The sequence below is a fragment of the Erythrolamprus reginae genome, chromosome Z, assembly GCF_031021105.1.
Source record: "Erythrolamprus reginae isolate rEryReg1 chromosome Z, rEryReg1.hap1, whole genome shotgun sequence".
Taxonomy (NCBI): Eukaryota; Metazoa; Chordata; class Lepidosauria; order Squamata; family Dipsadidae; genus Erythrolamprus; species Erythrolamprus reginae.
In genome coordinates, this window is record NC_091963.1 from 88740788 (window position 1) to 88960499 (window position 219712).

Below are 219712 nucleotides of genomic sequence, written 5' to 3' on the forward strand. Positions count from 1 at the left end.
TTAACTTGATAAAATTAGTTTTCTCCTCATAGTAATTGGAGGATAATATGCAGATTTAGTTACCTTTTCAGATTCTACTGAATACCAATTACGTTCAAAATATTGGAAAACTTACAAAATTGTTAATTTTAAAGAGATTTTAAGGATTCTGTATGCTTACTAATATGCCACAAGTATTATGTCTTTATAATTAATTTCATTTATATAGAGATATAAAATACATTCTTTTGACTCCTACTGTTGTTGCATTGCTAGTCTAACTGCATACAGATATTTGATAAGGTGGTAATTTGCGCAGGTAGTGGCGCAGCAGGTACAGTGCTGTACTGCAGGCCACTGAAGCTGACTTGTAGATCTGAAGGTCAGCGGTTCAAATCTCATCACCACCTCAAGGTTGACTCAGCCTTCCATCCTTCCAAGGTGGGTAAAATGAGGACCCGGATTGTGGGGGCAATAGCCTAGCTCTGTTAAAAAGTGCTATTGCTAACATGTTGTAAGCCGCCCTGAGTCTAAGAAGAAGGGCGGCATAAACATTGAATAAATAAATAAATAAATAAATATGCTGTTTAGAAATATTTAAAATTTTAGAGATTCTGATCATATCAGATTATTATAAAATGATTTTAGGGACAAACCCCCATAATTAAAAAATAATAACTTAGCTTTAGATTTGGATTAAGTTCAACTCCTTATTCTTTATTTAATTTATTCAATCTTTCTAACGGCTCGCTAACGTTCTGCCTATCCAAATTCTCATTTTCACTGAAGAAGTTATATGGATAGTAACAAACATCTCAGTTTTAACAAGCTTTGGTCCAGTTGCCATGATTTAATCTTTTAAAATATTTTTGGCCTGGATGATTGAATCTTCATTTACATGATAATCTGGAGGAATAATCAAATACTTAAAAATTAAGAACTTTACTAAACACTTAAATTGCTGCCTATCTTTTAATTTTTCACAAACCTATGTAAAAATGGTTGTTCTAAAAAATGAATTGCAAGACAAGTTTTGTGAATTCACATGTAGCCTATTTGTATTGTACTATTAAAATAGCTTTTTAAAATACTACTTTAATCTTAAATTACCTCATGACCTCCCTATATAATTTTTAATATTTCTCAAAATATTATGAAGCTTGAGTATTTTGTTTCTCTTAATGTGTCTTAAAGTATGGTATTGTTCTGATCAATCTGCAACCATAGGGTTTTTTTGTTGAGTTTTTTATTGGAAGGCCACCTAATATATTCTGGAAAGAATCTACATACTTGCCTAATGCAAGTTTTCATGGGCATACGCAGATAGTAGTATCGGCATAATTAAACAGACTCTAGATTAGCGGGTTGATGGCTTTTTTGGTCTAAATTGCTTATTTTTTATTTTTTGATAGTTTTAGTAAATATATTTATTGTGCCTTTCAAGTCTTTTAAGGTAAAGACATTCTTAACATTGATGCATTTTGAGAATTTGTATAAATGTCAGTTTTAAGTCTTTATTTGTCTATACACTTTTGATTATGTATTTATTTATTTATTTATTTGATTTGTATGCCGCCCCTCTCCAGAGACTCGGGGCGGCTAACAGCGACAATAAAACAGTGTACAATAGTAATTTGGTATTGATGATTAAAAATCAATTAATATAAAAACCAAACATACATACATACATACATACATACCATGCATAGAATTGTAAAGGCCGAGGGGGAAAGAGGATCTCAATTCCCCCATGCCTGGCGGCAGAGGTGGGTTTTAAGTTGTTTACGAAAGGCAAGGAGGGTGGGGGCAGTTCTAATCTCTGGGGGGAGTTGGTTCCAGAGGGCTGGGGCCACCACAGAGAAGGCTCTTCCCCTGGGTCCTGCCAGGCGACATTGCTTAGTTGACGGGACCCGGAGAAGATCCACTCTGTGGGACCTAACTGGTCGCTGGGATTCATGCAGCAGAAGGCGGTCCCTGAGGTAATCTGGTCCGGTGCCATGAAGGGCTTTATAGGTCATAACCAACACTTTGAATTGTGACCGGAAACTGATCGGCAACCAATGCAGACTGCGGAGTGTTGGTGTAACATGGGCATATTTGGGAAAGCCCATGATTGCTCTCGCAGCTGCATTCTGCACGATCTGAAGTTTCCGAACATTTTTCAAAGGTAGCCCCATGTAGAGAGCGTTACAGTAGTCAAGCCTCGAGGTGATGAGGGCATGAGTGACTGTGAGCAGTGACTCCCGGTCCAAGTAGGGTCGCAACTGGTGCACAAGGCGAACCTGGGCAAACGTCCCCCTCGCCACAGCTGAAAGATGTTTCTCTAATGTCAGCTGTGGATCGAGGAGGACGCCCAAGTTGCGAACCTTCTCTGAGGGGGCCAGTGATTCTCCCCCCAGGGTAATGGATGGACAGATGGAGTTGTCCTTGGGAGGTAAGATCCACAGCCACTCCGTCTTGTCTGGGTTGAGTTTGAGCTTGTTGACACTCATCCAGGCCCTAACATCCTCCAGGCACCGGCCCATCACTTCCACTGCTTCGTTGGCTGGACATAGGGTGGAGATGTATAACTGGGTATCATCGGCGTATTGATGATACCTCACCCCATGCCCTTGGATGATCTCACCTAGCGGTTTCATGTAGATATTAAATAGCAGGGGGGAGAGGACCGACCCCTGAGGCACCCCACAAGGGAGAGACCTAGAGGTCGACCTCTGATCCCCTACTAACACCGACTGCGACCGACCAGAGAGGTATGAGGAGAACCACTGAAGAACAGTGCCTCCCACTCCCAACCCCTCTAGTCGGTGCAGAAGGATACCATGGTCGATGGTATCGAAAGCCGCTGAGAGGTCAAGAAGCACCAGGACAGAGGACAAGCCCCTGCCCTGGGCCCGCCAGAGATCATCCATCAATGCGACCAAAGCAGTTTTCGTGCTGTAGCCGGGCCTGAATCCAGACTGCTGAGGACCTAGATAATCGGCTTCTTCCAAGGACCGCTGGAGCTGAAGTGCCACCACCTTCTCAACAACCTTCCCCATAAAGGGAAGATTGGAGACTGGACGGTAGTTATTGAGTATAGCTGGGTCCAGGGAAGGCTTCTTGAGGAGGGGGCGCACAAGTGCCTCCTTATAAGGAGCCGGAAAGGACCCACTCCCCAAAGAGGCGTTGACAATCTCCAGGACCCAGCTCCGCGTCACCTCTCGACTGGCCGAAACCAACCAAGAGGGACACGGATCCAGTAGACAGGTGGCGGAACACACAGCTCCAATGGCCTTGTCCACTTCCTTAGGTGTCACCAAGTCAAACCTCTCCCAGACAGATGGACAAAGACGTTTAGCCCCAGTCACCTCGACTGACTCGTTGTCAGTTGACTCTGTTTTACAATTGGAGTCGAGGTCCGCTCGAATCCGAGCAATGTTATCAGCGAAAAATGTGTTAAAATCCTCGGCACTACTCTGCAAGGGCTCCCCAACTCCCCCCTGGTTAAGAAGGGAGCGGGTTACCCTGAACAGAGCGGCCGGGTGGGATTCCGCTGATGCAATCAAGGTGGCATGATACGCGCATCTTGCTGCCTTGAGTGCCACTTTGTAAGTCATAATATGAGCTCTTACAAGTGTTCGATCGGATTCGGACTTACTCTTCCTCCATCGCTTCTCTAGACGTCTCTTCTGGCGTTTCAACTCCCGGAGCTCCTCTTTGAACCATGGAGCTCTACGGGGTCTAGTGCCGCGGAGAGGTCGCAGCGGTGCAATTCGGTCAAGGGCCTCCGCTGCAGCCTTGTTCCAGGCCTCAGCCAGAGACTCTGCCGAACTGTGGATGAGTGCATCTGGAAGAGCCCCAAGCGCCTTCTGAAAGCCTTCTGGATCCATCAGGTGCCTGGGGCGGAACAACTTAATCGGTTCCGCCTCCCTGCGAGGGAGGATTGGAGCCAGGAAGTCAAGCCGCAGTAGAAAATGGTCTGACCATGACAAAGGCAATACTTCTAAGCCCCTTAATCTCAGACCATTACTCAGTTGCTCAGAGAGGAATACCATGTCGGGTGCGTGCCCCCCCTTATGAGTCGGACCCTGCACTACTTGAGTCAGGTCCATGGCTGCCATGGTGGCCATGAACTCCTGTGCCAGCCCAGAGGATCCGCCGAGCGACGGCAGGTTGAGGTCCCCCAAGACCATAAGCCTAGGGAACTTCACCGCCAACCCGGCCACCTCCTCCAGCAGCACAGGCAGGGCTGTTGACACGCAGCTGGGAGGCAGGTACGTGAGTAACAAGCCCACCTGAACCCCTAGGTCCAACTTCACCAGGAGGGACTCGCAACCCGCAATCTCTGGAGCAATGAGTCTACGCAGGCACAGGCTTTCCCTGGCTATAATAGCCACTCCTCCCCCCCTTCCCTGGGGTCGAGGCTGATGCCATATCCAAAACCCGGCTGGGCAGATTTCAGAGAGAGGAACTCCTCCCTCCGGGCCCAGCCAGGTTTCGGTCACAGAAGCCAGGTCGGCCTCCTCATCCAGGATCAAATCCCGGATTAGGAGAGCTTTATTTACTACCGACCTGGCATTGAGTAGCAACAGCTTGAGCCCAGGGCCAGACTTACACTCATCACCAGTGCCTTGAGTTAAGCTCATGGAGCCGGAACAAGGGATCGTTATTATTTGAAGAGTTTACGATTGGGAAATGTAAATTGTTTAAGTGCTAATATTAAGTAAAAAATTACAAAGCAGTGATATTTTTCTTTTTCCATCTTTTATTTTAGAGTTTTCTTTGAGAAAACTATTGTTTAAATATTAGTAAATGGATTAACATTGTACATTATCCCATTACATTTTCTGATTTTGTCCTCAAGTTACTGAAGATCCACCTATATCGCAAGGCATGGGGGAACTAAGATATCTTCCCCAGGCTTTTTATATTTCATGTTTGGTGTGTATGTGCTGCATGTTTTTTAATTATTGGGGTTTTTATATATTTTTATTATTAGATTTGTCCCATTGTTATACTGTTTTTATTACTGTTGTGAGCCGCCCTGAGTCTTCGGAGAGGGGTGGCATACAAATCTAATAAATTATTATTATTATCATTCTGAAAAATTAGGATAAAATATGAATTAATAGTTTGTTGAAGAATTTTTGCGGTTACCCCTTTAAAGCAATTTTATGATTCAAAGTATTTTAAAAGTAATGTGTTTTTTAAGTGAAACAGCAATGGATATAATGTGCTAAGGAACACTTGCTGTTTTTCCACTATAAAATAAAAAATAGCTGAAGTAGATATCATTCCAATTTTAATTATATTTTACATGAAATGTTCTGCAAAATATAGGTTGATTCAAATTTAAATTTAAAAAAGATTTATATGGAAATAAAATATTTTGAGCACAATCCTGTTTGTTTCTTCATCAGTCAACTTTGCACGTTTGTATTTTTTTCAGTTTTACTTATAAGACATTCCATTGTATGACTTTTTAGTGTAACCCAATGCTGAAATATTTTAAAATAAATTTAGATCAAATTTAAAATCAATTTTGATAATTTCTCATATTTATGTAAGATTTAATGGTTTCATGCAGAATTTTTCTTAACTTTTGCAAAAAGCTTCCCTTTGGGGAAAAGCAACAGAAAGCTTGAAGCATGAGGACTAGACCTCTTAAGGTTCTTTAAATTAAGCTCAGTGTAAGTTTCCATCCATCTTCTCCCTTATTTGTCCTTTTGCTTGTTTTTTCCATTGTTTTAATACCAAAATACACACAAGCTTCCTGTCCCTTCCTTTTGTATAAACTTCAAGGGATCTCTCTTAAATTCCTTCCATAATTTCATATGGTAATCCTATGTACACACATGTGGAGATATTCATTGAGTTTATCACAGGGATTTCTTGTAGATTTATAGGATTTGATGAATGACAATGCAACTACAACTTTATTGGGGAAAGGGTATTAAGCAGCATATCAAATCTAGAGAAATCGGTTAGTTTCATGTCTGCTGGTCTCATTGTTCAAGAAAATACAAGTACTAATTCTGTATCAATCTTTTCTTCAACTTTATCTTCCAACAATAGTGCCACTTGACTTTTTAAAATGGCTTCCAGAACTTTTCTTCTGAATTATTAAATATAAACTATTAATAAAACCTGCATGGTTCAGAAATATGGAAAATACTTTTAACTGCACATACAGGTGAAACTCGAAAAATTAGAATATTGTGCAAACGTTCATTTATTTCAGTAATACAACTTAAAAGATGAAACTTAATATATGCTATTGATAAAATGAAAGGCAAGATAGTTCAAGCTGTGATTTGTCATATTCTATGTACAATCCTTATTTTATTGATTGCATGTAATATTCTAATTTCCCCCGAAAATAAGTCACCCCCTGAAAGTAAGACATAGGAGTGGTTTCGTAGAATTACCTAATAGTGATACCTCATCTTATGAATGCCCCTTCATACGAACTTTTTGTGATATGAACCCAGGGTTTACGATTTGTTTGCCTTGTCTTAAGAACCATTTTTGTTCTATGAATCCGAGCCCAGGTGCGTGGGCCCTCTTACTGCGCATGTGCTCTTGTACTGTGCGTGCGCTCTCTGCAGCAGGGATTGCCTTGCCTTGATTGTCACCGCCAGGATTTCCCATTTAATTACAGCCCCTGCCGGATTCTGTGTGTGTGTGGGGGGGAGAGCTGCGCCTGAACCTGAGCCGACTTAGGAGCGACCGCCTGCTCGGAGAAGCTGCAGCTGCCACCACCGCTGCAGCCACAGCTGCAGGAGCCACACTGGGCTCTGAAGTTTGCAAAATTTTTCTGCACCTCCTCTGCAGCCAGGAGGCTCGGCGGAGAAGGCCATGTTCGGGCGGTGGAGTCAGGGCTCCCTCGTGCCCCTGGCCTCCTGCCGCTGCTCCCCAGCCACCCCTCTCCGGCTTTCTCCTCCTCCGTCTCCTGCTTTGGGGCGTGGCTCCTCCTGCAGCGGTGGCTGCAGCGGTGGCTTCTCCTCCTCCGTCCGCTAGTGAGGATCCTGGTGGGCAGTTTCAAGCGGCCCTCTCGCAGCCCCTTTGCTGACAGCGCTCCCAGTGAAGTGGCTGCGAGAGGGGCAGGGCAGGCGTTCCCGAAGTGCTCGGCGAAACCACTCCCAGCGAAGCAGCTGTGACAGCGCTTTCTCCAATTGCTTCAGGAACATCCGCCCCACCCCTCACGCAGGCCCTTTGCTGGGAGTGCTTTCATCCAGGGCTGTCAGCGAAAGGGCTGCAGGAGAGGCGGGGCAGGCGTTCCCAAAGTGCTCGGAGAAAGTGCTCTTGCAGCCGCTTCACTGGGAATATTTTTGCCGAGCGCTTCCGGAAGGCCTGCCCCACCCCTCTTGCAGCCCCCTTCGCTGGGAGCGCTTTCGTCCAGGGCTGTCAGCGAAGGGGCTGCAGGAGAGGTGGGGCAGGCATTCCCAAAGCGCTCGGAGAAAGCACTCTCGCAGCCGCTTCGCTAGGAGTGCTTTCTCTGAGCGCTTCCGGAATGCCTGCCCCCACCTCTCCTGCAGCCCCTTCGCTGACAGCCCTGGACGAAAGCACAGCCCAGAGAAGGGACTGCGAGAGGGACGGAGCAGACGTTCCCAAAGCGCTTGGAGAAAACCCTCTCAGAGCCCCCTCGCTGGGAGCAGTTTCGCCAAGCCAGCCCCTTCATAGCCGCCCCTGTGCTCTAGCCCCACCCTCCCAAAGGGTGGGGCTGCCACGTCCTGGCGGATTCCATCCCTTTGGCCAGGACAAGAGGGGTGAAAAATGGCCTACTGGGCCCACCGGAAGTTGGGAAATGGGGCAGCAAGAGGATGTCATGCGTATACACAAGGGGGCAGTGCAGGGGGCATTGAAGTATGGGTATGGGCACGTGTGTGATAGTACGTGCATATGTTGCTTTCAACACTCAAGGAAAAAAGGTTTGCTATCACTGACAAGTTCTAGAATTATAAATTTTATTTTTATGATTTACTGTTCCTTCAGTGTTCAATCCTCCTGAACTAAAAACTGTTCAATCCTCCTAAAATAAAAAGCATAATGTCCCAATAGCATTTTTACTTGCAGTTGTTAATGGATATCTTTAAAGCTTTATCATTCATACAATATACTTGAAACTTTAGCTCAGAAGTGCATCAGCTTCTAATTTGTATGTATTTGTTTGATTTTAGAGCATTGCCAATGATATTTAGTTAATGTATTAGTTTAAACTGCTTTTGCTTATTAGAAATGAATTAAACAAATACATATTAAATTGTAGGTAAAAAGGCAAATAACAGATACTATGAGATTGTTTCCTTTTCCAATTAGTCTGCATATATTATATAAAAAACATTTCTTCTTATTATTCTATTTACATGTAGCTTTCTTCTTTTCCCCCTCTTTTTTTCTTAGAATTTTTTTTATTGAAAATATATGCATTAAAAAAGACAGTACATAATCTTTAGTATCTATTTCATACTTATATTAATCTTGTATTGTACAATGTCTTACGTCGGACAGACAGATTACACAGACAATGTCTTCTCAGCCTTTTGGCTAAGTGTGGTATCTGTTCTTATCTGTTTAACATGTAGCTTTCTATGTGTTTTTAATTGGACAATAACCTTAATTAGCATATACCAAAGATCCTTTTTTCAAAAAGCAACTGAACTTCTTTGGTTTTTTTCTTTGAAAACTTTTCATTTTTCATCCAAGAAGTTTCTTCTGTACAGGAAAACAAACACACAAAGCAAAACAAACACACAAAGAAAAATGATTTTTATTTTTTATTAATGTTTGCCTAGTTAGTCTTAATGTACTCTAAGGTAAGATTTTTACTACACATTTTTATAAGAGATATAAAAGGTAGTCATCTGGTTCAGAGAGAACAATACAACGTGATATAAATAATGGGCATTCCAATTGAAGAGTCTGTCAAAATTATTGGGAATAATAACTTCTTGGAATTACTTTTAAATGACTTTCCCTAAAAATTCATGGCATCTTGACAACCCAAACAAAATTAAACTTTTGACTATACAGAAGTAATGTATTCTTTATTTATTATATATGCAGTAGTTGAAAAAAGAAAGTATGAACTGATCTTCAGGTTAAAAACACATGGTTCCCAATTAGCAATCTCAGTAGGTAGCTAGAAATATAAACTAAGAATATCTGTAAAGAAAGTTACCACAAAACATTGAGTAGGAATGAGAACATCAAACACAGTCCGAAAGCATTGCTCGTTCTTGAAATTGCTTGTCCACTGCAACTGATAAAGCTTGAAGGAAAGTTGTCATTATAACATTAGGAGACTAAAAGGAAAGATAAAAATGTTAAGCACCAGAATAAAAGCTTATAAATTCACTATGTAAAAAGAATTGAAGTTATTTAACACACTATATGAAATACTACAAGCATTACATAAATGTACAAATTCCATGGAAATAGAAACTTCCAATGGCATTTCTGCAGCATAATTTCTGCAGCATAATGAAGCAAGCAGAGTTATGCCTTGGGCCCAGTGCTTGTCAACAATGGCTAAGAAAACTAGATATATTTAGCCCAGGAGTCCCTGATGCCTGACCCATTACTGGGCTGCTGCCTGTTTGGAACTGGGCCGTGCAAGCAGTGGGAAAATGTGCCCATGCTAATTCACATATGTGAGCGGCAGGCACTTGCGCTCGCAAAGCTCCATTTGTGCAAGCAATGGGTACACCTACCTGCTACATATGCAAATAGAGCTGGGTGTGCTCACATGCCTGCCACTCACACAGAACCATTCCATCTCTTCCCTCCTGCACTGAGCCACCACCAAACTAGAAAGTTGGGGACCATTTGTTTAGCTTAACAAAGGGAAGACTTAAGGGTGACAAGATAGCTTCCAATATTTGAAGTGTGTCACAGGGAAGAGGGGGAGTTGATTTATTCTTCAAAGTACCTGAAGGCAGTAAAGAACCAATTGGTGGAAACTTATAACAGAGTAATCCTATCTGGAATTAAGAAGAAATTTCCTGACAAAAGCAATCAATTGGGAATGGTTTACCTCCCAGAGTTGTGGATGTCTATTGCTGGAGATTCTTGAGAAAATATGGAACAACCATTTGTCCTTGATAGAATAAGGACTTCTGCCAAAGGCAGGGGATTATATTAGATCTCCAAAGTCTCTTCCAGTCTTATGATTCTGTTACTAACCTAATTGAATTGGGTTTTTTGTTTGCTATTGCACATGAATTATGCTTGTTCTTTGTAACATGTACCAAAATTAAAAATGGGAAAATTATAGCTATCATTGAGTAAAAATCAAGCCCACATTCAGGGCTATTTATATATTTTATGATTTTTTATAAAATAACATCATCTTACTTGAATATACAGTGCATGGGCTAGAAAAGGAAGCTTTCTTAGGATACGGCCACTAAGTCCTTCACTTTTCCTATAATGAAAGATGTTATGCATTAGGTTTAATTTTTGTCAATATTAATATACAAAGAAATTGGAATAAATTTCACAACATTACATATTGAACCAATCTATTATTGGATGATGGGCCTTGTTCGCTCCATGGTAATATTTTTGGATTGTACGAAGTCACCCAGAAAGTAATGCACCAATTTTTTCCCCTCAACTTACAGTAATAGCATGTATGCGAAACTTTAGATATAATTATTTAAATTGTCAGGAGAGCGTGTGTAAATTTTGTGTTTCTTCAGACAGACAGCATAGGTGCAGCAGTGTTCTGAAATGGCATCTGTAAGTGTACATTACAAACAGCCTGTCATCACTGAATTTTTCACTGCAGAGAAAGAACCTGTTGGGAACGTTCACAAATGTTTGTGTAGTTTATGGAGAATCTGCAGTCGACAGAAATACGGTTAGTCTCTGGGTACAGCGGGTGAAGAACAGAACAGAAGAACGGGGGATGAGGCCATTAGAACAAGGAGTGATATTGACAGGGCATATATGCCCTTGCATCTCGCTGGAAGGCCATAGAATGGGATGGAGATTACATGGAAAAATAGGGAGTGTAGAAGAAACATCATTCATTCTTGTGTGTAAGTTTCATTGTGTTCAATAAATAATTGTTGAAGAAAAAAAATGTGGTGCATTACTTTCTGGGTGACCCTCGTATTATATACAATCCAAATTGGAAGTGGGATCTCATCTGACTGAATTCACTTTCTATCATATTACACATTATTTAAGTATATACATTCATAATATTACTCAAGACAAAATAATTAAAAGTTGTGGAAATTAATTTTGGGAACTAGGAATAAAAATTCCAAATTCAAAAGAAATTTTGAGGATATATTTTGTGATTTATAGGAATATTATCCCTTTTCTTTGTGTTATTTTAAGTGTCTGAGGTTTGGATGATTGTTTTTTTAACCTGCACTTAAAAAAAATATTAGCATCTGCCACATAAGTTGCAGGCCAAAACAAGTAATAAGAAACCTTTTAGGGACAGATTATACTATACAGTGATCCCTCGAGTTTCGCGATCTCGATCTTCGCGAAACGCTATATCGCGATTTTTCCACCGATGACGTCACTCTCTTCCTTCCTTTCTCATCTTTCTCTCTCTCTTTCTCTATCTTGCTTCTTCTTCTCTCACACTCTCTTCCTTCCTCCCTCTCTCATCTCTTTCTTTCCTTCTCTCTCTTTCCCTATCTCTCCCCTCTTGCTGGCGGGCGGCGGGCGGGGGCATCAGCGAGGAGCCGGGGTTTCCCCTTTGCGTGGGCGGCTGGGAAACCCCGATCTTCGTCTGCTCGCTGCTGCTGCGCCGAGCAGATCAGCTGCTGGGCGGCCGAAGGAACCTTCCCTGGGTCTTCCCCCTCTTGCTGGCGGGCGGGCGAGCGGCGGGCATCAGCGAGGAGCCGGGGTTTCCCCTTTGCGTGGGCGGCCGGGAAGACCCAGGGAAGGTTCCTTCGGCCGCCCAGCAGCTGATCTGCTCGGTAGCGCAGCAGCAGCGAGGAGCCGAATCGGGGTTTCCCCGCACGCAAAGGGGAAACCCCGATTCGGCTCCTCGCTGCTGCTGCGCTACCGAGCAGATCAGCTGCTGGGCGGCCGAAGGAACCTTCCCTGGGTCTTCCCGGCCGCCCACGCAAAGGGGAAACCCCGGCTCCTCGCTGATGCCCGCCGCTCGCCCGCCCGCCAGCAAGAGGGGGAAGACCCAGGGAAGGTTCCTTCGGCCGCCCAGCAGCTGATCTGCTTGGTAGCGCAGCAGCAGCGAGGAGCCGAATCGGGTTTCCCCTTTGTGTGGGTGGCGGGGAACGCAAACTCCACCATCTACGCATGTGCGGCCATAGAAAAAAAGGGCGCGCATGCGCAGATGGTGTTTTTACTTCCGCAACCCTACATCGCGAAAAATCGATTATCGCGAGGGGTCTTGGAACGGAACCCTCGCGATAATAGAGGGATCACTGTACAACAGTAATGATTTTGCTATTCCCAATACACTTGTATAATCTAGCTTTGTTCTGTTAAAGATATATAAAATATTTCAGACTTTTCCAAAGCATTCTTAATTTTGAAATATCCTGTTTCAATTACAAAATTTTCAGTATAACAACTTATAAACTAGCCCTTCAATTTCTCAGCTTTTAAAATAACTTATTTTAAATATCTTCTTCCATTTCTTAGCTTTTAAAATAAATACTTCTAGGTTGTGAACTCCTAAAATTTAAGAGGAGTTCAAACCAGTGGATGTTGTAAATAAATGTTCTAGAAATTAAATCTGTCCTTCAGAAATACCAGATGTTTTTTCTTATTGCAGAGGTATTGCCAATATTATCAGTGTGCATTCAGTTTTTAGCTTTCAAAGTACTGAATGTACAACAGTACCTCTACCTCATTCTGTGATCAGGTTCTTAAGTAGAAAAGTTTTTAAGAAGAAGTAATTTTTCCAATAGGAATCAAGGTAAAAGCAAATAATGCCTGCGATTGGGGAAACCACAGGGAGGGTGGAGGCCCTGTTTCCTCCCAGGAGATTTTTAGAAAGGCCCCACAGAGGCTTCTCCCTGCCTTTTCCGGTTACAATTTCGGACGCTCGGGTTTGTAAGTGGAAAATGGTTCTTGAGAAGAGGCAAAAAAATCTTGATCACCCGATTCTTATCTAGAAAAGTTCGAAAGTAGAAGTGTTCTTAGGTAGAGGTACCACTGTACTTAAATGTATTACTTTTTGGCATTCTTTCTAAGTTTTGCTGGGAAATTGACCTGTAAATGAAAAAAGGCAGCCAGAACAGAGTACTCCCCCCCCCCAAATAGTTTTATATATCTAGAGGAAAAAGTTATAAAGCATTAAGTTTTATTCTCACTGCCCTAAAGTAAAAAATTTAAACTATTTGCAATTTTGTTCCAAAATTGACTTCTTGTGGGATACTAGTGGGTTTTCTTTGGGAGGTAGTACCTGATGAGGATTGCTTATTAGCATAGCCTTTGGCCTAAGGTTCCATCTCATTTTATTATTTAATATCTACATAAAATTTATGAAAATGTCCATTTAGGGTATTAAAATTAAGTATAGTATTACAAACATAGAATTCTATTACTTCTTCTCTTTAAGACAAATGAAAACATTGATGCCTAAAAATCTTGTCCAAATTTGTTTATAATCTATATGAGATGGGCAATCTGAGATAAAACCTGAAAAATTGAATATGCTGTTGATCAGTAAAAAGTATTGCTCGTTCAAGCTGGACTAGAAAAGTTACATTCTAGGGGGAAAAGATGTGGTCATCCACTGCGGCGCCATGGCATTTTCCTGCTCCTGCTGTCTGGGGGTGCTGATTCATTTGAATCAGCCCAGAACCTCCCTGAAGGGAAGGGGAAGAAGGGGACCTGGTCTGCTGCCCGTTTTGGGGTCTGCACACCCCACAGGCGCTGTCCAAGAGCCTCTACCAGCAGCGGAGTGGAAGCAGCTTGCTGCCCTTAGCCGCAGCGACTACGATCAGGAAGACTGAAGTGAAAGTGATGGATGTCATCCAGAATGAAAAAGGAAAGTAAATTTTGTACTGGAGGAAGAGAAACAGAGAATTGTTGACTGAGATGTGCACTTTGGCCAGAAGAGAGATTTTGTTAAAGAACTGTTAAAGGAACTTTCTGTCTAATTGGGGTAAGCGACTAAATTGAAACCAGAACTTTCTAATTTGCAAAAAATTAAGCAGAATAAGGAAGCTGTTGAGTATGTATGACTCATTGTAAATAGTTGAATTTTGTTAGACGCCTCTGATTGGCTAAGACGCTAACAGTTGGGTTTCGGCGGGAAGCCTAAAAGTATAAAAGGAGCGTCTGGTGCTGTGTAAAAGCCAGACGCGTTCCTAGCTGAAGTCACTTGTCAAATAGAGCTGACAATAAAGGAACCGTTTAAACCCGAGCTGCCTCAGACTTTTCACTGGCGACGTCGGACAGTCGAACCTACGCTCTCCACCATGGACAACCTGCCTGTCGGAAGAGCTCCTGACTTCTTCGACCCGGAGAAATCCACATGGGACAACTACATATCAATATTCGACATCTTCCTAGAAGCTGCGGGCATGAAGGACGCCGACAGCGACAGAAAGAGAGCCATTTTCCTGAATTATTGCGGCTCAGAGATATACGATCTCGCCCAGACTCTGACAGATCCGCTGCCGGCAAACTCCGTGACTTGGGACGCCTTGAAAACCAAGCTCGCCGCCCACTTCAAACCTACCAAGCCGGCCATCGTCTTCCGGCATCAATTCTCCAGAATGAGCCAGCTCGACACCAAATCTATAAACCAATATGCCACCCGTCTTCGCACCGTGTTGTCAAAGTGCAAATTTGACAACCCAGAAGCCAGGCTCATCGATGCCTTGATTTTCGGCATGAGAAACGCAGCCGTAAGAAATAAGCTCCTAACTGAAGATGAGCCTTCCCTACAAACCATAATCAAGAGGGCTGAAACAGCTGAAATCTCCGAAGCTGCCGCCAAAGAACTCAAGCAAAATGACAAGAGGGAAGTCGTCGCAAAGATCGACTCTCAAGCTTCCCAAGCCGAGTCATCAGAAGACCACGGTCTACTGGCCACCACCGAAGACAACTTCTGCCTGCTCAAGCATGACACTTCACGGCCACCAAGACAACCTCGCCCTGTCTTCCCCTGCTCCGGCTGCCAAGGGAACCATCCGCGCCTGAAATGCCCTTTCCGGGATTCCATTTGCCGCCGTTGCGACCGAAGGGGGCACATCGCTGAAGCCTGCAGAGCCCCCATGCCAGAAGACTCCTTCTCTGCCCAGCGCCCTCCTCGTTTCCAGGGTCAACCAGGCCAACCGCGCGACAACCGAAATCATCGTTTTCCTGGCCGCAGAAACAACGCAAACACCAACCGAGACTACGCACGAGGTAACTTTGACCATTCAATTAATAGCACGGTAACAAAAAACGCGAGCAAAATTGTAATTTCACTGCTCCTTAACAAAAAACCGTGCCAGATGGAACTAGACACTGGGTCTAGATTTACCATAATGCCTTGGGAAAAACTAAAATTATACATGCCTCACCTTACCCAAGCTGCTCTAAAGCCAACTGCTCTGGTAATTAAGGATTTTCAAGGGGGAATTATTCCTGTGTTGGGAAAAATTGATGTACCTATACTGTTTAAGAATGTAAACTGTATGTTACCTTTAATTGTAGTGTCGGGAGCTAGGCACTCCCTTTTGGGGTTACAGTGGATGGCTCCCCTTGGGATTGTAATCACTGGTATTCACAATGTGGGGGAACAAGGAATTCCTAACTTTCTACAAGAATTTCCTGATGTATTTAGCTCCACCTTGGGGTCTTACAATGGCCCACCTATATCTTTTTCATTAGACCCTAAAGTTCCCCCTGTACGTCTTAAACCTCGTAGGGTTCCCCTACCTCTACTTCCCAAACTAGATCAACAACTTGATAAATTAATTGGACAGGGCATCTTGGTCCCCGTCAACCAGGCACCTTGGGAAACTCCCATAGTTACTCCTTTAAAACCTGATGGCTCACTAAGGATTTGCGCGGACTACAAGTCAACGCTTAATAAGGCCCTGCAACACCATCCTTACCCCATTCCAGTTGTACAACAATTGCTTCATTCCCTGGGGGAAGAGAAAGTATTTGCTAAAATTGATTTGGCCCAGGCTTATCAGCAGTTACCTGTCGATGAGCCAACCGCCCTCGCACAAACAATAGTCACACACAGAGGTACATTTAAATGCACAAGATTGCAGTTCGGGGTGAGCGTAGCCCCTGGAATCTTCCAGAGTCTAATGGAGAGGCTATTAGCAGGAATAAAAGGCGCAATTCCATACTTTGACGACATCTTAATTTCAGGGGAATGTCAGCTACAATTAAACCAGAGGATTAGGGAGGTCTTAAAACGACTACAGCAAAAGGGCCTTAGAATCAGGGCAGATAAATGTGTATGGGGTACCCACAGTGTGGAGTTTTTAGGATATAGAATTGATGGAGAAGGCATCCATCCAACACCAGACAAGATTAGGGCCATTAGAGAAGCCCCAGAGCCCCAGAGCAAAACTGAGTTACAGGCATTTTTGGGCCTTCTAAATTTCTATTCTGTTTTCTTAAAACAGAAAGCAACAGCAGCCGAGCCTCTCCACAAATTGCTACAGAAGGGAACACCTTGGACCTGGGGGAAAACTGAGTGCGAAGCTTTTGCACAAATAAAAAACCTTTTAACATCAAACAGTGTAGTGGTCCAATATAGCACCTTGCTACCAGTAAGGCTAACATGCGATGCCTCACCGTATGGGGTGGGAGCTGTTTTGGCACATGTAATGCCAAATGACATAGAAGCTCCGATAGCTTATTTTTCTAGAACATTGTCCAGCGCAGAACGAAATTATAGCCAATTAGACAAGGAGGCTTTAGCCCTAGTAGCTGGGGTTAAGAAATTCCACAATTATATTTTTGGTCGCAAATTCGAGCTAATAACAGACCATAAACCTTTATTAGGACTTTTAGCACCAAATAAACCCACACCTCCTTTTATGTCACCACGTTTAATTAGGTGGGCTATATTTTTAGCAGGTTATAATTATGAGCTTAAACATAAAGGAGGAAAAGAAATTAACCACACAGATGGTCTAAGTAGATGCCCCATGACTTTAGCAGTAGAAGATCCAGCCCCAGTTACAGATGTACTAATTTTAGAATTAGAAGAGAACCCAATAACGACCGCTAAAGAAATAGCTGAGCACACAAGACAAGATCCACTATTACAGAAAGTGGTTAACTGTGTATTAAGGGGATGGCCTAACGAGAACCTGGGAGATGATTTGAAAGAATTTAAGAAGAAACGACTAGAACTGTCTTATCTAAGAGGGTGCCTTTTGTGGGGAGACAGAGTCATAATTCCTTCTAGCTTAAAGAACAAAGTCTTAAAATTATTGCATATGGGGCACCCTGGTATTGTGAGAATGAAGAGCCTGGCCAGAGGACATTTATGGTGGCCAGGGCTTGATGCAGAAATTGAAAAATGGGTAGCCACTTGTGATCCATGTCAGGAGTCTAGGCCAAACCCCCCCAGAACCACACCAATGGAATGGGAACAACCAAAGGGACCATGGTCAAGAATTCATATTGATTTTGCAGGCCCAATCGGATCACAGTATTTTTTAGTAATTGTGGATGCGTATTCCAAATGGGTAGAAATTATTGCCATGAGCAACATCACCACTAGTGCCACCATTAAGGCCCTGCGCCGTCTTTTTGCCACACGTGGCTGCCCTGACATATTGGTGTCAGATAATGGTCCCCAATTAACAGCCAGCCGTTTTTGGATCAATTAGGTATTAGGCACGCCCTCATCTCACCTTACTCCCCTTGGGCTAATGGATTGGCAGAGAGGTACGTGCGCGTGGCCAAGGAAGCCTTACGCAGGTCAGGTCCAGGGGAGGTACAAGAACACCTTGACCAATTCTTATTGACTCAGCACATCACCCCAGATGCTACCACCCAAAAGAGTCCTGCTGAGCTTTTGATGGGGAGAAAACTGAGATCCCCAATAGATAGACTCCATCCTATGTATTGTGAAAACAAGAGTGATACTGTAAATCCAGAAAGAAATTTGTATTTAGGTCAAAATGTATTTGCAAAAAACTTTGATGGTGGACTTAATTGGCTAAAAGGGACAATTGTACAACAAACCGCGCCAAAGACTTACTATGTACGTTTAGACGATGGCCGAGTGTGGAAAAGGCACGTCGATCATCTACGAAGGCGCCAGGAGTCCACACCTGTACCAAACGCCACAACGGCCCGAGACACTAATTTGGATTATTCACCCTCGCTTCCTACAGACGACGCCAACGGACGGACTTTGCAACAAAATTTAATGGACATGCAAATCTACTCAACGATTCCACGATCTTCCTCCAGCGATGTCGAGCCAACATCCTCGGAGGTCGGCGTTGTGCCCGCAGACTCGACACTGGGGGCCTTTCCGCAATCACGGCCCTGGACTACCAGTGGAGACGCTAGCGAGCCGACCTCCTCTTCGGCCGATTGCCAAGACTCAAATGATCTGCGCAGGTCCGAAAGGATTGCACGCAGACCAAACCGATTGGATGATTTTGTCACCTGGCTTTCTGTGTAAAACTGTTTTTTCTAAACCAAGGAGGGAGGGGTGTTGAGTATGTATGACTCATTGTAAATAGTTGAATTTTGTTAGACGCCTCTGATTGGCTAAGACGCTGACAGTTGGGTTTCGGCGGGAAGCCTAAAAGTATAAAAGGAGCGTCTGGTGCTGTGTAAAAGCCAGACGTGTTCCTAGCTGAAGTCACTTGTCAAATAGAGCTGACAATAAAGGAACCGTTTAAACCCGAGCTGCCTCAGACTTTTCAGAAGCGATTCTAAAATCCATTTGGATAAAAATTGGATGGTTTGAGGCTTTGAAAGTGGATTTAAATGAAAAAAGAACTTCAAGAGTTTAAAAAATTAAAATGGAATCTTTTTGGTTTTAAATGATTTTAAGTGTTTTTTGAGAACAAATTGGTGGAGCCACCTGCTGGTCAAAGCTTTATTGTTATAAGAATCTTCTTTTACTTAGAAAATTTGATATCTCAGCACTGACCTTGGAAAAGAGAAACCAATTGGATTATTATATTTTGTCTGCAAAGGAAACTAAGGAGAGATGAAAGGGGGGTCTGCAAACCTTGTGTGAGCCTGAACTTTGAACTGTTTTGCAAAATATAACTGGGCTATTGGGAAGAGCTTGGAACAGCTGGAGATACAAGAGGGGCTCTTGCAGACCGTGATAAAATGGAAATAGAAATTCAAGAGATAAGAGAATTGTGTAAAGTCCTGGCTGGAGACCTTAAAGAGCTGAGAGAATTGATGAATGGATCTTTTCAAACTATTAAGGAGCTTACAATTGAAGCTAACTGAACTACGGCATAACATCAGGAATATACAGTAGATTAATTTAGCTCAAGTCAGCAATTTTTTCTGGTACCTTGGACTGGTTGAGGTGTTCCTGTTTTTGGAGAACCCTGACATAGCATTTGCCGTGATGGTTTGAGGGCTGTCCTAGTCGTAGATGTGGAGGGAGCAGATCAGCTGGGATGCGGAAGATGGCGGCCGCCTTCGAGGATGTTTTGAAGAACTAAGCCAAATTGAGCGAGATCAAGCTGAGCTGAAGTGAGCCAGTAGGTGTGAGCTACTGGCACCAGAGGCAGGCAAGACGTGGGACAGCCGAGTGGAGGTCAAAGTGGTCGAGGCGTCTCTGGCCCACCAAATGGACCCGGAACGCTGGACGGTGGGAGTGTTCGGCGTTGGAGGCCCTGTCGGATGAAGGGTTTGTGTAGAGTAGCTGGGACTGACCGCCACTGAGGAGGGCGAGAAGGCTGATGGGTAGAGTCGAAGCTGTGTGGAGCTGCAGAGAGCCGTAATGTTGCCCAATGAGAGTGTCCAACATTGGAGGGCGACCAGCAACCAGTGAGAGCCGAGGGTGCTGAGGGGATGGAGGAGGAGGCAGCCAAGGCGAATCAGGCATACAGAAAAGAACTGAGAATGCTGGCCGGTGGCAGCGGCCGGCACCAAAGAACTTGATGGGCAGAGTGACCAACATTGAGAAAAGAACAGTGAGACCAGAGACTAGGACATTCCCATTGAAAGACCTTATAACCCAGCCATTCTTTATGGATAACATTATTTTAATGCTGGCTTGATCTAATGAATTGATGAATTATGAATTGATGAAGTTTTAGGTTAATGAACTCAATTTTTAATTAATTCCCTATATTTATAGTATTAATAGTTTTTAATGTTTTATTTATAATGTTTTACTGTTGATTTTTTAATTAATTTATTGGTTTTTTAAAAAAGTGAGGGAAAGCTGGGATTGGATGGAAAATATGTATGATATGAATGGAAATTATGCTCTAAGTGGAAAGGTTAGCTTACCTGGTGACGTAGAGGTGAGAGGGATGGGAGAGCCTATCTCTGGGGTGATAGAGGGCCAGAATATTCCGGTGTTGTTGGGGAGAGGCAAATATGGTGGAAGCCATGGAGCAGGCCGCTCCTGGGGAAGGAGGGATTGTTGCTTGAAAGCGATCCCTTGTTCCGGCCCCATGAGCTCAGCCCAGGTACTGGTGATGAATGTAATACAGGTCCTGGGCTCAGGCTGCTGCTACTCAATGCCAGGTCGGTTGTAAATAAAGCTCTCCTCATCCGGGATTTGATCCGGCTGACCTGATATGTGTGACTGAAACCTGGCTGGGTCCGCAACTTGGGCATCCTCCTCGATCCATGGCTAACTTTAGAACACCAACTTTCGGCTGTGGGGGGGAGGGCTGTTGCCCAGGTTTGCCTGGTGCACCAATTGCCGCCCTATTTGGACAGGGAGTCTGCTCCCTGTCACTCATGCCCTCATCACCTCGAAGGTTCGACTACTGCAACGCTTTCTTCATGGGGCTACCTCTGAAGAGTGTTCAGAAACTTCAGATCGTGCAGAATGTGGCCGTGAGAGCAACCATGGGCCTCCCCAAATATGCCCATGTTTCGTCAACATTCCGCGGCCTGCACTGGTTTTTGATTAGTTTCCGGACACAATTCAAAGTGTTGGCATCAGGCCAGAATACCTTTGGGACCGTCTTCTGCCACACGAATCCCAGCGGCTGATCAGGGCCTACAGAGTTGGCCTTCTCCGGGTCCTGTTGACTAAACAATGTCGTTTAGTGGGACCTAGGGGAAGAGCCTTCTCTGTGGAGGCCCCATCCCTCTGGAATCAACTCCCTCCGGAGATTCGAACTGCCCCCACCCTCCTCGCCTTCTGCAAGACTCTGAAGACCTATCTATAAGGACCCTGATTGTGGGGGCAATAGGCTGGCTCTGATAAAAAGGGCTATTGCTAACATATTGTAAGCCGCCCTGAGTCTAAGGAGAAGGGCGGCATAAAAACCGAATAAATAAATAAATAAATAAATAAATAAATAAATAAATAAATAAATGTTGCCAGGCATGGGGTAATTGATATATCCACTTTGGCTAGTAAGATTTATGTGTGGTTATGATTGGGTAATATTGACTGTTTTTAATGATATTGGGTTTTTTAACTATAGTTTTAATTATTGGATTTGTATTGTACTGTTTATTGTTGTTGTGAGCTGCCCTGAGGGGCGGCATACAAATCTAATAATAAATTATTTTTATTATTATTATTATTATTATTATTATTATTATAGTAGAAAATTACAGGACATGACAGAATCAAAGGGGACATTTGAAGATGGAAATATTATAATAATGGATGTGCAGATGGAGGAAATAACAAGAGACTATGGAGAATTGAGCAATGATAAAAATGAAGATATACTAGTTAGTGGACATGATATTAAATACTTTGATTACCAAATTTTGAGTGATAATACTGTATAACAAAATTTTTAAAGAATTGCCTGGATATGGAAAGGGTTGATGACCACAGATTTTACTATGAGCACATTGAGATAAGCACAAATACAAAATGGGAAAGATGTGGTCAAAAGCACTGGAATTTCCAGAATAAAAGAGGAGTTTAAAATAAATTTGATCTGTTGGGATTTTTAAGGAAGCGAAGGAGACAGAATAAAAAATGAAAGGGAAGGAAATGAGGATATAAAATTACTAGAAAGAAGTTTAAATTTGGATTTACACAAGAGATTTGGGATTATGAGAAAGATTGGGATTATGAAAATGGTTGATTAAGTTTAGACTAATTTCTAATTATCAGCTTTTGTTAGATGTCTTATTTAGGATTTGATGTTCGGAATTTATGGAAATATTAGGTTTGATTATATATCCACACACCCCCCCCAAGTGGTTTCCCCAATCACACGCATTATTTGCTTTTACATTGATTCCTATGGGAAAAATTGCTTCTACTTACAAACCTTTCTACTAAAGAACCTGGTCACGGAATGAATTAAGTTCTTAAGTAGAGGTACCACTCTATCTCTCTCTCTCTTCCCCCTCCCTTCCTATCTCTTCTCCCTCCCATCTCTCCTTTCTCTTTCTCTTCCTTTCCTCCCCCCTGGGCATCTTGGAAGACACTTGGCAGGCAAAGAACAGTATAACTCCCACCTCATCACCAAGGCAGTGAATACTTGAAAAACTGGGCAAAGGTGGAGAGGGGAACAGAGTTGAATCAAGCCAAATCTACCTCTCTATTTCCCTGACTGCAGCAATAAACTTCAGGCAGCTATTTTCAGCTTTGGGCACATGACCTGCTCTCCAGTCCGAGAAAGAGAGCTGCCAGGAGTGAATGAGGCAGGGAATGGGCCCCACTGAGGAGAGGACCCAGTCTCCCCCGTTGTGAAGCGTGCTTTCTCTGTGCTGCACAAGGCTTTATGAGAATAGTGGGCAGGCCATGGAGACGGTATTGGTCCCATGGCAAAAGGAAATCCAGCCAGGCTTTTCCTCGTAGAAGCCCCCATATCCTCCCCTCAATCCCACTTCAGGATAGAAGTGCACGCTGGAAATGAGTATTGGGGCAGTGGCCTCCGTGCTCCTCCAAGCCCGACTTGCTGAGGAGGGGGAGAAGCAGCCCTAATGCCTCTGCTGGCCGCTGCACAGCCCCAGCCCTCACTGTCTGGCTACCTCAAAGATGCAGCATATTTCAAAGGTAGCAGCTCGCATTGGAGGTGCTGAACAGCAGGACAGCTGAGAGAGCCAGGCCAGGCATCTCCACTGATCTACTCAGTAATATGGGTGGTTTTGCTGAGCTAACTGTCTCCCTCCTGGGCTTTTGTGCTCGGTTGGGGAGGGAAGCTCTTCCCTAACCTGCCTCCTTCTTTCTCTTGGCCCTGCTGAGGGAGGAGGAAGGACGGGCCTGAGGGATGACCCCCACTCCACGAGATCCACTTCTGACATTCTCTTTCAGCCCTCTTGCTGACAGCCACAGCGAATGTACCAGGTAGAATCCTGTTGGCATGCAAAAGCATGTGCAGGGCGCTTTATTCCTGCACTAAGGCGACAGCTCTTTCACCTTTCTGCTGCGACAGGGCCAAAGGAAGCTGCAGCAGAAAGGTGAAAAAGTTGCACGTGGCTCTAGAACCACAGGTTGCCAACACCCGGTATAAGAAATCAGCTGTTTCATGAATTTGTTATTAATACCTGTAGGAAGGGAACTTTTCTTAACATTATCACAAACAAAGACCCATTTGTTTAGCAGAGGAAAAGTTATCCTGAATTGTTCTCAGTTTTTGGAAAATGTTGTTCCCAAGTACTACCAGACCTTAAGGTAGACACTGAAATACAGCTTTATATCTCTACTCCAGTGGAAGAGTTGATCCAGTCCTTGGGAGTTGTTATGGTCTGAATGAAATGAAGCTGAATTTAACCAAATAGAGGTGTTATTTGTTTCAGATAGTTCCCTGCCAGAATCAGATGGTGGTACACCCTCTGTCCTGGGCTTCTCCCAGACGTACATTTACCAACTCCTCTATCTTTGTAGCAAAGACAGATTGGTATGTCAGATTTGACATTATCTGGAATGTGAGATCTTGGCTATTCAATTCTGAAGATAGTGTTTGATCTTATGGAACAATAATCACAAATAAGCTTAAAACAAAACAAAACAAAACAAGAAGTCAGCAAAACTAAGCACTGATATGTACCTTGAAATATCTTTTAAGAGGAGGCTTAATTTTGACACGTCGTTTTCTAAGTAACCAATCACCTCTAACTCATGGAGTGTTAACAGTTGCTGACGGGGATATATTATTTGGCACTTCGGGGGGAAAAATATTTACAATATATATATATAAAGCTAAAATCAGTTATTTAAATAGTGCTAGCCATAAATTCAATAAATATAAAGACAATATTCAAAGCAAAGTAGTTATTAAAAATGAATAGGCATTGCTTCCTTGTGCAAGTTAAATAACAGAAAAAATACATTTACAAGAATACAAATTAAAATTATTTAAATATAATCTTTTCAAAGATAAGAATTATATGAATTTTAAGAATACTGAAATTACCTTCATTAGTTCTTCTATGCAAGAATGATAAATTTTGAATATAGCTGCAGAAGAAGGTGGCCCAATATATTGTTTAATATCAGCTCTATCTACAAAAGCAATATCAATTTTCTCTGTGATATTTGAAGTCGTCAGTATAACCACATTAGGATACCTTTAAAATCACAATTGCAAGAATGTCATTTTGGATTTTGGAATAAAAATCTATCTAAAATATTTTTTATTTAAGATACATTAATAATTTAGTTTATTTAGCATGAAATGGAACTTAGTGATGTAGCATGATAAATTAACACGTTTGGTAAAATCATGCAATGACTCCAAGCTCTGCAAACTGAGATAACATGCACTGCAATGATGCATTCACACAATTTCACAGTAACCATTAGATACATCATAAAACAAAGTTCAGAAATAATCCTTTATACCATTGTTTTGTAAATCTATCTATGTACACTACAAACTCCATGATTGTTTTAAGAGAAATGCATCTGCACTACCAGGCTCTAAGTGTGAGGAGGAAGCACAAATAGTATAAATAAAAGTGAAGCCTTCTAAGCAGTTTATAAATATAATATTAAAGAAGACATGTCATTTCAGGTCCATTATGGCAGCATCTGTTAACAGGCATCCACACACCTGTTGACTGCCACACCCCTCACATTGTTGCGTCATTGCCACATCACCAGCCATCTCATTAAAATGAATGGGATTGTCAGTGAGTCAACAGTGAGTCAGTGGGGCGGGACAATGGAAGCCACTGTGAGACAGTGACGATCATTGCTCTTTAAAAATTATGATTTAAATTGAGTTGATTTAAATCAAGTCTTTTTACTAGTGATTTAAATCATTATTTAAATCAACCTGCTTTATATAAAATCCACTCTGCTTTCATATAATAATATATAGTAGCCATTTCTATAACATATCTATCTAATCAGCAAAACCCAAAATCAAAGTATTCAAAGTCCAAAATTGTCCAAGTAGAAACAAAATTGTGTTCCCTTCTTTAACCAGAGCAGTCAATTTTGCCTTCTCTACTAACTCTATCAACTTTTGCAGCCATTCTAAACAGATTTTTTTTACATGAGACAAGTTTTCATTCCTCAAGAAACTGTTTGAGTATATTAGCGTTCTCACTATTTCTACACAACTGCTTAGTGACAGAGCAAATGAGGTTTGACAACTTTAAATCAACCCTGAAAATTAGTGCCTGTTTTATACTAATTAGAATAATTAATTATATAATTAGGTTTAGGTTTATTAGATTTATAGGTTGCCCTTCTCGTGGACTCAGGGCACCTTACAAGAGTAAAATAGAGAGAATTACAATAAATAGAATTTAAAACATTACAGATAATAAAATAATCAATCATCTTTCTTTCATGCAATGACCGGAGCGAACGATCGCTCATGGTTTCCAGGCCTGCTGGCACAGGTGTGTCTTCAAAGCCTTCTGAAAGGCAAGGAGAGTGGGAGTGGTGCAGATCTCGGGGGTGGTGGTGGTGGTAATTGATTCCAGAGGGTTGGGGCCGCAACAGAGAAGGCTCTCCCCCATTGTTTGGCTGATGGGGCCTGGAAGAGGCTGACTCTGCGACCTAACTGGTCGCTAGGATGTATATGGCAGAAGGTGGTCCCATAAATAATCTGGTCAAATGCCATATAGGGCTTTATAGGTAATAACTAATATCTTGAATTGTGTTCAGAGATCAATTGTTAGCCAGTGCAACGCACAGAGTGCTGTACTAATGTGGGAATACCTGGGTACGTTCAACATGGCTATTGTGGCTGCATGCTGAACTAGCTGAAGTCTCCGAACGTTCTTCAAGGGTAGCCCCAAGTAGAGCGCATTGCAGTAATCGAGCCTAGAGGTGATGAGGGCATGATTGATTGTGAAAAGTCACTCCATGTCCAAATAGGCCCGCAACTGGCGCACCAAGTGAACTTGTGCGAAAGTCCCTCTAGCCACAGTCAAGAGATGTTGTTCTAAATTCAGCTGTGGATCTAGGACCGTGATGGTGAACCTATGGCATGTGTGCCACAGGTGGCACACGGAGCCACATAGGAGGGCACGCAAAACTGTGCACGTTCTGGCCAGCTGATTTTTGGCCTTTGAAAAGGCAGTTTCATCATCGGACGCTTAAAGGAAATTTCCCTGAAGCCCCGAGGCAAAAAATCCCCCAACAGATAAACTGGAAGTTCAGGAAAATGCACTTCTGTTTGCCCGTTTGGGCATTTTTTTCACCTACCAGCAGTGATGGGTTCATACCGGACTGCCTCTTCCCTCATACCTCATTGTGACCCGTAAGGGCCCACAGAGTTGGCCTTCTCTAGGTTCTGTCCGCCAAACAATGTCGGTTGGCAGGACCTCAGTGAAGAGCCTTCTCTGTGGCCGCTCTGACTCTATGGAATCAACTGTCCACAAAGATTCGCAGTTTTCCGGAAAGTTGTTAAAACCTGCCTTTTGCAGCAGGCCTGGAATTAAGACTGATTGTTGCAAGTATGGCTTTATAATACATGTGATTTTAGTGATTTTTTAATTGTTTTTTTACTTATATTGTATTTATGCCTGTTGTTAGTCGCTCAGAGTCCATTTGGAGTGAGTGGTATATAAATGCAATAAATTAATAAAATAAATAAATAAAATACCAGTGTGGTCCAGAGAGTCGCACTGGTATGAACCTACTGATTTTGTGTGACTTTTTTCTTGGCGTCTTCGTGTGGAAGAAGCCCTCAGCTGTGCTTCGGAGGAAGAATAAAGGTCAGCATTAAGACAAGGGTGGGTGGGAGTTTTCTTCCACACTGAGACGCCATATTAAAAAAATTGCCAAAAATCAGTGGATTCATACTGGTGTGGATGTCTGGGCCACACCGGTAGGAACCCACCACTGCCTATCAGGCTTCAGAAAGGCCTGTGAGCATGCGTAGCACATGGGGTTGCACATGTGGGAGGGAGGGAAGGGATGTGGGCAAGTGCGTGCATGCTATCACACCCACATACCCCCTTTTGCACATGAACCAAAAAAGGTTCGCCATCACTGGTCTAAGAGGATTCCCAAGTTGCGGACCCTCTCTGAGGGGGTCAAAATTCCCCTCCCCGGATAGACTGGTGGGATTGTTCTTGGGAGGCAAGACCCACAGATACTCAGTCTTGTCAGGGTTGAGCTTGAGCCTGTTAACACCCATCCAAACCCTTACAGTCTCCAGACACCGGCAGATTCATTAAACATAATGTATAGGATAATTATATCAAAAAAACCATACATTTTCAGAGTTTATTACATAATTAAATAATAATTATATATAGTCTCTAAAATATACTTAATTTACTTTTTTAAAAAAAGTTTATCTGAAGGAATATTCTCTTGCTTCCAGATAGTCCTATTTTATTTTAAAACTTTTGTAATAAATGGTAATGATGAATGATTACCTTTTGATCTGATCAATTTGTGTAAGTACAGCATTTACAACACGGATAGCATCAGAAGGCTCAGTACCTGCTTGAAAAGCACTACGAGCAGCTGTGAGACTTTCCACCTGCAAAAGGAAAAAAGGTTGCTACCTTGTACACATTTTTAGGATAGCAATTTTAAAAAAGAAAGAGTTCTTTCTGCCTGAACTTTTAAATCAGGGTGTCAAACTCATGGCACCACGTGTCATTTTGTGACTTTTTTCTTTTTTACTAAACTGGAGGTGGGCAAGGCCCACGCACGATGCATCCGTCCCCTGGGGCAGAGCTTGATAGCCCTATTTTACACAATGTGTCATTTCTATTCTTTCTGCCTCAGAATAAGAAAAAAAACATTTATGATATTATATATTACTCTAATTAAAAGACAGTGAACATCTAAAACAGAGCTTTCTAGAAAAAAACCCTCAGCCTAAAAAATTAGCAGAGAAAATCTTGATCTCTAAGTGATTTTGCTGAGTTTATTTTTTATTTTTTGCCCAGACGTACTCTGATAGAGTTGGAAAACAATGTAATTGTTTAAAATAAAGTAAAAAAAAGAAAAAGAAAAAAACAAAATAGAAGAGAGATTTTGGGATCCTACAAATGTCAAAACTAAAAACATTCTCCCCCAAAGATTTTTAAATATGGGAAGCTTTGTAAAGAACAAAGCAAACTTTTCCTTGTACTGTATTTTTTGGAGTATAAAACACACTAGAGCAGTGTTTTTCAACCAGTGTGCCAGGGCACACTAGTGTGCCGTGAGACATGGTCAGGTGTGCCATGAAACTCAGAGAGAGAAAGAAAAAGAGAACAAGAGAGAGAAAGAAAGAAAGAAAGAAAGAAAGAGAGAGAGCGAGCAAGAGAGAGAACAAGAGAGCGAACAAGAGAGCAAGAGAGAGAAAGAAAGAAAGAGAAAGAGAGGGAGCTAAGGAGGGAGAGAGAGAGAGCAAAAAAGAGGAAGGAAGAGAAAAAGAGGGATGGAGAGAGAGAGAGAAAAGAGGAAGGGAGAGAAAGAGGGAGGGAGAGAGAAATAGAGCGAAAGGGAGGAAGAAAGAATTTTTTTGTCCAAACTTTTTTTAGCCGCCCCCCCCCCCCCAATGTGCCCCATGGTTTTGTAAATGTAAAACAATGTGCCGCGGCTCAAAAAAGGTTGAAAATCACTGCACTAGAGTATAAGGACCTTAGTTTTGGGGAAGGAAAATAGGGGGGAAAATCTAGCTACCAAGTATTCATCTGGCTAGCATCCTTAATCTGTTCAGCCTCAGCACATTATTTTATCCCCTGGTTAGGGCTGAAAAGGCCTTTTTCAGAAGAGTAGGAATGAAAGTAAGCCTGCAAAAACTGAGGCCAGCAAAAACTGCTTTGAAGGGAGTAGGAATTTTAAAAAATGCAGCAAGTCAGGAAGCATTGTATTAGAGCTAAAAAACAACATTTTTCAGGGGAATAGGAATGAAAACAAGCCTGCAAAGATTTAAGACTGGAAAAATCTTCAAAGGGAATAGGAAGCCGGGAAAATCATTAGCATCTAGTTAGGGCTGGAAATAAAAGCCTTGAAAAAGCTACATTTGAAGTATAAAATGCACCCAAATTTTCAACCACTTTTAGGGAGGAAAAAGGTGCATCTTATACTCCAAAAAATACGGTAATTAATTTATATCTTGACATTTATTAAACCCGGACCACAATTAACTAGTAGAACAGCTTGCCTTCTGAAATTAATCCATTACTGGAGGTTTTAAAGAATGGACTGGACAGTCACTTGTCTGAGATGGTATAGGCTCTCCTGTTGGAGGAAGGAGTTGGAATAGAAGACTTCCAAGGTTCCCTCCAGTTCTTTTCTATTCTAATTCTATAGTCCCTAACAAAGTCTAGTGCAGGTTTTATTAGAATTGTAATTGAAACCACAAAGTTGAAAGCTAGATGATATATTTCCAATATTTCTGTATGAAAACTATAATAAAAGTAATTATGAAGTTAATGGTTCTATACGAATACAAGTATCTTCAGAGAATGAAAAAAATAATCTCTTCAGAAGATAATAAAAGTGATTTGACCAAGGAAGGAAGTACTTAACTTCTATTTGGGGTTATTATCTTATTATGAAAGATAAAAGGCAGTACTGGAACTACAGACTAAATATCATTTTATTTTGAATTTAAATCTCCAGATTAAAGTCATTCAAGAATAAATCTTGCCAGGTCAACATTACAGTAGTTTTTGATAAGACAATTTCTTTATCTTTGTTACATGGATAATTTTTTTATTTTTATGTTAGTCAAGCATTCAACAATGACTTTTTTTTATTAAAAAGATAATTAAGTGTAAGTAGGATGACAGTATGATATACCATTTGAAAGGGGCGGAAGCTAAGCGCCACTTTGACTTGGCGCCAAGTCCGTAACCAGAGCAGGCGTCTAGAAGCTAGAGTTGTGGCCATTGCTCTGGAAGTGAATTTTGCTGCATTAAGTGTGGCGTCAGCTGAAAATTCGGAGGCAAGTATCAGCTTACTTATGTCTTGTCGTAGACGGCTGTCCTCAGGGCCTACCTGGGCTTACATGTCTTCAAGCCAAAGTATACATGCTCTATTTAGAAAGGATGCGGCAGAGGCCGCTCTCAGCGACCAGGAGGCCATCTGATGTGTTTTGCGGATCAGGTTCTCGGCCCTCCGATCGTCTGGCGTCAACCCTTCGGCCAGTTCTGATGGTACTACCGCATTTGAGACCAAACTGGCTACTGGTTGGTCGATGGTGGGAAACTGAAGCAGTTCCTCTACTTCTGGATTGAAGGTGTAGAACCGGTGGTCCATTGCAGAGGGTCCCAGTGCCGCTGCCGAGTGCTGCCAAGGATATTTCACGTTTTCAACGAAAATTTGAGAAGGACGGGATGTGTCTCGATTCTTTCTGAGGTTCTGAAAATAGTCGAGCCGCTGGCTGTAGACCTGCTGCCGCCTCTGATGCTTTGGAGGAAGTGTTGTCAGTGATTAGCTTGGCCTTCCTTAGAAGGATATCAAATGGAGCCGGTTTGAAAAGTGATGTGGATACTGGTTGTTCTGAGGGAGGGTTCTCGTCCTCAGACAGTTCACGATCTGGATCACTGTCCAGCTCCTCCTCATCCATCACTGATTTTTGCATTAAGGATGGTGTTGACCAGAGGTCTCTCCTGGGTGGTTTTGCAGGGATGGGCCTCTGGTATATTCCCACCGTCAAACCGTGGGAATATGCATTGGTTAACATATCCTGCAGCATAGGAGGCATGGTTTGCCAAACCTCATTGGAGCATATGAGAAGATTAATAGTAATCGTAATGTCCGGCGGAGCAGCGGGAAGGAAGGAGGGATGCCGCTGCTCCGCTGGACTACGGTGATAACATCAATAATATAGGTAATTTTGAATTAGTTTGAAGGCCAGTGTGCATGTTCAGTGAGCCGAAAGTTCCTGTCTCGGTGTTCGGTTCCTGTGCAGCGTCCTCTCCTTGGTTTTGCCGTGGGAGAGCTGAGAGCTGGGAGCCCCGATCAGCTGGGGCTCGGAAGATGGCGGCCGCCAGCGTGCATATTCGGTGAGCCGGTGTGCATATCCAGTGAGCTGGCGTGCATATTCAGTGAGCCGGTGTGCATACTCGGTGGGCCGAAGGCTCTTCATCTCGGTGTCCAGTTCCTGTGCAGCGTCCTCTCCTTGTTTTTGCCGTGGGAGAGCTGAGAGCCCCGATCAGCTGGGGCTCGGAAGATGGCGGCCGCTGTGGAGCGAGCGAACTGCCCCGCCTTCGAGTCCTCTTCCTGAGTTTCTCTTTCGCTCCGGTAACGTTCCACGCCGAGACTGAGGCTGGGGGGACGAATGAAGGAGTTTGGGGCGAGTTTCGTGATTGAGCAAGCCGGTGAGTCGGGTGAGCCGAATGAGTTGGACTGTGTTGGAGGAGGACGCTCTTGAGGGCAATGCGACCAGCCAGGCAGACCCGGGACGCCGAGCAGCTGTGTGGTGGGTGCACTCGGCGCTGGAGGAGACCTGGTGGACCATTGCGATAGGAGAGAGGAGACTGAAAGGAGACCAAGGGAGGAGGACTGGTAGATCAAGATCTGGTGGTGGGAGAGTCATACAGACATGGACACCCCCTCCCTATTCTGGGGGGGGGGAGAGATACTGAATGATCCTTGACTTTAATAACCTTTGCCCCGAGAACTTGGCACTTTGAGAAACTTGGCACTTCTGAGAAATTTGGGCACTTTGAAAAACTTGGCACTTTGGGAAACTTGGCACTTTTGAAAACTTTAGCACTTTTATTAGTTGCTGCTGACCGGATTTCCTAAATGAATTGAATTACTCACTATTACCTGTATTTGTATCTTCTGCTTTTTTATTTTTATTCAGTTTTAATGGTGTTTTAATATTAATATTTCTAATTTTCTAATATATTTTTATATTTTTATATTAACTTATTAAATGAATCAATCTATTTAATCAATGGGGGGGGGCTTAATTGATGCATAACTGGGGTGGGTGCAATAATGTGTATGGGATGAGTGATTGGTATGAGTGGGATGGCTGGAGTGGGTGGGGTTATGCCAGGGATGGGATGAATGGGAATAGTATGAATGATATATTTGGGCCACCTGACGCCGGAGAGGCGGGAGGGGAAGGGGCACCGATCTCTGGGGTGGCAGAGGGTCGGAATATCCCGGTGTTGCTGGGGAGAGGTAGATATGGCGGGAGCCACGGAGTTAGCCGTTCCAGGGGAACGAGGGATCGCTGTCTAATAACTATTCCTTGTTCCGGCTCCGTGAGCTCAACCCAGGGCACTGGTGATGAGTGTAACTCTGGCCCTGGGCTCAGGTTGCTGCTGCTCAATGCCAGGTCGGTGGTAAACAAAGCTCTCCTCATCCGGGATTTAATCCTGGATGAGGAGGCCGACCTGGCATGTGTAACTGAAACCTGGCTGGGCCCGGAGGGAGGAGTTCCTCTATCGGAAATCTGCCCAGCTGGGTTTCAGATATGGCATCAACCTCGACCCCAGGGAAGGGGGGGGGAGGAGTGGCTATTATAGCAAGGGAAAGCCTTTGCCTGCGTGGGCTCGTTGCTCCGGAGATTGCGGGTTGCGAGTCCCTTCTTGTGAAGTTGGACTTAGGGGTTCAGGTGGGCTTGTTTCTCACGTACCTGCCTCCCAGCTGCGTGTCAAAAGCCCTGCCTGTGCTGCTCGAGGAGGTAGCCGGGCTGGCGGTGGAGTTCCCCGGACTTATTGTCCTGGGGGACTTCAACCTGCCGTCGCTCGGCAAAACCTCTGGGTTGGCACAGGAGTTCATGGCCACCATGACAGCCATGGACCTGACTCAAGTAGTACAGGGTCCGACTCACAAGGGAGGGCACGCACCTGACATGGTATTCCTTTCCGAGCAACTGAGTAATGGTCTGAGACTAAGGGGCTTAGAAGCGTTGCCTTTGTCATGGTCAGACCATTTTCTGCTACGGCTTGACTTCCTGGCTCCAATCCTTCCCCGCAGGGAGGCGGAACCAATGAAGATGTTCCGCCCCAGACGCCTGATGGACCCAGAGGGCTTTCAGACGGCGCTTGGGGTTATTCCAGAGGCACTCGTCCACAGTTCGGCGGAGTCTCTTGCAGAGGCCTGGAACAAGGCTGCAGCGGAGGCTCTTGACCGGATTGCGCCTTTGCGACCTCTCCGTGGCGCTAGACCCCGTAGAGCTCCATGGTTCAACGAGGAGCTCCGGGAGTTGAAACGCCAGAAGAGACGTCTAGAGAAGCGATGGAGGAAGAGTAGGTCTGAATCTGATCGAACACTTGTAAGAGCTTTTATTAAGACTTGCAAAGTGGTGCTCAAGGCGGCAAGATGCGTGTACCATGCCGCCTTGATTGCATCAGAGGAATCCCACCCGGCCGCTCTGTTTAGGGTGACCCGCTCCCTTCTCAACCAGGGGGGAGTTGGGGAGCCCTTGTAGAGCAGTGCCGAGGATTTTAACACATTTTTCGCTGATAAAATGGCCCAGATCCAGGCCGACCTCGACTCCAATTGGAAAACAGAGTTGACTGACAACGAGTCAGTCGAGGTGACTGGGGCACGTACTTGTCCACCTGTCTGGGAAGAGTTTGATCTGGTGACATCTGATGAAGTGGACAAGGCCATTGGAGCTGTGAGTTCCGCCACCTGTTTACTGGATCCGTGTCCTTCCTGGCTGGTCTTGGCCAGCAGGGAGGTGACACGGAGCTGGGTCCAGGAGATTACCAACGCTTCCTTGGGGAGGGGAGTTTTTCCAACACTCTATAAAGAAGCGCTCGTGCGCCCCCTCCTCAAGAAGCCTTCCCTGGACCCAGCCGTACTTAACAACTATCGTCCAGTCTCCAACCTTCCCTTTATGGGGAAGGTTGTTGAGAAGGTGGTGGCACTCCAGCTCCAGCGGTCCTTGGAAGAAGCCGATTATCTAAGCCATCAGCAGTCAGGATTCAGGCCCGGTTACAGCACGGAAACTGCTTTGGTCGCGTTGATGGATGATCTCTGGTGGGCCCGGGACAGGGGTTTATCCTCTGTCCTGGTGCTTCTTGACCTCTCAGCGGCTTTCGATACCATCGACCATGGTATCCTTCTGCACCGGCTGGAGGGGTTGGGGGTGGGAGGCACTGTTCTCCAGTGGTTCTCCTCCTAACTCTCCGGTCGGTCGCAGTCGGTGTTAGTGGGGGGTCAGAGGTCGACTCCGAGGTCTCTCCCTTGTGGGGTGCCTCAGGGGTCGGTCCTCTCCCCCCTGCTATTCAATATCTACATGAAACTGCTGGGTGAGATCATCCAAGGGCATGGGGTGAGGTATCATCAGTACGCTGATGATACCCAGCTTTACATCTCCACCCCATGTCCAGTCAACGAAGCAGTGGAAGTGATGTGCCGGTGTCTGGAGGCTGTTGGGGCCTGGATGGGTGTCAACAGACTCAAACTCAACCCGGATAAGACGGAGTGGCTGTGGGTTTTGCCTCCCAAGGACAATCCCATCTGTCCGTCCATTACCCTGGGGGGGGGGGAATCATTGACCCCCTCGGAGAGGGTCCGCAACTTGGGCGTCCTCCTCGATCCACAGCTCACATTAGAGAACCATCTTTCAGCTGTGGTGAGGGGGGTGTTTGCCCAGTTCGCCTGGTGCACCAGTTGCGGCCCTATCTGTACCGGGACTCATTGCTCAGTCACTCATGCCCTCATCACCTCGAGGTTCGACTACTGTAATGCTCTCTACATGGGGCTACCTTTGAAAAGTGTTCGGAAACTTCAGATCGTGCAGAATGCAGCTGCGAGAACGGTCATGGGCTTACCTAGGTATGCCCATGTTTCACCATCACTCCGCAGCTTGCATTGGCTGCCGATCAATTTCCGGTCACAATTCAAAGTGTTGGTTATGACCTTTAAAGCCCTTCATGGCACTGGACCAGAATATCTCCGAGACCGCCTTCTGCCGCACGAATCCCAGCGACCGATTAGGTCCCACAGAGTGGGCCTTCTCCGGGTCCCGTCAACTAAACAATGTCGGTTGGCGGGCCCCAGGGGAAGAGCCTTCTCTGTGGCGGCCCCGACCCTCTGGAACCAACTCCCCCCAGAGATTAGAACTGCCCCTACTCTCCATGCCTTCCGTAAACTCCTTAAAACCCACCTTTGTCGTCAGGCATGGGGGAACTGAAACACCTGCCCCGGGCATGTACAATTTATGTACGGTACATTTGAGTGTGTGTTTGTTAGCAAAATGGGGTTTTAAAAATGTTTTAAAGTATATTTGGATTTGTTACAAATTGTTGTGTTGTGCTGTGAGCCGCCCCGAGTCTGCGGAGAGGGGCGGCATACAAATCTAAATAATAAATAATAAATAAATAATAAATAGTCCTGCTGCTGATGGCGTAAACGTGGCAGAAGGGTACTGAGGTTCAGGTTGGTACCATGGCTGAGCAGAAGGTGCTGTCAGCTCTGGGCCAGCTGGGTTTCTCTCTGTCCTCATCTCAGTGCACAGGTAAGGTGTTGCCTGGCGGTCTGGAGACAGTTCCACACTATGTACTGATGCCACCGATCCCGTATTTGCCCCTGGGGAGCTAGAGGGAAACCACGAAGGAAAGGCCTGGTGTGATGGGACCTGTGGTTGAAAAGTGGGAGGTGGATGCAGCGAGGTCTGCTTCTGAGCGGCCTCTAGCTGTGCCTCTAACGTCTTTATTTTCCTCTCTGCTTCCTTGAGGCTAGAGGAGGAAGACTTGGCCTTGGCCTTGGAGGAGTGCCCCTTGTCTTTGGGCTTTGAGGCCTCCTCTCTCACATTCCTGATCTCCGAGGGGACATGAGCCTCAGATGAAGGGTCAGCCATTACTGGGGTTCTCACAGAGTATGCTGTACACTGAGAAGCGAGCTGTGGCCTCCTCAGCGAAAGAAATGAGCTCTGTTGATCAAATTAGTCACCGAGAGGTTCAGAGAACTCACTCAAAATGGCTCCGGTCAGAGAGTGGGCGGGCCTGACCTTTCTGGATGCCCAAAATGGCAGCCGGGACTATCCGCCAGGTCCAATTAGTTTGGTGCCAAAAATGACTGGGCGCGACTGTTTCCTTGCTCAAAATGGCGGATGCGACTATTTCAGTGGCCAAAATGGCGGGCGTGACCGTCCTGACACCAAAGGACCCTCCCTGAATGTCTTGTCGTTTGCGCTTCTGAGGGGGCTCGCTGCGATGGTGGCGACTGCTTCAAAGAGCACCTATCAGCTGGGAGGCGGCTGATTCGCTGCTCACGGCAAATTCGCCGTGCGGCGCCGGTGGCTCCTCGGAAGCCAGGGAGGAGGTGCCCGTCAGCTGGGAAGTGTCTTGGCTCACTGCCCAACTCCTTCTTAACGGAGCTGCGCTCCAAAATGGTTTCTGCGGTAACGGACGCTCGACACGTCTATCAGCGGTTCTTCAAAGGAGCGCCCTCCAGCTGGGATGCGGCTGCGAGTTGCGTTTCCTTCAAGGATTTGGCTGTGCTCTCGGTCCCTCGGGAGGAAACGCGAAGTAGGGGGGGTTGCTGAGGCTAAAAACTACCCTCACTAGTCCTCTCCATAAGGTATAGCCGCAGAGGCTAGGGACCTTAGAGGGTGAGGGAGGCTCGATCCAGATCACTAGGCCTCCCGGGGTATGGCCACGGAGGCCAGGGGCCCGCCTAGGAACAGGCAGAGTACCTGTGGGCAGTGCTCACGGAGAGCAGGGACCCTGAGGAGGTAGACGTGATGCAGGCTATACCCTCAGAGGGCAGGGGCCTGTTCTTCTGTCTTCTCACTCAGGATCTGTAAAAGGAGAGAAAAAAGAAAGGAGAAAACATTATTTATTACAATTATTTACTCATACAAAAGATAGAGCAAGACAACTCTAGTCCCTATACTACGACTGAGTTTTTAAGACTGAGCTATTGGGGGTAGCGATGGGGTGGAGCTAATAATTATTCTAATTTAACTCAGTCCCTAGCCAATCAGGCTGAAGTATTACCCATGTTGGACTCTCTGCAGCAGTGCACTGGAGAATAGACAGCTTGGAGTTCTGAGAGAACCAATTACTGGAAGAAAGTGAGTACAACATCAGTGGAAGTAACAAGAAACAGAATACAGATAAAGGCTGACCTTGAAAAATAAGTTGACTAATATGAGAATTAGCATAATATGAAAAGAGCAGAGAGGGAAAAGGGGAAATGTTTTCCAAAAAAAGAAAGAGCTAAAAGGTAAAGAGGGAAACAAGAAGCAAAATTCTGGTGAAGATTATACAAACTATTTATCATAAGGTGATAGGAAAGATTCAGAAGATACAATGCATATAAAACTAAAAAAAAAGGAAAAAAGAAACTAAGACAAAGGGATAAAAACACATTCAGAAAATTGATACAAAATGGACCAAGCAATAATTTTATTTATTTATTTATTTATTTATTTATTTGAATAATGGTTTAAAAAGGGGAAAAAAATAGGTTTTGTATTGGTAGGTATAATAGGATACATCCTAGAATTGTACTAATACTATATATTTTTTTATTGTTAGTTATTGGAAAAAATGGATATTGGTTAGTTATTGGTTTTTTTTATGTATGCTAAACTGAAAGTAGATATAGAAATGGGATTAATATTAAATGTAAAGAGAAGTGAACTATTACTGAGAAATGGAAAATAGAGTAAGGATAGAGTAAGAAAGGATCTGGACAACACTTTGTCCATAAAAGAAATATACCGTATTTTTCGGAGTATAAGATGCACCTTAATTTTTGGGGAGGAAAATAGGGAAATATTCATCTGGCTAGCATCCTTTGACTGGTCAGTTTCAGCACATTATTTTATCCCATGGCTAGGGCTTTTAAAATAATAATAATAATAATAATAATAATAATAAAAAATTAGATTTGCATGCCGCCCCTCTTATCTGGAGAGAGTAACAATGAAAGAACTTGCAAGCTAGTACAAGCTGGGAACATTGTTAGATCCTGGTTAGGGCTGGAAAGAAAAATTCTGAGCAAGTAGAGCAATGAAAAAAAACCTGCAAAGATTTAGCGCTTGGAAAACATTATTCGCAGAATATAACAATGACAGAGCTTGCAAGCCGGTAAGAACTGGGAACATTGTTAGCATCTGGTTAGGGCTGGAAAGAAACATTTGGAGCAAGTTAGAGCAATGAAAAAAACCCTGCAAAGTCTTAGGGCTTGGAAAACATTCTTAGCAGAGAGTAACAATCAACTTGCAAGCCAGTAAGAGCTGGGAACATGGTGAGCACCTGGTTACAGCTGGAAAGAAACTTACTTGGAACAAGTTAGGGTAATGAAAAAAACTCTGAAAAGACTTAGAGCTTGGAAAACATTCTTTGCAGACAGTAACAATAAAAGAACCTGCAAGATAAGAGCTGGGAAGATCGTTAGCACTTAGTTAGGCCTGGGAAAAAAGCTTTGAAAAAAGCTGCAGAGTATAAGATGCACCTGAATTTTCAGCCTCTTTTAGGGAGGAAAAAGGTGCATCTTATACTCCCAAAAAATACTGTATGTTTTGTTATTTAAAATGAAAAAACTTATGTTATAAAAAAATCACAGGTGGATTTTGAACTACCCACAGTCCCTGCATGAATTAAAATCTGATTTCTTTTCCTTCATACAGCCTAGATTGAGCTTAGATTTTGATAGAAAAAAGACATAGAATTTTGTAATACTCATACTGGTAATTTAGTATAAACACTGTCTAGTACAAACAATATTGAAGTACTACTATAATCATACCTCATCAATAAGTACAAATACAAGGGCATCTTTGTCATCAATTAATTCTTGAATCTTCTGAAACATTTTTGTAACAAGTTTGCCGCTCTGAAAAAAATTATATAAAGATGAAAATATATATATAAAGATCCAAGTCCTCAGAGAGGGGCGATATAAATAAATGAATAAATACTTTTTATCCCTGTAGCTTAGGCCTGTCAAACTGGCACCCACCCTGCCTTTTTGCAAGGGCAAAAAATGTTGTGATACATCACAATCCAGGCTGCAACACGATCTAGTTTGACAGTCCTGCTAAGGCATAGGGTATTAATAAGGATTACAATTTTACTGTTTATTATTAACTTGATTATTGTTTATTCCTAAACCAGCATTGTTGCATACTTGTTGCTGACACATATTCTGCATGGCTGAAAAAATATATTTCGCATATACAGTCTTAACTATTACTGTTCCTCCAAAGAAGAGACAAGTGGAAATACTCTTAAAAGTAGAAGTAACATGCAGGAAACTGTATTTCAGCAATCACAATATTATAGCATGCAAAAGGAAAAACAAATCTTTCTTTCTTTTTTATTAACATAAATTATTGCAATTAAAGTCTAGGGTAGCAATATATTGATATTGACTAATAGGTGGGAGATAGATGCCTATGGTTATTTGGAACAGGATATTTAAAATCTTAGAGAAACAAGATCAAATCTCTGTTCTGTTCTATTCATTCTTCATTCTATTCTATTATTCTGTTCTACTCTATTCTAATCTCTATTCCAGTCTTTCTTTTGTTCAATTCATTCTTCATTCTATTGTATTATTTTATATACTCTATTCTTATTTCTATTCTATTCTATATTCTATTCTGTTCTATTATTGTATTCTATTCTGCTCTATGCTAATCTCTGTTCTGTTCTATTCATTCTTCATTCTATTCTATTCTGTTCTACTCTACTCTATTCTTTATTCTGTTCTATTCTATTCTACCCTACCTTACTCTATTCCAATCTATTCTATTCCAATCTATTCAATTCATTCTAATAATATGAATTTTGGCATTAATCATTAATAAATATCATCTTGTAGAAGAAAGCTTTTACAATTAATGATTGAGTAACCCTGAATTGTTATTTAGTGACCTATTGAGATAGTAATGATTTTAACTTATGGAATACAGTGATCCCCCGCTCGTTGCGAGGGTTCCGTTCCAGGACCCCCCGCAACGAGCGGGTTTTCGCGAAGTAGCGCTGCGGAAGTAAAAACACCATCTGCGCATGTGCAGATGGTGTTTTTACTCCCACAGCGCTAGCGAGGAACCGAAGATTGGGGGTGGCGCGGCTGTTTGCCGCCGGCATGGGGGGCTTCCTAGCAGCCCCCCAAACCTGGGTTGGGGGTCCGGGGGGTGCTGGCAAGCCCCCCATGCCGGCGGCGACATTTTAAAATAGCCGCGCCGCCCCCAATCTTTGGCTCCCCCGCGCTGGCTCTCGGCGCTTTCGAGCTGAGTCCGGGAGCGAATTCTCTTCCTGACTCAGCTCAAAAGCGCCGATAGCCAGCGCTAGCGAACGGCTCCTCCGCGCTGGCTCTCGGCGCTTTCGAGCTGAGTCCGGGAGCGAATTCTCTTCCGGACTCAGCTCAAAAGCGCCGATAGCCAGCGCTAGCGAACGGCTCCTCCGCGCTGGCTCTCGGCGCTTTCGAGCTGAGTCCGGGAGCGAATTCTCTTCCGGACTCAGCTCAAAAGCGCCGATAGCCAGCGCTAGCGAACGGCTCCTCCGCGCTGGCTATCGGCGCTTTCGAGCTGAGTCCGGGAGCGAATTCTCTTCCGGACTCAGCTCAAAAGCGCCGATAGCCAGCGCTAGCGAACGGCTCCTCCGCGCTGGCTATCGGCGCTTTTGAGCTGAGTCCGGGAGCGAATTCTCTTCCGGACTCAGCTCAAAAGCGCCGATAGCCAGCGCTAGCGAACGGCTCCTCTGCGCTGGCTATCGGCGCTTTCGAGCTGAGTCCGGGAGCGAATTCTCTTCCGGACTCAGCTCAAAAGCGCCGATAGCCACCGCTAGCGAACGGCTCCTCCGCGCTGGCTCTCGGCGCTTTCGAGCTGAGTCCGGGAGCAAATTCTCTTCCGGACTCAGCTCAAAAGCGCCGATAGCCAGCGCTAGCGAACGGCTCCTCCGCACTGGCTATCGGCGCTTTCGAGCTGAGTCCGGGAGCGAATTCTCTTCCGGACTCAGCTCAAAAGCGCCGATAGCCAGCGCTAGCGAACGGCTCCTCCGCGCTGGCTATCGGCGCTTTCGAGCTGAGTCCGGGAGCGAATTCTCTTCCGGACTCAGCTCAAAAGCGCCGATAGCCAGCGCTAGCGAACGGCTCCTCCGCGCTGGCTATCGGCGCTTTCGAGCTGAGTCCGGGAGCGAATTCTCTTCCGGACTCAGCTCAAAAGCGCCGATAGCCAGCGCTAGCGAACGGCTCCTCCGCGCTGGCTATCGGCGCTTTCGAGCTGAGTCCGGGAGCGAATTCTCTTCCGGACTCAGCTCAAAAGCGCCGATAGCCAGCGCTAGCGAACGGCTCCTCCGCGCTGGCTATCGGCGCTTTCGAGCTGAGTCCGGGAGCGAATTCTCTTCCGGACTCAGCTCAAAAGCGCCGATAGCCAGCGCTAGCGAACGGCTCCTCCGCGCTGGCTATCGGCGCTTTCGAGCTGAGTCCGGGAGCGAATTCTCTTCCGGACTCAGCTCAAAAGCGCCGATAGCCAGCGCTAGCGAACGGCTCCTCCGCGCTGGCTATCGGCGCTTTCGAGCTGAGTCCGGGAGCGAATTCTCTTCCGGACTCAGCTCAAAAGCGCCGATAGCCAGCGCTAGCGAACGGCTTGTCCACGCTGGCTCTCCGCGCTTTCGAGCTGAGTCCTGGAGCGAATTCGCTTCAGGACTCAGCTCGAAAGCGGCGAGAATGAACCGCGTGGGCGGGCGAAGGGCGGGCGGCAGCGAGGAGTTTGCGTGGGCGGTGGGGAAACTCCTCGCTGACGCCAGCAAGAGGGGGAAGACCCAGGGAAGCCGGTTGCCATCTACGCATGCGTGCCCATAGAAAAAACGGGCACGCATGCGTAGATGGTATTTTGACTTCCGGGTTGAAAAATAGCGAAGTACCCTGTTCGCAATGGTTGGGGACGCAATAAACGGGGGATCACTGTATGTTTTAAATGAAAAATCTGAATATTTATCATATGGAGGTTTGATTTAAGCAATTGTTTTGAAATAATGTATGAAATCTCAATTATTAAGAAAATTATAATATTGTAATGAAGATGAAGATAACAGGCTTGATAACATACCTAAAGACATTTTAGAGGTTTTTGGTTACGATAAAAGAAGGAATTTTAAAAAAGATATTGAGGAAGAGATTTAGGAAGGGGAGGAAATAATAGGCCCGAAAATGTTCCGTGAACATAATATACTAGTTGGGAGCAAATATATCTTATAAATCTATTATTTCCATTCATTATTTAGTTTGCTTAACAAATAAGATATAACATGGTTTCTTCCCTTGCACATTGGCTGATCTAGGTTTGCTTATTTATTTAGACAAGCTTCTGTACCCTCTGTTCTTTAAATTATTGATCATGCTAATTTCAGTTGGAATCTTTGTATGCCAGTGATGTCAATAATTAGGCAACCAGAACAACAGAATAACATAGTGGAAAGGGACCTCATTCTACCCCAAGCACCAAAGCTGCAAATAATTACGCAACAAGTCGTGATGGGTGAAAAAAAGTCAGGAGCTCTGCTTAGGCATGAAAATATGCCGCTCAGATACTATACTTTTCCGCCCACACTGAAAAAAAAATTAGAGGGAACATTGCTTTGGGACTGACTCAGTTTGCCTACTTTTCAAATGTGTGGTAGATTTTGGAATGGATAAGGCTTGTCCATTCATTACACAGGATGGATATCTAGCAGGATAGGAGTAAATTCCCTAGCAGTTGAACATATCACAGAAATCACAAATAGGATTTCAACATCTGCAAACATATATATGTACAAATACATACCTCCGAGAACCACTTAGAGAAAAGGCTGTGACTATTTATCTCTATCAATTGTCCAAAGCTGTACCTAAAAGTTCAATTAAAATAACCTCTTAAAACAAATATTATTCCTATCATGTTATGTAGAGAGCAATGATTAAAACGAAGTTGACTATCATTTTATTGTGAGAATTAACTAAAACAAATAAAGCTGAAACAGGGTTCATTTTGTCAACATGAAATATTGTTAAATAAGGAAAAATAACCAGTGTCAAAGTATTACCAATTTCAGAGTTATTATAGGTCATGACATTTCATTTATATTGCTCTGAAATACACAAATTCTTGTTTTCATTAAGATGTTTACATTGTTGTGGAAGCACCAGGTGCACAACAGGGATAGTATGATGTCCAAATGGGAAAACTCCAGATTAACAGAACTACATACGTACAATAATATTCAACCTTTGCAAATTAATGTTGAAATGAATGGTCATTTTCTTATGTAAGGAGACAGCAACCAGAAGTGGGTTGACTCATCCATCAGCCAATGAGGACTGAGCCTGTTTTTCCAATATTTTAAGGGATAAACTGTGAGAAGAGAGGATTAAGAGGGTTCCCAGTTGCTGTAGAAGGGGTGGCTATCCCTATATTGGCCACATTATACGCCTTATGCAATAGAGACCGAAATATTTTATTTATTTATTTAATTTATTAGATTTGTATGCTGCCCCTCTCTGCGAAGGGTGAAAGAGTGCTGCCGTTACTGGTGGTGCTGGGGGGATACTCTTATCGTCAGACAATTCTAAGTCTGGCCCTCCCTGCTCTTCAAGTTGAGCACCCCTGAATGCTGCACTGTAGGCTGGTTGAGGTGCAGACTGCCATGGCATATATTGGGATAGAATCACTGCTGAGAGAATTGGGAACCTGGCCAGGCAAGAATTGTCCCCTCATAGATTGCATGTACTCTGCAACCCCTTGCTTGATCCCGGCTGCTATCATTGCTTGAATGCCAGGATCCTGCATATACATTACAGGTGGGAAGGCCTGGGGGGGGGGGGGGGTGCCGGAAAGGCCATGGGCAGCTGGGGAGAGACAGAAGGAAGAGCAAGGGGATCTGGAGGGGACAGCTTTGGAGGGGCAGTTGGCACTGGAGGCCTCAAAGTAGATGAGTCAGGCAGAGGCTCATTTGAGGCCCGAAGAAGGATGTTATCAGCTGAGTCTAGTGACTGAGGTGGGGACAGCCCTGCACTGATAACCCTTTGAGAGGTAGAGGCTTTTTCAAACAATTCTGTTAGGGCCTTATGCCATCTAGATTCATTCCTCTTAGCTGCCTTAGTGGTTTTAGATCTGATAGTATTGGCGTTAGATTAGATTAGATTAGATTTATATGCCGCCCCTCTCTGCAGACTCGGGGTGGCTCACAACAATGGCAAAAACAGTACATAGTAACAAATCTAATATTTAACAATCTAATTTACACCTTTAAGTTAAAAAGTCCATAAAAGCAACCCCAATATATATAAAAAACAAGCACATAATCAATCATAGACCAAAACTACAAGGGCAAGGGGGAGATGTTTCAATTCCCCCATGCCTGACGGCAGAGGTGAGTTTTAAGGAGTTTACAAAAGCCAAGGAGGGTGGGGGCAATCCTAATCTCTGGGGGGAGCTGGTTCCAGAGGGTTGGAGCCACCACAGAGAAGGCTCTTCCCCTGGGTCCCGCCAGACGACATTGTTTAGTCGACGGAACCCGGAGAAGGCCAACTCTGTGGGACCTAACCGGTCGCTGGGATTCGTGCGCCAGAAAGCGGTCCCGGAGATATTCTGGTCCGGTGCCATGAAGGGCATGAGTGACTGTGAGCAATGACTCCTGATCCAAATAGGGGCGCAACTGGTGCACCAGGCGAACCTGGGCAAACGCCCCCCTCACCACAGCTAAAAGATGTTTCTCTAATGTGAGCTGTGGATCGAGGAGGACGCCTCCCCCAGGGTAATGGACGGACAGATGGAGTTGTCTTTGGGAGGCAACATCCACAGCCACTCCGTCTTATCTGGGTTGAGTTTGAGTCTGTTGACACCCATCCAGGCCCCAACAGCCTCCAGGCACCAGCACATCACTTCCACTGCTTCATTGACTGGACATGGGGTGGAGATGTACAGCTGGGTATCATCAGCGTACTGATGATACATCACCCCATGTCCTTGGATGATCTCTCCCAGCGGTTTCATGTAGATATTAAATAGCAGGGGGGAGAGGACCGACCCCTGAGGCACCCCACAAGGGAGAGACCTCGAGGTCGACCTCTGACCCCCCACTAACACCAACTGCAACCGGCCGGAGAGGTAGGAGGAGAACCACTGAAGAACAGTGCCTCCCACTCCCAACCCCTCCAGCCGGCGCAGGATACCATGTTCTGGGAGTGGGCATAATAAAAGCCCAGGGAGCTGGATGGTGAAGTTAATTGCTCCCCCACACCCCTGAACATTTGCTGATTGGGGAGGGTCTCCCTTGGGTCCTGATCCTGCACCGGTAGTGAAGCCATGAATGATAATCAAGAGTGCTTTATTTTTATTGATTTATTTCTTAGACCCCTTTTAAAATGGTGCTGAGCTGGCAGCTAAAAAGAGCAATTAAAATGGCCGCCGCTGAGAGGGCAAGGAAAAAAGGCGGGAAGAACCTACCAGCGCTTCACTACAAATATTCATCAGCAAGCTCTGGGCGGGAGCCCCCCTGGGCGAGCAAGCACCGTGGGAGATACACACTTAAATCGGCTCAAAACACACACACAGCCCAGCAGGAAAAAAACGATCCTTTTTAAATTGCGCGCCTGAGACGGGGTGATTGACAGTGTTGGCTCTACAGGGTGCGCGATCGCCTGCTGAATGAGAGGTGAGCGCTGAGGAGGAAAATTAGAGGCTGGGGGCTGAAAAAGCAGTTGGAAGCCTTTAAAGGTGCAGGGAAGTAACTCAATTGTGTCAACCCCTAACCCCCAACATTTCTCCCTTAGACTCTCCATGATTGACCTCTCCAGGTTCCTAAGAGGCCAGTAAGGGGTGTACATAAGTGCACTGGTGTGCCTTTCATCCCCTGTCCAATTGTCTTTCCTTTCTCTCACTTATCATATATATTCTCTTTCTTTCATATATCCTCTCCTCTAAGTTCACTTTTACCATTATACATGTCTATTTTTCTTCCTATGTATTTGTATATAGGACAAATGAATAAATGAATAAACAAATAAAATAAATAAGTAAAGGCTATGGCGGTGGGATAGCCCTGGTGACTGCGCCCCAAATAGCCTGGTCGTATTGATTGATTAGTCAGAGCAGGCAGGAGTGGCCTGGGGCCGGGTGGGGGGCAGGATCCCCTTGCTCTGTTTCTCCTGTGAGCTGCCTTTCTGAGCTGGTAACTGGGCTGTCAGGCCTCTTTTAAAAGGAACTTTTTTCTTTTTTTGAAAGGAATAAATGGAATGGAATGGAAACTTACAGATGGTAGAGAAAAAGAATGGAGGAGATAATATCCAGAGGAGTTGACTACACGTCCTAACTGAAGCGAGGACTGAGCCAAAAGCGGGAAAATGGCTGCCGGACAGAAAAAATATTGGAAAAACATGCTCAGTCCTCATTGGCTGACGGATGAATCAACTCATTTCTGGTTGCTGTCTCCTCCCAGTAAGGAAAATGCTACCTTGTGAATTAGATGCTATTTTGACTTTGGATATAGAAAACATTACTTAAAGTTACCTATGTGAAAGTCTAATGGTCAACTTCTGCGCCAGTGCTCTACAAAGGGACGTTTTACCAGTACCAGGAGGACCTACAATCAAAATATAGAATATTAAATAACTTAATTCCGCATGTTTCCTGCCACATCAGCTGACAGCATTGGCAGTCTCACAATAGTGACAAATCACACAAAATATTTAGTATATGAAAACAGAGCAAAGCAGTAATTGGGATTATATTTTGTTTCATCTTTCATTTTCTGTTGCAGTACTGTACAGGAGAAATAATATGGATTTTCTTACAGGATTATTCTACAAATAATTTAAGCCACTGAGGAGAAATATTCTCAATCTTGCAAAATGCTACAAGTTAAACATTACACTGAAATATTATAACTACATACTTTTTAATTAAAAAGATGATAATTACCATGTAGTAGAATAACTCTGTTCCATGATATCAAGTTGTTATCAACACTTCGATCAGAGAATAGTAATGCTGTGGTCACATAATTTAATAACTAATTAAAGAGTAAAGTAGAAAATAGTATATCAGAACAAAACTGAACATTTTATTAATTGTTTCCATCAATATGAAAAGCAAATCAGTCCAATGATATTAGGTTTGTTGTAGATTTAACAGACTTGAATAAAAACAAGATCAACTTGTAATTTTATCATCAAATCCTGAAAAAAACTATTTCAAAATTGTAGCTGCTGATACTATTTTATTTATTTATTTGGATTTCGAGCCTGACCTTCTCGGGTGGACTCAGGGCGACTTACAAGGTAAAAACAAATACAATACAGTAGTCCCTCACCTATCGCTGGTGTTACGTTCCAGACCTGGCCGTGATAGGTGAAATCCGCGATGGGGAATTTATCGATTGATAGTACTTATTTAAGTATTTATATTGTAATTGTTTGGTAAGTTTTCATTGTTTTAAGTGTTTATAAACCCTTCCCACACAGTATTTATTTTAGATACAGTATTTAAATACAGTATTTACAATTTTAGATTATTTTTTTTTAAAAAAACCTGCCGATCGAGTTCGGTGGGCTGTTTAAATCTGCCGATCGGCTTCCTCAAAAACCCGCGATGAAGTGAAGCCGCAGTAGGTGAAGCGCAGTATAGCGAGGGACTACTGTATACAAAATGTGAGAAATCCAGAGATAAAATCTAATCTAAATCCCCTAACAGTTAAAACCATATAACCCGATTCATTCAATCACAAACAAACTCTCCTCCAATCAGTCGGAGCAGAATGACGATGCTCAATGTCTCCAGGCCTGCTGGCAGAGGTGTGTTTTTAAAACCTTTCAGAAAGTCAGGAGGGTAGGGGTGGTACAGATCTTTGGGGGGAGTTGATTTCAAAGAACCGGAGCTGCCACATAGAAGGCCCTTCCCTTAGGGCTTGCCAGGCGACACTGCCTGGCTGATGGGATCTGAAGAAGGCCAACCCTGTGGGATCTAACTGGCTGCTGGGATGTGGCGAGGCAGAAGACGATCCCGTAAGTAGTCTTATTCAATATACTTAATTGTATTTTTTTCCTTTTTCTATTACATCTTAACTTTTTAAAAAGCAGGTTTTATGCAATGTCATTTCTTTGTATGCATTTATATTGTAATTATCTACAGTGATCCCCCGCTCGTTGCGAGGGTTCCGTTCCAGGACCCCCCGCAACGAGCGGGATTTCGCGAAGTAGCGCTGCGGAAGTAAAAACACCATCTGCGCATGTGCAGATGGTGTTTTTAACTTCCGCAGCGCTAGCGAGGAGCCGAAGATTGGGGGCGGTGCGGGTGTTTTAAAACGTCCCCGCCGACATGGGGGGCTCGCTAGCACCCCCCCAAACCCGGGTTGGGTTGGGGGTGCGAAATGACTTGGAGGAATGTGAAGCTGAAACCGGCTGATTTGGACTTCCCATTCCTCCAAGTCACTTCGCCGCTCGTGTCCTGGCTAAACCGGGCAGCAGGAGACAGGCTTTGAGTTTTGGCTGCGGGGCGAGGGAGTTAGGAAAGTCCTACTTCTCCCCCCGCAGCCAAAACTCAAAGCCTGTCTCCTGCTGCCCGGTTTAGCCAGGACACGAGCGGCGAAATGACTTGGAGGAATGTGAAGCTGAAACCGGCCGGTTTCAGCTTCACATTCCTCCAAGTCATTTCGCCGCTCGTGTCCTGGCTAAACCGGGCAGCAGGAGACAGGCTTTGAGTTTTGGCTGCGGGGCGAGGGAGTTAGGAAAGTCCTACTTCTCCCCCCGCAGCCAAAACTCAAAGCCTGTCTCCTGCTGCCCGGTTTAGCCAGGACACGAGCGGCGAAATGACTTGGAGGAATGTGAAGCTGAAACCGGCCGGTTTCAGCTTCACATTCCTCCAAGTCATTTCGCCGCTCGTGTCCTGGCTAAACCGGGCAGCAGGAGACAGGCGGTGGGCTGGGAGCCGCAGGCGAAAGGAGCTCGGGCATTGTTCTCCGGACCCCGCCCGCAGCCTGGAGAGGGAAAGGGCCGCCGCGGGGCTGAGCGGGCGGGGTCCGGAGAACAATGCCTGGCGCCGCGCTCCGATGCCCGAGCTCCTTTCGCCTGCGGCTCCCAGCCCACCGCCTCGCTGGTTGGCTTCTCCTCCTGCTCAGCCTCGCCTCGGCCTTTGTGCGCGGCTTGTCCCGACAGCCCCCCACCCCAGCACTTTGAATCCAGCAGCTTCTGCTGGATACGGGCGGTGGGTGGGACGAGCGGCGCGGAAGCCAGGGGCTGTGGCAGCTCGCCCCCCCATCGCCCGTATCCAGCAGAAGCAGCGGGATTCAAAGTGCTGGGGTGGGGGGTGTCCCGACAGCCCCCCACCCCAGCACTTTGAATCCAGCAGCTTCTGCTGGATACGGGCGGTGGGTGGGACGAGCGGCGCGGAAGCCAGGGGCTGTGGCAGCTTGCCCCGCCCATCGCCCGTATCCAGCAGAAGTGGCGGGATTCAAAGGGATTCAAGGCTAACTTCTGCGCTTGGCTTGAGGACTCAGCTGGGAAGCGGCACGGGTGTTTTAAAAGGTCTCCGCCGGCATGGGGGGCTTCCTACCACCCCCCAACCCGGGTTTGGGGGGGTGCTAAGAAGCCCCCCATGCCGGCGGAGACCTTTTAAAACACCCGTGCCGCTTCCCAACTGAGTCCCGAAGCCAAACGAACCCGGGTGGCCGGGCGAGCAGCGAGCAAATGGCGGGTGGCCGGGCGAAGGGCGGGCGAGCGGGTGCTGGGGGGGGGGGGCTTCTCGCCCTCCCGCCAGCAAGAGGGGAAAGACCCAGGGAAGCCGCCCAGCAGCTGATCTGCCCGGCGGGGAACACCATCTACGCATGCGTGGCCATAGGAAAAAAGGGCGCACATACGCAGATGGTGTTTTTACTTCCGGGTTGAAAAATCGCGATATAGCCCGTTCGCAATGGTCGGGGACGCAATAACCGGGGGATCATTGTATATGATTTTTCCTTTTCTATTTCTGGTATTTTAAAAGCAATGAATTAAGTAAAAATAAGAATAGGAAATTAGATTCTTTTGTTAGTAAATAATTATTTTTCCAAAACCCCTTTCCCACTTTGTACAATGGAAGTATGGTATTATACACACATTATAAATTAAGATTTGGGGAACTGATCAAGCTATATCAAAGCAAATGGAATTTGGGAATAAAATAGCATTCCCATTTCTGAATTATATCTTTCTTATAAATACCAAGACTTTCTCAATATCCTCATTTTTAATTGCCTGTATTTTCAGGATTCAAGAATGGAGAATTTATAATATGTAATCCTAAATTAGATAGTTTAGCTTTTTAAAATTGAATACTGTATTTGTACAAATGTTACATGAGATTTGCTTCAGAAAAGAAACATTTTTCACTCATTGGAAAATAATGTATGTACAAACATTTCCAAAATACAGCGATCCCTCGATTATCGCGAGGGTTACGTTCCAAGACCTCTCGCGATAATCGATTTTTCGCGATATAGCGGCGCGGAAGTAAAAACACCATTTTTGGCTGCCCCCCCCAGTGCCTCCGGCGCCCTCGCCGCTACCGCCCGCCCGCCCCCTCCTCTACCTGAGCTACCTGTTGCTGGGCAGCGCCGCATTCTGGGCGCTCGAGTCGCCCCTGGAACGCGACGTGACGGAGCGGCTCCTGAAGGAGAAATGGGAGCTCCTGGTGAACTTTCCAGTGGGAGCAGAAGCTCACGCCTCTTCTCCGCTGGAGCGGGCAGCTGTCCTCGCCCGCCTCTGCTCCCCTTCGTCCAGCTCCCACTCACCCGCTGAGCCCAGGAGCAGCCACATTGCCACCAGCGCAACAGCTGCTCTGCAAAACTTTGGGGGGGAGGAGGGTCAGGGGGAGGCTCCCTTCCAGCCAGCCGGACCCTCACGCCCAGCATGCCGCCTGCCTTTCTCCTTCGCTCCCTTGCGCCAAACCGAATGGCCACTGCGCTGCCCTTGCGACGTCCCAGAGCCCAGGCTGCTCCCACCTTGCCCGAAGGTAGGAGTGGTCGCGACGGCTCACGCCTTCTCCTTGGAGCCCCTTGGCACTTTATATACTGTACTGCAAAAGAGGGCGGTTAAAATAACCGTGGTATAGAAAAAAACCCGTGCACGTATTTTTAATGTATTATTTTTTGAAAAATCACGATATAGCGTTTCGCGAAGATTGAGATCGCGAAAATCGAGGGACCACTGTATATGAAATGAACCAATAAAAGAAATTTTTTTTCCCCTTAATGCCATATCACAAGTACAACTAAGATTCCTTCCTTCCCTTCCTTCTCTCTCTCTGTATTAAGTCTGATGAAAGGGACTAAGGGATGACATAATAGCAGTGTTCCAAAGCCACAAATCTATTCTTCAAAGCACCTGAGGGCAGGACAAGAAGCAATGGGTGGGAAATTAATGGAGAGTAGCAACCTAGAATTAAGGAAAAATTTCCTGACAGTTATAACAATTAATCAGTAGAAGAACTTGCCTCCAAAAGTTATAAATGCTACAACAATGGAAGCTTTTAAAAAAAGATATCGTATAACCATTTGTCTGAAATGGTATAGGGTCTCCTGTCTAAGAAGGTTTGGACTAGAAGACCTTCAAGGTCTCTTCCAACTGTTATTCTATTAAATTGATTTAAGATTCTAATGGATTGTGGATAGAAAATATATTGAAAATAGGAATATTGTGTTGTGAAATTAACACAATATTCTCCTGTCTAAGAAAGTTTGGACTAGAAGACCTTCAAGGTCCCTTCCAACTGTTATTCTATTAAATTGATTTAAGATTCTAATGGATTGTGGATAGAAAATGTATTGAAAATAGGAATATTGTGTTGTGAAATTAAGAGAAAAGGGGAGCATATAATAGATTTGAATGAAGGTGATTTTAAAACAATTTAAAAACTATATACAATTAATCTCAACTTCACACTTTCACATACTTGTTGCAGATCCTAATTAAAAGGAAAGGTTTTCCAAACTGTCTTGGAACTTTAGTATTGTAATATTAGTAATTTTCTCTGTGTTTGGACTTTGTTCGCCAGACTACAGAGTCGAAAGCACCAGCCTGAAGATGACGAGTGAGACCTCGTCAAAACATCACCAGGAATCTCTGAAACTTACATGGGAAGAAACCCGAATATGCCAAGACCTACACACACGCGTGCGCACACACACACTGGACTGCACTTCACAGAAAAGGTGTTGGCTTACCTGAATGCCTATTCTCACTTGGTTGCACAATAGTCCAGGAATGAGTTGCTACAATCTGACCTGACTAATTATTGAGTCTATGTTTTTCAGCCACTCCTTCTGGCCTCTCTGAGCATGTTCCAGTTTTCAACAAAGTGAAGGCTGAAGACTTGTACATAATGTTAGAGACAAGGTGGCTCCAGATCCCACAAATATTCTGTAAGGCAGGGCGAGAGTATTGTGCAACCAACTGAGAATAGGCATTCAGGTAAGCCAATGCTCTTTCTCCAGGATGATTGCAAAATAGTCCAGGAATGGGATATACCAAAGTCTAATATCCCTAAGGGTGGGTAGGTATTGGGACTGGATCCCCCAAGGCTAAGTGAACCTGTTACAAAAACCCTCCTCCCAAGAAAGCCTCTACTGAGGCAAGAATTTCAAATTTGTAATGTCTAATGAAAGGGGAAGAGGCCACCTTGCAGATTTATCCGAGAGGCTTGTGTGGTCCATGCAACAGTGGTAGCTGCACTTCTCGTGGAGTGTGCAGTATGCAACTGGGAGCCGGGAGAGACAGTGTTTGATATGTTTTAGCGAGGCACACTATAATCCAGTGACCAATAGTCAAGATGACCATTTAGTGCCCATTGAAAGGTGTTGAAGAGAGACAAAGCGCTGACCACTTGACATAAATTCTTAGGGCCCTGTTTGGCCTGCCCATGTCTGCACAGCTGGTCACAGATCCTGAGGATCGAGAGACATTTTTGGTGTGATACCATAGGCCCCTGAACCTGGCACCCGAATTTGATAGCGAGGAGGTCGGAGAGAATTTGCTGTCAGAGGCTGAATGCCAACCAGGGCCTTCTGCACTTCCCGAGGTGCACGTGACTGACTCAGGAGAAGAGCAGGAGCCTCTTCTTGATGCTAGAACATGCAGGGCTGCTAAAAGGCAAAAGTGGCTAAGCAGGAGGAGGTTTCTTTGTGAATAGATCTGTAGAATAACTGACCATGCCCTTGAACTATTTAAGGCTTAGCCACATGATGCTTCAGTGCGGAAGACAACTTTGTTTTGTTCCGGTTCAGCTCTCTCTCTCTCGGATATTCTTGCTTAGATTATGAATTACAAACCAGCAATTTTGGCTAATGCCAACCCAAGGTTCAGCAAAACACGGCTCGCAAGCCACATGTGGCTCTTTGGCACCTAGAGAGATCCTGCACTGGATACATGGTTGGGCGTGATTTTAAAAGTGAGAGAAAACCAGCGGGAAGGGAAGGGCCTGCAAACACACACGCTTTAAAAGTGAGAGAAACCTGTGCTGGATACATAGTCCGGTGTGACTTTAAAAGTGAGAGAAAACCAGCATGGGAGGTGGGAGGGAAGGGCATGCCTCTGATTGGTTTTCGGTGAAGTGTTCTGTGGGATGAATAGGCTTTTGGGCCCGTTCGGTGAAGGGGCTGGAACGGTAGGGGCTGGGACAGAAGAGCTAGGATGAAGAGCTGGGGCTGATTCAGCCAAGGAGAAAAGGCAACGCCCAATGTCTGGGGGCGGAACACAACCATACATGGCCAAGCGGAGGAAGTGGAAAGTCCTAGACCCTTTGGGGACAAGGCCTGTGAAGAAATTACTGGCTGCTCCTGCCTGAAGGGATTAGATACAGAACAATCACTGCAGAGGAGCCTATTCTCTCTAACTGCCTACTGGCCCATAGCTGGATGAGGCCTATCCTTTGACTTGGGAGAACCCCTTTCCCCCCCTTGTGTGATTTTTCTGAGGACTTTCTGGGAACAGAGGCCCCCGCCTGCTCTGATCATAGGAGCAATCGGCCATCATATGCAGAATCAAACACTGAGCTGGAGACAAGGCTGATATTACTGACCGAAGCCAAGTCAGGGGGCTGGTCAACCACCCAATAGGTTGATGGCTGAAGGCAAATACCCAGAAGGTGATGGTCTAGTAGGACTATCCCACCCCTAGCTATAGACTTGCTGTTGAAAGTTTAGGTTGTGGTAGGGCCTGAGAGATAGAGAGATGAGAAAATCTACTTAGGATTGAGGCCGCAGGCAAGGCATGAGCACAGGGCCAAGACAAAGCAGCTACAGGCATTCAAATGGCCACCACAACCTTGAGGTAAGGTGTGAGCAGAGGGTCAAGACAGAGGACACTTAAGGGTCTCAAAATGGCAGTCACAGCCTTGGAATAAGGCATGAGCACAGGCCAAGGCAAAGGCACTTAAGAAGGGTTCTTGAGATATCCCGATCAAGTGGCAACACTAGCTGTCAGCTGCGAGCCTCCGGAGGAAAGGAGGTGCCAAGAGAGAGCAACTGTCACTAAGCAGAACAGTACCTTGCTTAGTGCCAGGAGAGAGCAACATAGTGAACACAAGAACAAGGGGACATAATCTGAAGTTAGTTGGGGGAAAGATCAAAAGCAACAAGAGAAAATATTATTTTACTGAAAGAGTAGTAGATCCTTGGAACAAACTTCCAGCAGACGTGGTTGGTAAAGCCACAGTAACTGAATTTAAACATGCCTAAACATGAATTTAAACATATATCCATCCTAAGATAAAATACAGAAAATAGTATAAGGGCAGACTAGATGGATCATGAGGTCTTTTTCTGCCCTCAGTCTTCTATGTTTCTATGTTTCTTACCATCACCGAGTAGAACAGCGCCTCGCTTAGTGCCTACGCACGCCACACTCTGCCTGAGGAATGGACGGAGGGATCCAGCCAACAGTCTTTAAGAAGCTGAGGCAAAGGGTTGTGCGGTGGAAAAAATATCCTCTCTCAGTTTAAATGTCTCCAAAATGGCGTTTCAGACAAGCAAGCACTTGGAAATGGCAACTACAGCTACAGAGATAGCTTTCACCTGGGAGAGAGCTGAACAGACACTAATGGTCCGAGGCCAGAGTCAGCAGGGCGTGGTGGCAACAAGCCAAAACCTCAAAGGGCTTAGTGGCTTGTAAATGTCCTTTTAATTTAATTTAATTTATTTTAAAAATAGGATTAATTTGAAATGGCCAAATTGAAAGGAATAAACCTGAATCCAGAAATCCAGATGTCCAGGAATGGTTTTGCTAGAGATGAAACTGTCAAGACAACTGTTTCAGATCTGACTGGGGCAGAAACTGGGAAACTGGGGCATGCTCAGAGAGGCAAGGAGGAATGGCTGAAAAACATATACAGTAGTACCTCTAGATACGAGTTTAATTCATTCCAGAACGGAGCTGTATGTCGAACAACTCGTATCTGGAACAAATGGCTTTAGACCAGTGATGGGCAACCTTTTGAGCTTGGTGTGTCAAAATTCGCCAAAAAACTGAGCATAACTCGGGTGGTGTGTCACCTTGAGAAAAAAACTGGGCGGCATAGAAGTATATATATATATATATGTATGTATGTATGTATGTATGTATGTATGTATGTAGGTAGGTAGGTAGATATATAGGTAGGTAGGTAGGTAGGTAGACAGATAAACAAACAAAAAATAAATATAAATATAAATAAATAATAAATCCCTTCTTTTTTATTAAAAGAAATTAATAATAAAACAAAACCAAACTCTATTACTATTAAAACTAAAACAACCAGCAAATTCAAAAACATAACTATTAATAAAAACAGGTGAGGGTTGGGGGTTTTCTTTCTCTGTTATTATTTAAGTGCTTTTACCATATGCTTTAAATCAGTGATTTTCAACCTTTTTTGAGCCGCGGCACATTTTTTACATTTACAAAATCCTGGGGCACACCACCAACCAAAATGACACAAATCTAATAAATAAATAAATAAATAAATAAATAAATACATACATACATACATACATACATACATACATACATAACCCCCTCATATATACAATCCCATGTAACATCCCCTTATAAATACAGTCAATCATCAATCATCCCTCCTCAAATTTATACCACTGTCTCATTTCTGGGTATTTCTCCTGTCTTTCCCCCTTTTCTCTCATGTTTCTCATTTCTCTCTCTTCCTCCCTTTTCCCCTCATTCCTTCTCCCTCTCACTTCTCCTCTTTTTCCATCCCTGTCTCTTTCCCCCCCTTATGTGTGTGTGTGTATACATTCGAACCATTTCCAAAACCAGTTGAGGGCTGGGTTTTTTTTATCTTTTATTCTTTTCAAAAACAGGTGTGGGCTGGGGGTGGGTTCTTTTTATTTGGATGCTTTTTACCATATGCTTCAAAAATCACCTCTCTCTCTCTTTTGTTTCTCTCTCCTCTCATTCTCTGCCTCAATCATTTTCTCATTTCTCCTTTTTTCTCCCCTTTTTGTTCTCATTTCTCTCGCTCTCCTTTTCTCTCCCTATCTGTCTTGCTTTCTCTTGCTATCTTTTTTCTCTCTTGCCTTCCTTCTCTCTCTCTCTCATTCTCTTATTTTCTTTCTCTCTCTCTCTTGTTCTTTCTCTCTCATGCTTTCTCTTGTTCTTTTAAAATTTTTTAAAAAGTGTGGGCGCACGCTACTACGCATGCGTGAGTTCTGACATCCATAATTCGCTACCCCTCCTCTCTCTCTTTCTCTCTCCTCCTTCCTCTCTCATCTCTCTTCCCTTTCTCATTCCCTTTCTCTCTATCCTTTCTATCTCTCACTCTTTCCTTCTCTCCCTCCCTTTCTCTCATTCCCTCTTTCTCTCTCTCCTTTCTATCTCTCACTCTTTCCTTCTCTCCCTCCCTTTCTCTCTTTCCTTTCCCTCATTCCCTCTTTCTCTCTATCCTTTCTATCTCTCTTTCCTTCTCTCCCTCCCTTTCTCTCTCTTTCCTTTCTCTCATTCCCTTTCTCTCTATCCTTTCTATCTCTCACTCTTTCCTTCTCTCCCTCCCTTTCTCTCTTTCCTTTCCCTCATTCCCTCTTTCTCTCTATCCTTTCTATCTCTCTTTCCTTCTCTCCCTCCCTTTCTCTCTCTTTCCTTTCTCTCATTCCCTCTGTCTCCTGGGGCTGACTGCGCCTGCCCTGCACCCCCAACCGCGGAGGGAAAGCATTTGCCTTTCGGCACCGCCAACCCGCCCTCCACCAGCAGCAAAAGCCTGAACGACGGAGCCGAAAGCAGCAAAAGCCTAAGCGGCCTTTGGCGCCTTCCCCTCCACCAGCTGCAAAAGCCTGAACGACGGAGTGCCCCGCCGCTTAGGCTTTTGCTGCTTCTGGGGGGGTGCACCGTTTATTTGGCGCCTTCCCCTCCACCAGCAGCAAAAGCCTGAACGACGGAGCGCCCCGCCGCTTAGGCTTTTGCTGCTTCTGGGGGGGTGCACCGTTTGCCTTTGGCGCCTTCCCCTCCACCAGCAGCAAAAGCCTGAACGACGGAGCGCCCCGCCGCTTAGGCTTTTGCTGCTTCTGGGGGGGTGCACCGTTTGCTTTTCGGCTCCGTCGTTCAGGCTTTTGCTGCTGGTGGAGGGGAAGGCGCCAAAGGCAAACGGTGCACCCCCCCAGAAGCAGCAAAAGCCTAAGCGGCGGGGCACGCCGTTTGCCTTTGGCGCCTTCCCCTCCACTAACAGCAAAAGCCTGAACGACGGAGCGCCCCGCCGCTTAGCCTTTTGCTGCTTCTGGGGGGGGTGCACCGTTTGCTTTTCGGCTCCGTCGTTCAGGCTTTTGCTGCTGGTGGAGGGGGGTAGTTGGCGGTGCCGATGCCAAATGCTTTCTCTCCGCGGTGGGGGGTGCAAATGGCGCGACGTCTACGCAGGTTTTTTTTTTTAAAGACTCTTTTTTGCGAGCCCGGCATGATTTTTTTAAATTACAGATTAATAATAACCCCTCATCCTTCCCCTCTTCCCCTCCCTCTCTCCCTTTATATTTAACCCTTCCTTCCTCTCTCCCTCTCTCCCTCTCTTTCACTTTTCTCTTTGGTGAACCCCCCAAAGCCCAAACTGTTCAGACTCAAGAAAAAGCTTATCAAGGGGGGTGGGGGGGGGGGGTTGTGAAAATCTAGTTATGAGCCGCCAAAGACGTCCACGCAGGGTTTTTTTTTTTCCACTCTTTTTTGCGAGCCCGGCATGATTATTTTTAATTACAAATGAATAACCCGGTAAGGGTTTACCTGTAACAGCTATAAGAGAAACGGCAATTAAGTTATTCAGCCCTCCCCGATGCGATCGACCCAAGGTGAGAAGACACCATGCGCTGCTCGTGGAGGGAAAGAAGCGAAGGAGGGGAGGGGAGGTTGGAGTAGATTTCCTGGCGGAGCGATATGGGATGAGCAGTTTAATGTAAGCAAAGTAGGACCCCGGGTAAATAGCCCTGGGAGTGAAATTAAAATTGCAACCGGCGCAATTTTTTTAAAAATTGGTGCAAAACAAAATTAAGGGGAGAGGAAAAATAATAATAATAATTGCAGTTGCTGTACTTGCAGTCGGTGGGAAATTGGAAAGCGGGGAGATTTGCATCTTCACCACTCTAAGCTCCCTGTTTCTCCGGCGTGTCACCTAAAATGGCTCCGCGTGTCAGTGCTGACACGCGTGTCATAGGTTCGCCATCACTGCTTTAGACTTTGTTTTTCCCCTCCGAGATAACCAGAAGCAAGGATTCTTGCGCCACCTAGTGGAAGCTTGGCTCGTATTCCGAATTTGAGCTCGGGTCTCGAAAAGAAATTTCGCTCCCGTTGTGGCTCGTAACTTGGAATACTCGCATGTGGAGCAGCTCGTATCTAGAGGTACTACTGTACTCAGTAACTAGATAGATTAGACTGTAGCAACCCATTCCTGAACTATTTTGCAACCATATTGGAGTCTTATTTTCAGCTATCTTATCCTTACCAATAATTCCACTCTATTTTCAGTACTCCTGCAATTAGTATTGGGCGAACCGAACTTGCATAGTTCGGGTTCGTACCGAACTTTGCGGTGTTCGGCATGCCAAACCTGAACTTTTTAAAAAGTCCATGTTCAGGTTTGGCATTCGAACGAACTCCGCGATGCCCCAATCAACAGCCTTGTTGTAAGCAGGAAATGCAAGGACCGGCTGTGATTGGCCATGCGTCCGGCTGACCAGTGATTGGCCAGCCGGACGCATGGCTGAGGTTGATCCGGAGGGAAACCTGACCTGCCTGTATAAAAGGCAGGACCATGCGGTCCATCGCCATTAATAGAGCTATTAGTTAGTTAGGGACAGTGCTGTTGCTGCTGCTGACAAGGAGAGATAGGTTGGGGAGATTTCTAAGATCACCTAGGCTGCATCTGGTGGCTGCTGCCACTGAAAGGGAGATTTCTCCACTGTGCAATTGTCTTCAAAATGTCAGAGCAGCTAGGCATCCAAGGTAAAGAAAGAACAAAACTTGTGTGGGCAGAGGGCAGTTCTTCTGTACCCGAGGGGCATTTCTCAAGTGTGCCAATTTGTTCCTGTGGTCACATACAGCTGACCATCCAGCCAAGGCAAAGAAAGCTAAAGACCTGTGTGGTCAGGGGGCAGTTCTTCTGTGCCCAAGTTACAGTTCTCAAGTGTGCCAATTTGTTCCTGTGGGCACAGCCAACTAAGCCAAGGCAAAAAAAGAACAATACTTGTGTGGGCAGGGGGCAGTTCTTCTGTGCCCAAGTTGCAGTTCTTAGGTGTGCCAATTTGTTCTTGTGGGCACAGCCACCTAGCCATCAAGCCAAGGCAAAAAAAAGAACAATACTTGTGTGGGCAGTTCTTCTGTGCCCAAGTTGCAGTTTTCAAGTGTGCCAATTTGTTCCTGCAGGCACAGCCATCTAGCCATCAAGCCAAGGCAAAAAAAGAACAATACAAAAAAGACTTTTTGAGGGCCTGTCTCCCTGCATCTGCTGGCTGCCACTGAAAGGGGAACCAAACTTGCATAGTTGTGGTATGTGTGGATTTTTTTAAAAAAAAAATTGTGGGAAAGATTCACGTAGCAGTGATAGATCTAGGCAGTCCAGAGTTTAAAAGGGGCCTGTCAGTCTTGCATTGCTGCTACTGACCTCTGGGTCAACGATAGACTTGTCCTACGTGCAGATTGGGTTGAAAAAGTTACTGTAGACATGATAAATCAGGGTTTCCAGTAATTAAAACAGGGCGGTCAGTCTTGTATTGCTGCTACTGACCTCTGGCACTTGTAATTTTGGGTCAACCACAGGGCCAATTTCTTTCTCTTCATTTCCTTTTTCTATCTAATAAAAAGCCACTAGTGCTCTCTGTCAGTTTAATTTTGGGTCAAACAGGGGCCACTTCCTTTCTCTGCATCTCATTTTTCTATCTAATTAAAAGCCACTAGTGCTCTCTGTCAATTTAATTTTGGGTCAAACACGGGGCCACTTCCTGTATCTGTGAATTTACTGTTTTCCTGCCTAATACAAGGGCTCTGCTGCTGTCTGGGCATTTAATTTTTACAGGGCATTTAATTTTTCAATTCTAGGTCCACCTGAATGCCGCACCTTTTTGTGTTCCCAATTTTCTTGGGCCAGTGTCACTGCAGGGCTTCATCCATGAAGAAAGCCGTGAAAAAGGGCCGTGGCGGTGCTGCTGGTGGTGGTAATGGAGCTGGTGCTGCATGGGCAGGGAGAGGGCGTGTAACATCTGCGTCTCAAACCCCTATCTCTGGTGCAAGCGGGCACCTGGGTTTGGGGCCTATATTGGCAGGCCCCAAAACTGCTTCCAGACTGGTGAGCAAGAAGAAGTTGGAGATAATATGGCATGCAGCAGCTACTAGTTCTGTGGTATTGCCTTCTACACACGATACTTCAGCTGCGAGTTCAGAGCCCTCGTAATCATCCCCCTTCAAAGCAGCAAGGCCATCTTAGCCAGAAGCAGTGGAGTATTTAATGCTCTTCGATGACACTTCTAACTGGGATGCCATGGGCCGTCCACCTGCCCCATCCCCAGTTGCAGACCTTGGGCTTCTGGATAGCCAAGAGCTTCTGCTGGAGAATGAGGAAGTGTCCAGGGCATCATCAGGGAAGACCACGATGGAGGATGATGAGACCCAAATCCCCGCTCCTGCCGCTTACAGCAATGTTGAGGCTGAGAGGGAGGCTAGCGGGGAGGAGTGGGTGGAAGAAGATGCCAGGGGTGATGACGAGGTGCTAGATCCCACATGGACCGAAGGCTGGCAGAGTTCAGAGGAGGAAGACGCTGTAGTGGTCCCACAGTCCCAGGCAGTCAGCAGAAGAGGGAGAAGGGTGCAAACCCTCAGCGCTCAGTCTGCTGGTACTACTGCCCACCGTGGCCAGGGACCGAGGGCGCCACATGTGCCACAAAGAACCTCACCAGCATGGCATTTTTCAAGCAGTTTACAGATGACAAGACAAAGGTCATTTGCACACTCTGCCACCAGTCCCTGAAGCGAGGGAGAGGTGTTAACAATCTCAGCACCACCTGCCTGACCAGGTACCTGAATACAAAACATGAGCTTCGTTGGCAGCAATACCTTCAAAGTATTCAAACGCCTGGGTCTTCCTCTTCTGCCCAGGATGCCTCAGCCCCTGCCACTACCTCCCCAACAACAAGGCCACCTGTCTCTCCCCAAAGGGACAATGTAGGATCACCACCAACACCACCTCCACCACCACCACCATCACCAAGCCTATCTATACCGTCCCAGGGAAGCTTTCAGCTGTCCATCCCTCAAACTTTGGAGAGAAAGCGGATGTTCGGCCCATCTCACCCACGAGCCCAGGCCCTGAATGCCAGCATTTCAAAGCTGCTGGCATTTGAAATACTCCCCTACCGCTTGGTGGAGACAGGAATTTTCAAAAATTTTATGGAAGTGGCTGTCCCACAATACATCATTCCCAGCTGCTACTACTTTTCACTCCAGACCATCCCTGCCCTGCACCAACATGTAGTGGAGAAAGTTAGGTGTGCACTGCGCAAGGCTGTCAGTTCCCGCTTTCACATGACCACCGATACATGGACCAGTAAACATGGCCAGGGCCGGTACATCTCTCTCACTGCCCACTAGGTGAATGTAGTGGCGGCTGGGAATGAGGCTGGAAGCAATTTAGCGCATATCTTTCTACCACCCAGGATTGCTGGACATCAGTCGGTGCCTCCTGTTTCCTCCTCCTCCTACTTCACTCTCCACATCCAGTAAGCGCAGTGCAGCAACCTCCGACTTGGGCCGAGCGGGGTTGATGCACATCCCTTGCCTGGTGCATGTGCTCAACTTGGTGGTGCAGAAGTTCCTGGCCCATTATCCAGGCACATCGGCACTGCTGAATACAATGTATGTGGTGTGCGTGCACTTTTGCTGTTCCCACCCTGCTGCTGCTCGCCTATCTTCCCTGCAGAGGAACTTTGGCCTTCCCACCCACCACCTCATCTGCGTTTTGCTAACCATGCTGCATGTGCTTGAATGGGTGTGTGAGCAGCAGCAGGCAATAGTGTAGTTCCAGCTTCAAAACGCCTGGGTGAGTAGAAGTGCAGACCAACTTTACCACCAATGACTGGGCCTCCATGAGGGACATTTGTGCTATGCTGCAGTGCTTCCAGTATGCCACTGATTTGGTCAGCGCTGATAATGCCATCGTCAGTGCTACCATCCCCATCCTTTGCCTACTGGAAAAAACCCTTCAGGCCATAACGGAGGATGCGGCACAGGAGGAAGCAGAGGAGAAGGAGGGTCCATTTTCCCAGGAAGCAGGGGGGCGCATCCATGGCTCGCAGGGTGGGTGGCTGGGCGGACAGCAGCCAGGTACTCCGCTGTCCAGCCAGCGTAGTTTTGGGGGAGGAGGACTTGCAGCAGGGCGGCCCCCAGTGCAGCTCACGGGCATCAATGGAGCATGGCTGGAGGGAGGAGCAGGAGGAAGAGGAGGAGAGACCTGTTACTGATAACCTCTCCTTGACTCAGGGCAGCCTGGCTCACATGAGCCACTACAAGCTCCAGTGCCTGCGCAATGACACCAGGGTAGCCCGCATCATCATCTCTGCCAGTTACTGGGTGGCCACCTTGCTGGATTCCCATTATAAGGACAACATCACCTCCTTGATTCCAGCACTTGAGCGGGAGTGCAAAATGAGAGAGTACAAGCGTGCGTTCATGGACGCACTAGTGGCAGAGTTCCCACGGAAATTGGAGGGCTCAGTGGTGGCACATGGAGTAGGAGGAGGACGCAGTCGCCAACGCAGCAGGGGCACTGGCAGCACCTCACAGGGGAGGATGAACATGGCCACAATGTGGGAAAACCTATTCCATCGTCCCACATATCCCCCATCATCGGATGTGATGGCCCATAATACCAGAAAGCAGAATGTGACACGCATGGTGGACAACTACCTGTCCATGCATTTCATGGTACTTAGTGATGCCTTCACCCCCTTCAATTTTTGGGTAGGTAAATTGGACACGGGGCCCTTATGCCCTGGACATGGAGCTTGCCCTTATGCCCTGGAAGTGCTGGCCTGCCCTGCGGCAAGTGCCCTGTCCAAGCGTGTGTTTAGCACCGCAGGAGGGGTCATCACTGACAAAAGGATCCACCTATCCACAGACAACGTGGACATACTTACATTCATTAAAATGAACCAGGCTTGGATCCCACAGGACTTGGCTGTACCACCACCTGAGTGAGTGGTTAGAGTGTTTGCTACCACCACCACCTCTCATCCCCCAACAGCTGTAAAATTCATGTATGTATGTATGTATGTATGTATGTATGTATGTATGTATGTATATATTCAGGTTTATTTTTATGGAAATATTTGTGTATGTTCTGTGTTCAAATCCTGTCAATGGTATAACTGGAGGTGCCCATCAATAAAATTATTTTTGGCTCATATGGTTTCTGAGAGCCTAAATGCATGTTCCTTCCAAGGGGTGTCACCTTGGGAAAATCTGAGATATCCAGGTTTATTTTTATGGAAATATTTGTGCATGTTCTGTGTTTGAATCCTGTCAATTGTATAACTGCGCAGCTGGCCATATGGTTTCTGAGAGCTTAAATGCATGTTCCTTCCAAGGGGTGTCACCTTGGGAAAAGCTGAAATATTTTGCACTAGGCAAATTTGGTTCGGGTTCAGGTTCGGGGAACTTACCCGAACTCTGCCGCCAAGTTCGGCCGAACCCGCCGAACCCGAACTTTGTTGGGTTCGCCCAACACTACCTGTAATACCATTTTTATTTTACCGAGATCAGGAAGTACCAACTTCTTCAATGATACAAATAAATGCCAGGAAACACAATGAAGTAATTTAAGTAAACAGTCAATCATGGAATGGGAAATTCCTGTAATTAATAATGTAATTCTGATCCTGTAAAATCATTGCAAAAAAAGGCATCTTTTTGAATGAAGAAAATCTGACATAGTCAGATTGATGCAATCTGGATCAATTGAAATTAGAACTTGTTAAGGTGTGTGCAGATAATTATAAATAATTATCCAGTCACACACACAGATACATTAAGAGTGCATATAGTGTTTACTTTAAGAAATAGCACAGTCCAACTAAACATTCCAGGACACACATGTTCAAATCAGTCAATTATCTATAAATATAACAATCTTCTTACCAGTTTACAAACACATCAGAAAATCAGAGCATAACACACAGATTACTAGCAAGTCTAAAAGAATCAGAGAGAAATAAGCCATGATCTCTAGTTCCATCTTATGGCAACTTGCAGTATTACAGACAATCGGAACATAGCATATATTTTAGAGCTATATGAAGAAGAAACCGCTATGGTTTAGCAATGATGTAAGGGCTATAGTCAGTGAAAAAAAGGCTGCCTATAGGAGGTATAAAGAGTTTGGAAGTATAGCTGATAGAGAGGTGTATAAAATGAGACAGAAGGAGGTGAAACAGATAATATATGCTGCTAAAGCCTCAAAAGAGGAAGAAATTGCCAAATCTGTAAAGAAGGGGGATAAAACCTTCTTCAGATATACAGTCATACCTTGTCTTACGAACCTAATTGGTTCCAGGGGGAGGTTCGTAAGACGAAAGGTTCGTAAGACGAAACATTGTTTCCCATAGGAAACAATGTAAAGTCAATTAATCTGTGCAACCAAAAAACCCCCCCGCCAAAAAACGGCGTTCGGCGACTGCTGGGAAGCCGCGCGCCTATTTTAAAAGGTGACAGCCGGGCTGGGGGGCTTCCCAGCAACCTCCCGAACCCCGAACCCGGAAGTTCGGCAAAAGTTCGGGGTTTGGGAGGTTGCTGGGAAGCCCCCCAGGCCGGCTGTCACCTTTTAAAACAGCCGCGCGGCTTCCCAGCAGCTTCCCGAAGCCGAACGCCAAACCCGAACTTCCGCGTTCGGCGTTCGGCGACTGCTGGGAAGCCGCGCGGCTGTTTTAAAAGGTGACAGCCGGCCTGGGGGGCTTCCCAGCAACCTCCCGAACCCCGAACCCGGAAGTTCGGCAAAAGTTCGGGGTTCGGGAGGTTGCTGGGAAGCCCCCCAGCCCTGCTGTCACCTTTTAAAACAGCCGCGCGGCTTCCCAGCAGACGCGGAAGTTCGGGTTTGCCGTTCGGCTTCGGGAAGCTGCTGGGAAGCCGCGCGGCTGTTGTAAAAGGTGACAGCCGGCCTGGGGGGCTTCCCAGCAACCTCCCGAACCCCGAACCCGGAAGTTCGGCAAAAGTTCGGGGTTCGGGAGGTTGCTGGGAAGCCCCCCAGGCCGGCTGTCACCTTTTAAAACAGCCGCGCGGCTTCCCAGCAGCTTCCCGAAACCGAACGCCAAACCCGAACTTCCGCGTTCGGCGTCTGCTGGGAAGCCGCGCGGCTGTTTTAAAAGGTGACAGCAGGGCTGGGGGGCTTCCCAGCAACCTCCCGAACCGAACCCGGGGTTCAGAAAAATTTTGCCTCTTCTTACGAACTTTTTTCGAGTTACGAACCGGCATTTGGGAGGCTGCTGGGAAGCCCCGCCGCCCGGCTGTCACCTTTTAAAACAGCCGCGCGGCTTTCCAGCAGTCTCCGAACGCCGGTTCGTAACTCGAAAAAAGTTCGTAAGAAGAGGCAAAATTTTTCTGAACCCCGGGTTCGTATCACGAGTTGTTCATAAGACGAGGGGTTCGTATCTTGAGGTACCACTGTATTAGTGATAGAAAGAAGAAAAACTGCAGCATCACGAAGCTTAGTACCGGGAATAATACATTCATTAATGGGAATAAGGAGATCGCTGACCATTTCAATAGCTACTTCTGTTCAGTTTTCTCAAAAGACACCTTACAAAATAATACTATAGAGGGATATAGCATTGCTTCCAGCTGTATGGATTCATCTCCAGTGATCTTAGAAGCTGATGTCTTAGAAGAACTTAAACGATTAAAGATAAATAAGGCAATGGGTCCAGATGGCATCCACCCAGATCTGTCATTTGCTACCCCCCTGACTGATTTGTTTAACCAATCCCTGTTAACAGGAGATGTTCCTGAGGATTGGAGAATGGCCAGTGTTGTGCCTATCCACAAAAAGGGCAGTAGAGAAGAAGCTGGTAACTACAGGCCAGTTAGCTTGAGATCAGTTATAGTTAAAATGATGGAGACTCTACTCAAAAAGAGGATAAATCAGCACCTAAAAAACAATAACTTATTGGACCCAAATCAGCATGGCTTTACTGAAGGCAAATCATGTCAGACTAATCTCATTGATTTCTTTGACTATGTCACAAAGTGTTGGATCAAGGTGGTGCCATGGATATTGCCTATCTGGACTTCAGCAAAGCCTTTGATACGGTTCCACATAAAGAGCTGATAGATAAATTAGTGAAGATTGTACTTAATCCCTGGATAGTTCAATGGATTTGCACTGGCTGAAGCATAGACATCAGTCAGTTATTGTTAATGGCGAGTATTCTGAGCAGAGACAGGTTACAAGCGGTATGCCACAAGGGTCTGTTCTGGGTTCTATTCTTTTTAATATGTTTGTGAGTGACATAGGGGAAGGTTTGGTAGGGAAGGTTTGCCTATTTGCCAATGACTCTAAAGTGTGCAATAGGGTTGATATTCCTGGAGACGTCTGTAATATGGTAAATGATTTAGCTTTACTAGATAAATGGTCAAAGTAATGGAAACTGCAGTTTAATGTTTCCAAATGTAAAATAATGCCCTTGGGGAAAAGGAATCCTCAATCTGAGTGTTGTATTGGCAGTTCTGTTTTAGCAAAAACTTCAGAAGAAAAAGATTTAGGGGTAGTGGTTTCTGACAGTCTCAAAATGGGGGAAGAGTGCAGTCAGGCGGTAGGGAAAGCAAGTAGGATGATTGGCTGCATAGCTAGAGGTATAACAAGCAGGAAGAGGGAGATTGTGATCCCGCTTTATAGAGCGCTGGTGAGACCACATTTGGAATATTGTGTTCAGTTCTGGAGACCTCACCTACAAAAAGATATTGACAAAATTGAACGGGTCCAAAGACGGGCTACAAGAATGGTCGAAGGTCTTAAGCATAAAACGTATCAGGAAAGACTTAATGAACTCAATCTGTATAGTCTGGAGGACAGAAGGAAAAGGGGGGACATGATCGAAACATTTAAATATGTTAAAGGGTTAAATAAGGTCCCGGAGGGAAGTGTTTTTAATAGGAAAGTGAACATAAGAACAAGGGGACACAATCTGAAGTTAGTTGGGGGAAAGATCAAAAGCAACATGAGAAAATATTATTTTACTGAAAGAGTAGTAGATCCTTGAACAAACTTCCAGCAGATGTGGTAGATAAATCCACAGTAACTGAATTTAAACATGCCTGGGATAAACATAAAGATAAAATACAGGAAATAGTATGAGAGCAGACTAGATGGACCATGAGGTCTTTTTCTGCCGTCAGACTTCAATGTTTCTACGTTTCTATATCACATTAATCCATATAACCATAAATTATTGGCTTGTTTATATATTACCAACCCAGCTATTTGTCCAGAATACTAACAGAACTGAAGAAGATTCTTGGAAATCAAAATGTTTTCAAACAAAGAAAAACCCCCCAAGAGGATCCAGTTGCCTTTTGGTAAATTATATTTGGGACATGACCTGAGTGCTTGAAAATCTCCATAGACCTAGCCACATTGACTTTGTCAATCTGATAAATTATAAATTATGTTTCAAACATAATCAACCATTTATAAACTTGATAAAAATGCAACTTACATCTGATTTTATTTCAGCATCATAAATTAGGCTTTCCCATAGACGATGAAATTCAACTGTTAAAGACAAAAAAATGTATATTATTTTAAAGAGAAAAAAAGGCAAACTATTAAAAACAGTATAGTTGGCAATAGAAACCTTAGAATTTTTGAAGTAGTGACTATAGTAACTCTAATAATGAGGGGCTGAGTATTTTGCTCATGTTGCTATACTGGCTAGCAGAAAACTCTCAATTAGCTAAAAAGAAAGGTTTGAGAAAATGAAAAATGAAAACCACATGGTTTCAAAGTAAAAATAAAACAAAAAGTAGTGACTGTCTGTATCTTTATGGAGTATTAATTAGCTTCATTTAAAACCTAGAGCTAAGAACATGCATGTCTGAACAAATAAAATCCCTTTTGATATGAATAATGAGGTATAAGCCAAGGTTCCTTAATCCCCATGCCGTGGCCCACTACCAGCCTTTGAGCCTTACACATGTATCCTATTTGTGCAAGCAGTGGATGCATGTGCTCTTTTCACATGAGTGGCAGATGCACGTGCCTTCCACTCACACAAATGAAGCTGTGCGCATGCTTGTCTACCAGGCCCGCAGAACCATTCCCTTTCCCCACCCCATGCCAGTCTGCAAAGCCAAAAAAGTTGGTGAACTTCGGTATAAGGCAACTGTTAAAAAAACAACTTCCCAGGTTCTGGGAATTTTAGCATTTATTTATTATTTAGATTTGTATGCCGCCCCTCTCCGCAGACTCGGGGCGGCTCACAGCAAGACACAACAAATCGTAACAAATCCAAATAAATTTAAATATTTAAAAAGTTTAAAAAGAACCCCAATATACTAACACACACACACAAAAACATACCATGCATAAATTGTACATGCCCGGGGGAGGTGTTTTAGTTCCCCCATGCCTGGCGGCAAAGGTGGGTTTTAAGGAGTTTACGGAAGGCAGGGAGAGTAGGGGCAGTTCTAATCTCTGGGGGGAATTGGTTCCAGAGAGTCGGGGCCGCCACAGAGAAGGCTCTTCCCCTGGGGCCCGCCAACCGACATTGTTTAGTTGACGGGACCCGGAGAAGGCCCACTCTGTGGGACCTAATCGGTCGCTGGGATTCGTGCGGCAGGAGGCGGTCTCGGAGATATTCTGGTCCAGTGCCATGAAGGGCTTTAAAGGTCATAACCAACACTTTGAATTGTGACTGGAAATTGATCGGCAGCCAATGCAGACTGCGGAGTGATGGCGAAACATGGGCATACCTAGGTAAGCCCATGACTGCTCTCGCAGCTGCATTCTGCACAGTCTGAAGTTTCCGAACACTTTTCAAAGGTAGCCCCATGTAGAGAGCATTACAGTAGTCGAACCTCGAGGTGATGAGGGCATGAGTGACTGTGAGCAATGAGTCCCGGTCCAGATAGGGCCGCAACTGGTGCACCAGGCAAACGCCCCCCTCGCCACAGCTGAAAGATGGTTCTCTAATGTGAGCTGTGGATCGAGGAGGATGCCCAAGTTGCGGACCCTCTCCGAGGGGGTCAATAATTCCCCCACCAGGGTAATGGACGGACAGATGGAATTGTCCTTGGGAGGCAAAACCCACAGCCACTCCGTCTTATCCGGGTTGAGTTTGAGTCTGTTGACACCCATCCAGGCCCCAACAGCCTCCAGGCACTGGCACATCACTTCCGCTGCTTCGTTGACTGGACATGGGGTGGAGATGTAAAGCTGGGTATCATCAGCATGAACACTCTTCAATTCATGCTTCACTTTCCTACTGGAATTTGAAAAGTATTAAGATAATTATGTCTACTAGAATATATTTTGTTTACTCAGAAATATTTCCAATTTCAGGAAGCTGTATATTTCATTTCAAAATGATGTTCAGTTTGATTCTTGTTTTTTTTAATCCTCATGTAAATAATCTAATTGTATTCCTATGTTCTTTTGAAATACCTGTAGGTAATAACCAATGATTAGCTGCAACAATGTTCTCATCTTCTGCATCCAGGTTTTCTGTAGTAGATCCTTCTTCATTGAGGTGAAAAATATGGATTAAAAGTTTGCATTTATTCAAGCTGATAGGCTGCAGTGAAGAAGATGAAAACAAATTAGGTGCAATTAAACCCATGCTTATCTAAAAATATGGGTAGTTGTCACGGGCTGATTAGAGCCAAATTCAGAGGAGAAGTTGGAACAGGATTATCCAACAGGGAAGGCATGTCTCCTTTGGGCATGTTTGGAGAGGCCAGTGGCTCCCTCTCAGGCATTGGGGGAGATGGTCGACCAAAGAGAACTGCCAGTCTTGACAGAGAGTGGAGGATCTACTGTTGACAGGCAGTGATGCTGATAGGCAGATCCTTTCTGATGAGGAATAGCTGCCTCCTCCACTTAATTCAAGGGCATGGAATTAAGTGCAAGCTCAGGACTACAAAGCTATTGGAAGAAGGTCACTCCATCCCTCTTTACAAGGAACAACTCGATTGGAGTGATTTAAAGAGAAGCCATGATTAGTCTTTGACAGGAACAATTGTTTTGGCTTGCACACCCTCAGTTTTAACTTGGGCCTTTTGTCTTGAAGATTGCTTTTTTCTTTGTCTAGCTGTGAGAACTGCCTTTTGCAATGGACTTTGCCCTTGCCTTGTGGACTGCTGTTTGCCCTTTGCTTTGCCTTTTGAACTGCCTTTTGCCTTGTACCTTGCATTTGCCCTGAGGACTGCCATTTGTCTCAGGCCTAAACTTTGTTTTGTGGCTAGTTTGACTTGTGGACTCACTTAGTCGGTTGGAGTGGACTTGAAACCCTGAACCTTGCCCTGCGAGCATGCTTTTATTCTGTAGATTTTCTTTGAGTTATTATTTGCAGGACTGAGAGTGGCTGTCTTTGGGGTAGTGTGGGGTGGAGCCTTATAAGTTGTTGGAATGCTCTTTGTTTGAACATTTATTGAGAGCAATAAAGAATACTCTAGAGGCCTGCCTTGTCTTGATCACCTGGGTCATAATAATAAGGTATATTGATAGATATCACTAATAGTAAGTACTTCTTGATAGATATCAGTAGAAAATCACAATCACCATTGTCAATTATTTTAGAAATCTCTTAAATTCATGATTAAATGTTAGAAAAAATATTGTCAGTTTATTTATTTAATTAATTTTTATGTCGCCCCTCTCCGGGGACTTGGGGCAGCTCACAACATATACTAAAACAATGCATAATATTTAAATCCAATTAATTAAATATGAAATCTAAAAAAATCTTAAAAAACCCCATAAACCATAAAAAAATCCTTCCCATTTTGATCAACTTTCTCTTACACATTATAAAAAAAACCCAAAAACCATAAAAAAAAATCATTCCCATTTGATCAACTTTCTCTCACACATTATAAAAAACATTTAATATGATTTTCAAAAATTAATCTAACTGTGTCTTACTCAACACAAAGCAAGGATGCAATTATCTAAAAAATTACAATGAGATAGTATTATATCTTTGTTTATTCAGTTGGTAGTTAGAAAATAATATGTTTAAATATTTTCCAATAGAAAAAAATGCACATTCTCTGTAATACTTGTTTTCAATCTGCTCTGAGTTTTCCATCTAAAATGCACTTCGACAAGCAATCTATTATAGATAGTTGCATAGTTCATGGTTTTGCATTATTATTATTAAATCATGGCTTCTATAAATTATAGATTTGTCACTGCTAGGAATTACTAGAGTGCTTTGTGGGACCATGGAGGGCGAAAACATGACACAAGAGGGCCTGGGAGCCCCCACAAACCCATATTCGGTCTATAAGATGCATCTAAATTTTCACCCACGAGGGGGGGGGAAAGGTGCATCTTATACTCTGAAAAATCATATGTAATGAACTTTAAAAATATTGGGGGGGAAAGAAAATGTTTTTTATCACTTTTTTTCATAATTAATGCAAAGATAATTGTGTTAAGACTTCACTTTCACTTCAGCAAACTTGTACTATGTAAGAATGTTTTAACATTTTATCAAGTCTTCCAGGATTTTTTCTAACAATTTTTATTAAAAGGTTTCATGTTCTTTATTAGTCAGAAAAGTTGCTGTCAAAATTTTTAGTCACCACAAACTTACATGGCTTTCTTCCTACAATAGCATTTTAGTTGTACATAAATGTGTTAAAAATCACATTTATTAAAATAACAATTTAATGGTTGAATTTAATTTGAAATTAAATCTTCAACAATATATATTCTGCTGATTTTTGTAATTGGATGCCCAATTACAAAAAGTAACTGTGGTATAACTTACAAATAAACTTCTAAAATAGAATAAGAGCAACAGAACAACAAAAATAACAGAATTCATTGACACTAACAAAACATATCTGGTGCAACATCCTCTTTTAAATAGTGCCATTGTCTATCCTGATTTATCCTGCCCCGGGGAACACTCAGGTTTTTAGGAACATACAAAATACAGAATAACAAAAAGACCAGGACTATATTGTTCCACAGACCAGGCATTAAAATAGAGATAAGGCAGACTTTCTATCACCTGACATTATTTCAAAGAAAGAACCTGAAGCCTAACCACTTTGTGGGATCTCATGGGACAAGCAAATATAATTGGAGATTATTCCTCAAATAACTTGATCCTATGCCACTAAGAGGTTGATACTGATTATGTCAAGTTGGTGTCATCTCTTAGTAACTTACCATAAATTACAATTAGAAGCTTATATTGAGTCAATATTACATACAAATGATATATACTATATGGATCATGCTCTCATGAATACTCATAACACTACATAACTATTTTATTCATATTTTTAATAAATAAAATATGCAACATTTTGATAACAGCTAATTATGCTGTTTAATTATGCTAATTATGGAGAAGCAAATAAGAAAAGAAGAAGCATTAACTACCTGTCTTTCCTTCAGCTTTAGCTCTGTATCCACAACTGCAACTGATTCGACATTATTTGTTAGAAAGCAATCATCAAACTCAATCCATTTGTAATCACCAAAAATAACGTTGTGCCTGTTTAGTAGCTTCAAGACACTTAGTTTGATATCTTCTTTTTTTGCAGTACTGGTTAAAATAAGAGAGAGAAAAATAATCAGCTTCACCTATAATCAGTTACAGCCAGGAAATAATAGAATGCCAATTATTTCAACCAGCTGAGACACAAAAATCATCTATTATGTTAGGTACTTCAACTGATAAATGACATTCTTTTGGTTATAACACTATCAAACAATTGAAGACAATGTTCTAACTTGATACCAACACTAAAAGGAACTTCAAAAAAGTAAAATCTAAATAATTATGATTTGAACAACTAAATCTCATAGCACAAAGAATCTTCTGTCGGTACTCATGTACCTATTACCAAAATAAAAAGCATTATTCTCTCCTCCATCACCCAACTTTCTAGGATGTTTATCATTTTTGTATTTTTCTTTGGTACTCAACAGTTTTTAAAGAATGCTCAGAGAGCCATAGGCAAACCTCTAAATAAAAATTACTCTGGAGAGCAAAACTTGTAATTTCCTTTGTCAGATTTAAACTTTTTTTAGGCCATGGAATTATTAATTTTAAAAAATCCCAGTAAGATTTTAAATATAGCCGTTGTATTTTTTTTCACAGGAGAAAAAGGTTTCTACCGTATGTCTGAACAACAATATCATGACAAATAGTGTCTGTTGTCCCACATAGAACCCATTCATGAAATGTGGAGCCAGAAGATTCGTAGAACATTGTGTGAAAAAAACCCTGAGAAAGGCTTGGCAAACACTTAAAACGATCTTCAACTCTTATAACCTTTATCCTTGTAGAGGATAGCTTGATATGCTTAATGTACCTATTATAACTTGATTTGTCAGAATTACTTCTCTAAATATGTTATAGGTAAAATGAAGACTTACATCTTTTAGAAGTAATCATTAGTCCATTACAGCAGTAATGAATCTAAGGCTGTCGCTCCAGTTCAACTCTGCCACACATGTGTAAATGCCTTCCATCAGCCAGCTGGTCGTCGGGTGTTTGCCATGGATGTGCAGGGGCTGCATGTATGAGGGGCACATGTGTGCACACTTGCACATATGTGTGGGGCATGCATAGGGCTGTATGCATATTGAATTTTGGAGGTTTGGGTGCACGTGGATTCATGTATGCTTTGGGTATTGGGTCTAGAAAAGTTAGCCATCACTGATTTACACCATATTATTTATTTGATAAAAATAAGAGAACAAAATCTGCAATGGAAAACTAACCTGTTTGATTTCTGATGAACTTCCACATGTATCTGCAGGGATTCATAGTCATTTTGAAGAGGCAATTTTAAATCACCTGCTGCTTCATCCATTTTATAAAAATCTAATTAGAAAATAGTTATACAGTACATTTATAAAAACCCAGAAATAACTTATTTTATCTCTCAAACCATATCTTTTAGAATTTTATTACCCATTTTCTGTTTTTATTGTGTTTTCATTTCTGATTTGCTTATCAGACACATTAAAGCAAAAGTAGTTCTGACAACTATTTTATGGATACAACTTTGTCATTTTCCAGAATTTCCAATCTAGCTACTGTATTGGCTGAAAAAGATTTACGTCTCAAAAACAATTTAAACCAAGACTATTTGCATTTTAAATGTCTCTGGAGCAATAAAAACATATGGCTTCCAACCAAACACTGTCTTTATACAATTTAGAACAGTGATGGTGAACCTTTTTTTCCCGGGTGCCGAAAGAGCATGTGTGCGATCGCGCATGCGCAAGTGTCCACACCCATAATTCAATGCCTGGGGAGGGTGAAAACAGCTCCCACCTCTTGGACGCCCTCTGGAGGCCGGAAAGGGCCTGTTACCCAATTTCTGGTGGACCCAGTGGGCTGGTGTTTTGCCCTCCCCAGGCTCCAAACGCTTCCCTGGAGCAAGGGGAGGGTAAAAATGTCCTTCCCCATCCCTCCGGAGGCTCTTTGGAAGGTAGAAACACCCTCTCAGCCTCTGTGCAAGCCAAAAATCAGCTGGCAGGCACACACATGCACATTGGAGCTGAGCTAGGGCAACAGCTTGTGTGCCAGCAGATATGGCTCCACGTGCAGTTCATATTCCTTTTGCATTATGGTACTCTGTCAGGTTTCCATGTGACTGCTACTGTACATATACATAGTGGTCCTCGACTTAAAACCACATTTGACCACAAAATTTCTGTTGCTAAGTGAGATATTATTTATCTCACTTAAGTGGATTTTGCCCCATTTTACAACCTTTCTTGCCATAATTATGTGAATCAGTGTAATAGCTAAATAACATGTTAGCTAGACTTGACTTTATCAAAAGATTGCAAACGTTGACCTTGACCCACTGCATACCACAGTATTGTATCAAGTGTCTAAATTTTTGCCAAGTATCTGAATTTTGATCACATCACCATGGGAATGCTGTAATGATTGTAAATATGAAAAATATTCATAAGTCATTTTTTTCAGTGCTCTTATAACTTCAATATAATTATTTTCCATGCTAACCTACCCGGGTTTCATGCTCTGGGGAATCCAGAGCATGATATTATGGTCTTTCGAGACTGAAGGATGCCAATGCAAAAATAACTTTGAGTTGTTACTGTATCAACTGTTGTAAGGCTACAGATATTAGGATGAAATCACTTCCTAGTTTGGTAACAAATTACCTGTGTTTTCGATTTATTCAGAAAACTTCTCTTCTTGTCTTTTGCCATTATTAAAACATGGGAAATTGTGGAAGAATTAGTAATAGGCAAAGTCTAAATCCCAAATTCTTTCTTTTCCAGGACACATTCAACATTGGGAGCAGTTTCAGCTTCTTGTTGGCAGGCTAAGTGGACAGTTTTGAAAGCCATTGATAGAAGGTACCTGTATTCTTGAAAAGAAAGCTAGTTAGGGAGAGGGGTGTGGTCAGTGCCATGGCGAGACAACTTCTCCTTCGCTCCTACGGGGGGAAGCCAAAACCCCGCTGTTTGGGGGAGCTGATTTCTGTCAGATTGGCCCAGAACCTCCCTGAAGGGGAGCTGAAAAAGGAGTCTTGGTCTCATGCCATTTTGGGGGTTGGCACACCCCGTGATAGGTAGATTTGCAACCTCGACTGGCAGCAGGTTAAATGATCTCGGTTGCCATAGCTGCAGCAACTATGTGCTGGAAAGATAGGATTCAAAGCGTCGGAAGTTATCTGGAAGAAGAAGTAACATAGGCTCTTGTGCTGGAGGCTGAGAAGAATAAAAGTTTGCTGGAAAGGGTAAGCGATTATGCCAGAGGGGACCTGGATTAAGATTTTAAAAATTTTCTTGTTTCGGATTGGGGGGCAGGGTCTCATGGCTGCAGCACTGGGATATTTTCCTCTCTCCTGGGAAATGTCCCCAAGTCCCATTGACCGGGGGTTCTGGTCCTTTTGGACCAGACAAGATCTCTCCTGCAGGGAGAGTGACGCATGGGACACTGCCAGGGGCTTGGCAGGGGCCGGCATGCCCTGCTGGGCGCACTGGCTTGTCTCGCAACAGCTGTGGTGAAGCTGGATAGGCAGCCATGCCTGTTCTGACACAGCTGCGGAGACTACGCAAGCCAGGGTGGTAGCTGAATGATTCCATCTGGAAAGAGAATGGGAGTTGTTACCTGAAGAGGGAAAGAACGGATTTCCTGTCTATGGTGGTAAGTGGAGAGTGCCTGAATGGAATTTTAGACTTTTGTTTCTTGTTTGGTTGCTGGACGAAGTTAAAGTGGCCTGAGATTGAAGAAAGCAGCTATCTGTGTGGTATGGCATTTCAGCGGAAGCTTTGAAAGTAGTGAATTGCGGGGGGGGGGGGGGGGGGCGGAGCCAACCGAGGAAGTGAACGGACGGTGTGGAGCTGCGCTCCGTCAAACACCACCGTTTTTACAGGTTCTCTTCGGTCCTACGGGATCACAGACCCTGCGAAAAGGGTCTGGCGGAAAGGGGGTGCCGTTAGTTCGATTTGTCGGCGGCAGCCCGATCAACGGAACGGACAATCCCCTACACGACTGAGTGCCTGTAAGCTAGGAGCAACATGGCGGCCTAGAGCGTTCCCGGTTGGAGGTGGCTAAGCGGAGATTAGTAACGGCGACCGAGGCGGCGGAGCTGACCATTAACATACCGGAGCTGGATTGAACATGAGATTTACGAATTCTTTCTTCCTTTTTTCACGGGGGCAACGTCACTTGAGTTTAAAATTCAACTAGCTACGACCCGAGAAGGTGGTGGGAGGAGTCGCCATCTTCCTCCTTCCGGCTGGCGGCGAGCTTTCGTTAGAGTCATAACATTTATTGGAAAAATCTAACAACATCACCCAAAGCCTATAATACGCATTAAGAAGACCTGACATCCCCCGAGGAAACGTAAACCTCAAAAAGAGCTCCCTCTCTCTTTCTTTTTTAATTTTTGAAGCCTGTATAGAGGACCCGACGGGACAGCGTGACTCGTTTACTTCCTGTTTCTTCTCTGGCTTTCCGATTTGTTGCTGCGTCACACTCGGGTGAGCCTGGGTGGATACTCCGATACTCCGACCCTTCTGAACTTTGTTCATCCTACTTTGTCTACGGGGGAATAAGTGACTGGAGGTGGCGTTTTGGACCTTTACCGGGGAGGGTGAGCCGCCGGAGGAACTATTAGCCACAAGCGGCTGAAGACCATCTTAGAGACCCTACCTATATGACCAAAAGGCCGTCACCTCCGAGCTGACTAGGCTTTATCTACTGCCTTGACAGAACTGCGGGAAGGAGAGGAATCGATACATAAGATCCTTGCACAACCCGGACAGACACTGTGAAGCCACGCGAACTGAATAACCTTACACAACCCCCGGAGATAGATGATATTCGGAGCTGCTTCAAACAAACATAACTTCCAAGCTATTCATCACTCTAACTAATAGCTTGCTACAACATCGAAGCTTAACCGGAACTTTTTGATCTTGATTCGAAGAAACTAAGGAAGGGCCTGACACACTGACCTATATATATAATCTCATTGACTACGGAATTCGCTTCATTTATATTTACAATTGAAAATTCATGTATGTACAGTGGTACCTCATGATACGAACCCCTCGTCATACGAACTTTTCAAGATACGAACCCAGGGTTCGGAATTTTTTTGCTCTTCTTACGAACTTTTTTCACCTTACGAACCTGCCGCCGGCCGCTGGCATGCCCCACCTCCAGACTTGAGTTCCTCCCGTTTTTTCCCACCCTGTCCTGCCCCATTCTCCTCTCTGGATCTCTATGGGTTTCCTCCGTTTTTCTGCACTCTTTCCTGCCCCATTCTCCCCTCTGGATCTCCATGAGTTTCCTCCGTTTTTCTGCACTCTTTCCTGCCCCATTCTCCCCTCTGGATCTCCAAGGGTTTCCTCCGTTTTTCTGCACTCTTTCCTGCCCCATTCTCCCCTCTGGATCTCCATGGGTTTCCTCCATTTTTCTCCACTCTTTCCTGCCCCATTCTCCCCTCTGGATCTCCATGGGTTTCCTCCGTTTTTCTGCACTCTTTCCTGCCCCATTCTCCCCTCTGGATCTCCATGGGTTTCCTCCGTTTTTCTGCACTCTTTCCTGCCCCATTCTCCCCTCTGGATCTCCATGGGTTTCCTCCGTTTTTCTGCACTCTTTCCTGTCCCATTCTCCCCTCTGGATCTCCATGGGTTTCCTCCGTTTTTCTGCACTCTTTCCTGCCCCATTCTCCCCTCTGGATCTCCATGGGTTTCCTCCGTTTTTCTCCACTCTTTCCTGCCCCATTCTCCCCTCTGGATCTCCATGGGTTTCCTCCGTTTTTCTCCACTCTTTCCTGCCCCATTCTCCCCTCTGGATCTCCATGGGCTTCCTCCGTTTTTCTGCACTCTTTCCTGCCCCATTCTCCCCTCTGGATCTCCATGGGTTTCCTCCGTTTTTCTGCACTCTTTCCTGCCCCATTCTCCCCTCTGGATCTCCATGGGTTTCCTCCATTTTTCTGCACTCTTTCCTGCCCCATTCTCCCCTCTGGATCTCCATGGGTTTCCTCCGTTTTTCTGCACTCTTTCCTGCCCCATTCTCCCCTCTGGATCTCCATGGGTTTCCCTCCCCCCACTCCGTTAGCCTCAGTTTCGTCTGCCAGCAGCTTTTTTTTTTAAAGCCTTAATGTTTTGGATTTTCCTAATCGGCTTGCACGCATTATTGGCTTTTCCATTGATTCCTATGTGAAACATTGTTTCATCTTACGAACTTTTCACCTTATGAACCTCGTCCTGGAACCAATTAAGTTCGTAAAATGAGGTATTACTGTACCTCTAGTGATCATTAATTATACTATTTGACATCTACATAATTTTAATAATTTATATAATATACTAATTAATTATAAGACTACTAGAATAATTTATTACAATAAGATATTAATTGATATTTATACACTAATTATATATATTAACAAATACCTATTATATACTTATATATATTAACTTATGAGTAAATTATTAATTAATCAGTAGAATAACAGGAAATTACAATTAAAAATCTACGTATGTACCTCTACTGACTATTAATTATATTAACTGACATCTGTATAATTCATATAACGTATATAATATTCTAGTTATTTAAAGGGCTACTAGCATAATTTATTACAATAAGATACTAATTGATATTTATACATTAACTAATTATATATATTAACAGACATTTATTACTTACTTGCATATAATAACTTACTAGTAAACTATCAATTTTATTACTAGGATACTTTATTACATTGTTATTTATTACATTGTTACTATACTAAGAGATTTTCCCCTTTAATTATTTGTTATTAGGACTTTTTAGCTTATCGATACTACCTTTCAAAAATATTAGTCATTAGATTTACTATTGATTGTTAGAAATGAATTGTACCAATCTCGCTTAGCTTGTATATATAATTTTGCCTTTACTATTTATCTAATTTAGCATGTTTCAAAGCTCTTAAGATTTTAAGGAATTTTGATTGAAGTACAAATCCCTCTCTTTGACGGTTCACTATTTCTCAGAAAATATAAGGAAATATCCCCATTGATACATATATACTGTTATAAAATTTGAATGAATTTCTTAGCTGGGGAAAACTAACCACAAATCCCATAATTATCGAATGCAACCGAAGCTAAGTTATTGTACTCTCTTCTAATAACTTTACATATCTGTGTACAGTGCTATCTATATCTATTTGCTCTGCTTGATAAAAACTACACTCTCACCTTTCTTTCATCACTTACCCTTCTATTTTTAAAGGCCAATTGATTTGAGGATCTTCAATACTAATTATCTGAATTGCTATTTCCCCATTTGAGTACTTAACACACCAATTAAGCATTCTTTCTCTATCTAACTCTGGAATGGACTATTAGAGATTTATATAAGTGGGCTAGCGGGTGGAATACAGTGATCCCTCGATTTTCGCGATCTCGATTATCGCAACGCTATACCATGGTTTTTCAAAAAATATTAATTAAAAAATACTCCATGGTTTTTTTGCTATACCACGGTTTTTCCCACCCGATGACATCATACGTCATCACCAAGAGTCACTTCTCTGTCTCTTTCTCTTTCTTTCCTGTCATTCTCTGCTTCAATCATTTTCTCATTTCTCTTTTTTTCTCCCCTTTTTTCTATCATTTCTCTCTCTCTTCCTTCCACACTTCTCTCTCTCTCTTTCTTCCTCTCTCTCACTGTCTTCCTTCCTTTCTCATCTTTCTTTCTCTCTCTCTTTCTCTATCTTGCTTCTTCCTCTCTCACACTCTCTTCCTCCCTCTCTCATCTCTTTCTTTCCTTCTCTCTCTTTCTCTATCTCTCCCCCTCTTGCTCTCGAGCGGCAAACGGCGGCCGGGCAGGTGAAGGGGCGAGCGAGCGGCCGGGCAGGTGAACGGGCGAGCGGCGAGCGAGCAGCCGGGCGAGCGGCGAACGAGCGGGTGCTGGGGGGGCGGGGGCAGCCGGCATTCAAAGCAATCTGTCGGCTTCCGCACTCTCGTCGCTCCCCGCCTCCACCATCTGCGCATGCACGGCCATGAAAAAAAAGGTGCGCATGCGCAGATGGTGTTTTTACTTCCGCACCACTATACTGCGGAAAATCGATTATCGCGAGAGGTCTTGGAACGTAACCCTCGCGATAATCGAGGGATCACTGTATTGTTAAAATGACATGTCTATCTAACCTGACTAGATTGGGATCGGGGAAGAGGTCAATTAATCAATCCACCTCAGCTATACCCAGCCCCTCTTCCCAGAGATCATTGGACGATATGCTGCCCAGAGAAAGGTCTAATTCATACAAAGATCTTCAATCTATGTTGCTCCAAATGCAGGAGTTAATGCTTAAGAATCATGAGGATATCAAAAAAGAAATAGGTGAAGTGAGAAGCGATACATCTGAGTTAAAAGAAAGGATGCAAAATATGGATAAAAGGCATGAGGCTTTTCAACAACAGATGTTAAAACAAGAACAAAAAATTCAGGATTTGGAAGATAGGATTGACCAGGATCATAAACAAATGGAAGACCTAACTGAAAAATTAGTCCATGCCAATAAAGAACTAGAAAATACTGTAATCCAACTAGAGTGAAAAAGCTAACCACTTCCTTAGATTCCAAAACCTTAGGGAGGAGAAAAGTGAGGATTTACCAGACATTATGGCCGACATCCTTTCAAAGGCGTTGGGCATTGAAAAGGACACAATGCTAAACGAAATTGACAAAGTCTATAGAATTAACACTAATTACGCCAGACGCCATAACCTCCCCAAGGAAGTCCACATCAAACTAGTCAAAAAATCAGTCAGAGACGAAATTCTTCATAGAGCACGGGAAGACCCCATAGATTACAAAGGGAGACAATTGGTTATTCTAAAACAAGTCCCGAAGCACGTTAGAGACCTACATAGGCCATACACTTTCTTATCAGCTAAACTGACCAGGCACAACATTAACTTTAGATGGCTTGTCCCAGAGGGAATGCTTGTGACCTGGCAAGATAAAAAGATAAAAATAGATTCGGTCGATAAAGCCGAAGAATTTTTTGAAAAACATTTTACTAATGATCGGATGACCGAAACAATAAACAATAAAGAAACCAGGAATCCTACGCCAATTAGTGAACAACTAGTGGACCAGATTCCAAATAGATCGGAAGGAACACTGGCTACTGATAATTTAACTACTGGAAATAATGGCTACGCAGGCTTACCAAAAGAGACTAGAAGTACAGTACTAGGGCAACTAGACCAAAGTACAGATAACCTAAATTTGGCACAAAATACGCCTAACAGGGGAATTGAGCTATATTCAATTAACATAAATGGATTGAACGCGCCAAAAAAAAGAAATCAAATTCTAAACAAAATTGCTAAATTAAACTTAGATATCATTGCAATGCAAGAAGTACATATTAAAAACAAATTTGAACATCTTCTTAAAAGAAATAAACTTGGGAACCTGTTTTCAACTGTAGCCTCGGGAAAAAAGAGAGGTGTGATTTGTTATATTAATCCCAATATTCAAGCCAAATTGAAATACAAAGATAGAGAAGGTAGAGTCCTAATATTAGAATTACAAAAAGAATTGAAAACAATAACCTTAATTAATATCTACTCCCCGAATGAAGGCCAAGAAAGATTTTATAAAAAATTACTTAATATCATAAAAGAACATGCCACGGACAATATTTGCTTATTAGGGGATTTTAACGGAATTATCGACAAGGAACTGGACTATGTATGTATGTATGTTTGGTTTTTATATTAATTGATTTTTAATCATCAATACCAAATTACTATTGTACACTGTTTTATTGTCGCTGTTAGCCGCCCCGAGTCTCTGGAGAGGGGCGGCATACAAATCCAATAAATAAATAAATAAATAAATAAATAAATAAATAAATAATAACGATAGAAGGAATAATCATAAGAAAAGAATATTACCCAAAGCCTTTTTTGACTTAATTAAGGAATTAAAACTTAAAGACAGTTGGAGAGACAGAAATCCTAACCTTAAAAAATTCACTTTCTATTCAGATAGGCACCAATCTTGGTCAAGACTGGATATGGTCTGGACCACAATAGAACTTAACACCAAAATTCAATCGGTAGAGATAGAACCCAATTTTATCTCAGACCACAATGTGCTTAAAGTAATATGGAAAGGAACCAAACAATGTCCTAGATCAGTGTTTTTCAACCAGTGTTCCGGGGCACACTAGTGTGCCGCGAGACATGGTCAGGTGTGCCGCGAAGAAGGAAGCTCAGGTTCCAGTCTCGCAACTTTTTGCTGAGAGAGAGAGAAAGAAAGAGAGAAAGAAAGAGAGAGAGAGAAAGAAAAGAGAAAGAGAAAGCAAGAGAGAGAGAGAAAGAAAGCAACAGAGAGAGAAAGAGAAAAGGAGAGGGAGAGAGAGAGAAATGAGCAAAAAGGGGAGGAAAAAAGAGAAATGAGAAAATGATTGAGACAGAGAATGAGAGGAAAGAGAAACAAAAGAGAGAGGTGACTCTTGATTTAAATCATATGATAAAAAGCACCCAAAGAGAGAGAAAACCCCCCAGCCCTCACTTGTTTTTGGAAATGGTTCAAGAGTGTGTATACACACACACACACACACAAGGGGGGGAGGAGACAGGGATGGAAAAAGAGAGGAGAGTGTGTTAGGGTGTCATTTGGTGCCATTTTGGTTGGTGGTGTGCCCCGGGATTTTGTAAATATAAAAAATATGCCGCGGCTCAAAAAAGGTTGAAAACTACTGTCCTAGATGGACGCTTAAAAATCTATACTTAACCAGGAAAGTTTTAAACAGAAACTCCAAGTGGAAATGAAATTTTTCTTTCAAGAAAACATTAAAGAACACACCAGTCTTCAAAATGTATGGGACACAGCCAAAGCCGTAACTAGAGGAATAGCTATTTCGTATATGGCTAAAGAACATAAACTAAAAAAGCAGAAATCGATTAAACTAGAAGAAGAGTACAGATTTCTAGAAGAAAACTTACAAAAATATCCCCCCAAAAAAGAATTTAAACAAAAAATGTCACAAATAAAACATGAGTTAAACTTAATAGATCAACAAAACCTAGCACAACAAATTAAAAGTAGCAATCAATACAATTTTGAAAATGCCAACAAACCTAGCAAATGGTTAGCCAATAAACTAAAAAAAACAAAAAGAAAAGAAACTCATAAACTGTCTTAAGACAACAAACGGGGAAATATGCCATGACTTGGAAAGAAAAAAACAGATTACTAGTGACTTTTATAGTAAGCTTTATGATAATCCTGAAAATACACCTAATATCGAACATGACCAAAAAATACAAGAAATTTTAGAACAGGCTAATCTTCCTAAAGTACCTCTAGAAATGAAAGATATAATAAATAAGCCAATCACTGACATAGAATTAAAAGAAGCAATCACAGGGCAAAAAAATAACAAAGCCCCGGGCCCTGATGGTATCCCATCTGAATTCTACAAAGACCTCCCCAAAGAAATGGAAAAGGCCCTGCTTGAAACCTTAAACGAGGCCCTAGATAGAGGCATAATTCCAACATCCTGGACAGAAGCAAACCTAGCGCTAATATCGAAAAAAGACACGGACAGATATAGCTAATTACCGTCCTATCTCTCTTTTAAACGCCGACTACAAAATCTTTAGCTCCATTCTAGCTAGTAGAATTAAAGGATTTCTAAACCAATTCATACAGTCGGATTAAAACGGCTTCCTCCCTGGGAGACAGCTAAAGAATAATATTAGAATAGTATTGGACACCCTGGAATACTACGAAGCCCACAGTGAAAAACAAGTGGCATTGATATTTCTCGACGCCCAGAAGGCTTTTGACGTGTCCTGGAAATTTATATTCAAACAACTTGAATATATGGAATTTGGCCCTAAATTCATAAACGCAATAAAAGCCATATATACCGATCAATCAGCATATATCATCCTTAATGGAGATATATCGACAAAAATTTCCCTCCACAAAGGAACGAGACAAGGGTGTCCATTGTCCCCACTACTGTTTATCCTAACATTAGAAGTACTAACTAGAATTATTAGAAAAAAGGAAGATATAAAAGGGCTAAAGTGCAAAAATGAAATTTACAAGCTACAAGCTTTCGCGGACGACCTGGTATTTATTATAGAAGACCCTTTAGAATCAGGACCCAAACTACTGACCGTCCTAGAAGAATATGGCACAGTGGCAGGCCTTAAAATAAATAAAACTAAAACTCAAATCTTAACCAAAAATATGAGAGAACCGCAGAAAGCCATCTTAACAGCCAAACTTGATATCCAAATAGTTAAAAAAATCAAATACCTTGGCATTAATTTGACGAATAAAGTGTCTAGCCTAAAAGAAAACAATTACAATAAACTAATAGATAAAATACATTCTGACTTGTTGAAATGGAAAAATCTACAACTCTCCTTACTAGGGAGGATTGCGGCTATAAAACTTAACATCTTGCCCAAAATACTGTTCCTATTCCAAACAATCCCAATTCAATTGAAACAGGAATTCTTTATAAAATTGAACAAAATTACCAGTAACTTCATCTGGCAGAACAAGCGCCCTCGAATTCGCTTAAAATATCTACAAGATAGAAAAGAAGAAGGAGGTCTGGCACTCCCAATTTGGAAAGACTATTACATTGCCGCATCCCTAACTTGGATGAGAGAATGGATGAGCTTATCTAACATCAGATTACTTAGCTTAGAAGGTCACGACCTCCACTTAGGATGGCTCTACTATCTTTGGGATGAGAAGTCGAGGACCCATAAATATTTTACCAACCATCTGATTAGGAAATCTTTAATAAATACCTGGAAAAAAATTAAGTTTAAACTTTACAAAGGAATCCCCACATGGTATGCCCCATTAGAAGCATATGTGCATCCTAATTTTCATTTAAAAAAAATATAATAAGGTACAAGGATATATTAAATTCCAATGGTGAGATTAGATCAAGAATAGAATTAGAAAATTTTGGTCAAAAAATGGAATGGTGGAAATACTTACAGATACAAACTAAATTCAACAAGGATAAAAGTAATCCTGGAATAATTAAAAATGCCCCGCTAGACAAACTTTGTACAGATTCCCAGGAACAATTAATTAAAACATTCTATTGTTACTTAAACTATAACGAATTGGACAATATTAACAGAAAAATTAATGTAAAACAATGGAATCTGGACCTCAAAAAAGAGATCAAAGAAGAGGAATGGCAAATACTTTGGAGCAGAAATTATAAATTGACTATTGCCAATCCTACAAAGAGAATTTAGTTAAAATGTTTTACAGGTGGCATATTACCCCGATTAAATTAACAAAACTAAATAACAAACTTTCACCTTATTGTTGGAAGTGTCACCAAGAAATAGGCACCTATTTCCATTTATGGTGGCAATGCACAAAAGCTAAAATCTATTGGAATAAAATTGGAACCTGGATTGACGAAATACTTAATCTGACAGTAGAAAAACCCCCTGAATGTTTTCTTCTGGGCATAATTAGACAAAAACTACCTAAACCCCAAATACATCTAATTGTCCATTTAACAACAGCAGCCAGATTAACCTTTGCGCAGTGGTGGAAGAATGAGGAGATACCTCCGAATGACGCAATAATTAAAAAAATTACATACTGCGCAGAGATGACGAAATTAACTATATTAGTAAGAAACGAAACTATGGCTACATTCAATAACTGTTGGGATCCTTTCTACACCAGGTTAGGAAAAAAGAGTGAGAATAACACGTCATAAGATTGATACGTTGGATATAAACACGACCAGTTACAAATCTGGTATATAGCCATTTTATATTTTATATAGTATTAAGAGACTTTATATATACAGTGAACCCTCGAGTTTCGCGTGTTCAAGTATCGCGAAAGGGCTATTTCGCGAGTTTTCAACCAGGAAGTAAACTCCACCATCTGCGCATGCGTGCCCTTCCACGCATGCATAGATGGTGGAGTTTCCCCGCCGGGCAGAGGCTTCCCTGGGTCTTCCCCCTCTTGCCCCCGTAAGACCCCAGCGGCGGCGCGAGCAACGGCGTGGGCGGGCGGGCGGCACGCGCTTGGGGACATCCCAGCTCCGCTCCCCAGCTGGGGAAAGCGCGCGCGTTTGGGGACTCCCTAGATCCGCTCCCCAGCTGGGGAGCGGATATAGGGAGTCCCCAAACGCGCGCGCTTTCCCCAGCAACGCGCGCGCGTTTGGGGACTCCCTAGATCCGCTCCCCAGCTGGGGAGCGGATATAGGGAGTCCCCAAACGTGCGCGCTTTCCCCAGCAACGCGCGCGCGGTGGGGACTCCCTAGATCCGCTCCCCAGCTGGGGAGCGGATATAGGGAGTCCCCAAACGCGCGCGCTTTCCCCAGCAACGCGCGCGCGTTTGGGGACTCCCTAGATCCGCTCCCCAGCTGGGGAGCGGATCTAGGGAGTCCCCAAACGCGCGCGCTTTCCCCAGCAACGCGCGCGCGGTGGGGACTCCCTAGATCCGCTCCCCAGCTGGGGAGCGGATCTAGGGAGTCCCCAAACGCGTGCGCTTTCCCCAGCAACGCGCGCGCTTTCCCCAGCAACGCGCGCGCGGTGGGGACTCCCTAGATCCGCTCCCCAGCTGGGGAGCGGATCTAGGGAGTCCCCAAACGCGCGCGCTTTCCCCAGCAACGCGCGCGCTTTCCCCAGCAACGCGCGCGCGGTGGGGACTCCCTAGATCCGCTCCCCAGCTGGGGAGCGGATCTAGGGAGTCCCCAAACGCGCGCGCTTTCCCCAGCAACGCGCGCGCGGTGGGGACTCCCTAGATCCGCTCCCCAGCTGGGGAGCGGATCTAGGGAGTCCCCAAACGCGCGCGCTTTCCCCAGCAACGCGCGCGCGTTTGGGGACTCCCTAGATCCGCTCCCCAGCTGGGGAGCGGATCTAGGGAGTCCCCAAACGCGCGCGCTTTCCCCAGCAACGCGCGCGCGGTGGGGACTCCCTAGATCCGCTCCCCAGCTGGGGAGCGGATCTAGGGAGTCCCCAAACGCGCGCGCACCCCAGGCGCGAGCAACGGGGTGGGCGGGCGAAGGGCGGGCGGCAGTGGAAGCAAAAACACCATCTGCGCACGCGCAGATGGTGTTTTTACTTCCGCACCGCTACTTCGCTAAAAATCGATCATCGCGTGGGGTCCTGGAACGGAACCCTCGCGATGATCGAGGGTTCACTGTATACTGATAGTATCTTTACTACTACTCCCTAAAATCTCTATAATTTGATTAACTCAACACTTGCATCTACCAATCTAGATAAACAAACCGAACCATGGTAACGAGCTAATGAAATAGGAATCAGTTCTCGTTTTCAGTACAGCTCCCCCGGACATTCGCCAATCTTTTATCCTTTCTATCCTTTCTACGTTCTCTGTCCTTTCTATCTTTTTCCCTCCTCCTCTCTACCCTACCTACTTCTTTCCCTCCCTCTTTCTAGCTTTTAAGTTTGTACTTTGTTAATTGTTATGTTATTTGATTGCTCTCTATTGTTACGACCACTATTTCATGTTTTGTATACTAGGTTGTATTTTGTATTATTTGTATAATAAAAAATTTAAAAGAAAAAGAAAAAAAGAAAGTAGTGAATTGCCTTTTATTTGATTTTTTTCTAACTACATAATTGATTTTCTTCAAAATTCGCCTTTTGGAATTTGGAATTTCATAGAAGAAACTTTCTTTTCTTCTATAAACAAAGAGCATTGTAAGACCGGAAGTTCAAATCACTAAAACCGGAAGGAACTATAAAAGAGTTACAGTGATCCCTCGATTATCGCGGGGGTTACGTTCCAAGACCTCCCGCGATAATTGATTTCCGTGGTATAGTGGTGCGGAAGTAAAAACACCATCTGCGCATGCGCGCCCTTTTTCCATGGCCGCGCATGCGCAGATGGTGGAGCCGGGGAGCGACGAAAGTGCAACTAATATTAGATAAACATCTATCTAAATAAATAAAATAAACATCTCGCCGCTCATCCTTTTGCCCGCCCGCCGCTCGTCCTTTTGCCCGCCCGCCGCTCGTCCTTTTGCCCGCCCGCCGCTCGTCCTTTCGCCCGCCCGCCGCTCGTCCTTTCGCCCGCCCGCTCTTTCTCCTCTGCTGCAAGAGAGGCAAGACAGGCATTCTCCGGAGGCTGGTGGGTGCACGAGAGAGGGAAAGTGAGAAAAAGAGAGAGAGCAAGAGGGGGAGAGATAGAGAAAGAGAGAGAAGGAAAGAAAGAAATGAGAAAGGAAGGAAGAGAGTGAGAGAGAGGAAGAAAGAGAGAGAGAGAAGAGTGGAAGGAAGAGAGAGAGAAATGATAGAAAAAAGGGGAGAAAAAAAGAGAAATGAGAAAATGATTGAAGCAGAGAATGACAGGAAAGAAAGAGAAAGAGACAGAGAAGTGACTCTTGGTGATGACGTCATCGGGTGGGAAAAACCGTGGTATAGCAAAAAAAACCGTGGAGTATTTTTTAATTAATATTTTTTGAAAAACCGTGGTATAGCGTTTCGCGAAAATCGAGACCGCGAAAATCGAGGGATCACTGTATTCAGAGAATATTTGGAAAATTGATCCCCTAACGACATCTTGTGGCTGGAGGAAAAATAGCAGTTTGCTACAGGTTTAACCCTGCTGCCCTATTCAAAACCACTATACACTTGTACTGTTTTCGAGTCTGTGTGACTCAAACCAAAAATTGTTTATTTTAAGTGCTTATATTTGGTCAATTTGAAAACGTCTTTCCCTTGGAAACTAGGTTCAACATTTCAGCACACAATGAAATGAAAATTGAAATAAAAAAATAATGCTTATTGGTTTATTTTGCTCATAAAAGCCCCCCCCCTTGTGAATTTGTTCTTTCCCTTTCTCTTCTTTATTGGTCTATAATTTTCTTTTTTAATATCGTTTTTAGTGGATAGTCTTTTTCTCTTGTAAGAGTTTCGGAGAATACATAAGAAGGAGGAGTAGACATGATGGCATGCCTGAATTAGTAAAAGGATATTGATTAATATAATAAGGTTTAAATGAAATCAAGGTTGAATTCAATTAGAAGAAAATTAGATATCTAGATGACAAAATTAAAGATCAGGGTTTGGTGGGTTCAATGAATACAGGAAGTGATTAATTGGGAACTAATAATTTTGGGGGAGTATTATAATTGGCTTACTAACTCGATACTGTTTTTATTGTATTATGAAAGTATTGTGAAATGTATTGAAAAAGTTTGTATGGAGAAAATGAAAAAAAATTACCCAAAGAGAAAGCTAGCTAGTTAATTTACTTATTTTACATTTCTAGGTCTTTCATTAGGCAAGATTTGAGCTGTTAAAACCTGGGCAGCCACTAAAGGGCAAGAAAGAGTTCATTTTTATCTCTTAGCTCCATCTAATGATTGTTGGGAATTTTGCAGTTCATCTATGTACTGCAGGAGATAATACACTTATTTAATGCATTTAAAGTGCTTTTGCTATTTAAAGTTGATTTAAAGCTATTTAAAATCATTTGGTTAATTACATGTAAGCCTAATAGCATTATTTTGTTGCTTTTCATTGCAATTTTTATTTCAGATGCCAAGAAAATTAAACAATTATTGTGTCCTTCCCTCCTTCATTTGATCTTCTTTCGAATTCTTTATCTCCTTTGCCTGTTCAGGCTACTGGAAACGCTAGACTAATTACCTTTCATGTCTGTACTTTTGTGACTAGTCAAGTCTTCACATCAGCTACTGCATAACAGTACTGTATTCCCCTGCATCCCTGAAGCTCTAAATATCTTCTCAAGCTCTCAGAAGCTGCTCACCTCAAAATGAGTCTGCAATTTTGTGGCAAACATTCAGAAACAAATTCAGCTGAAATAAATATCGTTTCTTTCTCCAAAAATGGTTTAGCTAAACCATTTTTTAAAAGCCCAATAAGCGGCTGATTTTAGGCGCCCACTTCTCAGTTTTCCAAGTACAAAATCATTTTCATGTATTGTACGCAGCACTATTTTTGCCAATAATCTCAGTTCACTTAACGCAAGAAAACAAAAGTCACGTCCACAAAGCTTGGAATTATATAGATCCATGGAATCCCGCGGCCTTTTTGTTTTTATTTCCCAGGAATCCGCTCAGCCTATTCAGAAAAGGCGGATAAAAATCAAGTTTCCTTCGCTTCCCTCTTAGTTCTGATTCTCCAAAGCCCTAAATAAATATGGAACAATCTTAATTTTTACAATCTCATTCAATTCACACTTTCATAAAGAAGCGAAGGGTTTAAAAAAAAAAAAAAATCTACTGACCACGTATCCAATAGCCAAGACGTCTTCAATTGCTACTTAGAACATACGTTGGTTGATCACTGACGCCCATACAAATTTCCCGCGCATCTTTCTTCAGTAACCAGAATCCGATTTGATTCAGAAGTGTTTCCGTGTTAGCTTCTTACGTCATTTCCTCCCATTTCCGAGTTCCCTGGATTAGAGGGGGAAGTGGTTTCCAGGTTATCTGGGAAAAGTGAGCTTTAATAGTTAATTATAGTTATGGGGAAGAAACACAAGAAGCATAAGGCGGAATGGAGATCGACATCTGCTCCGAGTGTTACTGCTACTGGAACTGGCGCTACTCCTTACGATGGTAGGTTAAATGGGCAATCGTGGAAGAGGAGGGGTAAGTAGGGAGGGGAAAGTAAATCTACAATACGATCTAGAAAAGTGTATCGTTTTGCGCACTATTTGCGCGTCTTTGTCACTCAGACTTCATTCCATTTATCCCAAACTGCGATAGAACGTCGTGGTGGTGGTGGGGGGGGTAATTTTTATTTCCCAATAATCTACCATTATTCGGGAGGAACCCATTTCTTTCTGTACATCTGTGGATTTTGATCAGGTAACATTTTAAATATGTGATAGCAGGCGTGATTTGTTGCCTGAGCCTGTAAATGAGAACTATATTAAAATAAGACTGCCAATTCTGCAATTGTATATAAAACTTGAGAGGGTACTGACCTTATTAACTGCTTAGAGGAACTCATGCATTGGGTTTTTTTTAAAGCTGCTCTGGTTCTTTGATATTGTTTTCTTTCAGTCGGATCTGCATAAGGGGCGTGCATAAGTGCACTTTTGTGCCTAATGTCCCTGTCCTACTGTCTTATTATCCTTTCTATTACTACGTTATACTTATGTTATGTTATGTTTATATGTACTATAATACTTATACTTGTTTGATAAATAAATAAATAAATAAAATAAATCTTGATGTTGCATCTGAACTGAGATAAGGCGAGTGCCCCTTTACTGTTCATCTACAGTGGTCCCTCGACTTGCGCGTTCTCGATTAGCACGAAACGCTGCAACGCGGTTTTTCAAAAAATATTATTTAAAAAAATAAAATATTAAAAAATATTTTTTTTTTATTCTGTTCCCTGAATGGAGACCGCCGGCCGCTCAATCGGGCCGGCAGGGAACAGAATGGAGCCTTCCGCGGCGGGGCTGGTAAGGGGGGGAGCCGAGGGGGGAGCCGAGCCCAGCCCCGTGGCATTCGCTTTCCTCCCGCCGGCAGCCGACTGATCGTGGGCTCCTTCGCAACCTCGGAGAGCTTCCTGGTTTTCGTGAGCTTTCATGCCCCGGAAGCTCTCCGAGGTTGCGAAGGAGCCCACAATCAGTCTCGGCTGCGGGTGGGAGGAAGGCGAATCCCCCGTGGGCTCCGTTACATCTTCCGCTGCCAGCCAGGCCATGCTGGCGGCAGCGGAACAATCGCTGGCTGTCAACTTTTCTTTTTAAAACTGGGCAGGAGCTGACTTGCCTCCCCAGTGCTAAAAAGAAAAGTTGACAGCCAGCGCCACGCCTGGCTCGACTTCCCTGGCTGCTTGGCCGGGGAGGCTCGGCCGAAAGCGGCTGGAGCGGCAGAGCCGAGCACGCCTTCCGCCCGGGAAGTCCTGCCCCTTCATCCCCACCCCTCGCCCCTGTGGTCGGCGGGGATGAAAGGGCAGGACTCCCTGGGTGGAAGGCGTGCTCGGCTCTGCCGCTCCAGCCGCTTTCGGCCGAGCCTCCCCGGCCAAGCAGCCAGGGAAGTTGAGCCAGGCGTGGCGGCGGCAGCGCTGCTTCTCCGGTCGCCCGGTCCTCTCCTGCCTCCTGCGCCGATGTTCCCCGCTGCGACGGAAGGCAGTCGCTTGGCTAGGGAGGCTCGGCCGAAAGCGGCTGGAGCGGCAGAGCCGAGCACGCCTTCCACCCAGGGAGTCCTGCCCTTTCATCCCCGCCGACCACAGGGGCGAGGGGTGGGGATGAAGGGGCAGGACTTCCCGGGCGGAAGGCGTGCTCGGCTCTGCCGCTCCAGCCGCTTTCGGCCGAGCCTCCCTAGCCAAGCGACTGCCTTCCGTCGCAGCGGGGAACATCGGCGCAGGAGGCAGGAGAGGACCGGGCGACCGGAGAAGCAGCGCTGCCGCCGCCACGCCTGGCTCGACTTCCCTGGCTGCTTGGCCGGGGAGGCTCGGCCGAAAGCGGCTGGAGCGGCAGAGCCGAGCATGCCTTCCGCCCGGGAAGTCCTGCCCCTTCATCCCCACCCCTCGCCCCTGTGGCCGGCTCATCCAGGGGGGCGTGTGTGGACTGGCAAGTGGCAAGCGGGAAGACCAAGGGAAGGTTCCTTCAGCCGCCCAACACCTGATCCGCTCCGCAGCGCGGCAGCAGCGAGGAGCCGAAGATGGGGTTTCCCCTTTGCCTTTACCCCATCTTCGGCTCCTCGCTGCTTCCGCGCTGCGGAGCAGATCAGCTGTTGGGCGGCTGAAGGAATCTTCCCTTGGTCTTCCCCGCCGCCCACACGCAAACTCCACCATCTGCGCATGTGCGGCCATGAAAAAAATGGCGCACATGCGCAGATGGTAGTTTTACTTCCGCATCCAATATAACGCGGAAATCGGTTAGCGCGGGAGGTCTTGGAACGTAACCCCCACGCTAACCGAGAGATCACTGTATCTGTAATTTATATGATTGGCGCAGCTCTAAAATTAGATGGCATTGTAACATGAGACCATCTAATGTTATTTCAATATTAACAAATCCTGTCAGTGTGTGTACCTATCATAGCTTTCATTTGTGCAGGCACCTGTTACGTTGTATGAGGATAAAATGTATGAAGAGACTCAATTTATGAAGTAATAAGGTCAGAGTTTGCTATGATATAAATTAGAGAGCTTTAGGCTTAAATGAAGAAAAAATTACTAGGATCCATTTGATCCCCCAAGTTCACTGTCAACTTTGGACAACTTATTTATTTATTATTTATTTATTAATCAGATTTGTATGCCGCCCCTCTCTGCAGACTCGGGGCGGCTCACAGCAATAATAATACAATGTAAACAAATCTAATATTTAAGTTAATTTAAAACCCCAATTTAGAAACCAATCATACATACTAGCATACCATGCATAAATTTTTATAAGCCTAGGGGGAGGGAAAGTATCAATTCCCCCATGCCTGATGACAGAGGTGGGTTTTAAGGAGCTTACGAAAGGCTAGGAGGCTGGGGGCAACTCTGATATCTGGGGGGAGTTGGTTCCAAAGGGTCGGGGCCGCCACAGAGAAGGCGCTTCCCCTGGGTCCCGCCAAACGACATTGTTTAGTTGACGGGACCCGGAGAAGGCCAACTCTGTGGGACCTAACTGGTCGCTGGGATTCGTGCGGCAGAAGGCGGTCCCGGAGATATTCTGGTCCGGTGCCATGAAGGGCTTTATAGGTCATAACCAACACTTTGAATTGTGACCGGAAACTGATTGGCAACCAATGCAGACTGCGGAGTGTTGGTGTGACATAGGCATATTTAGGAAAGCCCATGATAGCTCTCGCAGCTGCATTCTGCACGATCTGAAGTTTCCGAATACTTTTCAAAGGTAGCCCCATGTAGAGAGCATTACAGTAGTCGAGCCTCGAGGTGATGAGGGCATGAGTGACTGTGAGCAGTGACTCCCGGTCCAAATAGGGCCGCAACTGGTGCACCAGACGAACCTGGGCAAACGCCCCCCTCGCCACAGCTGAAAGATGTTTCTCTAATGTGAGCTGTGGATCGAGGAGATATGCCCAAGTTGCGGACCCTCTCTGAGGGGGTTAGTGATTCCCCCCTCCCCCCCAGGGTAATGGACGGACAGATGGAATTGTCCTTGGGAGGCAAAACCCACAGCCACTCCGTCTTATCAGGGTTGAGTTTGAGTCTGTTGACACCCATCCAGACCCCAACAGCCTCCAGGCACCGGCACATCACTTCCACTGCTTCATTGACTGGACAAGGGGTGGAGATGTAAAGCTGGGTATCATCTGCATACTGATGATACCTCACCCCATGCCCTTGGATGATCTCACCCAGCGGTTTCGTGTAGATATTAAATAGTAGGGGGGAGAGGACCGACCCCTGAGGCACCCCACAAGGGAGTAACCTAGAGGTCGACCTCTGACCCCCCCACTAACACTGACTGTGACCGACCGGAGAGGTAGGAGGAGAACCACTGAAGAACAGTGCCTCCCACTCCCAACCCCTCCGGCTGGCGCAGAAGGATACCATGGTCGATGGTGTCGAAAGCCGCTGAGAGGTCAAGAAGCACCAGGACAGAGGATAAACCCCTGTCCCGGGCCCGCCAGAGATCATCCATCAGCGCGACCAAAGCAGTTTCCGTGCTGTAGCCGGGCCTGAATCCTGACTGCTGATGGCTTAGATAATCGGCTTCTTCCAAGGACCGCTGGAGCTGGAGCGCCACCACCTTCTCAACAACCTTCCCCATAAAGGGAAGATTGGAGACTGGTCGATAGTTGTTGAGAATGGCTGGGTCCAGGGAAGGCTTCTTGAGGAGGGGGCGCACAAGTGCCTCCTTGTAGGGATCCGGGAAGGACCCCCTCCCCAAAGAAGCATTGACAATCTCCTGGACCCAGCTCTGTGTCACCTCCCTGCTGGCCGAAACCAGCCAGGAGGGACACGGATCCAGTAAACAGGTGGCAGAACTCACAGCTCCAATGGCCTGTCCACTTCATCAGGTGTCACCAGATCAAACTCTTACAAATATGTTAGCTAATCCTACCTCAAAAATCATTTGTAAAGAAAAAGCACCACAATTCTGCCTTGACCTTGTATTGTGCACTTTGTGCATTTCAGCTCTTCAAACTTTTGAAGGCAGCTATTGTATCACCACACAATTTTCTCTGATCCAAGCTAAACATATCCAACTGTTTTTCCTTTGAAGCTCTTATCATCTTTGTTGCTCTCTTCTGCACATTGGGTTTGTGTTATTCCTAAAAATCAGTGTCCAGAATTAAGTGTAACATTCTAGATGCTGTCTGACCAATGTAAAATAGAAATTATCACATCTCTTGAACCTGATAGCATATTTGAGGTGCAGGAATGGATTTTATCCCCCCCCCTTTTTTTTTGCAGAGGCATTGCAGTGTTAGTTTCCCATGTTTGTATTATTTGCAAATTAGCAATTATATTTTTGATCAGGTTATTTAATGAATATGAAAATAGGAATTGAGATATTTATTTCCAACTTGATTTAATCAATTTTATTTGTATAGCCTTTCATATTTTGTCTAGTGCAGTTCCATTTTGAAGAAATCCATCAAAATTGGTATATGTTTTCTCTTCTTCTTTCTTATCTGATTAATATTTTTCCTGCAGTCAATATCCAACTGACTTTAATGGACTCTTCCCTATTTGATGGTACAAAGAAGAATTGTTCTCATCTAATTCTCTACGATTACTCAAAAATGTTTCATGAAACTTAATTCCTTCAGTATGTTGGGATGTACAATTCTTCTGGTCCTAGATATTTAAACTAAATTTAAACTAAATAAATATTTTCTGTTAATGTCTGATTTCTTAGTTCAATCTTGCACCTTAATCATACTTTTATAATTATTTGTGAAAACAATATAAATAGCACTACAGTCAGAGAAAAAAAAATACAGTTAAAAGATGGGGGGAGGGAGTGGGATACAGAGGTAGGGAGGCAGGATACTGAGCTCTTAATCTAACCATGAGCTGCCCCATTGGGGCCTCAAGCCAGCTGCCAGAGCCAGATCTTCAGGTCCTTGCAGAAGATCAGTGGGGTGGGAGCAGATCTCATTTGGGATCACAGAATGATAGTCTTAGAAGGAACCTTGGATGTCATCTACCCTCTTCCCAACAAGAGACTGTATACCATTTCGGAGAAATGAGTAAAATATTCCAAAGTCATGGAGTCACAGCAGAAAAGACTTTTCTGGACCCTGCCTTCCAGCTGACTGGCCACTAATAACCTCAATGACTTCATCAGGTCTAACAGGATCAAACTATTCCCACACTGTTTACCAGGTGGGATCTTTCCCCAGGAATCTTACATGAACTTGGAAATGAATCTGAGCATCTTTGTCTATCAGGTTATAATTATTCTCTATGATCCCAGGAGGGTTTGGTGTTCCAGAACAGGACTGCCGGGCAAGACTCTGGATGCAATAAGGGTGGAGAAATAATGTTGTTTCTCCATTCTTATTGCTATGGGGTAGACATTAACATCAGCTGTAAGTCATGACCAGTCAGAATCATCCTTCGTTTTACGCCACTGCTGTTCTAGATATGTCTTATCCTTCTCAGAACCTGCACCTCTGTCAACGGGGAATCATCATTTACTCTAAATTTAAAAAAAACCTAGCTTCATTTGTAACTCCAGTGAACAATCATGTGAAAAAGAAATTGCATCCTCTTTGAGCTCTGATTTTACATATCAGGGCACAATAAAATTCATTTGGTTCTTAGCAGTTTTTAAATGATGGTAAATGATTCCCCTTCATCAAATTTTTGATCTAGGCTTCATAATTATTTCCTAGGCTCTCTTGACTTTATTGTGGTCAACTACAAGTCTCTTGTCTTTTTCAGTGATCAAGTCATCATCTACTGTGTTTCCCCAAAAATAAATCCCAGTCTTATTTTCCTTTGGGCCCCAAAATAAATGCTAGGAATTATTTTTGGGGAAACACAATTTCAGGGTGATCAGCTCAGCTGGACATCCCACCACCCGGGAACATACAAAAGAGTCAGCAAGTACGAGGGAACCAATGGTGTCCTGCAGCAGCTGCAGCCTGATGGTCTCTTTGTCAGCGCACTCTGGGGCTGTGATGCTGACACATAGAAGATAGACGATCCTGATGTGCCACGCAGGCTGCAAGCAAACAAAGGGATGCGAAGATGAGCTCCTATGGCTGGCCGCCTCTCCAGCCCACCACCACTTGGCTTTCCTACACCCTGCATGGCACGGCTAGATTGCCTACTTCCCTCCATGTGTTGTTCTATCTGCTGCTTGCACAGGTACTCAACACACCTGTGCTATGCAGACTGCAACTGCTGCCAAGCACTATCAGCTTGTGCATGTTGGCTGCCTCATATGCTGCACACCCATCTTCAGGGTGGGTTTATTTTGTGAGTGGAGCATATATTAGGTGTATTTGTAAAAAAAACAGACTGGAACTTATTTTAAGGGCAGGCCATATTTTGGGGAAACTGTATAAATGAAATTCCAGATAGCAGTGTTCTATTCCCATTTTTTTTGTTTCTTACTCAGACTATTTAACTTACAAATATAAGTTATAACTAGACCCTATGCCATGCAGGCTTTTATATGTAGGCCATAACCAACAATTTAAATTTCACTTAGAAGCAGACCGGTAGTGCAGTTCATAGAACAGAGGTGTTACATGAGAGGCAACATCATCTCTGCCTGTCTCACTACATTTTGGATCAATTGAAGCTTCCAAATGCTCTTGAAGCAAAATACTGACTATGTTTTAGCAACTTCAGGAAAAGATGCCACTGACACAACAGAAGCCATATCAAGCTGTATTAAGGCCTTCTTGACCTAGTTACTATTACTTCATTGAGCAGAAGCTATGAGTCCAAGAAGACCCACAAATTGTACACCATTTTTGAGTTGAAAACTGTAGATCTAAGATCAGAGATAGAATCTCCCTGGATTCTAATGATGCCCAACAAACCATAGCCATTTAGTCTTCATAGATGGAGTTGAAGATGCCTTGTTTGGCTGGTTAAGAATTGAAAAATGGTGAGTGTGATTGAATATCATTGGCATGCTGATCATACTAAATTCTATTGGATCATTTTCCTCAACAAATATGTGAACAAATATAGAATATATATGCAAAAATATTGAAAATTCAAATGAGCTCACAGGATTTAAAACACTAATTCATAGGTGTTCATATTAGCTTCAAAAATAATATGATTAGACAAACATTTTGGAGAGATGCCTTTCAACAAACATCCTTGAGCATATTTCATATTCGCATACAAATCTAATAAATTCAGAAATTCAATTCAATTCCAAATCTGTTGCTCAGAATACCTATTTTTTGAAGGCTTGAGGCATCCACTTAATGGTGTTTTGAGTAAATTTGGGTATGCATGGAAAACCATAGTCCCACATCTAAGAAGACTGAGCTATCAAAATACGGAACCCAAAGATGAACCACCTGAACAATTTGAGTGAAAATGAAAATTAAAAATGAAAATTAGTGAATTATGAAACATCTTTAATAAAAGACACAATCAATTGAACCAATAGAATAAGAAATTCCATCTAATTTGACAACAAGCATTCTGTTCCTGTTTCCTAATAACACCATGTCAGTAGAACTAACAATCAAGGATTATAATATGACATGCTATAATAATGTGTTCCTTATTTGATTCCCATAAAAACTAGAAAGTGGCAGAAAAATTAATTGTAAAATAAAATGGTATATCGAAATTGGCAATATTGGTTTACATATAAAATCTGTTTCTAAAAATGTTTAACACAAAAATATTTTACACTTTGGATGAAGAGAGTTAGCCTAAAATATCCAATAAATTTCTATAGCTAAGAGGGAATTTGAATTTGGGTCTTCTTAGTCTTTGTCCAACATTTTAACTATTACATAGTATTGTGAGTTCTGGAAGTTTGATTGTGTTCTTCAAAAATTGTTAAGTTGAAATACAGTTTACGAAAAAAGTATTCTTTTTGTCTGTAGAGAGTTGGTCTTAGCACACAGCTTCTTGATATGCAATATTTCCTCAAACATTTGTATTATGATATGTATAATAATGGTTTCCATAATACAAATATTATCTGGGGAATCCAGAACGTTATACCATGATCTTTTGAGACTGAAAGATGCCAATGCAAAAAAAAAAATAATACAAATATATCACCTGAACTTAGTGGTGTCTCGATGCTTGATTAGTTAATGAAATATAGAACTGTTGCCTCATATCTATATATTATCTTTTTGCAAGGATTAGTTCAGACAGAAGTATCTACTCGAGATCTTTGGAGAAGATAGCAAGAATTCATTTAGATTTGCTGACATGCAAAAATATATAAATTTTATGTTGTTTTCTTACTGCTACTTGTTTTGATTAGATTATACAGACAAACCTTTGGAAAAGCCATTGAAACTGGTGCTGAAAGTTGGAGGTAGTGAAGTGACTGAACTTTCAGGATCAGGACATGATTCCAGTTATTATGATGACCGATCAGATCATGAGAGAGAGCGACATAAGGAAAAGAAAAAGAAAAAGAAAAAGAAGTCAGAGAAAGAGAAAGAAAAGCATCTTGATGATGAGGAAAGGCGGAAGAGAAAGGTAAACAGAGCAATTTCAAGTAATATATGTTGTGTTGCATTTTAAAATATGTTTAAACACTGTCATGAAACCATTCAACTTGAAGGATCTGTTTTGGTCTAAAGGAATATAACTTGTACAGTGGGGAAAATATTTAGTCAGACACCAATTGTGCAAGTTCTCCCACTTAAAAATATGAGAGAGACTTGTAATTGCCATATAGGTAGACTTCAACTATGAGATACAAAATGAGAAAACACATCTAGAAAATCACATTGCCAGATTTGGAACAAATCTTTTTGCAAATTATGGTGGAATAATCACCAATAATTTCCAGGGGGTTTCTCAAGGCTTCCAGGTTCTTATGTTTAGTCCAAATTTCAAATGTGTTTTCTCCACTTCTAGGAAATGCCTCCAAGTTAGGAACACCAAGCATGGGTTAGATTTTTCCTCCCCTTTTGTCTTTAGAAGGCAAATCCCAGGAAACTCTACAACTGCTTTCTAATATGGGAAGAAACCCACTTGCTTGCACTTTCTCTGAGTTAATTTTTATGCCGTCATGGGATATTCAGTATCCCAGATAGTCAATCTTATTCTGATGAAATTCACACTTGGTTTTACTTATAGCTGGGCAGCTTGTTTCTTAAGCACTGCCCTGACCAGTTTCACATGTTCTGCCATGGTCTTGAGGTAGATCAAAATATCAGCCAAATAGATTAAGATCTTTTTATACAAGTGCTTATGCAGCACCACATTTATTAGCTACATGAACACAGCAGGGCGCCCTACAGTCCAAAAGGCAGGACCCTCAATCAAACAGTCTAAGAAACAACTAAAGTATGTCTTCTATTCATTCCCTTTCTTAATTCTCACTTGGTAGTATGTCTCCTGCAAATACAAATTGGTGAAAATTTTCCCTTTTGCCAAATGAGCCAATACGTCCTTCATCCACTTCTTTTAGAACTATTGTGCAAGATTTTTGAGGCAGCTTTGCCTGCTTTTTGGCAGCTCCTAGGGTTGCCTTTTGAGTTGAGTGTGCAACTTGGCAGACAGCAATTCTCCAGAGAGGCAGAGACAGCAATTAACGGTTTGATCTCATCCGTCAATCAATCCAGGCTGAGCCCATAATATAAAAGCTTGTAGTCTGTCAATCCATCCACTTTTTCGCTGTCCTCAACAGTGCAGGACGTGTGGTTCATCCTACTTCTATTGCTCTCTGCTTCCTCTCTCCCTACCTTGCAAGTGCCAGTACCCAGGTATTCTTTTAAAAAAAGAAAAACCCGTTCTTTTTCCCCTTAACTGCTCTCTCAGGGAGGGCTATCCAGGGGCGAGGGGAGGTTCATCCCCCCCCATGCTCGCCCACCCCTCAGGCCAGCCAGTCACTCCTCCCTACTGCCTTGTCTAATAGAGCCGAAGCCGGGCAGAGGCTTCCTCATCCTCCGTACCTCTCAAGCCCCTCCCTGAGAGCCTCTCCTCCCGGCGAACGGAGTCGCTGAAGCAGGAATCCTCCTGATACCTCAGTTTGGTCTCTTTCAACCGCACTTGGCTTTAATTTATTGCTTTTACTTGCTGCTTGCCAGCTGATTGGCTCTGGCAGTAGCTCAGCTTTCAAGCAGTTTAATTGCCTCTAAGCATTGTTGGCTGTGGTTTCTGTGCTCTCGGCAGGGTTCTTGCTCGCCTTGGAAGGCTCTCACCGCTATTGGAGCTTGGGCCCTTATCTTTTCAATTAGCAGTTGCCGAACTTATTGCTGAACACACATTCTAATTCAGGGGTAGTTTTCTTTAAATTTTTCCTTTAGGCTTAGTCCTTGGTTTGTTTAATTTTTTTTAAAAAAGGAAAAGCAGCATGATAGGAGAGGGAGATATTATCTGATTAGAGTTAAGTACTCAGAAAGGCTCTCTCGCCATTTTCAATTCGTTAACTGCTGGTGGCCATTTTGTAATTAGAGCCTTCCTCAGCCAGGAATTTGGTCTGGGCCTTTATCTCAAGGGCTAACACCAGCTCAATGGATCAATGCCTAGAGGTTCCCTCTTTATCTCCCTCTGCTCCTGAAGGGGACACTCATTCTGTAGGGTGCAGTGCCTTAGGCTATTCATTTGCTCATTTCAGAAAGCGTGCATTAAAGGCAAAGGAGGGTAGGCCTAAAGCTGACAAGGCCTCAAAAAAATCTGGGACTTGATTGCATAAGACCTTAACTAAAATCTGTGACCAGGCCTCAAAATCTCATGCAGTCTCGAGTGAGGATACCCCCCTGCAACCTGCTGACCAAGCAGATAAAGCCCTGATGAGATCTAATAATTTAGGACTGACAGATACTGATAATTGGGGCTCCTCCCTAACTGTTTTACCTCCAGCCTCCTCCTCTTCCCTCTCTTCCTCCTTCTCTGCCTTCTGTCTTCTATCCAGGCTTTTCCCTTGAATGCTTTTTTTTTTCAGGATCCCAACAGTTTACAGATCACTATCTTAGCAGCCGTTAACCAAAGTGTAGCACAATGCATGTAACCGATGAGGGGAATCCAAGCTCCTGCTTCCTCTTATCTTCAAACCAATTTTCCATCTCTCCTGATAGGTCAATCTAAGAACCAAACTTGGCAAAATCAGCCTCAATCCACCTATGTGGCAGAATTCAGGAACCCTCCTGAGGAGGACGGTGGGGGTCCAGATATAGAGCTCTCCGATGATGAGGGCATTGTCCTGGAACCCCCGGCAATGGTGGGTCTGTTCCATCCGGCCCTATTTCGTTCCTTACTATTTAAAGCTCACAATGCTGCCAACATTGCTGTTGCAGCTTCTTCTGCCACCCCTGGGTCATATATCAATCCCCTTTTCTCCTTATCCAGAGGCTCAGGTGACCCCATGTCCGCCCCTCTTTGTCCAGGTGGTTCATGGGTAGTGGCAATCCCCTTCGGCAGGAGCTCTCTCCTCAGCCAACGATAGGAAATTCTTTAACGTTGATCCAGAACTAGCTCCCATGCTCAACCCTCCAGCAGTGGATGCTTCAATTATGGCTCTTCTATCCCCACCAACTTTCCTGGTGATGCTGCAGAGCTGTTACGACTGGAGGATCCTGGTCAAAAATCATCAAATGGGTGCCTGGGTGGTAAGAGCAGCCACTTCGGCTTCCTTCTTTTCCAGAGATAACTTAACCTGGTTATGGGACTTCCACAAAAGGATTCAAGCTGCAGATACCAGATCTAACCAGGATATAGCCAAGATGCTAGCAGCCAGTCGCTTCATGGCGGATGCCTCCCTGCAAGTGGCCAGGTTTACTTCCCGTACCATGGTTACATCAGTCGTAGCCCGCAGTCTACTTTGGCTGCGTTCTTGGAAGGCTGATGCCAAGCATAAATGGAAGTTCATCATGTCTCCATTTGACGCCCAACACCTATTAAGCGAAGCCCTAGAGCTGTTACTGATGGAGGACAAAGACAAACATAAGATACTAACTTATGGGTTGGTGTCAACAGACTCAAACTCAACCCTGATAAGATGGAATGGCTGTGGGTTTTGCCTCCCAAGGACAACCCCATTTGTCCGTCCATTATCCTGGGGGGGGGGAATCATTAACCCCCTCAGAGAGGGTCCGCAACTTGGGCATCCTCCTCGATCCACAGCTCACATTAGAGAAACATCTTTCAGCTGTGGTGAGGGGGGCGTTTGCCCAGGTCTGCCTGGTGCACCAGTTGCGGCCCTATTTGGACTGGGACTCACTGCTCACAGTCACTCATGCCCTCATCACCTCGAGGTTCGACTACTGTAATGCTCTCTACATGGGGCTACCTTTGAAAAGTGTTCGGAAATTTCAGATCGTGCAGAGTGCAGCTGCGAGAGCTATCATGGGCCTTCCTAAATATGCCATGTCACACCAACATTCCGCAGTCTGCATTGGTTGCTGATCGGTTTCCGGTCACAATTCAAAGTGTTGGTTATGACCTATAAAGCCCTTCATGGCATCGGACCAGAATATCTCCGGGACCACCTTCTGCCGCACGAATCCCAGCGACTAGTTAAGTCCCACAGAGTTGGCCTTCTCCGGGTCCCGTCGATGAAACAATGTTGTTTGGCGGAACCCAGAGGTAACACTCGGTCTGCCCCCCCTCCTAGGAGGCAGTTTCATCCCCCAGTCCAGTTACCTGTGCCTCCCAGACAACAAAATTACTACGGGGGGAGGCAGAGGCCATTTCAGGTCCGCTCCTTTCAAGGTAGAGGGTCCAAGCAGTCCTTTCAAGGAGGACGGGGTTGTTCATTTGCCACACTGAGTCATCGTTGGATGTGGATCCCATTGGTGGTCACTTGTCTCTTTTTGTGGACCAATGGGAGGACCTGTGGATCAGTGAGACGGTGAAATTTGGCTTTCCCTAGAATTTCTCTCCATTCCCCCGCCATTCTTTATCTGGTATCCTATGTCTAAAAACCTGACCAAGAAATGCCTCATTGATTGATTGATTGATTGATCGATTGATTGATTGATTGGATTTGTATGCCGCCCCTCTCCGTAGATTTGGGGCGGCTAACAACAGTAATAAAAACAGCATGTAACAATCCAATACTAAAACAATTAAAAAACCCTTATTGTAAAACCAAACATACATACAAACATACCATGCATAAATTGTAAAGGCCGAGGGGGAAAGAATATCTTATTTTCCCCATGCCTGATGGCAGAGGTGGGTTTTAAGGAGCTTACAAAAGGCGAGGAGGGTGGGGGCAATTCTAATCTCCGGGGGGAGTTGGTTCCAGAGGGCCGGGGCCGCCACAGAGAAGGCTCTTCCCCTGGGCCTGCCAAATGACATTGTTTAGTTGACAGGACCCGAAGAAGACCCACTCTGTGGGACCTAACTGGTCGCTGGGATTCATGCAGCAGAAGGCGGTCCAGAGATAATCTGGTCCAGTGCCATGAAGGGCTTTATAGGTCATAACCAACACTTTGAATTATCACCGGAAACTGATCGGCAACCAATGCAGACTGTGGAGTGTTGGTGTTAAATGGCCATATTTGGGAAAGCCCATGATTGCTCTCGCAGCTGCATTCTGCATGATATGAAGTTTCCAAATACTTTTCAAAGGTAGTCCCATGTAGAGAGCATTATAGTAGTCGAGCCTTGAGTTGATGAGGGCATTTGTGACTGTGTGTAGTGAGTCTCGATCCAGATAGGGCCGCAACTGGTGCACTAGGCGAACCTGGGCAAACGCCACCCTTGCCACAGCCGAAAGATGTTTCTCTAATGTGAGGTGTGGATTGAGGAGGACGCCCAAGTTGTGGACCCACTCTGAGGGGGGCAATGACTCCCCCCCCAGGGTGATGGACGGACAGATGGAATTGTCCTTGGGAGGCAAAACCCACAGCCACTCCGTCTTATCAGGGTTGAGTTTGAGTCTGTTGACACCCATCCAGACCGCAACAGCCTCCTGGCACCAGCACATCACTTCCACTGCTTCGCTAACTGGACATGGGGTGGAGATGTAAAGCTTGGTATCATCTGCATACTGATGATACCTCACCCCATGCCCTTGGATGATCTCACCCAGCGGTTTCATGTAGATATTAAATAGCAGGGGGGAGAAGACCGACCCCTGAGGTACCCCATAAGGGAGCAACCTAGAGGTCAACCTCTGACCCCCCCACTAACACCGACTGCGACCGAACGGAGAGGTAGGAGGAGAACCACTGAAGAACAGTGTCTCCCACTTCCAACCCCTCCAGCCAGTGTAGAAGGATACCATGGTCGATGGTATCGAAAGCCGCTGAGAGGTCAAGAAGCACCAGGACAGAGGATAAACCCCTGTCCCGGGCCCACCAGAGATCATCCATCAGCGCGACCAAAGCAGTTTTCATGCTGTAACTGGGCCTGAATTCTGACTGTTGAGGGCCTAGATAATCGTCTTCTTCCAAGGACCGCTGGAGCTGGAACGCCACCACCTTCTCAACAACCTTCCCCATAAAGGAGGCCATTGACCATTTATTACATCTTAGTGCTGTTCAGCCAGTGCTGGATCCGGAGGATGGATCAGGATTTTATTCCATCCTTTTCTTGGTCTCCAAGTCTTTGGGGGCGGGGATGAAGAGCCATTCTTGACCTTAAGAGATTGAACCATCATATTCAATACCGATGGTTCAAGATTCACTCACTTCAGTCCATCCTGGTGTGCATACGGGAGGGCGACCTCCTAGCTTCGATTGATTTAATGGAGGCCTATCTCTATATCCCCATTCACTCTGATTTCCAGCAGTACCTTCGTTTCTGCTATGGAGGCGTCCATCATAAGTATCGTGCCCTTCCCTTCGGACTATCTTCATCCCCCAGAGTGTTCACTAAGGTATTAGCAGCCTTGGTGGCAAACCTGCAGACATTCCCCATGCATGTTCACTGTTACCTGGATGATATATTAGTATTAGCTTCCTCCAGGACTCAAGCTGTCCATGATATCCAGGTAACAATACAGATCTTAGAAAGCCACGGGTTCTCTATCAATGAGGAAAAAGTCATCTTGTCCCTTCCTTCTCCATCACTCACCTGGCAGCTATTATTGACTTGGTGGAGTCTAGGGTGTTTCTTTCCCAGGAGCGTCAGGTTAGTATTTTGGATTTAAATTCATCTATCCTGAGTCAACACAGAGTCCCATTACACCTACTTTCTATGCTCCTGGGAAAATTCATTTCGGCCATCAATATTGTTCCATGGGCATGCCTACACTACAGGGATTTGCAGTGGTTCATCCTAACCTTCCAAAAGGGGGGTCGGGGGTTTTCTCCCCCCAAAAACTCTCTTGTCTGTTGGTCACCGGCAATCTTGAGTCAGGGCTCCTGTTTCCTCAACCCACCCCGCTTGGTCCTGACCATGGATGCCAGTCTCTTGGGTTGGGGAGCTTATATCCACTCTATAGTGGCCCAAGGTCTATAGTCAGAGCAGGAGGTCTCCCTTCACATCAACATACTGGAGTTGCGTGCAGTCTACCTGGCCCTCCAAGAGCTGAACCGGCTGACGGTGAGGAAGCATATCTTAGTCCCCATCGACAACACCACAGCCAAGGCTCATATCAATAGACAGGGTGGTACTCAATCACCTGCTCTTATGGAGGAGGCCAGGGCCCTTTGCACCTGGGCAGAGAAACACCTGCTCTCCATCTCAGCAGACTACATTGCCGGGGAGGACAACATGAAAGCGAACTGGCTAAGCTGATCCACAATAGACCAAAAGAAGTGGAAGTTGCACCCTAATATTTTCCGACAGATCTGTGGGTGCTTCAGCAAGCCTCAAGTGGATCTTTTCACCACCAATTGCCCCACTTCTTCATGAAGTTCTACTGTCAGGAGGCGGAGAGCACAGGTGTCCTTCGATGGCCAGAGGGGCTCCTATACACCTTCCCTCCTCTAGCTCTGATCCCCAGGGTGATTCGCAAGCTGATAGAGGAGTGGGTGGAGCTTGTCCTGGTGGCTCCGTATTGGCCACGCAGGGCCTTGTTTGCAGACCTTGCGGTTCTATCTGCCTCCCCTCCTTGGCATCTTCCCATATCACCCACTGCACTCAGCCAGAGGTCAGTCTCCCATCCAGACCCTCTCTGGATGAAACTGATCGCCTGGCACTTGAAAGGCTCACCTTGAAAAGTGCCAGGTGCCTCCAGGAGCAATGGAGTTGATCCTTGACAGCAGAAGACCTTCTACTTAGCGAATCTCCGCTTCTACATGGCACACCTTTTGTAAGTGGTGCAAGGGAGTTCGGACTTGACGGTGGATCAAATGCTGGGGTTTCTCACAGAGGGGTTTGACAAAGGTTTGGTTCCCAATACCCTCAAACATCAAGTAGCAGCCTTGTCTTTAGTATTGGCTTGTGCAGACCTTTCTCCCTTGTCCCAGCACCCCCTAATTAAGAGACTTTTGAGAGGTACCCCCCTACGCAGCCCTCCAGTAATCCACCATTTTCCAATGTGGAACTTGACCAAGGTCCTGGACTCCTTAACTAAGTCCCCTACAAGCCGCTCCAGGATTGTTCCACCCACCACTTTACTCAGAAGGTGGCCTTCCTGGTGGCCATTACCTCGGCCAGGAGGATCTTGGAAATTGTTAGTGTTCTCAACTCGCAAGGACCCATGCCTCTTCTTACCAGACAAAGTAGTACTCAGGCTTGATCCCTCCTTTCTTCCCAAGGTTAATTCCTGGTACCATAGATCTCTTCCCTCCTTTTGTTCCCGACCTGTCCATCCCTTGGAACGGAAGTGGCACAACTTGGATGTCAGGCATGCTCTATGCATTTACCTGAAGCACACGGAAGGGTGGAGGAGGTCTGAGGCACTTTTCATTTCCTGCCTCTATGGGTAAGAAGGTCTCTTCCATCATCACAGGCAGGTGGATCAGAGCTGTCATTGCAAAGGCCTATGATCTGTCCTTGTCCCCTCGTCCCTAGGGTATCACAGCTCATTCCACCAGAAGCACAGCTCCTTCGGCTGCCTGGTCGAAACAAGTTTCTCTAGAGGAAGTTTGCAGAGCAGCTAACTGGTCTTCACTGACCATCTTTATTAAACATTATAAGATAGATACCTTTGCCACTTCTGATGTTGCCTTTGGTAGGAAGGTCCTTCAGAAAGTAATTCCTGCTACTAACTCAATTACCTAGAGATCCCTCCCTGCGGGACATAGGCTTTGGCAGGTCTCACTGACTGCTGTCTCTGCCTCTTTGGAGAATTAACCATTGTTTTCTCCTTACCGGAATGGTAATTCTCAGATGGAGATGAAGACACCAGTCAGGCCTTCCCCTTAATTTGTTTCTCTCCATTAGGATGATTGTGTCTTTCTTGCCTTACCTTGTTTCTTCTTAATGAGGAGACGGTCATGTCTTTTCATGTACTATATGTTTTCGCTTTCTTAGCTGTTTATTGTCTGTCAATCATATACGACTGTTGACCACACTGTGAGCCCATGCATCGTCCTTCATGAAAAAGTGAATAGATTGACAGACCACAAGCTTTTATAGTATGGGCTCAGTCCTGATTGGTTGACAGACAAGGTCAACCCGCTGACTGGTGTCTCCGCCTCCATCTGAGAATTACCGTTCAGGTAAGTAGAAAACAACAGTTAATTCTGTGGCGTTCTTTTCCGCACCTGAAGCAGCCAGTGGACCAACAGTGTGAGCTCTGCTGAGGTTTTGGCACCTCATTTTTTGGGGTGGGTGGGGAGGGATCTCTGCCACCAATGAATTAGCCAATATTTAGATTGCACCAGGTGAAACTCCACTTTTCTGCTAGACTGTACCAATGATGAAGGGTGCAAGGATGCCCTTGGAGACACAGGTATTATAGACTTCGACACTCAGGCCAACTTGGAAACAGCTAATCATGATTTCTTTTGGCTAATCAGTTAACCAGCAGGTCAGGTAATGGAACTCTTGGGTGTACTTACCCATTCCTCTCTCTCTCTGGCTGATGGTTTTTATGCAATCTCTGGCTTTTCAGTTGGCTAAGGAATTCTTGAAGTGCTTTCTATGGATTATTATTATTATTATTACTATTATTATTATTATTGCTGCTGCTGCTACTACTACTACTATTAATTGGATTTGTATCCCGCCCCTCTCCAAGGACTCAGGGCAGCTTACAGCATAAAAATGGTCATGAAGCGGATGGTCATGAAGCGGTTGAAGTTTCTCAGCTCTGAGACATAGTTATTGTGGAGAGTTGACCATCGAATCAGCCGTGTGCCCCTCTAATGCCATAGTCATGCACCAGCCAGCCATTTCTGTACCATACTCCTGTATGTAGGTCCAGATGTACACCAAGAAGAACTTCATCTGTTTGGGGGGGGGGGGGGTCTCCATTGAATTTTATGCCAAGGGATATGTCTTGGGATCCCTCTGTCATTCAGGAACTGGTCTCAAAGTCTGGCCAGTTTGGACTGTGGAACCCAGTTCAGGAGTGGTTCTTTCTCTTCAATGTCTAAGTTAGCCTCTCTTCAGTCCACCACACAGCCTTCAACAGTCAGAAGATTTATTCAGCTACAACAATATATAAGGTACTATTGTACCTATAGCCAAGACAACTGGCCATCATTATTTCCATTGGCAGAATGTTCTTATAAAAACTCTCTCTAACACATTGATTTCAATGATACCCTTTCAAGATCACATGGAATATATCCAGGAATATTAGTAATAGCAATAGCACTTAGACTTATATGCCATTTCATTGTGTTTTACAGCACTTTCTAAGCGATTTACAGCATCACCATATTGCCCTGAACAATTTGGTCCTCATTTTACCAACTTTGGAAGATTGAAAAGCAGAGTCAACCTTAAGCCCATTAGATAGAGTTCCTGGCAATCAGCAGAATCAGCCTAAAATATTACACTCTTAACCACTGCCCCACCATGGGTCCTCTTACCCCCCCTAGAAGGTTTCCACTTCTGGCCTTCAACTCTCAGGCATGGGAGACTTTCTAATGCTATTTCTGTCCAGCAACTGCAACCTAGTTCACTAATTATTTCAGAAGTAGATAAGGAGATTTTCATGGGAACTATGCAGGAGGAAGAAGGGAGAGCATCATCAAAGAGTCCATAGAAAAGGAAGAAAGCCATGTTGGAGGAGGGAGTGCTGTAATAGAGGAGCAGACTGAACCTGAGGGTGAGGTCAAACAGATAATACGTTTACTGTCACTATACTCCACAAGAAACACAAGTCCATACAGACCCTCCCCTTGAACTCTGGATCCTTATCAATTGCCTATTGGTTTGGATTGTCAGTGGATCAGATTCTTGTGTATATGTTATATGTAATAAACTCTTAGGGAGGATAATGCCTTAGTGGTTAAAGACACAGGGCTTGTCAGCTAGAAACTTGACAGCCCAGGTTCAAGAATGCCATGTGACAGGAGAGCTTTCCTTACTTGTCCCAGCTGCTGCCCATTTGGCAGTTCAAATGAGGCAAATGTAAGTAGATAAATAGGTACCATTTTAATGAGAAGGTAATGGTGTTCAATGTGCCTCAGTGTATAGTCATGCTGGTCACATGACCAAAGAAATATCTTTGGACAATGCTAGTTCCCTCAGCAAAGAAATGGAGCACCACCTCCTACAGTCAAATACAACTGAACCGGAGAAACCTCTACCTTAATAACCTTTTTGTGTTTTAAACTCAACAAACACATTTCAGCAAGCCAGAATACCAGAAGAAATAAATATACAGCTAGATAACATCTTGTAACAAAATGGAAACTCACACAACTTTATCAAAAAGTTATGACTAATCAACCCATTAAAGCATAACCAATACAGTGGTACCTCAAGATACGAACCCCTCGTCTTACGAACAACTCGTGATACGAACCCGGGGTTTAGAAAATTTTTGCCTCTTCTTACGAACTTTTTTCGAGTTACAAACCGGCGTTCGGGAGACAGCTGGGAAGCCGCGCGGCTGTTTTAAAAGGTGACAGCCGGGCGGCGGGGCTTCCCAGCAGCCTCCCGAACGCTGGTTCGTAACTCGACAAAAGTTCGTAAGAAGAGGCAAAAATTTTCTGAATCCCGGGTTCGGTTCGGGAGATTGCTGGGAAGCCCCCCAGCCCGGCTGTGACCTTTTAAAACAGCCGTGCGGCTTCCCAGCTGTCGCTGAACGCGGATGTTCGGGTTTGGCGTTCGGCTTTGGGAGACAGCTGGGAAGCCGCACGGCTGTTTTAAAAGGTCACAGCCGGGCTGGGGGGCTTCCCAGCACCCCCCGAACCCCGAACCCGGAAGTTCGGCAAAAGTTCGGGGTTCGGGGGGGTGCTGGGAAGCCCCCCAGCCCGGCTGTGACCTTTTAAAACAGCCGCGCGGCTTCCCAGCTGTCTCCCGAAGCCGAACGCCAAACCCGAACTTTCGCGTTTGGTGTTCGGAGACAGCTGGGAAGCCGCGCGGCTGTTTTAAAAGGTGACAGCCGGCCTGGGGGGCTTCCCAGCAACCTCCCGAACGCTGAACTTTTGCCGAACTTCCGGGTTCGGGGTTCGGGAGGTTGCTGGGAAGCCCCCCAGCCCGGCTGTCACCTTTTAAAATAGCCGCGCGGCTTCCCAGCAGTCGCCGAACGCCGAACGCGGAAGTTCGGGTTTGGCGTTCGGCTTCGGGAAGCTGCTGGGAAGCCGCGCGGCTGTTTTAAAAGGTGACAGCCGGCCTGGGGGGCTTCCCAGCAACCTCCCGAACCCCGAACTTTTGCCAAACTTCCGGGTTCGGGGTTTGGGAGGTTGCTGGGAAGCCCCTCAGCCCGGCTGTCACCTTTTAAAATAGCCGCGCGGCTTCCCAGCAGTCGCCGAACGCCGGTTTTTTGCGGGGGGTTTTTTTGGTTGCACGGATTAATTGACTTTACATTGTTTCCTATGGGAAACAATGTTTAGTCTTACGAACCTTTCGTCTTACGAACCTCCCCCTGGAACCAATTAGGTTCGTAAGACGAGATATGACTGTACAAGCTATGAAAAGGATAACACGGATAACATTATCATATATAAAAACATCTCAGAAACAACCAATAAACTATTACCACCATAACAAACAAACGTATATACCCTCCAAAACAAATTAAAGTCCCATCAGACCAAGAAGAAAAATAGTAATTTGTAACTTCCTAAAGGACTTTACAACTAGTGTATGAAACAGGCAGACAAAACTAACAGTATATTAATAAATACCAACTAACAGTTAGAAGACACCATACAAATTTCTTTATTTCATAGCACATGAACAGACTCAACCATAGTTTCAACTGGGAAGCAGTGAGCATTCTAGACTAAGCTAAATCTAATAATGCTTGGAAGGTTGACATTCAGACAAATTGGTCATCAATAGACATATAAAGATAAACCACATTTGGACACTATTCAAAAGAGAATAAAAAGGTTAAAAAGGAAACAAAAGGACCAAAACTCAACCTCTCCAGCAACCTAAACATAGATAAGCAGCATTATAATGAGAAAGGAGAGCTAGTTTGGTTAAATGGTTAAAGCGCTGAAAGCAGAGACCATAACTTTAAGTTTTGCTTAGCCATGAAAACCTGATGGGTGACTTTGGGCCAGTCATTCTCTCTTAGTCCAGCCCACTAACTGAATTGTTTTCAGTGGGGGTGGGGGGAGGAAAGGAAGGTACATTGGATATGTTAGCTGCCATGATAGTTATTGTTTGTAAAAATAATAAAGGTGAGGAAGAAAGAAGGAGGGAGGAAAGGAGAATTATGTATGTATGTATGAATGAATGAATGAATGAATGAATGAAATTAAATTATTAGCACTAGATAAATCAAACAGAAAATAATATCCTCTTTTTCAAAGAGAAAACCACACCTCCTCTAATACTGTTAAAGCAATATTGCATATAAGAAACACATTCATTAGCATTGATGATGCTACTTACTACTAAATTGGGTAATGAAATGTTTGTGAGCAAACAACCAAACTCAACATCAAGGACTTCATAGTTAATTCTTTGGAAGGGCAAACTTTTATCTTGTTTCTTACTTTCCATCATTTTTCAGCTTATCTTAAGTTACATCTTGCCTTCCAGATAGGCAAACTCGGTTACTAAGCTACAGTGATCCCTCGATTTTCGCAGGGGTTACGTTCCAAGACCTGCGAAAATCGATTTTCCGCGATATAGCGGCGCGGAAGTAAAAACACCATTTTTGGCTGCCCCCACCCCCCCAGCGCCTCCGGCACCCTCGCCACTACTGCCCGCCCACCCGATCCACCCCGTTCCCCATAGGCGCCCGCCGGCCGCTCGCCCGCCCGCCCGCTGCCCACTCCCTTCTGTCCAACCTGCTGTTAAGGACGGCTAAGCAACTTTTCCCCGTGCGCACACACACACACGCACACAAAGCGAGAAGGGGGCGGGAAGGAGAAGAGGCGGCGGGAGGCAGTCCCGCGTCCCACTGCCCTAAGGCTTCCCTTCCCCCAGCATCTCCCCCTTGGCTCGCCCCTCAAGCTCACGCCTCTTCTCCGCTGGAGCGGGCAGCTGTCCTCACCCGCCTCTGCTCCCCTTCGTCCAGCTCCCACTCACCCGCCGAGCCCAGGAGCAGCCACATTGCCGCCAGCGCAACAGCCGCTCTGCAAAACTTTGGGGGGGCTCTCCCGAGAGCCTCCACCTCTCGGCCCGGCCCAGGCCCAGGCTGCTGCTGCTGTGGTGGTAGTGGAGAAGAAGAAGGAGGAGGGTCAGGGGGAGGCTTCCTTCCAGCCAGCCGGACCTTCACGCCCAGCCTGCCACCTGCCTTTCTCCTTCGCTCCCTTGCGCGCGCCCTCCCTCGCGCTTCTTGCCAAACGGAATGGCCACTGCGCCGCCCTCACGATGTCCCGGAGCCCAGGCTGCTCCCGCCTTGCCCGAAGGTAGGAGTGGTCGCGACGGCTCACGCCTTCTCCTTGGAGCCCCTTGGCACCAAGGGGAAAGTAAGTCCATTGGAGCGCAGCCGCTAAACTGCACCGGCGTCTTTACATGCTTTCAATCCCCATTTTAATTATTTTCTTCTTGTTGAGAGATTTCTAGCTGTCCTGGTATAGGTTTTTTAAAAAAATTATTTTCTGAGCCAGAACTGCAGAAAAAACAATTGCTGCCAGTCTGCCTTCCATTGAGGACTTTATATACTGCAAAAGAGGGCGGTCAAAATAACCGTGGTATAGAAAAAAAACCGTGGAGTATTTTTTAATTAATATTTTTTTAAAAACCGTGGTATAGCGTTTCGCGAAGTTTGAAGCCGCGAAAATCGAGGGATCACTGTAATTCCTTTTCGTTTTGAATTGGAAGTGGGAAGAATGTGAATGGACTTTCTAATGGACCTTCCCTGGGTCTTCCCCACCGCCCACACGCAAACTCCACCATCTGCGCATGTGCGGCCATGAAAAAAAGGGGCGTGCATGCGCAGATGGTGTTTTACTTCCGCACCGCTATATCGCGACAAATCGAGTTTCGCGAGGGGTCTTGGAACGGAACCCTCGCGATACTCGGGGGATCACTGTATTAGTGAACATACAGTGATCCCTCGATTTTCGCGAAACGCTATACCACGGTTTTTCAAAAAATAATAATTTAAAAATACTCCACGGTTTTTTCTCTATTCCACGGTTTTCCCCACCTGATGACGTCATACGTCATCACCAAGAGTCACTTCTCTGTCTCTTTCTTTCTTTCCTGTCATTCTCTACTTCAATCATTTTCTCATTTCTCTTTTTTTCTCCCCTTTTTTCTATCATTTCTCTCTCTCTTCCTTCTACTCTTCTCTCTCTCTCTTTCTTCCTCTCTCTCACTCTCTTCCTTCCTTTCTCATCTCTTTCTTTCCTTCTCTCTCTTTCTCTATCTCTCCCCCTCTTGCTCTCTCTCTTTTTCTCACTTTCCCTCTCTCGTGCACCCACCAGCCTCCGGAGAATACCTGTCCCGCCTCTCTTGCAGCAGAGGAGAAAGAGGTGGAGCGGGCGGACGGACGAGCGGCGGGCGGGCGAACGGACGAGCGGCGAGCGGGCGGACGAGCGGCGGGCGGGCGAACAAACAAGCGGCGAGCGGCGGGCGGGCGAACGGACGAGCGGCGAACGGACGAGCGGCGAGCGGTGGGCGGGCGAACGGACGAGTGGCGAGCGGGTGAACGGACAAGCGGCGAGCGGCGGGCGAACGGACGAGCGGCGAGATGTTTATTTTATTTATTTAGATACTGTAGATGTTTATCTAATATTAGTTGCACTTTCGTCGCTCCCCGGCTCCACCATCTGCGCATGCGCGGCCATGGAAAAAAGGGCGCGCATGCGCAGATGGTGTTTTTACTTCCGCACCACTATACCGCGGAAAATCGATTATCGCGGGAGGTCTTGGAACGTAACCCCCGCGATAATCGAGGGATCACTGTATACTGATTTTTAAACTCAGTCCTTTCCACATTTTTCATTATATGTGGCTCTTGATGAGAGGCAATAAAATATTTCCCAATACTTTATATCTTCTTTAAGTTCTATTTCAACAGCCATTGAACTGTTTCTCAGTTATTTTGTTTTGTTCTTTACAAAAACTGTCACCATCATATATCATCACTTCTACTAAAGGAGGATATCATTGCTGTAGTTTCCTTATCTTCAGTGTGTTTGGAGAAAGTATACCTAACAACATCTCGATGCCCGCTTGCCTAGAAGTCAGGAAAATGAGGATTGTTGGGAGCAATATAGTTGACTGTAAATTTGAGAGGGCTGTAAAGCACTGTTAAGTGGTATATAGGTCTGTAATTTTGCTATAAGCCCTTTTAAAACTTACAGTCATTCTCAGTTATTTTTGTTCTTAGTTTAATGTAATTAATGTATTTAATTAATGTAATTAAAGTGCTTGCTAATCTTTATATTACAGTAATAAATGTTTCCTATAAATATATATTTTTATATGAAAATATTGATCACATTTTTTTAATATCAGGAAGAAAAGAAAAGAAAAAGAGAGAAGGAACATTGCGATACTGAGGGTGAAATGGATGACTTTGATCCAGGAAAAAAAGTAGAAGTTGATCCACCCTCTGATCGTCCAGTCCGGGCCTGTAGAACTCAACCCAGTGAGTAATATAATATATCAGTAATATTAGTCATGATAACTCATTTACAAAAGTCATGGCAAAACTATAATATGTATGTTACAAGTGACATGCCATGATACAGTGGTACCTCGTGATACGAACCCCTCATCATACAAACTTTTTGAGGTACAAACCCAGGGTTCGGAATTTTTTTGCCTCTTCTTACGAACTTTTTTCACCTTACTGAGATGCCCCGCCTCCAAACTTTTGTTGCAAGCCAAGCGCAGGTTTTTGCGATCCTGAGATCCCTTGAGGCTCCCCTCCATGGGAACCCCCACTTCCTGACTTCCGCGTTTTTGCAATGCTGTAGGGAAATCCCAGGAGGGGAATCCCAGGATCGCAAAAACAGGCGCTCTGCTGGGCAGAGTAGGAGGGACAAAAACGGGAAGAAAAGACTCATGGAGCTCAAGGGAGGAGAAAGGTGTGGGGGAGATGAGCAGAGTGGGGTGGACAAAAACGGGAAGAAAAGACTCATGGAGCTCAAGAGAGTTGAAAGGTGTGTGGGAGATTGGGGTGGACAAAAACGGGAAGAAAAGACTCATGGAGCTCAAGGGAGGAGAAAGATGTGGGGGAGATGAGCAGAGTGGGGGGGGACAAAAACGGGAGGCAGGGACTCATGGAGCTCAAGAGACGCTCTTTTCACCTTGCTTCGTTGGGACTCCCTCCCCCCACTCTGTTCGCCTCAGCTTTGTCTGGCCTCTGCTTTTTTTTTTAAGCCTTAATATTTTGGATTCTCCTAATGGGCTTGCACGCATTATTGGCTTTTCCATTGATTCCTATGGGAAACATTGTTTCATCTTACGAACTTTTCACCTTACGAACCTTGTCCTGGAACCAATTAAGTTCGTAAGACGAGGTATTACTGTACTTTGAATGAAGCCAGTATTCACCAATACCCAACAACTATTCTGAAAAGCATGCCTAATTCTCATCTGATTTTTAGTAACTGTGAGAATGGAATATGCTCTGATGAGGCCTCCGGACCCTCCAAAAGCTGTGTGTGAGGGCTGTGTTAGCATCCAGAACTTCTGAAATCATGTGAGAGGGGAATATGTTTTCGTGCGCTTTTGGAGACTTCAGAGGCTGCAGAAGGATATTCTCCAAAACCATGTGAAGAGCAAAGGCATCATGCAACCAGTTGCAGTTTTAGGTAGGCTGGAGCCTCTCAATAAAAAGAGAAAGAGAACACCAGCAAAAGTAAGCAATGCATAATAGATCACAAGACTTTCTTTGAAGTGAAAGGTTCTTTTACTAAAGTCAATTGGTTACATCAAAAACACAGCTAGATCTGAGTAATCCTGTGCAATGGTTGCAATTTTCCCCTTCCTCTCTCCTAGACCCGTTTGTCAGTATTTATTTTATTTTATTATTTTATTTATTATTTTATTTATTTATATATATATATATATATATATATATATATATATATATATATATATATATATATATATATATATATATACACACACAGTGGAACCCCGTCTTACGAACTTAATTGGTTCTGGGACAAGGTTCGTAAGGTGAAAAGTTCGTAAGATGAAACAATGTTTCCCATAGGAATCAATGAAAAAGCGAATAATGCGTGCAAGTCCAAAACTCGCCCCTTTTGCCTTATGACAACCGGCATTCTGATCCTTGTTTGGGGACAGGGGGAGGAGGGAAGGGGGACACAGCAGAGGCTGCGTATGGAGCTTTGTGGGTGATTAACACACGTGGGAAGCTGCCTCGCAGCTTGTCAGCCGGCAGGGCTTACACCCTCCTTGAAAGTGTTTTCGGAGGTGGCAGCAAAGGGGAATCCGGAGCTTCGGCTTCAGACAAGGCTCCCTGGCTCTCACTCTGCTGTGTGTGTATGGGTCCCTGAATGCCGGTAGAGAACAGGGGGAGGTTCTTTTCCTTCCCCTTTGCTCAGGGGGACCAAGCCTCTGAGCTCCGGTCCTCAGCGAAGCGCAGGCAATGGAGACGCGGTGTAGACAGAGGTCAATCTGTCAACTAAAGGAGAGGAAAACTGGAGCGCTGGGGGCTCTGAGGATGGCAGGGGGGCACATTTCTTCCATCAGGTTTGGGGCTGCGTGGTTGTTTAGTGCCCTGAAAACTTCACAAGGAAGTTGAGATACGGGCACTCACAGCCTCCTAATCCCCCCGTTTCTTTAAGGCTGCCCCCATCTCTGGCAAGGGAGGGCAAGGGGTGGCTGGCTCTCCTACCCTCCTCTCATCTCTGCTACAATACATTTTCCCTGCAGTTGATCCAAGCGCTGGCAGGGAAGGAACAAATTTCAGGCGTCCTGGAAACCTAACAAAAAGGGGCTGGTAGAATAATCATTGGGAGTGGGCTGTCCTGTACAGGCTCTCACAGCCTCCTCATTTACACCCTCCCCCGTTTCTTTAAGCCTCCCCCTCTCTCGCAAGGGAGGGCAAGGGGTGGCTGGCTCTCCTACTCTCTCGGCTCTGCTACGTACATTTTCTCTGCAGTTGATCCAAGCGCTGGCAGGGAAGGAACGAACTGAAATGCGAGTCAGGAGTCCTGGAAACGTAACAAAAAGGGGGCTGGTGGAATAATCATTGGGAATGGGGTGTCCTGGAAGTTGGGATACAGGCTCTCCCAGCCTCTTAATCCCCCCCCCCCCGTTTCTTTAAGGCTGCCCCTCTCGTGCACAAGGGAAAGCAAGGGGTGGGAAATGCGAGTCAGGAGTCCTGGAAACGTAACAAAAAGGGGGCTGGTGGAATAATCATTGGGAATGGGGTGTCCTGGAAGTTGGGATTCAGGCTCTCCCAGCCTCCTCATCTCCCCCCCCCCCCCCGTTTCTTTAAGGCTTCCCCTCTCGTGTGCAAGGGAAAGCAAGGGGTGGGAAATGCGAGTCAGGAGTCCTGGAAACGTAACAAAAAGGGGGCTGGTGGAATAATCATTGGGAATGGGGTGTCCTGGAAGTTGGGATACAGGCTCTCCCAGCCTCCTCATCTCCCCCCCCCCCGTTTCTTTAAGGCTTCCCCTCTCGTGTGCAAGGGAAAGCAAGGGGTGGGAAATGCGAGTCAGGAGTCCTGGAAACGTAACAAAAAGGGGGCTGGTGGAATAATCATTGGGAATGGGGTGTCCTGGAAGTTGGGATGCAGGCTCTCCCAGCCTCCTCATCCCCCCCCCCGTTTCTTTAAGGCTTCTCATCTCGTGTGCAAGGGAAAGCAAGGGGTGGGAAATGCGAGTCAGGAGTCCTGGAAACGTAACAAAAAGGGGGCTGGTGGAATAATCATTGGGAATGGGGTGTCCTGGAAGTTGGGATACAGGCTCTCCCAGCCTCCTCATTCCCCCCCCTCCCTCGTTTCTTTAAGGAGTCTACGGAGAGGGGCGGCATACAAATCTAATAAAGAAAACTTAAAGAAACGGGGGGGGGGGGGGAATGAGGAGGCTGGGAGAGCCTGTATCCCAACTTCCAGGACACCCCATTCTCAATGATTATTCCACCAGCCCCCTTATTGTTACGTTTCCAGGACTCCTGACTCGCATTTCCCACCCCTTGCTTTCCCTTGCACACGAGAGGGGAAGCCTTAAAGAAACGAGGGGGGGGGGAGATTAGGAGGCTGGGAGAGCCTGCATCCCAACTTCCAGGACACCCCATTCTCAATGATTATTCCACCAGCCCCCTTATTGTTACGTTTCCAGGACTCCTGACTCGCATTTCCCACCCCTTGCTTTCCCTTGCACACGAGAGGGGAAGCCTTAAAGAAACGGGGGGGGGGGGAGATGAGGAGGCTGGGAGAGCCTGCATCCCAACTTCCAGGACACCCCATTCTCAATGATTATTCCACCAGCCCCCTTATTGTTACGTTTCCAGGACTCCTGACTCGCATTTCCCACCCCTTGCTTTCCCTTGCACACGAGAGGGGAAGCCTTAAAGAAACGGGGGGGGGGAGATGAGGAGGCTGGGAGAGCCTGTATCCCAACTTCCAGGACACCCCATTCCCAATGATTATTCCACCAGCCCCCTTATTGTTACGTTTCCAGGACTCCTGACTCGCATTTCCCACCCCTTGCTTTCCCTTGTGCACGAGAGGGGAAGCCTTAAAGAAATGGGGGGGGGGGAATGAAGAGGCTGGGAGAGCCTGTATCCCAACTTCCAGGACACCCCATTCCCAATGATTATTCCACCAACCCCCTTATTGTTACGTTTCCAGGACTCCTGACTCGCATTTCCCACCCCTTGCTTTCCCTTGCACACGAGAGGGGCAGCCTTAAAGAAACGGGGGGGGGGGGGAATGAAGAGGCTGGGAGAGCCTGTATCCCAACTTCCAGGACACCCCATTCTCAATGATTATTCCACCAGCCCCCTTATTGTTACGTTTCCAGGACTCCTGACTCGCATTTCCCACCCCTTGCTTTCCCTTGTGCACGAGAGGGGAAGCCTTAAAGAAACGGGGGGGGGGGAATTAAGAGGCTGGGAGAGCCTGTATCCCAACTTCCAGGACACCCCATTCCCAATGATTATTCCACCAACCCCCTTATTGTTACGTTTCCAGGACTCCTGACTCGCATTTCAGTTCGTTCCTTCCCTTGCAGTGCTTGGATCAACTGCAGGGAAAATGTACGTAGCAGAGCCGAGTTAAAGACATGGCTTTCCAGGAGCCTCCCGAAGCCGAACGCCAAACCCGAACTTCCGCTTTCGGCGTTCGGAGGCTCCTGGGAAGCCGCCCGGCTATTTTAAAATGTGACCGCCGGGCTGGGGGGCTTCCAAGCACCCCGCCCGAACCCCGAACTTTTGCCAAACTTCCGGGTTCGGGGTTGGGGGGGTGCTGGGAAGCCCCCCAGCCCGGCAGTCACCTTTTAAAACAGCCGGGCAACTTCCCAGGAGCCTCCGAACGCCGAACCCGGAAGTTCGGGTTTGGCGTTCGTAACTCGAAAAAAGATCGTAAGAAGAGGCAATTTTTTCCTGAACCCCGGGTTCGTATCACGAGTTGTTCGTAAGACGAGGGGTTCGTATCTTGAGGTACCACTGTATGTATATATATATATATATATATATATATATATATATATTTATTTATTTATTTATTTATTTATGCCGCCCTTCTGCTTAGACAGGGCGGCTTACAATGTGTTAGCACTTTTAAACAGAGCCAGCATATTGCCCCCACAATTCGGGTCCTCATTTTACCCACCTCTGAAGGATGGAAGGCTGAGTCAACTTTGAGCCAGTGATGAGATTTGAACCGCTGACTTACAGATTCACAGTCAGCTTCAGTGGCCTGCAGTACAGGACTCTATCTGCTGTGCCACCCCGGCTCTTAGTATAGTAATATACTATAGTATCCAGTAGTATTTCTTTTTGATGATTAGGGAACTGCTTTGAAGATTAGCACCTTCAAGTTTTGTATACAGTGATCCCCCGATTATCGCGAGGGTTCCGTTCCAAGACCCCTCGCGATAATCGATATTTTGGGATGTAGTGGTGCGGAAGTAAAAACACCATCTGCGCATGCGCGCCCCTTTTTCCATGGCCGCACATGCGCAGATGGTGGAGTTTGCGTGTGGGCGGCGGGGAAGACCCGGGGAAGACCCAGGGAAGGTTCCTTCGGCCGCCCAACAGCTGATCTGCTCCGCAGCGCGGTAGCAGCGAGGAGCCGAAGATGGGGTTTCCCCGTTGCCCAGGCAACGGGGAAACCCCATCTTCGGCTCCTCGCTGCTGCCACGCTGCGGAGCAGATCAGCTGTTGGGCGGCCGAAGGAACCTTCCCTGGGTCTTCCCGCCGCCCAGGCAAAGGGGAAACCCCAAGATCGCTTGCCGCTTGCCCGTCACCCGCTCGCCCGGCCGCTCGCTTGCCGCTTGCCCGTTCGCCCGCCCGCCTGGCTGCTCGCTTGCCGCTTGCCCGTTCGCCCGCCCACCTGGCTGCTCGCTTGCCGCTTGCCCGTTCGCCCGCCCGCCCGCCTGGCTGCTCGCTTGCTGCTTGCCCGTTCGCCCGCCCGCCCAGCTGCTCGCTTGCCCGTTCGCCCGCCCGCCCGGCTGCTCGCTTGCCGCTCGAGAGCAAGAGGGGGAGAGATAGAGAAAGAGAGAGAAGGAAAGAAAGAGATGAGAGAGGGAGGAAGAGAGTGTGAGAGAGGAAGAAGCAAGATAGAGAAAGAGAGAGAGAAAGAAAGATGAGAAAGGAAGGGAGTGACGTCATCGGGTGGGAAAATCGCGATATAGCCTTTCGCAATGATCGGGATTGCGAAACTCGGGGGATCACTGTACTATTCTTGGGCTTCATCCTTTATCAGCCATTTAGTCCAGCTCAATAATCCTGGTTCCTATCACCCTGGCATTTTATGCCATGCCATAAGATTCCCTACCCTTGCACATTCCCATGCCCAATTCTTACTTCCCCAGTTGCCTTCCCTTCCTTGCAATTTATGGTAGGGTTCCTGTGAAGGGAGATATGCTAAAGGTGGGAGATCTAACATTCTATTCCCCTTGAAAAAGACATTAGTCCTGTAGGAAAGGAGACAAAAATGAGAGTTAATTGAAGTTTAGTGAGGTTTATTTGGATATTTCTGGTGGAATTTACAAAGATGCTTTGGTTCTTGCATATGTTGGGCCTCTCTCCATTCTGTCTCTGAGGGAGAGAAATCCTTCCACCCATATTGGATTTTCCCTCTGTCTATAAGAATCCCAAATGTCTTTAACTTCAAAATGCTGTTCCACTTCAATTGGAATGATAGTATCCTCTTCCCTGCATTGGCTTTCTTTCTGGGCACTATGCCACTACCACTTCCTTGTCACTTTCCCTGCAGGGACTGACAGTTGTCTTAGCTAGAATGCTGACAAAGACAATTTTCCTCAAGATTAGACAGGCGGGGAAAGGGGCATGGCCACTGCCGCGGCGAGATGGCATTCCTTGCGCTCCTGCGGGAATGCCGAATCCCCGCTGTTTGGGGGTGGTGATTCCTGTCAGATCAGCTCGAACCTCCCTTTAGGAGAGGTGAAGAAGAGGTCCTGGTCACCCTCTGGTTTTTTTCGGTGTGTGTGTGAGTGTGTTATAATTTTTTTTCTCCACTCTTACAAATATACAGAAATCACATACCTTCAAATTTCTATACATTACAATATAACACTGACAACCAAATTCTTAATTAAAAATAAAATTCTTAATTTGTATCTATTTTGTTTCGGTGTATGTTAATTATCTTGTGCTATCTCATTTTCTAATTTTGTGATCAAAGATTGTTTTCTGTTCTCATTCAAGTTCAAAATGCTATTAGCTATCAAATTTTTTATTGGCTATTTGCTTTCCCCCCCTAGTAAATCCATGCCATAGTGCTTCAATCTATTCATTATATACTTACTTATCTCATTCATGTTTTCAAACCCTCATTTTAATAAAACTGCCCTTTAAGAGGGAAAAAAATTCAAAACTACTTCTCTTCAAAACAACATAAGGTATCATTTCATATCAGCTATTTCATATTTATAATCTAATTATGACAATGATACGGGGGGGGACACGACATAAATTATTATCAAGAATTCAAATTACTTTATCTTCTCTTTGTACTTATACATTATATCATTTCTTTTGTTTTAGAAATATATAATTTCAAATTTGACAAATCAAAATTATAATATAGCATATTTTTAATGATTATCTGTAATATATTTGTTTTCAATGTGATAAAATTCCCTGATCTATATATTTTTCAATGTCACTCCCATTGTAGTAATCTTCCTTAATCTATGTATCATCCCTAATTTATATATCTTCCTTAATCTATGTATCTTTCATTGTCAAACCCAGTGTAATAATCTTCCCTAGTCTACTTGTTCACTATCATTCCCAGTGTAATAATCTTCCCTAATCTAATTATCTGTTTTTAATTGTCAATCTCAGTGTAGTGATCTATTTATTTTTACTGTCATTCCGAATATGGTAAACTTCCCTAATCTATTTAGTTAAAATCATAGATAATTTGCAAAAATGTTAATTGTTATACTATTATTTTTCTCAAATTAATTACCCTTTAATAATCATACCATTTTGTTATATCCATTTTCCCTTACCACCTGCTTCTCTTTTCCATTATAATTCCCATTATAATATTCTTATAATTCAGATAATCAACAAATTCAAAGTTATCTCCATAAGTCCATTTAAAAACCTTATAATTTATAGTTTTATCAATGTCCAAATCTTCCACCCTCTCCTTCTTGTTTCCGCTCTTCTTTTATTTTCTTTCTTTTATTTTTGTAATGCTTACTGTCCTTTCTTAGTTCAGTTTCTCTGCTGCAAATAAAGTCGGTAGTGTCCACAAAGTTAGATGACAGTAACTTTATGTCTCTGTAATTCTGTAGAATAATCCTTCTAAGACAATATAAATCCTCCTCTTTGAAGTTTTGTAATCTCCACATGCAAATAATTAAAAATATTCACAGCCACAGTCACCATAGATAAGATGTTCCAAAAGCTTAAGGTCAGAAAAGTTTATATATCTAACAAGATCTTCTCCTGCAATAATTCCACCAACATATTTTCACTTGTTTATATGTTAACGGTTAATTTTCTGAGCTGATAAAAATCATTTCAGTAAAGTAAAAATTCATAAAGATAGTTCAATAATCAAAATTTTAAAAAATCCTCAATCATTGGGCTTTTAGTGTCCTTTCAGAACTTTCCGCTATTGTACTCATTGCCTATTCTTCTCCATTTTTTTTCAATCTTTTGTTCCCATTTGAAGGTGAAAAAGAAAAAAAAAACAATCCAAGCTCCAGTTGGCAAAATCACTCACCAGCACCACTCTTGGTTTTTTTCCTCCCGCTCCAGCACATTCCTTGGTTCCTCTCTCCAGATGACTCCAAGCTTACTTTTAAAATCCTTTTGTTGTGGTGTTGGCTCGGCTTCAACGGCTTAGGCATAGCAGCCTAGCCGATTTCACACCACCGCTGGTGCGAGACAAGCCAGTTTATCTAGTGGGGTATGCCGACTCCAAGCCAGACCCCTGGTAGCATACCCAGCATCACCTCCCCTTCAGGGAGGATCCGTCTTGATTCCATTAGAACCAAAGCCCCCTGAGTGTCGGGGATTTGGAGTTCCCCCATGGGCCAAGGGGAACTCTGTGCTGCCGGCCATTGACTCCGCTCTTCTCTCGCCCATCATTTTTGGGGTCAGCATACCCCACGGAGGCCTGACAACTGACCTTGACCGACAGCAAAGTGAAATGGCCTCGGTAGCTATGGTCGCAGTGACTACATGCTAGAATGTGATAGTAAAAGCATTGGAAGTCATCTGGAAAGAGAAGAAACATAAGTTTTTTGTGCTGGAGGTTGAGGAGAAGAAGAGCTTGGAAGAAAGGGTGAGCTATTATGCCGGAGGAAAACCTTGTTAAAGAGCTGATATTTTCTGTGGAAGTTAAACTAAAGGGAAGTGGGGAGCAGCTGTATTAATGTGGGAACTGTCTAATTAGCATTAAAAGTACATAATAAACTAACTAAAACTCAAGGACTATATAATGCCTCAAAATAATAATAATTTGCTCTGTTTTTAGAAATTCGGAGTTAAAATTTTACTGTTTTTGAGACTATTAGAACTTAAAAGAATTCAAAAGAATCGAAAAGCAACTGTGAGATTGTATAGTGTGGATATCTGCTGGTGAAGTTGAGATGGCATTTGGTTGGATTTATTATTCACTGAATGTGACCTTGATTTAATGGAACTAGGCAGATTGTTTTCATAGTAAACGATAAAGAAGAGCTGAGAACTTGAGGAAAATATTCTTGACTTGAACTTTATTTGAACCTGAAAGGGGGAGAAGGAAAAAAACCAAAAAAACCAAATTGATTGATTCTATTGAGGCATTTTGGCTTCTGGGCTGTATAAAGATAAATCGAACAGCTGGACAAAGTCTTTTGCATACTAAACTCGGATAAGATGAAAGAAATAAAAGATCTATATAGGGATATATTCAGATATATTAAAGAGTGGAGAGAAGAAAGATGAAACAACATTATTTTTCTTATTGAAAGTCTTAAAAAATCGCAAGGAATTTTAATACAAGAGGAATATGACAAGAGACAGGAATACAGAGAAAGCGGTGGAGAAAAAGAGTGGATTGCTGAACAGATTGATCAACATTAAAAAATTGAATTAAAAAAGTGCCACAAAATGGGCATTTTTAAAAGGGACAGACTAAAAGATATAAGATTGACAATTTAGATAATTTATTGTTTAATGAGGTAGAAGAAGATGGGAAGGAATGCAAAAAGATAAATGAATTAGAAAATTGTTTGATTGAAGAGGGGATTGATGGTCACATATTTAATGATGATTATAAGATAAGCACTAATAAAATTGGGAATAGATGTGATCTGATACTTTGGAGTTGACAGAGTAAGAAAGAAATTAAAATGGAACTTTAAAAATTGGGAAAGATTTCATATTCAAGGAGGAAAAGGGGAAAGAAGAAATTAAGGGATTATAAAAATATAAGAAAGAAAGCTTTTGGGGTTTGGCAAGAGGGATGACAACTTGAGGAGGGATGATTGATTATGGAATGATGGAAATAATAGTTATATTTATGTGTTGTTTTAAAATAGGATATATTAATTTGTAAAACTATTAGAATTACATAGATAAAATTAATGGAATATACATATGATAAGTGGTTTTTTATATGAATTATATTAGAACTATGGAAGGAATGATTTTATGACTTTGAATGATGAATTTAGAATATAATTGGAAATGTAGAAGATTGATGAAAGTTAATAATTAGTTAAATGCTAAATGCCTGAATATTAATTGAGTTTGGAAATATTGAATGAAATTATAGAAAAGTAAATATGAATATATTAATTGATGATAATATATGATATTAATTGATGAAGATTCAAAAGTATGGATTGATTAATAGGATTTAGAGATTTCTGGTGACGTTTCGACAAGGTCCCACTCGTCATCTTCAGGCTGGTGTTTCTGTCCTTGTTCTAGGGCGAACACAGTGAGACCTGAACTGCCTTCCCTCTATAAATACGGGTGGGTGGGTTTGGTTTGATGGCTCAGTACCTGCAAGCTGTGTGGGAGGAAGATTTTTCTTCTTTTCTTAATGCATTCTTATGTTTTGCAACACGTGCATTTACTCTCCTATTAGTTTGTCCAATATATGTGGCTGGGCAGATTTTACATGGTATAAGAATGCATTAAGAAAAGGAAAAAAAACTTCCTCCTTTTTCCAACACTTCAAAACAACAGGACATGAAATTGATTTTGAAAGAACTAAATTAATTTCTAAAACAGAACACTACAACAAAAGAATAATCATGGAAACCATTGAGATAGAAAAACATCACCACAATATGAACAAGCGGGATGATACCTCCCGCCTACCAGACATCTGGAAATCAGCCTTCATTAACAAACCTATCCCAGCCATACAAACTGAAACCAGACTCAGAACAACACAGGACACTACCACCAATCACCTCCACAAGACCCAAACCCACACTTACCCTACAGACCAAATACAACCACCACCCAGAAGCCAAACTATAGCAGTGCTCCCAACTGTTGCAGCCCCTTCTGACTTGCACACAAAGCAAACCGACAAACACCATAAACACATGACCAGACCACAAACTCGCAGCCAAACAAAAATTGTTACACCCCCGACACACATTACAAAACAGCTAAGTAGCCTGCAAGCTCCAACAACTCAGGATATCACCTCCAATCCACAAACATCAACTAATCAGCATAAATCAATTATATCAACGACCCCAGGTGTTACCCCACTCACTCACCAGGAAGTTTCAATACAGCTTGCAGCTGCTGAGCCATCAAACCACACCCACCCACCAGTATTTATAGAGGGAAGTCAGCTCAGGTCTCGCTGTGTTCGCCCTAGGACAAGGACAGAAACACCAGCCTGAAGATGACGAGTGGGACCTCGTCAAAACATTGCCAGAAATCTCTAAATCCTACACGGGAAGAAACCTGAATATGCCAAGACCTTCATACCTGTACCCGTGAAAATCTACGAAAACAAACATTTTATATATTTATATATATATATCTTAATGAATTCTATTTTTAACTTTTGCATATCTCATAAGCTCTTTTGATTAGTCCTTTTTCTGGAGTGGAAGGTAGAGTATGAACTTCTTAAATGAAGAATTAATTTGTTTTCTTTCTTGTGAAGAAACACGTTCAATAGTAGAAGACCTCTGTAAAAATAGCTTGTGTTATTAAAATTGTGAAAATGTAAGAATTACTATCAAAATCTATTTTTATGTTGTATTATAGCAGAAAATGAGAGCACTCCTATTCAGCAATTATTGGAACATTTCCTTCGTCAGTTACAAAGGTAAGAATATATCATTTATAAATATAATAAGATGTACAATTGCTGTTTTGAGTTTTGAAATTTAGATATTTAACAATTGCTTCCCTGATTAAGAGGTGTTTTAAAGCTTAAAATTTCTTTACCAGATTGATTCACTTTATACTTTGCTATAAGAAAAGGGCTCTGGAGACTCTGGAAATATTTATGGATCATATTACTTGGTACAGGTAGATGAGCTTTAATCATGGTTCTTAATTTACCTCCAGGTTTGAAAGATCCTTTCCCACTTACTGGACATTTTTGTTCATATATGTTACATTTATATTTATATTATATTTATGTAAAGTACCGTGGGGGTGCAGTGGTTAGAATGCAGTACTGCAGGCTACTTCTGACTGCCGTCTGACTGTAATTTGGCAGATCGAATTTCATCATATTCAAGGTTGACTCAGCCTTCCATCCTTCAGAGGTGGGTAAAATGAGGACCCAGATTGTTGGGGGCAGTATGGTAACTCTAAACCATTTAGAGAAGGCTATAAAAAGACTGAAGCGGTGTATAACACTAAGTGCTATTGCTATTTGTTCTCCTCTTGAGAACACAGATTGTTGGGAGAAATATGCTGACTTAAATATCCTTTAAAAAGGCTGTAAAGCACTGTGAAGTCTAATTGCTATTGCTATTTATTGTATGGAATCTAATAAGAGAGGAAAAGGTGACTACATTAAACAATATTTGTATTGAACTACTGTATATCTCTTATTCATAGGACAGCTATATTGAATCATTGTTTTTTGCAATAATTCGATATAGCAATTGATATGTCTCACTTTCAAGCAATTTATAATTAATCCTCCCACCACCACCAAGCTTCTTGTCCTGAGAGCACTTGTCTCAAATTTTCTCCAGGAAAATAGGCTGCCTATATCCTCTTAAAGAACCAATTAGATTCAGCTTAGGTCGTGTAGAAGCATGCGATAGGTGTAACTAGCAGTACCAAGATTGTAATGGATGATTTAGAGAAGTTTTTCACAACGTTTTTGCCTTCTTTCTACCTACCTAAGACAAAGTTTATAGGTCTTTTTCATAGTCACACATCAAATTAACCCAGTGGCTAATATCTGCAATTGTCTGCTTCAAAGAAGATTAATACAGGAAGTGTTCAGTTTAAAACAGTTCATTTAGCGACAATGGTGCTGAAAAAGACTACAGCTAGTCTTCACAGTTAACAACCTTTGCAGCATCTCCAGAGTTACATGATCAAAATTCAGGTGCTAGGCAACTAGCATATATTTTGATGGTTGTAGTGTTCCAGTGTTAGCTAGGTGCCATGTGTGATCTTCCAGATGGCTTCTGACATTCAGAATGAATGGGGAAAGCAAGATTTGCTTAATGACTAAGATTTACTTAACTGCAATAGTCACTTAACCATCATGGCAAAAAAGGTCATACAATTGGGTGCAACTCATTTAAAAACTACCTTATTTAACAGAATATTGGTTTTCAATCCAATTGTATAAAATGTGAAGGATGTGTGTTTGTGTTTTATTTTTATAATTATAATGTACATTGAAGATGGCATTTAATTTTTATTGTACAAGGTGCAATGACAATAAAGTAAACTAAAAAGGAAATTCTAGTACCTGATGAGATATGGATAGGTAAAGGACTATCCATATCTCATCAGTTGCTCTCTGAGAGGGGACCATTCTGCATCTCTTCCTCATACCATATTTCTAGCAGATATGAAAGAAGACTCAAGCGGATAAATTGACTGGAAGGATAACTTAATCAGAAAATTAGCGGAAAGAAATAAAGTCTAGTCATCACAATTTGTGTTGTGTTATCACAAATAACCTCACCAAATTTATTTGATGTAAGATGGGACAGAAAGAAAATCTGAGAGGTTTTCATGATTGTATTATAGTATCCTACAAAAACTAAGAACATTTCGGGAAATCTTTATTCTTTAATTTTATCTACATTGAAAACCTGTTAAAAATTCACTGGATTGCTTGGTAATGTGTCGAAGGCATCTACTGTAGCTCATAAAAAGGAAAAGTAGAAGAAGGGGCATCTTATTAGGAGCCTGCTGCAGACCCCCAAATGACTCAGAAAAACTTTAGGCAGATAAATAAAACCTTAAGAACGTATGAGGACATCTCTTTAAAGATGAATTGTGCCATAAACAAAATGCCTGATAATTTCTGGCTTCTCTTTGCCTTTTTTTCTTCCATTGCCCTTTTCAAAAGGTAGAACTTGCAACCTTGGATTGATTGATTGATTAAATTTATATGATATCCATTATATTGTCAAGCAACTCTGGGCTTTGATCTATACTACCAGAGATAGTAGAATTACAGAATAACAGAGTTGGAAGGGACCTTGAAAGTTTTCAAAACCAATCCTCTGCTTAGGCGGAAACCCTATCCATTTCAGACAAATGGTTATACAATCTCTTCTTTAAAACTTTCATTGTTGGAGCATTTACAACTTATGGAGACAAGCTGTTCCATGATTAATTGTTCTATCAGGAAATTTCTTCTTAGTTCTAGATTGCTTCTCTCCTTGATTAGTTTCCACCCATTTCTTAGTTAATTGATTGAAAATCTCAAAATGGTGGGAACTTTGAGAAAAAAATTATTATTGTTAGAATTCTTGATTTTAACAATTATGTAGATTTTTAAAAGAGCTTGGATTTTCAGAAGACCCTTTAATAACTCGGACCAATAATAGGATATTCTTGGGATAAAATTTTAAAATCAAAGAAGTTGTAATTGTTAGAGATTTCCAGGTACAGCAGTTGAAGATGCTGAGCTTGTCAGATGGAAAACTGACAGCCTGCGTTCAAGATCCTAGTGCCATGCAATGGCTGAGTGCCATTCTTACCCTACATCCTGCCCACCTAACAATTTGAAAGCATTCAAATGTAAGTAGATTAATAGACTCCACTTTTGTGGGAAAGTATAGTATTCTGTGTACCTTTGGCAGATAGACTCGCTGGCCACATGACCATGGAAAATGTCTTCAAACTGTGCTGAGTCCCTTGGCCAAGAATAGGAGACATCTAAAGGAGCCAATATGATTAAATAGGCAGATTACAAAGAAGTAAAATTAAATAAGACTCCTTATAGGAAATGGAAGAAGGGCTAACAGCCAGGGAAGTCTAAACTGAGCCCTCCAAGCTAGATCAGGTCATGAAATAGAACAGTTGTTTCAAGAATTCTACTTTACTATTTTAGGCTATAGTTAAAATAGGCTATTGAAAGTTTGATAGAGTATCCCTTTGTCCCCTCTTATACCAAACAGAATCATATCAGGTTAATTTAAGTTTATTTCTCATGCCTTTTTCTTTCCTAAGATTGAATTGTCATTTACCAATCCTTGTATTTGTTCATCATAATTGTACTGATACTCCACTATATCTACAGAACTATATGAAGTTTCAGCGCAGTAGGTATGAGGTCAGGAAAGTTAAGCTAGTAAAAGAGATGAAATTCATCAATAAAGACTTTAAAAATATGTGAATAGGAAGAAAATGATAACAGAGGCTCACTGTCTATTTCAACAGGAAAAAAATTAAGATGAGCAAAAATAATAGAGGAATTCAATTCTCATTTTGCTTTTGTTTTTACGTCTAAAGCAGTGTTTTTCAGCCAGTATGCCGCGGCACACTAGTGAGACATGGTCAGGTGTGCCGCGAAGAAGGAAGCTCAGCTTCTAGTCTCGCAACGTTTTGCTGTGGGAACAAAGAGCAAAATGTTGCGAGACCGGAAGCTGAGCTTCCTTCTTCGCAGCAGGTGAGCTTTGGGGGCCGGCAGGAGGGCGTCAGCAGCAGGAGTGCGCCGGCAGCAGCGGCACCGGACAGTAGCCACGGGGCACCAGCTGCAAGCGGGAGCTCCAGGGTGGAGGCACCGGCAGCTGCAGTGCCCCGCCCGGCTGGAGATCGCCTGGTGGCGGCAGGTGAGCTTTGGGACCCGGTGGGAGGGTGCCGGCAGCGGAAATGGGAGGGTGCCTGCAGCAGCAGCACCGGGCAGTAGCCGCAGGGTGGTGGCTGCAAGCGGGAGCTCCAAGGCGAAGGCACCGGCAGCTGCACTGCCTCACCCGGCTGGAGCTTCCCTAGCAGTGGTGGCAGGTGAGCTTTGGGGCCCGGTGGGAGGACGCCAGCAATGGGAGTGGGAGGGCGTTGGCAGCAGCAGCACCGGGCAGTAGCCGCAGGGTGGTGGCTGCAAGCGGGAGCTCCAAGGCGAAGGCACCGGCAGCTGCAGCGCTCCACCCAGCTGGAGTTTCCCTGGCGGTGGCAGGTGAGCTTTGCGGCCCAGCAGGAGGGTGCCGGCAGCAGCGGCATTGGGCAGTAGCCGCGGGGCTGCGGCTGCGAATGGGAGCTCCAGGATGGAGGCACCAGCAGCCGCAGTGCCCCGCCCGGTTGCAGCATCCCTGGCGGTGGCAGCGGCAGGTGAGCTTTGGGGCCCGGCGGGAGGGTGCTGGCAGCAGGAGCGGGAGGGCAGCAGCGGAGCGGCTCCGGGCAGTAGCTGTGGGGCAGCAGCTGCGAGCAGGAGCTCCAGGGCGGAGGCACTGACAGCGGTGGCTGGATGTGTTACTGGACGCCGTACATGCTGGTGCTGCACTGGGCATGGGCACAGAGCTGGCACTGGCTTGCTGGCTGGGCCGGGACGGAGGTTTCATCCCCGCGCTCATGCCCAGTGCAGCCCCAGCACGTACGGCGTCCAGCAACATGTCCAGCTGCCGCCATCTGTGCCTCCGCCCTGGAACTCCTGCTCGCAGCTGACCACCCTGCCGCCGCCCCGTGGTTACTGCCTGATGCCGTTGTTAGAATAGAAGATCCTAGGGTTTATTGAACAGTGTTTCTAGTGTCAAATATGTTAGAGCAGATAATAAAGCCAATTATTTGGAAGTTTGTTACAGACAATGTTGTGATTTGCTAAGAGTCAGCATAGCTTTCTCAAAAGTAGGCCATTTGAGACAAATGTTATTTTCTTTAACAAGGCACCATTTTAGTTGGAGATTTTTAACAACTTTTAACAAGGTTCCATATTTCATTAACAAAGAGCTAAAGTATGGTACGGTTCTACAGTGTAGTCAATCACAATTGACTACAGATATACTCAGAATCCACATGGGTCTCTCTTGTGGCCAAACTATTTAATATTTTCATTAATAATTTAGATAATCGAATTGGTAGACTGCTTGTCACAAAATGAAAGATCCGACCAACTTGGGAAGATAGATCAGGATTGCATTCTAATCTGTACAAGTTGAAAGATTTGGGTAAGAGCAACAGGGTATCCTTTGACAGGGATAAATCTAAGTTATAAAGTATAGTGAGAATATTTTAGTTTAGAAACATTCCTTTGAAGAAGATTTGATTATGGTCATTGCCAACAAGCTGCACATGAATAAACAATGTAAGTCAGACTTATGCAATTCTGGGTTATATTAGCGTCATTATATGAGAAATGTGTGAAATATTTATTTCCCTCTACTTCTCACTAATAAAATTGTATCTGCAGTTCTGTTATGATTCTGGGCATGGCCAAACAATATTGGTAGTTTAGAATAGGTTCAGAGCAGGATGACAAATACAATACGGAGACTCCAGAATATACTCTACTGAAACAATATGAAAGAACAGAAAATATCAGTCTGAAGAAAAGAGGAAAATATAATAATATTGTTTAGGTACATATGGAAGGATGTCAAAAGGTCAGGAGCTCTATAACATACAAGGTGGATCCAGAAATAGGTTGCAGCTATGTCAATTTCATTTTAACATAAAGACAATCTTCTATAAGATCAATACAACAATAGAACAGTTTCTCTAAGAAGGTTATACTGTATCCATTTTATGGGAAGGTTCTCAAGATTTTGATACATTAGGAAAGATTGGAGTTTATGATTCTTGTGGTTTCAACTCTATATATTTATGATTCTAGAATACTTTTCACACATGTAAACACTTTCTCTCAGGAAAGGGGAGTGGATTTGCTGGCAAAGGAATAGAAAGAGCTCATACATTGGAACCTCGACATACGAGCAGCTCTACTTACGAGCTACTCGAGATAAGAGCTGGGAGGGGAGCGACATTTTTGTTCGCCTCCCGAGCTCACATTCGGGATACGAGCGCCAAGGAGCTGTCTCCTGAAGCCGAACGCTAACTTCCGCGTTCGGCTTCAGGAGACAGCTCCTTGGCGCTCGTATCCCGCATGTTTTAAAAGGTTGCAGCCGGCCTGGGGGGCTCGGAGGGGTGCTGGCAAGCCCCCCAGGCCGGCTGCAACCTTTTAAAACACGCACGCCGCTTCGCAGCTGTCTCCTGAAGCCGAACGCTAACTTCCGCGTTCGGCTTCAGGAGACAGCTCCTTGGCGCTCGTATCCCGCGTGTTTTAAAAGGTTGCAGCCGGCCTGGGGGGCTCGGAGGGGTGCTGGCAAGCCCCCCAGGCCGGCTGCAACCTTTTAAAACACGCACGCCGCTTCGCAGCTGTCTCCTGAACCCGAACGCTAACTTCCGCGTTCGGCTTCAGGAGACAGCTGCGAAGCGGCGCGGGTGTTTTAAAACGTCGCAGCCGGCCTGGGGGGCTCGGGGGCTTCAGAAAGTATTTTTTCCATTTCCCATAAATAAGAAAAAAAAGTTATGCATTCGCCTTCCTCCGTTACCACCAGCATCCAGCTCTTCCTCCGCTTCTCGCTTCTCTACAAAATGACAGCCGGGCGGAGGCTGGCGGCGGCGGAGGAAGGCAAATGCGGCTTGGAAGCTGGGAGGGGGGCGGAATATGGGAGGAGAGAGGCAGCCTCCACGCTTTCCTTTCGGAGGAAGAGCTAAGTGGCCAAAGACGTTCCGCCGCCCCTCCCCCGCTTCCAAGCCGCATTCGCCTTCCTCCACCGCCGCCAGCCTCCGCCCGGCTGTCATTTTGTAGAGAAGCGAGAAGTGGAGGAAGAGCTGGATGCTGGCGGCGGTGGAGGAAGGCGCCACACGATTTAGCGGCGAAGTAACGTGAAGGATTGGAAAGCTGAAACCGCCCGGTTTCAGCTCCCCAATCCTCCACGTTACTTCGCTCCTGTCCTGGCTAAATCGTGTGGCAGCAAACATGCTTTGGGGGTTTGGCTGGGGGGGAGGGAGTTAGGAAGGTGCTACTTCTCCCCCCCAGCCAAACCCCCAAAGCATGTTTGCTGCCACACGATTTAGCGGCAAAGTAACGTGAAGGATTGGAAAGCTGAAACCGCCCGGTTTCAGCTTCCCAATCCTCCACGTTACTTCGCTCCTGTCCTGGCTAAATCGTGTGGCAGCAAACATGCTTTGGGGGTTTGGCTGGGGGGGAGGGAGTTAGGAAGGTGCTACTTCTCCCCCCCAGCCAAACCCCCAAAGCATGTTTGCTGCCACACGATTTAGCGGCGAAGTAACGTGAAGGATTGGAAAGCTGAAACCGCCCGGTTTCAGCTTCCCAATCCTCCACGTTACTTCGCTCCTGTCCTGGCTAAATCGTGTGGCAGCAAACATGCTTTGGGGGTTTGGCTGGGGGGGAGGGAGAAGCGAGCGATCCGGGAATCCAGGAGGGGTAGAGAAAGAGAAAGAGAGAGGGGGGAGAGAGAGAAAGAGAGGGATAGAAAGAGAGAGAGAGTGAGAGATGCTCAGTGAGCCTTTCTTTGAAGTTGCCTTTCTTTCTTTCTTTCTTTCTTTCTTTCTTTCTTTCTTTCTTGCTCTTTTTCTTGCTCTCTTTTACCTTCCCTTCCTCTATTTCTTCTTTTCTTTCTCCTTCCCACCTTCTTCCTTCCCTCCCTCCCTTCACTAATTCCTCTCTTGCTCTCCCCTTTCATAAGTTTCCTTGCTTCCTTCCTCTGTTCCTGTCCCTTCCCCCTTTCTTTCTTTCTTTCTTTCTTTCTTGCTTTCTTGCTTTCTTTCTTGCTCTTTTTCTTTCTCTCTTTTACCTTCCCTTCCTCTATTTCTTCTTTTCTTTCTCCTTCCCACCTTCTTCCCTCCCTCCCTCCCTTCACTCATTCCTCTCTTACTCTCTCCCCTTTCATAAGTTTCCTTGCTTCCTTCCTCTGTTCCTGTCCCTTCCCCCTTTTTTTCTTTCTTTCTTTCTTTCTTTCTTTCTTTCTTTCTTTCTTTCTTTCTTTCTTGCTCTTTTTCTTTCCCTCTTTTACCTTCCCTTCCTCTATTTCTTCTTTTCTTTCTCCTTGCCACCTTCTTCCCTCCCTCCCTCCCTTCACTCATTCCTCTCTTACTCTCCCCTTTCATAAGTTTCCTTGCTTCCTTCTTCTGTTCCTGTCCCTTCCCTCTTTCCTTCCTTCCTTCCCACCCTCCGTCCATTCATTCACCCATTCCTCTCTTGATCGCTTAAAGCCGGTCCCTGGTGCAAAAAGGGTTGGGGACCTCTGTCCTACAGGATTGGGTGGCAGAGAAGTTGAACATATGTAAATTTAAACGTTTAAGAAAGTTTACAAGTTAAGTGAAAGAAACTTCATTATTCATTTATATGTACATGTACATTTCTTCATTAAAAACATGTCTTTCTGCATAATTTAGACTAACTTTGTGAGTTTTTTGAGGGCTGGAACCAATTAAAATTATTTACATTAATTCCTATGGGGAAAAGTCGTTCGAGATAAGAGCTGCTCGACTTAAGAGCCCAGGTCCGGAACGAATTAAACTCGTATCTCGAGGTACCACTGTACTTTTAAAGAGAGGTTGAAGGAAGAAAGAAAATAATGATTACTGCTGACCTAAAATGGATTCTGAGCAGCATTGGCTACTGCAGCTTGTTTGTTCCAGGGGAACCCAAGACCATTACATCATTCCAAATGAAAATGGAATAAAAATAGAGCTGCATATGAATCAAAAATTATCAGAGAAGGAAGATGAAAGCATGTCTTTTTGGTGCAGGTGGTCCTGGGAAAGGAGGATTTATGTAGTTGAATATAATAGACTCCATCTTAGCTGTCTGAAAGAGATTTCCAGTCAGTTAATTTATGCCCTTAATCTGGATGGAGAAGATTGTAGAAATACTATACAAAGTTCTGCAAAGTTTGGACATCTCAGGTAGAAATAATGGTATATACTGAATATTTGTTATGCTAAAATATTTATTTGTAGTAGATGATCTTAAGATTTTTGATGTGTTAGGAATTATAATTCAGTTCTTTATGTTTTCCATTCCTTGACATTGCCTTTGGATATTGCATATTGCAGAAAGTTATTAATTGATACCATTAGCATAGTATATGGAAATATTATACCTAAACATAATGTTCTGTGGTGATTGTTTTTTTTTTTTTTAGGAAAGATCCTCATGGTTTTTTTGCTTTTCCAGTCACGGATGCTATTGCTCCTGGCTATTCCATGATAATAAAGCATCCTATGGATTTTGGTACCATGAAAGAAAAAATTGCAGCAAATGAATACAAATCAGTAACAGAATTCAAGGTAAATTAATGGAGATTTATTAACACAATATTAGTGTTCCTATGAATCTTTGTTTTCACTATAACAAAGATAAGGTTCCAGAGATAGACATAGAAATCTTTGTATTCTACAGGAATGTACTTCAACCTAGATCAAAAAAGTCAAAGCCATTCAGTGTGTTCAGTGTATTATATTGCTACTTGTCCTACATATATACAGTTGGGAGAGGGGAGTATTTAGTCAGCCACCCATGGTGCAAGTTCTCCCACTTAAAAAGATGAAAGAGACATGTAATTTACATCATAGGTAGACCTCAACTATGAGAAAACACATCCAGAAAATTACATTGTTTGATTTTTAACAAATCTATTTGCAAATTATGGTGGAAAATAAGTATTTGGTCACCTACAAACAAGCAAGATTTCTGGATTTCACAGACCTGTAACTTCTTCTTTAAGAAGTTCCTCTGTCCTCCACTCATTACCTGTATTAATGGGACCTGTTTGAACTTGTTATCAGATTTTCTGGATGTGCTTTCTCATGCTGTCCCTCATAGTTGAGGTCTGCCTATGAAGTCAATTACAGGCCTCTCTCATCTTTTTAAGTGGGAGAACTAGCACAATTGGTGCTGACTAAATGCTCCCCCCCCCACTTTATTTTAAGATTATAGCTGTCTTCTAATAACTCGGCAGCTTCATTTTTTTTAATTTCTCATATTTTCCCTATAAATTTCTTGGCAAATCGCTTAAGTTTTCTCCCTAAGTACCATATTTTTCAGTGTATAAGATGCACTGGTGTATAAGATGCATCTAGATTTTAGAGGAGAAAAACAAGGAAAAAAGTATTCTGAACCAAATGGTGTAGTATTATATTGTTTATTAAAATACCAGTGTAGCAGAATACCTTTTACAACCATGTATACTTTTTAAAACCATGAACACTTTTTACAAACTTCAAACTTGACAGCTTCAAGACTTGTGGACTTCAACTTCCAGAATTCCTCCTCCAGTCATGCTAGCTCAGAAATGGGAGTTGAGGTCCACAAGTCTTAAACTTTCCAGGATTGAAGACTCTTACACCCCTAACTCGGGGATCAGCTTGGAAAATAATAAAATTCTTAGATTGCCATAGGTTTTTTTCCCCTTCTTCCCTGCTGATTCCCCCCCCCCCTCTTATCCATAATCTAGCAAGGAAAACCAACTAAAGGCCAACAGAGCATCCACTTCATTCTCCTCCCCAACTGGGTGGTTTTCTCTATGTTTTCTGAGAGGAAACAGCCCATTTGGGGAGGAGAATGAAGTGGATGCTCTATTGGCCTTTAGTTGGTTTTCCTTGCTAGATTAGAGGGCCAAAAAATCAGCAGGGAAGAAGAAGAAAAACCATATGGCAATCTAAGAATTTTATTATTTTCCAAGCTGATCCCTGAAGTAAGAAACAAATGCAGCACAGACTACCGTGTTTCCCCGATAGTAAGACCCCCCCGATTGTAAGACATATGGGGAGTTTCAGGGGGGTCGGCTAATATAAGCCATACCCCGAAAGTAAGACATATGAGACAAGCGAGGGAGGCGTCGGAGCAGTTCGCGGCGCTGGCGAGGGAGCTTCGCGCCCAGGAGAGTCTCCCAAACCCGGCGCGGATAAGAAGGACTCCTCGGCCGGCGGAGGAAGCGCGGCGGCGGCGGCAGGCTCCGGAGGGAGCTCGGGCGGTGGCAAGAAGACGGGATTCCGGGTGCCGAGCGCCACCTGCCTGCCGTTCACGCCAAGGACAGGCAGCCCCAGTTCCAGCGCCTCGGCCTGCTCGCCTGGCCTCTTGCCCGGCAGGGAGAGCAAAGGCGGCGGTGGGAGTAGCGGAGGCGAGGCGGAGAAGAAAGAAGCAGCGGATAGCTGGCGAGGCGCCGGCTAGAGGGCTGGACCCTGCCGCTTTGCCGCCGCTCCCGCCGCCGGCTTTGCTGGGGTCGAGCGCCACACCCGGTGGCAGGAACTGCGGGGGGTAGCCGGCGTACGCTCCGGCTGACGAGCCCTTGCTGCAGCTATCCGCCGCTTCTTTCTTCTCCGCCTCGCCTCCGCTACTCCCGCCGCCGCCTTTGCTCTCCCCGCCGGGCAAGAGGCAAAGGCGGCGGCGGGCGAGCAGGCCGAGGCGCTGGAACTGGGGCTGCCTGTCCTTGGCGTGAACTGCGGGCAGGTGGCGCTCGGCACCCGGAATCCCGTCTTCTCGCCACCGCCCGAGCTCCCTCCGGAGCCTGCCGCCGCCGCCACGCTTCCTCCGCCGGCCGAGGAGTCCTTCTTATCCGCGCCGGATTTGGGAGACTCTCCTGGGCGCGAAGCTCCCTCGCTAGCGCCGCGAACTGCTCCGACGCCTCCAACACCAGCCGGTAGCGCGTCAGGAAGTCGCCGCCGGCTCCGGCGCCCGAAGAGGCCTCGCCCGGGCCGAAGCCCGAAGACGAGCCGGTCCCGGTGCCCGGGACAATATAAGACATACCCCCAAAGTAAGACACAGTGGGGCTTTTGGGGATAAAAAGAAAGTAAGACACTGCCTTACTTTCGGGGAAACACGGTAGCATTGCTTCTCTGTCATAAAACTCTCACAGTATCTCTATGTCAGGGGTAGGCAAAGTTGGCTCTTCTATGACTTGTGGACTTCAACTCCCAGAATTCCTGAGCCTATCATACTAGCTCAGTAATTCTGGGAGTTGAAGTCCACATGTCATAGAAGAGCCAACTTTGCCTACCCCTGCTCTATGTGAACCTAGCAGAGGAATGATTGAGCACAATTGAAACCACAAGCTCAGAATGGCAACTGACACACCAAAAAGCTGTCTGAAAAATAACAAAAACCATATACCCTAATATCAAGTTAAACCCAAAGGGGTAGATAAGAGGCCAGCAATGAAAAGCTATGGAAAAAAGTAGTAGAAGGATGAGAAGAGGGAGGGAAAGGAAGGTTGCTGAATAGAAAACCCAAGGGAGCGAGGAAAGCAAGGAGCCAGGGAGGAAGGGTGGGGGGAGAAGCTCAGATGCTCCCCCTACAGGCGTTGCTGCCTTGCCCACTCCCTCCAGGCAAAGAGCAAGCCCCAAGCATTCTAGAAAGCCCCTCTTCCCAAACAGAGGGAACGTTAACAACAGAGGGAGGGGTGAGGAGAGGAGGAAGTCAAGTTTGCAGCTGCAGCCACCGGGCTTCATTAACAGGAAAAAATGCCGGTAAAAGCCGGCTGACGAAGCATTTGCTTCTTTCTCCCCCCCCCCCCCCAATTGAGTCAGTCCTCGCTCTTTCCTTCTCCCACCCACCCACCCACCCCAAGAGATAGAAGCTGCTCCTTTTGTAGTTCGGAGAAACTGCAATTCATACTGTACCTGCTATTTGCAGTCCAATTTTTTTGTGAACACAGAAAAATAGTTTTTGATTCAGTATAACTTATTCCTACCCCAAAGTTACACTTTCCTGCCGTTTCACTACCTCTGTATTAGGGAAAAAAAGATGCCATTTGATGCCAAATACCCTGAAAGGACTTTTGTGAGTGGAACGAACGTCCTCAAAATGCATCAGACAAAATCCTCATGGCTCTGCCCCCTTTTCCCCCCAACTCCCCCTTTGCTCCTTCCTCCTGGCACGAAGCTTCCTCTTCTCCCAGCCGTCCCACTCCCGTGTTGCCCACCACTCAATAACACGGTGCTGGTGCGGACAACGGCCCCGCCTATTCAGGGGCTGTTTGCAGACCTCCTCAGCCTTGCAATTTGGCCTGGGGTGAGAATATGATATTCTTGGTGCTGCTGCTCCTCAAATGAAAGCCGCCGGAGCCACCTCAGCAGCTACCGCTGCTGCCTCGTCCAGGACTGCTTACTCGGGCGGCGCGCCCGTCTTGTCCCTGCCAGTTGGAAGCCTCAGCAGCCACCTGGAAAGAGGCTTTGCTGCTGATGCTATGCCCAGCACCCTGGCCATCCCCAGGGTTAAGGTGCCTGCCTCCTGCCGAGGGCTGCCGGGCAGTGGTGGTGTCAGCATTCAATGTATAAGATGCACCTAGTTTTTAAAGCACTTTTTTGCAGTAAAAAGGTGCGTCTTATACACCGAAAAATATGGTGTATTAAAAAATCGGACAAAATAGTAAAATGATATTCTTGTTCTTGGAAGCATCTTATTTCCAGCTCTTTTTCTGCTTTTGCCAAAATATCCTCTTTTATGCATCAAACACCAAAAGTATTAAATTAAATTACTTTGAATAAATATTGTTTCCCTCATTAATAATTTTTCATGCTGGCATATTTTTATCAAGCTCAGGAACCAATCTCTTTCTCTTATCATTAACACGTTCAAATGTTGAGAACATTCATATAACATAAGGGAATCTAAATTAGGTCCATAAATATTGAGCATAGCTATTATAGTCTCTGCTATATTAACACATAACATTTAATAAGCCTATTTACCTCAGTAATAAATTGTTGTTCATCAGTAATCAACTGCTGTACATCAATTTAGAATCTTTCAAACTAAAATACTACACCTTTAGCTTATGTCGAAGTATGTGTGAGGTAAACTATGTTATCCAATCTTTTATTAAGATTTATCAATTTCCATTAAATGAGTCTTCTGTAAATAAGCAATATATTGCTAATATATGCTAATATGTGTCTGGATTCTCACAAGTTTTTACATTAAGTCTAATTTAATTCATAAATTTTATTTTGGTCCACTTATCAATATTCTTTTGATCCAAATTCACTTGATGAACTGTATTACTTAACAAATTTCTAATAATTATCTTACGTTTAAACATTTAGTATATTTTCCAGTATTGCTCACAGACATAGAGTCTCAATTTAATATTCAAATATTACATATATAATTTATTTAAAAAAAAACATGATTCTGACATAAAAAATTAAAAGCAAGAAATTGAAAAAAGTGCTAAAATAGAATATAGAATATATATAAGTTAAAAGAAGGAACACTAATTCTTTTAACTATAGGAACAACAGTTGCTGCCATCTAAGTATCTGGTACTTCAGGATTTCTCAAATACTAAAGGTGTGACAGATTATCAATTACATTAACAGCATAGCATAGCATAGCATAGCATAGCATAGAACAAAACAGACCAACAGAACAGAACAGAAGATTCACAATATTCTAGTCCAGCACTCTGCTCAAGCAGAAGACTTTATATCAATGATGGCAAACCTTTGGCATGTGCGCTACAGGTGGTATATAGCACCCTTTCTGTGAGCATGTGCGCATACCTCCCACTGGCCAGCTGGTTGTCAGATCTCTGCCAAGCATACCCGGGGACAATCGCATGTACGGGATTGTGTGTGCATGCATGGGGGCAGGGTACATGCAATGGAACCACACACATGCATGGGGGGCATGGGGGAGGCCCGCATGGGCATTCAAGAGGTATGCGGGGGTGGGTGGGTACAAGCACAGGAATGGAGCACAAATACAGAGGCCATGGGCACATTGCATTTTAGGGGTTCTGGCATGCATGCACGCTTTGGCCACTGTCTCTGGAAAAGGTTAGCCACTACTGCCTTATATCATTCCAAACAAATGGCTGAATAGTCTTTTTGCCTTTCACAGTTTCTGATGGAATGAAATTTTGAGCAGACATGAAAATAGGAATTGAGTAGCAATCTTCTTTTTTTAACCATTAGCCTGTTGCCTTCTTATTTGAATAATTGATATATTGGTTGCTTTCTCTTAAACATATTTTTTAGAAATATTTTTGATTTGATTTCTTAATATCTAACTAACACCAGCTCATTTTGAGCTTTGTTTTCATGACATCCCTTACATTGTACAGATACAGTTTGTCCTGGACTTCCAACAGTTCATTTAGTGACCATTCAAAGTTATAATAGCACTGAAATTATATATATATATATATAAAGGCCGGCTGTCACCTTTTAAAATAGCCGCGGAAGTTCGGGTTTGGCGTTCGGCTTCGGGAAGCTGCTGGGAAGCCGCGCGGCTGTTTTAAAAGGTGACAACCGGCCTGGGGGGCTTCCCAGCAACCTCCCGAACCCGGAAGTTCGGCAAAAGTTCGGGGTTTGGGAGGTTGCTGGGAAGCCACCCAGGCCGGCTGTCACCTTTTAAAACAGCCGCGCGACTTTCCAGCAGCTTCCCGAAGCCGAACGCCAAGCCCGAACTTCCGCGTTCAGCATTCGGCGACTGCTGGGAAGCCGCGCGGCTGTTTCAAAAGGTGACAGCCGGCCTGGGGGGCTTCCCAGCAACCTCCCGAACCCCAAACCCGGAAGTTCGGCAAAAGTTCGGGGTTCGGGAGGTTGCTGGGAAGCCCCCCAGGCCGGCTGTCACCTTTTAAAACAGCCGCGCGGCTTCCCAGCAGCTTCCCGAAGCCGAACGCCAAACCCGAACTTCCACGTTCGGCGTTCGGAGACAGCTGGGAAGCCGCGCGGCTGTTTTAAAAGGTCACAGCCAGGCTGGGGGGCTTCCCAGCCCCCCCGAACCCTGAACCCGGACGTTCGGCAAAAGTTCGAGGTTCGGGGAGGGTGCTGGGAAGCCCCCCAGCCCGGCTGCGACCTTTTAAAACAGCCGCGCGGCTTCCCAGCTGTCTCCCGAAGCCGAACGCCAAACCCGAACTTTGGCGTTCGGAGACAGCTGGGAAGCCGCGCGGCTGTTTTAAAAGGTCACAGCCGGGCTGGGGGGCTTCCCAGCACCCCCCCGAACCCGGAAGTTCGGCAAAAGTTCGGGGTTCGGGGGGGTGCTGGGAAGCCCCCCAGCCCGGCTGCGACCTTTTAACCCTGCTGTTCTGTTCGGGTCCTATGTGACCCGAAACCAAGTTTGAGTCCCTGGTAAAACATTTTTCCTGCATATCTGAAACTTGAAATTTCATGACTTTTCATCATTTCAGGGGTTCTCTCTATGAGAATTTTTTTGGGGGTGTGGGGGGCTTAGTTTTTGCTGGGCAAAAAAACTTCCTAATGTTATGTTCGGGTCACATACTACCCGGACCGAAAACTCTTCATTTGAAGTGCTTATGTTTGGTCAATTTGAAAACTTTTTTCACTTGGAAAGTAGTCTGAACATTTCTGCACACAATGATATGAAAATTGAAATGAAAAAAGTAAATCTTATTGGTTTATTTTGCTGATATAATGCACCCCCCCCCCATTTTTGTGATTTTATTTCAATTTATGGATAGTTTTGCTTGCAAAATCCATTCTATTTTACTAAAGTTGGTGTGGGATTGGTAGCTTGAACATTTCTGAATATAAGAAAAATATAAAGGAACTGAAAAAAATGATTCTTATTGGTTTTTTAACATCAGAAATAAGCCCCCCCCCCTCGGCTGCTTGCAACCATTTTCACTTTTTATTTTTTTATGCTCCAAATCCGAAATATTCTTTAAAATCTTAGGCATTCATTTACTCAATTTAACAATGCTGATCATCAAAAAATATTTTTGGGGTGGTGGCTAATTGTTTTCTGGGCAAAAAAAAATCATCACTTCGAGTCTGTTTCTGTTCGTATGTGACCGGACCAAAAAGAATTTTTTTAGGTACTTGAATTTGAACTTTTTGAAAACTTTTTCAACTGGAAAACTAGTTTGAACATTTATGAACATAATGATATGAAAATTGAACTTGAAAAATTGAGACTTATATTTTTATTTTGATCAAAAAGCCCCTCCCCCCATCCTTTCTGAATTTCGTGTCAATTTCTATTTTTTAGGGCTACAAATCCCTAAGGAATTTCCCCCCAAAAGGTTTGATATACTAAAGTGAACATTTCTGAATATAAGAAAAATATAAATGAACTGGAAAAAATGGTTCTTATTGGTTTATTTTTGCCACAAAAGGGCCAACCCCCCCCCCCTCGGCCTTGCTGTGTGCCATTATTGTCACTTTTTATACATATTTGGCTAGAAATATTTGGAATATCCTTTTGAAACAATCCTGAACATAAGAAAAATAGAAATGAACTGAAAAAAATGATTCTTATTGGTTTATTTTTGAATATAAAACCATATTGTCTTGTACTCGAGTATAAGCCTACTCGAGTATTAGCCTATTTGAGTATAAGCATGGGGGGGCCATTTATGTGCAAAATAAACCAATATGCATCAATTTTTCCAGTTCAATTTTCATATCATTATGTTCAGAAATGTTCAAGCTACAAATCCCACACCAACTTTAGTAAAATAGAATGTATTTTGCTAGCAAAATTATCCATAAAGTGAAGACTATTTCAAAAAAATGGGGGGGGCATGCATTTCATCAACAAAATAAACCAATATGCATCAATTTTTCCAGTTCAATTTTCATATCATTATGTTCAGAAATGTTCAAGCTACCAATCCCACACCAACTTTAGTAAAATAGAATGGATTTTGCAAGCAAAACTATCCATAAATTGAAAAAAATTCACAAAAACGGGGGGGGGGCATGCAATATATCCGCAAAATAAACCAATAAGATTTACTTTTTTCATTTCAATTTTCATATCATTGTGTGCAGAAATGTTCAGACTACTTTCCAAGTGAAAAAAGTTTTCAAATTGACCAAACATAAGCACTTCAAATGAAGAGTTTTCGGTCTGGGTCGTATGTGACCCGAACATAACATTACGAAGTTTTATCGAACAGAACATGGGGGTTAAAACAGCCGCGCGGCTTCCCAGCTGTCTCCCGAAGCCGAACGCCAAACCCGAACTTCCGCATTCGGCGTTCGGAGACAGCTGGGAAGCCGCGCGGCTGTTGTAAAAGGTCACAGCCGGGCTGGGGGGCTTCCCAGCACCCACCCCCCCGAACTCCGAACCCGGAAGTTCGGCAAAAGTTCGGGGTTCGGGGGAATGCTGGGAAGCCCCCCAGCCCGGCTGCAACCTTTTAAAACAGCCGCGCGGCTTCCCAGCTGTCTCCGAACGCCGAACGCAGAAGTTCGGCTTCGGCTTCGGGAGACAGCTGGGAAGCCACGCGACTGTTTTAAAAGGTAACAGCCGGACTGGGGGGCTTCCCAGCAACCTCCCGAACCGAACCCGGGGTTCAGAAAAATTTTGCCTCTTCTTACGAACTTTTTTCGAGTTACGAACCGGCTTTTGGGAGGCTGCTGGGAAGCCCCGCCGCCCGGCTGTCACCTTTTAAAACAGCCGCGCGGCTTCCCAGCAGTCTCCGAACGCCGGTTCGTAACTCGGAAAAAGTTCGTAAAAAGAGGCAAAATTTTTCTGAACCCCGGGTTCGTATCACTCATATATTTTGTGATTTCAATAGCACTGAAATCATATAATCATATATATGATTACAGCGTCCCAGGGTCATGTGACCACTTTTTTCATCTGTCTGACAAGCAAAGTCAATCAGGAAGCCCAATTCATTTAAGAATCACACTGCTATAACAGCTGCAGTGATTCACTTAATGACTATAGCAAGAAAGGACGTAAAATGGGGTAGATGCCCATGATCATGTGATTGCAATCTTGGTGGTTGTCCACCTATTTGCACTTATAGGGGATTGTCAAGCACCATGCAAACATGTGATTACTATTTGCTATCTTCTCTGCCAGTTTCCTCAGAAAGTCATTGGAGAAGTTAGTAAAGAAAGTTTCATGCTGGTTACACCTGCTGAGAATGTCTTCTCATTCTATCTGAAAGAGCTGCTTGCTGAGGATGGAAGCTGAATTACTTTGGCAGGGAACTCTTTCAGTTAGCCACTAGAGATGAGACAGAGCTGAAATCCAAGTAGAAAGCAGGGAGGCAGCACAGTAAAGAGTATGGGATGCCTCAGATGGATGGGTGGGACCCTGGAAATATAGAAGTGCCTCTGTTTCTCAAGAGCTGCAAATCTTCCTGATATCCCTACAGGGAGGATTTTCAGCTCCTGTGTGGAGCCTGCCAAGGTCTTCCCTGCCTGTTTACATTGTAAGATTCTACTGAAATTGAATTTATTAGGATATAAACAGTTTTTGAAAATATAGCAGTGATAATGTTTATGTTTTCCAGGCAGATTTTAAACTGATGTGTGACAATGCAATGACTTACAACAGACCAGATACCGTGTATTACAAACTGGCTAAAAAGATTCTCCATGCTGGCTTTAAGATGATGAGCAAAGTAAGACAACTACAACAGAAAACATATTGGGACCAAAATATAGATTAACTTTTTTAGATGATTACAATACAACATTATTTTATACTTCCGATTTAGATTTAGTTTCAAAAAGGAGATTCAGGTGAATGGGTATGTGAATGCAGTATGTGTCTACCTGCCTTAATACAATAATTTCTGATTTGCTGCATTCATACTTCCACATGCTCTTAAACATTTAACTTTACTTTAAATAAAGTATTCTATTGTAGATTGAATATTTATAGCCCTAGGGGGCAGACTGTCTTTATAAAATAAAACTGGAAATTTAAGGAAATTGAAATTGCTCTTAGACTCGGTTTCTCAGACTGCTGGGTTTATTAAAGGTCTCATTGGCATTTCTATTATACATCTCTTTTCTTTTAAAGTGAATACAGTGGTACCTCAAGATATGAACCCCTCGTCTTACGAACAACTCGTGATACGAACCCGGGGTTCAGCAAAATTTTGCCTCTTCTTACGAACTTTTTTCGAGTTACGAACCTGCGTTCGTAGACAGCTGGGAAGCCGCGCGGCTGTTTTAAAAGGTAACAGCCGGGCGGCGGGGCTTCCCAGAAGCCTCCAGAACGCCGGTTCGTAACTCGAACAAAGTTCGTAAGAAGAGGCAAAATTTGGCTGAACCCCGGGTTCGGTTCGGGAGGTTCCTGGGAAGCCCCCCAGGCCGGCTGCGACCTTTTAAAACACCCGCGCGGCTTCACAGTTGTCTCGCGAAGCCGAACGCGGAAGTTCGGCTTTAGCGTTCGGCTTCGGGAGACACCTACGAAGCGGTGCGGGTGTTTTAAAAGGTCGCAGCCGGCCTGGGGGGCTTGCCAGCACCCCCCCGAACCCCGAACTTTTGCCGAACTTCCGGGTTCGGGGTTCGGGGGGGTGCTGGCAAGCCCCCCAGGCCGGCTGCGACCTTTTAAAACACCCGCGCCGCTTCGCAGCTGTCTCCCGAAGCCGAACGCGGAAGTTCGGCTTTAGCGCTCGGCTTCAGGAGACAGCTACGAAGCGGCGCGGGTGTTTTAAAAGGTCGCAGCCGCCCCCCAGGCCGGCTGCGACCTTTTAAAACACCCGCGCCGCTTCCCATCTGTCTCCTGAAGCCGAACACAGAAGTTCAGCTTTGCCATTCGGCTTCAGGAGACAGATGGGAAGCGGCGCGGGTGTTTTAAAAGGTCGCAGCCGGCCTGGGGGGCTTGCCAGCACCCCCCCGAACCCCGAACCCGGGTTCGGGGGGGTGCTGGGAAGCCCCCCAGGCCGGCTGTCACCTTTTAAAACAGCCGGAAAGCCGTTTTTTTGCGGGGGGGGGGTTTGGTTGTACGGATTAATTGACTTTACATTGTTTCCTATGGGAAACAATGCTTCGTCTTACGAACTTTTCGTCTTACGAACCTCCTCCTTGCACCAATTAAGTTCGTATCATGAGGTATTACTGTATTACTCTTTTAAGAATTGGTTTATTCAAGATAAAAATATTAAACTGAAGCTTTCACTGAAGAAATAAACATTGTCTTATTTACATAAATTCAGAATTATTTTAAATATTAAGTATTTTGCTATTTTTGCTTTTCTTTCCATAAAATATTGTTAGAAATGTATTCATATTCTTTATTTTAAAGCTGTTTGATTATGTATTTAATGAATTCCTACAATACCTATTCCTTCACTTACTAAATAGTATAATGGAAATGTTTATATAAAATGAGTGAAAGTGGATTTGTGTAACACATAATTATTATATAATATTATTTTTCAAAATTATAAAATTTTTGATTCAAACTGAACAGTTACCTTGTATGAAGATTGTGTACAGGTAGGTGGCCATTTATATGGTTTCCCTTCTGAAATAGGTTGCAGGTGTTCCGGTGTCATGCTGCTCATGATTGAATCACCTTGCATCCTCATTGAAGATATAGTTGTTAGGTGCAAAGCCATGGCCATTCCCATCCCATCCCATCATCATAGCATCTTCGCTATGAGGGAAAGGTATAAAGTCCCTGCTGCTCTGTCCTTTCTAATTCTAGGAACGGCTGTTAGCTTTGAAGCGCAGCATGTCGTTTATGCAGGACATGGATTTTTCTCAGCAGGCAGCTCTTTTGGGCGATGAAGATCCAGCTGTTGAAGATGCAGTGCCCGAAGTTGTTCCTGTGCATGTAGAGACTACCAAGAAATCCAAAAAGCCAAGTAAAGAAGTTATTAGGTAAATGTTGGAGGAAGTGTTTTGCTCTTTTGTGCCTTTATTCACATCCCTATTTTTGGAATGAATTAATTAGACCTTTAGTTAATAACTTTGAAATACTAGGCTCAATATATAATTATTTTTCAAGGAATTTAAGCACCTTATAGGCATCTTGAGCAAAATCATTATGCATCCCAGAAGTTCTTCCTAGAGTTTAGTCAGTATTTATTTATTTATTTATTTATTTCTTAGTTAGTTAGTTAATTAATTAATTAATTAATTAATTAATTAATTAATTAATTAATTAATTAGACTTTCATGCCAATGGGACCCAGGGCGGCTTACAACAATAAGATAGTATAGATAGTATTTGATAAATATTTTGAAAATGACCTGGAAGAATTGGCAGACATGAGCACAGAATATTACGGTATTTCCATTCATTGAAAGTTTTCTATATGCGCCAGAAAAAAAGATACAATTGTAAGGGGTGCTTTCATTTTAATGATCTCACTTCTTAAATCAGCCACATCTTTTTGGAGGATGGGATAGAAGTGAAAAAAAGAGAGATTGTTTTAATGAATAGCAGCATTACATGTGTTCATTCTCCATATTATCTGAACAGAGTCAGTAGCTATGTGGGTTAGCTCACTGTCCTAGCCAATCAGGACTGAGCCAGAAGTCTTTAAAACAAAGCTGGATCTGCCCCTTTGCTCAGTCCTCCTAGCAGTAGGACATGTTGTTGGTTTCTCCCACAAGCAGGCCAGCTTAAATGCCTTTCCCCTCTACTTTTCTTTCGGCTTCATTCTCCACCAGCTGGCACCATCAGACCTTCAGATCAAGACCTCGGCTAGATGCAAAAGGAATATCAAACATTAAGTCTTGTTTAAACCTACTTTCGTTTGCCCTTCCCTCTCTCCGCTGGGTAGTTTCCTTCCCTTCAGCCTTATTCACAGCCCTAGAGAAAGTTTAGTGCGGGGTGGGATGAATGCAGCATGAGAGTCAGCTGGCAAGCACTTTGCTTTGCCTCCAGCGGCTTTTATCTCTCGACTTTTGCCACCCGCCATGTTACGGACTCCTTCGACTAAAACATTCTCCTGATAGATCAGATCCAATTGACTCAACTACAGCCTTAGATGGGCCCAAATTGAATAGGCCTCAGCCTGATATTTGGGGTTCACGATAGGTTCAGATATAGAACAAGGACCTAGGGATGATGTTCCTCCTTCTGCTCAGTTCCTCCCTGATTTCCAAGCCATGATAAAGCAGCATTAAATCAGGCAATCGAGGCTAGGATGCAAACAATTGATTTTCAATCTAACTCATCAGCTCATGCTACTAAGACATCTAGGCTTCCTCCTCCTCTGGTTTCAAGGAAGTGCACCCCTCCTCCAGCCACTGAGGATTCCACTTTAGAGGATATGAATGAGGAGGACAAAGAAGATGATAACCTTTCTAGAGGAGACCCATTCCAGGGTCTTTCAGAAGGTGAAGATGCTCCTACTAAAGCTCCAGTATCTTCCACCATCTTCCCTCCTCACCTATTCAAATCTTTGCTCCACAAGGCACATATCACAACAGGACTAGACTCACAGGATCCTGCAACAACAACTACAACAACTAAGGAAATGGAAACAATTCTCTTCTTCACTGAGGATCAACAAGATACGGATGTGATTCCCATGCATCAACTTTTTTTAGATGCCCTCCTAAAACAGTGGATGGCTTCAATTGCGGATCTTGCCCTGTCTTCCAAGGACAAACATTTTTACAACTCCTTAGAGGAGTTGTTACTCATGCCAAAAATAGATGACTCTATTGCCATCCTGATAAAGTTGAAGAAGTCATGAAGATGGAAGACGATAGATTGGAACAAATCACAAATCACATAGCTGATTCCTGGGCAATTAAAGCTACATCCTCAGCGTCATGCTAATTTGCTACAGCAAATACAACATCACATCCTACCTGATAATCTTTGTGCCCAACAAGATCTCAATAAAATCTTTGCTTCAGCATAGTACGTGGCTAATGCCACTCTTCAAGCATCAGGTTTTTCAGCGAAGTCTATTGCAGCTTCAGTAGTAGCTAGAAGACTACACTAGCTTAAACCTTGGCAGGCAGGAGTCTGCCAGAAATGGCAACTGGCAATGGGATCCCTCAAACGCAAGAGTTTGTTTGGGGATCTCCCTGACCCCCTCTTCACAGAAATAGTAGATAAGAAGAAAGTTCTGGGTCCTACTGTAAAGAAGGTTACCACCAGGTACAACCCTGCTTATCGGCATTCCTTTTGTCAACCTGAACAGGATTATTCCTTTCAGAGACCAACAGGTCAGTATAACCCCCATCTTCGAACTCAATCAGACTGGGGCACTACAGGTAGAGGCACCAGGGGTCAGAGAAGGAACTCCTCTTCTAGGCCCTTCAAAAGAGCCCTGTGGTAACTAATTAGACATCCCTATAGGAGGGAGACTATCCTGGTTTCTCCCAACCTAGCAAGAATCCTCCCATGATCCGTGGGTGCTGTCCACGGCTCAATGGGGTCTCTCCCTGGAATTCCTTTCTATGCCCCCCAATGTATTCATCTGTCCGGTTCCTTGGAACCAAACCATTAACCATCTCCTCTCCATCAGAGCAAGTCAAAGAGTACCCAGAGCCCAAAGGAGCCTGGGATTTTACTCTATCCTTTTTGTTGTCCATAAGTCCTCGGGGGGCTGGAGAACCATCCTAGATTTAAAGAGACTAAATCTGTATATAAACTAGACATTTTAAAATGCACTCCCTTTCTTCCATCCTAGCGTCCCTCTATAGGGGAGACTTCATGGTTTCCCTGGACCTAACCGAGGCTTATTTACATATCCCTATTATTAAAGGCCATAGGCAATTGCTCTGTTTTTCCTTCAAAGGCCATCATTTCCAGTATAGAGCCATGCCTTTTGGCTTGTCCTCGGCCCCTAGAGTTTTTTATTAAATTACTAGGGCAGTGATGGCGAACCTTTTTTCCCTTGGGTGCCGAAAGTGCGTGCGCACATACTATTGTGCCTGTGTGAGTGCCTATACCTATCATTCAATGCCTGGGGAGGGCAAAAATTGCGACCTCCCCCCCCCCCCGAGGCCCTCTGGAAGCCAGGAACAGCCCATTTTCCAACTTCTGGTGGGCCTGGTAGGCCTGGTTTTCATCCTTCCCAGGCTCCAGAGACTTCCCTGGATCTTGTGGAGGGCAAAAATGCCCTCCCCCATCCCTCCGGAGGCCTCTGGAAGCAAACAATGCCCACCCAGAGCCTCTGTGCTTGCTGGTGTGCACATGTATGCTAGAGCTGAGCTAGAGTAATGGCTCACATGCCGGCAGATATGGCTCTGCATGCCACCTGTGGCACCCGTGCCATAGGCTCGCCATCACTGAACTAGGGGCTCTAGTAGTCCACATTAGGGTGTTCCTTATTTATTTATTTATTTATTTATTTATTTATTTACTTACTTACTTATTTATTTATTTATTCAATTTGTTTATGCTGCCCTTCTCCTTAGACTCAGAGTGGCTTACAACATGTTAGCAATAGCCCTTTTTTAGAGAGCCAGCATATTGCTTCCTATTCATATTCAATGTTATCTAGATGACATTCTAGTGCACGCATCCTCTAAGGAGTGCACTCTCTCCAACCTCCAAATAGCCATGGATATTTTACATTTTCCTAGACCGGTGATGGCTAACATATGGCATAGTTGCCACAGGTGGCACATGGAGCCATATCTACTGGAACGCAACCTGGTGCTGTAGCTCAGCTCCAACCTGCATATGTATGCCAGCTGATTTTTGGCTCACAGAGGCTCTGGGAGGGTATTTTTGGCTTCCAGAGAGCCTCCGGTGGTTGGGGGAGGGCATTTTTACTCTCCAGGGAAGCCTTTGCAGTCTGGAGAAGGTGAAACACGAGCTTACTGGGCCCACCATAAGTCGGGAGACAGGCTGTTTCTGGCCTCCAGAGGGCCTCCAGGAAACAGGAAAAGCTGTTTTCACCCTCCCCAGGCATTGAATTATGGGTGTGGGCACTTGCGCATTTGCGATAGTGCGCATGCACGTTCTTTCGGCACACTAGGAAAAAAGGTTTGCCATCATGTCCTAGGCTTAAGAATAAATTTCCTGACAATTATAATGGACATTAGACCTACCTGATACGTCCCTTCTCATAGGGTGGAGCTAGCCTTCAAGGATGGGAAGACACTATCCTTTAGCCAATCAGAGTCTAAAGTATAAAAACACCCCTCTAGTATCACTCCCCCTCTTTTGATGAGGGATGATGTTCAGACTTAATGTGTTTCTCCCAAGACATTCACAATAAGGTATGCTCTAATAATCACAATGTCCAACAGTCAGATCAAAAACCAAGCAAGGGACTTGGAAGCTACCTCCACCCTACGAGAAGAGGCATAATCAGGTCCAGCACCCATTCTCCATAGTGGGTGGAGCTACCCTTCAAGGATGGAACATACCAAAGCCTCTTGTCCCCTTGGATCGGCAATGTTAATCCTGGCTGGGATCCTCATTATCCTGAGTCCCCCGTTACAACACCCTTCATCCAAATGTGGCCTTCTCAAAGGCAAATATGTCCAGTTTATAATGACGGAAGAATGGCACTGGAGGTGGCCATGCAGCAAATTCCTCGATGGACGCCTGCGTCGACCAGGCGATGGTGGTTGCAGCACTGCATGTAGAATGTGCAGTCACATTAGGCAGCCGTGATAAAGAAAGACAATCATAAGACAATGCAATAACGGTACGAATCTAATAAACCACCTTTGAAGACGACACCTTATGATTGAGAGAAGCGGTTGGAACAAGGCGAAGAGGGTCTCTGTCATGCTAAAATAGGAGGTACATTTTACATAAGTATGTAAGACCCTACGCACATCCAGCTGATGCCAGCGTTATTTGGAGCAGTGGTTGGAACCAGGTAGAAACTAGATAGAACTATTCCTTGTGCCCTATGAAAGTAGGAGTTCACTTTTGGAACAAAGGTAGGGTCTAGCCTAAGGACTACTCTGTCTGAGAGGAAAACATACAGGTTCCCCCTTACCAATAAGGCAGTCAACTTGGAAATTCAGTGGGCTGAAGTCACCGCCATGAGAAAGACCATCTTGTAAGTCAGGAGTCTGAGAGATGTGGTTGCCAAAGGTTCAAATGGGTTCCCCAACAATGCCTGCAGCACCTTGGTCAGGTCCCAAGTCGGATATCGATAAACTGCAAGCAAGCCCAGGTTTGGTTGCTCCTTTAAGGAACCTGCAGATGAGCAGACAGAGAGGCCAGAAACCTGCAATACAAAACCATTGATAGAGCTTCAAGCTGGCAACGGATGGAGCGTGTTCGGGAAAAGATTCTTGGTCAAACCCTGGCGCAGGAATTGGAGAACAGTAACACTGGATAAGTTGATCGGGGAATACCCTACCTGCCCACACCAGTTGCAAAAGGCCCTCCATGTAGCCCAGTATATTCGTTCAATGGATGGCCAACATAATCTGTACAATATCCTCAGGGACTGTTGTGGTTCACTCGCATCCTGCACCAATAATCATGGACTCAGTGGAAGCAGAGACTGTGGAGGGGCAAGGCAGGCGTCCTATATTCCTGGCACATGAGAGTGAAAGTGATGAGGGGTCATGGTCAGAACAACAGCCATGGCCTGCTGCATTCCTGGCATGTCAGTCTGAATATCGTCCCTCATCATAAGAGGGAGAGTGATAGTAGAAGGCTGTTTTTATATTTCAGATTCTGATTGGCTAAAGGAGAGTGTTTTTCCATCGTTGAAGGTTAGCTCCACCTTATGAGAAAGTGCGTATCAGGTGCATCCAACATTCATTCTAATTGTCAGGAAATTTCTTCTTAGGTCTAGGTTGCTTTTCTCTTTGATTAGTTTCCATTCATTGCTTTTTGACCTGTTTGTCCAGCACACCAGAATTAGTCACTTAGGCGCCAGGCAGGCAGTTTTAACCAATGTGAATCTGGATGTCAAACTGATCCCTGGGCAAGTGACCACTCTCTTAGAGGGATCCTCCAAGTAGGGGAGACAGAGACAGAGAGGGATATAAGATCTGCGAACCAGGCTCTCCTTGGCCAGTGGTGGTGGTGGGGAGCAGGAGGACCATATCTGCCCTCTCCTGTAACACTTTCCTGATTACCTTGGGGATCAAGGGCAGGGGGGGGGATGCATAGAGCAGGGCTTGGAGCCAGGCACAACAAATATCATCTGCTCCCTCTGCCCCCCTGAATCTAGTACCTGGTCAGGAACCTGGGCAGTTGTGCGTTTTCTGGGATGGTGAAGAGGTCCATGACTGGCAATCCGAAGTGCTCCGCCAGCTGTTGGAAAAATTGGGTGGAGGCTCCACTCCACCTGGTCGAGCTCATGCCATCTCAGCCAGTCTGCTGTTGTGTTTTTTATGCTGGAAATGTGTTCTGCTATTAAGGATTGCAGATGGCTTTCTGCCCAGAGACTCAACCTCTTTGCTTCGGCCATCAGGCACTTGGACATAGTTCCACCTGCTGGTTTATGTGAGCTTTTATGGTAACATTGTCCATTAAAACCATCACATGTTGACCTGACAGAAGGGGGAGAAATTGCAGAAGGGCCAAGTACACAGCCCAAAGTTCCAGCAGATTGATGTTGAGACCGGTTTTTGCCAGCGTCCAGGTGCCCTGCACCACTTCCAACAATGTGTGGGGCCCCCAACCCAGAGGGCTTGCATCAGTGGTCACTGTCACCCCTTGGGGCTCCAGGAAATCAAATTCTTTGTCTATGGCAATCAATGCCCACCATTGTAGGGAGTCTCGAACAGGACCCGGGACTTGGACCTTTACCAAAGAGGTACTACGACCCAACCTCTTAAATGGGAGAAGAAATCATTGAAGGTCTCTGCAGTGCAGGTGAGCCCAAGGTGTAATGTGGATCATCTTTCCCAGGAGGGAGGACAATAGGTTCAGGGGAACCGTCCCCTTGGTCAGGACTTGGTGGACCATGTCTGAAAGGTTGTCATTCTGCTCATGGGACAGGTATACCCTGCATTCCAGAGAGTCAATGATGGCCCCAAATGTGTCAACCTGGTGGAAGGGAATAACTGGTTCTTATCCCTATTGACCAGGAACCCATGGTGGCAGAGAGTGTCAAGTATTACCAGGATAATCCATTCTGCCTGGGGTGGAAAGGATGATTGGATGAGGATGTCATCCAGGTAACACTGGACCTTAACAGGAATCGATCGCAAATGAGCTGATAAGGTGGCTAAAATTTTTGTAAACACTTGGGGTGCTGAAGGTAGGCCAAATTGTAGCACCAGGTACTGGTAATGTATGCCTGCGTAGCAGAATCTCAGGTATTGACAATGTGATCTGGAGATAGGCTCTCTGAAAAATCTATAGAGGAGAGCAGATCCTCTTGTCTAATACCTGCCAAAATGAATTGCAGGGTGTGCATTTTGAACTTTCTATCGAGAATGGCTCTCCACCATCCCGAGGACTTCAGTGCTACAAATAAAATGGAGTAAAACCCCTCCCATGTTGGTCTTTGGGAATCTGTTGAATAGCTTCAATATCCAGCAGTTGCTGGATGGCGTCTCTCATGAGGACCCTTTTGGTGGTATTTATGGGCAAGGGACAGCAGAGGAAGATCCTCGGAGTGGTGGAGAGGAACTCAAGCGAGAGACCAAATGTCACAGTTTTCCCCACCTAGATATCGTTGGTGATTGCCTCCCACCAACTGACAAAGAGTGCCAGCCGATTCCCAATGAGAGATTCCAGGTTTTCTTTACTTGTTCCAGCAGAAGGGGTGACTACCAGCTCCTTGAAAGAGCCATCTAAACTGGGAATCCCTGAATGGTTGATCAGGGGGTGGCCACTGTCTACCCCCAAATTGCCCCCGATAACTCCCATAGTAGGAATCCCCTACCCTTGGGGCCTGCCTAATAAAGGAAGAGGACCTGGCGGTAGATTTCTTGATGCAAGAGGGAAGCACCTTTTCTTATTTTTGAATTCAACAACTATGGGATCCAGTGAGGCCCCAAACAGGGACTGACCCGAGATGGGGGTGGAAACTGCCACTTGTGGCAAACATCAGCAGGCCAGCTCTGGAGCCAATGCATCCGACGGGCGACAACTGCTGATCCCATGGCTTGAGTGGCAAATTGAGCAGCAGTGAGCAGTTTATTCAGGTCTTGATGGGCCCGATTGTTCTCTACTGGGAGATGTTCTTGTAGTATATGCAGCCATTTAAGGGATGAACGACAGAAGAAGGATTTGTGGTGGTGGCTTTAACCACCTAGGCAGCTGCCTGGTGTGTCCTCTGCAGGGATGTTTCAGTTCTGCGGTCCTCTGGCCGGAGGAGCTCTACCTCGTCACCAGGACAATAGAACACAGGGCTAGAACAGGGCCATTCCACCGGTGGAACTGGTTGTGGGGCCACATTAAAAAATCATTTGTCCAGAGAAATGGGCAGAGGTCCAGCTGCAGGAGTTTGCCACTGCTTTACTAAGGCATCCACAAAAAGATTGGGTACAGGTATTACTTCAGTCTGGGAGGCAGTCTCCTCAAGTATAGAATCCACCTGTGAGGTGCCTGTGCTGGGGGGTGGGCGAGGACGAAGGCAAAATTGCCGTGGCCTTTGTTTTGGGGAAGAGGGGGCAGAATAGACCAGGGTGGAACAGGCCCATAGAAATCTGTGGTACCAGACCAACATCCTCATCATTTGACATCTAGAGGGCCCCTGGGTCCTGTTCCGCACTTCCTTCCACTAACTGGCCCTCTTCCAGATCCTTAAATGTCCCCAGGGATCCTTGGGGTGAATATGCCTCCTGCTCGTGATGGTAGATGGTACCCCTGTTGTACCATAGCTGAGGAGGAGGAGGGCTGGGCAAGCGGAGCTAGAGGGGGGCTCATCATGGCCTTGATGCCTGCCTCTATCCCCTTTCGAATGGCTGCTTTGATACTGTCTTGAAGGGGGTCCTGGTTGGGGGAACTTGACTCGGGCCTGGGCCCTGAGCTCTGTCTGGCATCTAAGGAGCCCCAAACATCCACTTTGGGCAAAAATAGATTTACATTGTCCAGGGACAGCACATTGCACAAGTGACCAGATGAGTGTTTGTGGCACTGTCCCATAGTTAGTAGGCCAATAAAGATAGGGGATCATCCTTGTCCCCTTTGATATAATATATTCTTTGAAATAAGAACATTGACTATAATTTTAGCTGCTTATTTTTTTTTAATACATGTTGTATGAATATAAGAGAAGTATCCCTAATCTATTTTTTTCAAAACTGCAAACAAAAGCCCATTTCATATTGTCAGTTTTGTTTAACAGCAAGAAATATCATGGGTAGTTTTTAATATAGTATTATTCCAGATATATTTCTTTGAGACAAATCCATCTAATCAAAATGTATCGTTTCAGCCACTTAGAGTCACTTTGGATAGTGAGACAAGTGTCATATAAATTTAATAAATAAATGATTATTTGGACTCAGAAAAATTGTTTAAATGTTTTATACAATCAGTAAAATAATAGGTCTATGGCAATGTTCCTTCTAATTTTTTTCGGTGTGGGCGGAAAAGTATAGTGTTTGAGCGGCACATTTTCACGTCTGAGCACCTGAATTTTTATTCACAGATATGATCCAAGACAATAAGGAAATAGGTTTTCATTGTGATCATCCTTATTTAATTTTGGATAAAGTGACAACATGATGGGATTTGAGACAAGAGATTAGATTAGATTAGATTTATTGGATTTATATGCCGCCCCTCTCCGAAAACTTTTCTATCATCACACCCATCCTTTGGAACATCATTCCATTCAATTCAGACTGAGGTGACGGGGTCAGGTCTTAGTTCCACCATTTGGGAAGAGATTGACCTTTTAATCCCTGAGGAAGTGGACAAGGCCATGGGAGCTGTGAGTACTTCCACCTGCTTACTGGACCCGTGCCCCTCCAGGCTGGTCTTCCACAACCATTGAAGGAGGTAGTGGTGCGACCCCTCCTCAAGAAACTCCCTGGATCCTAAAATGGTTACTCCTTTAAACCTTGCCTAAAATATACCGGTGCTCAAATATTAATGTGAAAAATTTAAAAAAATATGATAATTCTTTGGCCGTAATTCTACCACATGTAGTTGGAGAAAAAGCACCAATTGGGCGGCGGCGGGTGGGGGAGGGCGGAACATCCTTGCCTTTGGAAAGAGTGCAACGGCATGCAGTTTTTGCTCCAATTGAGGAAACAACCATTAAATGTGGCTCAGGTGTCTCAAGGAAGATGGATGTGGCAAAAGGGGGCTCTGTCAGGAGTTGGAGAAGAGTCCTCTTTGCAGAGCCTTGGGCTCTTGTTCTCTTATTTGCGCAGCAGTTAAAAATGCGCAGCTGTTCATTGTCGCGTGCACGGCCATGCAGCCGCACAGCTCAGAGGGAACAGTGATCCATGGTTCAAAATGAGTTAGATCTTTTCCTTCATTTATAAATCAAAGAGATGACAGCTTCTTTCCATGACATATGAGATTCATGACATAATTGTATCTCATTTATTATTTTAGTTTTAAGAATTTCTTGAAAAATTCTGCAGTAATTTGTAGAAAAATTGTCAGGTCCTAGAGCTTTATTCAATGTCATTTTTTGATTGACACTGTGTTCTACTGTAAATTTATTTAAGGATTTCTTTTTGTTGAGCCATACATTTTTAAAATAACATTTTATTCAAATTTTATTCAATTTCTACTGTATTAGATATCTATCTATCTATCTATCTATCTATCTATCTATCTATCTATCTATCTATCTATCTATCTATTTATTAGATTTGTATGCCGCCCCTCTCTGTAGACTCGGGGCGGCTCACAACATGTAATAAAACAATTCACAACAAATCTAATAAATTTAAAAAAAAATTTAAAAACCCCATTATTAAGACATACACACAGACATACCATACATAGAAACATAGAAGTCCGACAGCAGAAAAAGACCTCATGGTCCATCTAGTCTGCCCTTACACTATTTTCTGTATTTTATCTTAGGATGGATATATGTTTATCCCAGGCATGTTTAAATTCAGTTACTGTTGGTTTATCTACCACGTCTGCTGGAAGTTTGTTCCAAGGATCTACTACTCTTTCAGTAAAATAATATTTTCTCATGTTGCTTTTGATCTTTCCCCCAACTAACTTCAGATTGTGTCCCCTTGTTCTTGTGTTCACTTTCCTATTAAAAACACTTCCCTCTTGGACCTTATTTAACCCTTTAACATATTTAAATGTTTCGATCATGTCCCCCCTTTTCCTTCTGTCCTCCAGATTATACAGATTGAGTTCATTAAGTCTTTCCTGATACGTTTTATGCTTAAGACCTTCCACCATTCTTGTAGCCCGTCTGTGGACCCGTTCAATTTTGTCAATATCTTTTTGTAGGTGAGGTCTCCAGAACTGAACACAGTATTCCAAATGAGGTCTCACCAGCACTCTATATAGCGGGATCATAATCTCCCTATTCCTGCTTGTATACCTCTAGCTATGCAGCCAAGCATCCTACTTGCATAATTGTATAGGCCCGGGGGAGGGGGGAATGCTTCAATTCCCCCATGCCTGACGGCAGAGGTGAGTTTTAAGGAGTTTACGGAAGATAAGGAGGGTGGGGGCAGTTCTAATCTCCGGGGGAGCTGGTTCCAGAGAGTCGGGGTCGCCACAGAGAAGGCTCTTCCCCTGGGACCCGCCAGACAACATTGTTTAGTCGACGGGACCCGGAGAAGGCCAACTCTGCGGGACCTAATTGGTCGCTGGGATTCGTGCTGCAGAAGGCGGTCCCGGAGATATTCTGGTCCGATGCCATGAAGGGCTTTATAGGTCATAACCAACACTTTGAATTATGACCGGAAATTGATCGGCAGACTGCAGAGTGTTGGTGTAACATGGGCATAACTAGGGAAGCCCATGATTGCAGTAGTCGAATCTCAAGGTGATGAGGGCATGAGTGACTGTGAGCAGTGAGTCCCAGTCCAAATAGGGCCGCAACTAGTGCACCAGGCGAACCTGGGCAAACGTCCCCCTCGACACAGCTGAAAAATGGTTCTCTAATGTGAGCTGTACATCGAGGAGGACGCCCAAGTTATTTATTATATCACTTCAAATAAAGAATGAATTGCAATACTATATGCTTCATTGTAGAACATGTTAACTTTTATTTCAAATGTAAATGGCTTTTCTTGTTATTGATGTTGTTGTTTTTTTGTTTGGTGGGCTAACAGTTAACAAATATATTTATCCAGGTGAACTTATTTTTGGCTCACTGCCAGTCAGTTATACTGGTTTCTTAGTTGCTTGTATCTTTTGCTATAAATCTAAAATTGAATTGAGCTATTTCCCAATGAGGCTTAGTTCTAATTGTTCAAATTATTCAATAATTTTTATTTTGCATTGCTTTCTTTTCGATTCAGAGATAAATAACTCTCCCATAAATGCTTTACTTGCCTGTTATACTATGAGCAAAGAATATTTCAGAAGTTAGATTGCACTGTATTTCTAAACTTCAATTAAAATTATCGGGGGGGGGGGAGGACACAGAGAATAGACAGGTGAGTTTATTTTCCTTGGAGAATTATATATAAGTGAACTTTTTACATTATTATTACTTAATAGCTTTCTTTAATTTCTAATATAGTTGGTTATATAGTAATTGATCTGAGTTAATTTATATATGATGCTTGCTTGTTCTATTTCCTTTCTCTTTCTTGCTGTTACTCTTAATTATCAATATAGTCAGTGGATCGGTTGTGATTATTTCTTTTTGCATGTTTTCATATCAATTGTTTTTGTTCATTTGTTTTATATCAAACTTTATTGATATCTTTTTAATACTTAACTCTCAACAATAAAATTAATGAAATATCTATATCTAAACATAAGAATACATATATTTTTTTAACAAGCAAAAGAAAGAACACCTTTTCAGATTGGAGCTCCACAGTATGATTTCCCTGATTATTCTGCACAGACACAAGATTTTTTGTATGAGAGATATATGTAATAGAAGATAATCTCTCTAAATTAATCCAGCTAACACATCAGTAGGAAACGTTAACAAGTTGTTGGCTGTTTATAAGAAACCTTCATTCGGTATTATAACTTCAGCTTCTGAACGAGACTATTAAATGTTATTAAATGGGAGTCCTATAAAACAAAATTTTATATGAATTTTTTAAACTGTAAACTCTGGAGGGAAATATTTTAGTATGGGAATGTAATCAGGGTCTTAAATTTATTTTAATATACTCTACATATGGCTGTCTCTTAAATGTACTCAGAAGCTGCAGATAATCCAGACTACAACAGCATAGAAAGTTATGAGCATAACTTTCAAGAAAATCATGCAATTCTTCTGCTTCAGGTTTACTCCTAGGCTTTTGGGTACAATTCAGGGTGCTAATTACCTGCCATAAATCTTCTTGTATCATAAAGCCTAGATGTCTGAAGTTCCACCTCCTTAAATCCTCCAGAAACTTTAAAGTCTGGATCTTCCAGTAGGTTTTGGATTAAGTCAAGTGGTGGACTCTTGGTGGGAATGATATATGGTGAGAGGGTGCTTGGTTTTATTCCTCATAGATGGCTTTGTTGTTGCTGTTAATTTTGTTCTTAATATTGTCTGACACAATGGAGCTGCGATATTAAAATTAAAAAATATAGCAAGATGAAAAGAATGATGATTTACCCAGAATATTTATTATATTTATAAAGTGGTCATAAAACTCAATGACTTAGAGCCTATGTGTGGAGAAGGAGTATATTTGATTTGTTATTTATTTAATAATTTGTGCTTTATAGCTGTATATTTGAACCAGAAGGAAATGCATGCAGTCTGACAGACAGCACAGCTGAAGAGCATGTCCTGGCCTTGGTAGAGCATGCAGCAGATGAAGCACGGGATCGGATCAACCAGTGTCTCCCAAACAGCAAGGTCTTGTTAAATTAATTTACATTTTGTTTGGCTAATTTTCTCAGGAAATTTTGCTCAGTTGGTCAAGAAATTTTACATAGTATTTAGTACATAAATAAGGAGATTTATGTTAAATTTCTACAATACAGATTTAAAGTTACATCTTTTAGACTTTAATTTGAATATAAATAAAAATTAAATGACATGTTCTATCTCAATGAAGGTCTTAAAACTTCAGTTATTTAACCTACATGTTAATGTTATTAACGACAGTACTGTACATTAACAAGATTATATCAAAGAGTGTAAGCTAACTAGAAGAGTTGAAGTTAAAATTCGATTAACAATATCAGCTGATTGTGTTAATCTAAATGAATATATTGGATAATTCAATTTTTTCTTCTTTTATTTTGTAGAACAACATAGAAAATTGTGTTTCAGTAAATGTATGAATCTAGTTTCATTGTATGTTATATTTAAGAATGGACATATTCATATTCTATTCAAAAGGTTATTTATTAGATTGCATAGCACAGGTCTTCTTCCAGTGACACATTCAATTTGTTAGTATCTGCTAACACAGCAATCCCCAACCTTTGCATTTGCGGGGGAGAAGGGAACCAGCCAGGACATGCGAGTGGCAGGCCAGAGCACACGTATACAAGCAGCTCAATTTGCACAAACAGTGTGCAGGCACTTGCACATGCCTGCACAGCTTCATTAAAAGTTGAATTGTGCATGCACACCAGCTGGCCATTTGTGTAAGTGGAGCTGCATGTGCATTTGCGTTGGCTGGCCACTTGCACAATTGGAGCTGCACGCTTGTGTGTGCATCAGCCTATACCTCTTGTACAGCCCAGTTCCAAGTAGGATCATGGCCCAAGAATTGACCATTGCCTGGGAGATGGGGACCCCTGTGCTAACAGATCTGTTAGTATCTATTAATATTTACTGATTAAACAGGAAACATTAAAAAAATCTGATTTTCCTTTTGTTATACTTAAGTACAGATAGGTTATCTGAAAAAGAATACTGATGGATCTTTGATCTTCAGTGTACTCAATCCATCAGATCCTGAAGCAGAAGGTAATTTTCAGATAATTTTAATAATTTAGATTTTAAAACATGATTTTAATTATACATAACTAAGTTTGTGTTTGTACATTAATTACCAAAAGAGAATGTATAATGTTTTCAACTTTATTTAATAGACATAGGTAAATTCCATTTGAATATTAAATATGCTGCTGACAACAAAAAGAATTGCAAACTAAAATATATTTGGTGAGCTAACATTTGAAGGCTTTTGGCTAATATATTAGTAAAGTCAGAATTAAGTTGCATTTGTGATAAAATATAAATCCACAAGAAACCCTATATCAGTGATGGCTAACCTTTTTTCCCTTAGGTGTTGAAAGTGTGCATGCGCAATAGCGTGTGTGAGTGCTGACACCCATAATGCAATGCCTTCCCCACTCCCTTACACATGCACATGCAACCACCCCTCTCCTCCCACACATGTGCGCTCAACAACTCACCCACCCCATTTTTGTGCTAGCAGGCATCCCTGAAGCTTCCTGAGACCATAAATGTGGATGGGTTTGGCTCTCTCCTAATGGGAGAAGATTAGCACCCGACCTTGACTTGAAGTGGGAAGCCACTCCGGATGCTCATTCCCCAAACAAGTTCCCCCACTCTTTGGGAAGAGGCCAAAAACAGAAAGCCAAAGGCATCTCCAAGCAATTAAGCTAAGATATTTCAAGCACTATGAATTACAAGCCCCCTTCAGCTACTTGGAGAAAGGGATTGGGAGCTCTCCCTCCCATTCCATTAGATGAGAGGTAGCCAGATGGATGGGCTCTCTCAGCTGCTGCCAAATTAGAACAACTCCCTAAAAAGCTGGCTTGCATGTTGAAATCACCAAGAAAGAGACAGGAAGGTGGCAGTGTTTGGTCGCAGTGCATTTCTAAGCTGCCTGAAGTTGAGCCATCCATCTGGTGATGTAGGACCAGAGCAAGAAGTGGTAGGCTGTTTTTCAGAAAGAAGGGAGGGGGACAAAGGCCATCACTCCTTTGCCCCTTTCTCCATCCCACCTTTTACCTTCTAGGCTGCGTATGCGCCTCCTAAGCATCTTTTTAACAAGATCTCTCCAAGACGGTTAATTAACATTGTGCTCTACTGGCTGCTTCAGAGTGCTTTTTGCCTGCTCTGCTTGCCTCTTTGCAAAACCAGCGGCAGTTCCTCCCCCTGCCCGCTCCACTGATGGATAATAAACACCGGGCAACTAGTCTTCTGGTTACAGGTATACATTTGTGCGCAACGATCAGCTGGCTGGCTGTTCTTCCAATTTCTGGCATAGCTGCATGCTTGAAGGCCAGCTGATCTTTGTGTGCACATGCACACCAGTAACCAAAAGACTAGCTGGCCAGTGCACATGCATGCTCTGGAAATCCAGAAGAGGAATGGGTGCTGCCACATGTACCAGGTGAAATGTCTCTGTGTGCTACCTGTGGCACTCATGCCATAGATTCGTCATCAGGGCCCTATATGAACAAAGACTAGGCTCTAACTCAAATATATTAATGTTTATTTATTCATTCATTCATTCATTCATTCATTCATTCATTCATTCATTCATTCATTCATTTGTCCATTCATTTTTCACATTTTCAATGCCTATTTCCCTCTGATATTGCCTGTTATCCAACCATTTTTACCTAAGTCTAAAATCTATTCAGTTGCTCCTTAAGTTGAATTTGTGTAGAAGATTATTAAGCCTGGCAATAGTAGTAAATCTGTATTAGATTCAATCTGAGATAGATAATTAGTCTCCAATCCATTTTTCTTCTGCATCATCATGTTATTGTACTGGCTCCAGATATGGCTGTACATCTTTTTACCTATCGTAGCTCTTCGCTACTTTGAAAAGTTGTTGAGAAGATAGAAATTTAGTTGATGAACATGAAAAATACATTACCTCGATTTCCTATAGCTAAGATATAAACATAATAAAAATAAAGAAAATGACAAGCTCTTTCTATTCAAACAGCTCCATAACTAGGGATCTCCCAGAATATATACATGTAACATTCTCCCTCTGTGCAGGAAAAAAAGAAACATCTGTTTTCATTATTTTCATTCAAAAATAAAAGATGTTGAGCCAAAAGATCCATAGCATTTGCAATCTGTAACATTTGCAATGCATCTTCAAGACTAATGTCAATATTGGCTTTTGACAAGTAGACCATAATCTACTACTAAATAAAGTAGAAAAATGTGGGATGGATGGCAACACCACCAGATGGATTCAAAACTGGCTAACCAACCGCACTCAATGCAGAGTGCTCAATGTAACTACATCTACTTGGAGGGATATATGCAATGGAGTACCCCAAGGCTCTGTTTTAGGCCCAGTATCTTCAACATCTTCATCAATGACTTGGATGAGGGGATAGATGGGGAACTTATCAAATTTGCAGATAACAAAAGATTGGGAGGCAGTCAGCTGTGCTGTGGAAAATGGCAGCCACTGTTTAGTATTTGCTGACTCATTGACCCATGCTGCTTTAAGATTTAAGATTGATTGCTGCTGCTTTAAGATTGATTGAGCAGTGGGAGATCGAGTGAATAAGAAGCCCCAGGTTTGGTGGGTTGGACGGAAGGGACATTGCCGATGGTATTCAAGGCCCCCCCGTGGACCTAGACGCTGGAGCGCTGGTTGGTGGGGGCACTCGGTGTCGGAAGGTCTGCCGGATGATGGGCCTGCAAGAGAGACTGGGCCTGGCCGTGGCGGTGGAAGAGACGGTCGCGAGAGAGGGGAGAAAGGCCAGGGCAATGTCAAAGTTGCACTGAGGCCACGTGGGATTGCCCAGGAGCATTCGGAGGCGTTTTGAGCGCGATTGGAGGGTGATTGGAGGTGTTGGGAGCGTTTGGTGGGAGCATTTGGAGGTCGTGCCACGCCGCTGGGTGAGTGGGAATTGGAGGTGTTGCCCGAAAGCAGCGGTGTTACTGGGATCTAACTAGAGGCCAGCCAGTGAAGAACGGAGGTGCTACAAGTACCAGGATAGAAAGAAAGACCTGGGAGTGCCGACCGGTGGCAGCGGCCGGCACCAAAGAGCCTGGAGGACAGGGTAATTAACAACTGGCATACCCAGGACTCGGATATCTCCCCCCCTGGGCATCTCCCCCTCCCCACTTTTGGGGGGCATTGAATTAATTTTAGATCCTAAGCAACTCTTGACTTTACCATTGAGAACTTGGTACCATTTTTGCTACTTTGCTGTTGACCTTATTTAATCTAATGAACTGATGTATTGTATATGTATTATCAGAGAGGCTATGAGTGGTGGTTGAAATATAGAGAAAGATCTAGAAACCTGCCTCAGAGACTCTGGAGGACAGAATTTATATACCTAGGATTTTGCAACTCCCTTTTGAATTGTGCCAAATCGAACATTGAACATTTGGAGTCCACCTTGAGAACTGGTGCTATCTTTGACTGCTGACTAATGAACTTTAATTTATTTCCTATTTCCCCAAGTTTTAATTTTTATTATTAATTTTAGATTTTTTAAATATTAATATTAGTAGTAATTAATTAATTTTTTAATTTTAAATTATGGATAATTGGGATGGGTTTAATTATATGTATGGAATGAGTGAATGGTATGAATGGGATGGGTGAGGTGGGTGGGATTATGGTATGGATGGGGTAAATAGGAATGATATGAATGATTTAAATAGCCAACCTGACGAGAGAGAGGCAGGAGGGGAGGCGGCACCGATCTCTGGGGTGGCAGAGGGTCAGAATATTCCAGTGTTGCTGGGGAGAGGCAGATATGGCGGGAGTCACAGAACTAGCCGTTCCAGGGGAACGAGAGATCGTTGCTTAAAAACGATCCCTTGTTCCGGCTCTGTGAGCTCAACTCAGGATACTGGTAATGAGTGTAACGCTCGCCCTGGGCTCAGGCTGCTGCTGCTCAATGCCAGGTCGGTGGTAAATAAAGCTCTCCTCATCTGGGATTTGATCCTGGATGAGGAGGCCGACCTGGCATGTGTGACTGAAACCTGACTGGGCCCGGAGGGAGGAGTTCCTCTCTCTGAAATTTGCCCAGCCAGGTTTCAGATATGGCACCAGCCTCGACCTCAGGGACAGGGGGGGGGGGAGGAGTGACTATTATAGCCAGGGAGAGCCTTTGCCTACGTAGACTCATTGCTCCAGAGATTGCGGGTTGTGAGTCCCTCCTAGTGAAGTTAGACTTAGGGGTTCAGGTGGGCTAGTTGCTCACGTACCTGCCTCCCAGCTGCGTGTCAACAACCCTGCCTGTGCTGCTCGAGGAGGTGGCCGGGTTGGCGGTGGGATTCCCCAGACTCATTGTCTTGGGGGATTTTAACCTACTGTCACTCGGCAAAACCTCTGGATTAGCACAGGAGTTCATGGCCACCATGACAGCCATGGACCTGACTCAAGCAGTACAGGGTCCAACTCACGAAGGGGGGCACGCACCCGACATGGTATTCCTCTCTGAGCAATTGAGTAATGGTCTGACATTAAGCGGCTTATAAGTGTTGCCTTTGTCATGGTCAGACCATTTTCTACTGTGGCTTGACTTCCTGGCTCCAATCCTTCCCCGCAGGGAGGCGGAACCGATTAGGCAGTTCCGCCCCAGATGCCTGATGGACCCAGAGGGCTTTCAGAGGGCGCTTGGGGTTATTCCAGAGACACTCATCCACAGTTCGGCGGAGTCTCTTGCTGAGGCCTGGAACAAGGCTGCAGCGGAGGCTCTTGACCGGATTGCACCGTTGCGACCTCTCCGCGGCACTAGACCCCATTGAGCTCCATGGTTCAACGGGGAGCTCCAGGAGTTGAAATGCCAAAAGAGACGTCTAGAGAAGCGATGGGGGAAGACTAAGTCTGAATCTGATCGGATATTTGTAAGAGCTTTTATTAAGACTTACAAAGTGGCGCTCAAGGCGGCAAGATGCGCGTATCATGCCACCTTGATTGCATCAGCGGAATCCCGCCCGGCTGCTCTGTTTAGGGTAACCCGCTCCCTTCTTAACGAGGGGGGAGTTGGGGAGCCCTTGCAGAGTAGTGCCGAGGATTTTAACATGTTTTTCGCTGATAAAATCACTTGGATCTGGGTGGACTTCAATTCCAATTGGACAACAGAGTCGACTGACAATGAGTCAGTCGAGGTGACTGGGGCTCGTACTTGTCCACCTGTCTGGGAAGAGTTTGATCTGGTGACACCTGATGAAGTGAACAAGGCCATTGGAGCTGTGAGTTCCGCCACCTGTTTACTGGATCCGTGTCCCTCCTGGCTGGTTTCTGCCAGCAGGGAGGTAACACGGAGCTGAGTCCAGGAGATTGTCAACGCTTCTTTGGGGGGGGTCCTTCCTGGATCCCTACAAGGAGGCACTTGTGCGCCCCCTCCTCAAGAAGCCTTCCCTGGACCCAGCCATTCTTAATAACTATCGGCCAGTCTCCAACCTTCCCTTTATGGGGAAGGTTGTTGAGAAGGTGGTGGTGCTCCAACTCCAACAGTCTTTGGAAGAAGCGGATTATCTAGGCCCCCAACAGTCAGGATTCATGCCCGGCTTCAGCACAGAAACTGTTTTGGTCGCGTTGATGGATGATCTCTGGTGGGCCTGGGACAGGGGTTTATCCTCTGTCCTGGTGCTTCTTGACCTCTCAGCGGCTTTCGATAACATCGACCATGGTATCCTTCTGCACCGGCTGGAGGGGTTGGGAGTGAGAGGCACTGTTCTTCAGTGGTTCTCCTCCTACCTCTCCGGTCGGTCGCATTCGGTGTTAGTGGGGGGTCAGAGGTCAACCTCAAGGTCACTCCCTTGTGGGGTGCCTCAGGGGTCAGTCCTCTCCCCCCTGCTATTCAATATCTACATGAAACCACTGGGTGAGATCATCCAAGGGCATGGGGTGAGGTATCATCAATATGCAGATGATACCCAGCTGTACATCTCCACCCCATGTCCAGTCAACGAAGCAGTGGATGTGATGTGCCGGTGCCTGGAAGCTGTTGGGGTCTGGATGGGTGCCAACAAACCCAAACTCAACCCGGATAAGAGGGAGTGGCTGTGGGTTCTGCCTCCCAAGGACAATCCCATCTGTCCGTCCATAACCCTGGGGGGGGGAATTATTGATCCCCTCAGAGAGAGTCCGCAACTTGGGTGTCCTCTTTGATCCACAGTTCACAATAGGGAACCATCTTTCAGCTGTGGCGAGGGGGACGTTTACCCAGGTTCGCCTGGTACACCAGTTGCAACTCTATCTGGACTCACTGCTCACAGTCACTCATGCCCTCATCACCTCAAGATTCGATTACTGTAATGCTCTCTACATGGGGCTACCTTTGAAAAGTGTTCGGAAAATTCAGATCGTGCAGAATGCAGCTGCGAGAGCAATCATGGGCTTCCCCAGGTATGCCCATGTCACACCAACACTCCACAGTCTGCATTGGTTGCCGATCAATTTCCGGTCACAATTCAAAGTGTTGGCTATGACCTATAAAGCCCTTCATGGCATCGGACCAGAATATCTCCGGGACCACCTTCTGCCACACGAATCCCAGCGACCAATTAGGTCCCACAGAGTTGGCCTTCTCTGGGTCCCATCGACTAAATAATGTCGTTTGATGAGTCCCAGCGGAAGAGCCTTCTCTGTGGCAGCCCCGACTCTCTGTAACCAGCTCCCCCCGGAGATTGGAACTGCCCTCACCCTCCTTGCCTTCCGTAAATTCCTTAAATCTCAATTGCCGCCAAGCATGGGGCAATTGAGATATCTCCTCCAGGCCTATACAATTTATGTATGGTATGTTTGCATGTATGTCTGATTAATAATGGGGTTTTTAAAATGTTTTTAAATTATTTGATTTGTTATGAATTGTTCTATTGCTGTTGTCTAAGCGGTTTACATAATTAGCATATATTGCCTCCAACAATCTGGGGGCTCATTTTACCCACCTCGGAAGGATGGCAGGCTGAGTCAAACTTGAGCCAATGGTGAGATTTGAACTGCTGAACCACAGGTAGCAGATATTTGAAGTAGCCTGCAGTGCTGCACTCTAACCACTGTGCCACCCCTAGTCTAAAGCAAAAATGCATAGCATGCAAAGCAATATACCTCTAGTTCACGATGACTAAAATTGGAACAAATATTTCCATTGCTAAACAATGCAGTCATAAAGTAAGATGTCATGTTACCACATTAAAATTATGGGAGTATCAGTTGCTGTCATTAACCAAATATTATGAGTTGTTAAGTGAGTATCCACCCAAATCCAAGCCTTTCCAGATTTCATTCCTTCTAGCCGCAACCCTCAGTAAGATAAGGGACTGCTTTCAAGTCCTCCCATCTGCCTATTCTCTCCCCATTTCTTGTGGAACAGCAAACAACCCCTGAACTTGCATCTTTGATACAGTTTGCTATGCCCTAAGAAACTACATAAATCAACTAAATCATTCCCAGCCACACACCATCTTGCACTCCACTGCCTCAAATTATCTTCAACATTGCCTTGCTCCTTCTGTTGACCAGGTGTGCCTGGCTTTACTGCTGGTCGGGCCTGGTCTGGGCTTTGGCTGCAAAAAAAAAAAATGAAAGAAAGAAAGAAAGAAAAAAAGAAAAAGAGGTAGGAGGCTCAAAGTCACATTGCTCCAAAACACTCCCTTGTAAAACACTACTAAAATGCCACTTTGCAAAATCTCCCAGAAAGAAGAATTGCAAAAAGCCTAACTGTACCTGGGAACTCTTTTGTAAAGGGACTGATTCTGCCTCTTATCTTTTTCTTTTCTTTTTCCCTGCCCCATTTTGGAAGTAAAGCTAGTCCTCCCCAGGGGCTGGTGTTGGTTTGTTTTCGTTTTTTGTTTGGCAAAGGGACTGTTTTAGGCTTAGACTGCTTTAGGCTGTTTTTGCCATCCCTGGGCTTCAGGAAAATCTAAATAATAAATAAAATCTATGGATGGTGAAAAACGGCCCAATGGGCCTACCGGAAGTTCAGATCCTTCAATGAGGCCTGCGCACATGCATGGAGGGTGGGGTTGTCTGCACATGCTTGGGGGGAGGGTATTGCATTATGGGTGTGGCAAACATGCATGCACGCCCTTTTGGCACCTGAGCAAAAAAAAGGTTCGCTATTTCTGGTATATGCTTTTAGGAGGAGCAAGAATAAGGTGAAATAACTTCATTTGAAGTTATTATATAAATCTTTAATTCTAATTTTCATTTTCTTGGATAATCCTGAAATATGCCTTGTATTTCAACATTTATTGGTTAACCAAACAATTTCACCTATTATATGTCAAGCTCTTTCATGTTTATATTGCTAATTATATTTTATCTTCAATGAAATTTTGTATTTTACATGTTCAGTTTCCCATTTCATTTATTCAATAATGTAAAAATTAACTTATTCATTAATTTTCTTACATCAATTTCTCACAGTTAATGCAACGTACTTGACTCTTCCTTTTAATTAAAAAAATGAATTATTTAGAGAACAGTTTCTAAAGTTTATACCAGTCAATTCTGTAAAGGAGGAGGAAGTCAAAAATCAAATATTTATCTATATTACTTTTTGGAATGTTTTCTTTTTTTACATTTATAATTAATAGTATAGTGAAGATTTTAAACTAAAATGTATGCTTCTTTTCAATTCAGTGTATTCTGCTTGATATAAGTAATGTTTTATCAAGCATTAATTGTAAAATTTCAATCATTATAGGTCCATTTATAGATCTTTTTTGAAAATACACCTATTTTAATTTTATATAAACTCATTTATATAACCTAATGATATTATTTTATTTTGTTTTGTTTATTATCTAATTTGTGTAGTTCAGTTTTTTACTGATTTTAAAAAAATAAATTGCTGCTGTTTTAAAATATTAATACTTTCTGAATAACCTTTTTAATAATTTCAAGCAAAAGTTCTTAAAATCTATGATAGTGTTATAAGAATTATCGCCTTTATTAGTTTTGAAATACAGCTCCATTATAATTTTTAAAAAGGAATTCTGTTTGCATATTTAAATAACATAATAACATTTTAAAAATTTTTGTTCATTATCTAATTTATCTTTCTGCACTTCATTTATTTTTACTGATACTCTTTAAATTAAGAGTTTCTGGATAGCCTTTTTTGTAATTTCATGCAGTTCTTTCAAGATTCAAGTTCTTGAAATCCATAATAGCCTGATAAATATATACCGCTGTCTAATATTTTTGAAAACTTAATAAACATTTATTTATATGTTTAATCTTGAAAATAGAGGACGAAAGCCATCCTGTGGATTTGAGCTCTCTATCAAGCAAATTATTACCAGGTTTTACAGCATTAGGTTTTAAAGATGAAAGAAGGCACAAAGGTAAGTTCTATGATGCAAAGAATGTTTACATTTATAAAATTAAACAATTATTTTCATATTTGTAAGATGTTTTAATTTAATTTTGAATATTTTTATAATGCAATTACTGGATTACAGTGACTCAGGCAGTTTGGTCCTTTAGGTCTAATTGCCATGTAAATGATTAATTTCATTTGGATGTAGGTACTGTAATGCAAGTTTTTCTCAAGTATACAAGTTCTTTGTGGTGTCCATAACTGGCTTAAAAACCAAAGAAGGCTTATCTATAACTCCTTGCCTGAACTAGAGACATATTTTGTTGGCATAGTCAGGATTCTGTTCTTGGCTCAGAACCCTTCAATTTTAAAAAAATACATATATTTAAGTCATTTTTAAATATGTCTATATAATTTTTTCATATGTAATAGGAATACTGAACAATACTTATTAAAAAAATAAACAAGAAAAGTTCAAATACAATTAAAACATGCATCACAGTACAATTAAATGATTTTAAAACTTTATCAAATGTGGGGGGAAAAGAAAACTGGAAATTGGCTGAATCTATAAAGGTTGTGTGCTGATTACTTATTAATTTGCGTTTAGTTTTTCTAACTGTCCAAGATGAAGTTTGCAAGCTATAGTGCAGGGAGAGGAGAGAGAAAGTTAATATTTTTACCATCTGTAAAGGTTTTATTATTTTTAATAAATAATATTATTTATTATAAGTTGGAGGCCCTAGTGAACAGAAAATGAACTATTAAGAGAACAATCTCCAGAGAGATTGCTTTGTTGGAAAGTTGAGGCTATTGCTATAGGCATCACACAGTTGAACAGTTTATGATTCTGACTTCAGAATGTTGCTGGAAGGCTAGAAATGATGGTTAGAATTCTTTCTACAATATTGGTTAACTAGACCATTAGAGAGTAGAGATGAAGTTTCTAATCTCCTCTTGCAGTATGGGGTAAAAGGAGAGAGTTTGGCATTAAAATAAGAGAAAACATTTTGTAGAATGGTTATGCTTAGATAATAACTTCAAAAGACCCATTTATTTTCTGTCTTATTCTTTGACCACACTCTTTATTCTTTCTAAAGTTTGCACAAATTGATTTATAACTTTATCAGTCACATGACCACAGTGAAACCAAGGAATAACCAGTTTTTTACTGTAAAATATATGAAGCCCAAGAGTTATAGCTCTTTTTTTGCAGAATATTTCAATCACTCTTTATATATATTTTCAGTTACATTTCTTTCAAGTGCTAATACAGTGGTTTCAATGCAAAATCACTCTATCTTTCATGATCTGAAAATGGATGAAATGGAGCTGCTATATTCAGCATATGGAGATGAGACTGGGATGCAGTGTGCTTTAAGGTAAGACTGTTGAACTAAGTATTGAACCCCTGATCTTATAATATGGCAATATACATGGCCTTGGCATATGAAGAAGCCCAATTCATTTAGAAGCTAGTTTAAATAACAAAGAGAACAGCTTTAAAAATATCCAAGAAACATAGTCAAAAGCAAAATATGAATGCATTTGATATTTGTTTTACACTGGAATTTCTTTTAGTCTTCAAGAATTTGTGAAAGATTCTGGAAGCTATAGTAAAAAAATAGTAGATGATTTGCTGGATCAGATCACTGGTGGAGATCATTCAAAGTCTATTTATCAACTAAAACAGGTAAGTGTGCTCACCAGACTTTCCTATCAAAGCCTACTTTATAATATAGATTTGAAGTTGTTGAGGTCCAATTGTTTATTAGTTGAAATTATTCTTAAAATGAGCTTTTTATTGAAACAAAATATTCCACTTAATCTAAATGGACTATAGCTAAATTACAACTGAAACCTCTATAAAGACCTTTTAAAAACTCAGATATATTATATCTGACATAGTCATAAAATTTCCTTTTCATCAAAAAGCTAGTTGAAAGGTACTTCTTCATTTTTAAAAAAATAATGTGCATAGATAATTTTTTATATTGTACTATGCTGGACATAAAAGATATATACAGTGAATATAACAGCATCCTGGTTAAAATGTCAGGTTTTTAAGATTAAAGAAAAATCAGATCAAGATAAATCACTATCAGATGGGTGTGTAACTGGTTGACAAATCATACTCAGGTGTAGTCCTCAGCAGAGCTACATCTGCATGGAGGGAAGTAAGCAAAAGGGTATCCCAAGAGCCAATGAGTTGAAGTCCTTCCTTAGCCTTGAAAGCCAGCTGGGTTTCCTTGGGCAGTCACTCTCTTAATGCAACCCACCTCATAATATTATGGGGGAAAATAGGAGGAGTAAGGTGTACTGGATATATTTCCTGCCGAGTTATTTGTAAAAATGTGTATGTGTGTCTCTGTGTGAATAAATTAAATAAGGAGAATGTTCCAAGCCTTGTTTCATTCTTCTTCATTCTAACTAGTGCTAGAATAACGGGTACAATACCAAATCTGAAATTCAAAAGGATGAAAGCTCTCTTATTGACAAAATAAAATAGCCCTATCAGCCCAAAACAGCCTCAGTTTATTATAAAACCCAGTTCTCTTCCAGGAGCTGAAAAGAAAGATTAAAAATAAAATTTAAGCATACCAATGGATTATAGACATGTTGAAAGGCAATCTGTTTTAGAAATAAATGTCTACTTGCTTGCTGTAAATGTTTATAGATAATAATCATAGATAATAATGGAGATCACTGCTGCAAATTGAAATATATCTGAATAAAGGAAGAGACTATATAATTAACTCATCATGAAATGGTAAATTAAAAAATAATTCCTAAAATAATCAAATTTCCAGTTCATGGAAAAAAGCTTTGTATATATCTAAGATCACAGGTCTGTTGTAAATTTACATCTACAGTATGTACGGCTATAATTCTATGAAGATCTGAATTGAGAAAAACATAAAATAAAAATGAAATATAATTTTAATGTAATCCATGTATGTTGAAAATAATGATTGAAAATACATTGAAAATAAATTAATACAGTACTAAAATGCTGCAACTATTATCATACAATGAAGGCATGTCCAAGGGTAATGTTCTACTCTGGGTTGGTCACAAGGATTAGAGGTTTCGACTTCTGAGCTTTCAGGTTCATGCTGGTCCATCCTCCAGATGGGCTCCAGCATGAGCCTAGCATGAATCCAAATGTCTAATCCAGATTCGATTCTACAAGATATTTTCAATTTTAATATAATTCAAATACTGCTTCTAAGAAATTTAATTTTCTTATTGAATCAAATTATTGTAAATTGCAGGTAGTCCTTGTTTAGCCATTAACTCAGTGATCATTCAGAGTTATGACAGTGCTGCAATAATGGCAGTCAAAACCAGGTTTTAAAGGTTTGGCCATTCAATACCCCTGCAGGCATAAATAAAAATTTAGGTGCTTGGCAACTGACCTGCATTTATGACTGCAGGATGTTTTTCAGTTCCCCCTACCCATCTATCTCCTCCCATTTTTTCCTTTTGGCCACTCTGCACGCCACTGCCACCCCACCTCAACAGGTCTTGGAGCCCTGGGATTTGTGCACTGTGAGTGCAGCAGGACAGTGAAGCCTTGTCTGTCAAAAAGGGTCATTCATGCATGTATGGGAGGCATGGGAGCATGGAACTGTGCATGCATGGGGGCACATGGGGGTTGTGCATACATCACATTATGGGTGCTGGCACACATGCACAGTCTTGCATGTGCACTTTTGGCATGCAATGAGAAAAAAGTTAATCATCACTATCATAGAATCATGCCCTCACCTAACACCTGGATCCTGGGCCAGCAGAGGAGAGAGGAAGACAGTGCAGTTAAACGAGGATTGCAGGGTAGGTGTGCTGGGTGAACAAAAGGGTGGAAATTGGAAGAAATGGAGGAACGTTGAAGTGGAGCAAAGCATTGTAGTTGTTGTACTGTATAGCCTTGTTTGCTGAATGGAGCTTGTCAGGCCCAATTGGAGAGGAAAGCAGGTCCAAACCAGCTGTTCACACAGGGCAAGAAAAACATGAGATCTTTCCCTATTACAACCAAAATGATCACAATTATTGTCACTAAGTGCATTATGTTTCCCCTAATAACTGTTTTGCTTAGTGATGAAAATTCCAGCCCCAATTAGTTGTTCACTAATTATCAGAAAAACAGCAATATTATTTTTAAATTTATTGTTATTATTATAATTTTCAGAGAAGACACATTCCAATGAAGCCACCAGATGATCTCAAAGTAAGTTACATTGCATCTCTAAACCTCACCTTCTTGTAAAAAAACACAATTTCTTTACTATAAATGGTTCTGAAAATATAAAAGAAAGATTTCATTCATGTAATAAATGAAGATAATAATTGTAATATTGTAAAATTGCTTATTCGAGTATTCTTTATTTTTGTAACACTTTTAAATTATACCCTTATTTCAGGAGAAAAAATGTATGTACTTTTTTCCATGATTTTTCCTATTAAATTATTTGAAATTCCTTAAATAAAAGTCATACTATTTTCTTGCTATAATTCTAGTGATGCAAAAATGATGGTTCCATAAGGAAAATGATTATCAGGTATAAATTAGCTTTAAACATGATGTTTTTAGGTTCCGTCAGTCCTCATAAAGGAAGAACATAAGTTATGTAATACTTGCCCAGATGACTCCAAGCAAAATATGGTAATATTTCTTTTTAAGTTTAATTCTTTCTTAACCTATTATTTCAAATAGTTGGTTCTTAGCGTTTTCTATCTCTTTTTTAATTTTTGTTTTATTTTAAGATTACAAGCCTTATTTTTTGTCACTCTCCCTCTTTCTCTCCCTCTTCCCCCCCCCCTCTCTCTCACACACACACCACATGCAAGTCATAGATCAGCAGATGATACAGGTCAAGAATACAGGTAGTTCTTGACTTGCAACTGCTTATTTTATGACTGTCTGAGGTTATAATAGGACTGAAAAAGTGACTTATGACCATTTTTCACACTTATGACTGTTGCAGCATCCCCATGCTCATGTGATTTACATTCAGATTCTTGACAACTGATTCATATTTATAATGGTTGCAGTGTCCGTGGGTCATGTAATCACCTTTTGCAATCTTCTGACAAAATCAATGGGAAAGCCAGTTTCATTCAACAACCGTATTATTAATTTAACAACTACAGTGATTCATTTAGCAAATACAGCAAGAAAAGTGCGACAAAACGTACTTAACAAATTTCTCACTTAGTAACATAAATTAGCTTGCACATAATAGTTTAAAAAGACTTGGAGTAAAACTGAGCTTTTTTGCACCTTTTTTGCACCTACGTGCTCCACAAGCTCAAACTAATTATTTATACATACAAGGAATGTTACATGTGACAAGACCCAGCAAAGGTGATAATTATATCTATGTCTATTAAAATTTTGTGGATAGCTTGATTTACCCAAGCAAATATGGGTAAGGGTAATCAATTTATGGCCTATCATTGTTATCTATGATTTCTAAGGTAATATAAGAGAAAATGTAGATCTGAATGAAAGTAGTTTGATTTTGTGAACATGATGATTCAATCCTAATAGTTATGGTTAAGGAACAAAAAGGCAACAATGTATGACAAGTGTGAATTGTAACTAAATTGGTGTAATGTAGGTTGTATATATGAACGTACAGCTTTTGGTTTGGTGTTGTGTTGAATGTATGCTTCAAAACGATTCTGCAAACATATAGTTTGTATAAGAAAGTAGTTGCAAATAGCACTTTACTGAAATTTTAGCCCAAGATATGGAAACAAAAAATAATTGCATATTTGTATAGTAAATATTTTTTAACATTTGGCCGCTATGTAGAAATAATGAAACATTTTATATTGTTGAAACTTTATTTACATTTTACTGAATACTGAATTTATAGCAGCTTTCAGCACAATAAAGCTTCTTATAGCTAATTAATCTATTGCATAGATATAATTTTCTTTCTTTTTTTCTAGATTGGTGAAGCCATTGGAGATAATAATGGTTCTGTTTTGGACTTTTTATCAATGAAAACTTATTCAGATATGTCACTTGATATATCCATGTTGAGTTCATTAGGTAGGTAGTCTCATGCAGTATTTTAGCACTGAAGATAAAAATAAAGTGCTGTATATTATCTGTTCCATTAATCCATTCAAATGTTTGGGAATTGCTGGGTGTTGACATAAACTTTATATTATATTCGGTACTCTTTAATGCTTTGCTATGAAAATCATGGGTTCTACTCACGATGGCAGCACCTGGAGGGAGACAGAATTATAAAAATGTCATATGCTCTTTGTGGTTATAATATAATAATGTACGTGTGTGTGTGTGTGTGTGTGTGTGAATTAATGAAAGAGATGGAGCATTCTCAGAAAAATATCTTCTGTATAGATCAGACCTGGGCAAAGGGCGGCCTGTGGGCCGCATCCAGCCCACCCACTGTCTGTAACCAGCCCGCCAGCTATCTGTGAGTCTCAGTTTTACCTAGCAGCCAGCGGCTTGAACGCCGGCTGGAGATAGTTGGAGCTGCTAGAGAGAGAGAGGGAGGGAGGGAGGGAGACCTGCAGGCAGCTTGTTCTCCAAGGAGAAAGCCACACAGGAAAAAGAGTTGGGAGGTGCTTGGAACACCTGGTAAGTTTCCCTGCATGGTTTTGAGCAGCTTGTGTGTGTGTGTGTGTGTGTGTGTGTGTGTGTGTGTGTGTGTGAGAGAGAGAGAGAGAGAGAGAGAGAGAGAAAGAGAAAGAGAGAGAGAGACCTGCAGGCAGCTTGTTTTCCAAGGCAAAAGTCAGCAGGAAAAAAGTTCAGAGTTTGGAGTGGCTTGAAACACCCGTAAGTTTCCCTGCATGGGCTTGGGCAGAGTGTTCATACAGACGCAAGAGAAAAGAGCTGCAGCTTGCGAAAGCCAGTGGGGGGTGGGGAAGCTTGTTAAAAGCCACTCAGGAAAAAGCTTTGGAAAAGGGAAAGAGAGGGGGGGAAGAGGGAAGAGAAAGAGAGGGGGGAGGGAGGGAAAGATAAATGATACTACAAAAGTTTTTCTTTTTTATTAGAAGCTCTGTAACAGAAGTCTTCAAACTTGGCAACTTTAAGACTTGTGGACTTTAACTCCCAGAATTCTCCAGCCAGCATAGCTGGGAGTTGAATTCTGGGAGCTGAAGTCCACAAGTCTTAAAGTTGCCAAGTTTTGGGACCCCCACCTTTAGGTATGTTGGCAATATAACAGGACATTCCTTATTTATTAAAATAATTTATATTTCATTTTTCCACAATCAGAATGATTTGCAATAAAATATGAATCTTCCACTTAGAAAAGGAAAGGCGGGAAGGAATGGAACAGGAAAGGGATGGGAAGGAAGGAAAGGAAGGAAAGAAAATGAGAGGAAGGGAAGGAAGGGAGGAGAAAGGAAGAGAGGAAATTATACGGTATTGTATAGAAATGAGTTAATTATATTATACTCATCTATTCTGTTTAAATTGCTAATTTGAGCAGCCTATGACCAATGTTCCCTCTAACATGCGCAGCACGCTGGGGCGCAGGGAAAAACCAAGCTCAACCCAGAGTTTTCCATGCCAGCGCAATGGAGCCGGCGCCCCGTGGGCTCTAAGCCCCGCCTGACTTCTCTGGCTCTGTCGCTGCGTGCCGCTTCCCCGGGCGACCTTGATGTCAGCGGGCCCCTGTGCCGCGGGGGGGGGCATGCAAGCCCCTTGCCTCCACCGCCTCCTCTTCCACCAACCTGCTGCCTGAGCCCATTTACAAGGGGCTGATGGAAGATCTGATGTCGCTGTTACTCTTTTTTCCCCCTACCTTTAGCAAAAGCGACATTGGGTCTTCCACCAGAAAGAAAGGGGAAAGAGAGGGAGGGAAAGGGAGAAGTGGAGAGGAAGGAAGGAAGGAAGGAAGGAGAAATGGAGGGAGGAAGAATGAAATGAATGGAAAGAGGGCGGAAGGACATTTTTTGGGGGGGGTAATTTTTTTTCTCTCAACATACATTCAAACAATACAATGTACCATCTAATTTTCCATGAATAAAATGCAGTATTTTCTTAGTAACTAATATCAATCATTCCAAAAGTTGCAAGTTTTTTTTCCTAATTTTGTTATCCATTTACATACATTTTCTTTTAGTTAAATTCCCTCCTTAATGTTCCTTCAAAAAGTACAATACCAATTACATTTCTAACTTATTAATCAGTATGCCAAAGTGCTAAATTCAATTTCATTTATGCATTAATCCAAATCAGTATCACCTGCTGCATATCTTATTATAATCAATACTTCTAACTTTATTAAAACAGATCAGCAATTCCTAAATTCATATATCATATATCTAAATAGAAAAATAGAAGTTAAAAAAAGAGCAAACAAAACAATACTCCAGGCTTAATCAACCCTTCTCAAACTCCAATTTCTTCAATCTGAGCAGAACTTTGAACCAAACCCTTTTCTTTTTTTCTTTTTTTGTATCCCCTTTTAATCCCCTTTTCCATTTTATTCTTTCTATTCTTCCTTCTAGGAAGAAAGGATTTTGTTAGAAAAATAAAGGGGTTATTGGATCAAACTTTGGACACTTGACAAGTTAGTTATGATGGTGGCCACGTCCCAGGGCTATGTGAACATCTTTTGGGATGTTCAAGCAGCTGCAGGGATTCACTTAACGACTGTGGCAAGAAAGGTGGTAAAGTGAGGCAGAACTCATTTAATAACCGTCTTACTCAGGAGATAGAAACGTTGGCCTCATTGGTTCATTTACTGACCGTTCAAAGTTGCAATGGCCCTGAAAAAAGTGACTAATGCCCCCTTTTCACACTTAGGACCTTCGCAGCAGCCCGAGGATCGGAGGATCAAAACTTTGCTGCCGTTTCATATTTATGACCGTTGCTGGGTGTCCTGAGGTCACGTGACCTCCTTTTGTTTCTAATCGATCCACGCCCAGGCATGGAAATGTGCCGCTCAGACATTATACTTTTCTGCTCACACTGGAAAAAAATTAGAGGGAACACTGCCTATGACTATGCTCCCAGTGTTAATATATGCTTACTCAATTTATTCCATCTAAACTGCTGGGAAGAATGGTCAGCTATAAAGATCTTTCTTTTCAGAAAAGAATGTGTAAATCAAGTAATAAGATTAAAAAAAACATTTGCATTTTTAGTATCTGATAGGATTTCCTCTAGAAGCATCTTTGTGCAAAATGTTTGAAACGTTTAATTTTTTTTAAAAAAAATTGTTTTATTTGGGTTCTACTTATATCAGTGATGGTGAACCTTTTTCGGCTCGGGTACCTAAAGGGTGCATACGTGTATGTGCCCACACCCATAATGCAGTGCCCTCCCAACATGCATGCACACACACACCCTGCTGCCCCCCCCCCACAGGTGGCCTCACACTGAAGCTCCTGGACTTCCGGTAGGCCCGTTGTGCTAGTTTTTCACTCTTGTAGGGTTCAGGAAAGCCTCCTAAAGCCCGGGAATGACGAAAAATGGACCATCGGGCCAACCTGAAGTCAGGAAATGAAACAGAAGTGAAGCTGCCCTACGACTTATCTCCAGATGGTGGCAACTAGGTCTCATACCCATTGGCCCATTTCTTCTGCAGCCAGCAAGATTTTCCTGAAGGCCTCTGTAGCCGATAACAGAGCTCCAGATTGGTCCATAGCTTTGTTATCAGCTGCAAAGGCTTTTCCAGAAGGCTTCTGTAGTCCATAACAGAGTTCCGGATCGATCTATTTTTTTGTTGGATAATTTCATTAGTAGAATGTGGAACATAATATTATGTTGATCTCATTTGGACATTTGATAAATACTTTCTTATAGTCTCTGCTCTGTTTTTATAATTTAGTTAAATAAGTAGATACCATATTTTTCAGAGTATAAGACACATCTTTTTCCTCCCTGAAAGAGGTTGATAGTTTGGGTGCATCTTATACTCTGAATGTTCCTATTTTTTCCAGCCCTAACTAGCTGCTAACAATCTTCCCAGCTCTTATTTTGCGGGCTCTTTCATTGTTTCTCTCTGGAAAGAATGTTTTCCAAGCCCTAAGTCTTTGCAGGATTTTTTTCATTCGTCTAACTTGCTCCAAATAAGTTTCTTTCCAGCCTTAACCAGGTGCTAACGATGTTCCCAGCTCTTATCAGCTTGCAAGCTCTTCCATTATTACTCTCTGTGAAGAATGTTTTCCAAACCATGTTTTTGTAGGGGTTTTTTTCCCAACTCTACTTGCTCCAAATGTTTCTTTCTAGCCTTAATCAAGTGCTATCAATGACCCCAGCTCTTACTGGCTTGCAAGCTCTTTCATTGTTACTCTCCGCAAAGAAAGTTTTCCAAGCCCTTTGTCTTTATAGGGTTTTTTTTAATTGCTTTACTTGCTCCAAATGTTTATTTCAGCCCTAACCAGGTGCTAACAATGTGTCCAGCTCTTACCAGCTTGCAAGTTTTCATTGTTACTCTCTCCGAATAAAGTTTTTTAAAGCCCTAACCAGGGGATAAAATAATGTGCTGAAACTGACCCGACTAAGGATACTAGCCAGATGAATACCTAGTAAGCAGATTCTTTTCCCTATTTTCCTCTCCAAAAACTAAGCCTAGTGCATCATATACTTTGAAAAATATGGTAATTAAATGAATTATAACTATCTGAAAAATTGCATTCAAATTGTGTATAAATAAGGAAATCAGAAATGTCCGGTTTAAAATAATTTTTTTTTAAAAATCAGGAAGGATAAGAAGCTGGGTCAGTTCCAAGGGTATACAACTTAGCCCCTATTAGCTTCATGCTTACATTTTATTCAGCATATATTAGTGTTATCTAGCTTTATATAAGATTGCTGGAGTAACAAATCATTTTGACTTTAACTTCTTAAACCATCTCAAATTCATTTTGTAATTAATAATCTAATTTGTTGACAGGTAAAGTAAAGAAAGAAGTTGATCATGATGACAATCATTTACACTTGGATGAAACAACTAAATTATTACAGGACCTTCATGAAGTACAGACCGACAGAATAGGATCCAGACCTTCCTCCAACCTTAGTTCCCTCTCTAATGCTTCTGAAAGGGAACAACATCACCTAGGTAAATGTATTTAACAGAAAATTCCAAAGTCTTTATTTTCATAAAAAGTTGTTTGCCAGATTATGAGGGTGTCAAGCATATTCATGTTGTGTACGTAAAACTGGTTTCTTTGTCTTTTTAATATTTAGCATTTAGTAGATTAATTTTCCCTTATTCCCACCTTCCTTATTTCATATATTTTTTTTTATCATAAATGTATATTAGAAATATAGTGGTACCTCTACCTAAGTACGCCTCTACTTAAGAACTTTTCTAGATAAGAACCGAGTGTTCAAGATTTTTTTGCTTCTTTTTAAGAACCATTTTCTACTTAAGAACCCGAGCCAGGAAAAATTTCCCAGGAAATTTGAGAGCGGCACGAAGGCCCAGCCAGTTTCCTGCCATTCCCCCTTTAATCCCAGCCATCTCGGGCTTGTCTGGACTGCCAGAGGATCTTTTTGGTGGCGCTTAAGGAGGCTTTGGCAGTTCAGAGCGAAGGAAACATTTTCCTTTCTCTGGGCGCTTGGAGAGGGAATAAACCTCTGCCAGCGCCCAGAGAAAAGAAACGCTCCCTTCGCTCTGGGTAGTGATTGTCCTCCTCTTTTTCCTCCTCCTCCTCCTCCCACCCAAATTCCAAGCTTTTATTTCTTTCCTAATGGGTTTGCACACATTATTTGCTTTTACATTGATTACTATGGAAAAAATTGCTTCTACTTAAAAACTTTTCTTCTTAAGAACCTGGTCATGGAATGACTTAAGTTCTTAAGTAGACGTACCACTGTATTTCAGAAGGCAGAATATAAATACTGAGTTCTAAATAAATACAGATTGATAAATTTGACCAAATACATTATTATATATTCTTATTTAAAATATAGATTTAATATTATTTTACCAACTTAATTGAGATAGCCCTCTCATAGTTCCAAATAGAAAATTTAAATTTATCAACATTCTAATAAAATATGCTATAAAAGATATTTTACAGTAAAAGAGTTTATTAATCATGGAGTTTATTATTCACGGATAGTTTATTCCCTCATTCCAGAATGCTACTGAAAAGTTTCTGCTTCTAATGCTTTCTTAATAGGAGAAAGTAAACATATGTTAGATGAATGGAGTGGTAAATTTAATTATGAGGCAGAACTTTCAACAAAAGAAGTGCTGTAGTGATCTTAATGTGACCTGCCTGCTAAATCTCTGAGAGCATTTATTTATATAAAATTGAAATGGTAAACAAGGACTTCTCCAGTTACCTTTCAATCAGATCCATGTAGAAACAGCATAGTCATCAGCTAGTCAGGGCATTTATTGTTATATGTCTGACTGGATAAATCCTGGTCTGGCATTTTCTATAGCAATCATGTCATTTCAGACCAGCAGTGCAAACCAAAATGGCCATGAAGAAAGTTGAAATAAGGGACATACTTACAAGCATGTAAAAGCTAAAACTTGTCAGTAAAAACTGGCTTGATTTTAGCACTGCTTTTACAATTGCCACTGAAACCTTATGTCAAGAATAAAGAATAAAATACCAGATTAGAAACACCCAGTGTTAACTAGTCTCACTATTTTCTGAAGATGAGAGGAAAGCTGTAGCATGTAAACATATCCTTAAAAATATATTTGCTGATCCAAAGATTCAATCAATTATGAATGCATCTCAGAAATCATGTCTTGGTAAAACTGCATTGTGAATTAATTCTCTATTGCTACATATATTTAATTTGCTTCTTCCTCAAATAAACAGTTTAATATATAGTTAGACAAAAATAAATGCTTATGGTTTATTATATTAAAACTACTTACCTAATATTTAACCTTGTTTAAAGCCAATAATTCTAGATACAAGTGTTTATTTATTACTTCAATTACCAGAGTAACTCTAGGTGGATTACATATTAAGGTTAAAATAGCCATAAAATTCTAAAACAGGAAACAAAAATAATGCATAGTCATGCATTACAGAGGATAACCAACATTAAACAATTATAGCAATCAAGATTTAATTATCAAAGTCATATATCCTATTGCAAAGTCTTCTGGAACAACTACGTTTTCATAGCTTTATGAATGCCATGGAAAATGGCGTAGGAATACTGTATTCCACAGAGTAATGGAAAAGTTGCACTTCCTAGGTCCAACAGGATTATAATACTTTATAGCCAGACTTGGTGTTCATCAATTCTGGTTGGGCAGAGACAGCAGAAGAAATATAGCAATTGATACAGTAAAAGAAAGTAAAAGAAACAGGTAATTAAATCCTAAGCAATGTGAAGCTCTATAAGTGATAACCAATGCCTTGAATTGTATCAGATTATGACACAACTAATGCAATTTGAAGAGCAGAGATGTTACTTGGGGGAAAAAGGAAAAACCCAGAAAAATTCATGTGGCTGCATTCTGGACCAATCATACCTTTCACATAGTTGGTAGTTGACCATCTCTGTAATTGACCTTATATAAAGCACATTGCAATAATCCAACCACATCATGAGTAATTATAAGAATGCTCTCCCATTTAAAACAATAATGCAACTAGCACCTCAGATGGATTTATTTATTTGTTAAGTTTCTATGCTTCCCATCTCACAGTTCAAGATTACTCTGGACAGATTTATGCAAAAGCCCTTCTAGGCCATGGCTGCTACCTACTTGTTGAATCTAAGGAGGATTCCCAAATTGTATCAATTCTACTCAGAGAAATGTGATTCGGCCAAGAACTAAAGGGTTCAATATAAAGTTAAATGTTATTTGTATACTGATTATTCCTGATCCCATGCATATGGAAAGCCTTATCTAGTGGCCTCATGCTGGTGTTAAATAGGAGTAGGGAGAGTATGAAGTTAAGTGGGATTATATATAGTAAGTGTCTTGGATTAGATGTCTCTTCACCTACCAATAGTAAGGGAAATCAGCTCTAGAGGAAGGGCAAGAGACATAAATATAATAGCTATCATTCCCAATCCTTGGAGATTATCATATTGTCCAGAAGGGATGCTATGATTGATTTTATTGAATGCCATTGAAGCCAGGCAGAACCACTAGAGTCACAATGCCCCATCCTGTTCCCACGATGCACAAGCATAATCTTGGTGCTGACCCAGATGAGTTTGAAAAGGATCTTGATAAGTCACTTTCTTCAGAGCCCTCAAACATTGCCATATCATCACTTTCTCCCAAAAAGATATAATGCAGCAGTAAACAGGAGACATAGACTACCATTGTTTTCTTGAAGACTGGTGGGATAGCCCTCTAACTCAAGGATGAATTCACCATTTGCATCCAGCCAATAGTTAATTTCTGGGATTCATTGGCCAAGAAATGCCAGGAAGAGGTAGCACTAACATTACCACGAACCTTGTCCACTTTCTCAAAATTCATATGTCTAAACTCTTCTAGATGAATAGGACAAGCCCTCTCCCCAGACAATTCCACAGGATCTGTCCAGTGTTCAATTCTAAACAAATTGAGATGATTATATTCTCACAAAATGTGGTATTTCTTACAGCAGTACTTTAGATATTTTTTTAACAATCAATGCAATAAATTTGATAATTTTTTGTAGCTCTCAGAGCTTTCTTTAACTTTCAGCAGTAAGGTTACAAAAATCACTATTTTGGGATCTGAAATATAGAAAAGCTAGAATGTAATATGAATGGTAAGATTTACACAGCTTTAAAAAAACTTTCTTGGCATTCCCAAAGAGCAAACAATAAAAAATATTCCAGTCCATAGCCTTCTCTGCATTGTTAAACTTTTTTTGACCATTCATAAAATTGGTAGCATAATCTGGATCATGTTCATTTAAAAATTGTGATAAGACATTTGAAAAGTGAAACTTTAAATGTGTCTCATAATTAATATTAATTTAATTATTTTCTGTTCATGCTTTACACAGGAAGTCCATCTCACCTAAGTATAGGAGAACAGCAAGATATGGTTCATGACCCCTATGAATTTCTTCAATCTCCAGAATCTACAAATGCCAATAATTAATCTCAGATATAATGTACATATTAACTGTATAACAGTTAATGGAATCCCATGAAACAGTACATATTTCAACCCCAACCTTCAGATAAGAATTAATGTTTAGTAACATGTATGCATTTTATTTGGATAAAAAATTGTCATGGTATTTGTAACACCAGAAACTATATTTTAGCAGTTTGTGCAATGGACCTGAAGGAGTTACAAATTATGTGCTTTGGTAAAAAAGAAGCCTGTTTAATTTTATAAACAATGGCTAACCAGCTGTTTATCATGTTTTTGACATATTTGGTGTACAAGTGCAGCTATATAGAAAATTTGTTAGGACAAATTTATTTCATTTGTAATATAAGTTTTAAAAATAGGATAGTTTTCGTATTTTCCTTCCTATCAGTTTTTCATTGTCAAGATGGCCTGATGAAAAGGAAGTTATTGATTCTTCATTAGGAATAAAAAACAAAGTATTCTTTAGAACTTTTTAAAATTAAGTGTTTGAAATTTGATATTGAATGATTTTTAAACATTATGTGGAAACCAGAATAATACATTCATTAACAATATTCCAAATATTAATAAATGTGTACTTGTTTTCTGAAATTTTCATTTGATAATTTGTCATCTAGTGCATAATTTGTCATCTTGAATTAATTATGAAGTGCTATATAAGCATTAGTTTTAAGATTGTAATTTTAAGATTCCTATATGTTGTGATTCCGTCTGAGGCTCCTCAGGGAACGGCTGAACCTCTGCCGGCTCCCTGCTCAGAGGGGGAGGATGAGGAACAGGAGGAGGAGGAGGAGGCCCAGGCAGAAGGGGAGGAGGAATATCAGGCCGAGGGAGAGGGAGAACAGCCAGAATCCCCCGGGGTGGAGCTCTCCCCAGCAAGCAGCCTGGAGTCCTTAGATGAAAATGCTCAAGCCATCATCGATCACAGGCAGAGAAGAGCAGCACAACGAAGGGGACAATTAGCCAGGTACTTCCAGTCCTAAATAGGTAACAGCTGGGTTTGGGTGTGGTTCTCCCCAGAAAGGCTGAAAAGGCAGACCCACCCTTCCTGTATTGTGGAGTATTATCTTTGGGAGTCCTGGGACCTGGCTGTGATCTTTGGCGTCTCTGATTCTGGCTTGTGGCCTTGAAGGCTGAAACCTTGGGGAAAAAGGCGTGGGGGCTTATTCTCTACAGTGGTGTGTGTGCCAGCAAGAAGTCTGCTGTATTGTCTGGCCGTCAGGACTTTGCTGTGAAGCCTCATAGCCTGCCTGTTGGGAAGAACAGGTTTTTCTCTGTGTTTATTTTTCAAACTATAAAGTGCTTTTGCTTTTACCAGCGTGTCTGGCTGCTTTTTCCAGTTGGTGTTGAAGTCTGGGGGCACCCAGACAGAACACCTATAGCAGGGGTCACAAACATATGACCCAAGAGCTGCATGCAGGCTACTGAATTCTTTTGTATAGTCTTCATTAACTTATCATGAAGCACTGTTTGCTTCTCCACTCATTTTTTGTCCCGGAAGGCCTAAGCTTTCTCCACTTGCACTGCTTCGGAGAGTCCAACATGGGTTAATCTTCAGCCTTGCTGGAAAGGACTGAGTTAAAAATTAGCATAAATAACTGGTCCAACCCCCATGCTGCCCTTCCTGGGTCAGTCTAAAAAACTCAGTCATAGTGAAGGGACACATGAGTTTTTCCTCCTATGACTCTTATAGTCTAGTTTTATGATTCAGTGTTTCACAGGTTAATTAAATATTACTAACAATTTCTTTTTCTGTTTATTTTTCAGATTCATCGAGCAACTCACCTCGACGGATTGGGCCCCTGCTCTGCGGAGTATAGCCCACAACATTGTTTTCCCAGGTCGGAGCCTCTTCCCTGCGTGGGTACTGCTCCCAAGACCGGGTGTCGCCAAAGGAGGAGGTCCCCGGCCTGCGCGGCCATACGTCTGTCGGAGCGACTTGGAAATCTACCCATACCAGAGGATAGAAGGACGTCGCCAATTTGAATTTCCCGCCGAAATCGGCTCCTCGAGAGCGGAGGCGGAAGAGTGCAAGCCCCTGGCCGGGCAGCTGTACAGATTGCGGATCGCGGTCGGAGACGGCTAGAGCGACGGGCGCGGCCATTGGGAGCATGGCGAGCTAGATAGGAGGCCGCCATTTTGAAACGCTCCTTTACAGAGTCAACTTCCGCCCGCCAATTTAGGGGTTGATTGACGCCCCGATTTACCCGGGAATGCGCAGGAAGGACCGGATGTCCTGTGAAACACAGGAAGAGGCAGCGCTTACCCGAGGGCAGCCATTTTTTTGCTGAGTCAGATTGCAAACAACGCAGCAAAAGAACCCGGTATTGTTTACCTTAGCGGACAGCTTTAATCATCTGGAATGGCTGACCTTCCTCAACAGGGGACAACAGAACCCCCGACCGTTAAGGCCAAGGAGAAGACGCACTCCTCCAAGGCCAAGTCTAAGAGTTCCCAATCTTCCTCTGCTCTCAAGGAAGCCGAACGACGTATTAAAGCAGCAGAATTCTCTGCAGATGCCACTCTGTCGGCATCCCGGTTCTCCTCACGGGCCTTAGCAGCGAACCAGTCATCCCGCCGTTTACTCTGGCTCCGGACTTGGCAAGCTGACGCCAAATCCAAATGGCGATTGGCCTCAGCTCCTTTTGATGGGACAAAACTCTTTGGGGAATCTCTCGATAAGGTCCTCGTGGAGGACAAGGATAAGAAGAAAGTCTTGCCTAGAACCTACAGACGTCAAGAGAGACGCACTACCCCTTATTTCAGATGCCAGCCCTTTCGGGCGGAATCTTCCACCGCTGCGCCCCAGGCGGGAAGGTCGTATACCCAGGGGTCCTATTCCCAGCCCTTCTACAGGACGGACAGGGGTAATTTTGGAGAGAGGAACAGACAGTTCCAACAGACAAGGAAGGCCTTCAGAGGCTCTAACAGAGGAGGTTATCGAAGAAACAAATGACTCCATCAGAACCTTTCCCATAGGAGGACAGCTGCAGCATTTCACCGACTCCTGGGAGTCTATATCTACAGACACTTGGGCTCTAAATACAATAACCCAGGGTCTCACCCTGGACTTCATCCAGAGACCCCCAAACAGGTTCCTGCAGTGTCCAGTACTCTTCAACGACAAGTGCAACCTCCTCCACCAGGAGATCGATCATCTACTAGCCATTGGTGCCATTGAGAGGGTCCCTATTCATCAGGAGGGACAGGGGTACTACTCCATTGTGTTCATAGTACCCAAAACCTCGGGAGGTTGTCATCTCATACTCAATCTGAAACAATTGAACATATACATAAAATACCGCAGATTCAAAATGCATTCACTGAAGACAATATTAGCAGCAATCTGTCAGCGGGACTGGCTGACGTCAACAGATCTCAAGGAAGCATACCTTCATGTCCCTGTACATCCAGACTACAGGAAGTATCTCCGCTTTTGTTTCGAAAACCAGCACTTCCAGTACAGGGCCATGCCCTTTGGGCTATCATCGGCGCCCAGAACATTCACAAAATTACTGGACTTACTCACCGCAGAGCTCAGGACACGTCCATTACGCTTTATGGCGTATTTGGACGACATCATCATACTGTCCAGCAGCCCCAGCCGAGCACGACACGACCTAACAGAGACCATAAGGACATTGGAAACTATGGGTTTCTCAATCAATTACCAAAAAAGCCATCTCACACCAACCAGGTACTTACCTCACTTGGGTACCAACATAGACACCATAGCTGGCAGAGTTTTCCTATCACAGGAACATCAAGAAAAGGTCTGACACTTGGTCACAGAACTGCAGTGCAAGCGAACAACGACACTGGCGTTCCTTTCTCAGCTGCTGGGAGTATTCATCTCCTGCATAGGCATTGTGCCTTGGGCAAGACTCCATGCCAGACCATTACAATGGTTCCTCATTCCCTTTCAAAGGAATCGAACCAGTCACTCATCCAAGTTGGTAACAATCCCACTGGAAGTACGCCGATCACTTCCATGGTGGAAATCATCAGCCCTACTACAAGGATCTCCATTCCTGTCACAGCAGAAGATAACCATAACAACGGATGCGAGTCTCTCGGGCTGGGGCGCTTACTCCAACGTGGGAGTAGCCCAGGGACTGTGGAACCCAGAAGAGCTGACATGTCCAAACATCAATTACTTGGAGCTCAGGGCAGTACACCTGGCGCTCAGACAATTCACACCACAAGTAAGGGGACAGAATGTACTGATACTCACAGACAATGTAGCAACAAAGGCCCACATCAATCATCAGGGGGGCACGAGATCAGGCCGCCTGATGAGGGAATCTCAGTCCCTGTTCAAGTGGACAGAACACCATCTGGCATCCCTGAGAGCAGAACATATATCAGGCACGTCAAACATTCAGGCGGATTGGCTCAGCCGGACAACCATCGATCCGGGGGAGTGGAGTTTGGACATAAACCTGTTCTTGGAGATCACTCACAAATATGGGACACCGGAAGTGGATCTGTTTGCCACACAGTACAACAATCAGTTACCCAGGTTTTTCTCGAGGTTCCCAACACCAGGGGCAGAGCGAATCAATGCACTGACTTGCCCCTGGCCGGAAGGATTGCTTTACGCCTTTCCCCCAGTTTGCCTGATCCCGAGAGTAATAAACAAACTGCTGCAAGAACAAGCAGAGATACTTTTGGTGGCTCCATATTGGCCCAGACGCCCGTGGTTCGCGGACTTGATGGACCTATCAATTTCTCTCCCCTGGCGAATCCCATACCGCAAGGTGGTACTGAAGCAGGGGTCAATTTACCATCCAGAACCCCAGTGGTGGAGTCTTGCCGTGTGGCACTTGAGGGGGAGAGATTAAGGAAGGAACACGTACCTGACAGAGTAATCAGCACCATCCAAGTAGCACGTCGACCCTCCATGACTCGCATTTATCAGGCGACCTGGAGAGCATACTGCTCCTTTTGTAGGGCCCGGAATCAGGACCCACAGTCCCCCTCTGTGATTCAGATCCTGGAATTCTTACAAACAGGTTTGGACAAAGGATTGTCACCTAACACCCTGCGCAGACAAACAGCGGCGATCGCCACTATATTCAAGATGGACTTTTCTCGCCCGATCTCACAACACCCATGGATTCGGGATTTTATTAAAGGAGCAGCGAACATCAGACCTCCGCCGGTACATCGTTTTCCCACATGGGACTTACCCTTGGTGCTCCAAGCCCTCACGGAACCTCCCTTTGAACCTTTACGGGATATATCGCTGCGGCTGTTGTCGCTAAAAACAGCCTTCCTAACAGCTATCACATCAGCGAGAAGGGTCTCCGAACTCTCAGCCTTGTCAGTCAGACCTGACTTATGCATCTTTCACACAAACAGAGTAGTCTTGAGACCGGATCCTTCATTCCTACCTAAAATGAACACGGTTTTCCACAGATCACAAGACATTACCCTACCAGACTTTTGTACCTACGGGACACACCCTCTGGAACTGAAATGGCACAAGATAGACGTTAGGCGTGCCATCAAAATCTACATAAGACATACAAGTATCTTCAGGAAAACTGAAGCCCTGTTTGTTTCATATTTTCTGGCATCTATGGGAAATAAGGTATCATCTAAAACAATTAGCTGTTGGATCCGTTCCTGTATCGTCACAGCATATAAATCAGGGCCCACACCGATACCTAAGGGCATTACAGCCCACTCAACAAGGAGTGCAGCCACGTCAGCAGCCTGGGCAACGCAGGCCCCAATTGAAGATATTTGCCGTGCAGCGACCTGGGCTGCCCCTAATACATTCATCAAACATTATCGTTTGGACACTTTCACTTCAGCTGAAGCAGCCTTTGGACGCAGAGTACTGCAGAGAGTTTGCAACGATACTGCGTCCCTGGTCCAGCCTTCTCCCTCCCTAATTGGTTAAGCTTGGGTACATCCCATGTTGGACTCTCCGAAGCAGTGCAAGTGGAGAAGAACTGTTGCACTTACCTGAACGGTCTTCTCGCTGCACTGCAAGGAGAGTCCAAACCCATCCGGCTGTTTGGCCCAGGGACACAGGGTTACTTGAAAGTTTAGTTAAATTGGTTAAATAAAGTTTGGTTGGTTTACTATCACTATGACTTCGTTTTATTGTAAGACTGACCCAGGAAGGGCAGCATGGGGGTTGGACCAGTTATTTATGCTAATTTTTAACTCAGTCCCTTCCAGCAAGGCTGAAGATTAACCCATGTTGGACTCTCCTTGCAGTGCAGCGAGAAGACCGTTCAGGTAAGTGCAACGGTTGTTCTACCTGCTTTGTGGGATTTCTTTCTGAGGGTTGGAGAAGCATTTTTATAAGACTAAATCTCATATGTAGCTATGATGGCACTGGTGATGATTCTAGATATTAATTAGGGTAACCACATGGAGAACCATAGAGTACATGCTAATGCAGTCTGTTTGTACACAGAACAAAATTGGCTGCGGTATGCAACAATATGCAGATTAAAAGGGGAAATGCATCTGCTTCATTTTTTATTGCTACAAGAACTATAACTAAACAATCTTTTACTGCTTTACAATAAATACTGTTTTATCCAAAATAAGACATCCCCTGATAATAAGCTCAATTGAGATTTTGAGTGCATGGAAGACAGGGTCGCCCCGAGTCTACGGAGAGGGGCAGCATATAAATCTAATAAATGAAATGAAATGAAATGAGGGTCTTATTTTCAGGAAAACGAATTAGCAAATTTCTGCTTCTGTGAAGATGAGTAATATTTTAATTTAATTTTAATAATTACTGATATATTTCATTTGTTATTTAATAATGAATTTTAATATTTGTTGTCTTTTCCCTTTTTAAAAATATGGTCTAAACTCGGTGCATTTCATGTCAGGTACTTCTCATATTCATTTTGTTTGAGATCTTTCCCTTAGAATAGAGATAATTCTGACATCTTAGGACAAATATTCTGTTTGCTAATCAACACTGCATAAACACAATATCTTGTAACTGACAGTTCCAGCAATTCCATTTGCCCTTGTTAAGCAAATTCCATCACTACATTTCTTGGTCAAATCATTGCTTTTTACAACTTTGCTTCTGGCTTCCCATTGACTCTTTGTTCAATCAATCAGAATAGAGCTGAAAGGCATCTTGGAGATCTTCCAGTCCAATCCTCTGCTCAAATCGGTGACCCTATATAATTTCAGACAGGTGATGGTCCAGTCTTTCCTTAAAATCTCCAGTGATGAAGCATCTACAACTTTGGATGGCAAGCTGTCCCATTGGTTAATTATCCTCATGATTTCTCCTTAAGTCCAAGTTGCTTCTCTTAGTTTCCATCCATTGTTTCTTGTCTTGACTTCTGTGAAACTCAAAAAATTAGAATATCCTGCAAACATTCATTTATTCCAGTAATGTAACTTACAAGGTGAAACATAACATACGGCACTCATTACATACAAGGCAAGCTAGTTCAAGCTGTAATTTGTCATAATTGTGATGATTATGGGGTACAGCTCATGAAAACCCCAAATCCCCCATCTCAGAAATTAGAATATTACATGCGATCAATAAAAAAGGATTGTACATAGAACAATATCGGACCTTTGAAAAGTATAAGCATGTATATGTACTCAATACTCGGTTTGGGACACTTTTGTAGTAATTACCAACTCAATGTGGCATGGCATGGAAGCTATCAGCCTGTGGCACTGCTGAGGTGTTATGGAAGACCAGGATGCTTCAATAGCGGCCTTCAGCTCTTCTGCATTATTCGGTCTCACATTTCTCATCTTTCCTTGGCAATGCCCCATAGATTCTCTATGAGGTTCAGGTCAGGCGAGCTTGCTGGCCAATCAAGCACAGTAATCCCATGGTCATTGAACCAGTTTTTGGTGCTTTTGGTAGTGTGGTTAGGTGCCAAGTCCTGAGTCTCATATATTACATTTCACCTTATAAGTTGCATTACTGAAATAAATGAATGTTTGCACAATATTCTAATTTTTTGAGTTTCACCTTTGAAGCTGTCCTTCAAATATTGGGATATGCTCATATTCATGTCACCCCAGTCCTTCTTTTCTCTAGACTAGCCATACCCAATTCCTGCAACCATTATTTATAATTTTTGCTTAATCATCTTAGTTGATCTTCTTTGCACTTTTCCCCAAAGTCTCGACATCTTTTTTATATTGTGTTGATCAAAACTGAAGGCAATATTCCAGGTATGATCTTACTAATGATTTATAAAGTGGTACTAATACTTTATGTGATTTTGATTCTATCTCTCTGTTTATACAACCAAGGATTGTATTAGCTTTTTTGACTCCTGTGCATACTGCTGGCTGTTATGCAAGGGATTATTCACTAGGACTCCAAGATCCCTCTCACTGTCCTCCGTGGACACTTCCCCTGTAACTGACCGGCTCTCTGTGTTTAGGAGGGTCCATCCCTCCACGCAGTACAGCTCATTCTGAGGTAAGGATTTCAATGTGAGCCATTTCTTTGAAGCTGACAATTCATTTAGAAGCGCAGAGCACTCAGAGCAGCAACAATTAGGAGAGGAGACCTCATCTGCCTCTCCCCCTCTTAAAGCTAAAGAAAAAAGCCAATCTTCAAAATCCAAATCCAAGGCTCCTCAAGCAGTAACTCTTAAAGAAGCAGAGAGGAGAATCAGGGCCTTAGAAAAGCAAATGGAGCAAGCCCAAAAGCAGGCCCTCATTCCAAACCACGCTCATTTACAACTGCCTGGGCCTTTGGCCTCCCATTGGTTCCTGTCCTTTTTGCCCATGATGTCACCGGTAGCTGGGCAGATTATGGCTATGGTGGCTCTCTAGCAACAATTGAACGTGGCCTAGAAAGTAGAAGGAAACTTTAGGCAGTCTTACTGAGTCTGCTCTTGTCCATATTCTCACTAAAAATTATGACAAAGCCCTCAGAGTAGCAACAGGAGAGGACGCCTCATCTGCCTCAGCCCCTGTTAACCCTGGTATTATTTTCAAAACCACTATAGACATGTACTGTTCCCGGGTCTATTTGACCCGGACTGCAAATAGTTCATTTTAGGTACTTGTATTTGGTCTTTTTGAAAACTTTTTTCACTTGGAAACTAGTTTGAACATTTCTGCACATAATGAAATGAAAATTGAAATGAAAAAATTAATGCTTATATTTTTATTTTGCTCATAAAAGGCCGCCCTCCCTTTTTTGTGAAATTGTTTTCAATGTATAGATAGTTTTGCCTGCAAACTGCATTCAATTTTACTAAGGTTGGTGTGGGATTGGTAGTTTGAACATTTCTGAACATAATGATATGAAAATTGAACTGAAAAAATAGATGCTTATTGATTTATTTTGCTCATAAACAGGCCGCCCCCAGGTTTTTCAAGCATGTCATTTATAAATTTTTCTATTTCTATAAATATTTTCAATAACTATGGCATTGAATTACCAGTTTGAACATTTCTGAACATAATGAAAATTGAATTGAAAACATTGTTGCTTATTTGTTTATTTTGCATATAAAATCCCCCCCCCGCTGTGTTCAATTACAGTGGTACCTCAAGATACGAACCCCTCGTCTTACGAACAACTCGTGATACGAACCCGGGGTTCAGAAAAACTTTGCCTCTTCTTACGAACTTTTTTCGAGTTACAAACCGGCGTTCGGGAGGCTGCTGGGAAGCCCCCCGGCTGTTTTAAAAGGTGACAGCCGGGCGGCGGGGCTTCCCAGCAGCCTCCCGAACGCCGGTTCGTAACTCGAAAAAAGTTCGTAAGAAGAGGCAAAATTTTTCTGAACCCCGGGTTCGGTTCGGGAGGCTGCTGGGAAGCCCCCCAGCCCGGCTGCGACCTTTTAAAACAGTCGCGCGGCTTCCCAGCAGTCTCTGAACGCCGAACGTGGAAGTTCGGGTTTGGCGTTCGGCTTCGGGAAGCTGCTGGGAAGCCGCGTGGCTGTTTTAAAAGGTGACAGCCGGGCTGGGGGGCTTCCCAGCAACCTCCTGAACCCTGAAGTTCGGCAAAAGTTCAGGGTTCGGGAGGTTGCTGGGAAGCCCCCCAGGCCGGCTGTCACCTTTTAAAACAGCTGCGCAGCTTCCCAGCAGCTTCCCGAAGCCGAACGCCAAACCCGAACTTGGAAAGTAGTCTGAACATTTCTGCACACAATGATATGAAAATAGAACTGAAATAATTGATGCTTATTGGTTTATTTGCTCATAAAAGCCTGCCCCCCTTTTTTGTGATTTTTTTTTCAATTTATAGATAGTTTAGCCTGCAAAATGCGTTCAGTTTTATTACAGTTGGTGTGGGATTGGTAGCTTGAACATTTCTGAACATCAGAAAAATATAAATGAACTGAAAAAAATGATGCTTATTGGGTTTTTAATATCAGAAATAAGTCCCCCCCGGCCGTGTGCAATCATTTTTAATTTTCTTTTTTTTTTAGCCTGCCAGTTGCATATTTTTGAATCCCAGCAGTCTCCGAACGCCGAACCCGGAAGTTCGGGTTTGGCATTCAGCTTTGGGAAGCTGCTGGGAAGTCGCACGGCTGTTTTAAAAGGTCAGAGACGGGCTGGGGGGCTTCCCAGCAACCTCCCGAACCCTGAAGTTTAAAGCAGTCGGGCGGCTTCCCAGCAGTTTCCCAAAGCCGAACGCCAAAGCCAAACTTCCGCGTTCGGCGTTCGGAGACTGCTGGGAAGCCCCGCTGCCTGGCTGTCACCTTTTAAAACAGCCTGGGGGCTTCTCGGCGGCCTCCCGAACGCCGAACCCGGAAGTTCGGGTTTGGCTTCGGCGTTCGGGAGGTCGCTGAGAAGCCCCCAGGCTGTTTTAAAAGGTGACAGCCGGGCGGCAGCGGTTTTTTTGCGGGGGTTTTTTTTGGTTGCACGGATTAATTGACTTTACATTGTTTCCTATGGGAAACAATGTTTCGTCTTACGAACCTTTCGTCTTACAAACCTTCCCCTGGAACCAATTAGGTTCGTAAGACGAGGTATGACTGTATTTTATTTTATGTACAAATTATGCTGTTAATTTCAAAATTACATACTTGTTTTTAGTAAGATGGATTTCTTTCATAAAATTAGGTGTCTAGGTATCATGTACTCACTTTGCAAAAGGATATTCCAAATATTTTTAGCCAAATCTATATAAAAAGTGAAAGAAATTGCTCAAGGCCAGGCCGGAGGGGGGGCGGTCCTTTTCTGATCAAAATAATTAAATAAGCATCATTTTTTTCAGTTCGTTTATATTTTTCTTATGAGCAGGAATGTTCAGTTTTGTATATCATACCTTTTGGGGAAGATTCCTTAGAGATTTGTAGCCGGGAAAAAAAAATAAACTGACACAAAATGCTCAAAAAATGGGGGGGGGAGTTTGATCAAAATAAACCAATAAGCATCATTTTTTCAGTTCAATTTTCATATCATTATGTTCAGAAATATTCAAACTATAAATTCAATGCAAAAAGTTTTTAAAAAAGTTGCAACTGGCAGGCTAAAAAAAATGTAAATTGAAAATGATTGCACATGGCCGGGGTGGAGGATTTAAAAAATAATAATAAACCAATAAGCATCATTTTTTTCAGTTCAATTTTAATATATTATGTTCAGGAATGTTCAAACTACTAATTTAATGCAAAAAAATTCAAAAATATGCAACTGGCAGGCTAAAAAAAAAGAAAATTAAAAATGATTGCACACGGCCGGGGGGGGGGGGGGCTTATTTCTGATATTAAAAATCCAATAAGCTTCATTTTTTTCAGTTCATTTATATTTTTCTTATGTTCAGAAATGTTCAAACTACCAATCCCACACCAACTGTAATAAAATTGAACGCATTTTGCAGGCTAAACTATCTATAAATTGGAAAAAAATTCACAAAAAAGGGGGGCAGGCTTTTATGAGCAAAATAAACCAATAAGCATCAATTATTTCAGTTCTATTTTCATATCATTGTGCGCAGAAATGTTCAGACTACTTTCCAAGTGAAAAAAGTTTTCAAATTGACCAAACATAAGCACCTCAAATGAAGAATTTTCAGTCCGGGTCAGGATGACCTGGGAACAGTACAAGTGTGACTTTTATTCCCAGCAAGAACTAAGACCCGCCCCCCACCCCACCCCAAAAATTCTCATATAGAGAACCCTTGAAATGACGAAAAGTCATGAAATTTCAAGTTTCAGATATGCAGGGAAAATATTTTATAGGATCTCAAAGTTCGAAATGGATGTCTCAGACCCAGAAAAGAACACCAGGTTAAAGCTAAAGAAAAAGGGCAGTCTTCAAAATCCAAATCCAAGGCTTCTGAAGCAGTAGCAGGGAAGGGAATCAGGGCCTTAGAGAAGCAAATGGAACAGTCCCTAAAACAGGCCTCGTTCCAAACCTTGCTCATTTGCTACTGCCTGGGCCCACAGATATTATTATCACCCACTCACCACCTGATTCCTCAAATGCCTAAAGCCCATCCTGAACTGGTGGAGACATCTATGGAGAGAGATTGGTCCCCAGAATGCTCTAAGGCCCTACTACCATCTCTTACCCAAGACCAGCAGATACCCAATAGGCCTGCAAGTGCCACCCTGCAGACTCAATCTTCTCCTCAAGCAGGCCAGAGATCAGCTGCCTCTGTCTCATTTATACCCATAGCTGCTGGCCTACATCAGGGAATTCACACTTGGCAACAGCTACAACCATCTTTACAAGATATGATAACCACAGTTTATTTTCAGGGTATCGTGACAGGGATGTAACAGGGTTCTTTGGTCACGCCAAGTTGCCTCCCAGCTGAGGACATCTGGTCAGTGCAGCAGCGCATTATTCCGGTCAGGAGTCGATGTCTGGGGTCCAGACGCATGGGAAGATGGGCATTTCAGACAATGACCTCTCCAAAGATGAGCAAACAGTTCCAGACCAACCTTCACAGGCCTTTTCAAACCAGCCTTGTTTAAGACTCTTTTACACAAAGAGAAAATTTTATGGGCTTGGTCCGGAGATTGAAGATCATCTTCAGTTCCCACCAGTGGATCAACCAGTGACCAGTCATGTGTCCAACGCTCTGGTTTCAGTTGACATGGCGGAGGGTCTCCTGCCAGATGATTGGAAGGCTGAAAATCTGATCTGTAAGTCACACCAAATGGCAGCTTGGGCCTTGGGCCTCGTTTTTTAATCACACCTCGATAATCTGGCTATGCAATATGTAATCGTGAGTAGGACCTGATGATTCAAGGCTCCGCTAGGACTGGAATAAACTGTTAGCAGCGGCAAAGTTCTCTGCAGATGCAGCTTTGAATTCCGCGAAGTAAGCCTCCAGGTCTTTGGCAACTACAATGTTGTTTTGCTGTCTGTTATGGCAAAGAAGTTGGCAGGCTGACACACGTTCTAAGTGGCCTCCCCATTTTGGGGGTACCAAACCTTTTAGGGGATCCTTGGATTCTGCCAAAGACAAAGACAAGCGCAAGGTATTCCCAAAGGGTCTATAAAAGACAGGATAGGAGATTGGTGCCTTATTTCCAAAGGCAGCCCTTTCGTGCCAACCTAACCTCTGGCACATTCCAAATCCAGAGGTCATACAACCAGGGGTCATATAGACAGGACTGACCTGTATTCCCAGACAGAAACAAACAGTTCTCCCAACAGAGTCGCTCCTTTTGCAGATAAGCCTCCAAGTGCTCTCACAGACAAAAGTGACTTATCTCTGGACATCTCCATAGGGGGCAGGCTGCAGTACTTCCTCGCCCAATGGGAACACATGTCTGCAGATGCTTGGGCCTTGGCCACTATCAAATTTGGTCTCTTAATAGAAGTTTTGCTCCCTCCTCCAAACCGTTTCATCCAATGCCCCACCTCATCTAACCCCGCAAAGCAAGCTCTACTGCACCAGGAGGTCTGTCATCTCTTGGACATTGCAGCTATCGAACTGATATCCCCGAGCCAGGAGGGACAAGGATTTTACTCAATCATCTTCCTGGTGCCCAAGGCCTCATATTGAACCTAAAGCAACTCAACATCTATGTGGTTTACAAATGTTCAAGATGCAGTCTCTGAAATCCATACTAGTCTGCATATGACAACAAGATTGGCTCACCTTGATAGACCTTCAGGAGGCCTACGTACCAATCCACCCAATGCACAGAAAGTTTCTATGCTTTTCCCTACAGGGTCATCACTTTCAATACCGCTCCTTGCCCTTTGGTCTGTCATCTTCCCCCAGGGCCTTCATGAAGCTCTTAGACATAGTGATGGTAACACATCAGGACTCATTCAATTCGTCTGCAGGCGTACCTTGACAATATAATTATCCTGTCCAGATCTTCCAGGCAGGCTCGAGCTGTCCTCCATCTGACAGTGACTTTTAATTATTTTAGTGACTTTTAATTATTAGATTAGATTTGTTATACATTGTTTTTATTATTGCTGTGAGCCGCCCCGAGTCTGCGGAGAGGGGTGGCATACAAATCAAATAAATAAATAAATAATAATAATAATAATAATAATAATAATAATAATAATGGTCTTCACCATCAATGTTCATCAGACATTATCAGCCGGTCCATCTCCTTCCTGTGTGGAGAAGAGGTTTTTCAACATTGCCTCCAAACTGTCTTCATTCCTCGAGGTTCCAACAGTGGACACCCCAATCCTGGCTCTTCACTCTTCAGCAAACCTATCTGGGGAAGCAGACAAGCTTCTCAAGGCCGAGGACTGCAAAATAGACCAGGTCCTTCAGAAGGCCCATCAATCAGCAGCCGGGACCATCAAGTCAGCCTCCACCTCATCTTTCTTCGCAAGAACTGCTCTCATCTGGATCAGACAGATGCAAGAATACATTCCAGCCCTAGAAGACCTTAACAAGCTTTTCGCTAATTGACAGTTCATCTCTGATACCACTCTTTATTCCTCCAGATTCTCAGTGAAGACCATGGCCTTGTCCGTAGTGGCCAAGCCCATGACTTGGCTCAAACAGTGGCCCGTTGATATCAAACACAAGTGGCGCTTTGCTTCCGCACCCTTCAAAGGAAAGCAGCTATTTAGATATGTTCTTGACCCCTATCTGATCAACTTGAAGGACAAGAAAAAGCTGACTGCTAGATCTTCAGGTCAGCGGTTCAAATCTCATCACTGACTCAAGGTTGACTCAGCCTTCCATCCTTCCGCAGTGGGTAAAATGAAGACCCATATTGTGGGGGCAATATGCTGGCTCTGTTAAAAAGTGCTATTGCTAACATGTTGTAAGCCACCCTGAGTCTAAAGAGAAGGGTGGCACAAAAAACCCCTAACGAATAAATAAAATAAATAAATTCTCCCCACGGTCCAGCACAAGGCAGCTCAATGACCCTCCCCCTACTTCTGACAGCCATTTCGCCAGCCTGACCCATTCTTCTCCTACCCCAAGGGTCCAGGTCAGTATTCCTACAAGCCTTCTCCTGCTCAGGACAAGGTTTCCCGGAGAAGTGGTCCCAAACGCCCCATTGGAGTCGCCTCTTCTTCTCCCATAGGAGGATGTCTAGCCTGGTTTGCCTCCCATTGGGATTTGATCACATCTGATGCTTAACACCATTCACTATGGCTTGACTCTTGAATTCCTCTCCATTCCCCCTCCTTACTTTGTTTCTTGCACCATGTCCAGGGACCCGGCTAAGTGGGTTCTCTTGGACCAGGCCATCCAGCACTTGTTGGATATTCAAACCATCCAAAGTGTACATCCAGAACATCGAGGACATGGTTTTATTCAATTTTATTTCTGGTCCCGAAGTCATCCGGGGGATGGAGAACTATCTTAGATCTCAAGCATCTAAACTTTTATTTGGCATACCATAAGTTCAAAATGCATACCCTGAAAACTATTCTGGTCTTTATTAGAAAAAGCAAATTCATGGCATCGCTAGACTTGACCGAAGTCTACATGCACATTTCCATAGTGAGAGATCATTGCAAATTCCTTGTTTTTGCTATGCAGGTAGGCACTTTCAGTACCAGGCACTCCCTTTCGGCCTTTCCTCTGCCCCTTGTGTCTTCAAGGTGATTTTGGTCCTAACTGCCCATCTCAGGTCCATCTCAGGCCCATCAGGGTCTAATGTTACCTAAACAATACCCTGGTACTTGCCTCTTTCTAGCTGAGGCTCCCCTCCGTACGATGGCCCACATGTGGTGTCCTCAAACATACAGACAGAACCTGATACTGTTTATGATCACCACTGGTTCTGTATATAAAAGATTGCATGGAAAACTGCCTCTGACTGCTTTGAATCTCCAAGCCTCCAGCTGCCTAGAAATTCTGGGTTGTTGAGCAAGGACAATGAGTCACTGGATAGCCTCTCAGGTGGGCTGGGTCAAGCTTCTTCTCAATACAAATAATCACTCAGTTTGCCATTGTTTGCTGGCATTTTCCTCCCCCAAAACTTTTCTTCTTCTTTTACCTTCTCCCAACTATCTTTTTTACCTTCCTGCTCCCTTTTCCCATATAGAAGTACAAAGATGGAAGGGACCTGGGAGATCTCCAAGTCCAACCTCTGCTTAGGCAGGAAACCCTATGTCATTTCAGACAAATGATTTTCTAATCCCTTCTTTAAAAATTCCAATGTTGAAGCTTTCACAACTTTTGGAGGCAAGTTGTACTGATTAAATGTTCTAACTGTCAGGAGATTTCTTCTTAGTTCTAGTTGGATTATCTTCTTGATTAGTTGCCATCCATTGCTTCTTGTGCTGCTCTCAGGTGCTTTGGAAAATAGCTTGACTACCTGTTCTAGTGACAACCCTTGAGATATTGGAACACTGCTATCATGTCACCCCTAATCCTTCTTTTTATTAAACTAAACATACCCAATTCCAGTAACCATTCTTTATATGTTTTAATCTCCAGTCCCCTAATTAATTTTGTTGCTCTTCTCTGCACTCTTTAGAATCTCAACATCTTTTTTACATTGTGGCAATCAAAACTAGATGTAATATTCTAAGTGTGGTCTTACCAAGGCATTATAAAGTAGTATTGATACACCTAAACTTGATTCTATTCCTCTCTTAATGCAGCCTAGAACTGTGTTGGCTTTTTTGGCAGCTCTAGCTTACTGCTGGCTTATATTTAAATGATTGGCCACTAGGACTCCAAGATCCCTGTCACAGTTACTACTATTGAGTGAGGTACCACATATACAGCACCTGTGCATTTTATTTTTCTTGTCTAAATGTATGCTTTATTTTTTTCCACACTGAATTTCATTTTGTTAGATAGCTCCCAATGTTCAAGTCTGTTAAGATCCTTCTGTATCTTAAGCCTATCTTCTGGAATGTCGGCTATTTCTGCCAGGTTGATGTTGTCTGCAAATTTGACGAGTTCCGCATCTATCTCCTTATCAAATCATTGACAAAGATGTTGAAGAGTACTGGATCTAAAACAGCAACTTGGCATTCCCCACTGCATATTTCTCCCCATGTAGATGCAGTTCCAGTGAGGACTACACACTGAGTGCGGATGGCCAGCCAGTTATGAATCCATCTGATGGCGATGCTGTCTAGCCTACATTATTCTACCTTATCAAGTAGTAGGTTATGATGTATTTATCAAATGTCTTACTGGAATAAATATCTACAGCATTCCTCTAGTCCTGGGGTAGGTTCCAACTTATCTCACCACCATTTTTTTTTTCCTTTTTGGAAGATGGGAACTACATCAGGACTTTTCCAGTCCTCTCGCAGTTCTCCATCTCCCTCTCTCTATCTTCCCATTCCCTTTTATTTCAATAGGTAAGGAATGAGAAAAATGACAAGGAAAACATCAATCTACTAATGGGAAATTAGTAAAAGGTGACAAGCAGTAGGGAGAAACTGAAGTGCTTAACTTCTTTGCATCTGTCTTCACCATGCAGCTCCACTGTGACCACGCTGAATATCCCCTCCCCATATGTCTCTTCCCCCTGACCCAATAATATCTTCATTCAGAAACTGCCCCTCCTTTTATTTTCCAAACCCAAAACATCAGTTGTGCTTGATTTTCCTTGTACTATGAAGTTCTTTGCACTGGGGGTGGTTGTCAGCTGCCTTGAAAACGGGGTGAAGGGTGAGGGGTTGGATCACCATCCTAGCAGCTTTTTCTCCTAACTGCCTGCTAAATAGTTGCACCCCACCAAGCAAAACTTCCCAAGGCACCAAGCATGCAAAACTAAACACATCATTATGTAAAAGCACAGCAAAGGCACTAAATGATAGAAATCCACAGAACTAATCTTAAGAATCTTAACCAACAAATGCTCTGTCCTACACATTGGCAAAAAGAATCAGAACACCAAATAGAAGCTGAATAAAGAAGACCTTACAGATAACCCTCACTCTGTAAAAGACCTTGGAATACTCATATGACCTAAGTGCCAAAGCCCACTGCAACAACATCCCCAAAAAGACTTCAAGAGTTATTAACTTAATCCTACGTAGCTTTTGCTCCGGCAATTTCACACTACTAACCACAGCATACAGAACTTTCACCAGACCTGAATATAGCTCATCTGTCTGGAACCCATATCACACTTTGGACATAAACACTCTCGAAAATGTCCAGAGATACTTTACCAGAAGAGCCCTCCACTCCTCCACTAACAACAGAATACCCTATGCAACTAGACTTACAATCCTAGGTTTAGAAAGCTTAGAACTATGTTGCCTTAAAATCATCTGCAACAACATCCTTCCTGTCAATGATTTTTTCAGCTTCAACCACAACAACACACGAGCACACATCAGATACAAACTTAATGTAAACCGCTCTAAACTTGACTGCAGGAAATACAACCTTAGCAACCAAGTAGTTTATGTGTGGAACTCACTACCAGACTCTGCAGTATCATCACCTAACCCCCAAAACTTTGCCTTTAGACTATCTACTGTTGACCTCTCCTGATTCCTAAGATGTCTGTAAGGGGCGTGCATAAGTGCACCAGTGTGCCTTTAGTCCCCTGTCCTAATGTTTATTTATTCACTAGTATCATGTATATGGATATTATTGTACCTTTGCATACCACCAATATGTACTTGACTAAACAAACAAAATAAAAACAAATAAATAAACTGGAGAAGACACACCAAGGTATCATTTTAAAATAAGCCAGGAGCAATCTGAAACCTACCTTTCCAGTAAGAGACGCATACCAACACAAATGCCCAATCAATCAATCAATCAATCAATCAATCAATCAATCAGAATAGAGCTGGAAAGGACCATGGGGATCTTCTAGTCCAGCCCCATGCTCAAAGAGGAGACCTTATATAGTGATGGCTAACCTTTTCTGGACCTAGTGCCCAAAGCACACAAGAGAGAAAGAATGTACATGTGCATGTGAACCCCCCAAAATGCATGTGCAAACCCACGCATGGATGCTGTGCAGGCCTGTGTATATGTACCCACACCCACAGATGTGCATATGGCTTTCCACATATATCCCCCATGCATAGACTCATGGCTCCCTGCACACACACACCCATGCATGAGTGTGACCCTCCAACATGGTCCCCAACCCCTGTGCATGTCCTGGCCCCACGCATGTGCACATGCACCCCCACATGTGCCCTGCCCCCCATGCATGCATGGTACAGACTCACTGGTTAATTGTCCTCAGTGTTAGGAAGTTTCTCCTTAATTCCAGATTGTTTCTCACTTTGATTAGCTTCCATCCATTGTTTCTTGTCTTGTCCTCTGATGCTTTGGAAAATAATTTGACCCCTCCCCCTCTTTATGATAACCCCTGATATATTGGAATACTGTTATCATGCCCCCCCCCAGTCCTTCTTTTCTGTAGATTATCTAAACCCCAATACTGCAACCGTTCTTTATATGTTTTAGTCTCCAGGCCTTTAATCGTGTTAGTTGCTCTTTGCACTTTTTGCACCCATCCATACTAATCCCAGAATTCATCCCAGCCAAACCAGCGAAGGAAACATGATTAAACATTAACGTTTAATTTAAACCCATGAAAGGGGTATGTATGTTGGTTCACGTTTCTCACTGGAAAAGTAGGTTACAGATCCTGGAAAAAAGAATAATACATTTCAGACATTCTCTTCATCTCCCACCCTGCACTATCCAAATGCTCCATGCAAAGCTGCCCCACATGCCATCCAAACACTACTGTCAAAGGTTCTCTGTCCCTTCTTGTCTCTCTGTCCCTTCCCTCACCATCCAAATATTGCTGGTGAACATGACGCCGCAACACTCCTTGCACTATGTACACTACTGCTGCTTTGCAGTATTGCTCCTGCCAATGCCCCCTATATCTATCCCCATCAGACATGTGCCAAAATTGTGCTAGTAGCACCAGAGGTATGTGTAATTATCAGTGGGGGAAATTGGCTGTAAAAACTTGGGTTGCAATGCATTGGCCATGATTAGGCAGCCTCAGAAAAGTAGCAGAGATGTTATGGCAGTGGTATATCACGAGTGGAGGATGAGCTGTGGACAAAGAACCATAGATAAGCTGTGGTGGAAAATCTGGGATGAAATAGGCAGGGTCATGTGGACATGAATTGTCCCAGACTATTCTGGAGCTGCCCTTTGAAGCAGAAGATGTGCAGACAGCTGAGGAGGGGAGGGCTATAATCAGTTTATTGTTGAAGAAGCCATTTTGGAATTTATTTTTCAAATGGACAATAAGTTTTGCCTTTCATTTCTTAATAATTTTAATGCATATTAATTTTAAGCTAAAAGCCTGTTTTCTGGTCACAGCCTGTTATTTCTTTTTGAACATCTGTGCCATTTTGGGAATTTCTTCATTGTTAAACAACAATAAGAAGGCTGCTGAAGGCAAGCTAAAGTAAGGAAGTGTGGAGTATCTTTTTTAAAAAGTTTGATGGAGAAACATAAGACAGAAAGTTGTGGCTGCTTTGCTACTGGTGGCTAAAACTTTCTGATTTTTATGAATCTGATTGGCCAGCAATTCTTGTGACTTACAAAAAGCAGCTCTTTGACTAAAGAGGAAGTTAAGAAGATCCCAGAGCAAATTATTAGTGATGTATTTTTTTAAAAATCCATTAGTTCATAAATTAGCTATATTCCAAGATGTAACAAAAGAGATGCAGATATCGGTAGAAAGTTACAAAATCACTGAAACAATTTCATAAATACCTGACAAAGTAGAGGAGTCAATTTCAATTTTAGAATATAAACCTGACACAATTTTTATTGTTATGCTTTAAATATCTTAAACCTCCCAATTAAAAGAAGAGTCCAGGGAAATCTGCAACTTTTAAAAGGACAAGTTTGGGACTTTTTTCTCATTAAAGTTGAGAAATTCTTGAGAAAAATAGAAGCTTATAGCTGCTTGACAAACATTCCAGAAAAACAAAATATTCCATGAAGACAAGCTGGAAAGAGTGACAATAAATCAATTGGAATTAGGATGGATTTTTACTTATCTGACATTTATAGCTTAAAGAAAGTTTTAATCTAAAGTTTTAAAATGTATTTTTTCTTTTATATGCATGATTAACAAATTCCTGAAGTTGAAAAATGTTATTGAAAGTGTATTTGAAAGTATGTTAAGAGGAGGTTAAAGATATATTTGCTTGAAAAGAAGTTTAGAGTTTTAAAAAGGATGTGTACAATAAGGAAAACATTCTATGAGGGTAACTTGGAATTCATGTAATGATTTAATAGGAGTTAATTGGATTTTATTGAAAGTTAACTTTATATATATTAAGAAGCTAAAAATGTATTAGACTGTTTTGATTTTAGAAATGTTTTTAAAGAAAGGTTTGGTACTTTAAAATGAATGAAAAAAGGTATTTTTTCCTTTAAAGTTAAAGAATCTGAAAGAATACAGTGAATTCTGTAAATATAAATGGTAATAATTTATAAAAATTATTAAGTGCAAACAGAAATACATACCATATCCACCGTAAGGAAGATAAAACAGAAATGGTTAAATTGATTGTTTTATTCAAAGAGAACATATTTATGTTTTTTTATTTGAATGTCACGTCTGGATTTTGTGCTTGTAATGAAAAAAATGAAATTTGACTTTGGTTTTGTTGATTAGATTTGTTGTTCTAGAAATGGCTAGTTATATTTACTAATGTGTAAATGTAAAAAATTGAGGTCGTAATGCTGTACTGTGTTAAAAAGAGTCATAAATTAATGCCATTTTCTTTCTACCCTTGTACCTAACATTTTCTTTCCCCTTTTTTTTCTTCCATTAATTTCCTACTAGGTATTTTATACATTGATAAAACAATAAAAGTCATAAGGTGAAAACATCTTCTGTTCCAATACACAAGAAGCAATGAGTGGAAATAGTTTGGGGCAAACTTATGCTGGCTTCTTTGAACTGAAGCATTTGATCTTCGGCAGTATTTATCAATATGACAATATTCATTATATTTTACAATACCTTACACATTTGGGTTAATTTTCTTCATCTTATGTAATTCATTTCTCAAGATATTTATAAATCCTAGTTAAATTATCATTTGGAGAATCAATGCTTCTGTGCCAAAGTAATGTGAATTTGAGATATTGAGATACAGTTTTATAAACTAGTTTTTCTGATATACAGTATCTGTAAAGGATTACTATTTTGTAGTGGATTTAATAGAAATAGAATGATGTTGACTGCTTTTTGCTCACACAGATCCGAGAAGTTAAATGTCTCCAGAAAACAATAAAAATAATTCCATCCTTGGGGAAAAAAAATTCATAAATGATCTAGATTAGAGAATATAAGGTCTGATCAAATTTGTGGACAACATCAAGCTGGAAGTATTGCCAACTATTGGAACATAGCCTCAAGTTTCAGGAGGATCTTGACAGACTTGAGCATTGGGTCCTATCCAAAAAGATACAGTTCAATGATAAGAAAAATATGTTCTTGCACTTGGACAGGAAAAACCAAATGCATAGAACAGGGGGCACTTGGCTCAATAGTAGTAACACTGAGAAAGTTCATAGGTCTATCACCATTTAAATTTGAGTCAGCAGTGTGTTGCAGTTGCCAAAAAGCCAACACAGTTCTAGTGAGCATCAATAGTGGGAAATCTAACCAGTAAAATCTAGGATGGCAGTTCTGGTGCGCTTCAAAGAAAATAAAGATGGTTTTTTTAGATTATGCATGGATTTTGGCAGGATTAATGGGATCTGTATGGAAAACATGTATTCTCTTCCCTTATGAAGGACATATTGGAATTATTGGCCAAGGAAAGGGTATTCACCAAGCTGGACTTGAGAGAAGCGTACTACAGAGTAAGAATGAGTGGAAAACAGCTTTCAATTGTGCCTTAAGGTGTTATAAATTCCAAGTAATGCCTTTCAGGCTGCAGGGAATATTTGCAATATTCATGCAACTGATAAACAAAGCACTGCATGACAACCTGTCTAAATTGGTGCTGGTGTACCTGATTGACATCCTCATTTATTCTGAGACAATGGAAGGTCATGTAAAGTTAGTGCAGGAAGTGCTAATGTAACTGCAGGCAAGTGTGTGAAGCTTTGTTTGCATACACAGTACGTGCACATGCAAAATTATCTTCTCCCTTACACTGACATCAGTCCATGAAATGGGAATTGTTAGGACTGCTGGTTTTGAGGATTAGAAAAGATGAGTCATGAATCAATAAGAGAGTCATGATGAGAGAAGTAATGAAAGAGAGAAGATATAATTGTACATATAACAGCTGTGAAGAATATTGGAAGCTACTTCTTTATACATTTACAGTATACATGTATATTACTTTTTATACACTGCTCAAAAAATAAAGGGAACACTTAAACAACATAATATAATTCCAAGTAAATCAAATTTCTGTGAAATCAAACTGTCCACCTACGAAGCAACACTGATTGACAAGCAATTTCACATGCTGTTGTGCACATTCAACTTTGTACAGAACAAAGTATTTAATGAAAATATTTCATTCATTCAGATCTAAGATGTGTTATTTCAGTGTTCCCTTTATTTTTTTGAGCAGTATATTTTCTCTTTTTCTCCCTTATTTTATTGTGCTTTTAGCTATTTCTGTTGTTCGCTTTCATTTTAATTTTCTCTACCAAATTTAATGTTTATCGGATGTTATTACTTTTAAAAATTTGGGGGGGGGGGGATTACCATATTTTTCTAAATATAAGACACACCAGAATATAATACACACCTTAATTTCGGGGGAGGAAAACAAGAATAAAAGAATTCTGTCTCTGCCTATCAGCATCAGGATTAGTGCGGTCCTCACTTCCGCTCAGATTTTTGTTAACAAACAGCACAAATCTTTTTATCTGTTCTAACAATAAAAATAAATTTTGCTTCACAGAAATGTGAAGTGAATAAGAAATTACAAATACAGTGATACCTCGTCTTATAAACGCCCTTTCATACAAACTTTTCGTGATACGAACCCGGGGTTTACGATTTGTTTGCCTTGTCTTAGGAACCACTTTCATTTTACGAACCTGAGCCCAGGAGCGTGGGCTCTCTTACTGCATGTGTGCTCTCGTAGTGCGTGTGCGCTCCCTGACTACCGCAGGGATTTCCCTGCCTTGTGATGTCACCGCCGGGATTTCCCATTTGATTACAGCCCCCACCGGGATTCCGCGCTCGGAGAAAGCGCTCTTGCAGCCGCTTCGCTGGGAGCACTTTCTCTGAGCACTTCCGGAACAGCTGCCCCGCCTCTCCTGCAGCCCCTTTGCTGACAGCCCTGAACGAAAGTGTTACCAGCGAAGGGGCTGCAGGAGAGGTGGGGCAGCTCAGGGAAAGCGCTCCCAGCGAAGCAGCTGCGAGAGCGCTTTCTCTGAACGCTTTGGGAACGCCTGCCCCACCTCTCCTGCAGCCCCTGCAGCCCCTTCGTGAGTCCCGGTCCAGATAGGGCTGCAACTGGTGCACCAGGCAAACCTGGGCAAACGCCCCCCTCGTAACAGCTGAAAAATGGTTCTCTAATGTAAGCTGTGGATCGAGGAGGACGCCCAAGTTGCGGACCCTCTCTGAGGGGGTCAATAATTCCCCCCCCAGGGCAATGGATGGACAGATGGAATTGTCCCTGGGAGGCAAAACCCACAGCCACTCTGTCTTATCAGGGTTGAGTCTGAGTCTGTTGACACCCATCCAGACCCTAATAGCCTCCAGGCACCGGCACATCACTTCCACTGCTAAATTAATCTGGTTGCCCCATTGACTTTGCTTGTCAGAAGGTTACAAAAAGTGATCACATGACCGTAAGACATTGCAACCATCATAAATGTGAGTCAGTTATCCAACATCCAAATGTAAATTACGTGACCATTGGGGTGCTGCAATAATCAACAGTGTGAAAAATTGTCATGTCACTTTTTTCAGTGCTGTTGTAACTGAATAGTCACTAAGTGAACTATTGTAAGTTGAGAACTACCTCTATTTCAAACACATTCACAAAAACATTTTACCAGATTTTTTAAAATGTTTTTAAGAAATGAAAAAGTTTTTAAAAGATCCCATCTAAGAATACACAATAGGATTTCAAATTAAACATACCATATTTTTCTGAGTATAAGATGCAACTTACTTCTGGGGGAGGAATTGAGGGCAATTTTTTGCCTCTGCTACCAGCATCTATAGCAGTGATGGTGAACCTATGGTACAGGTGCCACAAATGGCACGCAGAGCCATATCTGCTGGCACGCAAGCCATTGCCCTAGCTCAGCTCCAACGTGCATGTGTGTGCCAGCCAGCTGATTTTTGGCTCACATTGAGGCCCCAGGAAGGTGTTTTTGGCTTCCAGAGACCCTCTGGGGAAATGGGGGAGGGCATTTTTAACCTCCCTTGATTCAAGGGCAGTCTTTGGAACCTGGGGAGGATAAAACATAAGCCTACTGGGCCCACCAGAAGTTGGGAAACAGGCCGTTTCTGGTCTCCAGAGAGCTTCTAGAAGGTGAAGGAAGCTGTTTTTGCCCTCTCCAGTCATTGAATTATGGGGGTGGGCACTCGCGCATGTGCGATAGCACACGCACACACTCTTTCGGCACCCGAGGAAAAAAAAGTTTGCCATCACTAATCTATAGTATTCATCTGACTAGCATCCTGTTCAAGGAAACAGCAAGGAGCCTGGACTTGGCTCTGAGTCTGCTGAGTTGTAAACTAGGCTGCTGATCAAAACTGAAGCTGAAATTCCTCTCCTCTGTTGTGTTTTGCTTGTACAGTGGGGGGGGGGGGGAGTATTTAGTCAGACACCAATTATGCAAGTTCTCTCACTTAAAAAGACGAGAGAGGCCTGTAATTGACATCATAGGTAGACCCCAACTATGAAAAACAACATGAAAAAACACATCCGGAAAATCACATTGTCTGATTTTTAACTAATTTATTTGCAAATTATGGTGGAAAATAAGTATTTGGTCAATAACAAAAGTTCATCTCAATACAGTGGTACCTCTACTTAAGAACTTAATTCGTTCCATGACCAGGCCCATTCCTCCATGCAGATCTCCTCAAGAGCAGTGATATTTTGGGGCTGTTGCTGGGCAACAGGGACTTTCAACTCCCTCCAAAGGTTTTCTATAGCATTGAGATCTGGAGACTGGCTAGGCCACTCCAGAGCCTTGAAATGGTTCTTACGAAACCATTCCTTTGTTGCCCTGACAGTGTGCTTGGGATCATTGTCATGCTAAAAGACCTAGCCATGTTTCATCTTCAGTGCCCTTGCTGATGGGAAGAGGTTTGCACTCAAAATTTCATGATAAATGGCCCCATTCTTTCATGTACATGGATTAGTCTTCCTGGTCCCTTTGCAGAGAAACAGTCCCAAAGCATGATGTTGCACCCCCATGCTTCACAGTAAGTATGGTGTTCTTTGGATGCATTCTTTCTCCTCCAAACATGATGAGTTGTGTTTCTACCAAACAGTTCTACTTTGGTTTCATCTGACCATATGACATTCTCACAATACTCTTCTGGATCATCCAAATGCTCTCTAGCAGACTTCAGACAAGTCCGGACATGTACTGGCTTAAGCAGGGGGACACGTCTGGCACTACAGGATCCGAGTCTCTGGTTGTGTAGTATGTTACTGATGGTAGTCTTTGTTCTGTTGGTCCCAGCTCTTTGCAGGTCATTACTAGGTTCCCCCTGTGTGGTTCTGGGATTTTTGCTCACCGTTCTTGTGATCATTTTGACCCCACGGGGTGAGATCTTGCATGGAGCCCCAGATTCAAGGAGATTATCAGTGGTCTTGTATGTTTTCCATTTTTTAATTATTGCTCCCACAGTTGATTTCTTCACACCAAGCTGCTTGCCTATTGCAGATTCAGTCTTCCCAATCTGGTGCAGGTGTACACTTTTGTTTCTAGTGTCCTTCAACATCTCTTTGGTCTTCACCATAGTGGAGTGTTAAGTGTGACTGTTTAAGGTTGTGTCTTTTATACTGATAACAAGTTCAAACCGGTGCCATTACTACTGGTAATCAGTGGAGGACAAGAGTAGCCTCAGACGAAATTACAGGTCTGTGAGACCCAGAAATCTTGCTTGTTTGTAGGTGACCAAATACTTATTTTCCACCATAATTTGCAAATAAATCCATTAAAAATCAGACAATGGTTTTCTGGATGTATTTTCTAATGTTGTCTCACATAGTTGAGGCCTACCTATGATGTCAATTACAGGCCTCTCTCATCTTTTTAAGCGGGAGAACTTGCACAATTGGTGTTTGACTAAATACTCCCCCCCCCCCGTGTATATTCCTACCACGTTGGAAAACCTGCTTTTGGTATTGTATATTTAATTTATATTATCTATAGAGAGAAATTATTGAATCCTGCTGAATCAGTTATTTATGTGTACTTTCTTGATATGATTCTGAATCCTTGTACAGTGATCCCTCGATTTTTGCGATCTCAATCTTCGCAAAACGCTATATCGCGATTTTTCAAAAAATAATAAATTAAAAATACGTCCGCGTTTTTTTTGCTATACCGCGGTTTTTCCCACCTGATGACGTCACTCTCTTCCTTCCTTTCTCATCTTTCTTTCTCTCTCTCTTTATCTTGCTTCTTCCTCTCTCACACTCTCTTCCTCCCTCTCTCATCTCTTTCTTTCCTTCTCTCTCTTTCTCTATCTCTTGCTCTCGAGCGGCGGGCGGGCGAGCGGCGGGCGGGCAGCAGCGAGGAGCCGAAGATCGGGGTTTCCCCTTTGCGTGGGCGGCGGGGAAGACCCAGGGAAGGTTTCTTCGGCCGCCCAGCAGCTGATCTGCTCGGCAGCACTGCTGCAGGAGGACCCGTGTCCGAAAGCCGGTGAGAGGGGTGGATCGGGCAGGCGGGCGAGCGGCGAGCGGGCGGTAGCGGCGAGGGCGCCGGACACGCTGGGGGGGCGGGGGCAGCCGATATTCAAAGCAATCTTTGTCGGCTTCTGCACTTTCATCGCTCCCCGGCTCCACCATCTGCACATGCGCGGCCATGGAAAAAGGGCACGCATGCGCAGATGGTGTTTTTACTTCCGCACCACTATACTGCGGAAAATCGATTATCGCGAGAGGTCTTGGAACGTAACCCTCGCGATAATCGAGGGATCACTGTAAATAGTAAGCAGTCAGGTCAGCTTCAGCACATTATTGCACAAGCAGTTGATTGGGTGGATCGTCCTCTCAGAATACCCTGCAATCAGCTGTTCCAGGCTGCAGGGATTACCACAGACCATTACTGCCTTCATGCTTCGTGTTTTTGGCTATATTCAATATATAAGAAGCACCCAAATTTTCACCCTTTTTTGGTGGGGAGGAATGAATCTTATACTACGAAACATGTGGTGGGCAGGCATTGCTTTATG

The 219712-nt window shown here is 43.4% G+C and overlaps 2 protein-coding genes across 8 annotated transcripts; one reads left to right on the plus strand and one right to left on the minus strand.

Moving 5' to 3' along the window:
• Window positions 1–7904: 7904 nt before the first annotated feature.
• TRIP13 (thyroid hormone receptor interactor 13) lies at window positions 7905–92133 on the minus strand. 4 transcript variants are annotated; one of them, XM_070729735.1, is made up of 15 exons: window positions 91819–92133; window positions 74781–74883; window positions 73431–73596; window positions 70476–70605; window positions 68530–68585; window positions 47265–47355; window positions 46854–46926; window positions 43131–43194; window positions 39107–39193; window positions 27862–27968; window positions 24432–24585; window positions 24066–24178; window positions 10318–10387; window positions 9143–9266; window positions 7905–8676 (listed from the first exon to the last, which is right to left on the minus strand). In XM_070729735.1, the coding sequence occupies exons 2-14, from the start codon at window positions 74870–74872 to the stop codon at window positions 9171–9173; spliced, it is 1299 nt and encodes a 432-aa protein (XP_070585836.1). In that variant the 5' UTR covers window positions 74873–74883; window positions 91819–92133; the 3' UTR covers window positions 7905–8676; window positions 9143–9170. The 4 variants fall into 4 exon arrangements, with proteins under 4 accessions (XP_070585836.1, XP_070585837.1, XP_070585835.1 ...); XM_070729736.1 differs by lacking the exon at window positions 7905–8676 and adding an exon at window positions 76203–76404 and having other exon boundaries at window positions 8726–9266; window positions 91819–91977; XM_070729734.1 differs by lacking the exon at window positions 7905–8676 and having other exon boundaries at window positions 8726–9266.
• On the plus strand, window positions 91969–191588 carry BRD9 (bromodomain containing 9). 4 transcript variants are annotated; one of them, XM_070729729.1, is made up of 17 exons: window positions 91969–92152; window positions 100948–101168; window positions 117531–117663; window positions 129936–129996; window positions 139268–139412; window positions 149342–149452; window positions 151552–151667; window positions 165484–165616; window positions 166606–166681; window positions 175886–175981; window positions 177206–177338; window positions 177538–177649; window positions 180149–180187; window positions 180551–180622; window positions 181918–182020; window positions 186852–187019; window positions 190900–191588. In XM_070729729.1, the coding sequence occupies exons 1-17, from the start codon at window positions 92059–92061 to the stop codon at window positions 190995–190997; spliced, it is 1911 nt and encodes a 636-aa protein (XP_070585830.1). In that variant the 5' UTR covers window positions 91969–92058; the 3' UTR covers window positions 190998–191588. The 4 variants fall into 4 exon arrangements, with proteins under 4 accessions (XP_070585830.1, XP_070585832.1, XP_070585833.1 ...); XM_070729731.1 differs by having other exon boundaries at window positions 91983–92152; window positions 151555–151667; XM_070729732.1 differs by lacking the exon at window positions 180551–180622 and having other exon boundaries at window positions 91983–92152.
• The last annotated feature ends 28124 nt before the right edge of the window (window positions 191589–219712 follow it).

Coding starts and splice junctions, on each gene's coding strand:
- TRIP13 (XM_070729735.1), bottom strand. CDS start 74,872: ATGGATGAAGCAGCAGGTGATTTAAAATTGCCTCTTCAAAATGACTAT. Junction 27,969..39,106: donor TATTTGTACTTATTGATGAG/GTATGATTATAG, acceptor TTCCTTTTGCAG/GTGGAAAGTCTCACAGCTGC. Junction 24,179..24,431: donor GCATAGAAGAACTAATGAAG/GTAATTTCAGTA, acceptor TTCCCCCCGAAG/TGCCAAATAATATATCCCCG.
- BRD9 (XM_070729729.1), top strand. CDS start 92,059: ATGGGGAAGAAACACAAGAAGCATAAGGCGGAATGGAGATCGACATCT. Junction 151,668..165,483: donor CCAAGTAAAGAAGTTATTAG/GTAAATGTTGGA, acceptor TGTGCTTTATAG/CTGTATATTTGAACCAGAAG. Junction 177,339..177,537: donor GGGATGCAGTGTGCTTTAAG/GTAAGACTGTTG, acceptor AATTTCTTTTAG/TCTTCAAGAATTTGTGAAAG.